Genomic DNA, 265885 nt, shown 5'->3' with positions numbered 1-265885 from the left:
AAAGGGGCCGTTATTGTCCTCAACCCTCCTGGGTTTGAAAAAGTTAATGCAAGCCATGGTTACGCGGGAGTGAATAATGGCCATGCTTTTACTGTAGTAGGTCATACTAGTATGCATATTAAGAAGCTTCTTCGAGCGCTCCAATGCCATTTGTAAAGATCAGCAATGCCTTACCATAAATAAAAGCATTGGGCGCATCCGGAAAATAAACATCGGAAGAACGACAAATGCGTTTTAAGTCAAAGTTGGATCTGGCACCTTGGTGTTTTTAGCCGGTGTGGGGGGGGGGGTACATGTGTAGCTGGCCAGAAAATACATAAATGAGAATAAACTAATGGTGGTCTCCAGGCTGTTGTAAGGTGGAGCATTAAAACGAAGAATGATCTCGGTATCGTACGATTTACGCATGCATTGGAACATCTCTGAATGTGAGCTTTCAGATAAGCTGATCTGTGCTGAAGAACTAATGTACCGATACGCAGGGCCGCCTTCGTTATTTTACAAGCTGGTGAGGGTCAGCGGATGAAGTAGCAGATGTTTATATCATTACTCAGGTTTGATCATCCAGCAGATTTGACACATTTTGTCTGTGTGGACTTGTTCGCTTCTGATCTTTTAAACATAGATGATGCAAGAGGTGACCACCTAATAAAGTAGTCTTTTCCATACATCCCAGTAAAAATTACTCGTCGTTTATTCCATCGGAGGTGCTAGTGACACAATATTCCGCGAGTACTGGTGTGTGTAATTTTACACTGCGGTTATTAATAGCTTGCTATAATGTCACATTACTGGCTTCCAGCCCCGGGCGTCTTGCATTTTATGTGTGGATTGCACAGTTGCAGAATTCTTCAATCTGTTGTGTTCTTGATGAGTTTGAGAGCTAATGGCAAAATGGGTATTGTTACAAATGTTACCGATTTTTAATATGGGAAATTGATTTCCGTGTTTAAATTATTCCCTACGTGTTGCTGCTGCTGTTTTAAACTGGGGCAAAAGCCTATATTAGAGGCAATGAATATCCAATATGAATATTAAGAAATATTTTGAAACATTTCATGTTGTTTTTTTGCTTTAATACTTTAAAAAAAAAAAAAAAACGTACATCTGATTCGCAAGTTTCAATTTGTGTGTTCTAGATAACTTAAGCATATGTTTTAAATTTTATTTTCACTAAAAATCATATATATTTTTATTTAAAAGGACAAACGCTGTTTAGCTTCAGTGATGAGCAATGTTTATTAAAGTAGTGTGTAACTGGAGCGTGAAGCATATGCAGTAATGACGGTGTCGTGTGTTACTCGTGTACAAGTCAGTGGGTAGCGATCTATTTTTGCTGCTTGGATTTATCTGTCTTGCAGTGAATCCAACACAGATCTTTGAATACAGATTCTGGGTATAATTCTCTGCCGTGTTTGATGGGGAAAATGATTTCATTGTGACTCCAAACTCTAGTGTTTTGTAGATCTGATTTTTGCAGTGAGTTGGGGTGAAAGTAGGCAATTAGATGAATGCCGTGTAATTGAAATATCATACTGTACCATCAAAAACAGTTGCTTATTACTAGAAATCTTAATTGCTAGTGGATTCATCTTTGAGACGGCACATTCTTCAGTGATCATACTTTTTTTTTTTTTTTTTTTTTTTTTTTTTTTTTTACCATGAAGTTACAAGCTTCATATGTTTTCTGAAACCGTACTGGAGCAGTTGACACATTTCCTGCTGGAATGGTGTTTTGAGTTACTTTACCAAATTGCTCACTCAAAATATGCTATCATAAATCGCAGTCACTGAAATGATGTGGCCAAAAATCTTTATCTCTCCCTGTCTTTTTTTTCTGTTTTCCATGTTCTTTCCCTTCTTCCTTATTTGCTGTCCCTCCCTTCATCCTACCCTTTCTCTCCCACTTCCTTTTTTTCTTTCTCCCCTTTTTTTTTTTTTTTCCTTCTGCACCCTCTTTTTTCTGTTTCTTTCTCCCCTTCCCCTTCTCAACTCATTTATAATCTCCATATAATTCTTGTAAGGAGTTTTAAAACAATTTCTTGACACAAACCGTTTAAAATATTGTATTGATCAGTCGCCTACTTTTGCCCCATTAATCACCTCTCTGCCATATGTGGTTTATTACGTGGCTGTGCCTTTATATGTTACATGTAAATCCTGATTGTCTCAGCGAGTGGGCTGGTGGATTGTGGTTACATGGGTTCTACTTTTAGGACAGGGTTTTACATTTGTTAGTAGTTTAGGATTAACGGTTATAGCTATTGATGTGTTTTTCCCAGTTAGCACGTCTGTTGTGCCCTGTAAGTGTAAGTTGCTGCTTTCCAACTCAAGGTACAGCCAGCAAGTCCAACTTTTTTCAGACCACCTTAACAAACATGCGAACAGCAGTGTCAGGACATTGAGAAGTCTGTCTGCATCAGGGATACGTGTCGTGACTGCAATGTACTATGTTAGCCAGTTGGTATAATAAGGTACTTTTTCTGATTTAAACCTCTGCTTTATGGACTGTGTTGTGTTACATGCCCAGAGTGCCCTATCCCAATCAACTGGACATGTTGCATTGACAGTACAGTGACATGATTTTATTCTCCATGTAAAATGCACATTGAAATCAACACTCTTTAAATAAAGGGTTTAATGGAATTCCCATGTCTAAGGAGATCCTAAAATCCCAGGGCTGCTGGCTGTACATCAGGACTGGGTTAACAGCACTACTAAAAAGACTTGCAGTCCTGGGGCCATTGCTATAACTGCAAGAACAACATTACTCTGAAATACTTAAATATTAGAATACTTAATCCTATATGTCTGCAACTTCTTGTCCGCCTTCTATAAGCATGTATGTATAGACATACAGAGGTGCCATAAAATATGTACCTTAAAGGTACTTGCCACCCAAAAATATACCTATTCACAAATTGCTTTTGGTAATAAATATATGTAAAACAACCTAAAATGAAGTCATACCCCCGCATCATATGTTAGTATCCCACAACTACAACCAGAAACCTTTGGGATGCAGTTTGACCCACATTGTAAGCGTGTGTGTGTGTGTGTGTGTGTTATACATTTACAATAGACATACACATACAGCTCCCTTCAAATGAATGTATGTAAAAACCTAGTAACGTAGATGCACAGCCAAGGATTAACAGCCAAGGGCCATGACAAAGTTTTCTAAGAAAGTCTTGAATGTTTCTCGTAGTCTTTTGATGCCCATTTAGCTGCTGTCCAGCACCACCTGTGCAGGGAAGTATAACTGCCTACGTGTTTCTATGTACCCAACACTAACGTGTAAACGAAAAATAAATGTGTGTGCAAGTATATATATATAAAAACATATGTAAACATATTTCTATGATGCAAACCTTGGGGTATAATATTTATCCTCGTAATTACCCTGAGCACGTTCACAAATACATTTCCAAAACCTTTGGACACCTTAATAGCACTTTCAACTACACCATTTGGTAAGATTTAATAGTAGAGTGTCTGTTTCGTTATGTAAACTTACATGTTAATAAAATTAACACTGCGTTTTAAGTCTTTTTAGCAAAAGAATTGTTACATGATTATGCCTAATTTAATTTCATCAAGATATGCTAGTGATTGTAAACGATAGCTCCTTATTTATGATTTCTTTTGAAAAGTTGTACTCTTATGTTTGGAATTTTTAGAACATTACCTTTCCTTTTTAAAACTTATTTTTATATGCATTCCAGACATTGGACAGTAATAAAACAATGCAGAACTAATGGAACAAATTAAAGCATAATGTTTCTGGTTATTTTGGTGTACTGTTTTAATAAGAGCTTTAACACTGACTTTTGATATTCAGTGCGTTATCGCTTACTGTTTTCAGGTTAACTTGTAATTTGTGGAAATGTGGACACATGAATCATTGTGCGTTAATAAACCAGGAGAACTTCTACACATATACACATGTAGCAAGTAGATTATATTGGATGTTTATTGTGTCTGGATTTTGAGCTAGATTATCTAGATTCCAAGAGAAAGGTTAAAACCTGGGGTGGGAGGAGGGCGGCCATGGGATGCCATGAGCTAGATTTGGTCTTCAGATGCACAGGTCCTCATGAGTGGCAGAATTGGAAGTAGCTTAATTAGGGGTTTTTTGCCTTCTTTTGGATCAAGAATAGAAAGGATAGGTAGAAGGGTTGAACTTGATGGACTTAGGTCTTTTTTCAACCTTATGAACTATGTAACTATATGTAACTATGAGTGTCCTTACAAATAGACTTAAGGCTAAGAGCTGGGTTGAAGGCCACATTAGCTTGTCAGGCTTTAGTTGCCACAATGTTTAAGATCTGCCCTAGTGGGTTTTATTCCTTCTAATGCAAAACATGTTAACAGAAGAACAATGTTGCACATTTTTTTGTGATCTGATAAAACTTGGAGAACTGTAAATGACCAATTATCAGGACCATATTCTACACGACTGTTTCTGATATAATTAAAGGTGACCTCCAGCCATCTTATGCACATCATTTCATATGATATTTCTGGGTCACCATATATTTTGCCTTTTTTGCCATGCAAATGCATAGAGGGATTTATCAGAATCTATGCATTTATTTACTGTTTCCCTGCCCCCAGCTATTTGCCTTGCCTTGCATTCCATCTTATACCATTAACCAGTGCACATGAGTGGATACTCACTACCAGCCACTTCTAGCTTTGGCTATTGTGACATTTGGGAGGGGAAATAATCATGTGCATGAAGCAATCCCATTAATTTGATTAAGGATTGGTACTTGCTATACATTCATCATTGTTCAGGCTGTTTGCAGAAGACAATCCCTTTAATTCTAAGTTCATTCAGCCTCCCTGTTCCCAGCAGAGTAAAGTGTTTACACTAAACATTCTAAAGAGCTTTTATCGCCTTTTAGTGTTCTGGCACGGGTATAAAAAATAATGAAAACAGCCACTGGGGGAGAATATATTTAGAGTGTGTGTTACGGATTCCTGTGTTGTCATGCTAGGAGATTTAGCATTGCTGAATGACAGATGCAAGCAGGCAGCCACTGATAAGTGAACAAGCAGCATTTACTCACTTTAATGTTGTCCCAGGCGTTGCTGCGATAAACAAAATGTAACTGTGTGTAAACAAATGGTTACAGCATTTGTATTAAATGTATGGCTACAACTGCCTACACTTGTAGATGGAAGTTGTAAATTTGTTTTACAAAACAAAGTAAAATATGCATCTGCCGGGGTCACCTCGGGTAATGTCAGATAAGATGACGTTCAGCTGCACTGTTAAAAGTAGGCCTTAAAACCAGTGACTGGTTATATTCCAAAAGGAGTCACTGCTGACAAATCTCACTCAAGTTAAGAGTGTGTGAACATCCCAACTACTGGTCTCTTGAAGCTGTATAGAGAACCCGTAAAAACCTTGCATCTTTATATGAAAATGGTGAAACTAGGGTTTAAATTGCCATAAAAGGAAACATGTTTAAATGTTTTCATTAAAAAAGTATTCGAAGATGGTAACATGTTGGGTAAACATAAATACTGAAAGTGACTCATTACAGGATCCAAGAAATGGGGTGCTCCAAAGATATGCTAGGAGGCAAGATGTAAATGTGTGTGTTTAGCAGTCAACATTAACAGGAAAAAAATGTATGAAGAAACAAGATATTGTATGTCTCCCTGCTATGTCCAATATACATTAAAGTGTTTCACACTAGAGCTTTATAGTATACTTTAGCTTTATATACTCGCGCCGGTGCCCTGGATCATCACCCCTGGCTGCCTCTCTTCTAGAGATAAGTGAATGTATGAAATAAGTTTTACATCCATGTGATCAGAAGTTTTAATATTGTGAAGTATTTTAAAGATCATCAACACTGAGCTGGAAAAGGGCATCTTCTTGACATTCTGTTAAAGGAAATCGGAGAAAGTTATGAGAGCTATAAAGAGACATCTATTTCAAGTGACATTCAAATAATACAAATTAAGCATAATTATCTTTCTAAATCATGTTTTCCCACCACATTTTTACAGTCCTCTTGCTTCTAGAACACGCACACAGTAGATGACATAGGATATGTCCTATTTTCTAGGATTTCAAGACTCTGGGAACTACATCTAAAATTCTGCGTGGTCATCCCTGTAATACAACCTCTTCCTATTTTGAGCATGTGTAAGCAAATGTCATTCTTGCTTTATTGGGTGCATGTCTCAAGAAACTAAATCAGTGGTGATGGTTTATTCATGATGGTTGCACAAATGTACTTCAATGCCCCCACAACACTGCAGGTCACATATAAAGTCATTAAAGGAACTTCCCATCTTGATGATTGCTACCTATCGTGAAAAGTTACCAACCCTGGGTTTATTCCAGGCTGTATTAATACTTGAAATTTACTTTTTGATCAGTACATTTTGTATTTCCATGTCTCATTGGTGAGTTGACCTTTTTTTGGCACTGTTAAAAGATTTTTTTTTTTTATATAGCTATTCGTCATTTTATTCGTGCTTTGGTGTTGTTTAGTGGTTTTAGGATCTCTTTATAAATTTGTACATATAAGTATAATTGTATACAGGTTTTTGGTGTAATGTTTAAATTTTCTGTGAAATACAAATGGGTCGCAAAGGTATAGATAATCAACGGTCACAGCACAGCCTGAAGAGACTGCAAACAGTAACATCAGGAGTGGGCAGGGTATAGCTGGGAAACTCCTAGCCGCCATAATTTTTTTAGTGCCCCCCCCCCATATTTGTAGCAATTACAATTCTCACATCAACAGATTATACTTTTAGTTTTTTATTTAGTTTGAATCTGTTATGAAATGGTCGGTTATTGTATATTAATGATTAATATATGTCTTATAGCACCTATATAGCACTTTATGTTCCCTTGTGTATTGCATACTTTATCACCAAAAATGATGGAACAGAAGTGTTACAGAACTTGATCTTAGCCATAGTGGGGTTGTATTCCAGACGATTTGGTTTTTGATGGAGGAGGTAGGTTGTCCTTTTCGGCTGCCACCCCTTGAGTACTTCAGCGATTCTCCTCTTTGGAGGGTGATAAAGATGATCTAGCCCTCCCATGTACCTAGACCTAGAGGCTGGACCTTGAAGCTGAAGATTTGAGATCTGGTGATCTACTGTGGCTCCTCCTTGAAACTTTGTTTCATCCCCCACCTCTTCACTCAAAGAGGAAGCACTTGGATCTGGCTTCTATAAATGTTTGTTTTTTAAAGTGTTGTAATGAAAGCATTATCAGGGATGGAGCCTCAACAGCCAGACCTGGAATGGCAATCTGGCACACCAGGTAAATAAGCATAAAAAAAGTAGAGTGCGCCATATCAAGCCATGGACCACACTTATGCCATCTGTCGGCCAGTGGTCTTAAAGTGCCATAGCTGCTTCGTCAGTAGTGGGTTACTGTGAGGAACACTGGGTCACAAGGTTGCTGATGCTAGCAATCTTAACGATGAAGGACCTTGTACCCACTGCTACTTAAACGAAGCACTATTTTCATCTTTCGTTAAAAATGCTCTTCCTGGGAATTACAGGTGTAACAATATTTCTACATATTTGTTACATCAAAGAAAGTTTCATGGTCTACGTTTTCTTACATATTACATAAAGGGTACAATAACACAAGGCGCACATGGATTTTATGAGAAAATGTAAGAACTGGGCAATATTGTTGAGTTATAATTACAGTATATTAAGACTAAAAATGAATTACAATATATTTTACTGCGAAACAAAAAATCTTAATTTGATGTGTGAGATTTATGTTCTTGAAGTCTGTTATTAAATGTTGAATACACAATAAGAATTTAAAATAATTTTAATAAATTAAGAATAAAATCAATGTGGAGAGTTCGGTGTTTCAAATGGTATGCCGATTCGTGGAAGCCCACACTCTTCCGTGACCAGAATTCCGGGTAGTAAAAAGATTCCTCCTTTCTCCTCCTACGTCAGCATGCACGGTGCTTTTCATCTAATACTTCCTATAAATCCAATCTGGGATTATAAACTATTAAAACTAGTCACTAAACAGTCTTGGAACTACTCTGAGTCATGGCCTTGTTGGTAGATGTTCTTTTAATACATTATAGTATCACTGGTGCCATGTGTGGACTGCAAGTGGCATGAGATTCAATAACATGCGCGTCACATTTCTATTTTGTATGTCACTTATATTCTTATGGTTTATTCAACATTTAGTAACGGTAACAAAAATCTCACACAACATAAATTATATTTTTTGTTTCACGGTAAAGTATATTGTAGTACATTTTTAATCTTAATACACTGTAATCATGACTGTAATCATGACGGAACAAAACTGTCCTGTTTTTAAGTTTTCTGTTTGCAGTAAGTGTGCAGTAAGGAATAAACACTATAGTGGCAACATTGTGTTTGTTTCCTCTGACGCTTGTAATTGTGATAAAAATACCTGGGTCTCCATCTAGTGGGCAATAAGTATATTTTGAAATGTATTAAGTATGGAAAAGTATCCCAGTATGCACGAATAGTCATGTACTTTTTTCTTTTTTTTTGCTCGCCTGTATCTGGACTTTGTTATTGGAAATGCTAGGTTCCCACAAACCCTAAAACCCTTCCACCAGAAACCTCACATGAATCATAGTTTTATTCAGTGTAAGTGTTATTATTCTGTGGAAGTTCATGTACCTTCTGGTTTCTGGAGATACAAACTGAGTAAAGCAAGTTATTATGTATGATGTTTATTATCTACATTACATTACATTTATAAAGCGCTGGCAGATTCCGCAGCGCTGTTACAGTCAGTAGAACAATTTCACATACAGAAACACATACAATAACAAACTGGTGCAAAAGGAGAAGAGGGCCCTGCTCTTGCGAGCTTACAATCTAGTCGATGAGTTGATCTGGTTCCGATGATGTGTTGAAGCCGCTTTCTGCAGTGGTACTTGGTGAGTTGTATCCGGGCTGGCCGGGCGGCCGGCAGACGAACATTCATGGCAGCCGCAAAGTTAAAAACTAAGCGGCTGCCGCCGGTAGCGTACCTGCTGGGGGGCGGTCCGCCTGGAGTGCCGCTCACTGAGGGGTGCCGGCATGCCTCCAAAATGATGCGCGCGGCAACTGTGGCTGTGCGTCGGGACTTGATGTCAAATCCCGGCGCACAACACTGAAGCCACGCCCACCGTCTTCCGCGCACCGGAAGGACAGGACACAGAAGAGGAAGAATGAAGAGGAGGAGGAAAAGTGACAGTGCCAGAGGAAAGGTAGGAAAATATTAGTAAGTGTGTGAGAGTGATGGGTGTTATGCTGTAGTTTATGATGAATGTTTGTGAATGAGGGTTTCAGATTGCATGGAAGTGTGGGGGGATAGCATGGCATAGGGAGGCTGTCTCGGCATGATAGGAGTGTGATTGCTGTTATCAATTGTTTATTTCTTTTCGTCCAATAATTCAATAACAGTATTAATAGATATATATGGTTGCAAACAGCAATCACACGTCTATCATGCTAAGTCAGCCAGTACATGCTAGAACCTGGGCATGATAGGATTGTGATTGCTGTTAATTATATGTATATATATATGTATATATATATAATTAATATTGTTGTTTTTTTTTTTGTCTAATTTTGGTGTGTTACTTTTAATAAAGTATTTTAAATGTTTTTTTTTCCGTTTTTTGCCAAATGAATGCTAAATTTTCAGTTTCGGTCCAGAATTTTAATTTCGGTGCATCCCTACTATATACTAAGCCAGTCACTGAAGGGTTAGGCCTATACCACATCAATGTTTGGCTTAGTATATAGTGATAGGGGTTGTAGTGCAGTATTGTCAGTGTCTGGCTCAAAGTATAGGCACACATTGACGGTGGTACAGCGTAATCCTTAAGTATATAATGATAACAGTTATGCTGTACCACCGTCAATGTGTGCCTCGGTATATAATGATGACAATTTTGCTGTACCCCTGTCAATGTTTGCCTAACCATAGAAACTATGCAGTTTTAAAGTGTGCGTGTGTGGGGGGGTGCCACATACAGGATCTGCCACAGGTGCCAAATACTCTAGGTACGCCCCTGCATCATGCAGCAGTCAGACCCAATGGCCATTCCTCAGCTCTTCGTCCCACGTCTTAAAAGGGGTGGGATAAAGAGCTGAGGCACGGCTATTGGGCGGCGCGGTGCGTGCACGCCGGCCACTTTAATTTCATTAGGCGCCTGTGGAGTGACTGCTATCAATGTCGCTCGCAGGCGCTTTGGTGGCGCAATGGGCCACTTGACTAGACTTGCCCCCCAGGCCTTAGGCTGCCAGCCCTCCCCTGGTCGTTTCCCTCCAGTTTAACTCTTAAATAGCCGCTTATGAGGAGGCCATGTGGGAAGAGGCCACAGCAGCTACATTTCCAAGCAAGCTTGTTTCCAAGTGAGGCCTGGGAATTTATAGGGATGCCTCACAAGTGGTCAGATAACGTAATTGCATACAGGAGGCAGATGTTTCACACCCTGGCTTACAAATGCAATTAGGTTAGACTAGAGGGCACCAAGTGTAACCCTTTGATAGCAGCAGGGTGTGGAGACAGGCAGGATACAGACATACCCGGTGAAAAACAGGGGTAACAGCAGGAGATGAGGGGTTCAAATAAAATATGGGATGTTCATACCTGTAAGAGAAGGAGATATGGCAGACATTAGTGATTGCCAGAGGAGTAGTTGGATAAAAGCATGAAGACCAGGTTGGATGGATGTCTGCATAGTCCAGTGTAACTCTTAAATAGACACTTATGATGGGGCCACTTGGGGAGAGGCCACAGCAGCTACATTTCCAAGCACTGCATTTATTGTGACTGGAACATATAATAATTCCATTTATGCTTCATATCTAATTACCCCCCCCACAAAAAAAAAAATAGAAGAAAAACTATATGGTTTGTCCTTAGTTTCTGTTCTTGAGAATAGAAATTGTGGAGATTTTAGCAGGCGAGTGACTGGAAAGTACAGGGTAACACAATGTGCTTTGTGCTATGATTAATATTTATTGCTTTATGTGTGTAAATTGCGTTAAGTTATGGGTCCAACATCTTCTCCTACAAGAAAAACTGAACATTCCTGTGTTATGCATAGCTTTATCTGTGACATTCAAGAAATATCACCTATTATTCAACACAAAGAGCCAGATTGGTGATTCTTGAAGGAGAACACCCCACTGGAGCTGACCCTTCTTAATGCATAAAGCATGAATATTTTGCAGATTACAGACTGATTCTGTTTTCATTAGAAACTTTTTTTCCCAAATTAAACCCTAGTTAATCTCAATGAAGAGGTTAAATGTTTTATATATTCTTCATAGCACATGTGACATTTGAGTTTTGGCTTTGTTTTGTACTTTTTTGTTGACAATGTAAACCCACGTGAACCACCTTGATTAAACAAATGCTTCACAATAACAAAGTATAAGAACGTTCAAGGAGACGGCACGTCTGATGAGCTTAGAAAGCTGCTAATATTTAGAGACGGATATATCACAAGCACTATGTATTTATTCTATTTTATAATAATGGATATGGCCATATAAAAACTGTTTGTGTAACCGCTGGAATACCGATTGGTCAACAGAATACTTAAAACTTGTTTATTTTCAAAAGTTAGGGGTTAGTAGAGCAGAAAAAATAAAATAAATCACAACTTTACTGAATAAAAACACTAAAATACAGGCATACCCCGGTTTAAGGACCTTCACTTTAAGGACACTTGCGAGTAAGGACGCAACCATTCCTCTGTTTATGTACACTCGCTTTGAGAGAACAGACAAATAACAGCATGATATCAGCACATCTGTTTGTCTTTTGAGCTTCTTTTTAGTGTCTTTTGAGCATTTTGCATTCTCGTGGTGGAAATGACCTGACGATTGCAGTGCAGTACTATACCTGCATTGTTAAGTTAATAAAGGTAGTGTTCACTTTAAGCATATTTTCATTTTACATACATGCTCTGGACCCATTGTGTACATTAATGTAAACTATGCTTGTACACCAAACAGATATAGTTTAATATGGAGATCTCTTGGTCCAATCTCTATACCTTTATTTGTGGCCTTTCTTTGTGACCATCTCGGACATTGTAGATATATTCAACACTGTCAACACCTTAGGAATATACAGTGGCAAGAAAAAGTAAGTAAACCCTTTGGAATAACCAGCATTTATGTATAAATTTGTCTTAAAATATATGATCTTCATCTAAGTTACAATAGGGAAAAAATGCAACCAGTGTTAATAACACACAAATTATTGTATAATTCATTGTTCAAACGTTCACAGTTTGGATTGGAAAAGCTATTTGGAGTCAGGAGTTGGCAAACCTGGAATCGAATCGATGAAACCGGATTGGAGATGTGTTTTAGAGCTACTACAAATATTTTGAGTTTGCTTTTCTCAAGAAACATCTGCTGTTGTGAACCTTACAAAAAAAATTCTCAGAATACCTGCACTCAAGAATTGTTGATTTGCATAAAATAAGAAAGAGTTACAAAGTAATCTCAAAGAGTTTACATATTCATCAGTTTAGTACTGTGGCTACTTCTCCTAGAAGTGGGAGTCAGGCCATTATGACACCAAGGGCAAAAAGCAGAATTATTAATGAGGTAAGCTGGAACCCTAGTGCATTGCTGCCTCAGGGTCTAGACAGCTTGCCATCATCAAGGAGACAATGAATTCCCAAGTCTATCAAGGTATCATACAGGATTATGTCAGGGGGGTTGTCCGCCAGCTGAAGCTTAACAATGACCAAATGACCATGAACATCAAAGTAAACCTACTACAGAATGATTTAAAAAAATAAAAAAAAAACACCTTTTGGAGTGGCCCAGACCAGACTGTAACCCATTAGAGATGCCATGGAATGACCTCAAGAGAGTCATTTACACAGACATCCTAGGAATATGGCTGAATGTCGCGCAGATCTGATCCGCAGCTACCGGAAGCGCTTGTTTGAAGTTATCGTTGCTAAAAGAGGTTCAACCAGTTATTAACACCAAGGTTTCATTTATTTTTTACACCAGCACTGTGGATGTTTAACGGGTGTGTTCAATGACATGAAAGATTATCATTATTTGTGTGTCATTAAATTAGCTTAAGTGCATTGTGTTTGTTCATACTTGTGATTTAGATGTAGATCAGGTCACAGTTTATGAACAATTAATATAGAATACCAGATAATTTCTAAGGGTTCACTTCTTCTTGCCACTGTATAAGACACACATCTTGTCACAGGTTGCAGTCTCTGCTCACACCGCAGACAGGAAGTGCACATAGAACAAGCCACTTGAAGGAGGGAGATGGTATGTATGCTTCTTGGTTTTATGTACATCGGCTGCCCCCGCTAGGCACCAGGGAGTCTGGGGGTGCATTGGTAAGTCGGGGGGGTCAGAGTGGCATACCTAGGGGGCATAAAGCATATCAGGAGGCAGAGTGGCATTTCTAGGGGGGAAGAGTGGCATATCTAAGGGAGCATAAAGCATGTCTGGGGGGACATAAAGCATATCTGGGGAGCAGAGTGGCACAATTTTATGTGCATTTTATGGGGAAGAGACGTTGCAAATATATTTCATTATATTTTAAATGTAATAATAATAGAAGTAAAATGCACAATAAATGTAACGCACTTGAATCAAAACAAAAAAGAAGAAAATTGTCTTCCACAAAACCGGTCCCTGGCGCCAAAAAGGTTGAGGACCGCTGCTCCAATACACAGGAGCCAAACAGGTCATTGGCATACTTGGGAACTTCTTCACTCCGGCTACTCGGAGCCTACCCTTGCGGGACGCGGCCAGGACTGCCAGCTGAGGTCTGGCAAATGGGCGGGGAGCGTGGCGTGTCAAGATCCCACGACCCGGAGGATTCGAGTGTTGACCCAGAGAGTTCACAGGTATGGTCGGTGGAAAATCATAGGGGAAAGGGACAGTTGTGAATGGGCCTCTAAATTTGCTTGTTGAACTTAAAGTTCAATACATTTAGAGATATTTGTATTATCTTGGCTATACTCCACTGGACTTTAGATGGTAATCATATCATCTCTTTTTTCAGAGTTTACAAACTTGACTGACTATGCTTGTCTTCATCTGTGCAAGCTTAGCTAATTGAGTTAAAATAATAATAATAATAATTAGTATTCTTTATTACTACCAAAGCTTGTTGTAAGGCAGATGATTGTTATTTTGAATTTATTATACTTTTGTCCTCCAAAATAGCTCAGGAACTAGGTAAAAGAAGCATCTGGGGATTTTCTGAGGGCTTTTAAGTTAATTGGCAGATATATCACCTAGTGTCCCATTAATGCAAATGTCTAAGCTACTTAACATCATGTTGAGTAACTTGAAAGTGACCTGCATATTATCTCATTGAGCTCTGTGGAGATCCTGTTCTTTTTGGAACATGTATTCAACTCTAGAGAATATATCAAAAGGTAAAGGATAATAATTGCCCATGCACTTTGGTTAGCGTTCAAGCGCAAGCTTTCTTAATATTTAACACAAATTATAATTTTGTGATGGGTTGGGACATGTCTTTGGATAAAAAAGGTAGTGGTCTGTGCCTTGATTGCTCTGAAGAGTTTGGTTGACATTTTGTCAGTCAAAACAGTTAAGTGACACATAAGTTGGCCATTAAAAATTGATTAGTTTAATGACAAAATGATACTGGATTCCTAATATGGTAAAGAGCAGCAGGTCATGCCAAGTAATGTAGGCGAGGTGACAAGTCCTTGGCCTCAATCCAAACTCCATCAGGTACAATGCTGATCGTTCGTGACATGACATGAGGTATTTTAGGGTGCAATATGGGTTTAGCTGGAATTAAAAATAATAATACCAAAACATGGGGAATTCTTTGATGTGATTTCTAGGAAGATTACAAATAAAATGTTCCTTTAAATCCAATCTTTTTCCCTGCTTCGTTAAGATACATTTCCTGGCAGCTCAGTGCTATGCATGTGTTTTAGGGTTGATGGTGAAAAGAAAGTGGTGATTTAAGATTAGGAAAAACATGTAGAGCTGACGTAAGCAAATGATGAGGTTAACATATCAGACATTGTCCAGAGAGAGTTGAGGTAATGGAGCAGACCACGTCTGTAAACAAATCAATTGCGTTACCTCTTGAATGGTCGGAACGTGAATGTTGAATTGTGCAAAGCCCTTTCAATGCTTACCTCAAAAGATACTGTATTATAGGCTGTCACCTCTAAACTGAGAAAGCACATGACATTTTACAGTTAGAACTTACATGAGAAATGATCCATTTAAGACCCAAAAGGTGTCACTGGTCACTTTTGCAAGTTCAATTTATACCCCCCCCCAATATTAATGACTTATTAAAATAAACAATGTCTGTATTTCAGTGGCACATGGTGAGTCATTAGTGGAAACACACAGTTAAAATGAAACAGCAAGTGGCAGAATGTATTTTTCTATCAAGAAATGTATTATTAGCTTTTTTTCAAAGCACTTTTCTTTTAGTAGGCAACAATTTAATTGCATAACGCACTTCTTAAATATTTTTTGGGGTCAGCTAAATGTCCTGAAAGGGTCTGCTATATATGTTTTATATGTTTTTTCATGCGAGATAACCTTGCTAATCTTACCATCACTCTTGATCTAAAAGAACAATGGGTGTCTTCTTACATAAAATACCTGTTCAAGATCTTGGGTGTAACAACAGACTATGTGAGGAAAGCCAAGGAAGGTTCAGCCTCTACCGTATAAAAAATCGTACAATAATTCATAAAACGGCAATCGATTTAGTACTCATAGTTTTCTAAAGAAAGTGTTTTTACCTTGTTTTCAATTAACACATTTTAAGAGTTGTAGTCTATTGTACTCATAAAGTGGAATAGTGTTCAGTCTGCTCTAAATCAATGTTTGAGAGGGACAGCATGTAAGAACTGATTTTTGTCACAATGTCTCATTTTCTCATTTTTGGCTACTGGTCTCTGCCGGACAAGTTGCTGCATTAGGATTTTAAAAGTTTGTACGAGCAACTCTATTGGTCGCTCGTACAGACTTTTAACTGTTGCTGCAAGGAGACCAGTGGTCAGGTTGCATCTTAAGGAGTTAAGGGGCAGTGTGAGTGAGCCTACTGGTCACTTGCACGGCCCCTTAATCTACGGATTTCTGCTCCCGTTATCTAACGCAGCATCGCAGGGGTTAACGGGAGCGGAAATCCGTAGGTTCTCTGTCAGGCGTTAAAAAGGCCGTGCGAGTGAGCCTATTGGTCACCTGCAGGGTCTTCCTCTGGCATCAACCAATTGGGCGACCAATACGCTCACTCGCACTGCCCTGTAACCCCTGACGGCAAACCTACGGATTTCTGCTTCCGTCAAGTCCTGTCTTCTCTTCTTTGTGTCTTCGGAACGAACAAGAAAACGCCCTCTTCGTGTTCATTTTGATGTTCGCTGGAAGACGAAAGCACAAGTATATTAAAAACCATATTCAGTATAAAGAAGAACAAGGAGTCCTCATAGTGATGGTATGGTCCTCACAGAGCTGTTATCTCAACTTCATCAAGTCGGTCTGGGATTACATGAAGCGAGAGAAGCAACTGAGGCTTTCTATAACTACAAAAGAACTGTGGTTAGTTTTCAAAGATGTTTGGAACAACCTTCCTGCTGAGTTCCTTAAAAAACTGTGTCCAAGTGTACTTAGAAGTAATTGATTTCACTTAGATTATTCTTCTGTTCACTGACTTTGCATTTTGTTAAATTATTAACATGTCGATTTTGAGAGCATTCTTACTTTACAGCATTTTTCCACACCGGTCTTTGCACAGTTATCTGTTTGCAGTATATTTAAAACAATCCTTATCATCACCGGCATTGCATTTTTATGAGAAGGGATATAAGTGAGGTTGCCACTAGATGGTGCTGTTGCCTTCGTTAAAACAGTTATTTAAGACTTTACATAGGGAAAACCCAGTGAAATGAAAACAATACATACAACAAGTCAGGCATCTGGCTTTATTCCTCCTCACACAGTGCAAATGGCTGCTTTGAATAGTGCATGTAGTGTGACTACACAGAGAACCTGACTGTTGTAGCCTGAATGGCTTCTACTACTACTATGAGGCCAATGTCGGTTCGTGGCTGGATTATGCAGTAAAGAACTGAGGACCCCTAGGGCTTTTTGGGGTCCCTAGGCGCTTGCCTAGTGAGTGTCATAGATACTATAGGTAATGGCACTGTAGATGAGAGAGGTGCTTAGAGCTGGTGCACAGAAAATCATGATTGAAAAATAGTAGCAATAAATAATAACTTAACATGAAACATATTTTTTACAGGGTCACTAGAGATGCCATAATACATTCAGGGTACTCTCTAGTTACACGAGAGAGTAATAGAATCTACAGTTCTAGAGCCCCAAGGGATCTTTAGCTATGCTTCATTGCCCTCCAACAAGGGCAGTGCGATAATACATTGAAAAGGTTAAACAAAATATTACACAAAAAACATGAACAACTAAACAAAACCATAAACAGCTTATGCTCTTAACATTAGATATATAAAATTAAAATATTTTTTTGCTGCCCAAAAACCCAAAAGAATGAAATAAATGAAAATAAGGTGTAGTGCCACAGCCTGCCCCCATGAGACCCATCACTGTTTTCCCCAAGGCAATATGGCCCTCGCTAAATTATCTGCCCTAAATAAATGAAGTATGAAGCATGAATACATCCATTATTTTATTAGCTTGTATCTAAAACGCAACTTGTCCTCAACTAGCCCTTATAACGCGTGGCAACCAAGACCTTCTGGACTACAAGTTCCAGCAACCTCAACCATCGAATTGGAAGTGTCACGAAAGCGGTGGCTCTGTAGGTTGCCTACTGGAAAAATCTGAAATTAATCTTTCCAAATATGACATTCTTCCACAAGCTCTTTTTACACTGAGTCAAAAATCCTATGTGTTTTTGAGACATTTAGCTTTTATTAATGATGTTACATGAGTACTTCACTTTTTCCACATTCAAAGCCTTTTTCTGTAGTTGGACATGAAACAAGCTTCACCTGTCAAGGACCAACATGTGTTCCATGTCAAAATATAGACGTGCGTGAAAAAAACATAAGTTTGTATTATAGTTTGCTGTTTAGAGCACTTGGAAGAGCTCAGGCTCTACGTGGAAAATTAGAATTCTGTTAATTATTCCAGGTGTCAAGGCTCATGCTGAGAGGAAAGGGAGCTCCATTTGGGGCAGCACTCGGTTTTCAAGGGCCAAAAGCAAAAGTATTTTGTTTAGTGTCACTTCTCGCACAAGCAATAACAAGAATTATTCATTATCCAGAAATTAAAGCGTTAGGTATTATTTTAAATAATGATAGAGATTAGACCAATCCAGATTTTATGCAGCCACTAAGTCTTTTTGATAAGGCTGCACTTGTGTGAGTTTTCAGCACTTTCCTGATTTATTCATATACATATGCTATAGAATGATTACAGAATAAAATGGGAAGTTCCCAGGTATGAATATGGTTTCTGATATGAAAATGAAGTAAAATAATATAATACAGGCCACCAGTGAAAGTGGGAATTAAATCCTAACAAAGACTGAATAGAAAGTACCCAGAAGGACGAATTAAATTAAAACTTATCTCAGATCTTTACGTGAGAAAGTTCCGGGCTGCTACATGTTACTTTGTTACAAGGAGTAACAACAGCCAATTTTGTAAACTTTCTACGTAACATAGATCTGTATTTTTTAACCCTCTTGTTGCCGCTGAGATTTCTTTAGCTAGTGGTGCAAGTGACCTTAAAGTCTTCAAATCAAAATGGGACAAAGCATCAGCATTGTAATTCAATCTACCCCTTATGTGCTTAGCTTTAATCCATATCTTATTCACCAAGCACACCAACACCAACCTCAATAAATGAATCACCCGGGATAGTTCTAGCATGAAGAGAATTAATAACCCACACTACCCCTTGTCACAGTGAAACGTGATTCTTTTGTTGGCCAATTCAACCCCCCTAACCTCCAGAGCCGCCACAGTCAGAAGTAACTCTTGAGTTTTTAGCATTTACCTTGACAGGTATCATCTGACAGAAAGTCACATTGCCAAATAGTGGCACCATTGTAGTTGTTTAGGAACATATTCCAAACTGAAGAATCCTCCTTGATTTGCTTGACGTAGGTTTTTCATACCTGCAATAGATCTTGAAATACGTCTGGGGAAAAAACCCTCTCCATTGGCATTACTAGTGCTACAAAGTTCAACAGGCACGACAGACTACAACTTTTTAACATTAGTTTTTTTCCAACCCTCGTTAAGGAGAAAATTCACTTTTCATTCTATTAATCTTGTCCTCGGGAGCCGGAACTCCATCTTGTCAATGGTAATTCCTAATAATTGCAGTTAGTAGGCAAAACAGTTTTTGCATGTGTCAGCGGAATGTCAAATTGTTGAGCCATGAACATGAAACATTGTAATAATTTAAGACAGTGTGAAGAACCTGTCTTACCTCTTAACAAAAAATCATCCAGATAGTGGATGGTCATCTGCATTAAGAACCCATTCTAAAAAAACATGCAAAGCTTTCAAATCAAGACAGAATGCAGAACAACCAACCCATGGACATGTATGGCTTGAAAAAGAGCCTGTAGTTGAATCTAAACATTGCCACAAGGTGTCTGCATTTGGAATGCCTTTCGCATGGTCGGTGCGTGATAGAGAAATTATATCTCTGAGGCCGTAGAATAATTCTTTGTAGCCTTGGTGGACTTTATGCCATTGATTTGCACGTGATGTACTCTAAGGGTTTATGGTCACTTTTCAAGAGGATATGGCAGCCATAGATTATTGATAAAAACGCTTAGAGCCAAACAATATGACAAAAGCTCTTTTTCAATTTGTTTGTAGTCACTTTCTGTGAGTGATTTTGAAGCCTACGTGATAGATATTCCATCTTGTAACAATACCGCTTCATACGTGGAAGCATCAGCCTGTAGTTTTAGTTAATTTTGAGGATATATATATGCTAATACTGGTCCTGACTCACATGTAATCAGCTCTTTTATTTTGTTGAAGGCTTCCTCTTGCTGTGTGTCCCAAACAAATGATTTCTTTAGAAGTTTAGAAGTCGCAAAGGTGACATGACGTCAGAAAGGTTTGGTGCGAATTTTGAGAGGTAGTTGATCATACCTAGTATTGTCTTTAACTTCACCTTTGTCTTACGATGGTTCCCACAGCAGTGATGTAGGTTTATTAAAACAACAAGATATGTAAATAACTATTGCTCACAGAGAGACTTCCAACTGCCTCAACTGAAACTAGATATGGTATATATCATCACACAGTTTGAATACTGCTGTGTGATTGGTTGAAACATTCACATGCAAATATTATGAGCTGCCCCTGCTGGGTAACATAATGGTCACCCAGTAACCCACGTCTTTCATACCACGATAATTTCTGATGGAAAAATGTATTGTAATTATACTAGGCTAATCCTCCCAAATGTCTATATGCCTCCAATATAGATTCAAGGTGTTCACAAAAGGGGTTCATTAAATGCTCAGAAAAAAAAATTACAGAAAGCCTGTAACCCAGTTGTTAAAGGACCTAGGTCACTTTTCGTCATCCTCTTTTTCCTGCTTCAACAAAAAAATCTTTTTAAGTCCATCAAAAGAGATAAAATAGCCACAAACTCGTCATGAAACCCTAGCAGCAAAGATTTGTGCACTTCCTTTAAACATCCCTTATTAACCGGTGCATTATTCTTCAGAGGTAATTTAATTGACCTGGTACAGTGTATGTGGCATGTTGGCATCCCTGATTAACCCCTGCTGTCCCTCAGGGCACGCGTGCACATGGAGAGTGCCTCCGTTTAATGGCTAAGTAAATAATTCGAGCATCTGGCTTAGTATATACTGACATGCATTCCCGTGTTGAAGAGAACTATAGCATTGTGCCAGGGGCGCACTACTCATATGGATCTGGCATTAATTGCATTGCCTGTACTGAATGGAACTTGGCACACTGGAAAAAGACACTCCTTTCCAGGAAAATGCCACTTTTCAGTCTCTAGAAGTAAAATAAAATACAGTAAGATAGTTTCTACTAGAGTTACTGAATTTCCCTGTATATATTATAGTGTAACTAGTAATAAACTGTAATGTACTCAGTTACAGAGGTAGGTAAAACAGAACACTTATACGGCTGCTTAAATATATATTAAAACTTTGCTTTCTACAAATTATTTTTTCTCAGGTGTCATCCCACCGCTCCCGCCGGCAATGTCACAGGAAGGGGTGGAGCTTAGAGGAGGAAGTGTTTTCAGCTGCACTCAGGCAAGTAATGCAGGCCTTGGCTGACAGTGTTTATGAATGAAAATAACGAACTTATGGCAAAGTACCCAGTGTACAGCTAATGAATGAATGGTGTCAGAAGTACAATGCATCCATTTCCTTATCCACGAAGATCTGCAAATTATTATACTTTTCATTACATGATTTAAAGTCTTTTTTCACTATAACTTGTTTACTATATTTTCATTAATAAACGAGACATTTATCTTATTATTTATATTAACTAGTACTTATTTTACTTTAACATTAATTGGCTGTGCAAACCCCTGCCTAATAATATACAAATTGCATACCCATTATAGATGACTTAATTGCTTAAGAGACATTTAAATGTGTTTTTTGGATCAGACAAATCAGCTTGTGATTAAGCACTTAGTGTGAAACCCGTTAAACATGTCTGGCTCAGCGTCCTTTTTAATGTTTGATTAAGAATAAAGATATTTATATCATTACCAAAAGAGCTGACTGATTTCACTTTACAGAACTGGAGTACCGCTTACGTTTGTGGATTGAATAATCATGTAGAAAGTCTGAATCCAATCCCCTGGGCTTGCAGTGAAACCGTGACACTATGTCAGTGTGGTGGCTGGGGATCAGCGCTGATATTGTCGGGAACATATCTGGGTGTGTTTTTTCCAGGGAAACAGGCCATCTCAGAGGATAGAACCTTTGATAATTTTGATAAAGTTTGCCTCACACAAGTTCAAAGTGTTCAGTGAGAGCTATGCGTTCATACTACATCAAGCCCCCATTAATGGGGTCAACCAACAGCCATTTTGGGGACAGTCATAACACAATACAGACCTCAAAAATATACAAAGTGTACCTAGAATCTCCTGATACCTATCAGCGTGATGTCTTGCTTGCATTCTGATGTATTATCTGTATCATAGGGACTTCCCACCAAAATCCTGTGCTGTAGCCATAATACCTCTGTACAATGTGTGTGTTTGCCAATAAAATATCTTTGTAAAAAATGAATAATAATTATCTTGTAACTATTGAAAACATGCTTTTGCAGTATTATTACAAGCAGGGCCGGCCCTACCATGTAGCAGAGTGGGGCAATTGCCCCAGGCGGCACTTTTGGAGAGGCGGCACTTTGCCGCCCCAAGCGTTTTTTCCCATTTTTTTTTAAAGCGGAGGAGAGAGAGGGACGCCGAGTGGTTTTCGCTTACCAAGTTTTCAGTACCCGCTCGGCGCCCCTCTCTCTCCTCTGCGAGCCCTCTAGCTCGGTCTCGGTGCCGGCTTGTAATGCTAATTACAAGTAGGTTCTAGTTCAACCTGTTTTGACATATATACCCAAAAATAGCAATGGCATTTTATTATAATAATTCTACCGTGGGTATGTGTTAGTGGGTGATGGATGGTGGATGGATTGTATATGTAAAAATACCAGTCCTGATTTTCACATAAAACCTGGAAATGTTGGTGACTCAGTTACAGGGCATTATGACCCCATTGAAAAACAGAAACATACAAGAAAGTTTAGTAAATGTTACGAAATCACAAAACCGGACAATGTTTTGACCTTTCTAGAGTTTCAGCATGTCTTAACAAATCCTTTACTTGGTTAAAAAGTTCTCTGTTTTGTGAATTAAGTCCTGCTATACTATATGTTGCTGAATCATTTATAGGTGCTGTTTTAAAGTGGAAGTGGGTGATGGGTGCTGGGTGATTCAGTTTAATGACAGATGTGACCTGGGCAGAACGTCCAGGGCCAGAACGTCCAGGGCTAATGCACCGTATGTACTAAAAATAGTGGTTTCTGACTGCATTTAGGGCCACTGTCTCTTCGAATTTGTATATAATAACCATCGGTCCCTCTTGTTTTCCTTTTCCTGCTGTAAATACCTCAAATCTTATTCAGTCCTTGGTTTTGGCTTATATTCATGATAGCCAAAGGCAAATTAACAAACACACACAATTACCCCAAAATAAGCTTTATTGCAAGAACACTGATGTCAACTAGACAGATATTGCATTGTTATAAAAACCCAAATGTTTTACACATTTAACATTTGTCAGATGTGGACACAGTTATGTTTCCTAAACAAGGGAAACAACAATTTCTGTTTTTAAAAACAGTCTTTGGTGTACACATATGAATTACATAATGTCTCTATGCGTGGCTGAGGTTTTTATGATAGGTTTCTCTTCTTTCATATTACTAGTTATGGCCACCAGTTGTCCAAATAATGTAATACTGATTTACCCTTTCGTAAGGAAAAGGGATAGTATTTAATATAAATGTACTTCCAATATGCTGTGGAAAAACTCAACGATTATTAGCTGATGTATATTGTGTAACTAAGCTAATAGTGACAAATGTCTACACAAAATTCAAATACACACATTTTCTTGAATTAACTAACCAAGCATGGCTGGATTATCCCAGGTTCCCTTAGGTACATAAAATGACTGGTGTCTACTTGTAGGCAGGCCCCAGTGGGTATAGCATGGTCAAAAGAGTTGTGAGACTGGTATGCTGAGTAGCAGGTGGAGACAATGTAAGACTACACCCATTTGCATCCCTTAAAAGTTAGCTCTAATAATGCCTTATGTGCTTTGAGACTATACCTAAACATTATTATGCTATCAATTATTCAAACCATAAGATGAGCCTAACTTGTGTTGTGTAAATGTTGAGTGAGCCATGCTAAGTCTCCATGAATGACAGAGGTCCTCTGCTGGAAGACAGCTGACAGGAGTATCTATTCGAAGGGATGGTCAGACTTAGTGCTAGTATTTGGATCTCAAGCTGCCCAGTCTTATTCTGCACCAGATATCACCTTTCTCATAATGAGCTGCCAACAACAGATGAGTTATATGAAGCACCTTGTTAAATATACTCCTACACACGAGGCAGGAATTACAGTACATCGTTTTGAATTGCAATACTGAGGGTACACCAGGCAGTCGTGGTACTTTGCTACAGCAGGTGAACATAATGTTTCATGTTAAGTGCCTTTCGCCCAAGTTATGTCCAGTGTCTGATATTTATGGACTTCTATATCTGTGCTACTGAAGTTTCCAAAAATATCTGAAATATCTGTAAATGCCATTTATAACAGTGTTTCTTTGTTTTCTTTGTCTAACCAAATACTTCACTTCAAGTTAATGTTGTTTTCACAAAGTACCGCCTTGTTTTATAGGTTTTCTATTAAATAATGTTACCTTTTGATATGAAGAAGGTTTTAAGTCCCTTTGGACCATCAGAAGTTCCCCAAGGTGTGCAGGTATCATATTAAGAAATATGGATATAAAGCACTCAACATTAATGGAACCAGTACATTTGATAATTTTGTTCAAAAATGTGAATGCAATAGGATGGCTCAATTGTAACATCTAAACAGATAAAAATACAAAAAAAAACAAGCCCCCTTGTTATCAAACATGTTTCACTGTGTGTTCCATATATTACTGCAAAAATACATATTTACATTTAGAGGGGACTATCCACAAGAACTGTAGATTGCTAACAAAATATCTCAACATCTGGAAGGTTCTTTTGATTTTGTTATATTCAGTTTTCTTCTTACTACTTAATGAGTGTCAGAACTAATATATCAGAAGGGACTTTCCATGTCCATAAATTTAGAGTTGGCTTTTTTTAAAAGAAATCTTTTGTTTGTTATGAAACAAACACCAAATTGCTAAGTACAAATTTCCACTTCCCTTAGTTGGAGTCTTATGCACCCCTCAGAGTGTCTTAAATAGTTACTGGCAGTGAATTTTCAACTTTGGTATATGCTGGTATGTGGTTTTCAATTATGTTCTTTTACAACTGGAACCAACCAGTTGTGATGTTAGACTAGGTCATAGCATAGTATACATTTTTGTTACCCAAATTATATAATACATACATATTGCCCGCCAATTCGTTTTAGCTCAGCTTGTGTGGTCTCCTTAGCAAAGAACGTTATTTTATCATTGAATGCTTATTTTTGAGAACCATAAGTGGAATTGAATAGGCTGTAACACGTCATGACTGATTCAGCAAATCAGATTAAATTCCCAATTGCTGTATAAATAATAAGGTAGAGTTCCGTGCCTGTTGTTGAGGAGCATGTATCATGTCAATACAGTTTAAATGTCTAACCCTACTTACAAAATTACATGTGTGCAGGTATATTTATTGGAGGCTACAAAGAAAATACAACAACCATTTTCATAAGTACAAACTTTTTCTGGAGCGGTGTCTCCATCTTCCTTGTGGGATGATTGTGGAGGAGACACAAAGGTCCATAACAAATGTTCATTGATTTCATAAAGCTTTCAAAAAGAAGACATGCTCTGGTGGATAAATAAAATGTGTTGTATGTGACTGATGCCCTGGTCTGAGTTTGATTTGCTTTTCTAAGAAAGCTCAATTTGTAACCTCATTTTGAGTGTTTCCCCGAGCTCGCCTAGGAGGTAGTTTTCATCGTTTTTCTCTTCCAATCTCCTCAATTCAGTTGTCTTATAAAGGGGAATGCTGGTGATTTCCAGTGTGTAAGTCCCAGGACTAAGTTTCTTTTGCGCTGCGTGGAGGTAGCTGAGTCCGTCCCTCTGGTTAATGTGGAACATAGTGTCATTGCCTCGTGAGATAATATAACGGATGTGGTTATTAAGTGGTTGAATGGCTGGGATAATTTCCAGTATGTGCTTCTTTATATTGAGTTGAGAAATGTTTAGAACCAGTTTGAGTGGCACATCCATATCAAGGCTCTTTAGACTAATGGGCCCATTCTGTGTAAAAGAGAATGGAACAAGTAAATAGAGGATGAGATAGAATGTTACCTTTACCACTAATAAAAACAATACAAACAAAAAATCTACTAAAGTGATAATATTTCTATCAATTTAAACTGATTGTCTAATAGGTGGAGTATGAGAGCTATACCACATCTCTGATCTCTACCCTTTTGTGGTCTCATTGTCCGCAGTGTTACCGGATATGAAATCATATTCCAACACCACTACTGACAGCAGCCCACTCAGGGGGTTCAGCAAAAAGTCTACAAGGATAGTGAAAGAGAGAAAGTATGGGAATAGGGGTTTCTGTGCTATGAAACATAAGATCATTTTACGTTCTTCTTAACAGAATGACTTACTGGTCTTACCATTATAGGCTGTGTGTCATTGGCATTTCTTTTCCTCCTTCCAGTTTTCTTAGAGTAACCGTTGACCTGGCATTCATAACACGCTTCTGGAGAAAGTGCATTGGCTTCACCTTCCTCTCTGTCCGCAGACAGATACTGGCCTCTGTTAAAACCTATTGCAGACACACAGTGCCTGTAACAAACAGGAATCTTTAATTATAATCACTTATTTGTGTGGGTTTGTTTCCAGTCGTGTTAACATTATGTTTGAAAATGAAATTTGGCTCTAAACATGATTATTTTTTGTATCCGTTTGCTAAATTGGCCCAAATTCAGACTTTTCTGATAATTTACAGATTAAAAAAATGGAGTAGCAACTCTCTTATAGTTGGCAGTTGGCTGTATTGATTTGGCACAAAGTTCAGTCTATGAAGTGATGGAAAACAGCTGTACTCCCTTTTAAATTTCATCAAAGTTTTTTGGTCACCTCCAAACTACATGTTTTCTGGTTGTATTGGTCATACTTTGCCTATGTTTAGCTACATTATTCTTAAAATGTGAGGATTAGTGGATTATTTGGACCATGTGCACTGTTGCATTTATAGCAGAGCCTGATAGAGTCATTGGTTCTACAAGTATTCTCAGTGAATTTTAATTTAAGCTTGCATTTAGCAAGTCCTTAGGAAAATGAACAGGGTTAACCCTAGGCAGGTGCCAGGTGTGTGTTGCTCCTGGCCATGTGAAGGATCCAGACCAGAGCGTAAGCAGCTCATATTGCACATCCTTGAGTGCTGTGTTATTGGCTTCATGCTTACGGACCCAATTTTACAGCACTCAGAAGTCCTAAAATCCTAATGATATGGGGAAAAAATCATATTGTGATGTGTTTTTAAGTTAGATGTTTTGTGAAACCTTAAGTTTAGGAGACATGTACCCAATGCACAAAGTGAGATAAGCTAAATATTAGCCCTACCCACATTCTTGATATTTAAAAAACAAAGCTGGACTGGGGAATAAAATCAGCCCGGCACTTTAAGTTCAGTGGCCAATAAATGTTGCTCTTGCAATGTGTGACTTTGTGTATCCAGCAAGCGATCAGCATCAAGGAACCGGATCTCCTCCACAAGTGGCTGTAAATGAAATTGACCAGCCCACCAGGTTTGCCTGATGTCCACACTTGGCCTTTTTGTGAAGTTGCGGAAGTGATTGGTTTATTTGAGTATTATGTTTGCATATCTTCTGATTGAGGATATATTTCTTTGGATGTATACAGAGCACAACTGATTAAATACATCTTACCAAAAAAATAAATGTAAATTTACTAATTTAACCAGTCATTTCTTACCCCTGTCCGACTCTGTAATATCCTGGGGGACATCCACAAAGATACCCCCCATCTGTATTGGAACAACCATAGTTGCAAGGATTTTTTGAACTTGTGCATTCATTCACATCACGGCAAGAGGCAGAAAACTGTTCGAAGGAGAATCCAGGTGGACAGGCACATTTGTAGCTGCCCAATGTATTGTAACATGAAGCAGAACCACATGTGTTTGCTGTAGTGCATTCATTTTCATCTATGGGAAAAAAGTATAGAATTAACAGGCTTAGGTCATATATCTCATACAACCTAAAGAACACATATGCCATATGCGGTAATTACTTTCCCCAAGTAATGATTGGAGTTGATACATAGTATCAAGTATAACATAATTTACCAAAACCATATATTTCATTTAAGTGTTGGCATTCTCTCCTTCTCAAAGATAACTTGATAAATGCTTAAGTATCATTGATTTGTTTTTCCAATTTGTAGGGCTCCATAGGTCTTTTGTGGTTGGTCATTAATGAACTAAAAGCTGAGTCAAAAATAATAATAATAGAAATAAGAAGGCACAACGAAAAAAGAACCCACAAAAAGCCAGACATATTTTACTCTTTGAAGAAGCTGCCAGCACTAACAGCTTAACTGCTGCTATTAAACAGTAAAAAAATATGCTTAAAGTGACACAGAGTAGGAGGGCATTAAAACCCTGTAAAAACTATTTGAAATAAATCTGTCAGAAAAAAGATTTCAATATCATGGTGGTCTAACACTATGACTAACTGGGATTCCAGAGTAATCCATCGGTTCTGTTATGCCCTGGTGGTCTTCTCAAGGGTGTCCATATTTCTGAACTGGACTTTATTCAGATTTGGAGTTGGATGTGCAGAAGGTCACGTGGGACCACTTAGGTAAACCCAACATTGTTATTAGGACAGTATTCTAGAAAATGTAAGTAGCTGTACAGTATTTTGCCGGTGCCAACAATCCTATGTTAGGGTATAGAACCTCTTTAATTATCACTTTCCTGCTACCGGTGATATTCCTCTTACTCTGTGTTACTATACTCTGATAGCAGAATGGCTGCGGACAAACTGTTTCCTAGAGGGTTATACATTGGCTATATGTATGTGTGTCCAATTCTAATGCCAATCTTTTTTTTTAAATACTGTAATAACAGCTCTAACAAGAGGTTACTTAAGCTAAACTTCAGTCAGTACCTTGGGATCAGGTTGGAAGTTTGGAAAAGTGGATGGTGGGAACCAGCAAATAGAAGCGGGAACCAGGAAAGTGAGATTTCTAGATTTTGCCCACCTCCAAAAACATAAAATCATTACAAAACGGGGTATCGCCATATTGCCAACACATTGTCTTACCAACGCATTGGTTCCACTGGTAGTGCTGTATATATCCCTGTGGACAACTACACCTGTAACCACCAACTACGTTCTGGCAGCCGTGCTGACATCTATGGCTTCCATCACACTCATCAACATCTACAGAAATGGACAAAGTATTAATAAGATATTATAATGTTTCTGTTTGCCGAGGCAGCATTTCTATTTTAATTCACTTGATAGAAGGCATTATGTAAAAATCTACTTGTGTATCTACCAATTTAAGTCAAAATACACATGGCTAAGGCTCAAGTGAAAAAAAAGTAGCGAACAACATTTATGGTTTCCTACTTATTTATCATCTACAAATAAATAATCCAAACTAATGATAAGTGGAGCCAAAGAAAATAATGAGTTAAGTTATGAGTTAAGCCTAAATCAAACAGTGCAAGGATATAAAGCCAGCGCTACAGAATTTGATGGCGCTATATAAAACAATAAATAATAATAAAAAATAATAATAATAAAGACAATAAAATGTATCCAGCATTCTCATAGTTTATAACATTTTCTTTTATCATATTACAGTATGCAGCCAACACATGTATTAAGACTTGCACATCCAAAGTGGACTGGTAGTCAGAGCATCCTCAGAACGCTATTGGTGTGGTGGCTTTTAATTTATTTTGTTTTATCACATTATAGGAAATTATATGAGGTTGTTAATTACTGAATGGGTCCTAAGAATCTTAACAACAGAATTATTTCTGTGATTTCAGAGGAGTGCAAGGGTGCTATTCTTATCCTGTATCAATGTCTTAATGTCTGTATAGTGTCAATTTGCTATTGTTAGCTTTCACTCTATTTTAATAATCCTATGATATCTGCTGGTGTTTTAAAAATGTAATGTAATGTGCTGGATGAATATGCACGACTAGGTGAGAAATGAGTAAAACTCTTCAAATATACGTGGTAGTTACAGATTACATTCAGAACTTACCGTCACAATTTAACCCGGTGGAATCTAATGAAAATCCTCTTTGGCATTCACAAGTAAAGCTTCCAGGTGAATTTTGGCAGGCTCCTCTAGGGCCACATAAATTAGGCTGCGAACCACACTCATTATTATCTAGAAAACATAGTGTGTTATTTTATACAGTGACTTCAGAGGATTTGGATCACTTCAAATACATCAATAAAATCACATGTGCAATGTAAACCATTCATTAAAACAGATTTGGATTTGCCTTAGCTTGCAACATTTTACGTCATTGCTGCCCAGCAAATTGGGATAGAATACAGACATGTTCTGTCCCCATTCATAAAACCTGGTTGGCACGAATGAAAATCCAATTACAATTACTATGGTAATTACTTATGGGTCAAGGACATTAAAACCCATTAACTTGAAAAAATACCTTATTTTAGGGAGTGTCTCATTGTATGAAGGAGCACCATGGGTCTATAAAAACAGGGAGTTTGGTGTCTCTGCTAATACAAAACTCTCTTTTTCTGCTCAAAACAGGTTGCCAGATGCTCTTAGTATCCTAGGCAAATCGCAGGGATCAGAAGATCTCCTTGGCCAGCACTACACCACCATGGACAAGGTGTGACTTAGTCCCTAGGACTGGTGACCTGCTTGAAAAGGCACTCCTTGCAACCCTTACAGTTGGGCCAATACTCAAATCTGTACACACATTGTATACTCAACTTACAGAATCCCATCAAGCGTCTCTCAAATCCTTCCACCACCTGACCTGTTATACTTCCCCGTGACAGAGATATCAAGACAATAAAACATTTTCAAAATGTAATCTCTGCCATAAATATAAACGTACGCCTATTACTATAACTTGAGTTAAAATGTAACTTGCCCAAAATGTTGTGCATTAAAAGTTAATATGGATTGATAGAGTGTAAGGTTTTAGTTTCACATCATATATAAATAATACACCGTCAACTGGGATAAAAGTTGACCTTGTGTTTTATTATCCTCAGGCTTATGAAGCTGTTTTATGCGATTCACAAGAATGAAGGATGCTCAATATGAGCAGCTTGAGCACAAGGTGTCCAGCTCACATTAGTATTATTAGGAAAGGTTATTTCGAAGACCTCAACAGGCGGTACTAATGTCGTATCTCGTACATTATGTATTCTACTTTTGCGGACTGCTAATACACATAATGTTTTCTTACATTACAAAGAATCCCAACCATCAAGTGGAAGAATATAAAATGTTCATGACATTATTATTTCCCAGGAATCCTATTCACTTTTTCACTAAGACACCTGTGGTGAATAACAGAAAATCCTTATCTGAAAACGGAAATTTTGGAAAGAAGACACCAGACACTTTGGAATGACATAGCAATGTAATGCAGAATCAGGAGGCCGAGCCATTCGCCTGCACAGATGTTCACATATACTTGTTCATCCAAGTTTGCTCTCACCAATACAAGCTGTATGATGCTGCGTAAAGCCCGGAGGACATTTACAAGTGAAACCTCCGACGGTGTTGACACAGAGGAACTGGCAGTTGTGCTGTTTGCTTTGACATTCATCAAGATCTAAAATAAACAAGAGACCTCGGTTAAGCAGTTTTTGGCCACATACCCATTATTTCTATTTCAGCCACAAACAGGTGCTTAAGCAGTTGATAGTGTTTTTGTCTAGAATTTTTGCAGACGTTTTACAATTGCCAGTAGACCCAATGCATTTCTGACTTATTTCCTGTATTAGACCACAGGAGTAGAGACATTCAGGCTTGAACATGTTTATGAAATCCAAGTAGTGGGTTTTGACAGCTCCCATTCAGGTAGTTTTCATCAGGCTAAATTCTGTATTTCAAGTATTATTTTCAATGGGGAAACAAGCCAAGATCTATTTATCAAATCTCTAAGCATGTTTCCTCGACGACTACAAGTGCAATCCTACTATTAGTCATTGCTCCAGACTGTGGTCTACCAATCCACCGTAATAATGTGCATACTATCTGCATGATGTATTGCTGTCATTTTAAAGTTGCATTAAAAACTTATATTAACTTGTAATCTTGTATTGGGTCTATTCACTAAACTGTGAGTAATTGTGAATTGGCACAAAATGTGAATTTGTCAAATATGTATAAAAATAATACATTTTTGTTTCATGGCAACAAAAGAGGTGTGTATATATATATATATATATATATATATATATATATATATATACACAGTATAAATATATTGTTGTGCACCAGCGCACCCAGTGTTTGGAAGCTGCATTGCATCCTCCAACAACTTCAATGTTGTTCACACCTGGTCAATCTAATTAACCCTTGAATAACCAACTCAACTTCTTATTGAATAGACCTTTTTATCAATGGCTAAATTAGGGTTTATGACGTGGTCAGAGAGGGTTACATTTTGCTTTATTACAATTAATAATTTGTGAATAATATTGTGCTCAAATGAAAACATGTATAGAGAACATGTTCTGCTGTGCCTACCTTTACAGGTTTTTCCATCTTCTTGTAGGATATAACCCCGAGGACAGGAGCACTGGTAGCTGCCCTCTGTGTTCTTACATATGTAGTTGCATGGTTTGGGGGACTGTGAGCATTCATCAAGATCTAAAAAGCAGTTGAAATTACGTGAAGTTAAATTGAAATTATTACAAATAGCTAAGAGGTCAATAAACTAATAATAAAAGCACATAAATCTGTTCGGACACACAAAAACACTCTGTAAAACAAGTCTTGCGTGGGAAGGTAATCATTTGCAAAAACACATCTGTTTTATTAGCATTGTCATCAATTTAAGTTCCTCGTGCCTGGAAGTTGCAACTAGATTTATAAGAAAACTGTATTTAATTGATATGAAAATACAGCTGAAAAAATATTTACTGGACAGGGCTCCTTCTACCATTGCTTTTTAGCAATCAGCTCTATACCATACTGATTTGATTAGAGCCTGCAAAATTTTATATAAATGGCTCAATGATCCATGATGGCACAGATGCGTTTAATTTCACAAGGATTGGTAAAAGGTGGGTTATAGGGGAGTATAATTGTACAGGGAAAACCTGAACATAACACTACACGTCAATAAAGCATACTTAATATACTAATAGGTATGTCTAATAACTCTGCCTTAGGACAGTTGGGTTTTTAGGCTTACTGATGATGGACATTTCTTACCAACACAAGAAGTTCCCCCAATGTCAGTTGTGTACCCAGGCTTGCAGAAACATCTAAAAGAGCCAATGGTATTGATGCACTGACCATTCTGACACAAATTTGGCATCACGTTACATTCATCTATATCTGTGGATAAATGCGACATTTAGTATCGTGATAATCAAACGTAAAGAAGCTAATTTTATTCTTTAGTTTCATTCTACCCGATGCTGATTTTCTAAAACAAAAAGGAATCATGTCAAGATTTTAGGTACTCTCTCTGCAATGCAAGGATTATGGTTCCCAGTTTGCACATGCTGGGGAGCACACGTGGAAATATAACTGGGCTAATGGGGAAGACAATGATGACAATTAGTAAAGGCTCAGTCAATACCTACAACATTTGTGTATGCGTCATTTAAACAGATTTAAGGTAAGCTGTTGCTTCAGAGGATATGATAACCTTTATGTCATATGACCAAGATACATTGGATGTCGAACACAAGCATGGCTTTATAATGGATAGATAGATTTATGTTTCTTCTTTTAAAACCAATTCTAACTATGTAGCTAAGTATTATACACACAACCACACCTTTTCCATCAGTGGTATATCCAGGGCCATGTGGGCAAAGCTTCTTGTATGGAGTGGTACTGGGAAGTGGGCAAATTTCACACTGGTTTCCCCAGCCTCTTCCACCATTGCAGCAGCACTCAGATTTAGTGACGTGGTTACGACTGCTTGATGACATTTGGCACATTGTCTGTAAGACCTCAGAAAAGCAAAATCCCTGGCGTGTGTCTGGGGAGAGAATGATAGAACAAATAAGGGACGGAAAGATTACCCACCTAGAATATTAATTTTTAAAGCAATATCATAAATGATATTCCTATACATACATATATAAGGATGTAAAATATTTATAGAATGGTCCATACATATTTGCAAATAAAACAGAATTACGATATGTTCCTTATGTTTAATAAAACACTTATTGTCAGCGATAAGGAGGCATTGCAAATATGGATGTTATAGTATGATAATATGAATTATGTCTCCTCGTTGTCAGATTCTTGCCGTTCCCCTTCTCATCCTAGAGCTTCTTACCTTACCAGATCCCTTCGAATTATATTCTGCCGTTTATGTATATGCTCTTATGTCATCATCATCATCATCATTTATTTATTTTATCAACACATATTCTGTCATTCTTTTGTTCCCCAATCTACTTCTCTCAACCACTTATCTCACTTTATCATCATGCCCAACTTGACTTGTCTTTTCTTTCTCTCTCTCTCTGTACTGGCCCCCATCTATGGATTATGCTAGAATACCATAATTTACATCTTTGGAAGAATTGTTGTATAAAAGCTCAGAGTGCTCTCAAACAGATTGCAACCCACTGCTGTCTGATTTATATCTCACAGTGTTTGGGTTTTTATTTTTGGGGGGAACACTTCCTTAATCAAATAGTAACAAGCATCAGTAACTCAATGGTTCTCATATTTTACCTCTGTGCTCATATGCCATTGGCAGATATAGTTTATCGACCTACACATAGCCCTACAGTCTGGGTTTGTGTGAAAACATTTACAATCTTTAGAAGTTGCTGGTTCTACATAAAGGGACCACATATTCATACAAGATGTAAAGTTACCGAAGCCTTCAGCACTCCAGAGCCAATGTTTTCAAAGATGTACACATATTTTTATCTTAAGAGGGCAACACAATGCCCTCCAGTTACCAGGCTTTCACTAGTTGCTATTGTGATAAAATGTCTTTTCAAACTTTGCTTGTTCTCTTGGTTATCACTTTTCAATTCAATGTAGCATTTTGCTTGAATAATACGTCTCAGCTAGGAAATATTTTTCTTTTTCTTACAATCTCCTGTGAAGTATAATTTATCTTAATCCTGGAAAATGTAACCAGCATGTCTTTTGCACAGCTAGAAAAGGAAAACCATGGGATACATGAAGCTGGAGGAATGTACCCCACACTTACTCTTCGGAGCATTTTTGTGGCTTACGTTTCATAGACATGTATGGAAAGAATATATTGAAGGAAATCTTGACTTTAGCGGCATGGAGTACAAAAAAAACCCCTTCATTCAAAAATAATTAAAGTGTGTTACACTGTGACTCTACAAGTCCCACTGTTAACCCTTAAGCAGCATGAAGCAGAACTAATCCATATTTTGAATGGTAGAGGTAATTTGCTTTCTATTTATTTACACATTGTAATATTAATTTACACAGTTGATATTACAAGTCTGCGTGGGAAATCTTCCAAGTACACACCTACTCTGTCCATCATCTCATCTATCTTTGACGTCTTCTGCTCTCTCCCTTTATCTTCTTCAAGGAAGCCTATCCACTGACAGGTTAACTCTTCTAATCAACCGCTGCCTTCCTTACTCCTGCTAACTGGTATCTCCCATCATATGTCTAGTAAGTCTAGTAATATCACTTGTTTAAACGAGAGAGAGAGAGAGAGAGAGAGAGAGAGAGAGAGAGAGAGAGAGAGAGAGAATAGGAGATGAGAGAGAAACTGCCATAGTTAAAGTTCTATATGTGCTCAAATTGTAGACCTTATATATAACTCTAGTGATGTCCCTGTCACCTAGATTGCCTATGCATCAACACTGTAGACTGTAACAATATGAAAAAATGATGATATTATTGAAGGCCTGTGATAAGTAAAGATAACACTACACTAAACCAACATACAACTCAATTACAAGCCTTTCTCATGCTGGTCAGGGCACAAAATGGGTTACTGATTTTAAACTCTGGGGCTCTGGGCATTTTTTCCAGAGGCTCAAATATTAACAGGAATAATTATACATAAACTAAGGAATGCAATATTAATGATCACAATATGTTTTAAACATACCTAATAGTGACATAGGTATGTGATGAATCGGTCCCACATGTATTGGTCTTAATATATCATCCTCTAGGGGGGTCTCCTACACAAATAGGGACTATATGAACCACTGCTTATTCTGTTAATATGGTATTATATCCCTGTCTGGGTACACATAGGGTTATTAATAACATATTCCAAGAGCAAAAACCTGCCCGCACTGCCTATGATCAGGGTTAACTAACACATCTTATGGTTTTACGTCTAGTATTGAAAAATAACATAGTTCCTCCATTTCCAGCCATCATTCATTTCAATTTCACATTAGTGTGTATATTTTTCTTCGTAAAACTGGTTCAAATTAAATTAATTCTTTAACTCACACAGCCAATCCTCAGGCCGTCTTGCCAACATAAGTTAAAACGTTATGTGCAAATTGAAAACTGAACATTAAAACCGTGAAATGCATTTTTATTCTGTAAGCATTATCCTTAAAATGCCTTAAAACCTTGTATTTTGTTAGCAGGAAATACTTTTGGAAGACAATGGGGGAGAGATTCTCTCGAGAAGAAAAGACAAGTAAATTACCTGTGTGGTAATTATAAATAAAAAGTCTGTCGCGTGCCTAGACTACTAGATGATAATGGGAGCCTTATTTACAAATGTAAGATGGAACAGTTACACATATGCACATGTTTATGGTGAACATAGATGAGTTATTTATGTTAATGTGTATTAATATTCAGAATAACAGGACAAACAGAACGCTGTACTAACCGATACATTCAGTCCCTGATGGAGTGGACTGAAACCCTTCATTGCATTCGCACCGATAGCTTCCAACGGTATTGACACAGCGGCTGTTCTCACAGATGCCTGGCTTGGTGCGGCATTCATTCTCATCTTTAAGATAAAAGTTGGACAAACACAATTGATACAAAATATACTTTAATTGAAAGTGAAGATTGTTAGGTGTATTCACTACAAAAGAGAATCTGAGGTATTACATATTCCTGTTGCATTCAGTTCTATCTTAAGCAAATTTCTCATTACGCTGGTTAAGGCCAACCCAAGACCCAGTCAACCATTGATAATTGCATCAGACGCTGTAAAAGGTGTATAAGAATATCTATCTCTCTCTTTATATATATATATATATATATATATATATCATGAGTTATATCATTTGATGTATACATTCATAACAATCTCTAGATTGTAACCTCGTTTGAGCAGGGCCCTCCTGACCTGTTGTCTCTGTAAGTCAATTTGTTATGTTATGTCCTGTCCACCCATTGTACAGCGCTACAGAATTTGATGGTGCTATATCAAACAATAAATAATAATAATAATAATAAACACTTACCCATACATCCTTCTCCATCAGGTCTTCGTGTCATTCCAGGAGGACAAATGCACATAAAAGTCCCAATCAGGTTTTTGCAAAGCATCCCCCGAGATTCACAATCATGAAACCCTTCTAAGCACTCGTCAAGATCTGAGAAAAACAGAATCTGCCGTCAGCATTGTCAGGCTACTACAAAGTTGTATCTTATATATACAGTCATATAACAGTGAAGATAACACCAGAAAACATAAAAAAATACCTTTACACATCTTATGGTCCTCTCTGAGAGTATACCCTGCAGGACACGTGCATTCATAGGATCCATATGTATTTATACAACGGAATGCACACAGAAGTGGGTTTGATGTACATTCATTGATATCTAAAATGGAGAAAATATGGTTTATTTAATTTTATTATATTTCACCTTTACTAACATTTATATTATGTGGAAAGCGAAGGAACATTCCAGTACTTCATTGGTACATAAAGACGTACCGGATGTAAATGGAATAAGAAGCAAGTTTGTAAATTGTTAATTAATTGTTACATTTTACCACAACATACCCTGTAAGAGACAACTCAATCTGTCACTCTCTACTCCCCATTTTTCCAGTAGCTCATAACATTTGCTGGGTATGGGTGTATCACAATACTCTACAGCCCCAAAAGTCACCAAATCATGTACAGGTATAGCAAGCAATGATATAATAAACAGAAGCACGGACTATGACAACAGAAAAGAACCATTTGGCCCATCTGGTCTGCCCATTTTCCACGCTGTGAAAATAATCATATCCAGTCCTTGTCTAATATCCAGGATAGCCTTTTGCTTAATCTGTGTGTGCATGTTTAAATTTTAATTGCTGTATTAACCCAAACCACTTCTGCCGGGAGGCTGTTTCACTTAGCTTACACCCTCTCAGTGACATAAAATGTCCCTACATCACTTTTTTTTTCTTGTCCAGTATCCACATTCTGTAGTAAGCAGACAATACAAAGATTAACTGCACAAAGCTTCCGTGTGTGTCATGTGCCTGACATTTACCTATTCCATATTTTAGGCCTGTAAAAAGTCTTTGATTGTAAGATGATCCCCTTTATGTGGTTCACTGGGATCTGTGTTCGGCAATATAATGTGCCAAGAAGAAAAAGATGTGTGGCTGAGCCCCCACTTAACTCTTTCCGTTATTTACCTTCACAGTTCATCATCGGCCCAGGTTCAAATCCGTCGTCACAGGAACACTCAAAAGTACCAACGACATTTGTGCAAGTGCCGTTACCACATGGATTACCAATGGAACATTCGTCAGTGTCTGGAAGATGCAAAGTTACACTCAAATTCACATATATATTTATACATACTACTCCACTCGCACACACAAGACTCAAAAATGGTTTATGTTTAAGGACAAGGTGATAAAGTTGAAATGTAAAACACTGTACATACCTACACAATTTACTCCAGTATAATCCAAGTTATACCCCATGGGGCACTCGCATCGAAATGATCCATCTGTATTAATGCAGTGGCCATGTGCACAAATTCCTGGGTTTTCAAGGCATTCATTCACATCTAAAAATGATAAATCACAATATTGAAGGCCACACAAAAATGCAAAAATAAAAAAAGAGTTTACAAATGCATCAGTAAAGTTAGTACAACTTAGAGCAACCTCTGTAAACTTTCTTGACACCAGCATTCTCTGAATCATTGACAAAATAAGCTTTTTTTTGCTTTTTAAAGTAACTTTAAATGATTACCTTCTCTTGTATCTCCAATCCCTGGGATAGTCCCATGTCCAAATGGACAAAGATCCTGAAATGCCACTGTCAAAAACAGAATGTTAACATAATGAAATAAAGGCCACAAACATAACTTTCGAATTACATTTATATTTTTTGTGGGGAACAATACAAGGTGAAATATATGCTGGTAAGAGTTAAGCTTTGGCAGAATGTCAAAGAATTCTTAATGTAAAGGCAAATATCACTGACATAATGGTAGGCAAGACAAAGTATTGGAAACACAGCCAAACTACATCAGAGAACAGAGGTTTGGCATGGCCCAAGTTAAGAAGAGCCAGCTGAAAGGGCAGATGGCTGAATTCTATCATCTTGTTTTCCATATTATTCAATGTAAAAAATGTGGCTTGGCCTTTCTTCATCGCCAAGCAGTCTCAACTTTGGCAAGATCGTGCAGGTTCCTTGAGTTGGCATCCTTCATTCAAATCTATCTGAATATCCAACGAAGACCAAATACAAATTGAATATGTGAGCATAATCCATGCACATTTCTCTACCAGTAGTTTTGAATTCTAAATGTAAATAATTATTTGGGTCAACCACAGATCAATATACCTTAAACATTAATCATATTACCGTAATAACATTTTGTGTGACCAAGTTGTACATTAATCAAATCATGTAATCAGATGATTGCTAGTGAGTTTTTTCCTTTGCATGCCAATTAGCATTCACATGTCTAGTACATGTTTCTCTCTGTAACTAATCATTATAAATTTGGGTACAGGGGTTGAGGAATACCATGTTGTTGAATAGAGTGGGGAATATTCTTAGAATGAGTCAACATATGACTTATAGTAGTCAACATACGACTACAATCAAGCAGAAGGCTTTGATATATTATGACCTGAACTGGCTTACTACATACCTTCTCCTTCCTTTGGACACAGCTCACAAGGATCACCCCAGCCTTCTCCTGGCATTTTACTGCAACAACATTTGGCCTTGGTGCTGTTGTATGCTTTGGGTACAGAGCACTTCCCATTTTCAAATTTGGTAAAACAGAAACTTTGTCGAGTGTCTAATGAGAAAATAAAATATTGCTTGCTGGATAAAACATAATAATAATAATAAAAATATATATATATATATATATATATTTATTTTTTTTTTGTTTGTTTAGGTAAAATTATTTAAGGCAGAAAACTAGGTTTTGATTTAATCTCAGAAGCCATGGAACCTTGAGTTACTAAGAAGTTGCCGGAAGGACAGTGCCTTTATCTAAACTTGCTACATTGATAAATGTCTAGGCAAAAAATATTCAAATAGCAGCCAATTGCATGGTTCATCAAGGCAAAGGGAATGCTTTGGGTTATAGTTTTTAATGGCACCGCAATTAATACTGAATGGTGTTTAAGTAACGATATTGGCCAAACCTTTCCAAGATTTCTAAGACAAATCTTGTCACAATCAGGCTTACTTAAAATTTAGTGTCATGATTGGCCTGGCCCTTCCAAGAAGACTCCTACAGAAAGCAGGCTTATTGAAAACATAATGTGAAATGCATTTGCCATTTTATCCTTCTTGAACCTGCTTGATTTCAATTTCTGTGTTCAATGAAGCTTACCGAAGCACCTTCTTCCATTTTCAGACAGCACAAAACCTGGAGGACAGATGCACTGAAAGCTTCCTGGAGTGTTAAAGCAAGTCCCAAAAAGACAGATATTGGGTTCTTCACTGCATTCATCAATATCTACAAAAAAATAATTTTGGCACTTTCTTCAGTATTTTCAACATTTTATTTATATTTATATTTAAAAGGCTGACAGCATAATGGGACAGTAAGAAATTAAAAATAGCCAGGAATAAGGAAATAGGTAAGGGGAAGTAAAACATAAAGATTACCATATGGACCAGTAAGACATCTTTTCTTTACTATGATATCATCTTGCATATGAACATTATATTGCTGATCAAAATTAAGCTTTTGTAATTTACTTTTTGCTATACTTCATGAAAATAAGAAAAGAAGAGCCAATAGCAGAATAAAGGGGAAACAGAAAAGTAGGAAAACCAAGGAACAAATAATAAGTCTCCTTTTTTTGCAATGTGTTCTACTGTGGGAAATACATTTTACATTTTCCTATTTTGATATTAAAGAAAAAGCATAATTTAATCACTCAGTTCCAAACTATATACATTTATGTTCAGAGTACAATCTACTGCCTGGGTTTGGCATGGCTTGGGTTTGTCAGGAATACCAAACCAAGAACACTACGAGAAAAGACTAATTCAAAGAAAAATACGCACTCTATATCAAGTACTTGATACATGATTGATACCTACAAGAAAAATACGTTATACGTATACTTCTTGCAAACGTATACTGCACAAGGCTATGTAATTCTAATATAGACGGAATCTTAACCTACAAATAAAGTAAATATATGATTAAGTATTCTGTATCATCATCTACTTGGAAAGTGAAAGACCTGAACTTCTTCAATTTTATAATATAATAGCCAGTTATTAACCAATACTAGGTATATTTCAGGGAATTGTATTCAAGTCGTCCTATAGTATTCCCCTCACTTCTAAGATGAAAAGCCTTTAAATCCTTAAAAAAAAAATCTTAGCCTTTTACAATTCTCAAAGAGACACCGCTAATAGCTGTTTCATGTGATTCGTGCCAAACATTACAGTTCTGCAGACACTGACAACTAGACCGTCTGCCTTTGACATATGCACAAACGATTAGCTAAAAAAGGACAGAGAAAAAGAAAAAGTGCTCATCCGACCCAAAGGTTCTACTTAAATAACATTTCCGCAACTCCCAAATAAAGGGAAAACCGATAGAGTGTAAGTCTTATGCTATTATTTCACATTTCCTTGTTGACTTTTTGTATCATTCGGCAGCAATATCAATAGAGACATTATTTTGTTTTACAATTAAAAACTATTTATTTTTTTATTGGGTTGGGTGTAGTACAAGACCCACACCATTCTCTTGCGTGGAGAAAGGGGAAATTGACCCAAAAAAGGGAAAATAGGCTTTACCCAGAGTGTTCCGGGATATTCACACCACACACATAAAATAAAAGTAACACTACGTTGTAAATCCAGGGGAAAAAACAATGCAAATCATTTTAAAGGGAATATAGATGAATGTGCTAACATTTAATGAATATGTAACCTTACCTATACAGTTGTCTCCCTCAACCTCGTATCCAGGAGGACATATGCATCTGAATGAGCCTTCTAAATTCTGACATGTACCAGGTGAGCATGAGCCAGGATATGTCACACATTCATTAATATCTGAAATAGAGGTAAACATAAACTATTAGAAACTTCTTTCTCTATATACCGCAACTATAATAATAAATACAATGCTTATAACCCAGTTCTCACCCTTCATATAGGTAATTCTAAGGCAACCAACAAACAGGAATTTCTGTATCCAGAATGGTTGGATGTATGACTCCACCGTGTAGCTGACCGAGCGAGTGGGATATTTGATTCTAATAACAGCTAACTTTCATTTTGAAGTCTTTCCCCGACTGGCTTTTATTGACTGTGTTATCCTCAGTGATCAATTAAGTCTAATTGTTACTGTTACTTAAAAATTAACTACATTTTGTTCTATATTTGGTTTCCATTTCAAGATCACGCACGCTGTAAATCCAGTCCCATTTCAAAAAAAAAATCAGAGGGATACAGGCACTTGTCTTATTTTTACATTGAGATTACTCAAATGTTTCTGTGTTTGAGAAAATGTGAACCATTCCCACTTGACTTTTAAAAAAATCTGCTGTTCCCTACATATGGCATCTGGAACGGCAGAGATTCTGCAAAAAATGGCTAAAAACTGGCCTGGTGACCTTTTTGAGGCAAAGCTGGGATTTGCTTCAGTCTGGGTTTTTGCCTTCTTCTAGATCGACAGCGAGGTTGATCTTGGAGGACTTGTGTATTTTTTTAACCTAAATTACTATGCTACCTATTTTTCTCACTGTTTGCCCTCTTGGTCCTTTGCCATTTTTAACAACCTTTTCAGGGTATACAATGCCAATTTTATTCCCTTTTCCCCTCCTTAAATGAAACACAGTATAATATTGTATACAATCTCCCTCTTTGTATATACAGCACATATATAACTGGAGAGAGGGACAGAAATGATGAGTTCTTAAAAACATTGTGCAGTGTTCTATTTTTAATGTGATTTCATATTTTTGCATTAGTTATCTTAACTCATTCTATTAAATGAACAGACTCCCTATAAGCCTCCTTTGTGGCAAACAAATACAATGACAAAGAGAAATGTTACTTTTTCCATGGGACTGTTCAACTAACGGAGACTTACCTACGCAATTTTTGAAGTCCGCAGTGAGTTCGTATCCTTCGTTACATAAACAAATGAAGGAGCCAATTTGGTTAAAACACTGTCCATTCCTGCATACCTGGCCAAAAAAGGAGCTGCACTCATCAATATCTGAAAACAAAGCAAAAATGTTAAATTAAAAGGTCACAGAGTAATGAACTTGTGACCCACACGAAAGCCTGTTAATACTAATTCATTTTTATAGTTTATATCGATTGAGCCCAAATCAACATACTTACAGTTGTTCTTAAATCCTAGTTATCCTAGTTATCCTTTTAAAGAATACACATAAATGTTCAAATGCTGGAGTAACCCACACATCTGTTGAATATTTTGCGATAAAAAAGAGACGTTTAATACTTATGAAGTTAATCCTTCCATTATTTGGTGTTAGGCAATGTTGTGATCATAAATCACAAGATTACAGGGGGGTCAGTTTTTTTTAAAACATAGAAAGGTTGTATATTAAGAGAATTGCGTGGCCATTGGATTAAGTTTCACTGCAATGGAACAAAGAAACCAGATAATATCCGATTATATATAATGATTTTACAACTATGCAATAAATAATTGCATTGTCAACATGTTATTATAAAATATAATATATATAATATATAATAGCGCGTTGAATAAATATGTTTCACTTAAAAATATGAATTCACTGACATGACAATACTGCAATATGTATATTTTTTATTGAAAAGTTCTAAAGGGCTGAAAACCCAACCCAGAAATCTTTCATGTTATTGCCTTTACACCATTAGCCTTACATAATTATATCTTGATACCTTACACATCATTTCAAGCTGAACTTTTTGGAAACAACTTAAAAGTGATGAATTCTGTGTGCATTCTATTTTTAACTAGTTTGTTATATGAATATAATATTTAGAACATTGGTGAGTGTTATTATATGTTTCTGTTTGGTTATTTAAATACATGCATGATAGCTTCAGCTTTCAGATTCACGCTAACTTTGGAAATGGCAAGTCTTTTTCGGAATTGTTGTGTCATCAGAGCGTTAATTGGAGTGTCTGTGGCAGGAAGAACTTACCCATGCAGTCATTATTGTGTGTCAGCTCAAACCCTGGGTAGCACAGACAGTTATATGATCCCACGGTGTTTTTACAGGTTCCGTTCCCACACGGCTGCCTCTCGCACTCATCGATATCTGCAAGAAACATGGATGTGAACCCAAAGGACGTATTCTTCCAGCTGTCTGTGGTTACATTCAGTTTGATGACACAAATGTTCTTTTCTTTCCTCCTACCATCTGCAACAACTTTACGAGATTCCCATCAAAGCGTGTAACTGCCACAATTTGATGGGTGCTTGAGAAAATCAACACTGCATGCATAACCCTACTGCTTATATGTACGATAGAGTATTATTTTCTTACTGTCTTATTTGTATTTACAATTACCTGCCACAATGTACATTGTACAACCTTAAAGGTAAGTATGGATCCACACTTCATTGTAATAACTAACTTTTATACAATTTAAAGGCATTGCATATCTTGCAGCAGAAGCCTTGAACCTGCTATGCTATATGAGCTGCTGGACAGGTTTACAATGCATGTCAACATATAGCAGTAACACTGGCAGCCTACCATTCATGTCAGAGACAAAGGTTCCAGAAACTTTAGGGAATAACCTCATTTCTAATAACCTATTTCTAGTAACCTATTTCTTTACTGAATTCACTTAACAGGCAAGTAGTGCATTGAAAGTCGTCTATTGGAGAATGTATCTAAATAATGTCATTCGGTGAATACCCATGCACATAGTCTGGTCAGCCGATGCCTTGAATCCATTGTTGCAAATACACCGATAACTCCCTTCAGTGTCCTCGCATGTGCCGTGGCTGCAGACATTCGGGATTTCTAGGCATTCATTACGGTCTGCAAATGAGCAGGAAAAAAATCTGCATGATAAAATCGATCTACTGGTGCCAGCTTTGGCCTTTAGCACAGGTCTCTATGTAGTTTTCCGTACAACATAATATGAACTAGCAACGTAGTTCAGCTTTGGCAAAAACATTCCACTGGAGGGGCCTCTCAATAATCCCTCCAGGACATTCTCATTAAACATCTTTCTCTTCTAAATCTCAACATCATAAAAATTGCGCAGGGTAAACACAGGGACTCCATTTTGGAACAAATGTTGCCCGTATTTTGGAATGTATTTTGGCACAAACTAGGGAAACAAAAATCCTTCTTGACCCCAGAATGGCAGTCAGATCTCTCCTTGGATCAAGAAGCTGTTTCCCCATAATTTAAATATTGTATCCCTGAATATTATGTTTTTGCAAGTATACATCCAATTGTTGTTTAAATGTCTGTACAGACTCTGATAAAACTACCTTAACATAACTAATATTATATATTATTAAATGGCTAAGCCGAGAGCTAACATTTTTCAAATCAGGGCATGACGTATGCAGTTCATCTTATGATATAGAGATTTTTTTTGCTATTGGAAAATATTCAACTATATTAGTAGCAATACAACATTACATGACATTGCCGGCAGATACAACACAATGGCCACTTAAAAAGACTACTCTCATTTTCGTGGAAGAATATACAAATATATTCTGTAATATATTTTTAATGCTCACAATCAGATCGAAATCAGATCATGCCGCAAGATACTTTCTTACCTATACAAGCTCCGTTGGGTAAGAGTTTGAAGCCTGCTGAACATTCGCAGCGGTAGGCACCAGGACTATTTATGCAATCTGCATTTCTCTGGCAAAAATAATCTCCACTGTTGCACTCATCGATGTCTGAAATATGAAACACAAAGGATTAGGTCACAGATGCGACAGAAATGGTTTACCACATAACCCACTATCAAAAGAACTAACACAAACTACTTGTGGGAAGAGTCAGGAAAATGTACTATATTCATTAACTGAGACCATATTTAACATGTGGTTGTATAGTGCTTTATAGGCAGTTGTGCCAAGCAAGACCTTTCCTTTTTCATTATCTTCCAAGATATGTGAATTTCTACGTTCACGATATGCTCAGTTTTTGCACCTTACTTTGCCAATTGGCTTTATAGCGGAGTCACCATATTTGAAGTTCTTGTTAATGTAATCAGGTTTGCAAGCTCGATGGGATCTCAAAATTGGATTCAACCAGGGCCGGCCCTATAATGGGGCAGACTGGGGCAATTGCCCCAGGCGGCACTTTAGAAGCGCTTTTTTTTTTTTTTTTAAGCGGAGGAGAGAGAGAGAGGGGCACCGAGTGGTTTTTGCTTACCCGCTCGGCGCCCCTCTCTCTCTCTCCTCTGCGGCGAGTCTCCCTGTTCGGTCCCGGCTTGTAATGCAGAGCACCGGAAGTGACGTCAATTTCCGGCGCTCAGCATTACAAGCCGGCACCGTGGCAGAGCAGGAGGCTCGCTGCAGGACTGTTTAAAGGTAAGTACCGGGGGGGATCGTAGATTATGGCGTCGGCGAAGTTTAAAATGCCGCCCCCCCCCGGCGTCGACTGGGGGAGGGCGGCGTTTTAAACTTCGCCCCAGGCGGCGTTAAGTCTTCGGCCGGCCCTGGATTCAACTGTACTACTCAAGATGTTCTTATCTGCAGGCATCAAAGTTGTTTAAAAAAGCAGCGCCCTGCATTTGATGTCCCCAGTGCCACTGTTTAATCTTATGATTTTATGAGCCTGCCATGACAACTTTAATCAATAGTTACAACGAAGCTGAATTAAAATGAACAGGACACCAATCTGGTTATACAGTTCATCAGGTTCTAGATCTCTTGTAGCCTTATCAAGGCTTTATTAGCACTTGAGAATTTGCTCTTTTATATCTACTTACAGAGTTATTATACCAACAAGGGTCTTTTAAAAAAGTATTCTGCAGTTATAAAGTATTTACACTTGGACACAAAAATGTAACAATAACAGGAGTGCTGTTTTACACAATTACATATAAGTAGCGTTATAATTCTTCCATGTACTACATTACAGGCACTTAATCTAATTTTCTTTAAGGCAGAGTTCTCTTCACCACATACCTTCACAGATCAAGAGCAAGTCATTGTAACTGAACCCAGTTGGGCATTCACAGCGGAAACTGCCAATCTGATTAATGCAAACACCGTTGGCACAAATACCAGGGATTTCTTTGCATTCGTCAATATCTAAAAATACAAAATAAATATTGTTGAAAAACAAATGCAAGTAAATAAAGTGACCATGAAATTAAATATTTCTACTATTTAAGTGCTTATCATTTCTTAATTATTAGATCTCATGAGGGTACAAAGCCACCCCATTGATCACAGAAGATCAAATTATTGTATTACTTCTTTTACAAGTACATGTACTCAAGTAGTACGTGAGTATCATGGAACTTACCCACAGCCTTGCCAGTGTGTATATCAAAGGTGAAACCGGGTATGGTGCCACAGAGATTTTTGAAATTGGCTTTTGAGAAAAGGATAACAACAACAAAAAGGTAAATAAATTGTTAATATTACTTTAAAACCATGTGACAAAAATGAACGTCTGGTAATTTGTCAATTATTCATGACTACAGTTTTTGTAGGCTTAAACTCAAGGTAGCATTAGTGGCCTTAGAACTGACCAAGTGGATCATTGTATTCTGAAAAGCCTTCAGAGAAAAAAGGTAATGCATTCTATTTCGTTAAAATAATCCCTTATACACATTATTAACTTTGCTCCTCTTACAATGCTGTCATTTTGTTGGTTATTCTTGACCAGGAGAATAGGATTTTATTATGGTTGTCTATTAAGGGTGGTATAGTGAAACTAGAGAAAACAGCCACTTATAAGAGCTATTTTGCTCATCCAGCCTGACATTTTTCTAACCCAGACCTTTTAATACTTAAATATTAAGTGAGCTGCCTAATCATATGCCTGTTTATGGGAAAATAATGCTATAAAATCTGCTGGTGCTATAGTAATAAAATGTAATAATAATATTAATAATAACGAATAACAGGACATGCCAAGTCACATGTATAAACTGAGCTGAAGGATTTGTTCTGTATGTCAAATTACCGCCATTTACAGAATAACAGAATTTGCTTCTTCAATCATGATGATGCATCATTCAATGTGGTGCCCCAGCTACAACTGATGAGAACTTCTAGACCTTTAGCAGCTTTTATTGTTGAAGTAAAATAAGGTTTGTAAAAGTCTAAACATAAACATAAAAATGTCTATATGTAGTTCTTAACTGCAAAGTTCTAATTTTACTTTTAGTTTTAAACAGTAGTTCCTCTGCAGGTTTCCCACTGAACCTAGAATGATCCAGAAAAACCCTGCTGAGGTTGATGGTCAAACACATTTAGCAAATATTTCTCAGTCTGCATTCTAGTGAATAAACCCTGCGGACAAATGCACAAAATGGTGGACATTCCTACAAAAGCATTTTAACTGGTGACCGAGGTGAGGAGAGTGTTATTTCTATGAATAGTGACTATTGTTTCCAAAAGTAATTTTCCTTTGGAAACAAATACGGATTTCTCTCAAAATTTCATAAAGAATGAAGTAGTGTCTAGAATGCTCAACATATAGCACCAGTTTCCCCTTTCCTACACATGTAAAATATTTCCAAGCTCATGTTGGCTTCGTTTTGGAAGGAGCAGAAAAAATTTCCTTCAAAGATTGGCAAGCTTTTTCCACTGAAGAAAATTACTTCCAAAACACTTCTTTACTACCCGCTGACATAGTACAATTAATCACAAAGCCCATTAACATAATTACAGAGCAGTGTTTGAATGTGATTTGCGTGAGGCCTGTTTTGAAAGAATCCAATTCCCATGGAGAGAGATGTTTCAATTTGTACGAATTATTAAAAGAACATCCTGCAGTTTCTGGTCCATTGCCAACTATGCCATCACCGCTATGGGATGTTAATAAATTCAATGTAAGTCTGTGTACATCAAACAAGCAAAAACATTGATAATGCAAAAGCTTGAGTCCATATTAGAATGGTTGAAAAAGTCTACGCTCATATTGGTATTTCTTAAATTTTTAGTTCACAAAACAACAGTCTAGAAGTTGTGAGGCATAGAAAGGTGCGTGGATGGTGAGGACATCTCTTTTCCTGTTCTAGGCATGTCTACCCACGTGAAAACCTTGACTGTAGACCAGCAAAGAAACAGAACAAAAAAATGACATAGTGTACAATACAGTACAGGGTATACAATACAACGTAAACATGTTTGTTGCAAATACCTTCAAATAATAACCAAACTTAGAACAGAAACAGAACTTAAATGTGGCAAGCTCTATACCTGTTCCAGGGACTGGGCAAGGTTCACATGGTTTGCTCCAAGCTTTGCCAATGTTATAAGTACAACAGCACATCTTTTTTGTGACGTTAAAAGGGAGTTCATTGTCACACGAGGTTCCATTGTAGGTTCTGTAGCAGTAACTCTTCCTCATATCTATAATAAATACACATGCTTTAGTTAAAAACAGCGGCTGCAAAGCAGATCTTTTTACTCCAAAACCTGGACTGCATATTTGAAGTCAGATGCTTCAAAGAAACTCCTGACGCATGTAACTATCATAAAAGATTACAGGCTTCATATAAAAAAAGAACACCAAAAAATTGTGTTTAGCAACTTTTCCCTAAAATTCCTAGTATTCCCGAATTGGGCTCACAGTGACTTAACTCTCTAAACTTGGGTAAGCTTTGAATTTGTGAATAATTGTTTCTAAAATATAAATTTAACAAAGGGACCTTAAGTTATTACAACAAAATGCATGCACATGATGTAAGAGTTTCATGCTGCATAAGACTTCCATTGCCTTAATTTGCGAAAGATGGAACTAAACGATGTGGGATGGAACATGTTTATACAAGCCTATAAAAAGTCTACAGCAAACAGATACATAACTAACTAAAGTGAGGTGAAGTAATAAGCCTCTTTTGTGTTTTGGGACACCAGATTTTTCAAGACAAACAATAGTTTGATCCTGGATTTAATATTATTCAACTCACCAAAGAAAACATTTAGTGATAGAGAAACTAGAGCTACCTGTAACCGTATGCAAACAGTTAGACTGATATGTTTGTACTATTCTCTTCTAAACCGCGGTTGCAAAATCTCTTTGTTAGGCGAGCGGGACTCTCCCTCTTTCCATTTTACTCTAACTCTGTCCATTTTCTGTCACTCTCAAATCCCTCCAAGCATGAATGTGAGACAGCACTCCTCAAATACATAAAATGGTTTAATTAGCAAAGATAAGTCAAATGGATACGATTATGAATCACTGGGTCTTGCATGTTTCAAAAATTAATAAAACATGCATTTTTTCAAATTGACGGTCAAATGGATGTAGCCAGCTGGCCTATACAGAGGATCATAGTGAACAAAAAAAACATTTTTTATATATATATTAATGTTCTAAAAATGTCTGTAGTAAATCAGAAATTCAAACAAGAAGACTGCAGTAACTGTTACGGTATTAAATAATGCTAATACCAATGTGCCATGGCTGCTTACCCATGCAGTTGTGACCTCCATTAACCTGCATGTATTCTGGAGGGCATATGCAGGTGTAGTTCCCCAAAGTATTGTAGCAAGTTCCTGGTCCACAGACACCTGGGTGTGTATAGCATTCATCTATATCTAAAACCGAAAGGGAAAAATAAGTTAGTTCCTCTTAAATGTAATAATTTAGAATCCGAGGAAAAACGGTATGTTAAATATTCTTTTCTTGTTCCATTAAGAAGGCGCACTTACCTTCGCAGAGGCGGGTTTCCTCACTAAGGTAGTAGCCTTGTGGACACTCGCATTGGAAGCTTCCAAATGTGTTAATGCAGTTCCCACCTTGGCAGAGACCTGGCAACTCCTGGCACTCATCAATATCTAGATGTATGACACAGGATAAGCAATGCATAATGAAAGAACATTCACAAAATGCAAACTATAACACGCAAATATTCCAAATCTCAAAAAGATGTGTTCACATCTACGTCTAATAAATACTAGTAACTGTCCTGTAAACTCGACCTTTTATCTTTAGTGCATAGAGAATGGCATTTTGGAAAACCTATATGGCAGTGTAAATCCAGCTCAACAGTTACAGAGTAATGTTTTATTTTAGATTCAGTAGATTTGTGACAGGTTTCATAGAATTCACAAATGGTATGGTCCAAATAGTCTAGGTTTGCATATCATTTTCCAAACCACACAGACTCCTGCCACAAAGCCTGATGCAACAGGAAAAGCTCAGTATTGTAGATCGGCCAGGCGTTAGGGCTGGACCCGACACTGGAAGTCACAGCAGGCAGACAATCCAGGCACCGTTTATTCAATTTAAATAAGAAGGTTTAGAGTACGTTCCAACTGGCACACTTTTTGAATCGTTTAAGTAAGCATTAGAAATGAAAGTACCAAATATGATGTTACGTTTACCATGGAAACAAGCAGGCTGGATATTTGAATTATTTAAGATCGTTTTGTGAGCTTCTCCATTTACAGAAATAAGTAACTAATATTCTAATACGGGATTATGAAAGGTCGCAGCTTTACAAAATCAATAAACCGCTTTATAAAACGCTCACCTTCTAAAATAATAGTAATAGGGTTGGGTCTGAATCCTTCTCCTCCTGGACACAATGTGTTATATTCAGCTGAAATCAGAAAGATATTTACATTTACTAGCAGATGACTACATTATGTATATGCTAAGCATGTGGCAGTGCTTCAGAGTTGGAGATATGGGGCTTGGGTTACATATAAACATTTGATTCTGGACTGGCAGCATGTTTTCTATGCATGTTTGTCTTCAAAAGTTCAGTACTGTATTTAAAAGGTAACCTGATCTTATGTTCCTAAAACGGGGATATATAATCAACACTTACAGCTGTTAACAGGGGGGCAAATTTCACATGGGTTGCCCCATGCCTTTCCAAGAGAACAGCAGCATGACGAGCGACTCACACCAACACCAATTTCAGTATTGCAGGATATACTTCCATCCCCACGAGGACCATGGTTTAGATAGCAATTACCAACTCGTGTATCTGTAACAGGGGAATGTAATCTCATATTACATTTCAGACTTGTTATTATATGAAGGATGTTTGAAATAGTCACACAAAATGATACTTTGGAAAAAATTACAATAGTAATAGAAGTCTTAGTGATCTCTTGAGTAATGATGTCCTCTTTTTAGTAGAAAAAGTATGCGTAGATATAAATCCTGGGTTTTCTATGCTGTATAGAAAGTTAATATTTATATACACAGTAGGAAGGACTGGCTTCCAAGTGAACAACTGGTTTCATTCGAGGACATTATATTCCTTCACAATTGGAAGATATTTATTATCATAAACATGTAAGTTCTCTGTGTATTTTTTTCGGCTGGAGACTCAAAATGTAGGAACCTAAAACTTTTCCTCGTAGTTCTGTACCATATTATCATCGTACTTTGATTGCAGTCCAGAGCGGCTTCTGAACATTGTTCCAATTAAACTGTAAGCTTTCATGAAATGCCAAGATCCCGATGTCTGCTTCCTTACACAATGAAAATGGCTTGTACTATTTTTCTTTTAAATTAAATAAAAAAAGAGAAATTTTCCTAGAAAATAGCTCAAGGAAAATTAGCTTTGTTAAATATTACTACACTGTGCACCTGAACGCAATTAAATGAAGTCCTAAAAGTTTTATTGTTGGAAGCTTTTTCTAATGAGTGGTAAGGTAGACGGCTTGGTTATATATGAAGAGGTATGTCTAGTCTTTTAAAATAGCAATTATTCAGTTTCATTGTTCATTTTTAACTAAAACTAAGCTTTAAATATCTCTTACATGTTTCCATATCTAATTGCTAACCTGACGAATCAATCATTAAAGAATATGAAATGAATGAAGTCATAAAGCTTGAATTATGAATATATACAGCTATATATCTGACACACGATGGAAACCTTACCAACGCAGCCCACTCCTGTTGGGTTCAGCTGAAAGTCAGGTGGACAATTACATTCATATCGCCCAGGAGAGTTGACACAAAAGCCATTAACACAATTGATTGGGTCAGCACATTCATCCACATCTGTAAAAAAAAAAAATGGTAGATTTAACAAAAAGCCGCGTTTACTTGGGTATTTATGGGTAATAGTCTGGGACTATAATTATACTTAAAAACGGATTTGGGATAGGCAAGAAATTGTTCGGACTTTTCTAGCATTATATCATAATAATAAAGCACTGGAGACCATACAGCAGACAACATTCTGATTTTATATATAGATATTAGCGTTCCCCCCCCTCTTTTTGGGGGTACTTTTTATTTATTTTATGGTCCTTCTATAAATTCAAAGTTCGTTAAGATTGCCTATTACTATTATATATTACAGCATAGATTTTCTTTGTATTAACGAAATGAATTATGGGAAGAAATGATTCATGGTTGAAAACGGCTGTGTAGAACCAGCGGATAAACCAATATCCAGACCTGTGCAATTCCCTCCAGTTCGGTCCAGTTCATATCCATCATCACAAATGCATCGGAACATTCCGGGGAGGTTACTACATGTTCCAAATACACATATGTTCTGGAAAGAGCACTCATCAATATCTGTTGGGCGAAAGACAATTATGTTTCTTGTTCAATTATCCTATATTAGCGATAAAATACTACTACCACGATCTGATAGGTAATAATAACACAACTTATTTTTGTGTATTCAAGGAAAAAGAGGGCCTAAAACAACATAAGATTAATGGGAAATTAAACACATGCTGACTTACCTTGGCAGGACTTGCTGTCTACCGCTGGAGTGAAGCCCATCTCACATTCACATCGATATGAGCTGGGGATATTGAGGCATTGCCCATTCTCACATAGATTAATATTCTCCGCACACTCATCAACATCTGCGAGTGAAAAGAAAGGGAAGGTGAACTACTGCATTCCATTTTATTATGAAGGCCATTTTTCTTTCTGTTTTCATCACGCAGATTAACTGGGTTGGCAGATTACCAGGACTTCTTGGCTATGGGCATTTGTTTATTTTTATGATGACCCAGGATGTATTTAAAAATGTAAGAACTGTAAAAACTAAAAAATAATAAATTGGATACAACACACATATTTAGAAGTGGGACAAGTATGCACATACTTCATAGCTAGCTTCTGAGGGCCCCTATTCGCTTGAAGGTCTTTAACAGAGAAGAGAGATCAATGCATCTCAATTATAATACGTTTTCCAAAAAGCTATGTAGGGGTGTTCATGTAACAGCAGGTAAGTGGTTTTCATTCATTTACAAGAATAGGTTAAGAAGGTCTTACAGTGTGCAATTTCTTAACTTTAACAACATTTGACATTTCAGTGGTCAACAAAGTTTTTTTTTTATACTTCTTAGGATTTTTTAAGCACGTGGCTTAAAACAATATGTGCAATTACCTATTGCTACCATTTAATAGTTAACCTGGATATGGTTTCATCTTCATGACCAACAATGTTCTGGTTTTGTGGTGGCACGAAACATATACGGCTCATGTATCACCCCATTACACATTGTTATGTTTATTTGTTTATTTTGGGGAAACAGTCAGACATGTCTTCCCCCAGGCCTTCACAAAATAGCGAATTCACGTTTCAGAATATAATGTGAAACTAAAACACGTTTATTCATTACTACAATTGTCCTGTAAGGTTAAAATACATCTGACTCCCTCACACTGGACCATGAGTAGGGGGACTACAGCAATTGGTCCGTTGAACCCATAACCAGGGCCGGCCTTAGGGGTGTGCGACCTGTGCGGCCGCACAGGGCGCCATGGTAGCAGGGGCGCCTGCCCGGAACTTAAATTAAAACATCGTTTTTTTTTTGTTTTTTGTTTTAAAACTTTATTTAACATCATTCATGTTAAATAAAGTTTAAAAAAAAAACAAAAAAAAACCTGATGCTTTAATCTAAGTCCCGGGCAGTCTGAGGGGCAGAGAAGGGGGGTAGTTTGAAGGGGCAGAGAAGGGGGGTAGTTTGAAGGGGCAGAGGGGGGATAGTTTGAAAGGGCAGAGGGGGGGTAGTTTGAAAGGGCAGAGGGGGGTAGTTTGAAAGGGCAGAGGGGGGGTAGTTTGAAAGGGCAGAGGGGGGTAGTTTGAAGGGGCAGAGGGGGGGTAGTTTGAAGGGGCAGAGGGGGGGGAAGTTTGAAGGGGCAGAGGGGGGGTAGTTTGAAGGGGCAGAGGGGGGTAGTTTGAAGGGGCAGAGGGGGGGGTAGTTTGAAGGGGCAGAGGGGGGGCGCCAGAGGAGTAGTCTACACAGGGCGCCACAACGCCTAAGGCCGACTCTGCCCATAACTATATTTTTTTTGCTAAGTAGGTTTACCCAGTAAATAGTAATAAATAGTATTAAATTACAGTACATAACAGAATCATAATATATGTATTTGGTACATATTCCTCATTGTTAAAGCAAAATATTTTAATGAAACATATTAAAAACAAATAAAAAATATTCACATTTGCATAGTTAGTTTTTCATATGTGAAATATTTGACGAAATGTAAATAACCGTATGCCAAAATGTTCAAGTCACTAAACATAAGTAAAAGAGCCTACAAGAGGAGCCATTACACTGAGTTTTCTTACCTGAACAGGTAAAGCCATCTCCTGTGTACCCCTGTATGCAGGTACACCTGTATGATCCAGGGGTATTTAAGCAATGAGCAGATGCACTGCACTGATGGGTTCCGTTTGAACATTCATCAAGATCTACATTGACAGAGAGGGGAAAGCTTAAAAAAAACGGTCCAATCAACAATGAATGTTTATGTGCCAACTCACTTCCCCCTCGTATTCATTTGTTTTGTGTAATTTTATGTTGGTATTAAGTATATGTGGTGTTTGTGACACAGGGCCCCTGAGATAAAAATCTAGCCCTGGACGGCAATGTGAGTTGGCAATCAGGCACCACCAACATTTTACATTAAATAAACACAGTGTTTTTAATGCAAAAGATTTCTGAGGGTCGCCTTTAAAGGAATAATTTCCCCTTGCTAATGCATGGATGGGTTTAGCAGGATCCCTGCTATGCATTTAAAAATATATAATTTGACAGCAAATAAGAACCATTTGGCCCATTTACAATGTCTATTTTTCCTGATGTTAAGACAAAGATCTTAATTGGTCATTGGTCAGGATAGTTTTTTACCTAACCTATGTGTGTTAACTGTATTAGTCTCTACCCCTTCTGCTGGAGCCTCTACCACTCCTGCTATGTCCTCTTTCCCCAGTCCCCAGCTTCTTAGCTTATAACTGCGCATGTGCACTACACTCACCTCCAGCCAGCTGCGGCACTCGCTTGCAAGAGGGTCTAAAGAAACCTCCTGAATACATGAGTTCAGTATGAGGACTTTCCTGCCTGAATTATTACTAAAGTAACTTTCCTGATACAGGCAGCGAGGACTTTAAAGTACTTTATTATACATTCTTTGTGAGTGGGGCTTAATAATTTCACTGGAGTACCCCTATAATAAAATACACAGGAGAATAGCTTCCTTGTACTCACCATGACATGATATACCATTCCCAATCCAGCCTTCCTTACATGTACACTTGAAGCTTCCTGGAACATTAAGACATGTGGCGTGCAGGTCACAGTTGTGGGCACCAATTTCACATTCATCCACATCTAAAAAGAATACATAACTGATAATGAAATAAAGTTAAACATCATCATATTGTCAATCTGTAGGCTAGATGAGCATTTTGATAGAAGAGGTAATGATAGATGACACTAAGGGAGTGTTAGCATTGGAAGGAGGGAAGAGAAAAAGTTCAGTTTTAGAGAGAGATTGAGCTTTTGGAAATGTATAGGAAGATCTGAATGTCATCGGCATACAGGTGGAACTGAAAGCCAAAGGATGAAATTAGTTTGCCCTGGAAAGGGAGATGATGAAGTCAGAAAGGTAGGCAATTAACTAGGAAAGAACAGTGCCAGGTGGATCATGATTTGCAAAGGGTTTATAGAAGAAGAGGGTGGCTGACACTGTCAAAAGAAGTCAAAATGTCCAGAAGGATATCAAAAGAGCAGTGAGTAAATATTTGGTCACTTTAGCAAGAATGGTTTCAGTTGAATGTTGAAAACAGAATCCAGACTGAAGAGAGGTAAAGAATTGGAGTCGAAAAAACTTGGTTAGTTGGGTGTATATTAAGCTATGCAATAAAAGTTTGTTGGCTGGTTTCACACTTCATGCCATCTTTATTTTCTACTGATTAAGTAGCTAAAGTATTTGCACAACTGGGAACATTCCAGGCTTGACCTGTTCTTTAGGTCAGTTTCTTCCTTCTTCAGGCAGAGGAGGAGCATTTGACCATGTCAATACCTTAACCAGTCCCTGCCTTATGTCCACCGACTTCCAACCCACTAAATCTAAAGCTGCTCTAGAGTTAGCCCAGCCCCCATGTATGGTTAGTCTGCCCCTTCAAAAAGCCACTTGCCCAGAAGTGGGGCATCTCTGAGTATCCTACCCCAAGTATGAATATTTGTATGTGTCTGCATACATCAAACATAGAAAACGACAGGACTATCTATATATATGTATAAATTGAATTGGTAAGGGATATAAGATATACCTGTGCATCCTGTTGTTCCCTTTTTCACGGAGTACCCAACCTGACAGTGGCACACAAATGATCCTTTAGTATTCTCGCAATCACCAAACATGCAGACATTGGAATTTATGTCACATTCATTGACATCTGTGGAGCAAGAGATCAGAATTAATATTGTTACATTAGTATGATGTATGAACTATTAAAGATTGTTGTTACATTAAAGTACCAGAAAATCGAATGCACTTCAAATCATGTAAAGCGTTTTAACAAATTCAGCGTTAGATTTAAATTGCATAGCAGATGCCCAATTATGTAATTTTATGGTAGATTGACTTAAAGACTCCGGTTGCAGTGTAACATCTATAGTACACACCACACAGTCTATTTTCCGCATATACTATGTCTCGCAGACACTGCAGGTACATTTCATTTCTGTTTACATCAGAATTCATTCATGATGAGTTAGCACATAGCTTAGGTTTCTTAAAACAAAAACTAAAATAAACCTAGAGTAAAAAAGAACAGTTTTAAGCATTTGTTTGTTGAAGCTGTAATATTTAAAAAAATGGCTTCTGATTGATTTTCACCATGTCACAATGTATTCTCTCCATTAGCATTATGTATTGGGCTCTCCTTAATGAAACCTCCACATTTAAGAAAAAAAAATATTATCCCAGTTGAAACTCTTGTCTAAAAAAGTTTTCATTTAAAAATCCATATCAGCCACGAAAAAAAAAAAAATTATTAGCAACAAAGATTTTAATCAATGAAAGCTCCAAGCTCCAGACTGGGGACTTTGGCTCCAGCCTGCTGCTGTCTGAAAATCCCCAATGGGAATAAGAGTCTACAGAAACAATGGTGCCAAAGGTTGCCCACTCCTGGACTAGGTCCCTTATTCTGAAAGCCAATCTCCGGTGTGGCAAACTTCATTGAATGGATTTCCATGATTTTGGTTCCACAGATCTTCATTTAGCAAAGCTTCAGAAAGCCATGCTGATTCACACGAATAACCGTGTTTTCCACAAGATATTCTAACGTGACATGCCTTTTCACTTGTCCAAATAGTTTCCCCTCAATTGATATCAAACATCCTGGTTTGTGATTCCCAGGCTATGTTCTTGATCCTTTTTAATATAATTGTACCAAACTGGCTTTTCTCCAGACCCGTGGAAATAAGCCAGAGGAAATGGGGCCTCTGAATATTAAAAAAGAGGTCTGGCAATTACTTTAGTAAGCTCTCAAAAAAACTTGTGAGAATGTCACCTGGTCTGGTGCCTTAGTTATCTTGAGTCTGGCTATGGCTTCTGTGTTAGCTACACATTTTCTTAAATATTACCTTGAGTGAGTCTTAAAACCCTTAGGTATATGCAATAATGTTTCATTTTCCATTTGAACTAAATTATTTTGTGCTTTTGTAGCAATTCTTGTACTTATTGAACCCAAATTCTATAGTCTTCTCAGAGGAAGAGGCCATTTTTATATGATCATTTTAAGTAAATTATTACCATTCAAAAGGGATCATGAAAATAAAATATGTGGAATATAGCAATTAAATATTAGACAATATTAGACAAATATGACCTTGCTAAAGACTTTTTCAAACTATATTGTATTATTTATTTAACGTTTGTTAATATTGGCACATTTCTTGCCATTTCATGTTTTTTTAAGGGCGTCTCTATTTTTTCTATAAAATTATAAAATGCAGTGAGCTTATCCATGGACATTGTCAACATATTGGTGTAATTTTATATTACATGGTGGTAATTATGATAAAATAGAAGCACCATGATTAATAAAGCGTCATAAAAAGTCATAATGAACTCTTGGTCATTTAATGTTTCGGGGTTTTTTTTGTCCAGCTCTTGCTTCTGGATTACTGGGAAATAACAGGATGTTATAAACACCGAGCTATGGAAATTACAGGAATTAGATTTCCAGCTAACACAGTTATGCAAAGAAAAACACACTTAAGTCTCTGAGGAAATTCCCTATTCCAGTGAATAAAGTTTTTATATTTCGATGAAAGAGTTATTTAAAGTTTACTTAATATCAACCAATTTTACTGTAATCATTATGCAATCAAAATTGTTAAAACATTTGAGACATTTGTAAATCACGTCAATGACAAAACTGGCAAGAGTGCAAAAGGAACTCATAATTGTTTCAATAGGCTGAATGATTGTAATTAATCCCACAAATATAATGCACATTGTTAGTAAAGAGAAGGTCCATTTTCATTTTTTGACTTAGTTGATTGCAACATAATAAGATGATCTGTAACTCCACTGGGGATCCAGCAGCACTTTTCATTATAGGCATTACCATAAAAGATCACAAGTTGACATCTGATCCGACATGTTTTTCAATTACTGAACTATCATGGTGACAACCAACAATGATAGGAAAGACATCTTGTTTTTCAGAGGTAAAGGACATCTACAATTTTAACGTAGCAGGTTTCCTCCAATTGTTTCTATAATGTTGTATTGAGTTTTTTTTAAAAGGACTGGACGCTCACACACCATGCTGGGATAGTGTGTGTGAGAGGCAGAAATGGTATAGATCTAGAGCTAGCCCTATGGGCTGGAAGCTGTATGCTTGTTTTAAACTCTATATTTTCAATGAACAAACATGACATTCTCTTTCACAGATAATTCAACTTTTTTTGCATTCCTCCCAGCTATGATTTAATGCTTCATACAAGAATATGTGCTCATTTGTGATTAGTAGTGGGAATTTCCAGCCTTCCAGAATCAAACATTTTAACCTCTAGCTACTAAAGTGAAAGAAATTATTTCTCATATTACTACTTAGTACTTACATTTCATAAGATAACATAGGACTTTCAAAGTTCAGTGTTTTCCACAATACTGTGTTTGGCTAGGTGTCCTTGAACTGAACTGTATCCCGAAATAGTATCTTACATTCAAAACAGAAATCTTTGAAAAGTTTTCCTTTTAAATATTTTTGGCTACATTGGATTTTTTGAACATACCTGGAAACTGTTTGAGACTGCACCGGTTTCAGTAATGAAACCATCTGACTTTTTTTGGGGGGGTTAGATTTAATTTATTAGAAATAGTATATTTTTTCCCATTGCAACATTTATTATAAATTCAATAATTTCAACAATAAACAGCATTGATTTCCCATTGTGAGCTCTAAAATTAGCTGTAATAAATAGGAACCAATGGGTTGTATTTAAAAATTAAATATGGCATATTCAGCTGTGTAGTGGCCACCTGATGTCTAGTGCAATGACAGGAATGACTATGATGGAGAAAGTAGTTTGTAGCCATGGAGTGAGAGTGAATGGTTTATACGGATATATCTGCAAAGGGATGTCACTCTTACCAATACATGTCTTCATATCCATGCTAGCCATAAATCCATCAAAGCACAAGCACCGGTATTCTCCAGGTATGTTGGTACACTGTCCTCCATCACAGATTTCTGGGTTGTCTTCACATTCATCAATATCTAGTTGAGTATAACATGAAAATTCCAAATTTACTTGCTGTAATCTTTTAGAACATAGCTGTAGAAATGGCTCAATTCAGACAATAATTTTAGCAAACATTAAGGTGGGAAAGCTTGATAAAATGTTATGCTTTGTTGTCTGATTTAATCTATAATATATAATATCAAAAACAACTTTCACCTACAACCAATCCCTTAGCAGCAAATCTTTTTTAGTCTAATTATTAATAAGTTTTATAAATGGAAACGAATCGCCCTGCACATTCCAATTCATATTCTTATCAAAGGTTCTACATTAAGTAATTGATGACTGTAATTAAGATACAGATGGTAAGAGATAAACTGCTACTGCCTCCTAAAGTCTGGATTTAAGATGCAAAAGACAAAGCCTGTACATTTGTTTCTATTGCTCAGAAGGTAGCATTCCAGCATGATTCCATATGACAATTATTATTGTAGTTAAAGCACCATACAGATTTTCTGGACAGTTTCAATGCTACAGCGTTTTATACTTATTCCAAGGTTTCATGCAATGTCCCAAAGAGTATTACCTCCACAGGTCATCTTATCTGGCATCAGGGAATATCCATCGAGACAACTGCACTCATAACTGCCCTCTGAGTTAGTACAGTAGCTGTCACATCCTCCATTCATTATTGTACATTCATCAATATCTGGGAAATGAGGATTATGAGATTATGGTCAGTACATCTTCACATTCAATTTCATGCATTAACTCAGACCTACATTAAGACAAAATTGCAAGACAGAGAAGCAGGCAAACAATGATATTTGTGAATCCATAACTAAACCATAGCACGAATAATTTTGATATAACAGGTGGACTACTGGATGAAAGCAGAGTCATATGTTCTCTGGTTGCACTGAATGTGTCTTTGCTTCCTTTTACGTCAGCAATAGAAGTGACTGGAGATGCCAGGGACATCATGGCATGGTTATTGCGAAGAGAGTAGAGCAGGGTCTATGGTATGTTTAGAAGCACAGAGTGTATTGCTCATAGTTGCTACCACTAGCCCACCATGGACTGGAGCAACAAACCCCTTGATGTAGGAATATCACGCAATTTTTCATACAAGTTGTGTTATGGACAATTAACCGTTAGTAGTTTGGTTTCATTTCAAATTTCCACAATATGATAATTTTAAATCAAACTGTCAAATAATTAAACACTAGTCACCTAAATGTACTGTTCTAGTTGGCTGAATATCCTATGGTTTAACTCAGACATACCTATACAGCCGAGTCTGTCCAGAGTAGCTTGGTATCCTGGATTGCAGGAACACTGATAGGTACCAATCATGTTCACACACCTCCCATTTCTGCAGAGACTGTCACTCAGAGAGCACTCATTAATATCTGCATGGAAGGCATAGCACATAAGCTTCCAAGAATATATAAACACTACAACATTTCCCCATTTCGTTATTGAAATAACTTGAGATGATATTTGAATAGACATTTAACCTGATTAAAACCATAAACTCATAGAGATTAAGAATTGAGCATCTTGCATGAGTGCAATAGTGTCTTTCTGGAGTGTCAGGGATATCCTATGGCTCCTTATAGTAGGCTTCACAATTTTTTAGCAGGGCTGTTGATCTATAGTTTTACATTGTAGAGCATTTGGTTTTAAATGCCAGAATGTTATCACATGGGCCCTTGTCTTTGTACGGTCATCTTCAAACTGCTCATTGGAATGCAGTGCTGTTTTTATGACCTTTTTGCAGTTCAGAAAAGTCCTTCAGGATTCCAGTAATTTAAGTCATAAAACTTATCCCAAACAATGTCTTTATCTCAGTTTTGCCCAGCTGTGTGCAGCTTCATTACCCTTGTGTCCGAGGCCAAAGACACTCTCAATGTACTATTTATTTAAGGCTGAACATCTCGGTCTCATTTTCCCATTTATGCCAACGATTTTTGCGTAGGATCAGAACCTTAATTTGTGCCTCAAACAAGTAGTTTGACTTTTGGTAACTTACCTACACAGGCATCTCCTGATGGTGTCAGTTCATGCCCACTGGGGCAGTTGCACAAAAAGCTCCCTTCTGTGTTAACACATTCCCCACCTCTGCAAAGTAAAGGGTTTCTCTCACATTCATCAATATCTGAAGCAAAAAGAAAACATGTTGAATGGGCAAGTCATACTAACCACATAGTAAAAAGTCTGAATAACTCTTAAAATTAAACCACCAACTAGTGGTCACAGCCTCTAAAGGACAATTCTTTATCCAGAGCGGCTGATCTGGTGACAAGTTTTAAAACGTTGTACCAGAATAGCACTTTATAAATAACCCCCCAAAAACCCAGTAACAGTAACTGGATTTAAAACACAATTATCAGTACTATATAATAATGGTAATGTTATTTTTTATCAAAAGTATACAAGAGAAATTCTGCAGCTGGTGGAATTATGGCCCTCAAGGAACAGACTTTTTTTATGGTGCGTGATTTCATGTCATTTTCGGATAAAAGTGGTAAATAATTGGAACCAAGAGGGAAACATACTTTTCCTGGAAATAAATATTACACTTAATACATTACTTAAAAAATGCAACTTACCCATGCAGTTCTTCATCATCATGAAGCCACTTTCAAAGCCTTCAAAGCATTCACACTCAAAGCTGCCTGGTGTGTTGACACAAGTACCACTACCGCACAGGTCAGGAGAGATACGGCATTCATCAATATCTAGGTTAAAAAAGATGATATAATGAATATCATGTAAATATTTTTTTTTTAAAATGGTGTAATGCAGTTTAAAAGTCACCTATACCAGACTCTTCAGACTTACTTGGCTATGAATACATTTTTTTAATCGTCCCAATGCATTACGGTCTATCTGATATAAAGTTATAAAAGTTATCTTATCTTCTTAGCAAAGAATGAAACAGCTGTGCTGATTGGATCTTCCCAGTAGTTGCTGTGGTGAAAAGACCACTTTAAGTACTCTGTAGAGAACCATTAGTTGCATCTCCTAATGAGTTAAATATGAAAACTGTATAGCTTAACAATAGTGGACAGTGAATATTTGTACATGCAAAAGAAAGCCTGCCTGGAAAGGGGACTAAACTGGAGTATACGTTTTTACCTGTGCAGTTTCTTTCCTCCATATCCAACGCAAATCCACTGTTGCACTTGCATTTAAAGCTTCCGATTGTGTTTCTGCATTTCCCATTAGTGCATATTCCAGGGAAAGCTTTACACTCATTGACATCTGTAAGAAGAAAAAACCATTTTCATATCTAAATCTAAGAACGGAATTATTAAAAATTCTTCAGTTGAAATCTTCATTTTTCACACATGTATGTGTATTATTTTTTTCCCAAAAAACAAAACAATATACTTTAATAACTTAATAACGCAATTACTCTAACAATATTATTCCATAATTATGTATGGAAATATATAACACAGAATTGTTCACTATTATTTATAAAAAGCATTTATGTTACAAACCTACAAGTACTTAATATATACTGTGATACGCACCTGTGCATAATACACAGGTATAACTTTAAACTCAATTTTGTAGGAAAAAATGAAGTACGCACCCGCCAGATTAGGTCACTGGCTGGTGACTGGTGAGACTAATAAAATTGATTAGGTAATAATGTTAGTTTAAGAGCTATTAAAAATAAAATAAATATTGTAACATGGAAAAAAAACTGTAACCACACTCAGATCACCTGTTAGTTTAGGCCACTGACATTGATCTGTGAATTTGACCTAAAAGGACACTAATCTGTGATCATTATGAATAATGTGTATGTGTATTTTTTACCTGCATGATCTCTCTCTTTCTCTGACTCTCACTGATGAGAGGTGGAGAGATCATCTGCTGCAGAGACCAGGAAGCATATTTGACTCTGCGCCCTACTTTTCAGGACTCTTAAAAATGACTATATATGACTATTAGTCATTAGTCACTATAAATGACTTATAATGACTATTATACCAGAGATTTTACTGTATGTATGTGTGTATTTTTACTTATATAGTGCTCACAAATGGACTTGGTGCCTTACAGTGTGACAAAGGTGTGAGGTGCAACAAACGCAGTACAGTAGTGAGACATTATGATTGGGGTACACTAGGCTACATATTAGGGAAGGAGGTTCCTGTCCCATGGAGCTTAGCTTAGACATTTATTCTGGAGGAGGAAATTAGTTACATTTATAAAATGATGACAATATATTCATCTAGTATTCTTGTCAATAAAACAAAGTAACTTTATAACACAATATTTGTTTTGTTTACCTTTATAAAATGGTCTTCCAGAAAGTACATCTCCTCTGTTAGTAAAGCCAGGACCTCTAGGACATAGCGCCACATATTCATTAGTGCCCGGCTTTGGACAAGCCTCGCATTCTGCACCCCAAGCTGCTCCAACAGCGCAACAACAAGCATCAAGACGAAATCTGCCAGGAACTGGGTGAACACATTCATCCTCATCCCATTTCAGGAAGCACTGCTCCATGCGCAGGTCTGCAAGGAATGTTGAAGAAACAAATTTGAAGAAATACCAATGAGAAGATCCAGATTTTGAACAGAGACATGGTTGAGGTGACATATATGTACCTGGTGTAAAGAAAAGCCAACACTGATGCATATATAAGGGTCTAACTCAGAAACAAAACAAAGAGTTCACAATTTATGTAAGGATACAAAAAAATCAGGGAACATAATAAAAGTCAGTTAGATTGACAATCATGTGAATTAAAACCAACTCATATAAAGAGTAACTTATTTAATTACTTTCTAGTGCAAGAGAGAGGAATTTTGTATTACCTATACAGAGTCGTCCTGTTCCATCCAAGGTCAGCCCATCTGGGCATTCACATATGAAAGATCCTTTGGTGTTAACACAGAGCCCATTGGGACACACACCGGGAAACACTTCACACTCATTGACATCTAAAAACATATTAAAACATATTAAATATTGTTTTTCTTGATGCTTACTTCTGGCATTGAGTTCAGCCAAGTTAGTGCTATAAATAGGGTAGTACGAAGACAATGTACCATCAATGAGGTTATTTAATTTTTCTCCTGGAGTGACCTACATTCTCTTATTTTGCCCAGAAAAATAATAGTATTTTGATACCCCTAGCAATAGTCGTACGTGCCTTAGTCCAAATTTCCTCCCCAGTGAACACACTATACATTGTCTAGGTAATGGGCTGGCCAGTATCAATAATCTACTTGCACTTGCCTCTTAACTTCTGAACTAGCGTATATATATCCTTCAAAATAAGTGCTGGCAGAGTTCGATACTGGGAAGATGAATTCCAGTACTCTTTCTGAGACAGATCTAAAAGTGTATTTCCTAAAATAAACTAGTGAATTCTGGAACTCCTTTTGAGTACTGATGGCAAGAGTGAGAGTTTGCTGAAACATCAAAGATTGTCAGTCCTAACTAGAAGAAATTAGATGACTGCATTCAGCAGAGGAGCTGACATTTTCATGAGCTCACTTTCTGAAGGGCTGAGCTGGTCCTATATAATGTATAGTTAACGTGGCAAGTTTCCTTGAATCACTAGCTGTCACTCCTGCAGGTGAAGGTTTGGGTTACTCTTGTTTATATATAGTGAAGCCAGGTAGATGAATGTTCAACTTTCCTGTATACTCTTGTGTTATTGAATACGGTGTATTTATGTGTGTAATAAGCACATGGATAAATCAGTGGAATGTTACTGTTAAAACACAACATGTCTTGCAGTGGTGTACTAAGGGGTGGTGGTCCACCACAGGTGCCAAACATCAGAGGCGTGCCACACTGCCACACAGAGGTCCCAAGTCTTCTGGAAATCTCCTATCTCTCAATGTCTCCCTACCTTCTCCACCAACCGCTCCCATGGTTCTGTCTCCCACAGCTCTACTTTTTCTCTTGCTTCTTCTTTTCCTATCTTCTTTCTTCATCCACTTCTCCCTAGTATCAGCTCCATTGAGCAGGCCTCCTAGAGTACTTCCGCAAAAGGGAGGAGCCACATATTCAATCACATGGAGAGCCTCTACCCTACCCAGGGGAGAGGGTTTACGTCGCCCCCTTTTGAGGAAGTGATCCGTGAGGCCTGGTCAGTTGAGCTGATACCAGGGATAAGCAGACGATGAAAGAAGACACAAGAAGATGAGGCAAGAACAGGAGCTAAGAAGCGAGAATGAGTGAGTGTGTGAAAGAGTTTGAGTAAGTAATTTGTAAACCACGTCAAGTATTATTCTTTTGTGAAGTCTTCCACATCTGCCATTGTGCATGAACAAATATTGATCACATCAGTATTTAGATGCTAAATGAATCAAAAATATTCACCTTCGCATGAAACACCTTTGACCCGGGCAAATCCTCGTGGGCAGGCAGTATCTAAAATGTTAAGACAAAAATAAAATGAAAATACTAGTATTATATATATATATATAAACCTGCATTTTATAATTCCCTATTTTGAGCCTAACTCCCTTTAATCTTAATAGTATCTTTGTATGAGCAAAGAGGATTTACCTCCAAACATAATTATCAATACATACACTTTTCTCACAAAATATTGTATACTTTGTCTCAAATTGCAAATCAATTTAAATTAGCAGTATATATCTTTGTTATGTTACCTATTTCACATCGTTCACAAGGGCTTCCCCATGCTGCTCCAAGGGTAGCGCAACATTCAGATTTCAGTGTTGCTCCATTAATGTTAACTTCACATCTGCCATCTTGAATATTGAGCCAACATGTTCCCTTAAGGCTATCTGCAGTGATCAAAATAAATGAGAAAATACAAAGTGTATGCTTAAACAAAAAAAAAAAAGATTGTTTCTGTAAGGCTTTTCAACATTTAATACAATTCCAGCCTCCCGGTAAAATGGGATTGTGACAAACCTACAGTTGATAATTTACCTATGCAGATCAGACCAGTAGAATCCAACTTGCTTCCAGGAGAACATTCACAATTGAAAGAACCTAGGATATTTCTGCAAGCCCCATTAACACATGGACTACTTTCACATTCATTTATGTCTGCAAAATACATATACGGAAAAAAAACAACATTATTGTTATAGACGCCTTATGTGGAAAAAGTTGAAATGAATATATTAAAATGCATGCCAAAATGTCTGCCTAATCTTCAGTGTACATTTCTTAAGGGATTTTGTTATGTGTTGTGGTAGGGTTAAGCATAATGATGTGTGTATAACTAAAACCGACATTTTATATTTTGACATATAATAAAATTTTGGCTGAGTAGTCTGAGACAGATTTTTTTTTTTAAATCGGGATTCAAAACTAATTGTCTTTTGAGACATGAAGCTCAGTTTTCATGGAAGGGTTGTTCATTCTGTGTCATATCGTGCTGTGCACAAACAGAAAGACTCTATTGTTTCAATCATTTTCTGCCAGACTCCACCAGCTTTTGGGCACATTATTTAAATCTACAGGCACAAAATTTCATATTGTACTCTGATGATTTTGTCTTTCTGAACAATGATCCAGTTTTCACAAATGTTAATAGAAGTTAGCATTGGGTGACCAGATGTCTCCACTTTCATGGGACAGTCCCCTAATTGAGACCTTTGTCCCTGGGCAGAGGCAGCCTTTACATGAGTCCTGGTGGGTCCATGGGACCCAGGCAGCACTTTGACAGGGGCAACAACTTGCCACCCAAGGCATGTTCATTTTCAGGATAGATTCATTGAGAAGGCGAAGCGTCCGCAAATCTATCTGCATTATACTCTGCCCTTTTTGCGGAAGTGCACCGAGAGGCCAGAATAATCTGGCTAGATTCACGGCTAGGTTCCTGAAGAAGTGGACAAAGAAAGAAGACACAGGGAGAAAAGGACGAAGAATGAAGAAATAAGATAGAGGAACAAGAAGAGACAAGCGAAGAAGCTGAGCTGCGGGGAAGGGGCAGTCGGCAGAGAAGGTAGAAAGACATTGAAAGAGTGAGTGTCAATGAGAGTATGAGAGTGCGTTAGTGAGTGGAAGAGCATGAGAATTTATTAATGATGATATAACATAATGGAAGTGGGTGTGGTTTTGGTGGGCATGGTTTTGGTGGAGGGGCAGCATTTTATCCTTGGACTCAGGCAGCACTATGTCTTGGGCCCGGAATATTCCTGGGTATTATTTTTACCTGAAAATTTCCCCTGAACCCATATTTAGCTTAAAAGTAAATTATCTTTCAAAGGTATACAATTATTTTTCCTTAAATGGCCTGATAAAATCTAAAATATCAATCCATAATCAAACAACCATAACAAATGAAAGCTATAAAAACAAAGCTAGCATTATACAGCTACACTGCGGCAAGTGAAAGAAAGCCCTGCTAGATAATATTCTATTAACTATCATTTAAAAGAAGATCATTTAGGATTTACAATAAAAATTTACAATGTGATATTGTAGGTGGACAGACATTTAAAACCAAACAAATATGACTTCTGAGAAAAATTGATTGTGTCTAGGTTTTGTGTAGGAATCATCTTATAAGCCTTATAAAGTTGTAACAAGTAAGACAATAAGAGTAATAAAAGCAAAAAGAACTAGTCTCTTGGAAAAAGCTGTTACCTTCGCAGGTTTCAGAATCCGTTCTAAACAAGTATCCTTTGGGGCAAACACAATTGTAACTTCCTGGTGTATTCCGGCAGAGTCCATTGTCACAAAGCAGTCTGTTCACTAAGCATTCATCAATGTCTGCAAAAGAAAATGGCATAGTGAGTCTTCTCAAACAAAAAAGTGAATAGTTTAAAACCATCATAACGCATCATCCCCTAAGGCTAGGTTTCCACTTGGGTTTTTGTCCTGCGTTTTTTTCTTGATGAAAAACGCCAAGAAAACTGCCACTGCATTTACCTGCGTTTTGGCGTTTTTTCTGGAGTTTTTTCTGGCGTTTTAGCCTTTCTGTGGAAATTGCTTTTTTTGACCTTAGGCAGTTTTTCCAGCCTTTACAAGTTAGAAGTTTCACCCAGCTAAAAGGGATTAGGATAAATGGCAAGTATCTGCCCTCTCCTGATGTCATTTACTTGGTAGACCCTTTTGTCTCTTTTCTGTGGTTTGTAAGGCATGCTTTATTTCGAATGTCTGCTCCTCTGGGAAGATTGGCCCCAAATGATGGTGCAAATTGTTTGCTGTTGCTTTTGGCACGCAGGATCCAGTTGATGCGTCGGGTATATTTGTTTGTAATGGCATGTTTGTTCCAAATGGTGTAAAATTCAATATGAACCAGTCCAGGACTTTGTTTTGTGTGAAACTGTTTGTTTCCAGCCTATTTCTCGTAGGACACACAGATACTGGGTCCATCCTCTGCATTGTAACTGTGGAAAAAACGCCATAAAAAACGCCAAGGCAATAAACCCACATGGCTTTTTCATGGCGTTTTTTCTCTCCCATAGATTTCTATTGGAGAAAAACGCCAAGATTTCCTTGCAAAAAACGCCAGAGTGTCAACATGCTGCGATTTTGAAAAACTGCCACAGAGCCCAAAAAAGCAGAAAAACGCCAAAGAGGACTGAAAAAACGCCAATCAGAAAAACGCCAAGTGGAAATGGCATTTTGCGATTTCCTATTGAAGAACAGCTAACATCTGGCTGCTGCGTTTTTTCACTAAAAAAACGCCAGGTGGCGCTATTGGCGTTTTTTTGGGCGTTTTTAGCAAAAAAAAACCAAGTGGAAACCTAGCCTAAAGGGGTCATTTTTTTGTCCAAGGCAGCCTCACCAAAGAAGAATGCATTTAAAATTTGTTTAACATGGATTCTTAAGCGGTGGAAAAGCGCTCTCATAGAAATCAGTGGGAACACTGGGATCTCGTTAGATCCCACGGTGTTCGCTGAGCCAGAGCTGCAGCTGACTGATGGTAAGTATATTCCATGGCAAGAGATGTGTTGGCGAAACACATTGCCTGTACAGCAACTAGTAAGGGGAGAGGGAAAAGGTCAAAAACATGGAAGAACTAGTAGGCTGTATTAAGAAAAAAATTACAATGAAACCCTCTCACTGTTTGGGAAAAAAAACAAAGTTTCTTCTACAAATTTTGAACAAAATAAACCTATAAAACTTAAAAAAGATTAAGGGAGCCAGCCGAGGGTGCCATGTTTAGCTGCTGACCTTAGATTCCACTTGGCAACCTTTAAACCTTATATTCTTTAATCTAATTATGAAAAGCACAACAATAGCTTAAGTAAAGGAATTTAGATATGCTAAAAGCTGTGTTTAGAGAGGTGAGCAGTGTAGGATAAAAAAAAAACATTTAAAAATAACTAACATGCATTAGAACATAAAATAAGATTAACACAATTGTAAATTTGCCTTCAGTAAGCAAAAAAAAAACCTTTTAAAAATGCTACAATATTGTCAATCAGCCCTTTGGCCTCATGTGAGTTGATGAAAATGACACGATTAAATATCATCTTTACTGTATATTATGATGAAAATGCTTCATGTGTCAAAAAAGATCACTTGATCTATAATACGCTCAAGTTAACAGCTGCAAAATTCCAAACAGATGCCAAGAAATATCTGTTTGTTTGCATTGCCACAAAATATGCACGGAATTGAAAGAAAACCACATTTAATGCTCTAGCCTTTTTGCTCTTCACCGCAAAAGCACAATATTTTACGACAAAAGATTAAAAAATGATATCCAGCCAAAAAAAACCCAGGTGCCAAAATGCATAGCTCTATATTTTTGAATCTTCAAATGTTAGCTGTAGCATTGGTCTTTTTTAATATTTATTTTGTGGAATTGTATGTTTTTACTGCCACAATTCTGCTAACTGTTCCAAAAAGGCTGTGTAAAACGTAACCTTTTTGACAGTGCGATGTCTAGGTGCACTAGAAGTGTTTTCAAACTAATAGGAAACAAGGGTTGAGTTGACAAAGTGTTTATATATTGCGTTACAACATAATGTAGTGCTGCTTTATTCACTATTCATGAACAAACTGTTATCCATCCAGTAGAGATATCCAGGAAAAATGTGATACCATTGGCCTTCAAGAACTGGATTGAGGACCACTAGCTTTTTGGGTATGCTGTAAAACCAGGTTCCCAAAGATCCCAAAGCATACTAAACAAAGGGTAACTTTTCTAATAAAAAGGTACAGGTCTGCGTGAGCAAATATCTTACTTTTCAGAGCACAGTCCAATGAATCAGACTTAAATTTATCTATGGAATAGTCCCCTGCAAACTACTTGGTAAAGGTCAATTATATTCCCAAAATGCTTCCAAAGCCATAACATGTACTTAGAGTAGTGAGGTTCGCTCATATGAAATCTAGGGGAAAACTGAAAGCATGTTTGCAAACTGTCCCACGTTGGCTACATAAAAACAGTCACCCCCTCTCTTAAATTATGTAAGTTAAGACGCCAAAGTCTGACTAGACATCCAATATATTAAATTTACGCAGTGGCGTCACTAGGGTTGGTGTCACCCGGTGCGATGACACATGGTGTCACTGACATTGGTGGGTGGTCATGCTGACATCGGTGGAAACACCCCCATTTGAAGGAAAAAATGGGCAGGGAGCGGGGCGTGTGAAGACCCCACTCCAGTGACCCGGATGATTTGGGTCTTGACCCGAAGAACCGGAGGAGCATCGCTCACCTGGCAATCTCTAGGTCAAACGCAGAGTTCCCTGCCTGGTGTGGTGTCACTGCATTTATGTAAAGAGCGCCTGAAGATACCATATCTCTATTACAATAGGGAAGAGTGAATTTAACATTAACACACTACAAAACATGCTGTTACATTTTATCCATGTAATAGCATTCTGTCCAGCCATAGCAAGACAATATTGGTTAAAAATATAATTGCATAAAAGATGTCCTGGGAAAAAAAACAAATTCAGGCTTATTTAGTAAAGTGGCATGTGAACTGTCTCCTAGTTGCCGAACGATGTGTGTATATGTGACGTACTGGAAACATGGAAAGAGTGTTGTCCTTCAACAGCTATACCAGCAACCCTATTTCTAAATTGAACAGGGTCATCAACTTGGTGTGATCCTCATGACAATCAGCACAAATACTATTTACTCTACTATTTATCTAGATTATATTACATGCTGATTGTTTATCCCAATAATTTTCAAGGGAGGGGGGAAGAAAATTTAAATATAGCTGTTATATTGTAGTTAGGCAAACAGGAATTGCCTGCTTGTGGCCCTTGACGACTGGAGTTGTGCATTCTTATCTGAGATCAACAATCCAAATCAACAAACTTTTTTTGGACATAAAAAAAATAAAAAAGGATTGACATGTTTAAGTGATATCTATTAACTCACCAATACAAGCTCTTCCAGAAGAATCGGATTCGTAGCCACTATTGCAATTACAGCGGAACCCCCCATGTAGGTTTTCACAAACCCCATTAGAACAGATGTCAGGGTCCAGTGCACATTCATTGATGTCTGTAATAGAACATTCATTTGACGGGTTTCATACAGATTTGAATTTTGACAAGTGCAAATCAGTAATGTAAGCAATTTGACATGAATATGCATTCAACTGAAAACATTTTCCTTATCTAAGAGTACAAGAACTGGTAAACCTTAAATGTTAGATATACCTCAAGAAATGCAAAATGCAATATAATGTAAGAACAAGCATTAGGATAAGAAATGTGATGATGAGGAAGACCAATATTCACTAATACCCATTCAAAGGAAGCAACCAATTAACTAAGTGGGTGATGGTTTGAGTGAATGACTAAGGAATGATATTTGGAATAACTATAAGTAGTAAGATTCTTACCACTTAATAAACCAATTGTGCTAAGTATCTCACCTTAGCAAAATGCCACAGCAAACTGACAGCAGGATACAAATTAGATAACAGAAGCAGAGACACCATCATTGGTGAGAAATATAGGAAAGAGAAGGATGAAAGAAAAAGTAATTAAGAATGACTTGAAAAAAATAATTAAAGGAGCAGAAACATTCATTTTTTATTATGTCTACCATGTTATCGATAATTGCTTACCAGAATTAATTATAAATAAAATATAATTTTTTTGTGTTCCAAAATACTAAGAAAAAACTACCATCTGTGTGGGTCAAAGCATTCCCCAGCATGCACTTTGAATTCCGGTTGTCTCAATTGGGCTATTAGTGTTTATCTTTTAAAATATCTGTTACTTGTGTTAAAGCTGGTGTAAAAAATCAAGACAAAGGATGGGGTAGACATGTGCTCTTCTGTGCCTTATTAAAATAAATTCCAGATTTGTTAAGTAGGTTTTGTAAGTAACTACAGCTTAAAAACTGCTGAACAGTCTTAAAAATGTTAACAAAACTAGCAGGTCTTTTTGATTAAGTTTTCATATCTTACAAACGAAATTAAACTGTGCTTGATCCATGCCTCAAATTCTAAATTGCATGAGAACAAATCGCTAATTATGTAAATGAATTGCATTCTATATCACTTGTGTCATATTTCGACTGCAATAAAACAAAACATTGTAAATTAATATTCAATTTATGTGCACTTAAGTCTCGTAAATTATTTCACATTACCTCGTCCATCGACAGTTAGACCAATGCCGCCACTGCATAGTCCTTGAAATTCATCTGTATTGGAAAATAAAACACGGTTTAGAACATGGGATATGGTACACCTCTTCTCTTTCAGGCTCCCTGTCTTGTATTTCCCCTCTCACCCTTTATTTCTTTTACGTTACTATTCTACCTGTTCCTCTGAATCCATCCTTCATTGTTATTTCCCTTCTTTTCACAATATTCTTCAAGTGCCCATTGCAGTGTGGAAGTGCTCCACAAAGCTGTACCTCCATAACAGTGACCTTGATGAGGCAACTATCTAACAACTGCTTAATAAGAAAAATTTGGATTTTGTCAAATCAGGAACTCACCAGAATTTCTTGGAGGGCATGGATGGCAAGGTTCTCCAAACCCATAATCTGGATTAGCACAGCAACATTCAGATTTGGTCACAGCTCCTGGAAAAGGACGAACACAAAGCCCTTTCTTGATCGCTCCGTAGCAGGTGCTGCGCATATGTGTATCTAAAGGATTAAAAAACAAAACAAAAAGAAAACCATTTTTCAAGTCTGTCAAATTAATGTTAATATAAAACAGATTAATAAAAGGCTACAATAGCAATTAACATCCATTTGGTTACAGATCAAAACAATAGACAAAAATGCCTAATGAATTGGAAATAATAAACATGAATTTAATATTTTAAAAATATGCACTTCCAGCTGTGCTCAAACCATCCTACCTAGAAAACAATGTTATTGAAGTAAAGCTGTTTCTCTGGCTTGTTGAAAAACACTTACATTTTTATATATTTTAATCTATATTTGGGAATCAAGCCTTACTTTTATATTGGAGTCTATGTATCATAGAGTTTTCTGTAAAAACCCCATATGATGTGTCTGTAATAAATGACTTACCCACACAAACACGGCCATCTACTCCAACAACTAGTCCTGGTGGACAATCACACCGGAAAGAGCCTTCAGTGTTGATACAATGTCCATTCATGCAAATGCCTGGTGTCTGACATTCGTCTACGTCTAAAGGAATTGTATATAATAAAATTAGATAAATCTGCAATAGGGATCCACTGTTCCAACTTGGAATCCTACGTCGCCACAAATAAGTACAGAGTGCAGACAGTCCTTGTTACATTGACAATAAACAGCACTTTGGCTGCACCATGGCCTGGTTAGTACTCAAAAAAAGTAATAAACAGAACCACATAATGGTTTGATCTCAACGAAAAAAGATTCAGAAAAAGGGTGCTACAACAATTTAAGGTCAACATACCATATTGCCTCAACTAAGGTATTACTTATTTGTTATACATACCAGTACAATAGCGCCCATTTCCAGCAAGCACAAAGCCAGGTTTACAGATGCATTTGAAGCTGCCATCCTCGTTAATACACATGCCGTTTAAACACATATTTGTTGTGGCACATTCATCATGATCTAGAAACAGTGGAGTATTAAAGTTTAAATGCTAATTAGCCATTAAATTAAGCTTTTTTTTATAAAAAAAAAATAATAATTTAGAATGAGAACTGATAAAAAAATGAATGCTGAATAGGTCTTCATTTTCTGTAAGAGTTTTTGGTTAAAGGGGACATCTGGTACTAGAAGCTCCTGAGCTGCAGCTCACGTTAACTCACATTATAATGAACAGAGTTATAATGAATTCATTGCTGGATTTACATTGCTGTCTCCATAGGGTAGGGGCTGGCATCTTCTGGCCAGGGGAGGCAGGTACAGCTGAGTGGCCCCCCAACCCATTCCCCACCCCCCAGTAACATACAAACTAGCACACACTATAGCAATTGCCCCACCTGTTCCTCGGGCCAGCCTGCCCCTTCTCTCCATAGGCACAAAGGGATTGATTCACTTATGTGGTTTAGTAGAAGTATTATTAAACACTCATCTACAGACACCAGACAAGCCAGAAGGCTTGTTTTTCCCTCAGAAATCTCATGGTGCTTTCACAACCACAAGGGATTCTGGATTCATTGTAAAGAAAGGAAATGATTTACTGACTGACACGCAACTGGTTTTAAGTAATGGATGTCATGAGTCCTGATAAAGAAGGAGAATAACATTATAAATAAAATAATATTTTGAGGAACTTTGCTAGGTCAGTAAACATCCTTAGTTTTTTTTCTTCCAGAAATCAAGAAATATGTAAGCCTTGGAATCTACATTGGGGATTTAATAAATATTAAGAACTGCTCATAATCCGCCATGATGTCTCCAGATAACATCATATAAAACAATGAAAACATTTTATAAAAATAATATGTTTATAGATGTCTCATTTTAATTGCTTCATACATAATCCTTTTATTAAAAGTACTTTGCGTTAATACATTTCAATTACTTCCTTATATTAAAAAAAGTAGAAACCAAATAATCTGTTATTACCGTGAGGTATATGTAAGTATATTCAGTATGTATGTAATAATAAGAAATGTTTACCTGCACAGTTTTTCCCATCGGGCGTAAGTTCAAACCCAGCATTACAAATACACTGGAAACTGCCCTCTGTGTTAACACAACGGCCATGTTTACAAAGAATACCATTCTGAATGCATTCGTCGATATCTATGTTGTGAGAAGAAGTAACAGATCAATTGATGATGTTATTTGTAATAAAGTATAGTTACAAAGTGCAATACAGAAACATCCTTGAATGAGGTGCTAGATTAATATCAGGTTTTTTGGGACATTTGGGGTTTTTACCATTCCCGTGGATTTTTTGAGATGCCACATTAAAGTACTCACAAAAATTTCAACACAACTTTTTTGTGGTAAAGTTGAGCTCTGTTAAAACTTGTGTTGGGTTTTCTAACTTCATGGTGCCCATGTTGAGCCAAAGTGTACTGTCAACTATATTATTTTTCTAAATAAGCGAATGTTTGTGAATGTAATATTTGCATATTTACACACAACCCATTCATCATTCAACTATATTGTCTCTGCAATATTGTTTATCAAGAACTTTACTTTCTCATTTCCTACCACGACTACATCAGAAGAAGTGTTGCCTGGTAGGTTCTGTCTCCTATTGGACAGCCTCACGTTAATGCAACATTAAAATAATTTTACAGACTAGAAGAAATAGAAGATGTGCAGGTTGGAAGGGGCCAGGGGGTCAATTTAAAGATTCCAGGCCACCTTCAGCTTTATTTTATGATTAACATTTAATTCCATATGTAGCCACCAGGATGATGAGATGAAGAAGTGACCAGCCATCCTCTGCTTCTTAAAGGGCCAGAAGAGGCTTTTGTCTTCATTATAGAAACAAATTTATGTAGATATGTTTGTACCCCCAAAAAATATCTCCATATACATTACAAAATACTTATGAATTAAATATTTTACAAATTATATAATGTAAACTACAAAATCTTGCCTACCATTTATTTTATCTTGAGACAAAAAATTGTAAAAATAACATATATGACAAATAATAATGTACGCAATGTTCTCAATGACTTAAAAACATATTAATAAAAGTTATGTTTACAATTGTTACTAGCTTAATCCTTGACATCCATTTCTGAACTTTCTAGCTAATCGTATGAACTCAACATCTGTTAATCTTGGCCTCAAAAGTTCATTAACATGACTTACCAACGCAGGCTTGTTTTGTGGGAGTTCTTTGAAACCCTGAATGGCATTTACAATAATATGATCCAGGTGTGTTAACACAATCACCATTAGTACAAGGGTTTGATGTACACTCATCAACATCTGTTTGAAGTCATAAATAGATAATTAAAATCCAGAATAGTGAATTTGAAAACATGTCCTGGTAAATAGCTAATTGTAAAATTGCAGTGTTCCCTTTCACACAAAAAGGCCAGAGCGCTGAAAGAAACTGCTATTTTTTTTTACCTGGTCTCATTAATGACATGAAATTAGCTATTCTGCTACAACATGCCTGGCGCTGTAAATTAAGCCGTTTTGGATGGTTTCACAAAATGGTAATTTGACAAACAAGTTTGTACAGATTGTAATAACAAATCTAAACAGCTGGCAAAAGGAGAAAGCTGTAATTCCAAAGTGTACTGAAAAACCTCTAAAGAAGCAAGATTTATTTTTAAAGCCTAATAGTTTTTCAGTATAATGAGAAAGTAACAGCTTTGAGTGTTACGCCATAGTGATAAAAACATGTAATTTATTATTATATTTTATTTACGTAATGCCAACAATTTCTTTAAAAAAGTATCATAAAAGCAAATGTGTCTTAGGTGGAGATGAGCTAACAGTGATCGTTTTGAAATTAGTAGCCATTTAGTCAACTATTGCAAAGGTCCCAAAAGTACACAGAAGTGGTAACCAAATTGTTGCTATAGCAATTATCTTGATAATGAAATCATTCTTATACTTAGCCGTTCTCATATTCTCAGGCTCTTAGGAATTCAATCTATCTTTCAGTGAATTATCTTATTTGAAGCAGAATTTTTAATAAAAAAACATAATAGAAATAAAAACACATCGGAGTAAAGAAAAACAGAGAGGACCAGATAGTGTAAAAGTTGTGTTGAACATGAGAGTCAGCTCCAGGCTGTGTGACCCTTAAAATGCGTCCTATTACCCTGAAACACTAAGACAGGAATTAAGAGACTGAAAGCTTTCAGGTACTGTACAGATATATGAATTTTTTTCATATATAGACATACACAATGGAAGAATGGTCCCATGTACATACCATTACATTCAGTCGGGGTATCCTGTTTATAGCCCATATTGCATTCACAACGAAAACTGCCAAGATTGGGGATGCAGCGTCCATTTAAACAAAGATTGGGATATTGTTTGCAAATATCAATAGTTTGATTTAGTGTTGCTGAAAAACACACAAGTAAAGATTACATTTGTTTCAACCAAGAATGTAGAAAAGGGATGACATATTTGCATTCTAATTTTTTTTTAAGAAATCTCCTTAACTTATTTCTTATATGTAAGATTAGGTACACACATCAACAAGTCACATTTTGACATTTATAAATACAGTCATTGATGTACATTATACATATACATATATATATATATATATATATATATATATATATATATATATATATATATATATATAATATAAACATACAACTATACCTATCTAATTCATGTTTAAATTCCCTTACTAGAAATAAATGAAATTATTTGCACATTCATTTTAAGCCAGGATATTTCCTAGTTTGTATGGATGCTAAACAAAGGTTTTAATAATATCAACCCTCAACTCACCCACTCCTCCATCAATAACTGTGCCTTGTCCATCTACTCCAGTTCCAATTACACCAGGGTGAAAGCCATTACCACCTGGTAGAGGTATGTATCCAGTCCCCCCGGGGCCAAATCCCCCCGGAACCCCTGGTCTGGGGCCACCAAATGGAACACCGTCAATGCAAAGCCTACGATATTCATCTATATCAAAACAAAAAAAGGTAAAGGGAGTTAATGAATGATTGCATTTTGAATACTGATTATAAATGTTTTTACTTAAAAAGTTTGTTTCCGCAGTTTCAAACAGTGAGAAATCAGAGAACATTTATAACTTTATGTCTTTTGAGCAGACTCTAAGAAGAACAGAATGAATGCCTTTGCTAGTTGCATTAATGTAAATTAAACATCTAGGCATAACATTGGTAGTTTGAGAAATTCTACCAGGTCACCTGAGGATACTATCCAGACATGCTAAAAATAAGCACCTTTAAATATATAAAATACTTGCGATATACATTAAATATTTATTTTTCTCTGATCCGTCAAAGGATTTGTTTAGCAAATACTCACACTAACAAATTAGAGAATGCACGGGGTTGTCTGGGGACATATTACAGTTTATTTAGTAAACTGTCTGTTATAAGTGAATTGAGGTTAAACATTTAATCTCACTGCTACCACTATGGATTATGAAGGAGGAAAACCAAGGGGATATGTCCTGCAAGAGAAGTTTACCTTGTATAATTCCCAGATGTATAAGTATAAATAATGTAGGGTCAACCCATCACCTCTGCCTCTGTTGGGGTAAATTAATGAGCTGGGTCCTTCGTAGTGCATAATGACGTTAGTGAGGTTGAATGGTTTATTTTGCTTCCGGCCAACAGTTCTGAAATTGCTGGGATAGTCCCTCAGTCGGGCTTAAATTGTCAGCTGTGCCAGATATCATGATGGTTGGCACCTCTGCATACGCAATTTCTGAATTGGACATTATGCGGGTGGGACATCATGATGCAGCCCATACAACGCTGGTGGTGCATGACATCACTGACCCTTCATTTGCTGTTTAATCAATACAATCTATTACCAGCGCACTGGTGCAACTCATTTTACAAGAATTAACCCTCTGTGGCCTTTAATTGACACTGAATTGACACTCACCAGATCCTCTAATGGGACACATTTCAGGTATAGAAGCCAAGGCCCAGCATCGACCTGATTCACAGCAGCACTGCATTTTGGTAAATCTTCCAGCCAGCTCCTGGGCACAATGTCCATTTACGAGGCTAGAGAAACATACACCCGCTCTCTGATCTGCACATACAAAAGCAATTGTCATATAAATTACATGGAGCTGTTATTATATGCATATTATAGCCAACACAGTTAAATAAGCAGATTGTCTCATTCTCTAGGCTTCAAGAGGTGTGTTTGGAATATCATTTTAGACAAGTTAATCCTAAATATGTTTGATTTAAAGTGCATATCCTATTAGGGACAAAATATACTGGAAAAATAGGGGCAATAACAGGATTAAAGCCATTTTCTAAATGTCTATGTACACTAGCCACAAAATTACTCAAATGATCACAATTGCATGGTAGGAGAACCTAAAGCAAACAACATATCAGATGTCTTAAATAAGACATTCTATATATATATTTTTTGAATTAATGTGCAAATCCTAAAACATAAAGAAAATGTTAACAATTCAGAATTCATTTTGACAGATGGCAATCATTCTTTCCCCGTATACACAGGGAAGTATGAGATGTCTTTGGCACGGTCTATTTATCTGACTTATAAAAGGACAAATATATATATACCATTACATAAGTTATGGTGAGTAAAGGTGATGGGGAAACCCTTCCACTTAAAATTAAAGGGGTAGTAGAAGCATTACTCATCTACAGACACCAGACTAGCCAGAAGGTTTGTTTTTTCCTCAGAAATCTCATGGTGCTGCCACAACCACTAGGGATTCTGGGTAGGCACATGCAAATAAGGTCAACAATGCCCACTATGTAGGAGGTGAGAGTAGGTTCTCACCCTATTGAGAGTGTGCCCTGACGTGGCGGGTGAGTCTAATTATGCTTTGGCCAATTCATATAACCAAAAGCTCTCATCCATATTATGTTTATATATTTGTTGCCAACTTTATTAGGGTGAGAAGCGCAGACAGTTTTTGTTTTTTGTAAAGTATTCTCATTTGCCTATCCCATGCATGCATACATTCCTTCGATATATTAACTGCTGCTACTTTTGCTTGAAGGCAGTTCTATGGATCCACCATCCTATCAGTGAAGTTATACATTAAAGTTGTAGCTCTATTTGGCAATGACATCTTGTCCAAGCACTTCTCCGCTCTTTTTGTTGTAACCTATTATTTATTTGACTGTTGTCTTTCCTCCCAAACATATTGGTTGTTTTACCTTATAAAGTGAGCATCGTTTTGGTAGCTCATGTTTGGAATCAATCCAGAATATCTATATCCTTCTACAGATAGAGTCTCCAGTACTGTACATAATATACTAGGTATTGCAAGAGATCTGTTAAATGGCATGACTACATTCTTCTTTCTACTAATGCCTCTGGCTGTACATCCCAAAATCCTGCTTTGTAAGATTGTCCTGCAGCCACTAAGTCGGAAAGAATTACTCCCAAATCCCACTCTTTTGTTATTTTGTTATTGCTGCTGTACCGCACCATTAGTATTATATTCTACCTTGGATTTTATGCTCCCAGGGAAATATTTTGCATTTACCTATATGTAACCATAGTTTCGATACTCTTGTCTATTTCATTTTAACTTCTCATATACTGCTTACTCCCTTTGGAATGTCTATCCTTTTGCATATCTTTTTAGGGTCTTGCAAGTCATATAAACTCATGTATACGGTGGTTACTATATTAACTACTCATGAGACTTACTAGAGCCTTCTCTGTGATTTTTCTTGTGAAGCTTAATTTTGCTAACTTCCAATCATCCGGAACTAATCCTGTCAATAGTGACTAATGAAATTATTCTATGAATATTGTAAATGCAATCTTTAAATGTAGATACCCATATACGCAAATAAATGGCACGTGTTCATACGTACCCAGTACACATACAGTACATTTAAGTGTCTACATTCTAACTTGAATGCGGAACCCATACTGAAAATATTTACTGCAGGGCTACATTCAAAGCATGGCTGCCCTTTTTACCTTTTTATACCTTTTTACCTGGGTATAATAAATCTGGTTTCCAAATACATAGAAAATGACAGGCAGATTACAATAAAATATACTCCGCTACAAAAATATATACTGTGATTTTTTGGCAAACAGAAACGAAGATTTTTAACATTTAGAATTCCCTCAGACTAAAGATTGGATTTCTTCAGGTTGTTTATCGAATACTATTTTGTTCCACTGGAAAGCTGTGAGAACGAGCCTTTGTACCAGCCTTATTTTATTGACCAGTCTGTACGTGTTGATGCGTGTTTTGTATACACCACAGAGGTCAAAACATTTTAAAGTCTGCACATGCGGTCTGCATTTTCCTGTCAGCACACACAATCCTAACTTGGCTCCAGAGATCTCTGTCAGCATAGAAGCACTTGCAACATTACTTGATGTTAATCTTCTGTATTTCAATCACCGCACTTGCAAAATCTTTCTGGTTGTCTTCCAAACCAAATCCTTTGGAGGAGACAGATTTCATCAATTTGCTGCAATACACAAACTACTCAGCAGCTCTGACCAGCCAAACATATACAACCACAGCTGAAACCTACATTTCTCTGTGTTCCACTAGGTCAACAATCAATCTTGTATATAAAACTCAGAATTTATAAGCTCAATATCAGGGGCGTAGGAACGGGGGGGCGGGGGACCCCCCCCTAAATCATGTGGGGCGATAATGAAGAAATCCCCCCCAGGGCCGTAGGAATCCCCCCAAATCTAAAAAACATTGTACGGTACCCAGGCGGAGGAGAGAGAGGGGGGAGCCGAGCGGTCGCTCATGAAAGAGTTTTCAACAACCGCTCGGTGCCCCTCTGTGTCCTCTGCTCCCTGCTGCCACCCGCCTCAGCGCTGCCCTGACTGCAGCGGTGGGAGCGCAAGCCCTCTTTCCTGGTGCCAGCGCTTCACACTGAGCGCCGAAATATGACATCATATGCTGACGCTCAGCAGTGAAGCCACGCGCACTGCGGCAGAGCAGCGAGACAGAGGCCTAGTGCTCCCACCACAGAACTTCAGCACGGTAAGTGAACTACAAAGGGTGGGTGTAGGGAGAGGGTAGATAGTGAGAAGGGGGAGAGGTGGTAGATAGTGAGAAGGAGTGAGAGGGGGTAGATAGTAAGATGGGGTAGATAGTGAGAAGGAGTGAGAGGGGGAAGATAGTAAGAAAGGGGTAATAGAAAGTAAAAAAGAGGGGTATTAAGAATATTGAAATAAAGAGTGAACATTAGAGAGAATGAATTAATTAATATGTGGATGAATTGTTTGAATGAGTAAGAGAATGAATGTGTGGATTAATTGTGTGAATGAGTGAGAGAATGAATGAATGTGCGGATGAATTGTGTGGATGAGTGAGAGAATGAATTAATGTATGGATGGATTGCTTGAATGATTTGTAAGAATGCATTAATGGATATGTGTATCATGGATGTGATTTAAGGAAAGGCAAAGATGGATCAAGCAGGGTGTTTGAGCCTTGGGGACCAAGATGGCAGAAACAGGGTGTTTATGAGACAAAGATGGCGCAGGGCGGGCTGTTTAGGGACAAAGATGACTCACGCTGGGCTGTTTGGGGACAACGTTGGCTCACTCCAGACTGTAATCTGTTTGTGTAATCTGGTTGTGTAATTGTGTACTGGTCAGGTTCTATGTGGGGAATGTGAACGCCAGGGCTGGCCTTTGGGGTGTGAGACCTGTGATCTATGCCTGTAATTTAGGGGTTTTTTATCTATACCTTTAATGAGTTTTTATGTGAATTCCAGTTGATTTATACCCGCAAAGCTGAGTTTATGAGTTATTCTGTTGATCTGTATCTGCTATGCTATGTTTCCATACATTATTTATGTATACCTGCAAAAATAAGGTTTGTATGTCTTATTCAGTTGATCTATACATGCACGTGCTGTTTCATGTGTTGTTTATTTGATCTATACCTTCAGTGCTGAGTTTACATGTGATTTCCAGTTGAGCTATACCTGCAACGCTGGGTTTGTGTGTTCGGTTGATCTATACCTGCTATGCTATGTTTCCATACATTATTATTGTATATATAGTTGATCTATACCTGCAGTGCTGTTTAAATGTGTTTATTTGATCTATACCTGAACTACAGGGAGTAAGTGAAAGAGAGGTATGGCCTAGTGAATGAGGGGATAAAGGGACTCTGGGGATGATTACGGGGGAGAGGACCTCTCAATGTCACGGTAGGGTCAGAAGAAGGACTCTGCACTGACTCTCACAGTCTTCCATTAATCTGCACTCAGTGCGGCAAATATATATTTTTTGATGTGGGAGCGGAGGGAGTGATTGAGTGCTAGGGAACCTGAGTTGGGCCTAAGGAAATGCATAAGGTCCAATATTTCAATATTAAAAAAAAAAATTAGCTGTTTCTTCCTATAGTTAATGTATTAAACATACATTATTTTTACCAGTGTTTCAAGTTATATATTATTGTACGTATATATATATATATATATATATATATATATATATATATATATCCCGTATTATAAAACAAGGTTTAAAGAAAAACATCTGAAAAATGACACACAGCCGGCTAAGCCTAAGGGCTTGTCACTCACCCTCACACACACCTCTCTCACACACTCTCATGCTCTCTCATTCACTTTCTCTCACACTCATTCACTTTTAATTTCTCTACGTGCCTTCCGCACCAAAAGCTTCCATGCCCCTGTCTCCTTTTTTCACAGCTCCACTCCTTCTCTTGCCTCTTCTTGTTATCTTTCTTCGTCCGCTTCCCCCTGATTGGAGGAATGTGGTGGGCGCCATGGCCCCTTTGTCGAAGTACTTCCAGTGGCCAAAATATTGCAGACAGTTTTGTGGAGAAAGAAGCGCATCTGCACCTCTCTTTCTCCATGAATCTGTCAGTAATGTTCTGGACTCTTGTAGTGTTTCCTTTTCGGAGGTACCAAAATAACAGAGCTGATATCAGGGAGCAGCAGACAAAAAGAAGACAGAAGAACAAGAAGAGGCTAGCAGAGCTGTGAAAAGGAGACAGGGACACAGATAAATGCAGAAATGGCATAGATCAATACATTGAAAGAATAAGCATTCATGAAATAGGCATACGACAAGGCTTAAGGACCATATAAGAATTGAGGTTTGCAGAATTTAGAAAAAATGGGCACAGAAGAGGGGCCAAATAGCTTTCATCTTATGTGAAACTATGTGTGATGTAACTTAGGTTTAAAATAACCTTGTCAAGTAACAGCATTAAGTATAAAAAAGATGTCTAACAACATCTTAAAGAAATTGTAACCACGGTATGTAGACTTACATAAGTTATTGGGTAAAATAAAGGTTAAGGGCATCTTCATTCAGTAAACATGACTATAATTTCAATGAAATCCACAACACTGTAATGGAGTTTTGTACGGTAGGTGCTAAATATAGAAGAAAACATTGGCCAAATCTTGTAAGGTGCGCTACTGAATCATCATTAATTCCTTTAATTTCATCCTTAAATCAATGTTTGTAAAAACACAGAGACATGTATGAACCTGATCATAAGCATGTTAAGGTTAAGCATGCCTTGCTAATTCACGTGCACTTCTCTACATCGTCTATATTATACCTTGCCTTCAGGGCCAGGATAAAATGTGATTGAACAAGGTTTATTACCTTTCAGATAAGTGTTTCAGTATTTACCTCTTAATTTATTACATTTGAATCATCCACTGAAACGTATTTTTTTTAGTATATCTTGTTTTTTGCCCGTGGCATGAATGTCTAGATTGTTTGATTTTTACAACATGTTTATGTAGTTCAATTGAAAATACTTTTGTTTTTTAAACCAGGGAATTTGTTCGGTTCACCACTCACCAGATGATTGTTATTTCCCAAATAATCTTTTTCATTTTCAACTTTTCAAGTAATTAACTTTCTCAAAAAATAATGATCATTTTTTTGACTGTGAAATTAGCATAAAGACTAAAGCTTACCCAATAAAGTTTTTCTTTAGCTTCCAGGTTCCTTAGTGGAAGTGACACCTATTATTCTTCTCTGCTTTGGACTTAACTTTCAATTCCTATATGTGAGCACATATAAGGCCCCACTTGCTGCTAAAGGTCCACAACAGATCTTATTAATATCAAAAATACTTTGTGAATCCTTCTACCACACTTCTACCAGCTTGGCATAAGTCTCCATAGTATAACTGGGCTGGTTACAAGGGAGATCTCTCCAACCAGTCTATTGAGCAGCTGTCATCCCTCAGGACCTGCTCCCCTAAAGCAAGTCAGCCTAGGCCCATATATGCTACTACATAACACATAACATTTAGTTGAAGTTCAATATTTCCCAGGTTCCAAATGACTATACATACTATCGTGATACTGGAGGGACTCCTTTCTTTTGATCTTTATATTCATACTTTTCTCAATAAAATTACCAATTAAACATAGTTTTTAGGAGTGTACCCTTTTCTATTTACAGTTGCCATTTTTATCAGAAATGTTATTACTAACGCAATCTGACACTTTGATTCTCATACCCATCAAACATTCTGACTTGTGGAAAAGAGGGACATCAATGGAAGAAAGAGTCACAGAAGCATTTGGCTCCCACATATGACGCAGTGTTTAATGAGGCAATGAACACTAGTAGATTAATGTTCTTACCAATGCAATGTGAGCCATCAACAGATGTAACATATCCGCGAGGACAGATGCAGTAGTAACTGCCGATGGTATTTGAGCACTCTCCTCCATCGCAAATGCCAGGAATGGTGGTGCACTCATCAATATCTGAAAAGAAAATCAAACATACAGAAAAACAACAGATTAAAGGATGTTTTAGGATTAAGGATGATTCCCAAATATGTGCCTACAAAAGAAAATAAGAAAATAAGAAACCATCTTAAAATATCTTAGAAGCCTACATTTAGATACAGCAGAGAACAGCTATTTTAACAACTTAAACCAGGATTTGGATGATAATTTCTCCCCATAAAAGTAAATGTCACCTGTTAAATTTATGCCTCTCTTTAGTGGCAGCTTTTGTAGAAGTGGAAAAGGAGACCATTGTGATGACAGATCCTTACACTGATCGCAATATAAGCATCATTTAGTTTCAGTCAATTTTTTGATTCTCATATACTATATATTTTATATAAAGTATAAAGTAATTGTGATGTTTTAGTCTATATATGAATGTTGACTTTGATTAAAAATAAACCTTCTTGGGAGACACAGGAAACATTCACAAGCAACATGATATGATCTTTGTCACTGAAGTTTTCATAACGATGGACCAGGGCCATATTAGGCAAGATATTATATTCCTAAAGTGATTTAAAGTGATGTCACCACATGTTACTTTTTAATAATCTCACTGTTCCCATTCCCAAAATTAATAAATTAGTCATTAAAAAGTACCAGTATATTAATTTTCTAATTGTTGGAAGCATATACTTTAATGCTGTCAATATATTTATAGAATGCACAATTTAAATCACAAAACTTATTAACTCAACATGGCCATGTTTTGTCTAACTAACTGTATATTACTTGAGCACCAAATATTCACAAAAAGAAAATTCTGGCTAGTGTATTTTAACATATACTTTAACATCTTAAAACAAACTTAAAATTAATCTTAAAAATTACTTTTAAAGATTTAAGTGGATTCTTTTACATTGAGATATATTATCCTGCTTCCCTCACTGGCAGCTTTTAAAATATCATGGAAATTATATCTGCAATTTGGAAAGTTACAGGATATGCATGTTTTTGGAATGGGCTGTTCCATCTTCCAAATAAAAACAGTCTTTGAAATAGAATCTGCATTGTGGGATACAAAGCCAAACACTTGAAATAAAGCTAATAGTTGTAAATTCCAAAACTTTGCAATGTCCAAGAATCCCAGAAACCTTACATGAACTGACCACATTAAGGCCAAAAGCAAAACGTGTTGAAGGAAATGCCTTTTCAGTTAATCTTCTGGAGAGAAAAAAAACTGCCCGGGAACGTAACAAAGTTCAGAATCATGCGCTGTAATATCTTTATTTTAGCAGGTTCTCTTAAAGGGAAATATTGCAATTTTATGAAATTATAGGATTATATGATTATATATACAGATCTGTCTAACTGTTCTCAGTATCTGGACATGCTGATTTTATATATATAGTAATAGACATTGATTTAAAGGAACATAATAATAATAATAATAATAATAATAATAATAATAATAGGACTATGAAATCTGCTGGAGCTCTACAAATAACATCTAATGTAAGAATAGCAATCACAGTAATAGCAATGTTGTCTGATTTTGCTTAGTTGCCAGATCTTATGTGTTCACATTGGTCCTCATTACAGTTTTATTTAAAGCGCATGTATAATGTAACAATACAGGAGACTCTGTTTTTGCATGTCGCCTTGGATATTTGTGATTAATTTGGAATCACTTTGTGTATAGCATCGTCATTTACAAAGCAATCACAGAACTTTCTGGTGACTGAAGTCCTTATTCCAAAAACCAGTATGTACTTTTCATACCACTGGCAGTTGTAGTGTTAATTCCATTTTAAGAAACACACACCTCAGATGGCCTATTTCACCAGTAGACAATACTAGTGATATCATGCATTCCTGGGTACTCTCCAGGTTTGACAAGGAGTCTCCTGGTGAATTTCCTTTTCCTCCAAGCAGGAAAGCATTGTTTGGCCACACCCACTCCCCACCCACTCCCCATCCTTCACAAGGTTGTCTGGGGCTAGCCACACCTCTATGTGTTCCTTGCCCTGCCCAAGCACGGCTAGTCCTGCCTCTGCTCAAAGTCTCTCCAATGTAAACATGACTATTATGCCACTATTTATGGCATAAACAGCCTTCTTGTGACTTACAGTGAAGGAAAAAATTATTTGATCCCCTGCTGATTTTGTACGTTTGCCCACCGACAAAGACATGATAAGTCTATTATTTTAATGGTAGGTTTTTTTGAACAGTGAGAATAACAACATAAAAATCCACAATAACGCACTTCAAATAAGTTATAAATTGATTTGCATTTTACTCAGTGAAATTAGTATTTGATCTCCTATCAATCAGCAAGATGTCTGTCTACCAGGTGTCTTTTATACAGGTAACCAGCTGAGATTAGTAGTGCTCTCTTAAAGGGAGTGCTCCTAATCTCAGCTTGTTACCTGTATAAAAGACACCTGTCCACAGGAGCAATCAATCAGATTCCAAACTCTCCAACATGGCCAAGACCAAAGAGCTGTCCAAGGATGTCAGGGACACGATTGTAGACCTACACAAGGCTGGAATTGGCTGCAAGACCATCTCCAAGCAGCTTGGTGAGAAGGTGACAACAGTTGGTGCGATTATTCGCAAATCGAAGAAACAAAATAACTGTCAATCTCCCTCAGTCCGGGGCTCCATGCAAGGTCTCACCCCGTGGAGTTTCAATGATCATGAGAACGGTGAGGAATTAGCCCAGAACTACACGTAAGAATCTTGTCAATGATCTCAAGGCAGCTGGGACCATAGTCACCAAGAAAACTGGTAACACACTACGCCGTGAAGGACTGAAATCCTGCAGCGCCCGCAAGGTCCCCCTGCTCAAGAAAGCACATGTACAGGCCTGTCTGAAGTTTGCCAATAAACATCTGAATGATTCAGAGGAGAACTGGGTGAAAGTGTTATGGTCAGGTAAGACCAAAATCAAGCTATTTGGCATCAGCTCAACTTGCCGTGTTTGGAGAAGGAGGAATGCTGCCTATGACCCCATGAACACCATCCCCACCATCAAACATGGAGGTGGAAACAATATGCTTTGGGGGTGCTTTTCTGATAAGGGGACAGGATAACTTCGCCGCATCAAAGGGACAATGGATGGGGCCCATGTACCGTCAAATCTTGGGTGAGAACCTCCTTCCCTCAGCAAGGGCATTGAAACTGAGTCGTGGATGGATATTCCAGCATGAAAATGACCCAAAAACACACGGCCAAGGCAACAGAGAAGAAGTGGCTCAAGAAGAAGCACATTAAGGTCCTGGTCCTGGAGTGGCCCAGATCTTAATCCCATAGAAAATCTGTGGTGGGAGCGGAAGGTTCAACTTGCCAAACATCAGCCTCGAAACCTTGGAGGGGATCCGCAAATAGGAGTGGGACAAAATCCCTCCTGAGATGTGTGCAAACCTGGTGGCCAACTACAAGAAACGTCTGACCTCTGTGATTGCCAAAAAGGGTTTTGCTACCAAGAACTAAGTCATGTTTTGCAAAGGAGTCAAATACTTATGTCACCAAGTAAAATGCAAATCAATTTATAACTTATTTGAGATGCATTTTTCTGGATTTTATTCATTGTTTTTCTGCCTCTCACTGTTCAAATAAATCTACCATTAAAATTATAGACTGATCATGTCTTTGTCAGTGGGCAAATGTACAAAATCAGCAGGGGATCAAATCATTTTTTCCTTCACTGTATGTTTTTTCTAAGTTTCATTCTGTTGCTGTGACATAGCCTCATAATTTACATCAGTATGGGGGGGGATCTGTTACTTCAGTTATTATTCTAGAATTCTCAATAGCAAAACAGTAGAGGTTATGTCACAGGCTTTAAGATGCGTCAAAACTCACCCACGCAACAAAACCATGTCATTTCCCAAGGGCCACATTTTGATAGAAAATAAGTACAATGTATCCATTTTCACAAATGTTTAAGTGATTTTGCATCCTTTTTAGGTGTAATTTATATTATTCATTCATGGCCTGCTGCCACTTAGTATCTGGCCAAGCCATTCTCATAAAGTATTATATTTTGTACCCAGGACCAAGTGGCCATTTGCTTACTAATTACTTCCACAGCCCATCATTTCATCTTCTTTATTTTATAAACTAATTTACACCAGCATATGCTTACTGATGAACCTTTTCCTTTCTCCCATGCAACAATTTTGTTGTTTTCACCCATATCATCTCACATATATATATACACATACATGACCCCAGTTGTTTAATTCCCTCTCCTACCTCACCATTTTGCCATTCCTCAGAGTCAGGTCAATCATTTCCCCATATATTATGTCCACCCTTTTTCCTTTTCTCCATATTAGTAATCTCCCATCCATTTCTTCCCAATCATAATAATAATTCCCTTCTTCTCATGCCCAGTTCAAACAATTCCCTACACATCTGCTTATTTGGAGAAAATTTCTGGCACCAAAAGCCAATAGAAGTAAGAACTCATGAAATAATTCTCCCTTAAAGCCACTGAATTCCCAACTACTGTAGCACCGTTGAACTATTCTAAAATATCCTGAGTGCATATGGCACACATCACTTATAATATGATCCATTCGTGCAGGCCCCCCTTTCCATATGTTATGCATTCACTGATCTTGCACCCATTATAAACCACTTATTTTGTTGTTCTGTACTCGGTATCGTCAACTGTGCACAGATCACAGTTACAAAAATGTAAAGTATATGGGAGTTAACAAAACCATTGCTTGGTTCAAAAAAATAATCATTTGGTGTTTTTTTTTTTTTAACTCATATGTTCCCATGTATAATATGAAATGAATACAATTATCAGCTAAAATCATCACACGTTTTTTTAGTTGATTTACTAGAAAGAAATAGGGGCCAACTGAGTATTCTCTATTGCACTGACAAGAGTAATAATTTGATTCCACGAAACTGTGGGTACTGAAACCCCAAATAACTTTTTTGCTATAATATTTTTCATTTACTGTTCAATTGTTATTGAAAAGGGTTTGCAATTTCCCGCCATTCCAGCTCGCTCCCTCAAAGGCCGAAACAGGACAACTCATGCAAACTTTTCCTTAATTTCCCATCAACCTTTAATGAAGATTGCATTGGAATCCCGCTGTCTGCTAAAGTAGGAATTTGTAACAGTTGTTTGGAATTCCCTTGTTAGAGGTTCATGAACAGTCTGCTAAAACAGTTCAGGTAGAGATTAATTACAAACAAATCTATTATAACAAATGTCTAAGAATTAGCCAGCATCATAAAACATGTGATAACGTCCATGCAGCGAGGCAGCCGGAGGTTATGCCATTGGCCATTAACCAAATATTTGCTAGAAAACAAAGTAATTCAATCACATCGACTGGTGCAGTCGATATTCTTCATCAAGTTATTAAGCTAAATGCTCAAATCAACAAGCAGCATCATCCCATATGGTGCTTATTTAAGTGAAAAGGCAGGCAAGTGGCTCATTACACACATAAATTCCACATTGATTCAACATTTAAACATCAAAAGGCTGAAGATATAAAGCTGACATACAATTGGAAGATATTGCACACATGCATGTGTATAAAACAAGTCTAAACAAAAGGATTGATTCGGCATTTGTCCCTTTGGCTGCCCCCAGCTACAGATATTTTCCACGCAGGAGATATGTTTAGCTGACCACAGAGGAGGCAGGTAACTGCAGGTTAAGAGCTGCAACTTCTACTTAAGGTAAGCACTTGTATATTTTAAAGAATGTAAATTAAAAGTAGTTACAAAGTATGTCTTTAGTGCATGGGACAGTAAACTGTCCCTTTAAAAGCCATGACATGGTAAGAAGCTTAAAACCTGGTGACCCTGCAGCGTCTGCAGCTAGGGGTACAAGTCAGGGCAACTTTGGAGTATCTTCTTTAAGCTGGCATCCTGAGTTGAGATCTTTGGTTTTTTAAAAGTTGAACAACATGGGATGCTCCCAGCAAACTACGTCTGATTTATAAATTAGTTAAAATTGGGCAAATGAACAGGCCTCTTGAAATAACCTCTCCGTCATACGTAATAGGTCTTTAACATTCATCCTACAAATTCAATCAAAATGTTATATATCTATTGTCTTTCAACATGTAGGATAATGATGTATTCAAATCTCTAGGGGTATAACTGTGAATACAAACAGTAAACAATGTTGATTACTGAAACAGTTGCTGTGCCTCTTGTGCGAAAACCAAGAGTATAACACTTTTCAGCTGTCCTTGGAATGAAACGTCTGGAAGAACAGTGGTTGTTTACTGTGTACAGCATTTCTGCTTGTGGACTGTTGGCATGCCCTTTGTTATAGTTTGTTTAACACATCAAATTCTGGAGTACAAAGCATTTATAATGTAAATACACCTAAATATGTATCAATTGTAAATACATTGTACGTACAAAACCACATTTTTCAGAAATCTATTTAATATAACTGTTTTTGCAGAGAGAAGGCTGTGTAGCTAGACTATATAGCTAGTTCCTCACTGACAGATACAATGCAACAACTCTCATCGCGCACTCCTCTGTCAGCACACTTTTTAATTGGGGAACGAAATTCATTGCCCGGTGCCCACCTTCACTCATTCACTTACACACTCTCATTCACTTACACGCTGCCCTTTTTGGCCTTAGCGTGCGTCAGATTATGTCCGCGGAAATGTGAACGAAGATAGAAGACAGAAAATAAAAGAGAGAAGATGAAAGAGAGAAGCAGAAGTGGTCGGCAGTAGCAGAAGCATGAGAGTGAGTGTGTGAGTGAAAGGGCCCAAACATTTTGGACAAAAAAATCGGAGCCTTTTGCTTTGTTTTTGTCTGGTTTCCTGGGGGCCTCATTTCCGTGGCTTTGTAAAAATTGACAAATTTGACAAATATAAGGTTAAGTACAGTAGTAAAGCCTTGTGGTTACTTAAAGTATGCATTTATTGGTTTGGATTTGGTATTTTGCTCTTAGTTTTTAAATTTTCTGGCCTGCTGCTGCCCATGAAAGTGAGACATAATGTATCCTTGTTTATAATACAAAGCAAGATTTACTACATTGGGTTATTTCCACAGTCATTGTTTTATTAGCTTCATCGTGGAATACATACCTTCACATTTCTGAGTTGTCTCGCTTTGTTTATGGCCAGCAGGACATCTACACTCATACGATCCATCAGTGTTTATGCAGGTTCCTCCTTGACACAGCCCCGGTATTGCTTGACATTCATCAACGTCTATGAAATTAAAAATAATTTATTAAGTACAAATACAAATAAAAACAAGTAAAATTCTATATTCTGAAATGATACAGCTTAAGATATTCTGTACTGCAGGTGTCTTCATAAATTAATGTTAGGGCAGAAGCTCCCAAATGTAGCACTTCCACAAGGATGAAGCTTTTTCAGATTCCACTATTTTGAATGTGGTCTACTTATAAGGTTATATATATATAGAACACCAGTTGTGGAAAATGTATTTAGACAACTGATAGCTTGTACTGTTTTCTTCTTCAATCAGTTTTCTTTTTTATATATGTCATCTACCTCAGGATTTCTTCCGTGGCAGGACTAACATTATCTAGTCAATACCTTGACCTGAAATTTCCTCACGTCAACTTAGCCACCTTTAAAAAGGCTGCCTGTACCAATCAAATATATTCAACAACTTAACAAAAGGGGAGATTTAACTCAATGGGGAGGAATTATCATATAGATCCTTAAAGCGGTAAGATAAGGTGGCTGTTCCTATGATTTACACATAAGGTAGCTTTGTGACAATAAATAATATATTGCACTACATTTTACCTATAAAGCATTAGCAGACTCCATCATCTGAATATGTATACTAACATTGTAACAATTAACATTGTAAATATCATTACTTATGTTTATTTAATATATAGAAACCGTAGGATTGGAAAAAGTGGGAAAGGTCAACTTTAATTTAGCTATATTTTCTCTTTTGTCTTTATTTTAGTTCTTTATTATTATACGAAAAAGTATTTTCATTACATAACACCACTGGATTTCCCTGATGTATTCATCTTTTTCTCCCACTCTGTCTACTTCCTTTCCTTGTTTACTGATTAACAGCAGATACACAGCAGCAAATGCTGATAAAACGAAGATGTGACGTTATTAAAGATGAAAGAAACTTTTAATATTTCATGTAAGTTCATGCACTTTATCGCAGGGTTTTCAGCTGCTCTGTGCAAAGGCATATGTTAAGCTTTCTTTCATTTTAAAGGAAAACTTCCCCTATTTTTTATTACTGTTCTACTTTTTGTTCTACTTTTTTGTATATTATAATCTTTTCACGCAGCTGCATATTAGTCATTTGTATGTGTTGTAGCTATGTTACTTTAGCCCAATCTACTAGGCAAATACTGTCTGTGGAATGGACTTCATTAGCATTGCCACAAAGGATAATTTCAGTGTGGTTATTGAGCTGGGAAAGTCACCCAAAATATCACATGACCGACAACAATGGCAGCCTCCAGTTATGCAGATAAAGAAAGCTTATTGGAACTGAATGAGATAAAACCAATTTTTTTATACAGTGCTGTATTTTATGCTTAAGAAGAAACATTTTTTTTCATGGGAAAAAAACAGATTTTCTTAAGGTTGTATATGGAATATCTCAGTAATGGAAAAAACTAACTGCTGTACATTACAGTTATTTAATAGAATACACTGGGTTTTTATGTATTACTTATGTGACAGTGATTGACTATAAGTAACTAAGACATCTCAATAATTACTGGAAGACAGAACTGATATTTTATGGACTTGTATGTAAGAAAATACTGTATTTTCTAACCACCTGTTATCAGTGTTATTTCACTAATATACTCATGTACATGTATAATTTCCAACAATTAAAGTAATGAAGACATTTCACATAATACAGTTTTAACTACTTTCCCAAGCATGAATATTCATGAATAACCGTCCACGAATGCCATACACTACCGTCCAAGATAATCTTTACTGCTTCTGGTCAAACTTGTCTATTACAAATATTCTAGACCAACCATCTAAAGGTTCTAATTACAAAGAAGTCTCAGTTGTCTTTCAAGCTTTATTCTAGGCCTTAAATGTAACTTGGTGTTCCAGAAACTTTGCACTCTCTAGAAATTGTCTGTAGGTTAATTTCATAATGTAGATATTGCATTGTTACTTAAAGTATAGTCATAGTAGAACTGTACAGAAAATAACCATTCCAGACAACCCATGGAGCTGCCTGGGACACCATGAACGGGAAGAAGGCTTCGGCTCTCACCCTAGAAAATATCTTCAATGTGTGGTTCTGGCACCTGCCAGAGGCGCAATGGAAATTTCACAAGTGTGTGGGAGACATGCACAATGTATATTGCCATTGGAAATGTTAAAAAAAGGCATGGCGTGTGGGAGGCCACAGAATAGCTTCTCTCCAAGGTTGTTTGGTCAATGACTTGGCCTGTATCTATTACACAACCCTACTGATCTATTGATAAATAATATTCCTCTCTCCATTTAAGAAAATTCCGCAATATTGCAGAAAAGGTTCACTTACACAACAGAACTGTTTTTAATTAAAAAAGATAATTATTTAAAAATCCATGTCATTTTGATGACCTTGTTTTTTCATGTCCATTCAAACCTTTGACAAATCCGCCCCCTGCCTATTACTTTACCACTCAGTTATGTGTTTGATCTCTGTTGAAACATCCAGTCCATTTTCAAAGTAAACATGCATTAAAGAGAAATCTCAGCAGACCATGGCTCATCAAGGAAATACAAATATGTTCCGATCATTACTTAATTTGTATCGTATTACGGTATATAACAGCATTTCAAAGATGTGTGGCACCTCATTTCAAATTCAGGAATAATACTGTTTTAAATCAAGATGTACTAAACATCTAAACTAAAACATTTAGCCAAATAATTAAGCTATTCTGTACTTTCCAGGCCCGACTTTAATTTAATTTCTCTGAAAGTATTTCTGCAGAGCATGACATTTTGGCAATACATTTTTGGGGATCCCTAACCCTCTGACTGATAAAAAGAAGTGGCATTTTACCATGCGCTCATCATAGCTCTGGCAACCAACAGGTTAATCTGTCTTAATGTCAATTTTTTTCAGTATAAATTTACTTCTGGCAAAGCCTTCTTTCCGCGTGTTTGTGTTTATGTCAGATAAGATTATTCAGCCTCGGTTCTGCATTTGTTTAATAAATGACTTTTTAGAAATGTATACATACAATGAATTGCAGAAATGACATCGTTAATATCACACGCAAGTCATAGTCAGATCTTCTGGCAAAACGAATGAACATGTTTTTCAGGATTTATTGGAAATAATGGAGAACATTAATTAAATAACTGTTTAAAATCATTTTTGCTATACACACAAAACTTTAGCCCCTATTAAGTAAACCAAAAACTTGTAGTATTCAAAGCCTTTTGATTCGATAACAACACCGAAATGACATGGATATGAACCAGAGCACTTCTTGACTTACATAAAACTATTGCATTTAATCAAGAGGGTAATTTAGTTCTGATTTTAATTTACATGTTGACGCCTGTAGGGTTTAGGATTGTATTTAGCTCTTGTGGAGCCTGGCTACCCACATATGTATCCTGTCTGCATCTAAATGGCTGTGTCTTCAAACATGGCATTGCATGAAATTGGTGCTCGCTTATGTGTTGCAATATTAATGAACAAATTATTCAAGTTACAAATTCCTAACACATTGTGCATGCTGGATGATAAATAATTGAAGAATCCATAAGTGGCAGATGTCATTAGTGTTGGCTTCAAAGAGTCTTTGTACCCCAAAGCCATCAGGTTCCCTCATACCCAAGACTTGTGTCTGCATTACACGGGCTGCAGAGGCCAATGTTACATCCCTTTAGGCTCTGCTGATATCCTTGGTAATTCATACATTAATAATAATTTCAGTCATCATAGGCTTAACACCTCCTGAGTCACTCTATTGCCTGTAGTGGGGAATGTATGATTTGATTGTCTCTAGGACAGCATATCTTATAATAGTGATTCTGTTATTCTGCAGAAGTGTTTATTCTGAAATGTATACTTTAATATGGAATTACCTTGACATGCTCCACTACGAATGTTGGGAATAAAGCCCCGGCGGCAGGGTTGTGGTTGGGCAGGGCACATTTCACACGGGTGTCCCCAGGCACGTCCAATTGTAGCACAGCAGAGTGTTTTGGTGCAAACAATTCCGGTCACCTGTCCCTGACACATTTGATTGATGACTTGGGTAAAACAAGGTCCTGTCCTGTAATCTGTAAAAACATAATACAGTTTAATGAGCACCACATCATGATTCATATACATTAAGAGTTGGAAAGCTAAATGTTAAGCGGAATGTGAGAACTTTGAGAAAAACTTCCAAGTTCACAAAATATTGTATATTGTGTCTGTATAATATTGGATGTAACACAGCAGACCAACATATATATACTTTAGTGATTAGCCTACATAGTCTATAACACTGCAGCCAACAATGTTCTTCCAACTTATTTCGCCATATTATAGTACATGCCAAAACTATGATCATGTCATCTATGCAAAATACGCTTTCAGAAATATAGTTGTATTGTAGTTGTGACGCTCAATATCTTTTGTGATTTCGTACCTTATATATCGCAGAGCTGACTGTTACAACTTATTATTGCATGCCAACATTATAGGCTGTTTTCTGGTATAGTCGTTTATGTCTTTATGGTTCATTGGAGTGTTTAGTCTTTTACACCAAATAAAAAAATTGCATGCAACAGCTGGGCAAAAGCCCTGTCTCAATTTATTGTACAGAATTGAAGAATATCATGGTGCTATAGAAATACAGAAATAATAATAATATTTCTATGAAATGCTGATCCCGTCCACATATTCTGTTCTAGGTTTTGGCATTCTAAATGTAATGCAATTAACAGTTAAAGCCCTTCAGGTGAAATCAGCAAAACATAGCGGTCTGGTTATCGTGTTGTCATCATCATTGTTACCTTTCTATCAAGCTTGCGGATATGAAAATTTACCACATTAAGAATATAACCACATCTGAACACACTGGACAAGAATCAACCGTAGAATGTGATATGAAAGGGGCACAGCAGAAACTATACGGATATTTAAGGCACCAAATTTAAAAATGCATTTAATCGAAATGATGCATTGTATAGAATTCGAAAAACAAATGTGTTTTAACTTAAATCAAAAAAAGAACTAATTAATTATTCATTCAAGACATAATGAATAAAGGCACCACATACTGTTCTTCTAATTTGTTCATCTATACTCTACAATGACATTATACTTATTAAAAAAAAAATTCCACCAGCTTTGTTTTATACTAATTCATTATGTTTTAATCCAGATATGTATCATATCCAAGCAATTACTCCAGCATTGGATCAACTAGCAATATATAGTAACGGAAACATTTTCTCTATATTTCTCAATAGAAAAAGTTTTGTAAGAGAATTTTCAACTAAAATATGTATACAATGTATAAAAAAATTCTAATGTGCCCTCTTGCTGCTGGAATAAGTCTAAAGCAGAAAATAGCCCTCAACTAGGCAGATATAAAGTATCTGTTATACTTTATATATTTATATAGTATTATATTATGTATCATTTATTCTGGAAGGGGCCCCTTGTAACAGTGTTGACCCAGGGCTTCTCTGACCTTGATCCATCCCTGCTGCCAGGGATAACCATACCACATCTACACATTCATATTTTTACATCACATATAATACAGTTATGTGAAGTATATTCTCTATAACATTTTCGACTTATACTGTTTATAACTTGCTTGACATAATGTTCAAGTTCTGTATTTATCATTAGAAACATTCTCTTTCAGATGTATAACTTTCTCAGAAGTTTATGGTTGAAAGCTATGCATTTCAAGGCAAATGTGCACATTAAGCAAACCAAAATATCCCACGGAATCCTGTTTAAGTTAAGAAAAGTAGAGATTCAAGTATTAACATACGCCCTGTTGTCACCTGAAATCCAAAAGACAGATTAATGATTAGATTTAATCAAATTGTTAACTGGTCAAGTACCGTATTTGCTCGATTATAATCGGGGTCGTCTTCTAATCAGACCTCAAATAGAGGTCTGATTAGGAGACTAAGATCCAGATCCCCCGCACCGCTGCAGGGGACCTGGATCCTCCTGTCTCACCCCCCCACCCCCCCATTTGCAAGCTTTGCAAGTTTCCTATTGGAGGAATCGACTTTGACAAATGCTCTGAAAAATACCCCTCGTCTTATAATCGGGGTCGTCTTATAATCAGACCTCAAATAGGTCTGCTCAAGCGGAAGTTTTCTACGCGAATCGCATAGAGCTCTACACGCTGCCCAGACTAAGCACCGGGTACTCAGAAGCACTGGTAAGTTTGGAGGAGGGAGGGGGAGGAAGTGTTAAATGGGGGGGCATAAGGCATTTCTGGAGGCAGTGTGCTCTGTGAAATGCCTTTTAACCCCTTTAATGCCACTCTGCCTCCAGAAATGCCTTTTAACCCTCTATACGCCACTCTGCCTCCTGAAATGCCTTATACCTCCCTATATGCCACTCTGCCCCATAATATGCCTTTTAACCCCCTAAATGCCAGAGTGGCATATAGTGGTATAAGGCAATTCTGGAGGCAGAGTGGCACATAGGGGGTCAAAAGGCATATCATGGGGCACAGTGGCATATAGCGGGTTAAAAGGCATATCATGGGGCACAGTGGCATTTAGAGGGTATAAGGCACTTCTGGGGCAGAGTGGCAAGCCTGGGGGCAGATGTGCATAACTGGGGGGGCAGGTTGAAAAAAAGGAAATAAAAACAAAATATTTTTCTCAATCATAGCTTTTATTAACAAACAATTGTTCACATAGTTTACATGAATTAACATTTACTGGTAAAACTTTTTTCCTATAGGGTCGTCTGATATTCAGGCTTTTTCTTTTTTTTTCATAAATTAATATTCAGATTTTTGGGGGTTGTCTTATAATCAGGGTCATCTTATAATCGAGCAAATATGGTAGTTACACTGTTCTACTGTTCATGAAGCCAGTCTTTTATTATTTAATCAATAAAATGATTACATTTTGAAACATTATTTAAGCTTTCTAGCATATTAAGCAAACACACTTTGCTGTTTGTCACATCAATACATTGCAAACTTTTAAAGGGACATTCAAGCTATTGTGTACACTTTAAGGCACATGATAATGTAAAAGTTTAAGTTTACTTGGTGACCCCCTTGCAAATGCATGAATCACCCCTCTTCACACTCCCCAGCTGTCTGCCATGCAGGAGATATGTTTATTCAAACACATGGTTTACTAATCATTATTGATCTCCAGTGCTGGAATGAACCCCCTTGTTCACATGTACAGAAAGCTCTCACACTTACCGTATTTGCTCGATTATAAGACGAGGTTTTTTTCAGAGCAAATGCTCTGAAAAATACCCCTCGTCTTCTAATCGGGGTCGTCTTCTAATCAGACCTCAAATAGAGAGAGGGGGGGAGAGAGAGAGAGAGAGAGTGTGTGTGTGTGTGTTAGTTAGTTAAATGGGGGTATAGGGTGTGTGTGTTAAATGGGGGCATAGGGCATTTCTGGAGTGGCGTTAAGGGGGCATTTAATAGAGCACTCTGCCTCCTGAAATGCCTTATACCTCCCTATATGCCACTCTGCCCCATAATATGCCTTTTAACCCCCTAAATGGCAGAGTGGCATATAGGGGTATAAGGCATTTCTGGAGGCAGAGTGCTCTATACAATGCCTTTTAACTCCCTTAATGCCACTCTGCCTCCTGAAATGCCTTATACCTCCCTATATGCCACTCTGCCCCATAATATGCATTTTAACCCCCTAAATGCCAGAATGGGATATAGGGGTATAAGGCATTTCTGGAGGCAGAGTGGCACATAGGGGTTCAAAAGGCATACCATGGGGCACAGTGGCATATAGAGGGTTAAAAGGCATATCATGGGCCACAGTGCCATATTGGAGTGGCAAGCCTGGGGGCAGATGTGCGTAACTGGGGGACAGGTTGGGAAATACAAGAAATAAAAACAAAAAAAATCTTTTTCTCAATCAAAGCTTTTATTAAAAAAAACTAGTTCACATGAATTAACATTTACTGGTAAAACTTTTTTCCTTTGGGGTCGTCTTATATTCAGGCTTTTTCTTTTTTTCCTAAGTTAATATTCAGATTTTGGGGGGTCGTCTTATAATCAGGGTCGTCTTATAATCGAGCAAATACGGTATTTTAGTGGAACAGCTTTCATGAAAATGATTTTGTTGTTTTTAAAATAATGATTGAAGGTTTAAATTTAGTGTTACTTTATTATGCATGTTAGTGTTAATTTTATATGTTGTCACACATAATGTTATTGCTACTTTTGCATTCTTCCTGATTGCAATAGTCCTATGTAATCTGCTGACATTCTATACATGTAAATCAAGTTATATAATAATACATACTCCCATACTATGATTTTTGTGTTTTCCATAATGTATGGCTTCCAAATGGAATAATTTGCACTTGCTCTTGGGCAATTTAAAATCATTTTGTTTTTTTTTTATTCTACTCCATGCAACATTGTTCACCTGTAAGGAGCTCACTATTCTTAAGACCAATATTATTAAGTTGATATTAGATCATGTGGTAGATATATCCTCATATAATATTACAATCTAGTCTTTGGATTACTAGGACAAAGGTAGAACATCACCAGAGCTGTATTTTTTGTTTCTCCAAACGGTCATAGTTGGGGTCAGGATAGTTTTGTATTTATTGGCGGCTATTCTGTCTTCCGTTGTTTTCTTCCTTATGGGTCAACATAAAAATTAAGATAGTGAAGGATTAATTCAACTGGCCCTGTATGGGTTTAAAGCTATTTTTACAAAATAAAGTATGAAGCCTCTTATTGAAATGTTGTAAAGCAATAGTTTTACAACGCTTGGAAAATAAAAAGAATTATATTTTTATGGTTAGTTTTCTTAAGGCACAGTTAACAGATTTGCTTTTTGGCGTGACTGAGGAATACTAGAAAATTGTACCATTTATACATTGCCGTCATCATGCAGTTTTGAGCATTTTTTTTTTTTAATATTATTTTCGTGTGTTTTCTAAAACATGATATCCATATATATATATATATATATATATATATATATATATATATATATATATATATACATACATACACACACACACGTGAGCAAATCAGGCAACTAAAATTTCCACTATGCCCTTTCTAGGCGTCATGTTTATAGCATTTCTTCTATATATCCAAACATACCCATTTACAGAACACTCTTAAAATAGATGGATTACCTAGAAGATCACAAAGCAAATGGCCCTTAATCGCAAGTAAATTGCACTTAATCTGCTACACGCTATAACTAGAGATCCATCCTCATATGCTGCCAAGAAAATGTACTACAGGATTGAATTAAATGGAAAGCTAATACATCTGTTTCATGTGGTAGTCCTTCCATTACGAACACAGTTTAAACTATGATTTCACTCCCTATTATACCAAAAATATGAATTGAACTGTTGCATACCTTCCCATTTCTTTACCTTGGCAACAGGGGCATCACCTAGGGGACTGCTGGGGCTGAAGCCCCGCAACTCTGGGGCTAAAGCCGAGGGCTGGGGCATAATGCCATATCCTGGAGCTCTGCAACAGCCGTTTAAGCCAAGGGGACGGTACACCCCGGGTGCCAATCACACCTTCACTACAATCTGTTCCTGATCATGGGCCAGGAACAGAGTGTGGATGTGTGTGAGCGTGGATGTGTATGTGTGAGTACAGATGTATATATGTATATGTGAGCATGGATGTGTATGTGTAAGTGTGTGTGACCATGGATGTGTTTATATAAGTGAGTTTTAGTGAGCAGGTGTGCATGTGTATTGGCATGATTGTGTAAGTCTGTGCAAATGTGAGAGTGTGTGTAAAAAAATGTATGCCACTACATATGTAAGTTACTGGGGCAGAGGCAAAGAAAAGATATGAGATGCAAATATAATAATGAATAAGAGGAAAGGGAGAAATAAAAGAGATAATGAGATGGAGGAGGAGAAATGGAAGAGAGAATAGGAAGTAGGAAGGGTATTGAGAATGGAAGAGCTAATGAGAAGTGGTGAAAACAGAGAGAAGAGGGAGGTATAAAGTGAAATCAGAGGAGAGATGAAGAGGAATGGAAGAGATTAGATAAGTAGAAATGAGAAAGGAGGTCAAAGGAAAGGGGGGAATTAAAAGAGAAAGGGACGAGAGAAAGAGGAGGGGTGAGAAAAGTATGAAATAGAGAAGAAGAGGAGGGGAGATATACATAAAGGCAAGAGATAGGAAACAAGTGAGGTAAAAAGAGAAAAAGGAAGAATGATAAAGAGAAAGGTGATTTGATAAAAAGAAAGGAAAGAAATAAACAGAAATGGACGAGATAGAAACGAGAGCTAAAGAGACGAAAAAGGGAATCAAAAAGAAGGGAGAGAGGTAAAGAATAGAGGAGAGAGACTCAGATGTCTAAAGCAAATAGACTCTGTAGCATATTTCACAGAGGTTGCTGGAAATGAAGAAATCATAATATTGACCACTCCCAAAGCGGACTCCACTGCTATGCAGTCTGCTGTGGCCTCTAGACCAGGATCTTTTGGCAAAATGCTTGGCAATATGAGCGCTGCAGAATATGATAATTGTATATAAAACAATAAATAATAAAACCCCATACAACAAAGAAAGAAATCACTGGACACCCAGCAAATTAAAAACATCAAAATATCTTCAGCATAAATATTGAGGATTCCATATATTAATTAGCCTGATATATGCACAACATGTACCTCACTGGCTTTAAAATGTATTATGAAGTACCAGCCAAGGCTTGTTACTCTGGCGTGGGGCGCATATTATTTCAGTAAAGTCACTTAATGTATAAGGTCATTCAAACTTAATGGTCAGGTGAAGTATTATTCAAGGTTTTGGTCACAACTCTAGTCCTGAAAGGGTAAATAAGGTAATGGAACCATGTTTATTTTGTGTTCATTGGAGAAACTTAATCATTGTCACAATAGTATTTAATTATACAACTGTAAATTGGAGGCAAGTGTAGTTAGCAGAGCCATTTTAACTTAACTAAAGTGCTTTAAACGAGGCTCCAGAACAGGGCTCAATTCACGTGGGGGGCAAAGGGTGGACCGTGTGGTCAAATGTAACAGACGAAAGGTGTCAGAACACACAGTGCCCATGCTGACCTCTGTCCACTGCCGAACATGCCTACAATGGGCACATGAGCATAAGAACTAGACAACGGAGCAATGGAAGAAAGTGGCCTGGTCTGTTGAATCACATTTTCTTTTACATCATGTGGATAGCCGGGTGTGTGTGCGTCTTAATTTTACGGCTGATCGGTGTATACGTGTGGGCTACGAACAAGTACATTAATTCACTCTAACCACTCATCCTGAAAGTGAAACTATTTCTTTGTAATATTAGTGATGAATGATGAATTCCTCGAAAATAAAATTGTCTTTTCTTTCAGAACATTTATTTCCATCACTTATCCAGGTTTTCAGCCCCACACCCAAAGCTTTTCCTAATACATTTATCCCTAACCACCACACCAGCATTTTTCCACAGATGGTAAGGTCTTCAAATTCATAGGCCGCAAAGCTAAAAGTGACTCACCACATATTAACTGCAAGAAAATCCTGGAAAAGGAGGACATTCCTTCTCACATCACCAGATTGCCAAGCATTATATCGAACCCCTCTTAAAGGGCTTACATATATACCGTGGCACACTTTAAAGGATCAAAATTGCCATTTTATAATCATATTAATACTAAGGTGATCGTGAGTCAGGAGTCACTGAGAATAGGCTCAGGAGTTAATACAATTTTCGACGAATGGAGCAGTATTCATAAGAACCCCTAACCTGTAACATGTCATGAGATACTCTAGAGAAGCTACACTAGCCCAGAGTGTGTGCCTTCCCTGGTGGCCATTTGTGCAATACAAATGCATGTATTTGAAAACACACAAAAATCATATTTTTTTTAAATGCTCAAAACTGCATGATGACGGCAATGTATTAATGGTACAATTTTCTAGTATTCCGCAGCCATGCCAAAAAGTAAATCTGTTAACTGTGCCTTAAGAAAACTAACCATAAAAATGTCATTCTTTATATTTACCAAGCATCATAAAACTATTGCTTTACAACATTTCAACAAACAAGAGGCGTCATACTTTATTTTGTAAAAAAAAAGCTTTAAACCCATATAGGGCCAGTTGAATTAACCCTTCAATATCTTAATTTTTATGAAGTAGCCCATTCCTCACTGGCCATTGTGGGTACTTTCAGCAATTTAAAAAAAATGTCAGTGTGATCACTTGTGGCTAGTTAACAGTTAAATCTAAATAAATATTAAATATTATGAGGATACAAATATTTGTTCCCAAAACCTTTATGGTTCCTGTGAGAACATTTCCAAATGCCCTACCAATATGGTGGCCCAGACATACACTTAATGCACTTAAAGTAGAGCTCATCCATCAATATCTATCTATATCTGTGGTCAATTTTATCACACCTATGCAGCAATAACACTGAACAAAATATTTCGGTTTTGCCTGCAATAGAAGAGCATGGAAATAAATGGAACATAATAATTTGATCTCAAAATTCCATTTTAAAGGAAGTCAAACAGGTATTTGTTTAAAATATATGTTATGGAAAAAGGGTAACAAAATGAGTTTCTTGACTTTCAACTACACAAATGTTTATATATAATTAGTATCACCTGGCATCCTTTTATATAAGCAAGATCCGAATTAAATACATACTTATGCAGGCCAGTGAGATAGAGTCAAAGTTTAAAAAGATATACTGTTTTCATGTACAACAGAAGTAAGACTGCAAGCGCCTGTAATCCCGCCAGTGATTAGTTACTGTTCATTTCTCTGTCTCCAGGCCGGAAATTAGTCTGCGAGACCTTCAGATAGCTGAAGAACTAGTCAGGATTTATCATACAGTTAAAGCACGAGAGGCCAACTAAAGGAAAACTACATGTGTTCAAAATTAAAGAAAATTACTGTGTTTAAGAGGTGCGGATTAGACAATTCAATGTACAAAACTATGCAGGTGATGTCATTTATATAGTACGGCAAATTACAGGAATACAATATTTAAGCATAGGACAGCGACTCATTTTAGTCACCACACTGACATATGTAGTGGAGAATGAATCCATCACTAAATGCCTCTCTGTATTATGATACAGGTAACATTTATGTCATCATGGATTATACTCATAATGGCTTAGAGTGCTGTGTGTTTACCAAAAGTCATTTCTCATTTGCATGTCAGTTGTATGAACATGTCTATGATTTAGAACATAGAGGGCCATATTATAATGCGCAGTTATAAAGAAATATTGGAAGAAATATTATTCATTTATTAAGTGTATGTAATTTTTCTTGGCATTTTGGCAATTGTATATAGCCATAATAGTTTACAAAATAATAATTTAGGGGCAAATGTGTATTTATAATGCAAACACCTTATCTAATACACTACACCTTCTAGTCTTAATGTATTACACTTTAAATGGTAATTAACTTAGATTTTCTCTTATAGAATGCTTGATAGAGTATAACGATAACATGGGCTTCTATTTTTTTCATCGTACCAGCACTGGAAACTGTATTGCATTAAATAAATCTAAAGAAAGCCCAGTGATGATGGTTACTTCAAACCATGGGTGCTCAACATTTAGCCGGATTTCTTCTTGACATGTGTTTCTTATGGGTTTTTAATAGGATAAGCTTCTACTAAACACGAAAAGCTTATTTTCGGACAATGAATTGTATTTCCTGCCCTTTCAGTTCAGATTAAATTCTGATGGCTTTTCCAATTTTGAAATGAAATTTGTTGTCACTCACCCTCATTTACTCTCTCACATTCTCTCTCTCTCTGTCTCTTTGAATCTTTTCCTAACTTCTCTACCAAACGCTTCAGTGTCCCCATCTTGTTTTCCACAGCTGTTTCTTGTCTAGCCTTCTCTTGTTCTTCACATTTTCTGTCTTCTGCCCTCTTCCTTGGTTCACTTTTTGCACTATCCACTGAGTTATCTAGGCCTACGGAGGGCTTCCGCATTTTTTCGGAAGTACTCCAAGAGATCACAATAATGCAGACGGATCAGCGGAGAAAGAGAACGGTAGAAACACATGATCTGGTGTAGTACTTCCTTAACGGGGCCAATCAAAAGTTCTCCAGGAGGCCAGGTAAACCGAACAGATAGCGGGGCAAAGTGGATCAAGAAAGAAGACAAGATACAGAAGAACAAGAAGAAGAAACACAAAAAGCAGAGCTGAGGAAAAGGAGACAGGGACGCTGAAGCATTTGGCAGAGAAGTTAGGGAGACATTGAGAGAGAGTGTAAGAGCGTGAGAATGAAAAAAACATGAAATGCAAATGAAAATAGGATCTCTCTTCTTCATTTCCGTTTTTTCCATTGGGAGCCCTTCTTTTTGGACATTCGCATGAATTAACAAAAATTTTCTAATTTTGTTAAAATTTATACGAGTCCGAATGAATAAGTCTAGTAGACACTGCCAGCATTAGTCCATGCCAAAGGCTACCAACCCAGTAAGCTTATCAACTTTAATATATAAAAAGGAGATCTAACTCTAGACTTAACTGTCAAAGTTCTGCAAAGTTGTCCACTGACTGCTGCCTAGCACAACTTGTCAGATCAGTTCCTGTGAAGTTCAGGGGTAGAGTTTAGTGAATTCTGAATGTATGAGGAACCCATCTTGACCCAATTTCGAACAACCACATGTCTACTTATCAAGCTACAACTTTTGTCTTAGATACTCTCAGCAGATAAATTGTTTCTGCTGTTGTATGGTGATAGTAGCCTCTAATGCAAAATCAGCAGCTGTCAGTTATAAGAATATTTTTATGCTATCAATACAGCACTTCTTCAGCAAATGACCCTTACATTTACAGTTTACTCTAGGTAATTTGTATCCAGAACCATTATGTACATAGTATACTTCTTGTGATGGTTTTATTTTCTTTGTGTGTTGCCCAAATCATTTAGCAGCAATAATGACTGCTATTTGGCATGTGTTTTCACTACTGTTGAACTCATTATCACGTTAAACAAGCTTCATGGCTCGGTTATTGGACCACACACTCTAACCTAATGTTAGTTTTAATAAAAGTTTCCAGTCACTAGTCAATTTATAGCAAGCATAGGGGAGAATGTGGTCCTCTAGTCAACGTTGGACTGCCACTTAATTTACCCTAGCTAGATGTTGGCTGTAATGTGTTTTTGTAAGGTTGACCACAGCTAGATTGTCTGAAGATGCTGAACCCTGCTCTGTACTGCATAGTATCCACTAATGAAATACAATATATTGCACATATGCACATAAACTTCAGATCACATCATTGTTTTGTTCTATACAACCTTCTTGAATGTATCATACGTCGACCAATCATATTTGTTCTAGGAACACATTGCCTTTCACTTGTGCCTTCAGATATATTGCAAAGTAATCTTTCTTAGGTCAAACAGAACCATATCATGTGCTTTTAAAGATCAGATTACAGCCATATAAGGGACAAAGGCTAAATGTCCCCAAGTTTCAAAAAATACATTAAGTAGCCCTTGTTCCAGTTTATTGTATGCTTAGCTTGATGATGCATGTATTCAAAGGATAGTTGAGGCTGGTATAGCAGATTCCAAGTGTGACTCTATAATAAGTTGGGGTTTTTGGGTTTTTTTGGTTTTTTTAACCAAGGCTCTGCTTGCCCTAATATAAATTGGAATTCATGATCTTCAGTGCAAAATCTTTCAGGTTCCTTTGTTACAAGAAGCATAATTTGTATTTATATATAAACCCACTTACCTCTTTCGCACTGCGGGCCGGTAAAGCCGTACACACACATGCATCGATTGGGTCCAATGCAGCGCCCTCCATTCTGGCAGCCATTTTCACACACAGCTGTCAACAAAAAAAAGTTTTTTTTTTTAAAAACATCTTTGGGTTATCAAGTCAAATAAAATCCTATTTTATTATAGACATTCAACTCAAACCCATTCAGCAGAAACAAAAACAATAGGTTTCTTACTAAAAGGACACCCCAGCCACCATCTGCATTTTAATGTGATTAAATGAATGCCACATCTTTGCAAATACATGTAAAATACATGGCAGATTCATCAGAATACCCCTATGCATTTGCCCAACGTAAAAAACTTAACTAAATAGGCTTATTCGGTTTTTTTTTATTGCCTTTTTTATTACTTTGCAACAGAGCATTATTAAAAAAGCAGGAGAATGGGCATGTTTCTATGAGTCAATAATCTTGAGATTTATGTACAAAAGCCCCCCAAAATATTTGGTACTAAAATATCATACAGGAATATATATATATATAATGAATATGACTTTTAACCGTTCCATGAATAAAGCAGTCTGTGGCACTCCTACTGATGTAGGCTACAGTTCCCACAATGTTCATGCGAATTGTAACCAATGGGGACTGAAGTCTCATTCATGGAACGGAAATGGGAGACTTTACTCAATTTGTAGATCAGATTTTCCAAAAAAAAAAGAAAAGATAGAAACAAAAACTCTATTATCCTAAGAATACTCATATTCAAGCTGACAAATAATGTTTTTATCACACCTCTATGACAGTAGAGGAAACATTACCCATCAGTTGGTATTCAGTGGCTAATGTTAATAAGCTAGTGACATATATTGGATTTTTTTCAGAGCATTTAATGTACAGGAGAGATGGAGTTTTTAGGTGATATGCAGTATTCTCTAGCTGGAAACTCTAATAACTGTGTCTCCTTTTAGCTTCTTCTTTGCTGAGCATATATCATTGCGAACAGCAACGTTAAGATCTGTGGCATGGCATCAAATAGCTTTGTTAAACAGCCATGTGGCTACAATTCAGTGAAAAATATGTCTCGTCCTGTACCGTGCTGGAAACAAAAAGCACACACGTTGTTCTGTATGAAAATGTAGTAAATGTATAAATGAACAGATTCCAGCATGCCAAAGGTCCTGTGCCAACTTGTAGCAAACCCAGGAATCCACAAGACTGGCGTGTCTAGCCATTAGTTTCCATGCTGGCACGGACTGCATAGTTAATAGTATAAGCCATACTCATGTGCTTTTATTATATATAGCACACCCTGTTGTCCCTAAAGGGAAACATATCCTAAAACACAGGCTTATCCTCTATGAAAGAGCAGTTTTGTTAAATTGATCGATATCTTTATGTCTCAGACGTGGCAACAATTTCAGATAACTTAAAATTTCTATACGTGCTAGCCATACTTTGCTAAGAGTAGTCTACTAACTGAAGAGTAAACTGATGAATTATACAGCAGGAAGGAAAGGGTGTGAAGGAGAAATGCTTCCCCTGGCTTCATGGGACACAAGAGCCATTTCAAACATTTAGAATTATCCAATGTATAACGTGGAAAACATATACATATGGATGTTGCCAAAAATTATTGTTCATATAGGCAAAACATGGTTCTTCTGTTCTATCTCTGAGAAAAAGTGAGTACAAGAAGGCCCTGTAAACATTTAGTCATCGAATGTATTAAACACAGAGAGAAGGTTACTTGCCAGCTGTATTTAGCATAGGGATGTCTACAAAAGACATGTCTAAACAATGGAAAGTCATCTATATTAGGTGCAGGTTTATTATGACATATGGTGCACTTCAGTCTGAAAGCCATATGTAGGCTATGATGTATTTATAACAGCTATCCTTCGCAAACTGCCTTTTCATCAATATGTTTCTTGATGCAGAGAAACACAGCCCCTTTGAAAGAGCTATACTGTAACTTGTACCTATACCTACTTCTGTTCTTTTTCCCCCCACGTAAACTAGGTGTTAAAAACCACATACATTCTGAAAGCTGAAAAACATACTGGGGAGGCGAAGTTTCTTTAAAATACCATAAAATTATATGAAATATAGTAATTCTGGCCACAAATGGGCAGACAAGATGAGCCAAATGGTTCTTATCTGCAGTCAAATTCTGTTTCTATATATTAAGATACTTTTTCATTTATATTTTAATACTAAGCTACTATGTTACTACCCATTTCCATATTTAATCAAATGATGTGTGTTTATATTAATCATTTCACTTAATAGAGTCTTCGCTTTCATTGAGGCTTCCTTACAGCATCTGATTTCTGAACAGTGAGGTTGATGTGTAGCTCTGCTCACTTTCTGTCATTCTGACCATTGGCATATCTACCCAATATTCAACCAGGGGAGCACAACTAGGAAGTTCTCATGTATGGGTATAGGAACCACGAGATTGAAAGTTGCACTTACTAATGCGTCCATTTTTAGGAAGTGTCAACATCTGTTATCAATGCAGAAATGGTGACGCTTCTGGAAAATTGCTTTATTCTTTGCTTTACTATTTTATAGAATCAGGGGACCTATCTCTAGAGTTAGAGGGAATTGAGTAGATAGCTAATAGTTCTTTTGCTCATGAAAGGGTTCTTTTGCTCATGAAAGACATGAGTCTGTATGTAGTGCTCATCTTATCTTAAGAGTGGCTAGACCATGATTCCCTACCTTGAGCATCTGACTTATAATGGTCATCGGAGAAAGAACTATCAAGGGCTTAACTACTCTGCCCATAGAGCTACTGACAAGAGTGTGGCTATCAAATATTACATGAAATGAAATTAATGTACATTCAATTTCAATACAACAGTTATTTCTTATATATTCCTTTATATATTGGTCAGGTCTTTTTTCTATATGCTCTCAACTTGGAAGAGGGTTTAACCTTCTCCAAGCTACTAGATTGGCAAACACTGTAAACATATGTTTATGTATTATTAGACAGTGAGGTCACCTGCATGATATGTGAATGCAACACATATGTTTATGTCTACAGTTCTGTGTATCTCTTTGCCATGAAACATTTTCATTGAGATTCCATCATTTCAAAGGAAATATCAGCTTACAAGGACCAAGTTCAATGTGTTTTGTTTTAGAGTGTAATTGTGCTGAAAAATAAGTAGTTGAAACATTTGTGCGCGCGCATACATTATAATCTTATACTTAACGAACCTAATCTTGAATGATATTTTTTTTCATATGGCTACAATTCACTCTAAAATATGTCTCATCCTGAACTGGGCAAAAAGCACACACATTGTTTTATATGAAAATGTCGTAAAAGTCCAAATGTATTAATTAATGTTTTTGTCAAAGCATCATTAGCCTTAACCTATGGACCTGCACAGGGCTGTTTTAATAACATTGTAGGCCCTGGGCAAAAAAACATAGAAACATTGAAAGTGACGGCAGATAAGAACCAGTAGGCCCATCCAGTCTGCCCAGCCTCTGAGTATTTTCCTTAGTACCTGGCCTTTTCCTATATCTAGCTTGGCCTTATGCCTATCCCATGCTTGCTTAAATGTCTTTACTGTGTTAACATCTACCACTTCTGTTGGAAGGCTATTCCATGTGTCCACAACCCTTTCTGTAAAGTAATATTTCCTGATGTTACCATTAAACATTTGCTCCTCTAGCTTATGACTATGTCCTCTTGTTGTGGTAGTATTTCTCCTTTTAAATAAACTCTCTTCCTTTATCTTGTTCTTTGATTATTTAAATGTTTCTATTATATCCCCCCCTGTCACATCGTTCTTCCAGACTATATATGTTAAGTTCCTTTTACCTTTCCTGGTAAATTTTATCCTGTAATCCATGAACCATTTTAGTAGCCCTTCTCTGAACTTTCTCCAACATTTCTATATCCTTCTGGAGATACGGTCTCCAGTACTGTACACAATACTCCAAGTGAGGTCTCACCAGTGATCTGTACAGCGGCATGAGCACTTCCCGCTTTCTACTGCTAATACCTCTCGCTATACAACCAAGCATTCTGCTAGCATTTCCTGCTGCTCTACTACATTGCCTGCCTACCTTTAAACCCTCAGAAATAATTACCCCTAAATCCCTTTCCTCGCACGTTGAGGTTAGGACAGTACCAAATATTCTATACTCTGCCCTTGGGTTTTTATGCCCTAAATGCATTACTTTGCATTTATCCACATTAAATGCCAATAACCACAGCTCTGACCATTTTTCCAGTTTACCTAAATCATTTGCCATGTGGCTTCTCCCTCCAGGAACATTTGTTGCAAATTTACATATCGTCAGCAAATAGGCATACCTTTCCATCAAGACGATCTGCAATATCACTAATAAGAATATTAAAGAGATTGGGTCCAAGTACAGTACCCTGAGGTATTCCACTGGTAACAAGACCTTGTTCTGAATATACGCCATTGACTACAACCCTCTGTTGTCTGTCACTCAGCCACTGTCTAATCCATTCAACAACATTAGGATCTAAACTCCGAGATTGCAGTTTATTTCTAAGTCTTCTATGTGGCACAGTGTCAAAGGCCTTACTGAAATCCAGATACACAATGTCTACTGCACCACCTTGATCAATTACTTTAGTCACCCAGTCAAAAAAATCAATAAGATTAGTTTGGCATGATCTTCCTGAGGTAAACCCATGTTGTTTTTGATCTTGAAATCCATGTGACTTCAGATGTTCAACAATCCTGTCATTTAACATTGTTTCCATTAATTTACCCATTACGGATGTAAAACTAACTGGCCTGTAGTTGCCCGACTCCTCCCTACTGCCTTTTTTGTGAATGGGCACAACATTCCCTAATTTCCAATCCCCTTGGACGACTCCCGTTACCAATGATTTGTTAAATAAATCAGTTTTGCTAGTACACCACCAAGCTCTTTTAATAACTTGGGGTGTATCCCATCAGGCCCCATCGACTTATTTGTCTTTACCTTAGATAACTGAAGTAAAACCTCCGCCTCGATAATGCACTCGGACCCCTACCCCAATAAAAAATGCATATATATGTACATGTGAGGGAGAGCAGGGGTGCACTAGCTTCTTTCAGTCTGGCAGGCAAGGATATGATGTCACACAGTGGATGCCCATACACATACATATACACATACACTGCCGTACAAATGCCTGCTTATACACACACATATAAACATACAGTACATTGCCCTTACACACATCTATCCATAAACACACATATACATATACAGTACACTGAATTTACACACACATATAAAATACAGTATACTCCCCTTACACACATCTACCCATACACACATATACAGTACACTGCCCTTACACACACACCTGCCCATACACACACATATACACATACACTGTCCTTACACATGCCTGCCTATACCCACACACATATACATATATATATATATATATACATACACTGCCCTTACAAATGCCTGCCCATACACACACAAATGCACTGCCCATACACACATATATACTTACACTGCCCTTACACACACATATACGCATACACTGCCTTTACAAAGGCCTACCCAGACATGTACACATCCAATGCCCTTACAAATGCCTACCCATACACACACGTATACACATACACTGCCCCTACACACGTCTGCCATATACACCCATATGCACTGCCCATACACACGGATATACACTGCCCTTACACAAACCTGCCTATACACACACATATACACTGCCCTTATAAATGTCTACCCATACAAACATATACACATACGCTGCCCTTACAAACGCCTGCCAATACACACACAAATATGAACGGCCCATACACATGCCTGCCCATACATTCACACATATACACTGCCCTTACACATGCGTGCCCATACACACTCATTTACAGTGCCCTTACACACCCCTGCCCATACACACACACACACATATAAACTGCCCATATACACACACGTTTGCCCCTACACACACATACACTGCCCATATACACAAATACATACACTGCCCATACACACACATACTTACACTGCCCTTACAAATGCCTGCCCATACACACACATATGCACTGCCCATACACACATATACTTACACTGCCCTTACACACACATATACGCATACACTGCCCTTACAAAGGCCTACCCATAGACATGTACACATCCAATGCCCTTACAAATGCGTATACACATACACTGCTCCTACACACATCTGCCAAAAACACCCATATGCACTGCCCATACACACAGATATACACTGCCATTACACACACCTGCCTATACACACACACATATACACTGCCCTTACAAATGCCTACCCATACACACAAATACACATACATTGCCTTACACATGCCTGCCAATACACACACACATATGAATGGCCCCTACACACGCCTGCCCATACATACACACATCTACACTGCCCTTACACATGCCTGCCGATACACACTCATTTACACTGCCCTTACGCACCCCTGCCCATACACACATGTACACACACATTTGCCTCTACACACACATACACTGCCCATATACACAAATATATACACTGCCCATACACACACATACACATACATTGCCCTTACAATTGCCTGCCCATACACACACATATACACATACACTGCCCTTACACATGCCTGCTTACACAGACACATACACTTACACTGCCCTTACACACACATATAGATTACCCATATACAGACAAATAATGCCTGTACTAACTTTACCTGCTACAGGTTAACCTGACTAGGTCATTGTCAAGTTGTTACTGACAAATAGTCAACAATAGATGTTTTCAGTAATTTGAGCAAGATGGGCCAGATGTGATGTAAGACTGAGAGGGTGTTAGATAAATGGAACAGCCTCCCAACAGAAGTGGTAGTGACTAATAAAGCGAGGGAATTTAAAAAGGAATGGTATGTACATACGGCTATTCTGAATCTATTCTGGGACTAAATTGGAAATCATATTTGCAGCAGTGTCTCCTGAATAGTATTGAATAGGTGGCAATGACCATTAGGTTTCTAACTAGGGCAGGTATAGACTAAGGACAGACTACCCTTTCATGAGTGTATCCATGATTGTAACCAGAAGGAATGTCCCCAATACAAGTTTGGGTCTCCAATAGACTGTGATGTGACTTCTCCAAAACAATCTCCAGCCAAGTCTGTGTCTGTACAGACGCCTTGGCTCATAACTACATCAAAAGTAGAAGATAATATGATACACATGCTGTTTCATAAATTGGTTCAAGCTGAAAGACCAAAACCAAGTATAACCAATTAACACTGTGTCCTTTTCTATGTATTAATACTGTAAACTCTAATTGCCATATATATTGTAAACCCTGCAAACGTGTACTAGGGTCTTCTCATAAGTTTTTTTTTATTATTATTTTCCTACTATTAAAGAGATTATGTCCTCTAAACATGCCACATTCCTTTCTTAAACATTGTTCCTTATTAATCTATATATTTGGTAGTAAAAAGTGATAGGTTGTTGATAGCAAATGAAAATGTGTCTTAAAATGTTTATATGTGATTAAATCTTAATAGGAAAGAGTACAATGAAAAATCCACAATGATTTAGTTATGTAACATGCAGAAGAACAAAATTCATATTTTGCTTAATGTGAACACCACCTTCAATGAAAGAAATACCGTATTTGCTCGATTATAAGACGACCCTGATTATAAGACGACCCCCCCCAAATCTGAATATTAATTTATGAAAAAAAGAAAAAGCCTGAATATAAGATGACCCTATAGGAAAAAAGTTTTACCAGTAAATGTTAATTCATGTAAACTATGTGAACAATTGTTTTTTTTAAACCTGCCCCCCCCAGTTATGCACATCTGCCCCCAGGCTTGCCACTCTGCCCCAGAAATGCCTAAGCCCCCTATATGCCACTGTGCCCCATGTTATGCCTTTTAACCCTCTAAATGCCACTATGCCCCATGATATGCCTTTTGACCCCCTATCTGCCACTCTGCCTCCATAATTGCCTTATGCCACTCTGGCATTTAGGGGGTTAAAAGGCATTTCTGGAGGCAGAGTGGCATTAAGGGGGTTAAAAGGCATTTCACAGAGCACTCTGCATCCAGAAATGCCTTATGCCCCCCCCCCCATTTAACACTCCCTCAACCTCCCTCCTCCAAACTTACCGGTGCTTCTGAGTCCCCGGTGCTTAGTCCAGGCAGCGTGTAGAGCTGTTGAGCGGAAGTTGTCTGCGTGAATCGCGTAGAGCTATACACGCTGCCCGGACTAAGCACCGGGGACACAGAAGCACCGGTAAGTTGGGGGGGGGCATAGCACAGGAGGAAGATCCAGGTCCCCTGCATCGCTGCGGGGGATCTGGATCTTAGTCTCATAGCCAGACCTATTTGAGGTCTGATTATAAGACGACCCCGATTATAAGACGAGGGGTATTTTTCAGAGCAACCTAGGGTCTCCCATCAACAATAAAATTGCCTAAGCTAGGGTTTTTAAGTTTTCCTTTTTATTTTTATACATTATTATTCATACTAAATGATGGACTATACCTTTAAAAATGGTATCAAGAAAGCTATTTTTTGAGAAAAAAAAACATTGTGGGGACACTAAACAGAAAAATGAAGATTACAAGGCAGATGATGTTAGCACATTTAGCGAGTTTAATAAGAGAATATGCAAAATTTTATTTAACTTGCATTCCCTCCCCTTAAACTCTCATGTATACACAAACAATTTGCATTGCGATGGCATTTAGCCTCAACAGAGAGTGGTCAGTCAAGTTAACCCCTATCTCGAATGACCACTTAACTTCAAGTGAATGGACCCAATAATCTTCAAATGATTCCTGCACTCTGTTATAGAAGAATGCAAAGATTCCACAGATAATTAGCTCTCTTGGCATAGGTTTCCCTTTATAGTTCTATGCTGACATAGTGTACTTAGAGTAAGGACTTACGTTGTAAGTATAAAGTGAATTTGCATGGAAATAAATAGGCATAGTTGGATGGACCCACATATGCCATACATTATAATTTGCTTTGCATGGTAAAATTATTCTGCCTGACAAAGACATGAACATGAACCCTCATTCTTGGGAAATGTTTCTGGGCTGAATTCCAAACTTGAATTGCCATTGAGGAAACCTACACACTGCCCCATTAGTCAGATATATAATATATTCATAGAAGAATAAATCACATTCCTAAAGTTTGATACAGAATGTAAAGCCATCATGAATGAAAATAATTAAATAATCATATTTTTATATTTTGATTACACTGGTTCCTTTTTTTCTATACAATGGAACTTCAACCTACCTAATAAATATGAGTTATGTCCATGGAAGTTTTATTTATTATAGCAAGTATCCAATATATGCAATTATTTTTAGTACCGATATTTACATTTACCATATTCTGCATGTGCTCCTTATTTTATCAGTATTATTTACTATGTTTCTTATTAGTTAGCATTATTATTTCCGATCACTAAATACAAGAGCTGTTCGAGTCACTAAAAGTGCCTGCAATTTAAGAATCAACCAAATTTATAGCCCATTGTAAATAATATGAAAGTCTATCCAGATGTTTTTAAAAAGTGATGGTGAAATACATAGAGAAGACAGATTAACTGAATTGTAAGAGTGAGCATGTTAAAGGCAGGGGGCCTTTGGTACAGGCCAGTTAAAGTGTCACAGTGCCAAAAAAAGTCTTTCATACTAAGCTAAGCCCTTGTTGAGAAATCTAAGTACTTCACGTGTAGTAAAAAGGTTAGCAAGAGCCCAGTTTCACACATACGTATTACACAGTAATGGAAACATATGTAGATATATGAAGGTTGTGACCCCCCTGCATCTGCTTCTTTTGGAGAAGGCCCCTGTAAAAGGATTTACATTTTACATGCCAGGTTACATTCAGATCAAAAGCTTGGCCAACAGCGAAAGAAAATGACAACATTGCTAACAGAGATAATGAAGAGGATAGAAGTGTTAAAGGCAATAAAAGTTAAAGTCTAATTAACAATGGTGTAGTTACTGTGGTTTTGAGATGATTTATAATAAGTAGTAATAACCGTCACATCAATTTTTTTTTACCTCATTGCAGTTAATTCGGCGATCTATTTGTAAAAGTTATAGCAAATAAAACAAAACATAAAGCGATAGACATGGTGTTTATACTCACGTTGTCCACAGTGTGCTCCGACATAACCTTTTTGGCACTGACAATGTTCCTCAACACATGTTCCTCCATTCATACAACGGATGCTACACTGCTGTCCTGTAAGAAAATGTCAGGATTGAATGTTAAATTGTGTTGGACACTCTCACAACTCCTAAAAAGGAAACGGAAAAGCAGAAACTTACCGCTTTTAGCACCACAGGTTGGGGATATTTGTCCACTGGAACACGTGCACATGTTCGGGCGTGAACAGAATCCTTCGCCACAACTATTTCTACAAATTGCTGAGAAAAAAAAATGAGGAGCATTTACTACAAGACATGCTTTTTGACCAATTCTTTTTGACACAAATATCTAAGGATAGACATTCCTGATCGAAAAAACGTAATGGCTTATTACAGGGGTGTCCAAGTTTTTTCTGCAGTGGGCCACTTAATCAGAATTGTATACGTGCGCGGGCCGCACTCATTTTTCACTGTGACAAAAAATATGGCCTTTAATAAAATATGCAGATTAAAATAAAGTAAAATGACACAAAACCTTTACTTTTCCTCTCACTGATTTCTGGGCCTAGAAAGTTTTGCGACTACAAATTCAGGATTCCCTAGATTTATTCTAGGGATGAACTAAAATGAAAATTCTGGACCAAAACATTCAGGGCTCACTTAGCCAAAACCGAAAATGACCCCCACCTTTAAAAATAATAATAAAAACTCACATTTTTAATAAAAGTAGGTAACACACAATTGGACAAAATTAGCAATATGACTTGGCAACCAGTAAATGCAGGCAACCAGTAAATGCTGGTACCTAGGCATGATGGGACTGTGCTCGCTGTGATTGCTGTTAGCAATCACAGCCCTATCATGCCAAGTCAGCCAATACATGCTGGTACAGGGTGGCTGTAAGTGATGTGCAGACCCCATACTGCTGGCAGCATCACTACACAAGGGGGCAGCTAGCTAGGTTTCAGCATGTACTGGCAGACTTGGCATGATAGGAGTGTGATTGCTAACAGTAGTCACAGTCCCATCATGCCTAGGTTCCAGCGCTTACACATCCATCCAGTAAATACTGGAACCTAGGCATTATGGGACTGTGATTGCTGTTAGCAATCACACTCCTATCATGCCAAGTCAGCCTGTACATGCTGGTACAGGGTGGCTGTAAGTGCAGACCCCATACTGCTGGCAGCATCAATACACAAGGGGGGCAGCTGGCCAGGTTTCAGCATGTACTGGCTGACTTGGCATGATAGGAGTGTGATTGCTAACAGCAATCACAGTCCCATCATGCCTAGGTTCCAGCACTTACACATCCATGCTATCACACACACACACACACACACACACACACTCATTTATTCATATAATCATTCATTCACAGATTCATTCCCTCAATCACACACACTCATTCAAACACCCTCCCCACCTCCTTACCTGCAAGGCAGCTCCTCGATGCCGCTTACAGACTTCAGCAGGGGGCGCGGCCTCCCTCTGCCTTCTCTGCTAAAGCACAGAGGAAGTAGGATGTCACGTGAACTCCGCTTCCTCTGTGTGCAGTCCAGAAGTCCCGCCCACAAGTAAGTAGCAGGGCTTGAGGTGCGGCTCGCGTAAGCTCGGTTGCCCTGGCTGCCGATCTTACGCGGGCCGCACCTCGAGGTCTCGCGGGCCGCATTTGGCCCGCGGGCCGCATGTTGGACGCCCCTGGCTTATTAGAAAAAATGGTCGAAAGAGTGAGGGCTGCAGTGTAATGTTGATAAATTAAATAACACACTTGTGTTAAATCCAAAGGCAAAATATAGCTTTTGGAGTAATAATTTATGAGGACTTAAGGGTAAGCAGGCAATGCCTATACATATTGGCCAAATTGCGCCATCAGGAGTTAAAGGGCTGTGCGAGTGAGTCTGTTGGTCGCCTGCAGGGGCTTCCTCTGGCATCAACCAATTGGTTGATGCCAGAGGAGGCCCCTGCAGGCGACCAATAGAGTAGCTTGCACGGCCCTTTAACTCCTGATGGGGAACTTGGCCTGGGGAGACCATGGTGTCACCACTCCACGAGTTAAAAGTCCGTACAAGCGACTCTATTGGTCGTTAAAAGGCATATAAGTGAGGCTGAGTGGCATATAAGGCTGTAAGGGATATCGGGGGGGGGCAGAGTGGCAAATAAGGGGTTAAAAGGCATGTCAGGGAGGCAGAGTGGCATATAGGGGTGTTTAAGGCATATCAAGGTGGGCAGAGTGGCAAATAGGGGGTTAAAAGGCATATCAAGGAGAGTGGCATATAGGGGGTTATAAGGTATGTCTGGGGGGGGCAGGTGTGCGTAACTGGGGGCAGAGTAGCAAATAAAAGAGAGATTTTTTCTCAATCATAGTTTTTATTTAATATTAAAAAAGCGTTTACTTGTGAATTAATATTTTCTAATATATATATTTTTTGAATTTGTGTGTTTCAATCAGACCTGTGTATAAAATCAAGCACCTAGCCATGCAATCTGCATTTACAAACATTTGTGAGGAAAAAATGGTTAATTCTGAAGAGTTCAATGAATTCAAGTGTGGTACTGTGATAGGATGCCACCTTTGCAAAAAAGGTAGTTCATGAAATTTCATCCTTGACAGATTTTCCAGTCAACTGTAAGTGGTTATTTTAAAGTGGAACTGTTAAGGAAAAGCAGCAACTTAGCAGAAGAACACGCAAAGTCCCAGAGCGGCATAGACAAGTGCATGGTGCGTATAAGTCACCAATGCTCTGATGATTCCACGCTGAAGAGTTCCAAACTTCCACTAGCATTAATATCACCACAAAAACTGTGCTGTGGGAGCTTCATGGGATGGGTTTCCATGGCCAAGCACCTAGCTGCATTCAAGCCGCACATCACCAAGTACAATCCCAAAAACAGTGGTGTAAAGCACGCCGCCACTGAACTCTGAAGCAGTGGAAACGTGTTCCGTGGAGTGACAAATCACAATTCTCTGTTTGGTATCTGTCTGATGGGCGGATGCCAGGAGAACATTACCTGCCTGACTGCATTGTGTAAAGTTTGGTGAAGGCGGGATAATGGTATGGGGCTGTTTTTCAGAGGTTGGGCTCCTTACTTACAGTGAAGGGAAATCTTAATGCCTGAGCATACCAAGTCATTTGAGACAATGCTATGCTTCCAACTTTGCGGGAAAGTGAGCCAGGCCTCGTCCAACATCTGTGCTGACAAATGCTCTACTAGATTAATGCGCAGAAATTCAGAAATATGTATACATACACACATATACATACACAGATGAGCCATAACATTATGACCACCTGCCTAATATTGTGTAGGTCTCCCTTTTGTGCCAAAACAGGACTGACACATTGAGATATGGACTTCACTAGACCTCTGAAGGTGTGCTGTGGTATCTGGAACCAAGACATTAGCAGCAGATCCTTTAAGACTTGTAAGTTGCAAGGCGGGCCTCCATGGAAGCATCTTGTGATATGTGTTCTCCAGGTAAGCACCGCACACGCACCAAACAATCCACGTGATGTAAAAGAAAACGTGATGCATCAGAGCAGGCCACCTTCTTCCATTGCTCCTTGGTCCACTTCTTATGCTCATGTGCCCATTGTAGGTGCTTTTAGGAGTTTTGGAGATGCTCTGACCCAGTCGTCTTGCCATCACAACTTCGCCCTTGTCAAAGTCGCTCAGATCCTTATGCTTGCCCATTTTTCCTACTTTAAACACATCAACTTTGATGACGAAATGTTCGCTTGATGCCTAATTTATCCCACCCACTGACAGGTGCCATGATAACAAGATTATTAGTGTTATTTATTTCACCAGTGGTCCTAATTTTATTTGCTGATCGGTCATAGCTGTGACCCAGGTGCAGTGCATTACTATGTGATTTCCCTGATTAAATGAACACATAGATTTGGGTTACAAAGTGTGCTTCTAGGCATTTGCTCCTAGGTGGAACTGAAATGTTTGTTTTAATAAGCCATAATGAATAAGCTATTCTGCAGTGTAACATTAGCTAACCACACTACACAAGTGCTGTGTGTTCACAACCAGTAGGGGGCTTTCTTCATTCCATCAGAGGATTGTGAAGATACTTATCTATGATTTATGAAAGTTATCTAATTAAAGGATCGTTTGCATAAGCCAAAAAGTAATAACTGCCACTAGTTATGTTAGCAATATATTTTCAGATTGCTCTTTCATGTATATCGCTTCTCCTATAGATTATATAAACAACTCAGGAATAAATACACAATGGTACAAATGGTACAAACCAATTGTTGAGGTTGGGGGCCCCCAGGCAATTTTCACACCAGTGCCCTGTGATTTCTAGTTATGCCCCTGAACTAAGGTCAAGTTCAAGCAGAGGTCTGTGTCATAGTTCAAGATCCAAAGGCAGCAGTACCATAGGATAAGGCAAACTTCTGGTCAAGGCAAGGCAAACTTTAAACTGGTGCAGGACTCAGAACAAGGTAATATCAGAGAGTCACATCCAGGCTCTTGCATGGGAAATGGCTACAAGAACAGTGCGGATATTTAAGGGGAAGGAAGTACACACCCATCAATTAAAACTGGGCATGAGTGCCCATTTAAAATATGAAGCAGGTGGTTTGTTGCTTGTAATGCTAATGAGTAGCACGCGCATGCATGCTTCTCAGAACTACAGGCAATGTCATTCTACTGAAAATCTGCACAGAGGATTCCTGTCGTATGCCGGCAGCATGGCAGACAGGGTAAGAGAAAAGGGGACAGCAAGAACTTCCCCAGGGGATGGTCATAACAGCTAAAACCCATAACAAATCAATATATTTAATATGCCTTTCCTCTCAATACCTGCATAAACTCGATGTCTAGGCTCCTGGCTTATTTAAACCCAACACATATATTTAAATCTTATTGTATATATATATATATATATATATATATATATATATACACACACACACACAAGAGACATGCTAAATCTTCCATGTGGATGGGAATCTGTCCATGAGTTCATGCCCATTCATTTCTAATGTTGCATACCGAAACACTTAAAATAATTATGTCATGCGACTCAAAAGATGGCAGTGATTGATTGTTGCCATAGAAGCCAAAAAGATTTTTGTGATTAAAAATTCAAAGAAGAATAAAATGACAGATCTGCTAAGGTTTATTTGCTTAACATACTAGTGGAACACCACCTTTAAAAATGTTCCTCATTTGATTTGCACAAATAAGTATTAATAGGGAGTTGGATTTCAAGTGTAAAATTTAATTGCTTTAGCAGAGACAGAGAAAGCAAGATGTGGAAGAAAACATTCACTTACGGACAATGCACTGGTTTCCTCCAGGTAGCGTTTTCCATCCAGGGCAACAAAAGGACTGGAATCTCGATCCACATACATTTGGCCTTTTGAAAACAAACACAGCTATGAAATAACATCTATTAATTAAATTCATTAGCAGTGATATCAATTTAAAATGATAAACGATTTGTGGTTTCCAATTTGTACCCAGAGATGGGCAAGAAAAAAGTATTGGGAAATCCATTTGCAATCACTCCTAAACAGTATATGACCAGCTATTAGTATTATTTATCGACTTATAGCACCATTATTATTATGTATTGTTTTATATAGTGGCATCATATTCCGTAGCTCTGTACAATGGGTAAACAAGTAGTATATAACATAACAATTTGACTTACAGAAACAACAGGTATGGAGGGCCCTGCTGAAACATTAGAAGTCAATTAGATTCAAGTCTGATGAAGACATAAGTTACGATCTATAGGAGAATATATTTGAAATGAGATATAGTTTATTTTGCCTCTATAACAATGTCAGCACATTGAACCCCCATCCCCAATGAAATAAAGGAAAACAGAGCCAGGTGCATTTCCAACCCAGAGCTCTTTAAGTCAAAGTCCATATGTTCACTCATGGTTCATAGTGGTAGAACATTAAATGACTCCTGCCCTTTATAACAGATATATGAGCTCATGTATACCCCAAAGGATCAGTACTTAACTAGCACAACAGAACTGCTTTAAGTCTGCTGAAATAATTCTCTACCATGTATAAAATGTACCGTCTAGCCTATGGGGCAGACACATTAGCCTTTATTCTGCTCTATGGTAAACTGTCTCATAAGTGATGTCGTTGGGTGGCAGTCTCTAAGGGAATAAATCTTAGCCCTGGAGGGAGGATTTATTAGTATTTTCTTTTTGTGCCACGTGTCCCCTTGCTTTGATGGCATTCTTTTGTGTTATATGTGTTCTTTTCTTATACTTTACAAAATGTTCCACAACATTTATGCCCTCATTGTATGTAGCATACTTATTTTGTAAGTAGGGTCCCTAGCAATGTGTGCTAAGGAGGTTTTTGTAGCTTGAGGCAACTTACATAATGTTTTGTCTGGGAGTTAATTAGTTATTGTTTTGCCATTGTGATTTAAATGCAGTACAGTCAGTTTTGCTACAGATGTGGCACATTTCCTACTCTGACTTCATACTCCAAGACAGGAGTCTCAAAAGTACAGCCTGTGGGTCACATCCGGCCGGCCACAAGTTTTTATGCGGCCTGCAGCAACTGGGCTACCTCGATAGCCAGTAAGCCATTTCACTTGGGGCCGGTCTTGAGGGTATGACGGGCAAATAAGGCTCAGTATAGAGATGAAGGGGGATGACTTTGGTGAAATAATGATGGTAGGGAGGAATATGATGATGATGATGGTGGGAGGTATGAATATGGTGGTTATATATATATATATATATATATATATATATATATATATATATATATGCACACACACATAAATACATACATATACAATCTAACACCTTACTCATACATACATACATTCACACACAGCCACTCCAACACTATACACTTACACATACATACACATTTTTTTAATTAAAATTGAAAATTGTTAAGATATTTGTTTTTTAAATGTAGGCATTTCTTTTAATCTATGTTTCTAGGTTGATCTAGGTTTGCACATGTTGTTCGGTTGATCTCTATGTTTCCATGTGGTTCTCATTTGATCTATACACACAATGCAGGGTTTGCACATGTTATTTAGTTGATCTCTATGTTTCCATGTGGTTCTCATTTGATCCATACACACAATGCAGAGTTTGCACAAGATACCCAGTTGATCTCTATGTGGTTTTCATTTGATCTATACACACAATGCTGGGTTTGCATGTGATATTCAGCTGAGCTCTGTTTCCAGGTGGTCTTTATTTGATCTACATCCGCAAAGCAGAATTTGCACGTGTTTTTCAGCTGATCCAAATAAAACATATTCATTAATTTAGAAAACTTTTTTCTTTGGCCCACAAAAATGTGTAAAATATACAAGGTGGCCCTTATACTGAAAAGTTTGGAGACCCCTGCTCCAAGAAGCACTGCACATGAAACTTGAGTATTGTTGCAAATACAGTTTTGTTGTGTTTGTGACAACGTGTGGCTTGCATAAAGACGTTTGACGCCATTTGCATCATAAATATTCACATGATTATGTTGTGCCCTACATCACGTGCCATGTTCTGATCTTCAGGAAGGTTTCAAATTGTTAGAATTAGCTTCTCAAAATAGCAGAGGATCATGGGAAAACATGATTAAGTGAAACACAGAAATGACAGGTGTCACATACTAAGATATTTGGTAGGGAAGAGCTTAGAGGTATTTATTTAGACAAACAATTGTACCAAGATTATAAATTTGGACACAAATGTGATTTATGATAATAGCTGTTTTTTTTAAATGGTTGAGAAACAATTTATACTCATCTAACATTCATTTACAAGCAATGCTTGAACTCTACCATGGATGACCCAATAGTTCTTGGTTCCTGCAATTAAACAATTTTATGTAATATGCCGCAACCCGACAGACTCACCTCATAGACAGCCACTAACTAGATCCCTATATTGTATGGGATCATATTGTACATAATTTACGTAAGATAAAAGGAGTTTGCCATTGAACTTAGCCTAGTCTAGTATTTATACCTAGAAACTTTTGGGTTTTACCCAGAGACTACAGAGAATCTCCTTGCTGAAGCGGCATTGTGGCAAGTCCTACTCCTTGCCCACTTTCCCTCCAATCACAGCCAGTTTTCCTCTGACCGCCAACTGACATCAGTGGGACCGCCCACTGTCTTCAGCGGGACTGCCTACCCGCTTCTCGAAAAGGGAGGCCCTGGGTAGCTGGAGCCTGGAGTAAGCTCATATGCATACTGTAGTCTGTTGAGTATGGTGCTGGACCAAAGTGATATCCAATTAAGTACTGGCCATTCCTAGATTTTACCTGGAAATTATTCTATCAAGCATTTAACCCACTTTTCAACACAGCGATTATAGTTTGAGACCTTACGGTAGGTAAAAAAGGCAAATCAGATGGACCAAATGCCTCTTATTTACTGTCAAATTTAATGAACTATTCCTTGATGGAAGATAAGCGTTTACATATATCTGCAAGGGGGACTTACACTTTTTTTAATTCTCGTTTCCTATTACCATCAGACTTCTGAATGAGCTCCAGATGTGCTCTTAGAGAATAAATAAAATATTATTTTCTTTCCCTATCCTGCAGAAAAGGATAAACTAAATTATGGAAACTACCACATTGTTATTGAACATGTTTTCATATAGAAACAATTTGTATCTAATTGTTATGCAGGTAGCGTGTTAAATTGCAATTCCAGCATCGTTACAACATTCTGTGTCAACATGTGTTGACATAAGTTAGATACTTAATTCAGCTGTAGAGGACTTTGCGTCAGAATAATTTGGGGCTCCATAATCTTACCTATATGGAAGGAGGCTGGGAATATACAGAGACTCAGATAACTTTGGCTAGCAGGAAGGAGCAAATTGTTGTGTGCCTCAAACTATCACTTCCCCCACTTTACAAATCAGTGATCATGGTATACAGATATATGAAATACTTCTTAAATCCATGTGCATACCTGGGAACTCTATGAGTTTTACTCACTATTGTTGGATGAAGCAGTGCATCCCCAGGACACTTTCTCATTTCTCCTAGCAGGGGATCGGTGTTTGGCCATGGCCAATTACCCTCATACTCACACGCACACATGCGCACACAAGACATCCTGCATGCAAACCCACTCCCCAGAAAAGGGAGAGCTCTGGGTGGCCCACTCCCCAGAAAAGGGAGAGCTCTGGGTGGCCCACCCTAGGAAGTTACAAGGTATGTTCATACGCTAAATGTACTTTACATATAAATATGACTGATATTTCTGCATTGTGTACACAACCATACATGTCAAGTTTTGTGTAGTACCTTAAAGTCTATATTAACTTATATGTCTAACTGTGTCAACCCCCCCCCCCCTTATGAAACAGGTCCTACAAATGTAAATCCATATCCTGAACCATATATGCATATAACATACAATTCAAGCTGGTAGGTTGCATTGAATACTTCATGGGTTGGTAAAGGATCTGCTCTCACAGATAAAGTAAGAACAAGCCTCCAAGTTTAGTCACCTTCATAATTTAGCATAACTAAATTCATTTAATACATCTATGCAAAGCTTGTGCTTTTTGTTTATTAAGAAGTGTCACTGTTCTGAAGATATTTCGTTTAAAAATAAGGGACTATTTTACCTCTGTAGAACTTTTACATAAATTTCCTTTCCTGATGTTATAAATCCTTCTCCTACGCCATCTTTACAGAGGCAGTCTGAAGCAATAAGCAAAGCTGGGCAGTAAGTTAAAAGGAGAGAAATAAATTAACAGTGGAATAATCATCCATATGTTTTGAACAGAAAGTTAAGATGGCTGGTCCCATGGTATGTATATAAGGTGGATTTCTAATACATATGGAAAGCTTATTTTAAGCTGTAAAAGCCATTATATGCTTTTATTTAGTGTACTGAACGGTAAACTGTAATACTTGGAAAGCACCATAATATAGCAATGGCAGGTTACTGTTATTCTGCCAAATGAACATACACAAGGCTTTTAAAGGAAAACATTCTAGTAAGGCCATTCATGAATAATATACGTTGCAATAAAAGCCAAAAGTGTGAAGGTACCGTTAAAATACGACAATGCATTTGAGCTTACAAAAACTAAACATTAAACCAGAGCACTTGAAAACGTATATGAGCTTTAACTTTCTGAATGCCATGTGGAATGGTATACCTGGTTTACTACACTCACCCCAGAATACTAATATTGCCAGATACCGAGAAAATTGCTCATAATAGATGGTGGTTAAATATGAGCTGGAACAGCAAGATTGCATCTTGCTTCTATTTTTGGGATACTGGAATTAAAAGTGACCACGCACACGCTATCACACGCTATTGTTTTAATATAACATTGAAAATATCTATACAATACGGCTTTCTTATATAGTTAGGGAGACTTTTTCAGCATATTCAGCTGGGAATTGATTCCCTAAGTGTTGCATGGTATCTATAAAAATCCCTCATACTGCATCGGTTAAGCCAATGGAATGACACTGGAATTAATCCCTTTTGGCCAGGCAGATGTCCTTGTTTAACCATTTGGGTGCAAGAATTGTTGCAATGTGTCTAAAAACGGTAAGCATATTTTAAGTTTAATGAAAGTAAATGTGTTAAACTAATATTAACCCTTTGAATGCACAAAAGGTGAAAGTTACATTATTATTCAATTAAATTCACTTCCAAAGCAGCTACTCAATAATTATTAAATGTAAACTACACTGCTAAGTTCTTGGAAAGCTGTATATCACACACAAAAGGCATATATTCAATCATCCTCTATCATTGATGTCTGGTTTGTGAATTGAATTGGTGATCACAACACTTAAGTGAGACTGTAGGAATGTGACACAGTGATCTTATGCACAAAAAAAGCATACTATGAATCCGTGGAGTATATCTCGACATGTGCTAAAATGTCTCCACAACTGAGAAGTGGTGTAGGATTTCACATTGAGGGAGTGCTACAAGGTGTGCAGAATGGATCACTGGATCATTAAGTACCAAGAAGTGTAGCACGGTTCCTCCAAAAAATGTAAAGTTTAAAAAATCTGTTGGAAGGGCCAAGCTTGTTGTTTTTGTACCACAATACACAGGTAAAATGAACAAAACACATTGGGCTTGATTCAGTGCCAGAGATAAATAGATTGAATAGCAATCCTCGCACAGATTGAAATGGAAGAAAACAGTGATACATTTTATCTTGTTAATGAATGTGGGACAATATATCTATTGTGATATTTTTATCTAATATTCATCCATTGCAGTCTGTCAGGATTGCTATTGATTTTCTTGCGATATATTTATCCCTAACATTGAAACCAGACAATTATTTTATATCATTTAACACGGATGGGTCTCTTATATAAAAAACATACTTACCTACTTCTGTACTGTTTTACAAAAAAATCACAATAACAGGACATTGGTATTGTTTTCTAGAGCAACACATGGGAAGGCAATTTGTGAACCAGATCAAGAAGAGAATTTTCAGTAAGTACCTACCCATGAAGGGCATACTGAGAACCCCATCTACGGTTCCTACTGGTAGCAGCAATATTGGCTCCGTCCCTTGGCTCCTGAGCTGCAACTCTGGACTCCGCATTGAAGACCTGTTGACCCTTGGCTCCTGGTACTGTCGTGAATCCCAGTACTATAGCCAAGGAGCCTAACAAAAATACAAGTCGTCTCTTTCCTCCATAAATTGGAGGTGGTTTTGGTATATGGACCATTGGTGGTCAGGAGAGAGGGATCTACTTCCAAAGAAGAATCTAAATATTCTGGGTTCCTTCAATGTGTTAATGTGCAAATCCAGCAGCCCGCCAACCCCTGGGTAAATCAAAAGCAGCACCCAAAGTTCTACTGGAGAAAAACAATTCCTAAGTGTGATGCCCCAGTGTGCATGTGTCCAGCTATTGAAATCAGATGGTGCTGTAGACTCGCAGCCTAAGTTCTTAGATAGACCAGTGCTTCGCAGAATTTTTTTCCTTGAATTGTGGTTACACAGCCAGCATCCAGAAAAAAAAGGATCAAGAATAAAGCGATCTCTGTGTTTCTATATCCAGATCTAGCCCCATACTCAGTCTGTGTAAGGAGAAGGATTAGGATGAGAGTGCTGTGGGCTGGGGGTTTAAGAGGCGGATGCCTGTCAGTGGGGAGCAAACCACAGAACCAGTCACACACGTGAAGGGCTGAAGGAGGAGGGTTAAATGGGATGTGAGAGGAGAAGGAAACAGAGGTGGGGGCCTCTTTCTTTAACTGCTTAGTGGCTTGAAGTCATATTCAGTGCTGGATTTAGTAACTCAGGTATTTAATATTATTCTCCTATGAAGTGCCTTGCACTCTCTTTGTCTCTCACTCTCCCTCCTTGCTGCTGTTTTTCGTTCTCTCTCTCCCTGTTTAATTCTTTCTGTATCTAGTTCATATTCTTGAATGTTTTGTTACCATAACATACATATGTTTCCAAAGTTTAAATTTTAATACAATTATATGAGAAATAAATTAAAGCTCATTGGGAATAAGTATGACAAATTGTATTGTATGTCATATTTTGTGTGATACACAGATTTCAATCATTTCTCAAGCAATTATGTGCAACACCGGCACTCACGTTACAGTTAACTCACTAACTCGGACATGTACTTCACTTGCTTGTAACACATACGCTTCATTTATTCATACACATTTGTTCGCTTCCATGCAGCATATACTCTGCAGTACACTCCTAACATGTCCCTAACAATGTGGTCCATCATAACACTCCAAGGTTGTTATACATCACTATATTCACTTTGCCAACTTTCAAAACTGGCTCGCAAAAAAACCTGCAGTCTTATGTGAAACAGATACATGCTCTTTACCTTTACAATCAAAACAGATTAATAATCACTTAAAGTGTCAACAAACATTATTGGCTTTTTCAAGAGAAACCAAAGGGTTTTTTTTGGTTTTAATGCTCCCTTATAGTATGTATGTGTGTGTGTGTGGTTAACCCTTTTACTTATGCTATAGTTGCCAATTCCTGAACTTGCGTTGTCAAACAACATCAATGTTCTTGGTAGAAGATATTGTTGTGGACACAGAGCCCTGATGTGGTTAAAAGGCTCAAGCATCACTCCCACAAGTCACTGGTCACAGTGGCTAAATGGTATATAATGTTGTTCAGGGAGGTCATAGAGGCTATGTAGTCTCTATACTTTTAGTTCCTTATATCCCATATGGCAGCCTGCATGCAGTGCCAAAAATTGTTCCTGACTCTGATAAAAATACTCCTCTGTTAATGTGGGGGGCCACAGATCTGTCAAAAACCCCTGGCAGAGGTTCATTAGTAGACGATGGTGTGTGGGGTAATAAACTAACTTGTCTAAGAGGCAAAGTGGAAACTTCATGAGAGGGTGGGGAAAGGAAATGTGTCCCAACATCAAGCTCCTCCCCAGATTTACCTACATTTTGCTGGTTATGTTAATCTTATGCTGCTGGAACTGATGGGGTGGAGGTTAGATACCTATTGTGGCTGGAGCGTGATAGAACAATCTAATGCCAGATGAGTGCTGGTGTTGTCAGGCCCCATCTTCACAGGGCCCTGTCCATACATTGAGGGAGGTGCAGATGCAGGTAGGTTGCCAAGGATGTGGCCATTGGTGAGGACTGTGATCCCTCCAGGGGTGATAAAGGTGGTCTCAAGCAGCAGCAGGGGTAGGGTGGTACAGGCCCAGCTAACTCGCTTCCTGTGATAGTGTAGTGGGAATAAACATACCGTATATGGGTATTCCAAACTAGGGTTATTAAATTGATCATTCATACATTTGCAGACATGTATTATTGCCCTAAACACTTAGCTAGACAGACAAGAGAGAGACTCAACAGAAATATTGAAATACCAGATCAGATCAGAGGAGATATGACAGGGAAAGGCATTAGAGGCATAGAAGAATGATTGAGATGTGTGCTACAGCTATTCTTAAGCATTACAACAGAAGCTATTTTCAGGTAACCAGTTGGGCTTATTGGTTATGAACTGACATCCAATTAGTCTTAGTGTGACTGGGTATTAAGCGTATAAACGTATAGTGTAATTAAGTAAAGTGGTATCATGGGTTAGAAAAGGCCCTATATGCTGTAGCTACCATGTGTGGCCCTTCTGCCTCCATCCCATTGCCAGCTCCCCCTTACCTGTAGTATCCCTGTTCCCTTGACATTTTCCCACATGGATCATCTCCGTGGTGTCTCTGTACCATGTTGGCATTTACTTTTTATCTTTAGCTTCTAAAAAACCACTGAGATACATGTACATTCTCTAGTTGTCTGATTGGCATCTGAACAGATCCTGATGTCAGGTCACATTTGAGTCATGTCTCTTTATTGGTCCTGCAACCAGTCTGGGAACAGATTATACTCTTAGAAACCCATTTTTGACCAAGCTGCATATTATTACACTCCCTTGTGGCCAAAGGGGGAATTGCCAGTGGCCCAAGTTCTTTGAATCAGGTCTTACCCCTCCCTTGAATTATTCCAAACTTTCCATGCTGTGAAAAATGAGTAATTAAAATGGTTAAAGCATCTTTTGTTTACTGCCTAATTACTTTTCTTAAATGTAATGACTAATGACGTAATCACATAATGACGTGAGGACTTGAACATTTGTTCTATAAAACCTAAAGAGCCCCAAAAAATTTAAGTAAAAATAAAAAGTAATACATTATAATGACAAAAGTCTGATAAGGTTGAAATGTAGTCTTCTCTGTAATAGTACCAATATTGTTTTACTTTCACAGGTATTACGTGCCAAGTTTATGTTTATGGTGGTATAATGTCCTTGTTTTATGAATTTAGTTTGAGAAGGTTACATGTAAGATGAACACTGAAGTACTGGTAAAAGTTATATTAATAATGTAGATTACTTCTAGGCCAAGGTAATTGCGGCTCTCACTTTCCATAACAGTTGGTTGCGTAGCTGATCCAATGATTTGCATGCTGTAGTAGTGTAAGCAGCTGATGGAAATAGGGCGTGCAGCCATGTGTATCCAGCAGGTGCCCATGCGCATGTGTTTTATGAAAGGGCCAGGGTCGATTATCAACCTCTGTTTTACCAAATTACTGCCACTGGAGGCAGCATAGGAAGCCCCCATAGCTTAATTCCAATAAAGTAAGGAAACAAAATATTATGGCTACAAATAAAGAGAAATATGGTAGGTAACCAGAGATTTGCTTAACCAGGTGTGCAAAGTTATTGGATGGCAATCCGATTTCTGAGAACAAAGGAGGTTTGTTGATTATGCATTCCTGTAAACACAGCTTTGTTCTTCAGGAGACTTGCCACCTAGCAACATCTGGTAGGAAACTAGCTCACACCTGCTGGAGACTCTCCTAAAACAGACCGAGTTGGCCTTGGTTGACCTTGAGAGTAATAGTGAAATGTACTGTATGGACAAAACAAGACTACATGATTCAGGTATGGAAATAGCAGGTTCTCAGACCGATTGTCCTTCAGACATAAATGCCACTATCTGAACTCTAGGTGAAGAGAAACATTTATCGTTCTCATTAAACTATGCATTATGAAAAGCAAACCACAGTGAGTTTCTTCAATCAAAAGAGTTGAGTTGGGCTTGCATATGGAATAGTTTATACATGTTCTACTTTCATCTCATCAATTTAACTGTTTGGTTTGTGCCAAAACATTTCACAATCCATTCATAAATTCAGATCTGCCTGTACTACATTTTTTTTCTATAGGGCTTCTATTTTCCCTGTCACCTTAGGATAATTTGGTGGATTTGCTATCTGTTCTTCAGAATTAATGGATAGTACATTCTAATATACACATTCAAGAGAAAAGTAATAAACCTAAATACAAAGTTTAAAAGGTTCTGCGTGTTCTATCTTATCTATCTATATATAAAAAACTGGAATATGCTTACATATGTTTTTTTTCCAGACTTTTTGAGATTTTCATAGTCATGTTTATGTATAATGATGGGCACAATATCAAAGTGTCTAAACAGTGTGGCTGTGGCTGTTGCAATAGTCACACTGCAGCATTGTCAGCTCTGCCCCATCATCTTGTTTGCTGGTATTTGTTTTAAGGATGTCTGTCCTTCAATTATGTTGCTTACAACTAGTAGTACACTTTTCATTTAATCTCTTTAATTTTAGATTTCCCACTTCGCCATTTGTGTTTCTGTTGATTTGTGAATGTCGATATTGTCCTCAAAAATGTTATGGGGGTGATTCCCAAATTAGCCACAGATTCCTGGATTCCTGACAAAAATGGTTTGTGGGGCATTCTTCAATTGTTAGTTATCATATCATTTGCAAACATTCTTTTACATTTTGTCTTTTAGTTTTACCACTACACTGAGAATACCTCTCACTTAAAATTGCAGAAGTGATTTATTTTGCGGAAAATTTCACATATGCTCTAATTCCACAGTAAAATTTACAGAATATACTTTGTGTAATTAATGTATTGTCCTGCGTTATAGTGCATTAACCCCTGCGATGCTACCTAGATAAGGTAGGCTAGATGGGGAAAGGAACCAGGGAGATTAGTAAACGAAGACAAAGACGAACACGAGGATTCTTCGTGTTGTGTGTCTTCGTATACATTTTGCCGCCGCCATGTTCGTATGTTCGGTATTTGGGCTGAACAACGAAAATGCACCCTTCGTGTTCGTTTTCATGTTTCATGCAGAAGTCTAGTGGCAACCTTGCTTCAACCAGCTTCTGTGTCACAGAGTTACCTTGATCTCAACCCATCTTGTATGCCACTTCCCATCCTCAGGATGTGCATGATTATTTCCCCTCATTGTGTGGTTGCTCCTCTAGTTTCTGATTATTGTTCATTGGTTCATCAAACCTTTTTTTAGGGTAAGGAAGAGGGATATAACTTAAAAAACTACACAAATTACAAAGTACAAGCTGTAGGTATCGTTAATAAATATGCTAAAATATGTCAAGCATTGAGAAACAATATGCCATAACCAAAAAAAAAAAAGAAAAGAAAATGATAATTGCACTCATAATATGCCTTTCATTACTTGTGTTTGTGCATTTTCATTTTCAAATTGGACTACTTAAACTTACTTCAAACTGAAATATGAATCCTGGAAGTGACTGTCACATTTCGGTATATTTGTAGAGCAGAGCATTTACAGTAAACAGTTTGTATTAAGTAACTGGAATAAACGTTTCCATTACATATTTGTTAGTCTGAGTTTATTTTATTTTGGGGTGGGGGTGTTACAAATAATCTCAAAAGATATTCAAAAGTATGCTAACTTTTATCAAGGCAAAGTAAGATATGGTTATTATACAACCCCCTCCCCCCATGCAAGCAGCATCTGAAAAAAATGCCCCTTTGGTCAAAATGTGTGTACATGTGTGTATTATGTTTTGTGTTGTGTTTCATAGTTAGCATTAACATCAAACAACACACACAAGAATTCAGTTCCATTTGCATTTACAGTTCTTGCTGTAAAGAAAACATAGGGAGGCTCCAACAAAAGCTAGAATACATGTGACGTGCATTTGATAATTATAGCATAAAAAATGTAGATAAGGTACTGTTACATGCTTTTTTATCCGTTTGAAATACATACATGGTAAAATATGTGTTAATGGTACATTTATTGTTTCAGATTTATCATAGATTATGGAAAGAATTTTATGTAAAATAAATCTTAGCAACGTGGAGGCAGAACACCAAGACAAGCTTGGAATGAAGCCCACGGGGGCCAGAATGGACTAGAGAGGGCCCTGATAGAGTGCTGAGCAAGGCTAGGCTAAGGCAGGACATGTGGAATTTAGGGGAGGAGTTTTGGTAGGAGGATATTTACATTTGGTCATCACAGAGGTAAGGAGCCAGTTTAACCTTACCTGGTGTTGTTTGTCCCTCCTTCCCTACTCTTATGTGGTTAAGTTTGTGGAGCGGTGTTGCTGCATTAGTCACAGTCATGAGCGGTAGCTTGCCAGGTATCCAATGGGTTAATGTGGTGGTATGATCACTGGTGGTCATAACTGGTGGGAGGTTCCTTGCAGGGAGTGGTGCTTGGAACCTCAAGTCTAGGTTGGGGCATCCGGGTATGTCCCCTCCCAAAAGTGGTGTGTGATATGGTACCTGGATAACTTGGCAAGCTAGGTTGGTTTTGGTGAAATCATAGTCTATATTTATTATTTCAGGTTTTATGGGACAATGACTGTTAATTAAAACGGCTGTGGCCTTTTTCAAGGTGTTTTATGTAATTGAGTAACTGAGCTGAGCCTGGCCCATTAGTCGAAGCTACATCTGTCAAAATATCACATTCTAATTAGGATGCTGTCATGGTACCCATCTATATAACATATTTACTCTAGAAATCTTTCATCTATAAAATAAAAAAATATGAATTTAATTAAATTTTAAGCAGGGGAATGCATTTTGTAATGAAATAGTTTTAGTATTTTGCAGTTCACTCCAGTTCTTAAAATACGTTTTTGTTAGTTTGTTAATGCGTATTAACATCTGTTTAAAAAATGCAAATTACATTTAGGAAAGTAGGGTTTTTTTTTTATAAAACAAAACTAGAACAAGCAGGTGACTTGACTGTTAAATTTTAAATCACATCCAAACAAGTCCGATGCGCATACCTGGGAACTTTTGGCCTCCGGCTACCCAGAGCCTTCTCTTGCGGGACTGCCCACTGACGTCAGGGGCGTTCCCGCTGACATCGTATGGAAACACCCATAAGTCAAGGGGAAACGGTCAGGGAGAGGGGCGTGTCCTGCGACATGGAGGAAGCGGTGCTTCACCCGAGAATCTCCGGGTCAAACCCGGAAAGTTCCCAGGTATGCCGATGCGGTACAAAATTTCAATTTAGTGTCTATGATTAAGTAGCTTAGGCGAATCTTGTAAAAAGCTGGTCTCCTTATGTTTTAACAATATTGTGAAGATTAATAAAGATTGAGATTTTGGTTGGTTTTGTATAAAAAATAAACAAAGCCACTGAAGATGATGTCATGTCTTTTGGAGAAAACAAGGTTAACAATGTTCATTCACATTTTTACAATTTTTTCTTAGATTATTTTTTAACCTAAAATAAAGCTTTATAACCCCCCCCCCAATTAGGGCTAACAAAAGGGCAGCTGTACAAAGAATGTTAATAATTTGAATAGATAGATGATCAAGCAGCTAAAAGATACATTTATTAAAAATTTCTCACTGCAGCTATCTTCTTTGCCTCTCTTATCCTAACGATCATAGAGAGGTAGAGTACATGCCGCCAATTGGAGCTAGAATTAGCCACAATCAGTGACAGTGACGAAGAGCATAGTATTACACCCTCAGCCTTAAGCAACAATTTTGAAGGGAAGTAATATTACGTTCTCTGTCCTTAACGGGCTAAACCCTACTTTATATGTATACTTTGGGGAGAAGTATGTTAGTTTCTTATTCTCAAGATCTGCATTATTATTTCTGAGGTATAGGTTAAATTAATGATTTTTTATATGTTCATGAGGCCATTGTAAAGGTGGGTGAGATAATGGGAAGAACAGGACATTGATTAGATAATCCTGGCTCTGAAATTAGGCTTCTCATACGAAAAGCTATTTTAGGTACTCGATTCTGGAGCCACTAAGTAACTGTATATGGAACATTATTAATGTGTAAAGTTTGTAGACATAAGACTTTACCAGCGCCCATAAGTCCCGTGGATGCAATCTGGGTGCTGGGGCAAGTCCCTTGAATGTAACTTGGCCACTGAGCAGGTCCTGTGGATGTATCTTTTGTGCTGAGCAATTCCCTTGGATGCAATAAGGGGGCTAGGGCTAGTCATATGTGTGCAACCAGGGGTCTGGGGCAAGTCCTATCAGTGTAATCTGAGTGCTGGGCAAGTCCTATTCATGCAATGTGGGTGCCAGGACTGGCCTTTGAGGTGTGTGACCTGTGATTTATGCCTGCTATGTGGGTCAATACAAACTAACGTGAATCTTTCACTTGATAACACTTTGGTAGTTTTCTATTTGTTTTTTATATTAACTTTGATTACACCAATAAAATGTGATGAAACAATGTCCACATTCTTAATTGTGCCTTCTAATGGGCCAACCTTTTATAGTTTTTTCTGCATTCATGGTGTAGCTGGTCATTTTATGTATTTAAATTGGGGCTTCATAATGTACTGGATAATTATTGGACACATGTTTTACCTACAACTGCTTTGTGTACAAATTAGGAAAGCAACAATGGCCCAGCAGCTATTATTCAAAAGTTATATTTTATAAACTGATATCTGATATTGGGAGTTATGCTGTACTATCATCAGCATTTTTTTGTTCTTACTGTTCTAGCTATTCAGTATAATGCTGTTTGGGGGCAAAGATGTCACTGATGACCTGTTTGGGACAAAAAAATTGCACTCGCAAGCTGTTGGGGGCAAAGATTGCACTGATAAACTGTTTGGGCACAAAGATGGCACTGGCAAGCTGGGGGACAAGATGGCACTGGTAAGTTTGGAGGACAAAATTGATACTGGTAAAATTTTTGGGTGCAAAGATGGCACTGGCAAGCTTTTTGGTGGCAAAGCTGGCACTGGGGGAAGTGAGTGACATGTTACATGGTGAAGTTGGGAAGCTCAAAGAGGTGGAGTGGTCGCCATAGAAAATTAGTGTGGTTAGAAAGGTTATGTTTTTAAGGGGAGGGATTACCAATATAGCCACACCCACTTGGGGGCCTAAATATGTTTGCACCCAGGCATCAATAGCCTTAGGCTTGGCCCTGTTCTTCCACTAAGCATGAGTTTAACCATGCTATAGAAAAAAGATTATATAGTAGACTATACCACCGGGAACTACAAGAGAGATAAGCGTTCATAAAATTTAAAAGAACATTTTTATAGGATAACTAAATCTATCACTCTATAGTGAATAACATATTTCCATTTCACTATCAATATATATCAATATACCCTTATGATTTCCGTGTTCTGAGAAGCAGCTGGGATATTTCATGTGTGTTATGAATGCTATTTACAAAACAAATATATTTACACAATGGAATCATTGTATTGAGTCTTGGCATTAAATGTAGTTTTAATTGCATTTAAAGTACACATTTTTCTTGTGAACCTACGCCAATATTATGTAGCGTAAACAACATTTTTATATTAGCAAAATGTGTGATTAGGAACATAGCCAGTATCACAAAATCGTGAAAATGTAATAAGTGTTAATACTGTAAATATGAAGAACCTGGTAAACAAAACATTACAGTGTCACAACAAAAGCAAGAAATCAGCACACACCTGGCAAATACTTATTTAAAAGTACCCACTGGAAGCATACAGTAAATATTGATTAATCATGGTAAGACCAAGCTGAAAATCTGCAACATTGATCAGCTAACAACACTATTTGAAACATTTCAATGTATTCATAGTACTTATGCATGCTGATTCCATGTGAAACGTCAAAGTATTCACTGCTCTTGCCAAGAAGTGTACCTAAAGGGGTTAAGTCTGCCCCGGAGGGTTATGGAGAAATGGTGTGCTGAGGAGCTGAGAATCACCCAGGACCTTCCCTGCATTCCCCCGCACTGATCACGCTGTGTTCACCAAGCAAGTCTCCATAGACGTGAATTGGGGATTGCAATGTACATGATCAGCCAGTAGGGATAGTAGATCGCATATCCTAGACAGGCCCTGCAGGGGATATCCTGTCCTTTGCTGACCTTCCGGTTGATGTCCAGGTAGGGAAAGTAATGGCCTGAATTAAGAATGACAGCAAGGCCAGCATGACAGAGTTGTCAATCACCTACAGCCTTCCATTCAAGGCTCAGCATGGGATGGGGGCTATGTCTATAGAATGGCATGCCCTGGCAGTGCCACTTCCTCTTTCACATTAACTGTTATCATGTCCCCACCCTCCCTCCCTATCAGGTATATCTAATATGTGGCAGGGGTACCTGACGGTCTGACGCTAGAGCTGGGGGTTGGTCGGCATGGGTATGGCCAACCCAGGTAGCAGTAGCTTTGGGAGCTAGCTGCACGGGCTCCCCATGGTTCATCCCTGGGAGAGTGAAGTCAGGCTACTGTGCATTACATTGACGCCAGTAGCTTTTGAGTATGGTTAAGCCTGTGCCAGAGCCTTGGGGCCCTCGATCCTAGATGGGCTAGGATTCGGTTATAGTCATGCTACCACTTTATGTTCTATGTAATGTTTGCATAGTTTATTTTATGATATTTATTCTTGGGCATGCTCAACATGTTTCAGTATTATCTGTCATTGGTTGCAGCATATCTAGCTGCTATGGTTATGTTGCAGTAATTTTCAAATAAAACATGCAACCTTTTCAGCCAATCTTTGGCGTCTGTGTATTTATTGGGATACAGGGGGGATGTATCATTTGTCATACCATTGTCATGCCATAACGCATTCCTTATGTAAAGGCTTACTGGTGCTCGCGATGCTGGTTTCTGCTGACAGAGAGCTGTCCAGGCTATCAAACAGGATGTCCACGTTGCTGCAATAAAGTCAGGACCTATCTGTACGTCCTTAAGGGCTTTATTGAATGTTTTTTTAGGATGTACGTATGGGTACGTCCATAGTAGACTGAAGTTGTTAATGGAGATTGATAATTTAGGTACTGGAGTTGAGATGGAGGAAGGTTTACGATAGATTGAGTTTTAGGTAACATTGTGACATGCAAGTAGAAATACCAGACAAGCAGTTATATAATGGACATGAGAGAAGGAGAGAGGTCTGGGAAAGACAGGTAGATCTGGGTATCATCAGCATACAGGTCATACTGGAACCCAAATTAGTTTACTTTTCCAAAAGATTATGTGAAAAGAAAGAAAAGCAGAGGGCCAAGGGCTGAGCCTTGAAGGATGCCAACAGAAAGTAAAAGAGGTGAATAAGTATTGCCAGAGAAAGTGAAATAGAAAGAATGATTTAAAAGATATAAAGAGAGAGAGTTGTGTCTCTTATACCTATAGAAGAAAGTGAGTCAAGAAAAAAGTGATGATCAACATTAAAACCAGCAGAGAAATCCAGGAGTATCATCAGAGAGCAGTGATCTTTGAGAGAGCAAGTAATTGGATACTTTTTAGGGTTGTTTCAGTAGAGTTAATGGGTCTAAAACCAGACTGAAGTGGTTCAAAGGGGAGTTAAAGGAAATGAAGTTGGTTAAGCAATTGTACACTCTCTAGCAACTTAAATGCCAAATGAAGGATGGGGATAGGGCTGTAGTTAGTAGGTAAAGAGGGATCTAATGAAGGATTTTTGGAATGAATGTGATTAGAGCCTGCTTAAAGGTTGTTGGTGCATTTCCAGAGCATAGGGAAAGGTTGACTAGCTGGGTAAGTGATGGACAAAGGGAGAGACTTAGCAAGGTGTAACAGAATAGGGTCAAGGGGACAGGTTGTTGCGTGCGAGGAAGAAAGAAGAGTATTGTAGTTCATGTAGCCATAACTATGAACATGATAAGGTGAAAACTTACATTTTATTAGGCATATTTTATTACGTTCCAAAAATCGTGTGCTACAAAACACATACATAAGTCTTTGCACTGCCAGGGGAATGTCATAACACAGGCTCAAGTCTCTCCTGTCAGCATGAGCCAGAATAATTGGCTCCATGTTAATGGATTAAGTCTAAAAACTTTCACTTATGGTTATAATCAAATGAGGATGAACCTCTGTTCGGGCATTCACTGTTGGCGGTGTCAGTGGTGACACCACTAGAAACAATGTTCAGAACCTCTGATGATCCCAAGTCTGATCACCGTTACCACAAGGCTGTAGGACCAAGGTATTACTACTGTCTACATTATGTTTCAAGTACTTTTTTACATGATGCACATTGTCCAACCTTCATGACAATCAAGCTGAGGTTCGGATAATGAGGATGAAAATGTGTCACTAGTTAATCTGGCACATGTTCTTATATTTAGCAATGCCATCTGGCCTGTAGTAGGGCATGAACCTGACATGCTTTCTACTACAGCTAGATATGTAATGTTGTTTACTTTTTATCCTGACAGGTCCCACCAACACGTGACCTCCATGTGATTGCCATGTGGTTCCAGGTGATCATGATGTGTAGCCTTTCCAGTGTACAGGGTACTCCAACTGAAATCTGACGTATACGGGAGTCAAGATTGTCCTGTACGTCAAATTCCTCTGTGTCATTAACTATAATGTGAAAGGGGCGTGTAGGAGGTCTTCATTGAGTATTATCCAGTACACATCGTTTGAGGAGCAAGACATGAAAAGTGGGATGGACACACCATGATGTAGGCAACTGAAGAGAAACTAACACAGGATTGACGGAGCTATGCAGCAGGGAGCTGATGAAGGCGACCCCTGACTTTGCCGAGTAAGGGCCAGTGGGGGGTGACCGATTTTATATTTCAGTACAAGTATGTCTACATTACTAAGAGATTCAAACTACTTTTTTCCTGTTGACCCCAAGAAGCTTCAAAGTTTAGCTGCTACACTCAAGTTGTTCCTGATATTGCCTCTTGTTTCAAGTGCACTGAGCTTTCAGATTATTCAGTTCTATAGGACCAGAAGATGCTTTGTTTGACTTCCTTCTTGATTTGTTATTACACCAAAAAATTTAAAATAGACTTCCTCAAGAAAAAATGTCTTCCACAAGAAAAGAAAATGGATATTTGCAGCAGCACAGAAAAGGTTATTTCACTAACACACAAGGGAAAGCTGTATTCCCAACCTAGCACTTCCAAGTAATTACAGTAGGAGGAAGATTACAGCTATTTCCCAAACCATTGATCATTATCTGGACAGAAAACAACCTTCTAAGATTAACAATAAAAAGGCAAATGCCCAGAGTGAGCAAAAGTTTAGCCTGGAGCAGTGTCCTCTCTACCAAGATGATGTGAACCAAATATCTGCTCTTTGGGTAAAATAGATCTAACAGGATGTCCTTAATGCCATATTTGGACTTATTTTGTCACTATTTGGGAGAGATATTTGGAAGATTAGAACCAACAAAGAAGCCTCGCTTCTTTTCTTTCATAGCTTCAAAGGGGTTATGCCTACCATGACAGTGGGTGAAATGCAAGTTTTCACACCGATAGTGTTGTCTTGGGAACTCCTTCCATTTTCTTCAGGATGATTTTCCAACCCCTACTGAACCAGCTGTCTAGCTGCATATGCGATTTAGCTCGTCTATTAGGTGATGCTACATTTATATATTTTTGCTAGGAGGGACAAAGGCGAGAAATCTTCTAAATTCACTTTAGTCCAATAGACTATTGCTTTTGCTTATAAGACTGTCAAGAAGACACCACCTGTTTAATCAAAGTGCATTCCATGAGAGCTACAGCAGCAACGTGGAGTTCAAGTAATGGATTTGTCTGTAATTACAGGTTTGACATCCATGCCAATTCCAAAGCAGCCTTTGGGAGATTCCTCAAGTCATATGTTGATCCTGCTGCTCGCATTCTTTTAGTGAGTGGATGCACAGTGCAGTGTAAATGTGACCCAACAGCTAGATTTTCCCCACTATTAATAAATATCTGTATCATTAAATTACCTTTTTTCTGATTTTACACACTGGAGAGTTTGGGGGAATGGTGTTTTCAACGGCTGTCCAATTAATCTGCAGGCACCTGTTCTTCCTGAGGGGAATAAGAATTTAACCATTTGAGTGATGGCGGTTGGACTAAAGAAAATGCATTTACAGTAGATAAAATTCATTCATTTAGGCTTTACGGAAACCTAGCACTTCCAACTTTTGTCTCATTGCTTTGGCTTTGAAAATCTACAGTAAATTTACATCTCTGTTATACTTAAAATCTTCACTTTGCAGACTTACTAGGGCCAACATCTATAAACCACTACTGCTCTTTTCTGCTAGAAAAAGACTTAAGCTACTTGGTATTTTTAAAGGCAGCTAGGGACAGGCTTAATCATTTCAATTCCAGTAGGTTCTGCAAATGGTAAAGTCCCTACAGACATAGCCCCATGAAAGAAATTGTATTTCTGTACCTCTCAGATTAGTCTATTTCAACAAAAATAGAATTTAACGGCGTGTTTCTAATTATCTTGTGGAAAACACATGGCTGTACAATGTGTTTTGGTATTGCATGCCCATATATCACAAGATAAACATATTGCAGCAAATCATTTTTGATTTTCCATTGAATGGAAGAATTATAACAATAACACATCACACTATATTAATATATCCAGTATGGATCGTCTAATATAAACACTGTAGAGGAAATAGCATATTTGAGAACAAAATAATCAGATATGTACGGTACTTTTTGTACTATGCATCTTGTAAAATGCGGCATTATAATTATTTAATTTGTAAATGAACATTTAAAAAGTAGTTATATTTTTTCTAGAGTTCCAAGGAATGGAATCCTTGTTGACTCAAAAGGGTATTCAACTCAAGAGGGAAACATTATCATTATTAGGTTAACATGGTGCGCTGGTTACCATTTTTGCATTGATCTTCACTCTATACCTGTATTTAGCATGGGTATGGAACCTAACCCTTTCTTATCCATTGTATTGCGTATTGTCACCTATATGGCTGCATCTACAGGCTACATTTATGTACAACCAGACAAGTTTTACTTTTACTATTGCTATGACCATACCTGGTAACTTTCTAAATAAGCTCACCCTGCGACTCTTGAAATATTAAACTTTAAAAGCTCATTATGAAGACTCTACACTGGATGGACAAATGTATTGGCACACCTGACCATTACACCAACGGGGACTTTTATGACATGACACTCTAAATACATAGACATTAATATGTAGTTAGCCCCCAAGTTGCAGCTTTTCACAAAATGTGAGTGTTTCTGTGGGAGTTTTTGCCCATTCATCAGTAGTGCATTTGTGAGGTTGGGCACTAATGTTGGATGAGGAGGCTTGGCTCGCAATCCCTGTTCCAGTTCATCCCAAAGGTGTTCAGTAGGGTTGAGGTCAGGGCTCTGTGCAGTCAGTCAAGTTCTTCCACACCAAACTCATCTAACCATCTTTATGGACCTTGTTTTGTGCACTGGACACAGTTATGCAGGAATTGAAAAGGGCCTTCCACGAGCTTTCCCACAAAGTTGGAAGCATAGAATTGTCCAAAATCTCTTGGTATTCTGAAGCATTAAGATTTCCCTACACAGGAAGTCAGGGGCCAAACTACTGAAAAACAGACCCATACCATTATCCCTCCTCCACCAAACTTTACAGTTGGCGCAACGCAGTCAGGCAGGTAGCATTCTCCTGGCATCTGCCAGACACAGACTTGCCCATTAGACTGTCAAAAGGAGAAGCGAGATTCGTCACTCTACAGAACATGTTTCCACTGCTCCGGAGTCCAGTGGTGGTTTGCTTTACATCAGTGCTCCTGAACCCTCTCCTCAAGGGACACCTACCAGGTCAGGATTTAGGTATTACTCAGATATGTCTAAGGTGTTTAATTAAAAAATCATTACAAATAATAAAAACAGCAAAAACACCTGAACCACCTTAGACCCACCTGAGTAATATCTGGACTGTTAGGGGTGCCTTGAGGAGAGGGTTGAGGAGCACTGCTTTACACCACTCGATCAGACGCCTGGCAATGAACTTGGTGATGTGAGGCTTGCATGCAGCTGCTCTGCCACGGAAACCCATTTAATGAAGCTGCTGCTGCACAGTTTTTATGATGATATTAACTCCAGTGGAAGTTTGGAACTCTTCCGCTATGGAATCAGCAGAGCATTGGCAACTTTTACGCACCATGCGGTCTGTGACTTTACATGATCTTCCACTTTGCGGCTGAATTGCTGCTGTTTCTAAACACTTCCACTTTCCAATAATACCACTTACAGCTGGCCGTGCAATACGTAGCAGGGATGAAATGTCATGAACTGACTTATTGCAAGGATGGCATCCTATCACAGTATCACGCTTCAACTCCCTCAGCTCTCCGGAATGACCCATTTTATTTCACAAATGTCTGTAAATGGACTGCATGGCTAGGTGCTTGATTTTACACACTTGTGGCGATGGGTCTGACTAAAACATTCACCAAATGGCTCTACTACTAGTCCTCATAGAAACCTTAAATTGATCTGCATTGAAGCTGGGAAATGAAACCATAACATACTGGGAGCAAAAGGAGTCTTTTAAATGACAAAAGTGTAGAATAGGAAGGAGTCAGCTCCAGACTGTGTGTCCCTAAAAAGTATAGGTTTTCCTAGGAAAAGTATAATCTGTATTCTGGCAAGAAAAATGTGCCCAAACCCACAGCACTCATAGCATTAAATCCTACCATGCGGGAGCAGCACAGCACAGTAACGAAGCAGAATGTCTATCTTTTCACTCTTGTTTCAAAAGATGAAGTCCAGTCCCAGGGGATGCTCTACCTCTCCTTGAATAAATTAAATGACAGTCAAATAACACTGTCTACAGGTGTTAGAAACAACACTTGGCATAGATATGAAAAAGATATGTTTTATACATTTTACATTAACATGGATTGAAAGGAAAGTCATGATCAAACATTTGGACTTTTTCAGGGATCAATGAGGCAAACTGTATCTGGATCCTTTCTGGACTCCGTTTCTGGGCATTCCATGCTGTTTGGTTTAAATGAATGTGTGTTAACTGCAGCATGATTGTGGGATCAGCGATACTATTAGTCCATTAGCCAGCATTTTCCCCTGGTTTGATCAAAGTGGAGGAAGACAATCCTTATGTTGATTTTAATAAAACAGGAAAAGAAGTTGCTTAACACTGGAAGGTCCTGTAAAAGCCTCCATTACAGGTGAGTGAGCTATAATCCTTCCTAGATTTCTCAGGGATGCAGATTCTGCCCACATAGCCTCTTGTATATTAGTCGCATATTATTCACAACATATGAAACAAATGTAGATCTAATATTTTGGCTGTTTAGCCATCTGAATCTGCACATAACAGGAAGAAATACCATGCTAATTCTATACAGATGTGCTATTGCATTCCTGTAAGTCTTGCAGCTAAAGAGGAAATGCTAATAATACCCCCTTAGAGTCTAGGGTAAAAAATATATTGTTTATGGTGCATGGGAACGTCAGAACATACAAAATGTGTTTTATTTCATGCAGCGAGATATGGCATGTTAGTGGAGACCTTACAAACTAATAATAATGACAGAAGAACAAGTCTCATTGTGAATTACAGTCATGTACAGTCCTCTCACTGAAACCCTATTAATTCTAAAGGTAACCTACATTTAAGTCAATTAGAAGAATGGTCGAGAATGTGACAGCTGCAGTTTAATGTAAAATAAGACGCTCAGGACGTAAAAGTACCAAACCAGAATATAGCCTTGGGGCACCGTTCTGTCAGTGACAACAGCAGAGAGCGAATAGGAATAATTAACACTTTCACTCCCCTATGGATGTACAGGTACATACGGTCCTGCCTTTTTTGCAGCAGCAGGGACATCTCTCTGCCACTTCACAGGAGATCAGGCTGTCTCAGCCTGGACTCGCCCCTGCTGGCAGAAGCCAACATTGCCACCTTCTTGCTTACTGATCGTGTATAAGAGCACTCGGCACGAGTGCCGGTACACCACTACGATATGCCCATTTTTTCATGCGATTGGGAATTCCAATCCGGAAGGTGTCAGTCTAGGGGATCTGTGGGATCTCTTATAGCTCCCCAGGCTGGCTCATTGCAAGCATTATGATCAGCAATGAAGGGATATGCAGAGTTAGCAAGAGATGTCTTACCTTTACTAATCTGGCGTATTCGTCAGCCTTTTATATCTTTTGTTAGTGTGTAGATTGGCAAATATAGACACTAGTGAATCACGTGATGAATACAACCTAATAGAAACAAAATGTGAGAAGCAAAGTGCACAAATAAACAAAAGCATGTATAATCATTGGCTTCTTTGTGTAGTCTCTGTTTTGTCTCTATCAGCTGGAACCAAGCAGCTCTCAACACTCTATGCATAAGAGCGGGAATTTAACACAATATATTATTTATCTGTTCTGGCTGATTTCCTCCTTGTTAAAGGACTATATCTGAGGACTAAGCTCTCTTGTCTGCCTGCTGCTGGGAATCAAAATGCTAAAGAAACTCCAAATAAGAGTATATATATATATATATATATATATATATATATATATATATATATATATCCTATGTTTAGGGAATGTGTCTGATAACATGAAGTTAACAATTTTCCAAAACTATTTATTCCCGGAGACCCAAAATGCTCGTTATTGTTATTCATGTAATATTTAAAAAGTCTATTTTTTTTACATTCACAATGCGTTTTAATACATGTATTACATGTGGAAGAACATTCTTGATTGACGTTGTTGCTTGCACATTATTATGAAGAAAAAGTAAAAGAGACATTTTGTACTGTGTGTTAGTTAACTTATCAATTGGCACCCAGTGTTCTAGAGAAAGAACAGACGACTGTGTCTTAACAGTAAAAGGATTCTGTGGCTGTTGAAAGGTAGGATATTTCTGCAGTAGTACTATTAGTCATAAGGTGATAAACTGTTTTAACAAATGGACAGACTGTCCGTCTGCCTGGGATGGACCAATGTAAACCCTCTGGAACTGACAACATCCTAAGATTCTTAAATGCTCTGACTCCTTATTGATTCCCATTTTTAGATTTAATTGCTAGAGTGAAGGAAATAACTGGACTCTAGCGCTCTGAACAGTAATAAATTAGAGGACTACATTTTATGTTTTCACTCCTTTTATGTACAGAAAAGTATGCAGAAATAAGGTTCCTTACAGAAACGTATGCTTATCATGCTAGAGCAAAAGAGTTCCAGCTCATCACATACACATCACATAATTTAGATTATGACATTGGTTGTATCTCACTAGTATTCATGGGCAACCAAGGACACAGTTATAATAATAATTAACAAAAACACTTATGGATAATGATATTTTTGCGAGTTTTGTTTTATAATTATTTAAAAAGCTTTCTATTCTTGGTTAAACTAGTCTTACTTCTTTATATATTAGAAAAATGTATATAGTATCAGTATAAGCCCAAGAGAAATACAGTCTTTTTATCAAAGTTGATAACTTTTTTTATTGGACCAACACATTCCACCAGAAGAAGGGACTTCTAAGGTCCTGAAAGCTTAGATAACTGAACTGCAGACTCTTTTTTCCCTTTGGATTTCTTCACGGGAGGAAATGTCAGTCCAGGCATGGACCTCCTGGCCCATGAAGTCCAACACACAAATGGAGTTTTTGGAAATGTGCCTCGATATTTGGTTGTACAGTATACTACCCTTGTGTAAGGGAAATTTACTGAAGGCAATGTAAGCACTATCCATACTTGGCTGAGTTAGTCCCTTTAGCTTGATATTCTATTCAGATGTAGGATAAATGTGTCCTCAAAAACCTTTTGCTATTGTTTAAATTAAGACTGTTGTCTGGTAAACAGATCCACTTGTCTGGTGGTCTCATGCATAAAATATTTGCCATCATATTATTGACGAGGCACAAACGCAGTACAACTTGTCATTTTGTGAATAAACATACTTATTTTTACATCATTAATATTGTTATCACCACTAACTCAGTGAGCACAATGAAACACAACACCAAGAAATCTGATGTTTCCATAACGTCTCATCTTTCCTATGTCTGTAGCACTTTAAAAATGAGCCACTAAATCTGTTTGATCAAGTAATGGAAATACATTTGTTAAAGGGCAAACAGTTACATAAAAGTGTCTCTATTATTTTCTCCATTATGTGATGATTTTTGCAAATGTTTAGTAGCAGTTTATTAAACATCACTCCAAATAACTCTCTAGCATGGAACAGGCTATCACAAGAAGTAATCTAAATTTAATGGAAATTAATTGCTTATAGAATAACCAGAACATGATTATTGTTTGACAAAAACACAATAACAATTTTATGAAAGCAAAAATCACACCCTGAGTTTTAAAGAAGAGTTGTACAGCTGAATACTTTGCACACCCACACGAAAGCCTTCGGAAACAAAGATTGCATTGTGTACTATTTATGATGTATGCAAATTTTAATTAACGCAACATTCCAAACATTGAATGCTTCCAGCACATCAAAGGAAAAACTGTTCTTCTATTCTATTTCATGATGTGCAACGATCAAGTACGCCATAAACACTTTTGAAGTGTTCAGATGCAGGAAACAGTGCCTTGATTTAAACATTTTACACAACAATATGCAATAATCGTTAACAAATTAATGCACGCTGTGGTTGAAATATTGTTCTTCTTCAAAAAGAATGATCGATTATTAACATGTAAAGAGTTTATTATATTGATGATGTTTTTTTGTGTTGGTTGTGGAGAACAGAAAAAGCACATATGGCCTTACAGCAGGAAAGAGATCCCAGAAAGCCTGCTACATACTTGAAAAGTGGAAATCACCTGCAAGTCATTAAGAAATTATAGAGGGATGTGAAGACCAAGAGCAACATGTGAATTTGCTCAAGGAAAATGTAAATGCAGATCCAAGTCAAAGCAGAGAAGGTTCTCTGCACAATAATGCCCATGGCTAGTTGTAGCGTTGACTTGGCAAGAGGTGAACTTTTTAGAATGTACATAACTACCAGCATAAAATAATACAAAGGTGCTATATGGCAACAAAAGGACAAATGAGAGTTGTTCAAACTGCATTAACTGCTGGCACATGGTTGGGCACTCCTTTAATACATACCTTGTGCACAGTGCAATGTGTGCATGGAAGGCAAAAGAGTCCCAATATATCTTGATTCATATGTGGTGGGCTGGCATCAGAAACAGACAGGGTCAGATACATGACCACCTTCCCATCTTACAAGAAGAGACATCTTGCAGTGCTCAACTCTATAGTTCCACAAAGTGGCCATGAGCTGATTTCACAGCTCCCTGGGCTAGTCAAGACTCAAGAGAGATCGGAGCATCTCCCTAACTCACCCATGATCCCCTGCCTGTAAAATTGGGACAGTAAAGCAGCTCCCTAGGACATTGGGACAGAAACTGGGACAGTTGGGAGGTGTTTCACACTAGGCTTAATGTATGTCAGAGTCCACTGAGAGAACAATTTATAAATCTTGCTAAACAGTGGTTTGATGCTCTGAAACATATGAGGGCATGTTCACTTCCTCCTTGTGCATGTACACCCTACTATAGCATTTACTTCAATACACATATACACATTATAAGTGCTCCCGAACAGGGACACATCATAGGGCAGACTATTAAGCAGTTGTCTGTTCTCAAACATTTCTGTATGTAAATGTGTACGCTTAACAAACAAAATCTAATAATGTAGCGTAGTGTGTTTAAAAAGATCAAAGCAGTTGATTTGTCCATACCAAACTTCTACACCTGAGGACTGTTATGAAAATTACCGTTTTAATAATCCTCATTACCACCAAGTGCTCTGGCATTTTTGGATCTCTTTTCATAGATAATGGGCAGCTTATGGGGCTACTCCAGTGCCAATTATTAATTTCCTTTGGTGGCATATATAATTATTTATAACAAGTACTACTTTTTTCATTTTTATGGTTCATGGTATCCATTTGCATAATAATTAAGATACTCTGAGTAGTCACTATATCCAAAAGCAGTGTATTAATGTGACATTGATAAAAATTGACAAAAAGTATCTATTAAACACAATAGGCACATGACTCTTGAACTCTGGGGGACTCTTAGTGCACCAATGACAAGTTCAGATGATGCACCTCCATTAGATAAATAACAGTAGACACACCATAGATGGGTGACAGGCCTTTATGACTTGTATCCATGTGTGTATGTAAATGTGCATGACTGCCAAGGGGCCCTGGAGTGTTTTAATCCAGCAATGAAGCCGCTCATGAAATAGTTAAGCATATAATGTATATGTTTCCATTGCTCCTTGGAATTAATTATGAGTGCGACATTAAAAATTTCCCCTCTACAGCAGTATAACTGCTGTTACTATAATTACTATAATTTTCCTGTGTTGTAAAATGTAACATGTCCTATCCAGGTGCACAATGTAATTAGAAACATTCTGTATTAATTTGTGAATTCCAGAAATTGACAACATTTTTCTTCATAGCGTTGGCACGTTTCATTGTCTGACAGTTCCGCTTAAGAATTTGAAATAAAGAGAAGCAAAGTTGGTTAAAATGGTCTCCAATGCTTGGACAAATCTCATAGTAAAGTCAAGAAAGTATAATTGATTGTAATGCAGTGATCTATGCATTGTGCTTAGGGCTTTGTAACAGTAGTAAGAGGCTCTGTTAACTGGACGGAGCTATACTGTCTACTGATCTACTGAGAAACAAAAACTGTCTGCGCTTCTTACCCTAATAAAGTTGGCAACGAATATATAAACATAATATAAATGAGAGGTTTTGGTTATATGAATTGGCCAAAGCATAATTAAGCTCACCCGCCACGTCAAGGCACACTCTCAATAGGGTGAGAACCTAATCTCACCTCCTACATAGTGGGCACACAAAGCAGTTTATACTGCTACCAAAACCTAATTAATAAGGTTTTGGTAGCAGTATAAACTGCTTTGTGTGCCCACTATGTAGGAGGTGACAGTAGGTTCTCACCCTATTGAGAGTGTGCCTTGACGTGGCGGGTGAGCTTAATTATGCTTTGGCCAATTCATATAACCAAAACCTCTCATTTATATTATGTTTATATATTCGTTGCCAACTTTATTAGGGTGAGAAGCGCAGACAGTTTTTGTTTCTTGTATACATCGTACAGCCAATACACTGTTTCTTGCAGCATGCTTACACCTGTTTGGTAGGCCTCGTATTACACATTTGTATTATTTGAGCCTGTGACTAGCTTAGCGCACCAACATTTTTTCTTTTTACTGATCTACTGATACAGGTACATGTGAGTTACACAGAATTGCTTTTTATTGTAGATCATTTCCCCTTCTGCCCTCCACCTCAATTGAAAAGGCACCAGTCTACCAGGTAGATGTTCTACCACAAGGTACCTCTGTAGGGGGCCTAATAAAACAACACAAGTAATCAGTATTTCAGGTTCCCATGTGTGATTGAGCAACAACATTTTTTCTTAACTTTTCTGTGATCAATTTACGTTATCTAAATTTAATTTAGTAACACAATCGACAATACCAATGACCCTGGATTAATCTATGCATGGGAAGGACATTTGGACAATCCCAATTCCCACACATACTTCTCACTTATGTCTTTGTGGGATAGCACTGCTTCTATGTACACTAAGCCCACCCCAATGCCCCCTCTATGCCTTCTATAAGAAGCCAGAGAGAGAGAAAGATCTGAGGCACCAGCTACTGGAAGCTCCCATCTATGGCTATAAGGTCATATACATGCAAATATTAAACACAATTACATACACTCTGTAACACTGCTACACAAGCTCTGTAGCATATTAGCCAGTACATTGACTTGTTGTGTAATAGTAAAATTAAACCATTCTCCATCAATAAGACATGAAATGAACTTACCGTAATAAAAATATACACTTACTCACGAGACACCAAACTAAGAAAACGCTATGGAATCCTACTGCTAGTATTTTTTTTTTTACTAAAGTTGATTTGACCAAAATACTAATTGAAACGTGTTATAAACAGTATGTAGATATAAGCAGATTGTTTTAGTGCTAATCAGATCAAGTCAGTGAAGTAAAATATATACCCAAATGTCCTTCTTTTTGAGGGACAATCCCTAGACATTAATCCAGACATGATCCAAAAATGTAGGATGATGTGAAAATACTATATCTGTCTTTCATTTCTAATAGTAATTTTAAAGGTTTTATAGTCTGAGAATATTATAGTCTGGGAATATTTTTAGGTTATAAAAACCTTATTATAAGCATGCTATTGATTCCTCTACTGTTTAACACAAAAATCACAAAACAAAATAGGCTACATTTGATTATATGTTTTTGCATTTTGTCCCGATCACTTAGAAACAATTTTGCAATTTGAATTCAAATCAAGTTTGATCTTCTGTAGAAAAAGTGTAGTGTTGGCGTATGCTGTAAAATTAGATGGAGCACATTCATGCAATATTCTGCCAAAAATAACGGAAATTTTGATATAATGGAATAGTAGAAAATAGTACCTTAAATAATATAAAGTTTAATGATTTCAATGTTTGAAACATATGCTAGTTAGTAGTTACCTTAGTTGTTGTGTGACACATTCAATAATCTGTTCCTGTGACAATGAGATTAAAACTGAAATGACATTGCTATAATTCTCACTATTTTATGTGCCAAGAAATGTTTATTTTTACATAAATATTATCTTGCATTATTAACAGTGCATGGGGCGATTTGAAGATCCCCATCCTGTAAACATATAGACTCTAGGTGATAGAAATGGTCTAGTATTAGCATGCCTCCCTACCCCAAAAACATATTATTGTCCAAGAGAGGTAGAGGAGTCTGCAAAAGTCTTTAAAGGTGAGGAAGAAGTTTACAGTGCGGCTTATAGAGCAAGAGGCCAATCTGAACACATATCAGGGTTATCAAGGTAAAAGATCCACTGTTGGGGATAGACCAGCCACGTTAGTAAAAGTATTGCAGGGGAGGGAGTAGAAAGGGTAAGCTAAAGGAATATGGGAGGAAAGGGGTTAATGTGTGTATATATATTTCTGTATTGTGTTGAAGTGTGTGTTAGTAACTAAGGTAATCAATCTGTAGAGGATTATCTATTAAACACAATAGGCACATGACTCTTGGAACCATTTTTGTGTTGATCTTGATGTATGTTTTGGGTCATTGTCCTGCTGGAAGATCCAACCACAGCCCATCTTAAGCTGTCTGGCAGAGGCAGTCAGGTGTTCATTTAATATTCGTTGATATTTGATGCCATGCACCTTTACAAAATTTCCAGCTCCTCTGGCAGAAAAACAGCCCCACGTCATTAAAGAGCTCTGTTTTGGTTTCATCTGATCATAGAACCTGATTGCTTTTAAAGTTCCTGTTATGTCAGGCAAACTGAAGACGGTTGAGTTTGTTTTCAGATGAGAGTAGAGGCTTCTTTTAAACAACTTGTGATGTAGGTGACGTCGGATTGTAGTTTTGGAAACTTTCTGACCCCAAGATGCAACTAACTTTTGCAATTTTCCAGCTGTTATCCTTGGAGATTTTTTGGCCACTCGAACCATCCACAGTTAAGGCATACAAGACAGTATTGACACACATCATCTTCCAGGTTGCTTCATAACATATCCAGTTGATTGGAACTTCCTAATTACTGCCCTGATTATGGAAAAATGGCATTTTCAATGCTTTTTCTTTTTTCTTATAGCCACTTCCCATTTTGTGAAGCTCAACAACCTTTTGTCCCATGGTCTCATCCATTGTGATAAATGGCTAAGGGGATTTGGCCTATGTGTTACCTAACATTTATCCTGTGAAACAGGAAGTCACGGTTGAACAATTTTTCTGTTCCGAGTTACCCAGGTGTACTAAAAATGTAAAATATCAATGGGAATATACTTCAAATGTATTTTCTCATATATATGTGCCAACAATTGTGCCCCTGCACACAATGTTCCCTGAAGTCCTGCTTTCTATTAAACATACAGTCTTTAACTCAGAAATATTGTACGTTTCCCATTTCTTAGCAGGTGGTATTGAGGGGAATGCCCCACATGTGTGTACCAATATTACCAAAGCTTAGTCCCTTACTTGCAAGATTCAAGATTGCCAAGTAGCAATCAGAAGAAAACAAAGCCAAATGTTCTGCAGAGTGTTTCTCATGGAAAATATTTGGCATTCATTGGCATTTAATACTGTGTAGATCAGTATAACAACCATCCATGAAGTGTTTAGCAAACTGGCTTGAAGATACATCTTTTAATAATTACTCTCTGAGTTCATTCATAGGGGGAAAAGTACATATGAAATGGGTGTTCACTTGTTTGACAAACTGGCCACAGGAATGGAAAACCACGGTCAAACCGGATTATAAATCCTTGTACTTGTTCACATATCTCAACATATCTAGGAAATACAGTGTGATGGGAAATTTTGGCTGGGATTGGCTGTATATCTACATTTATATTTCAACAGTCTAAAATAAATGCAGACTAGACAAGTCAAAGGTAAACTTAGCAAAACTAAATTCCACAGAAAGGTCACAGCGAATAAATATATACTTTTACCATAAGAGTTTGTTATGAAATACCTCATTTATGCTCTCTGCAGGATATTCCAGGATCCACTCATTTTGGCATCACAGAAACAAAGCCGTTTGAAAATATCTTTTTCTACAGTCTTACAAGTTTAGTGTCCTCTAAACTGCAATGGTTTCCTTGAATATGAACTCTGACGAGTGCCAAGGAATTCGGACAGGGGTCGATAAAATTGGTTTGGATCTACAAGCCAGCTTTTTTTTTCTTTCCCAATCATGTTTTTATTTTCATACAGTATATAATGCCCCCTGGCCTGCAGTTAAAGGTTGTTTATTGGAGCAATACAACATAAAACACACCCTTCTTCAGTACTGCACCACTTTGTAGAGTACTTCAATTAACCTCTTCATGACAAGGGTGATTTTACACCATAAAGAATCAATCTTTTATGTTTAATTATTCTTAGGCACTCTAACACCATATAGTAAAAGACACACACTAACATCTTATACTCACAAACGCCTTGTAGTAACATACACGTTAACATTCTACACTCATTTACACACATGCTAACACCACACACTAATACACACACACCATACTGTATGTCGACATATACACTCATACGAATGCTATACTGTAACATGCACAACACCACATTCTTATGCACACACTATCCGACAATATACAATCACACACGTCTTGTATTATACATGCACACCCACACTAACTCTAGCACTATACATACACACACTGACTCTGACACTACACACTCACAGACTGATCCAACACTATACATACATATACAACAAACATAATGACTGATACTACAGTATACATACACTGACTCTAGCACTATACGTATACACACACATACACGCTGACACTGCAGTTAACGCACCCACACTCATCTACACTACTCCCCTCTCATCTTGTGGAGAACCTGCAGCACAGCTGCCTATCTTCTGCCATCTTGAATCAAGCACTCTATGCTTTCCTGCGAGGGCGAGGTGAAGCGGGTGCCATGAGGCACCCAGGGAGGTCATGTAACGTGCAATCCATTACCACAGGCATCCGCTTCTCCACGCCCGTGTAGGAAAGCATAGGGTGCTCGATTCACGATGGTTATGATTATTATTATGATGATTTTTCTTTAACACCTCCACTCCCCTTACTAAATATATCCTGCCCACTACATAAATGCAGAGTGCACATGCACAGCATAAAGGTGAGGATATACAACTTAGAGGAGGCTAGGCATACATAGGAAAAGATTAAATTCCAGAAACAAATCCTGATGGGCAATACGCATGTCCACAAATATGGCAACGGTTTTACATTTCTATTGTGCCTGCTTTTCAGGACTACAACTCATTCTCAACATCAGTCTCATTATAATTGTGGCTGAGGATGATGGTCAGAGTATTCCACAAGTATTCCATTAGTCCTTTTTTCTGTATTTTAATAAATTATTGTATTTTTGTGTTTGATTTGAAAGGCTTTTCATGGAATGGAGGGAGCACCAGTCACATAACAGTCACTGATCCTTGCATGTCAGCTCTTTTTCCAGTAGTCATCTGATACCACCAACACAACTAATGTTGAAGGATATCTGTTTTTGGTTGGTACAAAAGGGGAACTGGCACAGATTTTTCTATTAAAAGCACAGGAGATATATTTTCATACTTTTCCATTAATTCTAGGATACCCATAAATTACAAATAGATGGTGACTGCTTTCTGGCTATAGACACCAATCTGTAACAGATTCTTCCATGACAATCTTTGATTTCAGTGGCTACTAAAATTGTAGGATTATGGTAAAAGAAGTAATGAAGCGGTTAATTATATGAAGCACTGACATTAGAACGATGTTAAGAGGACCAGACAAAGTGGCATTTCTCATAGAGACACTAGTTAGAAAGGAAAAGAACTAGACCAGTGATAAATATCATAATTTGCTTCAGCGTTACTTAAAAAAATTAGGTTGTATCTCTTTTAGTTCTGTGCTTGTTAACATTGAAGTTCGGAAACCAGGACCAAAGCTATTAGGTCTTACTCAGAGAATTAATCTAAGATAATCATTGATAAGGTATGAGCTTTTCTCCTTTTTCAGAAATGATGGCCTTAGTTCTGGACTCATAAAATCTTTGGGAGGTAATTGTGAAATAGAGTTTTGGTGTAACATGTCACTTCTGTTGCTGCTTGCATTTAGTGTACAGTATACTGCGTGTTAAGCCCCTAATTAGAATTTCAAACACACCATCTGTTTTGCAAGAAATTCTGAAATCAGGTTTCTTTTATGTTCTATAAATAATTTCAGTATGTTCCATAACATGGTATAATGAATGTAAAATGTTTGAAGGTTACATTAATACATGCAATAGATTTATCTCCATCTTATAAACATTTTATGAGATAAAGTATTCTATTAAACTATGTGGCATGCACATAAGTGTAGACATAAATGCAGTGGTTTCATTTAATTTTGCTCCGATAAATTTCCTTTATCTCCAGACCTGGAGGCTGCCTTTGTTGTCATGCGATATTTTGGATGACTCTCTCTGCTCAAACACCACACTAAACTGGTTCTTTATGAGAATGCTAATGAAGTCCTGCTTCTACAATGAAATTCATACCTTTATAGACTTTCATGAGTAAGAGGATCAATCTAATAATCATAAGACAGAGCCATTCAATTATTTACCACAGGCAGTATGATAGTGTTTGTCTAATGGATTAAGCCAATGCAACACAGCAAGAACACATTAACACGATTAATATGAATGTTTTTAGAATACTAAGTAAATGCAGGGCATTGTGGTAATACAGTTGCATGGAACCGTAATAATCCAAAGGGTCTATTATGTCATTGATTATGGCGTTGCATATCTCATATGCATGACATGACTTGAGATATTATTCAATTTCCCTATTAGAACTCTTACAGATTAGTAAAAGGTTTCTTTATAAATTTCCCTTTTATGCATTTATGAAATCTCATCTGATTTTGTGCAGTATAGTCATTGATTTAGATCAATCTAATCACCTAGCCTTCATTCTAATGGGGGTTAGTTTTGCCTTTGTTTAATGGAAGTTATATTAAGGATATGATTCAATGTTGTACTTTCTATCCCAGGTACTATATTTCTGCATGCTGAGAAAGAGGGGCAGGTTGTAAAAAGGAGAGATTGGGCAGCAGCATCATAGAGAGGAGCTGGTAGACATTGTATCCATGCAATGAAAAAATAATGGAGGTAATGAAGAGAAATGAAGAAAATACATGAAAGCAATGTGGAAAAGGCAGAAACACAAATTGTAATGAAAATCAGAACTTTTGCTAGTTTTTAAAATAGTTATTGGAAAAGTGGCACAATTTGGCCGTTCCTGCCACATTGAATTCACATAAAATAGAAAAGCCCAAAATCCACAAAATTCATCTTTGTAAATTAAACTGAAATGTGAAGTAAATATATATCGTCCATTCATTTTAATTTATATTTAAACATACAGATTAAAAATGAAAACTTAATTTTAATGGGATTATTCTTCATTTTATTTTCAATTTCTAAAAACCTACCGGGTTTCCATTTCTGAATGTTGCAAGACAATCCACCAGGTACCCCTTTAGCACTAAAATTGTTAATGTTTATTGGGGACCAGAGAAGGATATACATTTCACATTATTTTGACTATTTTATTCTGAACAAGGTGTTCTTCTCACTAAGACGTTACTTATTTTTTTCTGCCATTTCATAAGTAGTCTTGTAAATGACAGATCTTGATTGTAACTGTACCCATTGTCTAAACAAGATGTTCTCGGTATAAACTTCTATGGCTAAAAAAAAAATCAGGACTTTACAATTCTTTAGTGAAATGCAGTTTCCCATAAACTAACATAAGTGACAGGTGAGGCTAATAATCTACAAAAATGTTAATGGTATTATATCCTTTACCAGATGCTAAAGCACTAAATAACCATGGTAGTGTGATGAGCCAGATGTGTTTTTGGTCTACCTCTGAAGCCCACATCTCCTGCTATAACCCCTTGTCTTTCACCTGGTATATTATCATTGCAACGGGTCTATCTCTGAACCCCTGAAATTGTTAAAACAAGGTGTGAAACATCTGCATCATATGCAGTCACCTTATCTGACCACTTGCGAGGTAGCCCTATAAATGCCTAGGCCTCACTTGGAAACAAGCTTCCTCAGAAATGTAGCTACAGTGCCCTAATCATAAGTAGACAGATAAAGAATTAAACTGGAGAAAAACCAGCAGGGAACTGCAACACCATCTCCCTGTGCAATCAGATGGTTAGCCACCTAATGGTTTGCACTATTCACCCTAGTACTTAATATGAACCCCTACATGTTTTTCTTTTCCCTACTCCTTAAACAGATGCTATCTCCCTTTCCCCTTACCATCCTCTCTACAGTCCACATCTCTCCCTCTCTTCTACTATCACCCTACCTTATGTGACATGACCTTCTCTACTTTCGTCAAACCCTCCACTACTAACCACTCTCAGGTGAAGGCAGCCCATCCCCACAAATTACAATCCGTATATATATCTGTCCATATCCTTCTCCTCCTGTGCTCAGGTGACATTGAATCTAACCCTGAATACACCATCTCACACTTTTTCAAGAAGCGTACAACTCAGCAAGTCTAACACACAGCCAGCATCCTAATCAAGCCTGAGCCTACTTACTACCATCTCTTCCAAGCTCTTGCAAGATAGAAAAGTATTCAAACTCATTTGGACTACCATGCCAGATCAGCAAGGAAGTTTCTTAATTCATGTTCTGTATAAGTATGCATGCTTTCCTGTACATGTACTAAATATGTATTTTAGGGATATTGATTTTTTTGTGGCCAAATGTCGGTATTTACCTTTTTGCACATTCCTTTGTCCTTATCCCCTCCCCCTCTGGTCTCCTACAGCCATAACCCCTCCCCTTTTTAACTTTAAACTTTCTCTCTCTCAATTATCTCTACATGCTGAAACCACTTAATCCTAATTACTGCTACCACAGAGATACTTTTTGCTTTTTTCACCCCTCCTTTTGTTTCAATTACCCATACTATTCCTTTAGATGATAAGCTCTCGAACAGAGACCTCAAAAGCCCATTCTGGAAAAGTACCATAAGACTAGATGGTAAGATCCTGATGTGTCCCCATGTATTAACATATATTTGTTATGTGTGTTAACTTCCACATTTATATTGTATACCACTCTGTAGTTTATTGCCGCATATTAAATAAAAGGTAATAATATTAAAGTATTTCCCTGGCTCTTATTGTAACAGTACTACAGAATCTGATGGCGCTATATAAATAAATGTAATGTAATGGTAACCTAACCTGCGTGGGATGGTTAAAATGCGTTTTAACCAATGCATACTTCTGAAGTCCTTTTGTGTTGGTGGCACATAATAATTTCTATTTTGCACACAAACTCATCAAATATGTGTATATGGTAGGTTGTGGTACTGTCCAGAGTTCACCAGGAGGCTCCAGAATTAACAGTTGTTTACTGAATCCATAAACTATTTTAATTGGGATGTAATTCCTTCATATGCATTATAAACCTAAAACATATATGTATATCGTATAATAGTAATTTCCAAAACCAACAAACTTACCCTCCAGATCATTGGAAAAAGTCCACAGTACATAATTTCTACTTAGGAGACCCGTAATACAAACCGCAAGGATCCAAGCAATCTGTAATGAATCTGCAAATTTACTGATTTGTTTTTAAACTCGCATAATACAAGGGAGAATGGGGTCAACAAAAGTCTTACGGGTTTCACACTAGAAGTATTAGAATGTCATCTGTGTTTTGGTTTGAAGACAGGAATCACGTGGGTATGTGTGTATTTATGAATGTGTGAGGAACTCTTGATAAAAGCCTCAGGTGGGACTGAAATGTTGATGTTATATGTGTAAATCTCCAATAAATATTTAGCTTTTCTAATTATGATTTTTGGCTGACGGTAGCACCCAGGATTAGACTGTATAATATACATATACATATACACCGATCAGCCATAATATTATAAACACCTCACAGTCCTGTAAGTTGCGAGGTGGTGCCTCCATGAATGCATCCTGGTATTATGTTTTCTCCAGGTAAGCAATGCACACGCATCCGCCCATCGACGTGATGTAAATGAAAACGTGATTTATCAGACCAAGCCACCTTCTTCCATTGTCCCATGGTCCAGTTCTTATGCCCATGTGTTGGCGCTTTCTGCAGTAGACAGGAGTCAGCATGGGCAGTCCGACTGGTATGTGGCTATGCAGCTCCATATGCAACAAACTGCTATGCACTGTGTGTTCTAATACCTTTCTATCAGAACCAGCATTAACTTTTCCAGCAATTTCAGCTACAGTAGCTCATCTGTTGGATGAGACCAGATGGGCCAGCCTTCGCTCCCCCACGTGCATCAATGAGCCTTGGCTGCCCATGAGCCTGTCAACGGTTCACCGCTTTTCCTTCCTTGGACCACTTTTGATATTACAAGAGCTGCAGTTTTGGAGATGCTCCGACCCAGTCTTCTAGCCTTCACAATTTGGCTCTTGTCAAACTCGCTCAGATCCTTACACTTGCCTGCTTCTTACACATCCCACCCACTGACAGGTGCCATGATAACAAGATTATCAGTGTTATCAGTGATATATATATATATATATATGCATACGCACACATTTATACAGTCAATTAAGGTTCACATTGCAGATATATTACATATGTTTGAAACCATGTAGAAAAATATTTTGTATAGAAAAAATGGAAAATACTGTGTATTCACAGAAGTATGAATGATCATGATTATGTAGGGAAATGAAAGTCAGACAAATCATATTTTTATAGGTGTTCCTGTAGGCTCCCTTTTTTACCTTAAAACCTCAAAGCACATGAAAGCTAGAAGTATTCTTAATTGACTTCCCAGAATGGAGTAGCACCATGACAAAATTTTCAATCAGACTCCATTTTTATTGTATTAAAATCAACATGCAATTTACTAGAATGAAATTAATGATTCAAATTGTTGCTAAATTACCATTTTTATTTGCGGGTGGGTGAAGGAGATGTGTTTAATAGAATATTGCATCCAACAAAATTATTTTGTAATAATTAAAATTTACAAGTTCTCTGTGTGGTCCTGTTCGGATTCTGCTTAAAAATATTTTTGTTAAATATATTTATTATAGTTATAAAATGTGCGATTCCCCAATGGATTCATGAATATGATCTAGCCTGTCTGTGGAAAAGTTTAATTCCCGTTCCAGTGCTGTTACCCATTTTTTTTTTCTTACATGCAGAGAATTTTTCTTAGCTTGAGGAAAAACAAAGAGCTCTTTTTATGCAAATATTATATGGGGTGATTTAAAAACATATATTAAAAGCCAGTGTTTTGCCCATGTCTAGAAGGAATGCCTATACCTCCTACCATGAAACTAAAACGATGCCAAAATTAATTCAGGATATGAATGTCTTTTAAAGTAATTGTGAATTGGGCCATTTAATAGCATATAAACTATTATAACCTATAAAAATTATAATATGCATAATAGGCATAGACATTTTACTTGGTGTGGGTATTTGTGAATATAAATCAAAATATACCATTCTCTTCAGAGCAAGAACATTACCCCGTAGCCATTATATCTCACAGCTAGCATGGGAACTACCTTTTACTACAACTTATAGTTCTTATAATCTAGAAGTAAAACGTGTTCTGGAGTTACCAAGTATTTATCATACGCATTAACCATTACATATACACTATGCATGTATCCTCTAGATTGTAAACACGTTTGAGCAGGGCCCTCCTCACCTGTTGTCTCTGTAAGTCAATTTGTTATGATACATACTACTTGTCCTGTCTACCCATTGTACGGCTCTATGGAATTTAATGGCGCTATATAAAATAAATATTAATTTTATTATTATTAATATACAAAATACCTTTTGGATCTAGAAATATGGCTAATTTTGACATAATTGAGGTGCTTTTATAGCTTTCCCTTTTAAAATGGATCAAAATGACTTATGGGGTTTAAATATCGAATTGCTTTAGGTGAGAATGACATAAAAGCATTTTCCTCAGACATTTGGGAAAAAGGTAAAATGTAGATTTGAAATGTGCACACATGATTAAGTTGAAATGCTTTAGTACGAAAATATTTTACTTCGCAATCTAGAAAGAGAAACAATTTTATCTTGACTAATTGTATAAACTTAATCTATGAAGACATTATTAAGAGGTTAAACTTGCCTGGACCATCTCCACTTTGGATTCTGGTTAACAAAATACAGATTAACTTCCCTTTTCTCTGCTTATGCTTTTGCTATGAGATGGGCCTCATAAGCACTGTTTGCAAAGATGCAAAAAATCTATAACTAACCTTGCTAAATGGCTCACATATTATTACTCAGTAAGGTGCAGTGAATACAAGTCTTTCCTAGAATAATTAGAACCAAAATACTAATCCACTCCCTTGTGATATCCCTTCTGGACTATTGCAACTCCCTACTAACTGGTCTACCTCTCCCCTGCCTTTTACCAGCTCAATCCATCATGAGCACTGCTGCCAGACTAATCTTCCTCTCCCAGAGTTCCTCATCTGCTTCCCTTCTGTGCCAGTCATTGCATTGGAACCCAATACCCTAAAGATTCAAATATAACCTCATGGCCTATAGAGCCCTTAACAACGTTGCAACCTCTATATCGCTACTCTCATTTCCAAACTCCTCCCCCCTTTTTGCTCCAACCATGCCTTGCCTTTCTTTTATACCATTATTACCTTTTTCACCATTTGTATATTCAGGATTTCAGTGCCGTGCCACTTCTGTGAAAGTCCCTTACCCACCTATTCCGAGAAGCCTACAACCTTTTCTCCCAACACTCTCAACTGGCAACCTACTGTCTCACATTCCCCCTCAACCACCAAATAGATCATAAGATAGCAAGAACAGGTCCTTCCTCTCCCTTTACACTTTTATTTATTTTCACTACCCTTATTGTAACAACGCTATGGAATCTGCTGGCACTATATATAAATAAATGTAAAATAAAATGTAATGTAATAATTGAAGAGAATGTTTTAAAAAAATCTGTATAACAGATTATATATATATATATATTACAGATAATTATCATTATCAGTGTTTATTCAGTGCTTTTTGCATAAATAAACCACAAATACATGTGACAATAGCACTTAAGTGATCTCTGTATAAACAAAATCCCTATTTGTAATGGAGATATATTGCATTTTATTAAATTTAAGCTTCAAATGGTATATAAGCAATTGTGCTCGTTTAGGCTTTTTAATGTTTCTTTTTACATCATCTAAATAGCAAAACATAATTTTCTAGTTTTGATCTTAAAGGGGATTATATACTCAATATGTTTATCACTTAGAAATAAATCCATTTACTGGATTTATTTCAAACAGAATATTTATTTCATCAATACTTTGAAGTTAAACCAAAATACAATCTGTCATCCGACAATTCTATATAGTTCATTCTTAAACAAAAGAATAAAAGCTAAATCTCTATAGTAGCTTGGTGGATCAAATTCCAGGTAGCACAATGTCATTGATGTGTTATTACCGGTACTTATATAAAGCAAGCATATCGAGTTCATGACTAAACAAAATTAGTATTTTACTTCCGATTTATAAAAGCATAGAAAAAAAGATTACATTAGGCACCATTTCCTATAGCTATAAAAAAAATGGAATTTAGGGGTTTCTTTTATCTATAAAAATCAACGCTCAATTGTTAATCTGACCATAGAAATCCTTTTGGGTCGTTGCTTCAATGAAGTTTTATTAATTTTAGCAACACTAAAATGATATATTATTGGATGTACTTTTCAGACCAATATAACCTTGGTCAATACATTTCGCATTTTATATATGTATGCATTTTCTTTCTTTTTTTAAGAAACTTGAATAAAATATCTTAAAACAAAAACCAACAATAAAATTTGTGTAGAGTAAGCTTTAAAAGACTTTCAGTCCATTTGAATGGGTGGTATGTACAACAAAACTTATAATTGCACATTTCCAAATTGGATAGCAATTTAAAAGCATGCCCAAAGGACATTTTGTAGCCACTAAGTCTAGCCCGGGGATGCTAACGTTGATCCCCCACAATAATGCAATGAATTTTTATTAATTTTAGCAACTCTAAAATGATACATTATTGGATGTACTTTTCAGACCAATATAACCTTGGTCTACAAATACTAAAAGAGCTAAAAACTGAACGTTCTGAAAAACAGAAACATAGAAAAGATGGCAGTTCTGAACAATTCAGGCCTCTAATCTGCCATTTTTTTTCCATCTGTAAAATCCCCAACCTTTTTTGGTCCCTGTACTTGCCAAGAGGCATGATAGAAATGTTCAAATTGATAAAGGGATGAAAGAAAGTATTATAGGTCAAGAAAGTAGAACAACAGAGGACAGAGAACAGAGAACTAAAATCAAGAGCAATAAATGACATGCGTGGGGACATCAGCTGAATTCTCAGGGCCACACACTTTTGCAGCATAATAGTGGCAGTAAAAAGTAACTTGGAGCCAATGCTGTATTAATTGTGTGTGCTTAGGCCTCCATAGTGTAAATGGGCTGGCTGGAGATATCAGATATCTCTTTTAACTGGCCCACAAAGCAAGAGGGGACCCCAGTTTTTCAGCAGAGATGTTGCCACCGCCATAGGACTGATCTGCCTAGGCCAGAATAGACTCCTGGACAGTGCAATGAAAGGGTCTAATTTTGTAGTACTGGGTGCTAGTTAGGTGCGTTTATGACTAAAGCTAAACTTATACCACAATCCCCATGCCCATTGCTAAGTTTAATGGGTATCTTGGCAACAGCTAAGAGCTACACACCATCTACTATTAGCTACATGGACCACTAAAATGCCGTCTTAAATACTGCATTTAATTGAATCACTTTAATTGATTCCAAGCATAAAGATATTCATAATATAAAAATCATCATCTAGTGTTCTGATTTCAATCAAAATGAAATTGGGAGTTAGAAGAACAGAAGCAGTCTAATTAACTTCAATAAATTGTTTTTTGCTTTTACTTTTACAATAAACACAGTTGGGTTAGGGTTTACACTTTTCATATGTCCATGTGTATCTGTTGAATATTTTCTCAGTACTTACATGCAGGAGGGACCCAGGAAACATCAGCCAGTCCGTAAAAACGGTTTTAATTAAATAATCTGAACGCCAAAGCGTTCCTTTGGACACACATGTAACACTTGGTAAGTGGAGCGCACAAAAGGCACTGGTCTATTGGTTATTTGCCCAGAGTGCTCAGTGGCCATTCTGCCCCTGTTTGTTTGTACTTCACACATATACAACACATATTGGAATAGTACAACAGCTTAATGCTCCTTGGAGTTCTGTCATATTTCTCGGTTTACCAATATTTGACATCCAATAAATGGAGAAACAATAAAATAATTAAATAAATATTTTAGGCACTACATAAAGGCATGCTTGTTTGGCACCATAACCTTCACATATGCTAATTTCTCACTTTTTCCCCTCTGCAGTCACATTGCATATAACAACGTGCTGTGGATTCTGACTGCCCCGACATACGATAATCACTAATAAGCATAAGAAACAGGTCAAGATAATAAGGCCAACACAAACATTCCTAAGTATAATTTTTTTCTTACTCTATTGGCATAGAGAATATTCTACTTTAACACATGTTTCATACTGGAATAAAAAAAAAAAATATGTTCCATTGATTACTTTTTTTCATTACTGTAATTTCTTATTATTTCTCCATCAGTAATTTAGTTCTAATACTTATGTGATGTGTTAAAACAGAATAATAATATCTATCTTAGTATTACCAGAAACTGATTAAAATATTAAGTTCTTAAACACTTTTTTTTGTCCTACATACATACTCCAAACACTACAAAGCTTAATTGACGCACATCCAGGGGCTGTGTCTGGCTCCGACGGTTGGCATCCTCCAACACATAGGATTTTGGCCCAAAGCTATGTTAAGCTATTCTAGGTCTGCTCTGCACAATACGTCTGACTAAGTTGTGGCTATATATACTGGCAGCTTTGAATTCTACTCCCAGTGATTCAACTGGCAGCCAGGCGTTTTAAAAGCAAAGAAAACGTGTTATTCCAGATTATCACTGAAATGTCACTCTATAGATGTTTTGTCAAGAAGTCATTACTAGTGTTACCATCTGCTAACATACATCAATTATTCCTATGTCATTTACATACTCCTTTAAGAAAATATAAGAAAGAAAATCATCATAAAAATTTTTAATTGCAATATTCTACAGGTTCATAAAGAATCTCAAAGCAGTGACCCACAATATTAACCATTTTGTAAGAAAGAAAAAATGAAATGATGATTGATTTCAAAGTAATGGTACAAAACAGTTTGAATTTGGATTTTGAAGTACAGCACTGTTTAGAGGAGTGATAATGAGTATTTTTTAAAAAAAAACAATTTTAATTTTAACATTTTAGAAGTTTCTGGTTTGTCCATCTTACCTGTTAAAGAGTGGAGAGAAAGACAGATGCTGGCAGTACTGCAGGAGGTAAGACCATAAACGATCCATGGGGAGCTAGTGGAATTGTTGGCAATAGAGCTATGCAAAATAAATAGATCAATCAACCAAAAATAGGCATAAAATAGCACTTTCTGCCAGGTGGGAACTCCAGTCGAATAAAACTTATCAATGATTTTACAACAGAAGCAGATAAAAACACCAGCATTTCATAGTAACTCCTGCAAAAGTATTTTTTGCTGGCCAACCAAATGTATTTGATAACATTTTCCAGATATGAAACAGCAAATACTAAGTGATCTTGCTGCCGAGGCAAAATTGGACTAAATAGAGTGAAAGCTATATTGAATTAATATCCTTTATTGTGGTGTTAACATATTACACAGCGTTGTACAATATAAAGATGAAGTGGTTACCGTGTATATAACAAATATACCGGCATATAAGACGACTTTTTAATCCATGAAAATCTTCTCAAAAGTCGGGGGTCGTCTTATACGCCGGGTACTGAAACTTACAGAGCCGGAGAATCACGATTCCCCACGAAGCCACGTATCTCTAGGGGAGGGACGAGCGGAGAAGCCGCCTCCCCTGGGCCGGTCTTCAGGGCCGCGCCGAGGTAGGTGCAAGATCGACCTACCTCTATCTAGCCCAACATTAGGGAGCTTGAGGTCTGGCACTTCAGACCTCGGCTTCCGTGCTCCCTAATTATTACGCCCCGGCTATTGATGGCGAGCGCGGGGATGACATCATATCCCGGTGCTCGGCATCTATTGCCGGCGCGTAGTGATGAGGGAGCAGTAAAGCAGAGGTCTGAAATGACAGATCTCACGATCCCACAACTGGATGGAAGATAGAAGAAGAGAAAGGTAAGAGATGGAGAGAAAGGGGTGTAAGTGCAGTGTATGTATATATGTGGGTGTGTAAGGTCAGTGTATGTGTATGGTCAGGTGTGTGTAAGAGCAGTGTAGGTATTTGTGTGTATGTATATATATATATATATATATATATATATATATATATACACACGTGTGTGTGTGTGTAAAGGCAGGGGTGTGTGGTGAGGGCAGTGTATAAATGTGTATGTATGGACAGGCGTATGTTAGTATGTGTAGATATATATATATATATGTGTGTGTGTAAGGGCAGTGTATGTATGTATATGTCTGTGTATGGGCAGTGTATGTGTATGGAGAGGTGTGTGTAAGGGCAGTGTATGTGTATATGTGTGTTTGCATGCTGGTGTGTACGTGTATATGTGTGTAAAGGAAGGGTTGTGTGAGGGCAGTGTATGTCTATACATGTGTGTGTGGACAGGTTTATGTTAGGGAGAGCTGACCCACCCAATCCAAGCAGGCTTTGGATACAACAACCAGCCAATCACCGGTAAGGTACATCGCTTGCCGTGATTGGCTGGTTGTTGTATACTGGGTAGAGGGGTAGTCTTATACGGCAAGTATAGCCCAAACTCTATATTTTACCTGGAAAAGTTGGGGGTCGAATTATACGCCCAGTCGTCTTATACGCCGGAAAATATGGTACATTCACACAGAGACAACAGGATTTGAGGAACCTGCCTGTGTGCTTGACATCGAGTGATACACAAGACTTTCATACAAGGTTCCTGGCAAGAATAGTGGGCTTGTGAGAGCCTCACTCATTAGTTTACAATCTAAAAGGAATTATATGGGTAATTGAGACAAAAGCAGAGGTAAAAGGAGGAGGCTTTCTTGTAGCAGTAATAAGGGGTAAATGGTTGCAGGATGCAGAAGATAATGAATAAATAAAATGAACAGGAAGATGGTTTAGAGCCTGAGGTAAGATGGTGTTGGAAGCTAGAAGGGAGAGATAATTTAGACTAGGCAAATTAAAGGCAAAGTAAAAAAGGTAAAGAGTTACGGTTCTAGGGACCCAGAGAGGGTCAAGAAGTAAGACACGTATGAAAAGGTAAACAACAACATTTGACCAAAAAGAAACAATGTCTCCAAAATACATATTTGGTAGATATACCAAATACAGGGAGTCTGAAGCACGTGGGACAAGTCTGGGGATGCATTGGTAAGTCGGGGGGCAGAGTGACATATAGGGGGTATAAGGCATATCTGGGGGGCAAAGAGGCAAGCCGGGAGGCAGATGTGCATAACTGAGGGGCAGGTTTATTAAATATGAAAAAATAGTTTACATGTGAATTAATATTTACTAGTAACACTCTTTTGCTACAGGGTAGTCTTATATTCAGGCTTTTTCTTCTAAATTAATATTAAAATTTTGGGGGGTCATATTATAATCAGGGTCCTCTGCATGCATTGAGATCTTAATATTTTACTAAGATAATTTTAACAGTATATCCATACTTTTGCTGGCGGTGGCTCATATATTTTCCAAGTGGTTTAATTATAACTCACTGCTATATTATATAAATAGACATTTGTTAGAAATGGCCTTAGTAATGTTCCTGTCAGTACTCCACATCAAGTATTAATGTTACACTATATGGCCAAATGTATGTGGATAGTGCATACCCCTCCTAATTATTGAGTTTAGGCATTTAATGTATATGTATATAAAATAAAAAACGTAGGCATGCCATCTCAACAGACACAAATTGGCAGGAGAATGGGTCTTAATTAAGTGCTCAATGACTTTAAATGAGGCACTGTCATTGGATGGCACCTTTACCACAAGTCAGTTTGTGAAATTTCTGCCCTGCTAGGTCTTCCCGGTCGACTGTAAGTATTATTGTAAAGAGGAAGTGCTAGGAGTAACCGTAAAGCATGCATAAAAAGCTTCTCCTCTATAACATTACTCAATTCAGAGCAACATAACCATATGAACTGTGTGTTGGAAGCTTCATGAAATGGGTTTCCATGGCCGAGGACCTGCACATAAGCTGAAGCAATGACACGTTTCGCTGGAGTAAAGCCCACCGCCACTGGACTCTGGAGCAGTGGAAACATGTTCTCTGTCACGCTCCACTATCTGGATGATGGATGAATCTGGCATTGGTGGATTTTTGCAGAAGACTACCTACCAGGTTGCCTAGGTCTGAGGCTGTTTTTCCAGAGTTTGGTTATGTGAAAGATAATGTGAGCCAGGCCTTTTTGTCCAACATCAGTGCATGACCTTCAAAATGCTCTGTTTGCTGAATGGGCAAAAATTTCCAGACACTCTCCAAAATGTTGTGGAAAGCCTTCCAAGAAGTGGAGAAGTGGAAGGGGGTAACTCCATAATAATGTCCATTATTTTGGAAGGGGTGGTCAACGTACTCAAGTTATTGTCAGGAGTCCATTTACTTTTGGTCATATAGTGTATGACAAAATTCCGCAGTTTCAAATAACCCCCCCACCATATTTAAAGTGGCCAAAACAAGCAGAGGAGTGCAGGAGAGGGCTAGCCCCCCAAGGGGGCTGGTAGAGCCAAGTGGTCCTATCAGCTCCTTCTCCCACCCCATTAACTTAGATGCACACTGGCACACATAATAACACACACTCTTACACAATCCCTCAAACACACACGCTTATACATGCAAAGTTCTGAAAACACACACAATTGTACATGAACAGTCATGCTAACACAGACAGACTCATACCAATACACATGCCCTCTAACACACACATACACAGCCACGCTAACACATATACACACATGCTAACATTCATATATACTACCTTAATTAATTCCCTTATCCTCTCACTCTTACACTCTCCTTTTCCCCTTAAGAATTTTGGACTGACCAGTGGGCCAATTACCTGAGACAGCCCATCCCTAGAGATGTGGTTAGAGGAATCAAGAAGGACTTCCATTATCATCTTGTGATGCATTACAGCAGAATTCCTGAATAAGCTGTCACTGCTACACTGCGACGTGAGAAGGTCTTGAGGCAGCTGTTATTGAGATCTATGTTTTAAAAGCACATCCTCTGATCTCCCTAACCAGCCCATGATCTCCACAGCCCATATAAAATGTGACAAGCTTAGTGGTGCAATGCCTGATGTACTCCAAGAAGCCAGAATAATACAGACAGATCCACAAATCCTTCTACGTTAGTACTTGTGCAAAAGGGTTGAGCCATGGCGCGCCCCATGGGAAAAGCTTTTCCCTCATTCCTCCATCTTGGGAGGCACTCTGGGAGGCCTGGGCAACGCAGTGGATAGCAGTGGAACAAAAAAGAAGAGACTACAGAAGAAGTAAAGAACAAGAAGAGACAAGACAAGAGGAGCACCTGCAGAAAAGGAAACAGGTAAGTGGTTGAGGGAAAAGGTAGGTAGGAGGACATTCACAGAGAGATTGAGAGAGGGTGAAAACAAAGTTTGTTGCTGAATTGATAAAGCCTTCCAAATTTTATATGAACAAAAAGGACAAGAAACAAAATTAATTGTCCGAAAACAAATGGACCAAAAATGAATAAAAAATGTGTCCTAATCAATTCTGGTCCATGAGCGGGTAGAAAAAAGGTTCTAGGCAAGCTGGGGGGTGTAAGAGTGAGAGGGGAGGGGAGTTAGGGAGTATGTATGTATGTATGCATGTATGTTAGAGTGTTTGTATATTAGGGGAAATGTGTGTTAGTATAAGTGTGTGTTAGCGTGTATAAGCGCAAGTTTGTTTTAGTATATGTATGTTAGCATGAGTGTGTAATTGTGTGTATAACCAGTGCTACATGATATGTTGGCACTATGTAAAACAATAAATAATAATGTGTGTCATTGCTCATGTTCATTATTGGGGGCACAGGACCAATGTGGCCACTAGGCTTTACCTGCCCCCTAGACCAGAAATCACCAGCCCTCCCCTGTTTATAGTTACACCAAGATCAAAAATTGAAACCCTTGCTTCCCTGATCCCTAAATACAATGAAAAACACTGATTTCTATAATGTTATTGAAAGCAGCTACTTTCAATTATTTGTCTTCATCATTGCTTTTCAACATCAACATCATTTTATGTGGTTTACAGCTGCAGGCTTCTAAAGACAAATGAAGGATTTTTTTACCAAATCTCTCTTCTCCAAACTATTAATCTGGATCCTATCTGTAGGTATAAGCCAGACACTTTTATGGATTTACTAAACCGAAAATTGAACAGGCGCTTTGGCACACCTTGAGATTTGGAACTTAATGACATGTGCTAAGTATTTTTTTCTAAATATGTTAGGTTTCTGAAAGTTTATAATTTTTATTTTGATTTTAATAATCCAATGTTTATTTTAGAATAGCTGCAATTGATTTAAATGTTTTCTATAAAAATATTTAAAAATACCAGCAATAATATATCAGTACTATCGGTAATATTTTTTCAGAATTTCCATCACATTTGTATCCCCACTTTTAAATACAAATAAAGTCTTACAGTACTATAAAGAACATGCAAGAGTAAGATTGTTCCAGCTATGTAGATCCAAGATAAGGTGTGGTAGTAGTAGTTATTCCAAGACCAAGTTCTCTGTCTTTTCTTGGTCATGAGTTTGTTTAGATAATTTTACAACTGTTCTGCTGTAAAAAAAATATTTGCCAGGAATCCACCTTGTGCTGCTGATTTTATCTCCCTGGGTCAACTTCATATGCCCTGACACATTTTCAGCATCTTCCAGGTAGCTCAATTGTGATGGGTTGGCGTTCCAGACCACTTTGCACCGCACACCTGACTCATGTAATGAGCCTTCTAGGTGATCATTTGGGTGCTCTCCATAAATAGACCTTGACTAAGTTCTCAGAATTTGCATGCACTCTGCCTGTCCTTACTCTTTATTTTGGAAAGGTAGATGGTTAGATTTAAAGTATGAAGCAGAGCTTCTTCCTGATTGCTAGAGTTGGGAAAGAAGTTAGGAAGCGTGTCTTCATTCCTGTGAAATTCGGAATTCAAGTACAGGTCCCGTGTGGTAAGAGCCTGCAATTCACCTATCCTTCTGGCTGACATAACGGCCACTAGAAAAGCTTTCTTTTGAATAGAAAAGGAAAAAAATTGTGCCTTTACAGAAACTCAAATTAATTGCTGATTTTTGGACCTTGACAGGGGCTGGGGAGAGGCCTTTATCGAATCCATGTAGAAAAGCTATCATAGATGTGCGAGGACAGAACATTGAGCAATAGCTTCTTGCTGCACACCAAATTTTCAAATGGCAATGAGGTGACTGCTATTTAGTAATGTTTACATGAAAGGACCAGAAAACCCTTTCTCTCTCAGGATCAACCTCTCGATCTCCAAACTGTGAGGTTTTGCATGTTCTGATTTGGATGGCATACTGGTCCTTGTTACCGGAGACCTCTGCTAGGAGAAGAAAGAAGGAGGGGGTTCAATACAAAGTTGGATCAGTACCAAACCTGCAGAGGCCAGGCTGGGGAAATGAGGATAATCCAGGCTATTTAATCTAGCTCTGAAATGTTCTCTGGGGTAGATTTTGGTTTCAATACAAAAATGGGATTGATGTAGATGACTTCTTAAATTGTTGGGATCTTGAAACTGAAAAACAACAAACTCAGGGACTGAGTCCTCCTACCTGAGGTAGGCAAAAAAAGAAAACAAAAACCTGATGAGCCATTGAGGGGATGGGGGTTATTTGTACCTTTTCTACCTTTCCTGCCTACATAGGAGAGAGGAGTCTGTCTCTCACGTTATGTGCCACCAAGGATGGAAAGGCCAAAGGACCAAAGGCATACACATCGCTAGGACTGCAGAGGCTGGAAAGGTGGCATCCCCTGTCCTACTTGACCAAGGGTCAGCTCCAGGACAGAGTCTCTATTAAATATATTGGTCGGCATGCACTCCATAAATTTATTTTTTCGATGCATCTGGATTTAATGAAATGGAGATGGCAGTCTGTGTGACTTTGCAGAGTGCTATTATATGACATCAGAAACTAGAGCCAAGTATAAAGCAGCACACGGATCACGAAATACGAATTGCTCCTGGAAAGATTTGTAATTGATGGTCCTACAGACACTCGAACACATTAAGGCAAGAACGAGTGGGTTGAGGCAGGGGAATTGGGAGTGGTTTGCCAAAGGCCCCAGCATTAAGACAGTACGGACTATCCCTCCTATGCACTTTGAGCTCAGGCCTATAGAACATTAAGCAATGTGTAATTCCAGTTTTTTATATATTCATGTTACAATCACATTTTGTTCACAATTACTAAATTGAGATTTCTTTTATATCTGGAAAAAGACCTTAACTTATATGGAACATACGGTTATTGTTGCTCCGTATAAAGGATTGGGGTATGAATTTCCTTTGAGGGGTTGAGAACAGTTAATCAATACCATAAAGAAATGATATACATCAATGTGTGTATGCATTATTTACAACATCCCAGTAAAAAGGGAATAAAACGCTGATGTTTCAAAGTGAAACATTGAAAGAGAAATTAAGTGTGGGGCCATATAAAGGAATTACAAGGATGGGCCGAGGGAAATGGGTTATATAAAACATAGAGAGAAAAAAACTAGTTGATGGTGAAGTTAAGGAAAGGGCTGAATTGGAGGACAATGAGGCAAAAGAGGTTAGATGCAGCATACTTGGGAGGGTGGTCTGGCTGATGGAGAATGAATAACCAGCTCAGGAATGAGAGGGAAAGTATGAATTAGCACAGTCATGTGTGAGATGCATAAGGTCATTTGTATTTTCTTCTTTTACCCCTGCTGATACAAACGTTTTGTACTTTATTATGAAGACCACATTGAGTACATGATCTTTTACGGTATTGTAATATAATATACTGTAATGAAAACCAGAATTAATTATATTGAATTCACTCTTGAAAGCATGCCAATCAACTAAAGGTTGAATTGAAAGTAGCAAGCTTAATACCGGAAACAAACTTTGTGCACAACTGTGTTATTCCTTCTATATATAATGTTACTTTTTTATATTGGATTTGTATTCTCATTTTGTGTACATTATTAACTTATTGTTGATATGGAAGATTATTTTCAGTAATCTGGAGAACTAATGCAGTTGAATATACCAGGCCTGGGGTGTGACTGCTCAGCCAGCTGTATCCTGTCAGGAGTTAGGAAAGTATGTCAAAAAGAACAGTTAAATAGTGAGGGAATCCAAATGCCATCCATTCGGTCAGATTCCCGCATGTTCAAAAAGAGCATTATGGTTTCTCAAATGTGTATTCTCTATTCCTCCTGAACATGTAGAGAAAATGTGTGGAAAGGACACATCTGTAAACTTTCTGTCCGTGTCATCTCCAGATGATAAATCATGAGAAGAGGAAGTTTCCAATACTCCATAAAAGCCAGTCATGCACATAAGACAACTGGGCTCAGGATTACTGAATCCACAGTCTGGCTATGGCACTAGTTATGATCTTGTACCCCTGATATATACATATAATGCAGTCAGATAACATTTTAATCTGTTGAAAGAAGGACCTATGAAAGAGCAAAACATGTAATATTCAAGGACATGTCATACCTCCTGCAAAATACACTCTGAAATACCTGTAAAATAACTGTTATATCTATTGTGTGACACAATGGCAATACTAAACAAATGGATAGGTTACAATATAATTATCACCTATATAATTATAGCCTACATTATAATTGCCCATGTAGAGTCCATCATGGGCAAACATAGTGAGATTTGAAGAAGACTTTTCTTTGTGAAGCACAGCAGACAAGCCTCAGATGGCAAGGGAAAGACCATGTAAGCAATTTTAGGAACATTCACACCGAAAACATCATTCTCAAGATGCTGTGATAGAATGTAAGCTATCAGATGTGTATACGGTAACAGAGAGGAGCTTCCCTGATTATTATATATGATCATATTAATGTTAGTTTGTTGCTCAAGATGGTACAATTAGTCAGTTGCAATTAGGGCTGAGAAAGGAAACCATTCCTACCAAGGGGATATCAAGGAAATGTTCTCCAAACATAGAAACTTGCTATGCTAAGTGACACAATTGCAGTCAATGAGGATGCAAGATAAATCAGCTCAGACTTTGAAATATTGCATAAGGCTTGAACAAAGAAAAAGCCTCAATATTTATATTCTTATTACAGACTTTAACCTTGCTAAACCATTCATACTGTTCTATGTATAACAGTTTATTAAAATATATTAATTATTTATTAAAATTACTTGTTTGCTTGGTTAATGACATAAATTCTTGTGCTATTACTCAGCTAAATCAAAGAAAAACCACAATGAAATAGCAGTGGAACCAAGAAAATACAATAATTGTTGCTTTTTTTGAGGTTTACAATTAAATTGCAAGTCATAATAAAGAATGAGAAAACGCGCTTTAGGGTACCATTAGGATAAATACAGCTTGACATTGAAAAATACAAATTTCGGTATACGTAATTTTTTTTTTCCATTTTAGTTTAAATATTCCCACACAGACCCAATGCAGCTTAATCTGTGTATAAAAGACAGATGCTACATGTGAGGTGATATAGTGAGCAAGACGCGTGAAACTATCTTAGCTCCAGTGTTTATTGTTGTAAGCATGAGAACAGCATATATTTATCAGCAGAGCACAGATGTCTATAAATATTGCAATGCATACTTCCCAAGAACTAATGCCCATCTGGATCTAAGCAGGAGTGAAGCTATGTATAATCTACAGCTTTATAATGTAAATTTTAATAAAAAAATAACAAAAAAAAAAGAATTTAGCCTCTCCAAAACAGCTGCAGTTGTGGTCACTTCCATTTGTAAATTTTTACCATTTGTTTAGATAAAAGAGTAAAGCAAGTTCATAGAGTAGCCAAGGGGTATTTAACATTTTAATTTTGTTCACATACTATGTCAATGAATATGCCAATGAACTGAACTGAGACAAACGTCCTTAAAGAGCATTAAAAAACAAAATAAACTTTACAGATCTGGATAAACTACAGCTATAATCACCTGTAAAGTTACTACTTACATTTAAAAATCATATTTGTCTGATTTAGCATTTAATGGTTTCATTTGCTATAAACATGTTTTACGAGAATCATTAAATCCAGAAATATGTTTATTATAGCAGAAATAACAATACAATAGGACACAAAAATATTTTTACTAAAACATATTTTAAGCTATTTCCTTTTATCTTAGATACTCTCCTAAAATGCCTCCCTTAAATCCATTGCCCCTGAGTAATTTGGAGAGAGGATGGGAAAGGAGCAGGAATCTATTAATTAAAAAAAACAGGAGCCTTAAATAGGAAGATGAACAGTTCATGGTACAGTGGCCCTAGACCTTTAAGACAAGACAGACCAACTAACATTCTTGTCCATCCTTTGCCAGGCTGACCTTAAAAAGAACTGGTTTATCAATTTAGCACTCAATCCATAAACAGGGTGGCCCCCAGAAAACCATTGAATACGCATCAAAAGAGAGGGTTTTAATGCTAAAATAGTCACATTTTAATACTTTTCTGGTTTTATTTGATAACTAAACTCAATATTTTAATATCATTACCATTGTGCTTTTTATTTTCTGTTATACAAGTCATTACACCCACCAACCCCATTGAAACATTCGGAACAGAAGCATTTGCCATAGTCTGCTTTGGTATAATTGCAGTTGTGTTATAGAAAATGCAGACGACAGATTGCTAGTTCTTAGATGCTCCACTCAGAATAGGATAAAAAAAAAACATTTTATAACATATAAAATGTAATAATATACAAAACTACACATATTCATGTGTGGACAGAATAGCACATAGTGTGCAAGGCTAAAAAACTAACTAAGTGATAGCCTTGACAATGGTGCGATGGCACTGAAACTGGTTGGTGGTGATTTTTTTGTCTAAGGCTATGACTTATCACACATCGCACAGACGTCCACTGGCTGCCCCCACTTGACACCAGTGAGTCTGGAGCATGGGGGACAAGTCTAGGGATGCATCGGTAAGTTGGGGGGATAAAAGGCATATCAGGGGGGGCAGAGTAGCATATCAGGGAGGCAGAGTGGCATATAGGGGGTATAAGGCATATCAAGGGCCCGGAGTGGCATATTAGGGAGGCAGAGTGGCATAACTGGTTGGCAAATAAAAGGAAATAAAAACAAAAAAAATGAATTTTTCTCAATAGTTTACATGTGAATTAATATTTACCAGTAAAACTTTTTTCTTATAGGGTAGTCTTATATTCAGGCTCTTTTTTTCTAAATTAATATTCAAATTTTGTGGGGTCATCTTATAATCTGGGTTGTCTTATAATCAAGCAAATACAGTAAGTGTTAAGTTTATACATGTATGTGCCCCACGTTGGGCGCCAACTGTTTTGGATGCTTTCCAATAAAGCCTTTCTTCAATTGTTGAACTGCTCCAAATTATGTGAATATAAATGTACGTGCACGGAGAGAAAAATAAGACACACGACACACTCTGGGTCAGGTCCAAAATCACTCTGCTTTATTTTGTTTATATTATAGATTATATAGGGACGTCAAAAAGGGACGTCAGGTTACGTAAAGCTTATTAATTGGTTAATCCTGAAACTATGCGGAAATAGGCAGAAAGGCAGAAAACCGTTAGAAACAAATATTAGATACTTTCCTGCAACAAGATATAGCCAGAATGGCGCTTACGGTTAGTAAAATATAGATAACTGAATACACTGCTACTTACGTCTCTCACGTATCTGCGTGAGGTGTAACCCTTTATTGGTCGAGGCCAGCTTATATTCATTAAAGCAATAAGCGTTTCTTGCTGATATATATAATGGTTCCATAACAGTCCCCCCTTGAATATACGATGGCCGACTGTCCCTAATCCTGACAGATCCTACCGGACATGATCCCGCATCCTCTTCACCTGCAGTGGCGACAAATTATCCCTATTGGATAAAATCCCGGTTTCAGGTCTTGGACATGTCCCTCGGATCTATATGTCCCTACACGGGGCGGGGATTACTGTCAGGGGGAACTATCGAACTAGATGGTGTTTCATAAAAAAATACAAAGCTTGGCATCGTGTCATCGTACATAAACATTAACGGGATAGTCTCGCCTACTGCAAACATTTTATCGCATAGACGTTGAAGACAAGGGACTACACAGAATAGCATAAAAACAACAATAATCACAATAATCAGTAAAATTATTCCCAGCTGGACCAGAGCTTGTTTCCATCCTTTGAGCCAGCCAAACCATTCGGCCCATGGATGATCGATTCCGGAGTTGCGCTTTAATTCGTCTCCTAGAGAATTTAACTTTTTAATAGCCATGGTCACTTTTCCGTCGGGGCCTGTATTATCTGGGATGAAAATACAACAAGTTTCTCTAATTATTCGACAGACCCCGCCTCTTTCTGCCAGAATCATATCTAATGCCATACGATTCTGAAAAGTCATCTGGGTTGCAGCCTCCAATTGATCCGAAAGTCCTTGGAGTGCATCTCGGGTATAGTTGACAAATCTCTGCTGATTATAATAGATATAGTTAATCCAGTCAACATTTTTATTTATTGTAACAATGGGAAAAATGGATTCGAAACCAGCGGCTACTTGATCTCGGGCTTTATACTCATCTGGGACCCCCCTAGGAACTCCTATTGCATCTATATACACATGGGGGTCGAAACTTCCTTCGGGGGCTTTTGAGACACTGCGTTTTTTACGGAACAGGGTAGACTGGGCCTCAACAGCTTCTGGCTCTTCCGACATTATAAATAACGGCATTATAACTTTGGCCAGTGCGCATTCACCAGTCCAACTACCTTCTAATCTGGTGCGCAATTTCATATCTCCACATAGCCAATAGATGTCTCCCAGAGAATATACTTGATTCTGTGTGGGGGGACCGGTCAAATTGCTGTATTCAGCACAATTACCATTAGAGAATTTACCAAGAAATTTGCCTGTTCCTTTGGTGTTTGAAATACAAATATAAGTGCCAGAATATATAATAATTCCTCCGTTGAGCTTGGGAGCCTCGATTAGTAAAAGATATTCTCTTTTCCATTTCTCACATTCGGTGAATTTGTTACTGGTATTGGTATAAAAACTCAACAGACATAGTAGTGACTGATAGGGCAACTGTAGGGGTACTGTACCCAGATATGGACGGGCTTTACCACACACATAGCAATTGGACTTATTGTGCTTAATAGCAGAATATTGCATCCACTCGAGCCATAGATTAATATCATTATATCCAGTTTCTATGGCTAAAGTATCATCATAAGTGGGATTCGCTATAGCTATCATACTTTGAATGGCGCGCAGAACAGCATATGGAATTTCCGGTGGTTTCGAAACTGGTTGGTTTGATGGTTTACCTTGTGGCTCTTCCCATTCTAAACTATTGTACATATCTTTAAGATAGAAGGGGGCCTTGCCGCTCATGAAACCATATTTGTAAATCCCGAAAATATATTTTCGAGCATCAGTTGGCCGGGGATTCTCTATAGTAAGGGTGTATCGTTGGTTATCACCAGTTCCGGTGGATATGAGAGTCATTCGTGAGAGCAATGATTTACCATATTGATCTTTGAGGGCTAGGGCTTCAGGGGGCTTATATCCCCATTTGGTTCCTGAATTAGTTATAACAGAGCCCCAATACCTGCAGTCGTCCCCCCATTGCCCTCCAACATAGCATATGTACCCAACACATTCTCCTATTTGAACATCACAATACCCGGGGTCAAAATTGTCGGTGGTATCCCCTTCTTGTGTCATCACCCCGGTATATACATTGGTGTAGCGTTTAGAAACACAATCTATAATGTGACAAAATTGGAATGAGTATGTGGCTACTGTTGTGCTACTGGAGTTGTACCAAAAATAAGCCAGGCTGCCATCAGAGCCTTTTATCCTGTGTACTGATGGAGAGATCATTTACAGATCAACCCCCCCCCCCCAAATATATACCATTATGCCCAAAGGGTCATTTTTTACATAGGTACTAGTGCACTGTACTCCAATGGCCTCTACAGTCACCAGATCTCAATCCAACAGAGCACCTTTGGGTTGTGGTGGAACGGGATATTCGCATCATGGATGTGTAGCCAATAAATCTGTATCAACAGCGTGATGCCATCATGTCCATATGGAAAAAAATCTCTGAGGAATGTTTCCAGCACCTTGTAGAAAGTATGCCACAAAAAATGAAGGCAGTTCTGAAGGCAAAAGGGGTCCAACCTGGTACTAGCAAGGTGTACCTAATAAAGTGGCCAGTGAGTATATATACGTTTTAAACAGGGCCATGTGAGCTAACGCCCTTTAATGAATAAACTCCATCGTCTGTGAAAAGGGCTGTTTGCAAAGCCGATGTTGGTTCCAATTGTTTTATCTGATAAGACAAATGTATGAATGTATTTATAGTGCACTGCATGAGACACAGGGCATAATGAAAGCTCTGCTCACGCTTGTTAACATTCGACATACTGCTTGTGTTCTGGATCTTTGTGGCCACACTCCTCCCGTTTCCACCATAAGCTTATGTTATTAGATGTCTGATGTTTCAAAGCTCTGCCTCTTTGTTTCTCTACACTTTCCTCAAGTGTCGGTGTCCACGATTAGAACTGTTTTCTCTTTCATCTGGATTCCATTGCAGTCTTGATTTTTATATGATATTAGATAGCCCTTGTTTTAGAGGTTATGTTTTAAAACAGTTATGGCTTTTAAAGTTCTGCTGTGTCTAATTAAATTTCAAATGCATCTTTATCTATAAAATCCAAAATGCTTCCTGACCTGGTTTATTGGAATGCTAGTTCAAAGAACCAACTAATTTTAGTACTTCATATTAAAAGTGACCCAACACCTATAATTGAAATTAATTTATATCTATTTAGCAGTTCACTCTAGAAGCATACATTAAAGTTTATCAAGAAGTTTTGTGCATTGATCTATTGTAGTACCATCATCTAGTTTTATTATGGTGATTACTTTCATACACGTATGTTTCCCATACCTTTTCTTTAGGACACATACCTGCATTACTTCATTTACTGGCTCTGCTACTTTAGCAAATAGGCTGATCCATAATTTTGCACTTGATACTAGACCTAAGAATTTTTGTTATTGCAATTTATACGTGCAACAATTTATTGCACGTATGTGAGCCATGTTTTATCATGTATCTCAGTGAGGCTCTCTCTTTTTGTATTTCTTTGTTTTATGTATAAATAATTGCATGCCACTTTTGAATAGCTATAGGCTTTATTTATTTATTAAATGTATTTATAAATAGAAAAATTATTTTATTATATATTAATTTATTTACTGTATTTGATCTTATTTGTTTACATTTTATAACGCTTACATAAAATCTGAAGTTTATCAACTTACTCCCTACAAAAAGAGTAACAGTGGGCATCCAGCACCACTAGGAGAGATGTTTCAGTTGCCGAATTTAAATACAAGATTATGAGAAGCAACACCTTTAATATCTTTGGTGCAAATGTATGATAAGTGTATTGCAATAAATTGTAATGCACTGCTACAGCTTGAAATAAAACCAGAACCATTAACAGAAACATAGAATTTGACGGCAGATAAGAAGCATTTGGCCCATCTAGTCTACCTATTTTTCCTGATGTAAAGACTCAAACCTTAATCAGTCGTTGGCTTAACTTCATGATAGCCGTCTGCCTATCCCATTCATGTTTAACTTCATGATAGCCTCTACCACTTCTGTTGAGAGTCTGTTCCACTTACATACCACCCTGTCGGTAAAGTAAACCAGTAACAATATATGAGAAGTATAAATACAACCACAGGGTCTCATTACATGTGGAATGGGGTTAATTTTACTCACAATCTGTGCAAAACGCTACCTCTTATTACATATTTAAACATCTGTAGCCGTCCAGACCCATAACCTCTGTTTCTCCTTTAAGTACAATCAGCATTTTTGTTTTCAATAGTCTTAGTGATGTCAGTTTTACTCTGAAAAAAAAAATGACAGAAGTTCTAAAAGTGGAAATATTTGTATTAACATGTATCAATGTTTGCACATCATACATCTACCAGCATGGGCGTAGGATGCACTTATCTTTCTGTTTAGTCTAGCTATGGAAAGTTGTACTTCTTCAAGCATACCTCTCAGATGAGCAATGAGCTTTGGACATATTCTTGACAGCTGCGATGTATGGTTTATTTTAACTATAGATTGATGTTACCTTAAACACTTTTGGAACTATTGTGGCAGGAAAGGTTTTATAAACAGATTATATTATTTTGTACACCTGTATAAAATGTACTCTAAAATTAGGAACACTTGTGAGTGTTATAAGGGAATTTCTATAGCATTTTCAGTGGTAGGCACACAAAATGATGGATTTACATTTACTTAGATTGTAAGCTCTACAGGGCAGGGACCTCCTTAACTAAAGTATTCTTACCTACTGTGCAACAATCAAGTCTGCAGATTAACAAGCATATTATATGACTGCACTTATTGCACCCCCCTTTTATTATACTGTAAACTGCTAGTGTTTAATAAATGAAAACATATACATTATTATTTATTGTTTATTGTTTTATATAGCACCTAGAGTATTTGGCACCCGGGGTGGATCCTGTATGTGCCCCCCCCCAAAAAAAAAATGTTGGCATGAGTATTTATTTCACAAAAACAAACTGGGTGTCAACTGGAAAAAACTAGATATCTAGTTAACTTCAAAAAAAAAAAAAATACATTGCCGGTAGTGTAGCATAACCTCCATCACTATATACTAAGCCAGGCATTGACGTAGTAGGCCTCTGCCCCTGAAACAACCTGCCTATGCCACCCCTGCCCCTGAAATAGCCTGCCTGTGACAACCTGCCCCTGAAACAGCCTGCCTGTGCCCCCTGTATGAGGAAACTCTTTCCCATTCAGGGGAAGCAGGAACCTGGGTGGGGAAAGCGTTTTCTAACACAATGTACGAGCTCCACAGTGGTAAGCCCTAGGCTGCTGTTCGGTTTCCTGGTAGGTGGGACCCCCCTGATGAGTGGCACCCGGGGTGGACCGCACCCTCGCCAACCCCCTTAGGTACGCTACCAGGAGCGCCATCATATTCCGCAGTGCTGTACATGATCAAAGCAGCTTAGCCACCAAACAGGAACTACATACTTATTTGAAAACTTCCCTAGGGTTGGCCATACTATATATAAAATGGAATATGACTATGAAGAAATGATACTAACCTTTGATTTATGAAGCTTCAACAAATGATGCAGTGCTGTAAAACTTAAGCATAACACAATTTCACAGAATGTGTGCGGAACAAACTGTAGATTTTGCTAGTATGATTTGAAAGCATTAATTAAAACATCTAAAAAGACCCAAAATATTTGCTTTTACCACTACACATAACACATCTCTACGTGAACATCTGCATAACAGCACAACATGTCCAGTAAATTCTCAAGATTACCCACTTTAAAACCATTACCTAGAATCCAAACTGTGACCATAATGTTTTATTGGACTCACTTTATTTTTATTGCTCTTCTTGGAAAGTTGTACTCACCTCACTACCTCTAATCAAAGACATATTTTTAAATATGTTGTATGTAAGGCTCAGTATGTTCTGTTCAACTTAAATGTACATCCAAAAGTATTTTGCAATATAGCCTAAAGACACTAAAAAATGTATTGTGAAGTCATCCAAACAATCTTTGTGTTTGAGTTGAAATGGGGTAATCTTGGATGTGGTGTGACATTCAGTACAGTAGAGTATTTATTAAGACACTCATTAATTTGTTTACCAAATTGATCTATGTATTTGGAGTAGTTTTACTTAGTTTACTTTAGTTTCTTTAAAAAGGATACAAAAAAAATGCAGACTGACTTGTTGTAACCTTAAAAGACCTGGGGACATTTGGTATGCGTACAGTCTTTGTGAAACTGTTGGAACCTTTGCCGTAACACATTTGGCAATCCCATAGAACATTTGTAATGTCTTGAAATAAAGCAGTTGAGCTTCAAATTCTTATATGGCTCAGCAATAGAAAAAAAATGTTAACAGATTCTAAGAAAAAGATTTGTAGCGATGAGACTCTTAAAAAATATTTTTGCTACTGATGGAAGGGTTCCCTGAAATTACGTGATCATGTGATCCCTAAAATAACGAGGGTCCTTCAGGTGCCGCGTATAACAAATTTCCTCCCCAAATTTACCAGAAAAAGCTGGCAGCTGACAATGTGTAATCACAAGACAAGACATAGAATGATTGAAGCACGTTTTTTAATACCAAAAAAATAAACTAAAAAGGTAGTAAATGAAAACAATTTAGAATAACCTATGAATTCATTATACCATGCTATTTATTTTCCTTGCACTAATAAAAAAAAAAAGTGTGTCTAATCTTTATTTTTAGTAAAACAAAAGCTTGTTAACACACTGACCTCTTGAAAAAAATGTCATGTTTTTCCATAAATGCTTTTCTAATCTTGTTTTCCGGTTCGAACACAGATAATGCCATATTTGGGGGTGGATGATTCGATAAGAAGTTAAGGACACATGACATGTAAACAAAAGGCTGATGATACAGATGGAGCTATAAATTTGATTTGGGAAAACAGTAGTAGGCAAAGTTAGATTTAAAGCCTGTCAGTCCAAGTTAGAGCTCCTCTCTAAAAGCTGTGATAACCTTTTTTATGATACATTTATATATTTTTATATTTTATACTTATTACTAAAATAAACATACATTATTTTAATGGCGATTCTAAAAAAAGTATTTTTCTTTGTTCGCCCAGGTACAGTTGACTTTTTTCATGTTCTACATACCTGATGTAAAAGAAATGTTTTCATTTAATTTTAGAAAGCTACCGCCACATTTTATTGTGCTATTGTTAATGATATGCTGCCATCTGGTGGAAATGTATTATACTGTAACTATGTTATGATGCATCATCACAAACTAATTTAATTTTAAATATGTTTGTCTTGATCCTATTATCCTAAATGATGGGAATTTTTTTGAACAGTGTGTTAATAAGTATATAAGACTGATGATTCACGTAGACCTATCCCATGCGCTGATTAACCTACTGCCTGGTGGTGCTGCCAGTGACTTAAAAGAGAAAGACTGCTTTCTTGATTTTTTTAATTTCTGTGCCTACACATCCTACTCTACAATAAAGACCTCAATATAACTCCTAACTCCTTGTCTAACTCTGTAACAGCTGCAGCTAGACATCAGCATATTTGTGTGTGAGGTATATTATATATATATATATATATATATATATATATATATATATATATATATATATACACACACACACACATACATACACACGCACATACATATATATATACACACACACTACTTAGAAATGTCCCCTTTTTTGAAAGAAAGACAACGTATATCCGTTAAAAAAAACACATGGATGGCTGTGCAGGGGGACACTAACAGATGATGTCACAGGGAGAAGGATAAAAGAAAAATGTTAAAAAAAACACCCCCTAGAACTGTTCCCATCAATACTTAAAAAAAATTGTGGTTTTCAGTACAATAGGTAAAATATGAGGTAATTGGGGTGCAGCTACCTATCTTAGGGGATATAAAAACAAGGGTTTTGATGCAGTTGCAACAAATAAAAACAGAATCATGAAGAATGAGCAAAAAAAAACAAAACGAAAAAAAAACAAAAAAAGGTATCACTAACTTTGAAAGAGGTAGTAATAATAATATATAATAACTTAAGTGTCAAAATGGTCCTAGTAGGTCCTGCTGGGTGTTTTGTTTTTATTAACATATGGTTTGTGGGATGGTTTTTGAGTTTGAATAAATAAAACAGGAGCTTTAAAAAGTTATGCTCAACTAGAATACTATCTGAATGCTATAGTTTTACATATCAGGACATAAAACAATCATCTGTTCCCAAGCAGGTCTAAAAATTAGGTAACTACAACCTCAGATGAACAACACCATATGACATATTACACCGTGTCATGATTTATTCAACAAAAATAAATCCAAAATGGAGAAGCCATGTATGAAAAATTAAATACACCTTATGATTCGATAATTTGTAAAAGTACCTTTAGCAGCAATAATCAGTCGTTGACATCATTATGGAGGAAGTTTGGCCCACTCTTCTTTACAACTTTGCTTCAGTTCATTGAGGTTTCTGGGCATCTGTTTATGCACAGCCCTCTTAAGGTCCCGCCACAGCATTTTAATTGGGTTAAGGTCTGGACTTTGACTGGGCCATTGCAACACCTCATTCTTTTCCTTTTCAGCCATTATGTTGTAGATTTGCTGGTGTGCTTGAGATCATTATCTTATTGCATGACCCAATTTCGACCAAACTTTAGCTGTCGGACAGATGGCCTCACATTTGACTCCACTACCTACAGTTGGTAGGTGTGAGGATATGCTGTGTTTGGTTTTTCATCCAAACATGGCGCTGTGCATTATGGCCAAACATCTCCGCTTTGGTCTCGTCTGTCCTGGGGAACCTTGTTCCAGAAGTCTTGTGGTTTGTTCTGATGCAACTTTGCAAACCTAAGCCATGCTGCCATGTTGTTTTTAGAGAGAAAAGGCTTTCTCCTGGCAACCCTTCCAAACAAACCATACTTGTTTAGTCTTTTTCTAACTGTACTGTCATGAACATTTAACATGCTTACTGAGGCCTGTAGAGTCCGAGATGTAACTCTTGGGTTTTCTTGCAATTTATCTGAGCATTGCACGGTCTGACCTTGGGGTGAATTTGCTAGGACGTCCACTACTGGGAAGTTTGGCAACTGTCCTGAACGTTTACCACTTTTAAATAATCTTTCTCCCTTTAGAATGATGGACTTTAAAAATAATTCTCAGATTGATGGGCAGTAATAATTGAGGTGGTCACACTTTATTATTGTTTTTTTTCCCATATAGCGCAATCAAATTCCGTAGCGCTGTACAATGGGTAGACAGGACATAAGTAATATATAACACAACAATTTGACTTACAGAAACAACAGTTGAGAAGACCCCTGGTCAAACGAGCTTACAACACACTTGCTGATGATCAATTAATCAGGGGCATTTAATTAGCAGCACCTATCTGCTACTTAGCAGTAAGGGTGTACTTAGTTTTTTTTTTGTTTTTTTTTTTTTACACATAGCTTCTCCATTTTGGCTTTATTTTGTTGAATAAATCATGATACAGTGTAAAATTCCAAAGAAAAAAAAAAAAGGGAAAAATTAAATGTAAATCATTTTTTTTAAAAAAATTGGGAGCCCAGTGATGTCCCCATGACATCAGAAATGTATGAGAGCTCTCGAGCCATAATGCACTGGGAACATTGCAAAAAGGAAAAAATAAAATATATTTAATAAATGTGTCCCCAAACCACTTAAGACAATTAGTATTAGTTTTTTTTAATCTATTATTACTAATAATCTTTATGTTTATGTATTTCTAATATTTTAAAAGCAGGTCCTACTTTTCCAGAACAAAATGGTGTATAATTTGTGCAGGTTCATCAAAGATGAAAAAGGGGAATCATGGTTTAACAAACATATGGTAAAACTGACATAATAAATCTGGTTCTTAGGTAATGGGCAGGGGCGGGCTGGGCCGGGTGGCAGGGGGGCAATTGCCCCCAGGCCGCCCTAAATCCGGGCCGGACGGACGACCGGCAGACTAGCATTCAATTCCCTCCGCAAAGTTAGAAACTAAGCGGCCGCGAGCAGAATTGAATGCGGCCGTCATGCGTACCTGGCGGGGGGGGGGGTGCGCTCATCTGAAGAGTACCACCATGCTGGCACGCCTTCAGAAACAATGTGCGCAGCAACTGTGGCTGTGCGCCGGGACTTGATGTCGAATCCCGGCGCACATGGAGGAGGAGGAGGAGGAGGAGGAGGAGGAGGAGAAAAGGTAGGACAAGATTCAGGGAGAGTGGATTAGTAAGTGTGTGAGAGTGATGGGTGTTATGCTGAATGTAAGTGTGTGAGAGTGATGGGTGTTATGCTGAATGTTTGTGAATGAGGGTTTCAGATAGCATGGATGTGTAAGTGTTGGGGGATAGCTTGGCATAGGGAAGCCGTAATCACATTCCTTTCATGCCCAGATTCCAGCATGTAGTGGCTGCCTAGGCATGATAGGAGTGTGATTGCTGTTATAAATTATTTTTTGGTCCAACTTCGGTGTGTTAACACTTTTATTGGACAGAATAATTCAATGACAGTATTAATTAATAAAAATATATATCTATAATTGCAAACAGCAATCACACTCCTATCATGCTAAGTCAGCCAGCACATGCTAGAACCTGGGCATGATAGGATCGTGATTGTTGTTATATATATATATATATATATTTATGTGTGTGTATGTATGTATGTATGTATGTATATATATATATGTTAATATTGTTATTGATTTTTTGGTCTAATTTTGCTGTTACTTTTAATAAAGTATTTTAAAGGTTTTTTGTTTTCAGTTTTGGCCAAGTGAATACTGAATTTTCAGTTTCAGTCCAGAATTTTCATTTCGGTGCATCCCTACTATATACTATGCCAGTCACTAAAGTGGTAAGCCTACACCACATCAATGTTTGGCTTAGTATATAGTGATAGGGGTTGTCAGTGTCTGGCTCAATGTATAGGCACACATTGACGGTGGTACAGCATAATCCCTAAGTATATAATGATAAAAATTTTGCTGTACCCCTGTCAATGTTTGCCTAACCATAGAAACTATGCAGTTTTAAAGTGTGTGTGCGTGTGTGTGGGGGGGGTGCCACATACAGGATCTGCCACAGGTGCCAAATACTCTAGGTATGCCCCTGCATCATGCTGCTGTCAGACCCAATGGCCATGCCTCAGCTCCTCTTCCCACGTCTTAAAAGGGGTGTGACGAAGAGCTGAGGCATGCGGTGTGTGCACACCGGCCACTTTAATTTCATTAGGCGCTGGTGGAGTGACTGCCGCACGACGGCCGTTTTCAAGGTCGCTCGCAGCCGCTTTGATGGTGCAATGGGCCAGTTGACTAGACTTGCCCCCCAGGCCTTAGGCTGCCAGCCCTCCCCTGGTAATGGGAACCCCTGGGCCTGAAGGGGTTAATTATAAATCTGGCACTCTTACCAACTCTGCTCCTTCCACTTGCACCTAGGATAATGGTTGTTCAAAAAAAAAAAAAAAAAGACAGCCTGTTTCCTTTAGCTCTGGATATAACACTCTGGGATTTAGGATACCTGGGATAAATGGACTTTTCACAACACTGGCCTTTCCACTGCTCCTAGTTATGCAACTGCTTCCATCTATGAGACTATCATAGAGCTCCACACTGCTCGGAAACTAAACTCACAGTAATGTGCAGCGTGGATACGTTTATCATCTTATCTATAAGATTAATATTTGGGGTGCTGAAAGCTTGGGGTTAATTTAGGGGCAGTAACCGTTAAAGAAGTCTTTAGGGTTAATTTAACGGTGAGGACTGAGGAGAATTAAATTAATTTAATACAATGAATTTACGGTGCAGTTAGGGGTAAATGGGTGCAAACTAAAGGGAATCCAAGTCCTGGGGGCAGTGAAGAATAATCCTGCATTTGGTTATAAAAGAAAAGTTGTGTTAGTGTACTGTTCTTATACTTATCTGATCAGATGGTCTGAATCAGTGAACCGCTAACTCAGAACTGCTCTAAACAGTACTTTGAATCAGTAAACTGGTAGGTTGGACCCAATCTGCAAAACAAACCAAACCAAACCAAACAAAAAAAACACGACAGACAATGAGCACATGCTAAGATTTAGTTACTGTGAAAGGTAACAGTTTCCCTTTAAGTAAGGGCCAGACTGCTGCTACCTTGAGCCTTCAATGATGTTCCTAGTCGTGCTTCTAAATCAAGAATGAAAAGCCTGTCGTTGTGGGATATCTGTGAGGTAAGTGCAAGCATGAGGTTTTGTTTTTTTTGTTTTAGGTATTTGGTCAGATCAAAAGACCTAGCTTAGGAAAACACAGAATAGTTATTTATAGCAAGAGATTGTTGGACGAGCTCCAAAATGTCAGTTGCAAAATACTCTAACAAAATGTACTAGTTCCACATGTTAAACCATTTCGATGATCAAAGTTACAAACTGGACTTCTCAAAAATAGCCTTCTATTCAGAATATTGTTGAAAGTTTTTCTTATTTGGGATAATATTCCTTCCCAAAGAACAAAATTTGGCTAAATTTAGTGTGTATTCAATTATAAGCTTGTTTGTGCAGGGCCTTCCTCATTGTTATGTTAGATACATGTCCTGTTTACCCATTGTACAGCCCTGTGGAATATGATGGTGCTACATAAAACAATAAATAATATTAGAAATCTGCATAGTTTGCAAAGTAGGGAGTGTGGAGGGTTGTCCTCTGCAAGTTTCCCAAAAAATATTAATACATTAAATATTTGGCAGATATAAATTAAGGCTAAAGCATTGCTAAATAAATTGTCACTAGCATACACTAACACACTCCAACACAATAAGGGAGTAGGAACCAGACAGACACAGAAAAAGTAAAATACAGAGACCCATTTATTAAGGCAAAAATCTAAAAAACAAGCCGGAGTGAGTAACCAAAGTGGGTAATCAGACAAACCATTGTCAGGAGCACGGAGATCAGCAAAGTCAGGGTACTGGAGCCAGGAACGAAGTCAGACAAAGCCAGGTGATAGGATACTAAGGTAAACACATGAACAAGGAAGAAATGAGCCTTAGCTATTAAATAGCCTGAAAGGGTCTGGCTGATACAAGACAGGTGGGTAACCATGGTAACCGAGATGGAAAGGCAGTTAAACATCAGCAGAGTAAGTCTGACACAGTGAAGAAAAAGGCTATAAAGGCTGGTATTCCCAGGCAGTCTCCCATCCAAGTACTAACCAGACCCAACCCTGCTTAGCTCCTCAGCTCAGACAAGATTGGGCATATTCAGGGCGGCATGGCTGTAGACATACTCTACCCTGACAAATAACATACATACACATGTTAACATCATGTGCTCACAAGCATTAACACCTTACAGTCACCCAAGCTCACACCACACATACTCATGCACACACATGCAAACACTATGCACTAACACACACACTTGATTAACCCTATACATTCACACACATTGACTCTGGCACAATACATACCCATAGACTGTAACACTACAGTATACACACTGACTCAAGCACTATACATACACACACACACACACACACACACTGATTCTAATACTACAACACACACTACTCTCCCTCCCCCTTACCCCATCATACATGTCTGCTGTGCATGCATAATTAAAAACTCTTTTATAAAGCACTTTGGAGAATGTATAACACACAATATGCACAGTATGTTGGTTTGTATTAAGTTACATGTGGTGTACATATGTTTGGACAGCATGAACTGAAAGGAAATTATATATATAAAAAAAACCGGAATCAGCGCTGAAGACTTTGCTTAAAATGAATACCACTGATTGTAGAAAATATTAGTAGATTCACACTTATACTGTAAGCCAGGGCTGGATAGGGGATCACAAGGTGGCCCTTGCACTTTAAGGCCTGTGGCTGCCTGAGGATGTAGGTGCAGCTTAAATTTAATCTGGAGTAGCAGATAGGTGGGTACGTGGCGTTGTTTGCCAGAGGCCCACCAGGCATGTGCCAGATGGCCAGTCCGGGCCTGCTATAAGCATTCTGAAGCAAGGACCTCCTTTTGTAATGCATGCATGTACCTCCTCTTCATATTGTAAAGAGCTAAGTATGTTTTATTGTTTATTGTTGTATTTAGGGGTTGTTTTAAAACATGGGAATTATTTTGGTAACAATGAAAGGGTTTGGAAATACTTCTATTTGTAAAATTAACTTGATATGTATGATAACTGCCAACCATTTGGTGCTTTTTAGAAGCTATTATGTTATTGAGATGCATATAAATACAGAAATCCAACAATCTAACAGGCTTTTGCCTTCATTCAATGCTATTAGTTAGCTGATCTTAGAGAGCTTTCAGTGGTTAGATTCACTTCATTAGTCCTTAAAATAGAATTCAGGCAAAATCAAGTAGTCAAAGCACACACACACACACACACACACACACACACACACACACACACACACACACACACACACACACACACACACACACACACTTCATATATTCAAACAATGATAAACTCAATTCGATCTGGAGTCAAAGGTACTCTTTATGTAAATATACACACATGCCAAGCAAATGTAAAAAATCAGAGAGTAAATAGTTAAGTTAGGTTCCAGTGAACTCTGCCCTTGTTAGTAGACATTCATGAAATTTAACTCTTTCTAGACAGATTATATCACCTTGTAATAATGATCATTACTTCTACAGTAACAAGTGATATTTTAATTTATTCATATGTGCAGTACAGAAACAAGACCACTGTGCTCCCAAGTAGTAAAACCAGTAAATAATCAGAGGTGTCAAGAACACTTATACAAGCCAAGATAAGTATCAAAAGATTATTAAGGGGTCCTGCTCAATCCATGGTTACACCCCCTGACAAAATTGCTCAAATGTTTGTAGATTTTTTTTAAAAAATTCTATACTGCAGAACCTATTGACGTAGATGCTATGCTTCGGACTTTCCAGCATGCCCATCTGTCCACTCATCTGTCTGAGCTGTACAATCGATTGTTAGCTGGGGGGAGCCTCCGAAGGATTTTAACCTTTCTAGGATCATGCTCATTGCTAAACCTAATTCTGACCCCGAACTAATGTCCTCTTATCGCCTGATTTCCCTTTGAATCAAGATTTTAAAATTCTGACTGTGGTGATGGCGTCACGGCTTCAATCTATTTTGACAAGGTTGATTGCTCCCTCTCAAACGGGTTTCCTCAATGATAGACATTCCACTCAGAATGTTAGGAGTTTGATTTTGGCCATTTTTGCCACTAAGTTGGCTAACAATAAATCTGCTATAATTATCAGTTGTGATGTTGACAAGGCCTTCGATCGTATTTTGTGGCAATATCTCATGTCCTTTTTTAAATTCCATCATTTTGGTCTTCGTTTTATGCATTTGTTTCAGGCCTTATACAAATCTCCTTTGGCCCAGCTCTTGGTGAATGGATGGAATTTGCCGGGATTTTGGTTGGGGAGGGGTACTCGTCAGGGTTGCCCTTTATCTCCACTGCTATTCAGTTTGGCCGTTGAACCTCTGATCCGCCTGATTAGCCGCTTGGAGCAGTTGGAGGGCATTCCTGTAGGTGGTCGCTTTTGCTGATGACCTCCTCTTGTTTCTCTCCAATCCTAAACACTCCATTCCTCCTCTTCTTGACATTTTCACTCTGTTTCGTCGAGCCACAGGATTTTCAATAAACTCTGCTAAGACAGAGGCACTCCCAATTTTCCTTCAGACCAGGGGCAGCTGGGGTGATCAGTTCCCTTTTCGGTGGGCCTCCTACCCTGCCCTTAAGTATTTGGGCCTTTGGATTCCTTCTAACGTTTCCCACCTTTACAAATTGAATATCCCGCCGCTATTTCAACAAGTCGATTGTTTGTTTAACACCTGGGTTAAATGCCCCCTCTCCTTTACGTGTGGATGCCATTTATATACATTTTTACCTAAATTATTTATCCCATTCATATGCTTCCACTTACTGTAAAGAAGCCCCTTCAGCAGTTTTTGTGGGGGGACAAGCGGTCTAGAATTGCACTTGTGAAATTGCAGCAGCCTGTCTCTAATGGGGAACTGAATGTCCCAATTTTGTTTGACTATAACTTGGCTGCTAATTATAGATATGCAGTAAATTGGATCCTTGATAAACATATCTTTGCTGTCACGGGGCATGAACAGCGGCTCTCTCCGGATGTTAACTTGGCCTCCTTCCTGCATCTGCCTAAACGGTTATGGCTGGAGGATTTATGCTCTAATCCACTGCTGTACCATACTCACAGGGCTTGGCTGCAGGTGTGCAAGCACCTTGGCTTGGGTTTTCTTCTTTCTAGATTCATGACGCTAGTTCATAACCCTAGGTTTCAACATGGGAGAGATGATCCTGTTTTAAGGAGGTTGGAAGTGGTAAGGGGTAAACTTGTTGGCAGCATTTTCGAGGAAAATTTCCTTCCATCTCAATCCACCCACTACATTATTTACAACTTCATAGTTTTCTTACTGCCCTCCTGGCTGAGTTAACGCCCAAGGATCAGGCCAACCCTATTGATCATTTAACGCTCCATAACCTTACCAGCTCCCTCACCATGTCCTTTCTTTATGGGCATATTAGACATGTGCTGAAGTGGAGCTCCCTTAGGGCTTGCCCACGTGGAGAAAGGAGTTCCTTGATATTGACCTTGACACGTTGGTCGAGGCTATAGTTTTGAATTCTAAAGTTTTAGTGTCCCATTCGTACAGTGAGATGTTTTTGAAAATATTGCATCGTGCTTACATGGCCCCGACGATTTATGCGGCTGTGGGATTGGGGACTAGTTCTCCGTGTTTTAAGTGTGGGGTTTCGGAGGCAGATTTTTTTCATGGCCTCTGGGCGTGTCCAGGTGTTGGGAGGTTTTGGAGAGATGTTCATCATTTTGTTGTGCGGGTGTTGGGCATTCCGTTTGATTTAATGGCGGAGTGGGCCATGTTCGGCATTCTGCTGCTGCCAGGTGGTAGGCCCTTCTCCGCTATGGAGAGGGCACTTTTGCTAACTGTATCGGCAGGTCTAGGTCTAGATATGATACCACAAGGCTTCCCTGGGAAGGGTATGGCCCCACCTTCATCACCCCAGCAACGGGGGAGTGTCCAAGTAGATGGGGGTATAAAGCACCAACACCCCTGTAATTAATTGCCAGGTTATTCTGTTGCCTCAGAAGCCCAGCGGTTTCTCTTGTTTGCCCGCTACTTGTTCCTGCTCCCCTTTTTGTTCTTGAATTTTGACGCTTACCGACTTTGTTGCCTTCTGCCATAGATCAATCCCAAATCAGAGATTGGGTAGAGACATGCAGTCTTAACAGAGTTAGGATGAGGATCTATTACGCCAAAAACAATGTGTATTTAGGGCAACAACTTATAGTTTACCATTACGTGTGATTAATCATCACACTGTGTGTTTATTTAAACATAGTGTAACAAGGTGCAGGGTATTGTTGTAAATGGGGTATACATTCCCCCTCGATTTTGCAGGGTTTTGTATGATATATAGGGCAGGCTGGTGCTCCACCCCGCAGTTTACATATACCTGGACTGACACAGGATCCAGGCCAGGAGTTTAAGCTGACTCCAATGCACTGGTCAGCTGCAAGTAATTAGCTGCACTGACTGCAATAAAGCCTTACCTGTTGGACAGAGGGAAAAAAGAGAGAGTTTTGTTTGGAAGCAGCAGGGTTTGCTATATGCAAAAGAGACCATCAAAAAGGTTGGTGAGCTTACGTTCTGCTTAGTTTGGACCCTGAGTAGTGAGGGATTTCTATGTTAGTAAGTGCTCAGACGAGGCAGGCTTTTGTTTATAGGGAATTTGTGTTCTATGTAATTCTGTAAATATTTGCATACGTGGACTACAAATAAATCGTGGTTGATTACCTCACCGTGATGTGGCTTTAATACCCTAGAGGACTGTGCTGTTTGGTACCCTGTGTTGGTGCAGGATCACAAAAGAAATATAGAAATTTGATGTAAGCTAAGAACCATTTGGCCCATCTAGACTGCATGTTTTTCCTGCCTAGAGGAAGCTTAGGAAAACAAAATGTCATGACATCCCTACCAAATGGTTAGTGTTTTTGTAGTTAATCTTTAGATATTGGCATCTATGTAGATGCTGGTGAAACAACACGTATGAAGAGTTACTACACAGAGAAGAATACTTTTTTAAACCAAATTACACATCATAACCAAAATGAACTTGCAGCAACTAGGCTGCCCATCAACTCCCATAGCCCTGAGATTACAAAAACAAGCCCTTCTAGCCTGAGTACTCTTCAAGCAACAGAAACAGCATATAAATGTTAGTTACATACAGTCATATGACCGATTTATCAGACTAACTGAATTGGTAGCAGTGGATGAAAAATATTATATCATTTATATTATAAGCACGTAGCTGAATGATAGGCTGTCATGTGTTTATTATAACCTTTTACTCATTGTCATGTGCTGATTACAAAAATCATGTCTCATACCATAAGATCCATTTTGATAACGGTTTCCCATTGGTTAGGACTGATGTACCCCTAGGGAAACCAAGCTGTTGTGTTGATGGGTTAGTGGTGTTAGAAAGGACATCAACAAGAGGTCCCCCCAGCCAGTGGGGCTACTTCTTTTTTATAGACAGTCTCTTTTAAACAAGAAACAACTGAAATAAGATATGCACTTTAACGGAGAAGCCCTGGAAAAGGTGAACTCCCAAGAAGGGCGACACTACATTAAATGGCTGTAAGCTAAAAAAAAAAACACCTCATAAGTCTCACATATTTGTCCTGACTCATCCAGGTTAAAGATGATGTTATGGATTTTTGGTGAGGGGTTGTGGCCAGTTCTTAATGGCTTCTACTTTTGTTGTATGTGGTTTGACAAACCCTCTTCTAATAGAGTAGCTTAGGTACTTTGTTTCCTCCAAACCTATGGTACATTTAGATGGATTGACAGACCAGCAGAGCAGATAGAATCAAGAACAGCCTGTACTTTTGGAAGATAGGATTCCCAGGCGACGCTATGTATGTATGGCCACTATCATTTTAATAAGCTCTGACATAGTGATTAGATTTTTAACCATCATTTTGTGAAATGTGCCCGGGCCCAATGTAGCCCAAATGGCAAGACCTTATATTGTTAACCATCAGGTTTAGGTACTAATACAGTGAGACTGTTCCACTCTGAGATTCCTCAATGACATCATATTCTAGCATTTTTTTAAATCGTTGCTCTAGTAGCCACTCTGAGCTTTTGGGGGTAATATACTGTGGTTTTAAGGTGTTTAATCTGAAGCAATTTACATAACGCTTTAGTAATTTTAAGCATAAATGGGGTACCCTGATCTGTCAATATGTCTTTTGGTATCCCCGCTCTGCTAAACGTAAGCATTAGTTCCTTTGCTATGGGTTTTAGCAGAGGTGTTACATAAGGGCAATACCTCTGGATATCTAGTGACATATTCCAGGACCACTAAAATATACTGTTGACCCCTAGATGACTTTATCAGAGGACTCACGAATTCCATAGCAATCCTCTCAATAGGTAGTGGTACAAGCGGACTCTGATATGCTTTAAAAGGGGGCTGTATGCTGGTACTCACAGCAAGATTAAAATTTGTTACTGACGCATGTACTCCTGACCATTAAAACCTTTGAAGGACTCTATCCTCTGCTTTTTCCCGCGGAAGCAGGATCTTGACAGGACCCCCCCCTGCCCATTTCCCCATAAATGATGTTGGCAGGAACACCCAGTCAGTGGGCAGTCCGTGGCGTGTCCCGCAAGGGAAGGAGCTAAGAAGTTTCCAGGTATGCTAATATAAATTCATGGGCTAACATAGGCACAAGACCTACTCTATAATGGATAGTACCACATTGACTTTCAATTTCAACCGTAGTTGTAGGATATTCATGATGGTCACCATGAACACATATAGCCCACTTTCCGAAATCCATCTACTGCCACACCTGTTAAAAGAGAGCTGTCCACAAGAGTAACCATACTCCCCGAGTCTAGTAGTGGCTGAGCTCTCTTCCCAGTCACATACGCATTGCATGTTTGAAGGTTATTACAAGAATCACAAGACATAGTTGAATCAACTCTTTTTGACAAAGTTACATTTTGTCCAACACTTTGCCCACATTGCACTGCATTTGCTCACCTCTTTGTGGGCAGTCCATCACATCTGAAACATTTTACAACATACTCCTTTCCCCGTTTTAGTCACACTTTCAGGCTTTCCTCTTCACGGGGATCCTCCTCAGGAACCTTCTGCGTACCTCCTCTGTTTATGTGGCCCTGCCAACCCAGAACAGTCTTACCCGTCTCTCAGCACCCTGGAGTTCCTCTGTAGCAACGTATCTGGGATTTTGATGTAACCGAACAGTCTTCTAGGATAGAGCCATATCAGGGTTAATAAACGGGGGCCTGTTTTACTTGCACGCTTCTTGGCAGGGTTACATTAACCAAATAAATGTATTAAAAAACAAATTGCTGTGAGCAATTACTAAACACTGTAGTTTTGCTTACTACCCATGGGCAACTTGTCTGCTTACCAACTTAAATGAATAAAGGTCATCTTCTCCCTGCTCTGCTCATAAATCAATCTCTCAGGCTCTAGGCGCAGCCTGCATTTTATAGCCCTTAATGGGTCACAGGTGGCCCCAATCAATTATCAGATACCTGAGTCCCAGACCTTGGAAAATATGGACTGGAATCTTCAGTACACAGACACCCTGTTAGGGGACGGAGAACCAGCTCACCCTGCTCTTTGGGATTCTCTACCCCAGGGACCCAAAATACACTGAATAAAGCATAGCAAATACTATACTCTCACTGGGCTGTACTTTCCTATTATTCAGGAACTGTAATAATCTGGGTCCTAAATACACACCATTTAAAACTACGCCTTTCACTCAATGTCCCAATATGCACACATAGACATCCACAATAGGACAATCATGTGATTTCACATAGCGATATCCTTACATAAATAGATATACATACACACACACACACACTGTCATAAACACATATCGCAGCTCCTACCTACAAAGTATCTTCCGGTAGCTGTAGGTTCAAGGCTGAGGGATGCCCTGATACAGCTTTAATCAACTGCAACATATGACAACAAAAGGAGATTCTTACCCGGTGATCCTGTCACATGACAGGAAGTAGGAAGTCGATGCCCATAATGGAAAACCCTTTCTGCAGGTGAGGGCCCCATACACCAAGTGTACTGTATTCTTGCTGTGCAGTGCAGACACATTCATAAATTGCACTGCAGCAAGTGGGGCACCCTTTCCATCAGGGGCCCTGGGGCAACTGCCTCATTTGCCCCGTTGTTAATCTGCCCCTGCATTAACCTTTGCAACAGATTGATTAAGCAATACATATTCAGTATGTTAGAAACCCACTTTGTGGTGATTTCGTGAGTACCCCAATGATTTCTATAAGCCTTGACATGAATGCTGAGGTCCTTGTATGGGCAGTTTATGTAGATCTGCTTTTACGTATATAATTGGAGAAACCACTGGTTTTCTTTCCCCTAATATTAATATTTACTTAGGTTGAAAGCTGGCAGACTTTGTAAGGGTGGGATAAGAGTAAGGAGAGGACTTCAGGGTAGGGAGCTAATTGATATGCTACATTTGACACATTTTGTTACAGATATTAGCCCCCATGATGTCAAACAATCATGCGTAAATTGAACTGATTGCAAAACAAAATGCTCATATGGGCACTTGTGCTAAAACATGTGAAGGTGAAAGTTCCCCTTACTAATTGGCATTTCTCTATCGTCAGTACAGCCTCACTTTTCTGAAAAAAATATTTTTACTAATATTGCGCAAAACAAACAGACAATGAGGAAATGGGCAATGAGCAAAAATACATAATAACAAACATTTAGAAACATGCATGTGAACTGTGTTCTAATGTAAGCTTTACAAAAGTCCCAAGCAGTTTTACTTCCTGCAGGACTCATTCCTATTGACAAAAGCGGCTAATTAAAATGCAAAGCTCCAGATAGAATGCCTTCAAAAGATTCAAACAAACATGCACAGACAGAGAGTCTTTGTCAATTGCTGGCAAAAAATGTGGTATATTTGTATAAGAAGTGGTCGTCTGCCAGTGAGCCCTAATAGAACGTAGTTACTCAGATTGTACAGAAACTAAAGGATATTATACTCAAAAACAATATTGCTTGGGGCATAAAATTCTAGTTTCCGCGAAATGCTGTGTTTTAAGATATAGATTGTTGTAAATCTTATAAATATTTTCTTGCAAAGTGTTCATAAAATGGCAAAGCTGGGTTATATTTAGTATTTTATTACAGTCAAGGGGAACTGTTGTCATTACAGCTTATATTATAACAGAAACAAAATAAATTTTATGAAACCATTAATATTGTAATATTTTATACCAAAAGAGGACCCTTAATAGAAAATGACCCTCTTCTTTGCCTAAGATTCAATCTTCAGGTGCCACTACAGTATACGGTGGTTCTATCCATCTATTTTGTATTGAGGTCCATTAGTATAAAATATTTTAATATTATTTTTCCACTTTTGGTAACCCCAATTTTAATGGTTTAAAAAAGCTATGTTTTATCTGTTATAATTATATTTTTGTGGATTTAATTCCAACTCATAGATACAGTGAGGATTTTTTTGTTTTTCTTTAAGTTCATCAAAATATAACTGAATTTATTACTATTTATAATTTGATAACCAATGAGCGTTATTGTTATTGAAATATTTAGCTTACTCCTCTGAGCGCCATCGGTTACGCCAATTGCATTACCAGTAACTGAAGATACTGGATCATGAGGCCTGTGAATATGAAATAACTATTAAATAGAGATGATCATCATCTGGCCAGCTTTAAAGGAATTGAGTGACCACACTGACATTCCCAATAAAAAATTACCTGGGTTTTGAAAGCTGTATTTAAGACCGTCTGGTCTAGTTTTCAAAATGCTATTTTTGGCTTTTAAATCACTACACATAAAAAGAATATGAAAAATTCCAGCTTTTGGGGACTGCACTGTGTCTGTAATATTAAAAGGACAACCTCCACAATAACAGCCAGGTATATCGACACATATGTCTCCATGCGCACTATTTATGCATAGTTTATAAAAACAACACTGGCATTCCATTTTCCCTTTTTATATTACATCTGTCTTGAGCATAATACTTTTACTAATACTGGGATTTTTATACCCATCTTAGAGCACATTAAAAATGGCTATTATGCACGTACAGAACAAAACATGTTGTATATGTAATATATATATATATATATATATATATATTATACCTTGTATCTAAATTACACTAGTATAGTGGTCCTCTGGGGCTACAAATGTATCTAATATGTGGTGACACTTTGACACCCCCCAAAAAAATTTACTCATATTACCAAGAGTATTTTGTTTCAGAATACTGGGAGCTTATTTTGCATTCTTACAATTTGTTTGTGTATATACAGTATATATACAATCCACATATCTTAGTATGTTGGTTTGTAACTGCGGATTTCGCACCCCATCAGCTCAAAATACCCCACAAAAGTATATATTTCGAGAAAGCAGATGACGCTAGGAGCATATGGGCACTTTCAATGCAGCTATGTGTCCACCTATATCATCTACATTATACCATGATGTTCATTTTCTCTGTTTTGTTTACATTTGCAGATGCACATGAGTATGATCCCTTGATGTTGTATGATTTGTTGTTGTGATGGGCAGTGTTGTTACAAACGTATTGCATGGTTTGGTGCCACTTTGAATATTGCCGTGTTCATTTAGCAAATTATTCTGAGGTTGGGTCTGAAAGCCCGAACAGGGGGTTAGAGGGTTATTTCTTTTAACACCGCATCCTCAGTTAATGGTGGTTGTAAGTCCCCTATATTATTATTATTATTATTATTATCTTTTTATATATATATATATATATATATATAGCGCCAACAATTTACTGTATATATAATATTATGTGATTTTGCTTCTCTAGGTGAAATGTGAGCTGTTTCAAAAATGGCTTAGCCTCCAAGGAGAAAAATGCGTCTGATCCGAAGCCCTGAAACGGGTAATTCAGGTACACAGAGTGAGTGATTGACACACAAAGCTAATCCTCTGTGCTCTTATCCACAACTGACGCTCGAAGCCATGGTCGGAGAAAGCACGTTTCTGTTCTGTTGTATAACATTCAGCACTTCCTCCTTTGTAATCGCCTCCCCTTTTCTTTTTTTATCAGCCACAGCAGGAGAGAGGCTTATCTAGGGTGTTATCTGAAGGAGAGCTAGTAAACAAGGAGGCAGGGGCTTCCTCGGATCAGGGAGGGAACAGATTCCTTTGCTCATCAGTTAGTTGTTCCTACCCACTTTATTTTTCAAAGAACTACATCAGTGGTGCTTTCATTTGAGGCCGAGTGAGAGAATTTAGCACACAGGCGGGACAGGCTTGCTAGAAAAAACATGGATTTCACTGCTTTCTCTCACTGAAAAGCAGGAGGAGGGAGAAGATTCACACAGAAGAATTTCCACTGCTGGTAACATATTCTTCGCTATTTACGATTACAAGTAGAATTCAGGATTATTTCCAGCTCTTTTCAATCAATTCTTTCTTTTGTTTCAAGAGCAGTGAACTTTGTAATTCTTTGTTATTGACTCCGAACTTTCCTTTTTTTTTTTTTGGATTCCCATTAAATAAGTGAAGCATTTTTACAGCATTCAACCCATGGCAGCTCAGGTAGACATTTGTTTTTCGCTAGTTCCATTTAACAAACAAATAGCCTGACTTAAAAATCTTCTTTCAACTTTTTTTTACGCTTTTTCTTCCTTTTCACAATGTTTCTCTCTTGGATAACGGGTACTGTAGCAGGCTTGGCAGCCCTTCATTTTCTCCAGAAGAGTCTGTTTCCATACTTCTGGGTTGACCTGAAGTTTTTGCTGAAAGTCATACGATATGGCTTTCTAATTGAAATGTACAAGAGGACAGGCAACGTGGTGACTGTTGTGGATCGATTTATACAACAAGCCCAGCGAATACCTAATAAAGTTTTCTTAATATTCCACGGAGAGACGTACACTTACCGTGATGTGGACAAAAGGAGCAATCGGGTGGCCCAGGTTTTCCTGAAACATTCTACGTTGAAAAAGGGTGACACCGTAGCCGTGCTGATGAGCAACGAGCCAGACTTTTTGAATGTATGGTTTGGTTTAGTGAAAATTGGATGCCTGGTTGCATTTCTTAACTACAACCTGCGATCAAGATCCCTGCTACATTGTTTTCACAGCTGTGGAGCAAAAATCCTTATTGTAGGAGCAGGTAAAATATCACTATTGTTGCTCTGTCGTGAATTACTTTCCAGGAATGACACTTCAGACCGGTATCTGCTGAACAAAGCCAGGCAACACGTGTCTGCTAACATGCAGTGATTCAATGGGCCTGTCATTCAAAAGCATGCGGGTGACAAGGTCCTTCACAGGTAAGTATACAGGTAAGAAGTTAAATAAACATTTGTCATAGTTACCTATACTTTGTAGCTGCCACTCCCAAGTTTGCAAATATGGATAGACTGTGCATGTGCAAGCAGCTATAATCCTCTTTGTGTTTTTGCTGAGATGACACTTCATTTCACCTATACCTTAACCAGCAATGGGGATAGCACTAACCTGACCAGGCCTTTGGATTGCCATACAGTGATGTATTTACTTTTGGGGTCTTGTCGGCCTAGGATGGGATGCTGTGCCCAGCAGCGTGTTTATGTGCGGAGCTGTCCTGCCCTAGCCTTTCTCAGTTTTTGGCCTCGGAGGTTATTGTGCCTTATGGGGCATTTAGTCAAATGTCTTTCACAAAGAATGTTGTTTGCTTACCCCTGGACCAACCCACAGGATGGTCTCCCATACTTGGTGTAGGCTCATGTTTTCCATTTTAAGTGCCTAGATATGACATCATAAACCAGTTCTCCACTTAGAGGCACATGTGTTAAATATTTATGGCTGAATATATGGATTGGAAGATATCTGGTTATACTTGATGACTTGTGTATGTACTTTCAACATTTCACATACCCACAATAACATGTTGAAATTACAGAGTAAGGTCTTCAAGTTCAAACAACAATAAATAGAACATTGTGATCTAACAAGTGACTTAATATATTTATAAATGCAATTCAGAAAGTTCACCATGTTAAAGGGTTATAGAAGAATCATAATAAAGCACTCTGTGAGTGCTTTAACATGTGTTCTTCCGAAATAACAACAAAATAAAAATAAAGAGCTTACCTGACAGAAGAGATAGTCTTAAGAAGTCTCAGTGTTTGCTATTATATAGAACATGCGAGGGTGTGCACAATAATCTTATCTCTTTTAAAGAAAAAAAACAGGATCTGAAATTAATTATCTTCATTATTTGTTTATAATGCCCACACTAATTCACCCATTTTTGTTCACGAGTCTCATGGTTTGCATCAAATTCTCATAGATTTTATCAATCACAAAAAGAATGTTTAGGTACTTGTGGGTCGCACAAATTGGAGCTGCACTCCAATGTAATGAGACTGAACTATCCAAGTTAGTGATTTTGTTACTGATATAAGTTCAAATGACTGCTTGAATACAGGCGGAAAAAATCTGATATTTTATATCATGGCAAGTAATCACATGGTTGCCAAAAATAGTGAGCCATTAATATATATATATATATATATATATATATATATATATATATCGAGAGATAGCTCATGTGAGTGTAGCTATGGCTTTCTACCAGCTTTTCTAACAGCTTTTCTAACATTTACTTGGTTGTAGGCATGTTTGAACTGCGCCCTCAACATTTTATGTCCTGAAACATCCTAATTTGGATTGCATAATCTTTATGTGCACATTGTTTACCCATTGCCAAGGGCTGTAGAAAATGCTGGTGGTTTGTACATAAACTAAATTGATATCCCTACAAAAGTAAAGGAGTCAATTTTTAATTGGACACCGGGACGTGTTAAATACACAGAAATAAATGTATGTGTACAAATAAGAGTGTTACTTGGCACTTAATAATAGGCTGTGTTTGCTTTAAACTGATTTGATTCCACAATTAGAAGATTTTCAGTAAAATAACTATCCAGCAATACAAAACAGTAGCTTTGATATTTTTTGTTTATATGTTCAAGAAAAAAAATGAGTGCATGAATCCAGTGTTCTGAAAGCAGATACAGCATGTTTAATAATTCAACAATGTACTCAGTGTTACGAGAAATAGAAATATGAGAGATAGTCCTTTGAAAAGGGTAATTATCGTAATGTTTCCTCTTCTGACACGCAATTGACAAGCTTGCATAAGCAAAGCTTTACAGCCCTTTACATGCCGAACTAAAACAATCAGAGGATGTATGGATTAGATAATTCTTGCAGCAAGGACTTTATATTCACTGGAACTTTAAATAAATGTATCTTGATATACCCAAATTATTTTAATAAAATTTCTGTGTTTATGGGGACGTAAGATCATTATTACATGTGTGACTATATATATATATATATATATATATATATATATATATATATATATATATATATATATATATATATATATATATACCCCAAAACAGGAAGTGTTTGCTTGGGCCAGGCCTTCTCGCCCAATATCAGTGCCTCACCTCACAAATGCTCTACTGGATGAATGGGTGAATATTCCCGTAGAAACACTTCAAAATCTTGTGGAAAGCTTCCCCAGAAGAGTAGAATCTGTTATAGCTGCAAATGTCAGACCAACTACATGCTGATGTCTATGTATATATACTAAAGTAACAACAATAATGTACAAAATAATATCATGAACAAAAGATAGGAAATGAGGGGCCGGTTCCTGTCAAATAACACTTGCTTCAGGCAAGCATTTAAAATTCTGTGAAAGCAGCTTGTTCGTGTTAAGAGCCTCTTTCTATGAGTGACCACTACTGTTTGCTTACACTGATGTTCGCAGACAGTCAACTTTCTGCCCTTACAGTAGGCAGCGTAATTTTCACCAGGTAAAGAGGATCTTAACTCGCAGGTACAGAGCGGATGTGTCAGATGAGACACTGCAGGTAGATAAAATAGCTCAATGCCATGTATTTAGAAAACTTACCAACATTTTTTTTTTCTTCAGAGAAGACTCTGTAGGTTATTTTTTATGAATGGGTACATGGCTCACCTCCAATTGTTGTACATTCAAAAAGAAAACTAATGTATTTGATGAAGATGGATTAGTTTAAGGCTAGCTTTCTGATTTGCTTTTTACTTATTTTTACTTTTTACTTATGCGTATAACATCCCTTGAAGAAGTTGGTGCCTAACAAAGAGGCTGAAAGTAAATTACATCTGGTTAGGTAAGCAGGCTGTAAGCTCTATGAGCAGGGACTTCCTATCCTAAAGTATTTATACCTATTGTACCCCAATCAAAATGTTTAAATGGGTACTGGACTTGCACAGCTGCATGTATTGCACCCCTCCTTAATCATTTATATATACTGCAAGATGCTAAGAACATAAATAACAATGCATGCATACAAACTCGCCTCATGCAGAGGTGCTGTACAGTTGTCTGATTCCTTTCCTACTTTACACATGGAGTAAGCTACTAGTCTGCTACCCACTGGCAAACAAAAACTATCTTTTTGGTAAGACATGGGGTAAATATAAAAAAACTAAGATGATGATTTTTCCAGATTTATTGGAGGATTTTGTTAAATTAATACTTTATAATGTGTTGTTTACTAGGTACCAAAGTATACTCTATTACAACCTCCTGATACAGCTTAGAATTCAATCCAAATCTGAACAAATCACTTAATGATACTGTACTATATTATTGCTTACAAATCAGGATTTTGGAACTGTTACTTTCACAATGAGAAGGTAAAGCTTCTTGCCTCTTGGTGATCTCTTGTTTCATTTAGCACAAATATCTAAATGTTTTCTCTGTAGTGTTTATAATTTTAATCTAATCGTCAAACCCTACTAGTGAAACAGTATTTGGTATTTTAGTGTTTATAGCAATGTTTTTCCAATACTGCTAATGTAAATACCTTTTTTTTAAAAATGTGTTGCTAGATTTGCTTGACACGTTGGAGGAGATCCTGCCTAGTCTTCAAGATGACAAGATCGCTGTTTGGGTAATGGCAAAGGAGACCTCTCTGCAAGGTGTAAACACAATTGTAGACAAACTGGAATGTGTAAGCGATGAGCCTGTACCACGTCACCTGCGCATAGTCAAGAGCATTAGAGCACCAACTCTTTACATTTTCACATCTGGTACAACAGGTATGATTGTTTTGGATACCACTTTTATATGTATAGTCTACCTTTCAGAATGAGTAATATATTTAAAATTAGGAAAGGTTAGGTGCCAAAAAAAACATATATGCTCAGTAGTAGGTGAGTACACTCTAGATAGGTATGTTTTCTATGTTTTGGTGTGCCAAAATGCTCTCATTATCAGCTAGATTTTGTTATTTTTAAAACGTTTGGGTTGGCTGACAGTGAGGCTAGGTTTCCACTTGGGTTTTTGTCCTGCGTTTTTTTCTTGATGAAAAACGCCAGGAAAAACGCCAAGAAAACTGCCACTGCATTTACCTGCGTTTTGGCGTTTTTTCTGGAGTTTTTTCTGGCGTTTTAGCCTTTCTGTGGAAATTGCTTTTTTTGACCTTAGGCAGTTTTTCCAGCCTTTACACGTTAGAAGTTTCACCCAGCTAAAAGGGATTAGGATAAATGGCAAGTATCTGCCCTCTCCTGATGTCATTTACTTGGTAGACCCTTTTGTCTCTTTTCTGTGGTTTGTAAGGCATGCTTTATTCCGAATGTCTGCTCCTCTGGGAAGATTGACCCCAAATGATGGTGCAAATTGTTTGCTGTTGCTTTTGGCACGCAGGATCCAGTTGATGCGTTGGGTATGTTTGTTTGTAATGGCATGTTTGTTCCAAATGGTGTAAAATTCAATATGAACCAGTCCAGGACTTTGTTTTGTGTGAAACTGTTTGTTTTCAGCCTATTTCTCGTAGGACACACAGATACTGGGTCCATCCTCTGCATTGTAACTGTGGAAAAAACGCCATAAAAAACGCCAAGGCAATAAACCCACATGGCTTTTTCATGGCGTTTTTTCTCTCCCATAGACTTCTATTGGAGGAAAAACGCCAAGATTTCTTGCAAAAAACGCCAGAGTGTCAACATGCTGCGATTTTGAAAAACTGCCACAGAGCCCAAAAAAGCAGAAAAACGCCAAAGAGGACTGAAAAAACGCCAAACAGAAAAACGCCACGTGGAAATGGCATTTTGCGATTTCCTATTGAATTACAGCTAACATCTGGCTGCATGCGTTTTTCACTAAAAAAACGCCAGGTGGTGCTATTGGCGTTTTTATAGGCGTTTTTAGCAAAAAAAAACAAGTGGAAACCTAGCTTAAAAGTAGTTTTTTAGGGCGTCTTCCCTTATGACATAAAAGTATGTAGTTAAAAAAATGTTTCAGGTTACAACTAGATTTTCTACGAATTACATTGATTGTAGTGTCATTGTAATTATAAATCATTTTTACCATTTTATTTTTTATTAAATGTTACTCCCTGGTATGGGAAATCTTTTCTTTTCATTTCAGGTCTTCCAAAAGCAGCAGTGATAGGCCAGCTCCAGTCACTGAAAGGTGCTGCTGGAATATGGGCATTTGGAGGTACTCCAGAAGACATTGTGTATGTCACTCTCCCTCTCTACCATAGTGCTGCCTCCCTTATTGGAATAGGTGGATGTATATATCTAGGTATTGTATGCCTTACATTTCTCACTAACCAATTAGATCATTCCTTATAATTCCTACTATGAACTGTGTCCAGTGTCCCTGGGCTGGCTTCCAGCAGCACTGCTTGCTTGAATGGTTCTTTAGGAGATGAAAACAATTACAAATTGTGAGGTCACTGAGACTATCGAAAAAAATGGCTGGAAATCATAAAATCTCTCCAAACCATCCCACAATGTGCACACATTATAGAATGTGATGCCTCACATAAAGAGGGCTCTCTCGTGTATGACAACGCGTATTCTTGGGATGTGATTGACCTTTAGGGTGTACTTACTAACCCAAGTGTTTGCCGGTGAGTTGCACATTTCAGCTCTCTGACTTCAAAAAGCATAGTCATAAGCATTATTTGGCTGAGCTTACCCTGCCTTAGGCATAATTGGTATAAGAAGATTTCTCACCACTCATTTCACAGATTTAACTGTAAATCTTGCAGGACAAACCCAGCATTACATGCAGTTGATGCTTACTGGTGTAATGCATATTTAACTCAGGGAGTTGAAATGTACAGCTCTCCTATCACGGACCACTGGCTTAATGAATACATTCCTCTATGTGAAGCCTGCCAGGAGCTATGTAAAAGGTCCATTGAGGCCCATATCTGCAAAAACACTGGTGCTTCATTGCCACACAAGTAGAAGAAGGCATAAAACATACCGGTAATTTTGGGTTATAGCTCAATAATAGTGAAACTATATAATGAAGCTATTTTTTAATAGGTGCAACTTGTGTTTTGCGTAAGAAATTTTCAGCAAGTCAGTTTTGGGTCGACTGCAAAAAGTATGATGTCACAGTCATTCAATACATTGGAGAATTGTGTCGTTACCTATGTAAGCAACCAAAGGTGAGTGTGGAAATCTAATAGCAAACATACTACATTATATTTTTTGTTTGAAATATATACATATGGCATACATGTTATACGTTAAAATGTGTTAAGACAAAATCATTTTTCTGCTTAAAAGATACATTTTTAGAAATAAAATTATATACCGGTAATTAAAACTTTGGTATCCTAAAATTAAAAAATCAGCCTTGCTGCTATGACACTAGAATGCTTTTTATACATATCATGTGTGTTAGAGGAGCAATGAAAGTGTAGCTTCATCCTCTCCATCTAATGTGGTGTGATAATTTCCACTATAATTAACTTACTTTCCATTGCAGTCTATGAGAGAACTGATATCCAGTTAGTAGGGATACATGTAGTTCCAGACTGTGGTGCTTTCATATATAAGAAAACTTTTGGATACATTTTTATATGAGGAATGTTTTTTTTAATAAATTGGACTGATTATTCCCCCCTTAAAAATATATAACATGGTGCAAATGTTAGTTGCTAAATGTAGACCATAGGGTAAAAAGGTTTACACTTATAGGAATGTTTGTATTAAGTGTAATGAAAGGGAAGGGCATGCTTGGGGTGGGAGTGCGTGTGCTCAGTTTGGGAAGGGGTTTCCCATGTATTGGCATGAGGCAACCACATACAACAATGGCTAAACCGGGCTACCTGTGAGGATCCCGTAGCAGGAGCAGGCACTCATCCCATTGGCCGTGATTCCTCATAGAGTAACATGGATAGAGTAGGTGCTTCTCCCATTGGTCGCATTCTCTTCAGCCTGGGGTGTATAGACTACCCTCTGTTTATTGGTTGTTTTGCCTAGCCTCCACTGTTCATTGGTTGTTTTGTCTGGATGTGTAATATTAATCCTTATCTGATTTTTGAGTACATATGAAGGATATTAGTGTCGCTGGCCAGGGATCTCCACTAAGACTTTTAATTCTTGTTAAGAGAAGTTTCAGTTCCAATAATCTGATTCAGTTACAGCTATAACATGTAGGCGTTTGTGTTGCTAGTGCCAATGTTACGGACTGAAAGACTCATTGTTTTCTAGAGAAGTAATATAAAAGCCTTAACAATCTAGCAGTCAGAGGAATTTAGCTAAATTTACTCCCACTAAGCAGGCCGTGTTTATTGTAGTATCACTGTGATTCTTTCTGGACAGTCAGGCATAGGCAATTGATTAAAGGAAAATATATATACTGATATGATTGTTGATTCTTTATACTTTAAAATATAATATTAATTAGTAATACCTCTTCATACAGATGCACAAATTCCCATAAACCAGTATTTAATTGGATATACATTTCCTCAGACATTTGGAAATTCTATCAACTCTATGAAGGAAAAACCAATGAAGGAAAGTAAAAGCAAAATACTGCACAAGAAAAGGGATTTGTGGGCACCATAAAGAGGAAGTTTATAGGGCGCAGGTTAATATGGAGTCAATTTCTATTAATAACAAATATTAATTACTATTAATTGTCATTGTTTTCATTGTCTAAATGAAGCCTTCCTTTAGAAATCTAAATTACAGCATCACAGAGAACTAAAGTGATGCATTCTATGTTTATGCAACAGCGAGAAGGGGAAAAGGCCCATAAGGTCCGTATGGCAGTGGGAAATGGCGTCCGCAGTGATGTGTGGAGGGAATTCCTTGAAAGATTTGGGGACATCAAGATGTGTGAATTGTACGGTGCTACAGAAGGCAATATTTGTTTCATGAACCACACTGGGAAGATTGGATCTGTGGGACGAACCAATTTTTTTTACAAGGTAAAATCAGATAATAACACAGTATATGCTGGAACATTTTAGAGAACAAATCTTTTAAGCAACTTTTTGTCTGTATTGGCTAGCATAATGCATAGTTACGCCCTACATGCTGAACCCAGCCAAAAAGTTTTTTGGGGTCAACTAGTTGTACCAGAGATGAAGCAAAAATGTGTGCATTTTTATATTATTATTCTATACTATAGGTTTGTTACAAATTAGCAAAGCTGTGCATTTACACTACTTATTACACTTTTTGTATAGGATTTAAAAAAAATAATTCTTACATTTTTTGGGTTATAATTTAATAAAATTCCAATATGAATAAATTAATACATTTGTAATCATACTTTACTTTAAAATGTTATCTTAATTATTATATGTTTACGTTTTAAATTATCTTTTTTTTTTTTTTTTTTTTTGCTCCAAGCTTGTGTTCCCCTTTGAACTCATAAAATATGACATTCAAAAAGATGAACCAATAAAAAACCAACATGGCTGGTGTGAAAAAGTTCAGAAAGGTAAACATTTTTTGTCATTTTTAAGACTTGCGCTTAAGACTTTAAGACTTGCGCTTCCTGCTTTTAGATTTATGTCCTATATATGTGAACCTTTTTTATTGTATGTACCTTTACGCTAACTGGCAGTTGTTGTGTCTGTTGTTTATCTGATAAACCTGCTACTGCCTGATTCATTAAGAGCTGGAGGCCTTGCAGCCCTTGGTGGGCAGGATTCTTTTGGGATAAAATCGACCACAGAGAGTATTCACTCAAGGCAAAGGAGAGTTTGCAGGGGAGCTGTGTTTCAGGTTCTTTACTATACATTATCTATAGCCAACCCCAGGGAGCTCCTGCAGCAAGAAGCGCTTGGCTGGCCCTGTATAATGTACAATTCAATCAGTGAGTTTTCCTTAAAGCCTTTTCATCCATTGAATTATACATTATACAGGACCAACTCAACCCTTCTTGTTGGAGAAACTTAGTGAATAGTGAAGTAAGGGAGTTAAAAACTACAACTCTCCTGCAAATTATCCCTTTAGTGAATAAAACCCGCATCATATGTCTTCTTAGGTTCATAGTAGATTGCATACGTTTTATGTACAAATATATGACAGCAAGAAAATGTCACTGTGCATAAGATTTTGGAGACAGTTATCTAAGAAGACAAAGAAAAAGACACCTGTCACTCTTACCTTCTCGACTGGACTGATCACTGTATTATCTTTTCTATACCCTAGGTGAAACTGGACTCCTAATATCAAAAGTTAACTCTAATAATCCTTTCTTCGGCTACACTGGCAATAAAAAACACACCGAAAAGAAGTTACTGCATGATGTGTTTAAAAAAGGAGACGTTTATTTCAATACCGGGGATTTGATGGTCCAAGACAGCAATAATTTCCTTTACTTTCGCGACAGAATTGGAGATACTTTCAGGTACAGTCATGAATCTATAAGATTTAATGCGAATATTTTTAGAGTTTAGATACAAAACAGTGAAAAAGAAGTAGTACTGGAAAAGAATGCCAATTATATACTGCATACATGTGTTTTGTAATAAAGATCAGAATTTACATTTTATAGCTACATCATGTATAGGAAACCAACAGTTTAATAGTCTTAAGAAAATACTTTTTTTGACAGAATAATTCTAGTTTGCTGTCAGAAGAGGACATGCTGATGCATAGATGAGATCTTTTGTTGTCATAGCTCCGGGAAAAGGTTTCTAAATATATCAGGTGTTTTAAACAAAATCTGGGGACTTTTCTTTAAGGAGATACATATGTAATATTTAGCTTTTTTTTACTTTAAGTATCAATAATATATTATTATAGGGTGATATTTTATGACAAGAAAAGGCTAGCGCTAAACGTTAACCTTGACCATAAACACTGGCCTTGCTAAATATGCCTTGTGGCGTGTAAATTTTACTGTAGGCTCATTATGTTTCAGATCCGGCAGACAAATATTTTGCAGGAACATCTGGTCAAACTAATCTGTTGCCTTCTATACCCTTATTCATACTACCAAAGCGAAATATTTACAAATTAATTATATAAAAATAGCACCTTATTAGAGGTGGTATTTTATCTTCCCCGAAAAAGAAAAAATGAATAATATACTGTCTTAAAAAAATCCAAGTTAATCAGATGGTGTAAACATATTGACTGAATCATCTATGGCTTGGGATAAAATGAATTTAAATAGCTAAATGCCAATGTTTCTCTATAAAATGTGTACATAGATGGAAAGGAGAGAATGTAGCTACGACAGAAGTTTCGGACATCATTGGAATGCTGGACTTTATACAAGAAGCAAATGTGTATGGGGTGACACTCCCAGGTAAGCATTTGCTTCTCAGGTTTGATAGAGGGGTATCTAAAGGGAATGATGCTGAGATATTTGGCTAAACTGATAATATTAATGATACTACTAATCTAAATATTTAGCCGATGTACTTAGTGGGTCTCATTTCTATTACAAAATGCGCGTTGTTAATCGAGAGATCCACTCAGGTATATGAATTTGTTCCAAGGCAAATACTGGGGGAGGTAGAACAAATGCATATACAGAATTCTGATGTATCCATCTATGCATTTACATAAGAAAAAAAATTAAAGGGTAACCCTCAGCCATGATGTGGATTAGAGTCATATTTACCAGCAGTCCTGGTTTGTTTATGAAATACTTTATATATAATATGGTCAATTTTATTTTTAGAGCATGAAGGAAAAGCAGGAATGGTCTCTATTATTTTGAAACCCAAGCAAACTTTGGATCTTATGAGCACCTACAAGCAGGTCACCACTTACCTACCAGGCTATGCTTGTCCTCGATTTTTAAGGCTACAGGTACTGAATCTTTAAATACACACAAATTGTTTTTAGGCATTGTATAAAACTATATAATTTGTTTATATAATCTATGACGGGACGCCCTGTACCCCAACTGGGTACTTCCACACAAGCTGCTCTTCCTTCTGCCGATACACCAGTGATTAACCCCTCCAGCTCCAGACAGAACCAGCATTGTAGAGAGAAGGGGGATGCCGCTGCACCGGAGCTGCATTGGTGCTGTAGTTGTCTTCTAATCAGACCTCAAAAGATCCTCCTCTCCGGCAGCCGATGGAGGTCTGTGTGAATCGCGCAGACAACCTCCGCTGCTAATGGCACTTCCTCTGGGGCTTCTATGACGAAGCACCAGCATCACATGACCTCCAAGTGCTTATTCATAGAAGCCCCAGCAGAAGTGCCGGCAGCAGCAGCTAGACACCAAAGAATCTGAAGCACGGGGAACAAGTCTAGGGAAGCACTGGTAAGTCGGGGGGGGGGGGTAAGAGTGGCATATAGGGGGGTATAAGGGCTTTCCAGAGGCATATAGGGGGTTAAAAGCAATATCAGGGAGGCAGAGTGGCATATAGGGGCTTAAAAGGCATATCTGGGAGTTAGATCTGCTTAATAATTGGCCTCACTTTTATATAAACTAACAACGTGGATCCAATCAACCATATGATATCTGCAATATTTATAAAGCCACTGCTAATTAATCATACTTAAATACATATTTAATTTTTTCTAGGAGAATATGGAGATGACTGGGACATTCAAACAACAGAAATTCCGTCTTGTGGAGGAAGGCTTCAACCCGACCACTATAAAAGATCCACTGTTTTTCTTAGATGACTCAAAGCAATCATATGTTCCTTTAACCAAAGACATTTATGATAAAATCATTTCTGGCCTTATAAAACTCTAAGAAATGTCTGTACAAAGTGCAACAACAGGGAACTTGCAGTATTTCATTTGCTGCTAAGGCTATGTGCTGATGTTCCGTAAACTACCACACATACAGGAAACTCTGTAGCCAGGTATAGTTTAATGACTGTAGCTGATGTTAGGGAACCGTCCTAATCACAATTCCACTCCATGGAACACATGGAGTGGAAGACAAGCTTTCCTTCTGAGCCCATGACGTTATGAATAATCCACCATATGTGATGTCCTAGTGACTCCGATGCCTTCTAACTCTACAATTTCACTTGAATTGCTGCCTGAATTACATTCTCTGTCTTTAAGAAGTGTGGGTAAGGCTAAAATGTCCAGCAAATTGCACTACTGGATTACGTGAAAAAGCAGTAGCCACTGATTTCTGTACAGTATTATACTGTAGGGGCTAAAATGTGTGTGGGTATAATACAATGGTTTTCTTTTATATATTTTTTAGAGTGCTAATTTTTTTGCAAAATTTTCTAAGCTAATGTTTAATCTAACTTAACTGTTTTGAGGCAGCGGGTTAATATAATACGTTTACTGTTTACAATACGTTTTTTTTGGATTTGGGTGGCAAGCTTGGTTAAATAGCACTTAGTTATTTCCAGCACTTGGAACATGAGAGATACAAAGACTGACATATTCAATTACTTTTTTTTTATTACATAATACATGGCTTAAAACAATTGCTTCAATAAAAATATTAGCTGCTAAAATATGAATATTGTTTTTTTATGCTACTTACAAACTTACAAAAATAAATTGTGATAGACTCAGTCATTGAAACTGCTTAATAATAACAATGTATTGTGCATTAAACACAGTTTATTTCTTAGAGAAGTAGATACAGTTATATTGAGTTATTACAATGTATATAAAACCCTAAATTGCTGCATAACAAATGGCTGGGAAGTTTCAGCATTTTATATGAAGAGATTAGTAATAAAACTTGAAGTTTCTTGTGGATCATCTCAAGTGTAATTATTGTGTTTATGAAATCATGTTCTAATCATATGATTTGCAGCTGGTGTCATGTCGTGTTAAATGCTAGCCCTGTGATCCTTGGTCGCGTTTAAGAATAACACTTTGATTACTGCATTTTCATCACACTCCACACAAAGAAACATATGGTTATTAGTAAGTCTTTCTCATCCCGTACTTAATATTGAACGATAATTCTAAAAAGCTTCTCTACAGTGCCATCTGGGGTAGGTTTGGCTAGTGAAACTACTAGTAAAATATTTCTTCCAATACTTCAGAACATTTCATAACGAGGGACAAAGAATCACCAGTGGTTTGTTGCTTTAGGGCTATTACCATCGCACACGTCATTTTTGTAAAGGGGACATTATTATTCAGCAACGTCACTATTTCTTAATGGGGAGAAGATTAGATATTGGTTCATTTCTGGTGGAGCAAAGCTTCATGAGTAGCTTTTAGGAGTTGCACTTTATTTGCATGCTGTATGTTGGGAGGAAATAAAGTTGCATATTTTTCGGTTACCACTAAGGTCAATCTTTTATTTAATATATTGGGCATCCTGATGTCGTTGCCTTAATTGTGATGGTAAATAAACAGTTAAATGTTATATACCCGTTTGTATGAGCTCCAGGGAACACTGGAGGCCTGAAGGATCTTGACAAATCAGTTACCATTTTGTAGCTAGCAGTAGGCTATAGACTTTAGTGTGTATTTTAAAATGCTGTCCAAATACTTCTGGAGGCAGCTAATGTGCAGCTCAAGTTTTTAGGACCTATTTGTGCCCAGATGAAAAGTTATCTATACTAAGAACTAATGTCCCATACAGCCCCACCAATATATTAAAGTACTTTGCAAGAAAAAGACCTTGTTAAATTTTAAAAAAAAAACTAGTAACTCCCTCCGGTTGTGTCCCAATTTTAGATTCTTGAAGCTGGCAAGAAGAGATTCTGAAGAATTCCTCTATGAATTTACATGTAACCCCCACACCCACAAAAATCATATGTATTTAAGTTAATATGGAGTGTTATGCATAAATGCATGAAGGTTTGAAAAGCATTCTTCTCATCATAGCAACCGATGGAAAGGTCCTGCTTGTTGGACGATTACTTGGTCCCTATGGTGAGAAGGCAAAAATCAGTTTATACCAGTATATAATGCAAACAAGCAATTATATGTTGTCATACTGGTCATCCATAATAAGAAGCAATGTATATAATGTCCTTCATTGATGGCGAAACATAACACAGGTTTAGTGTTGTTTACTTATTTGATGTTGGAAAAACTAGGCACAGTTATTTCTCAGTTGGTAATTTTAGAATAACTGAATTGCTACATGAACGTTAGAAAGTATAGTCCTGTTTCTTTACTTGTCAAAATGTAAAATAGATAATCCGCATAACATTTCAATTTGAACACTTAAAATCTCTTAAAATATGTTTAACCATTTTATTCTCATATCACTATGGAACATATTGCCTGGCAGAGTTAAGAACTTCATGTTATTCTGGAATAGAGCTTGAAAAGCATTCTCCTCATCATAGCAATTACGGTAATCGAAAAACCATGCTGATTGGAACACTCAATTGGTTTCTACAGTGACAACATGTTTTGAAGACCACTTTGCCTTCTCATTCAACTCCAATCTCCTAACAGATTGCAAGTCTGCAAGAGCAAGGCCTTCTACTTCTATAGTGTAGTGATTTTATTTCAATGACACATTGTATGTATTTTGTTGTTCTTATTTACAGGTTGTGACAAGGATGTTTCCTTTCAGGGTGCAGGTTGAGGATATTAGGATAGATTGTATGCATATCTGAATAGGTGATGTCCTTTTGTGAGCGTGAAATCATGACACAAGTGGGAAGGTGAATTGAGATCCATGTTGTGGGCAGAGCAAAGAGTGGTTGGGATAATATTTGAAGATAACAGAGGAGATAAAAGGGTACAGTTTTATTAAGGGCTTTGTTGGTTTAAATTTAATTCTGAGGGGTATCAGGAGCCCGTAGCGGGACAAAGTGCTACACAGTGAGGCATCATATCAAGGGTAATGGGATAATAAAAGTAGTTTGGCAGAGGTGTTCAGAATGGTTTGGAGTAGTGAAAGGTTGGAGGGGGAAGCCAGTAAGTAGGAAACTGCAATAGTCCAGACAGGATATCATAAGGGGATTGATTATTATTTTAGTCATCTTGAAAGGTGTGTGAAAAGCAGAAATTGGAGAGATATTTTGCCTTAGTACCTCTAAGCATGTGAATTTGGGCTGTAGTGTTGATTGCGGAATTCTCAGCAGTAATGGAGATAATATCAAAAACTGAGGATAGAGGAGTTGGCGGAGTAACTAGAAGCCCGGTTTTGGAGATATTGATCGTCAGGTAGTGGGATGCCTCATGATCAGGTTTGCTATGCATAGACAACCACTAGGTCCAGATAATCAAACAAAGGCTGGTGCTGTACACTTTATACTCAGTAGTTTCATAAAGCAAATATTCCACTTATACTCCTGGATGCCAGCACTGTCCACTAGAGGGTAGCTTTACTCTTTTTGTGATATAACATACATCCTGAGGTTAAATTATCTTTTAGATGGGTAAGTGATCTATGTTCAATGGCCGTGTTAATTACCTAAACAATTCTTTGCAAAATTATTAATTTTTTATGCGTTCTAGGTGCTGAGTATTAGGAGTAAGCTGCAGTTCCTCACTAACACAGTGGGTTCCTGTCCTTCTTATTGGTAACCTAGCCTGGTAGACAGATGGTTATACATTTGGTATTAGAAAAGCAGGGAAATCAATATGAAATATATATGAGCATGACTATTAAAATGTTTCATATTAATGACAATGATAGGCTGTAGAGGGGGCCATTATAAAATGCTACATATATTTGTGTGTATATATATATATATATATATATATATATATATGCGTTAGTCAGTAGCGTACCTAGCGGGGGGGGGTCCGGCACCCCTACAGAGGAGGACAGTAATCAAGGATCTCATCTCCCTCTAACCGGCTTAAAGTCAATCAAGGGAGCGGGAGGTCTGTTAATGCAGACCTCCGATCCTGCTCTCTTGCGATGCGGTCCGCAACTGATGCTGTGCGTTGGGATTTTATGTCATATCCCGGCGCACAACACTGAAGCCACGCCCCACCGCCTTCTCCGCTCACTGCGCCGGAAGGACACAGATGAAGAAGAGCCAAGAGGAAGAACGAAGAGGAGAAGGAAAAGGAGCTGTAGTGGGAAAAGTGACAGTGACAGAAGAAAGGTAGGAAAACATTCAGTGAGAGTGAGAGTGATGTATGTTATGCTGTTTATGCTGAATGTTTGTGAATGAGTGTGTGTGTGATAGCCATACCTGGGAACTTCTTGGCTCCGGCTACCCGAAGCCTTCCCTTGCAGGACGCGCCCAGGACTGTCCACTGATGGCAGCGGGCGGTCCCTTGACGTCAGTGGGAGTTCCCCCTGACATCGGTGTGCATTTCCGCTGATGTCAGGGGCGTTCCCGCTGATGTCAGCGGCGAAACACCCCCATTTAAAAGGAAAATTTCATTAATTCTCTCACTCATTCACACAATCCATCCACACATTAATTCATACTCTCACACCTTCACACAATTCATCCACACATTATTTCATACTCTCACTCATAGCTACCTCTCCTTTTTCTCACTATCTACTCCTCACCCTGGTGAAGGCCAGGGTTATGTTAACCACTTCTGCTTAAGGGACTCCAGGTGTTTTTTTTCTAGAGGAGGAATAGGATGAAGAAATTCTTCTATGACAGGAGATATGCCCCAGCGCTTTAATGGGTCTTGAGGAGGATGAGATATGAGGATGGCGATCTCTTCAGAAATTCTATTGCATATCTCCAAAGGATAATATTTAATATCCATGAATCTGGAATTCTGAACACGAGGTTCAGGAATAAAAAATAAACGAGCAAAGGAATATTGAGAAAGAAAGGGACTCCCAGCTACTGCAAACCAGTGGCCCAGCTACAAACCTGGAGTGCGTCAGAAATCCAGTTGCAGTCTCCTGAGCATCACTGGAAGTGCCCCTGTACCTTAATAATTTCCAAACAGTAGGAGAAACTGAAAAGCGAAAAACCTAAAGTAATGCGTCTGCATCCTGGAAGTATGTTCGTTGCAAGAAAAAAGTCTGGCATATGGCCGTTTAAAGCTTCGTTATGAGGTCTGGAGGGAACTTTCATCAACACAGAAGACCAGGGATGACATCTGGGAGTGTCTGTACCGAGTGAGCCTCCCAAAGGGCTATGGGATCACAGGTAAGTGGGGAGACAGGGAGATCTGCCCAAGGACCTTTGAAAATCCCCTGCAGAGGTAGCAGAATGGTCCCCCGAGGACCCAAACCATCTTTTTCTTGAAGCACCTCAGTTTAAAGGAACAGATAATGGGTGTAGAGATAAGAGAACCCCCAAGGTCAAAATATATAATTGAGTAAAATTAATAAATAAGTTGTCAGAGTCATAATTGATAGACAGAGCAATGTCTCTCCTAGAGTCACCACGGGAATGGCAAGGAAAATATATGTTGTACAGAATTTTGTCCTTAAGGACACTAATTCACCTCCTTCAAAAGGTGGCAGAAGTAGTATTTCAATGTATTCCTTCCCAGTATTGATATTGTGACAGAGACCCGTACTCCGTCACTGAGTAGCTGCAACAATCAAAATTATACACAATATATAAGCCCCATATATTCATACATCTGACACTTTTTTTCTCGTATATATATATATATATATAATCAATTTATTTCCAAACAATAAACGCCAGCACGTAATGTAATGTTGTGTGTAGGGAGTATAAGGTTGGGAAGGGTGTGTATCGTGTAAAGGAACGTGAGACTGACAGCTTGACAGCTGGATGGTGAGAGCTGGTCCATCGTCTCAGGTGCTGGCCGTCATGACACTAAACGACTGGAGGATATGCCATAAGGTACTGCGACAACTCCGCCAACAGCTTATCATTCTCCGCTTCCAGTGTGGCCATGCGATGCTCCAGGCCTCTCACATAATCCTTCTTGCGGCGTCGATACTCTCTGGCGGCTTTCCTACAGGAATTTAAAGGCAAATGGCAATAAGTGCGTTTACATCATTGCTGTTCATTCTATCATTTGTAGGATTTGGACATATGAATCGCTTTAAAATAAAGAGTCACAAAATGAAAATAGAAAAAAAATGAGATTTTTTACTGTCCCTTCAGCATTTATATTTCTTACTGGTTTTTCATCAGCCGCAGCTCTTTCTTTTTTCTGGATTCCTGGAAGCCGCGCATGTTGGCAAAAGATGCAGTCACTAGAAGCCCCGGAGACAACTTAGAAGATGGGGTCCAGATCTCAAATGCTGGAATGTCTGCAATGTTAGAATGTGTATTACTACACTGAGTACTTGTAAAAGGTACTTCTAGGGTAACAGGACAGGGAACGGGAAACTTGGGAGTCTTCAGTAATGGGATCCTTAATGGAAATCCCACCAGGGAAAAATACCCAGACTAAGAGATCAGCCCTTTAGCTTTAAAAGAGGTTCCAAGGGAAAGCAAGGAAGGGTTGATGATGAAACACAGTGCCATGAATGCGGTCTCTTTAATTTTGTCAACAACATAACACATCTCAAACAAGTGCAGGAGTAACAATTCAGGAGCAAAATAACTGGCATGTGAAAGACCAGTAACCATGGAAATAACACCCCCAGAAAAACAGTTAAGCATTAAAAGAAGAAGGGAAACCGCAGTATGGAAAGGCAGTGACCGCAGGAAAGGGGCTACTGAAAGTCTCACGGCCCGGGGCAATGACTCTGCACCTACCGTTACTCAGCTCCCGTTAGACGAGTAGGTCCTGAGGCAAAATCCTCGGGCAGAAGACTCATAAAACAAAGTGAAACCTCTCTGTGCTCCTCTCTCTCCAAACACAGTATAAAGAGTTGATGTCCCTTTCAAGATCATGAAGAACTGCTGCTATGATCCTCTATGACATCATAGACAGCAAGACAGGCTGCAATACTCTGCTGTGCCCTATTAGAAAGAAGTGATGCAATAGTCTGCTGATACTGCATAATACCCAGTAAAAATAATTTCAATGCTCAATTCGCTGTGTCCTAATACTAAATGCAGCTGCTTTTGTGGGCAGTGCTGTCTCCAGCTTTCATAGTTAGGGGGGCACATTGGGGGACAGGGACCAAAGTAGAGGGGGCAATTCTAAAACGCTAGATATACACTATATATGTGTGTGTGTGTGTGTGTGTGTATATATATATATATATATATATATATATATGCGTTAGACATTTTATGTACTTATCTCTTTAAAGTAAAGACCGTAATTGAAATATGATTTCAAAATAACAGCTGAACTGGCAGTTACTTTTCATTCTTTAATATTAGACCATGCTTGCTGCCAATTTATATTAATATTAGCCCCTGCTGAAAATATATATTAATATTAGCCCCTGTTGACAATATATATAAATATTACCAAATAGTTATGCGCAGTCCAAAGGGATCAGTACAATCACATTATTTTTTCAATAATTTTTATTGAAGATTTTATTTCATAGACAATAGTAAGTTACAATAAACTTTTGAGTTGAAGAAAATACATTAGAAATGTGTTACAACTGATATTAAATTCCGAATTGGTCTCCAATTATTGAATTGGCTCCAGTACATGAAAATAATACATTAATGAATATTAAAATAAGAATATATTAGCTGGATACAATATGAAGAGAAAACACTCCTGACTTAGAAAACAAAAACAAAAACAACTGGCCTTGTTTCTACCTTATTGTGAACCAACTATTAATATTACTTGTTAAGTACATGAAAATGAAAGGAAAAAACAAACTAAAATACATAGCATTGTTACAGTAGCAAAGACATACATTTATAATTGGATATGCAACCATAACTACACAAAGCATATGATATATGCAGAAAATTCATTACTATTAAGTCGAGAAGAAAAAAATAATACATGTTTCTCCATGGGCCCATTTACACAAATCCATATACAAACATGTATATCCCTACATACACATGCATAATATACATACACATATACCTACACATGCATATACATCCCTGTTTCATTTCTGTTCCCCTCCTTTTTACTTACTACTCTACAAAAAGAAAGAATAACCTGTTAAAAAGTACCATATTAAGTAAGAGTTTTTTCGAGGGCTATATTGGATATAGGAGCCCAGACCAGTACAATCAGATTATAACATATAACCCACTGCAGTGATTCTATCACAGACACTGAACTTTTCGCACACAATACAGTCACTGGACTTCTGGGAGTCAATCATGAGTTGTTTCCAGCTGCTGTCAGTCTCCTGTTTGATTGCTATAATGCTGTTCCTGTGAGAAGAGAGGATCCCCCCTAGAGGCTTCTGGAGCAAGAAAGGCAACGTGAGGTTTATGTTTGGGGAATGAACAGTGGGTAGACTCCGCTCTTCCAGCTCGAAAAATCAAGTGGTGCCAAAAAGGGGTTACATATACTTATATATACACACACTATATGACCAAAAGTATGTGGACATCTGACCATCTTACCTATATGAGCTTGTTGGACATCCCAATCCAAAACCATTAACATTAATATGGAGTTGCCCCCCTTTGCAGTTAAAACAGGCTCTGAAATCGGCATGGTGAATCAAGGTTTTACTGTGTATGCCATTAAACAAGCTGTTGCGCTACACACCGTATTTCCTCGATTATAAGATGACCCCCCCCCAAATTGTGAATATTAATTTAGGAAAAAAGAAAAAGCCTGAATATAAGACCACCCTATAGGAAAAAAGTAATTATTAATTCACATGTAAACTTTTTTCCATTTTTAATAGACTATGATTGAGAAAAATGAAATTTCCTTTTATTTGCCAACCTGCGCCCCAGTTGCATCCCCAGACTTGTCCCCCGTGCTCCAGACTACCTGGTGTCTAGTGGGGGGAGGTGGTGGACGTCTGCGCAAGACGCATAGACAACCTCCGCTTCTGCCCGGCGCTTCTGCGGGATCTTCTATGGCGGAGCACTGGAAGGTTATGTCACGCTGGCGCTCCATCATAGAAGCCCCAGCAGAAGTGCCAGGCAGAAGCAGAGGTTGTCTGCGCGCATCAGGCAGGCGTTCACCAGCTGCCAGAAAGGAGTATCCAAGTCCCCTGCAGAGCTGCAGGGAATTCTCCCCTCTGGCAGTTGGTAAGCATCTGTGCGATGCATGCAGACAACCTCCAGAGGAAGTGCCGTCACAAACACTAATGCACCCTAACACGTTAACATACACTTACCCGCATTCTAACATACCCATGCATGTTCACATACTAACGTACCCAGACACGCAGCCTGTGCTTGATGCAGCTCGTAAACCCCCCTCCCCTAGAAATTTAGGTGTGCCAGGAGTGACCTCTTTAACCCTACTGACCTGGGATGAGGTCAGTTCCTGCACTTGGGAGAGAGAGAGCTGGGTGTTACTAGTCCGTTACTTCTTATATAGTCTTATTTATATATGTTAGCACTCTGTGCCCGCTTCTAAAACTGAACTGCACAGTTGCAGCAACTCCTGAGTCCCTGTGTTGTAATATCAATAAGTGTGTTATACATTTATTGATACACTACACACCCAGTTTACAATTTATTGTGTATGTATTATTTCATCATTGTTAAATGGACCATTTCTCAGTGGGTAGACTCCGCTCGTCCAGCTCGAAAAATCAAGTGGTGCCAAAAAGGGGTTACATATACTTATATATACACACACTATATGACCAAAAGTATGTGGACATCTGACCATCTTACCTATATGAGCTTGTTGGACATCCCAATCCAAAACCATGAGCATTACTATGGAGTTGCCCCCCTTTGCAGTTAACACGGCATCCACTTTGGGAAGATTTTCCACAAGATTTTGGAGTGTGACTTGTGAGTGGGAATTGTGAGGCCACATACTTAGATATGACATACTGGTCATGTATATGGATAGACTGATGAAGAATTTTAACAGGTACAGAGCTTGTCCATTTGAAAACAACGTGCTGACTGTGTTACTCAGTTAGTTACCCAAGTCTGTCTTATTATAGAGATATACTGTCAACAATTTCCTAAGCAGTGAATAGTGGATATCCGGTACTTCAACCCTCTGGGTTTTATTTACTAGCTTCTAATGTAAATCACTACTTTGGTCTGTAACAAAGTGATACGGGAGAGCATTCGAGTCATTTGGCATATGGTAAGATTACAAATTTGATGTTGAAAGCAGCTTAAGGGATTTTGAAGGGATAGTTGCTCCGCGCTGCAATGTAATTTACAAGAGGAAGTTTCTATGTTTACGTGGATTAATCATCCCATGATGCACTTTCCATTTTTTGAAAGGGAGAATAAAAAAAGGCCTGAAATCCACATCAAAAATATTGAGTGGTAATATAACTAGAACTCTGTGTTTCTGGAAAGTCAGTGTTGTTGATTTTCAATATGTCATGGTTACCAGGGGTGTTATTCACTAAAGGGAAAGTTGACAGGAGAGTTGTGGCTTCAGCTCCCTGACTTTACTATTCATTGTGAAGAGCCAAAACGGAGTTGACTCTGTATAATGCATAATTCAATGAGTTAGGAGAGCGTTGAATCAGAACTTCTCTTGACAACTCTAACGTTTAGGCAGTATGCATCATACCACCAAAGTAACCAAGAAGTATTTCAAACAGGCTATTACATACGGTAAATAAATAGGAAGTTGTAAACTTTTATCTGTTTATAACACAAAAAATCTAACAAAATTTAGTGTAGCCTGCAATGTACAAATATTAGTGTTTTAACATACTCTGGGCAACATCAGAGCGCAGGTTTTGGAGCCCGCTGGACTTTTAAACCCTAAATATCTTGGATGCCCCTGGCCCCACCAGAGTGCTCTTTTGCACAAATATACCACCTGTGGCTGGGCTCAGACGAGCAGTGGTTGGGAGAGGGAGCACCTTGGCATCACCCCTGAAGTTTCGGAAAGGAAGCAACGTTTGGCGGGTGTACCCAGTCGGGGTACAGGACCTCCTGTGAAACCCCATGCACAGAATACACCATTTTTGGATATAAGTATTGGGACAACTGACCAATACATCAGCAGGGACTTTGATGATATCACATTCTAAATACATAGACATTATGTAGCTGGATCCCCCTCTTTGCAGCTATAACAGCTTCCACTCTTCTGGGAAGGCTTTCCACTAGATTTTGGAGTGTTTCTGCAGGACAGTCTAGATCTTCCTCACCAAACTCATCCAACCATGTCTTGGGGCGCATTCATGCTGGAATAGAAAAGGGCCTTCCCCAAACTGCGTCCACGAAGTTGGGAGCATATAATTGTCCAAAATGTCTGGTTTTGTCCCCTGCGGCATACCAAGACATTTTGGACGATGGTACGTGTTGCAGACAGAGGTTTGTTTAGAAAGCTGAGCGCGGGTGATTTTAATGCTAGTTCTTTCCTGATACCGATTAGCTGCTTCGAGAATCGTCAGGAAGAGCATGGCAGCTGCAGCGCTGCAGTTTCTGCACCGGCTAAGTGTGTTTCTAGGCTTTTTTCTTTTCTAATGAACGTATATTAAAGTGCTTACGGATTACTTTAATGCGGGGCTGCCTGGGGCTTTAAACCGTCCCTTTAATGTACATTGTGCATCCATAAAGCCATTGGGACTTTAATTCCAGTGAAAGGAAGGAGGGGGTGGGCATGCTGACAGGTAATGCTGGAGACAAATGGCTCACACTGTACATCTCATCTATATTTACTGAAATGCATTCATCTTCCCAAAGCCAAGCAGAGAGCTAGCACAGCAAACCTCTTCCAATGAGAGAGGGCTTCTCAGTTACTAATCTCAGACAAGCCTCCTTATCCAATCTGCTGCTGGCAGGAGGAGGGGAAGGGGAGGGAGAAAGGGAGGCGGGAGGAAGGTGGCTAGTCAAAGGGATAGGGCTGTCACCTAGCCGGCCCCCCATCGACGTTTTTCCCCTGTCTCGCCTCCGCCTCTCGGTGTGGTGACAGGAGGAAGGGAGGCAAACACAATATAAAGCAGCGTTTTGCCAGAGAGGGGGGGCTGAAAGACACACCCATTTTTGTTCTTGTCTCCAGCTGTTGGTGAGCATGGCAGAGCAGTCAGTGTGCGCGGCTCAGGTGAACAGCTGCCCTGCCAGTCAGAGCGGCAGCAGCAGTGGTGGTGCCCTGGGTGCCATAGGCTCTGCCGGCGGCAACAGCAGCGTCCCGGTGCTCTTCTGCTTCTCGGTGTTCGCCCGGCCCTCCTCGGTGCCCCACGGCTCAGGGTATGAGGTCCTGATCCAGAAGTTCCTGAGCCTGTACGGGGATCAGATAGACATGCACCGCAAGTTCGTCGTCCAGCTCTTCGCGGAGGAATGGGGTCAGTACATTGATCTGCCCAAAGGCTTCGTGGTCGGCGACAGGTGCAAAGTGAGGCTGGTGCCCTTGCAAATCCAGGTCAGTAACCCCCCTTCGTTGGTAATAGGTATGCCCTACACCGTGAGGGCGTGGACGATGCATCACGTGCTTTTTAGTATACCTTAGACTGGGCAGCGCAGGCGACCTGTTGCGTCGGGCTTGTCGCACCCGTTACTTGGTTTGGGGATGGCGAGGTTCGCACGAAGGCTGCGATAACTATTGCTACATCGGGCTGTCGTGCCCGCGCACGCTGCTCGGCTGATGCACAGCCGCGAACCGGGCTCTTGTAGGGGCGGAGGGAGCAGGGTGGCGGGAAGCGCGCGAGCTGCACAAGCGTCAGTTCTAAGTCTTAACCCATTCTGTGCCACAGACTATGGTCTGTATGACTGTATAGAGAAACATTGTCCTTAAAAATGACTCACTACATCTATATATCAATCATTTTAGACCCCCCCCCATTCGCCAACTTTGCTTCTCAAGATAAGAGATGTGCAAAATGTAAGGGGATTTGTAGTTTTGTTTCCATGGTGACTGCTCCATATTTAGAATTTGGACCTATAGATAAATCGTTAATTATAGTCCCAATAAACTTTAAACTGAACTGTTAGGAAAACTGATGGATGTAGGCAGGGCATAACTAGTTTATTTGCCCCCCCCCCATAACTCACAAATGCACTGGTACACATTTTTACACATGCCCACAGATTTGCACTCATGCCAACACGTGCACACGCACTTACACATACACGTTCATGCTCACACACCCACGCTCACACACAAACATTTATACACATGCTCACACCCACATTCACACTCACACACGTATGTGCTCATACACACACAAATACACACCCACGATGACACACTTACATATACAAATCCATTCTCGTGCATGCACATTCGTGGTCGCACACAAATACTTACAAATAAACATCCATGCTCATACACACTTACACCTACGCACATCCAAGCTCTCGCACATACGCATTCATGGTCACGCACTTGAACATACACATCCATGCTCATGTATACACATCGTCTGTATCTGTTCTGCCACCCGGGACCATTCCTTTCTGAATAAGTAAGGTTTGCTTAATCATTTTCATTAGGTTTGAAAAAACAAACTTTACTGCTACTAGTTTGCTGGTTCGCTATACACTACCATTCAGCCTTAAAACAGATACATCACATTTCTGAGTCCTACATATTACACTAAACACTGTACACCATTTTCACTATACGCGTGTGATTTACATAAACAATAGATGTATTAAAAGGACTCTTGTCCCAATCCATTACCTTCCAGTGTTTATTTGCATGCAAATAAAGCCACATAGTAACATATTAATTTAAGTTAAAAAAAAAAAAAAGCCTAAGACTAAGTCCATCGATGTTCAACCCTTCTACCCACCCTTACTGCTTTGATCCAAAAAAACTGCTTTGAATTTTATATACGGACCCTTTTTGAAGGCATCTGTTGTATTTGATATTCCCATAGACCTAAAATACAATGTAAATTCTATAACGAAAACTAGTGATTTTAGTTTATTTTTCGTTCAGTAAGTAATGTGCTCTTCAAATTATCTGAATTGTATAAATAATTGATAACCAGTTAAACCTACCGTTTATTATTATTTCTGCTATTAACGAAACACGTTAACAAAACATTCTCAATCCTGTTTAGTTCCATTGACATCAAAGAGCTCCGCTGTACTTTTCGTTTCCGTTCTATTGTTTTTTTATGGTTGTTAATAGTAGGGAAAAATGTCCAAAAGAGTGACTCCTGTAACTGCATTCCCTTATAGCCTATCCAATGTAAATCTGTACCTGTCTTTATTCGTTGGTTATTCATCAATTTAAGATTTCCCATAGTGTTTGGAAATGTTTTGACCATACCTGTTGGCTATGTAATAATTTTGGATATTTATAAAGTAACAGTATGTTGAATATTAAACACGTTAATATTTTCTACAGGTGAAATTAACCATGTAAGCTGTTAGAAGTATGTTTAATGTCTACTTTACTGAGAGGGTGCTAGATAAATGGAACAGCATCAAAGCAAGAGCGGTAGAGGCTAATGCATCGAGAGAATTTAAATTGCATGGGATTGAGTCGAAAATAAGACCGAGGTTTGATTAAGGTTTGGGTCTCTACATCAGGAGAAATGGGTAGACTAGATGGACCGGGTGGCTCTCATCTGCTGTCAAATTACACAAATAGACGTCAAATATTTCTGTATATTTGGTAAAATATTTTTCCTGCAGCGCTTACACCTTACATGACCATTGAATCATGCTTATTTGCTAATTATCTTCCAATTATCAACTACAGGGCCTGAAAGTAAGAGAGATTGCCAGCTAGATGTTGGGGAATGCTGCATGGGCAAAAAAGATTTCCTATTAAAAGCGACCCAAGCGCAGACCCTGTATAATGAACACTATCGGATTCCGTTTATAATAAGACCAGCTGGTAATAATACCATAGCTATGCAGTTAGTAGAAGTAGGGTACGAACATGTAAGCCTGCTCGTCATAGAAAACAAAATATTTTTATAAAATTGTTACACAAGCTGCATTATAAATTTGTTTCTTTTAACCCCTTAATGACAATTGCCGGTTCTGGCACGGCACGAAAAAAAAGTCGATTTTGACAAATGACGTGCCAGAACCGGCACGTCTTTAAACGGGTGCAGAAAGCGATCTACGTTCGCTTTCTGCACCCAAACGGCGTTGCTGTAATGCCTCGACCTCGAGGCATTCAGCAACGCCACGATCGGCACCAGGGGCCATGTCTGGCCCCTCCCCGGAGCGTCAACAACCGCCATACATTGTATGGCGGCGGACGCCCGTTTTAAAAGCGTTTAGGAGGCGATCAACGATCACCTCCTAAACTTAAATGGTGTCGCTGGAATGCCTCGATCAGGAGGCATCCAGCGACACCAAACACTAACCTTCAAGTTGAAAAAAAAAATAATTTTTTTTTTTAAAAAAGGCAAAAAAAATAAAATATATATATAAAAAATATATTTTTGTGAGCAAGTCCTAAAATTAGCACATTAGCTTAAAACAATTCTCGCATGGAGAGAGTTAAAATACTGGCATATTAAATGCCCATGGGGTGTCTACTTTTAAAAAAGGTATGATTTGATGGGGTAAATTGAATTGGCCGGGTTCAACAAGGTCCCAATTAACACGGGGGGAAGGATGGCCACACATCTAATTTCCAATTAGAAAAATGCACACATACCAAATGTGGCCTTTTAGTTCCCCCCAAAAATGACAAACCCATGCATATGGGGTATCACTGTACTCAGGAGATGTTGCTGAACACCTTTTGGGGTGTTGTGTGACAGCGGCACATACCAGGAGCTGTAAATTCATACATAACATAGGTGTGTGGGGGAAAATACACACAAAAGAATACTACTGCAAACTTTGAAAAAATTCTGGTGGTAAAATGTGTGCATGCAAAGAGTTAAAATACCAGCATTTAAAATACCCTGGTGTGTCTAGTTTTCAAAAATATATGGTTTTGTTGGGCACACTGAAATGGCCCGGCTCAAAGATGTACCAAATAGGGCATGGGCAGTGGATCCCCAAATGCCAAAGTTCAACATTGAAAAATGCGCATGTCCCAAATGTGAGGTATCGCTGTACTCAGGAGATGTTGCTGAACACATATTGGGGTGTTTTGTGATAGTGACATATACGAGAACCTTTTAATTCATACCTGAAGTAAAATGTGTGTGACAAAACTAATGCAAAAAAATGACTACCACAAAGTTTGACAAATACTGGTGGTAGATATGGTGCATGGAAAGAGTTAAAATACTAGCATTTGAAATACCCTGGGGTGTCTAGTTTTCAAAAATATATGGCTTTATTGGGCATACTGAAATGGCCCGGCTCAAAGATGTACCAAATAGGGCATGGGCAGTGGATCGCCAAACGCCAAAGTTAAACATTGAAAATGCGCATGCCCCAAATGTGGCCCTTTTGCCCCCAAACAGCCAGGCAAAATCATTCATGTGAGGTATCGCTGTACTCAGGAGATGTTGCTGAACACATATTGGGGTGTTTTATGATAGTGACATATACCAGAACCTGTTTATTCATACCTGAAGTAAAATGTGTGTGACAAAACAAATGCAAACAAATTACTACCATAAAGTTTGACAAAGGCTGATGGTAGAAATAGTGCTTGAAAAAGGTTAAAATACTAGCATTTGGACTGGGCTGTCTAGTTTTCAAAAATATATGACTTGATGGGGTAAATTGCATTGGCCGGCTTCAAATATACCCGAAATGGCACATGGGGGGAAGAATTACCAGATTTGGAAAAAATGGCTTTGAAATAGCAAAACGCTACCTGTACTTATTGCCCCATAATGTGTAGAAAAAAGCAAAAAAACATAAAAACATTGGGTATTTCTAAACTCAGGACAAATAGTAGAATATATTTAGCAGTTTTTTTCATTACCTTTTATAGATGAGTAAAAGATTTTTCAACTAAAAGTTAGAAACAGTAATTTTTTTCCAAATGTTTCACCATATTTTATAGTTTTTTAATAGTAAATAATATGATACAATCAAAACAATGTCATCTAAAGAAAGCCCTTCTTGTCCTGAAAAAAACAATATATAACTTGTGTGGGTTCAGTAAACGGGAAAGAAGAAAATCACAGCTAAACACGAGCAGCGCAGAAATGTTAAAACGGCCATTGTCACGAAGGGTACAAAAAGTAAAATCAGCCTTTGTCACGAAGGGGTTAATAAGCTTCCCTAGCACGGCTATGTTTGTTTTAGTGTAAATATAAAATGTGTAGCTTGATAAATTATGCATGTTTTAAAAAAAATATGTTTTCTTAGAATTTCTGCACTAATGATAAAGATACCATAGAATGTAAATCAGTGTATCTTTGAATAGTCGGCAAGATAGGCAGCATCTGATTTCTGTGAACCATCCCTATCAAAACTCTGGCAGAACCGGCATTCATTCTTTACTCTTGCTATATGAGACAATACAAATCAGCCCCTTGCTTATGTAGTGCGGTCCCCAATGTGGAACTTGCACTCATGAATACAAAGCCAGCTTGATTTGTGCTGTTATGCGGTAAAATACAGGGCTTAGTCATCATGTTCATCAACATTCATGGGATTAGTGTGTGTGTATAATGTGTTTATATATGTATGTATATAATCATATATAAAATTCTAGATTGCAAGATTTGTTTCTTCAAAGTCCAAATTGTTACATTATACAGTACTTACGCCCTGTTTAGTCACTGTATAGTGCTGTAGAATGTAGCACTATATAAATCAATAATAATACCGTATTGGCTTGAATATAGGCCACATCCTAAAAGTTTGGTGCTATTTGAAAGAAAAATGTATTTTTAAAGAAAAAATACACATTAGTGGAATGGTAAAACAGTACGTTATCTAATGAACAGGAATGCATGTATTTTAACATTTTTGGGATCTATTATGCAGTTAGTCAGCATAGGTTATATACAAACAGAAATTTAGAAAACCAATAGCCATTGTAAGCCCTCCCTTAATTCATAATGCACCTAATTTAGAGATATTCCCCTCTGCCCCCCCAGATATGCCAATCTGCCCCCCAGAAATGTTAATCTTCTCCCTAGATATGCCACCCCCCGACTTACCAATACACCCCCAGACTCCCTGGTGTCTAGCGGAGCCGGCCGGTGGACGTCTGCTTGATGCGCTTGGACAACCTCTGCTGTCGGCACTTCCTCTGGGGCTTCTATGGTGGAGCGCCGGAAGGTTATGTCACGCCAGTGCTCCACCGTGGAAGTGCCGGCAGCGGAGGTTGTCTACAGTCATCACGCAGACGTCCACCGGCCGCCCGAAACTGCATGTCCCGGGTGTCGAGCAATACAAACTGTGCATCCCTGCGCTAAACCCCGAATATAAGCAGCACCCCCACTTTAAAGACTTCAAGTGTGTGTGTGTGTGGGGGGGGGGTGCGGCCTATATCTGGGCAAATACGGTATTAAATGTATAAATACATACACTCCAGCCTGTTTCCTCATAGTGCCAAAGCACAAGAGATTATCATTGATTCATCTGCTACCTGATGAAAAAGAACAGTCTGCATCTCCTGGCCTTAATAACTCTCAGTGGGTCTCCAGCAGGATGATAAAGAACACAACGCTGTTCCATGTTGGACAGATAGAAAAATGATTCTCAGTGGAATTACTCTTTTTGTTTTGTTCTGCTATTAATGGCTATGCTAGAGATAATACAGTGCCCTAGTCCTATACTGTTATTTAAAAGTGCTGTTCTACTTAGACAAAACATTAATTTCACTCTGTAGTAAGCATCCAACACACCAGGGTAAAGCCGACAATGTAGTCACCCAATCTACCTCTCAGATCAGGTGCTGCATTGTTTTGCTGATGGCTATATGCCATGACCATAAAAATGCAACATGCTGCCATCATTAGGAAGCCCCTGACCTTAAAGTGCCAGGGCCACTTCCCCAGCCCGGCCCCTCTTTCTAGTATGTTAAGCAAATAAACCTTTTGAGCTTTGTAATTTCATTCTGTCCTCAGGATGAGATTCGCATCTGGCTATTGAACATGCTTGAAAACATTACATTGAAGGGATACATTTTTTTATAGAGTCAAAAAGTTGCCACCCGGTAAAATTTTAACAGAAATTCCTACAGGAGATGGAAAGGGCCATTTTTACAAATTTCTATTCTTTTATTTTTTTCTTTTTTTTTTGTATTTGCCCTGTTAGCATGCAGTATAAATTGATGCATCCATGGAAACCTTACACAATTTTCTGCTTTTTGATCTTTTTTAAGGGTGTCAACCAAGTGTCTGTGTTCTTGGGCTTACTCCGAGAAACAGCCCAGAAGTGAACAGAAACATAAATTATGCTTCATCTTTGCTAGCAGCAGTATTGTCTGGTGGTATGCTATGTGTTTATGGTAGTTTAAGTCGCTGTGAAGAGTCAAAGAATGATAACTCCAGCGGAAACTTCCTTTTGTTATTCTGAGGCTCTACTTTGTCACGTTGACAAAATATATAAAACAAACTCATCCTCATGTGGTGGAATGATTTTGGAGAGGAGCAAAAGATAGCCACCATCTGCTAGCCCATACAAATGTGACACATGGTACATAAAATCTGTAGGGCTGCAACTAACGATTATTTTAATAATCGATTAATCGGCCGATTATTTTTTCGATTAATCGATTAATCGGATAAAAAAAACAATATGCAAATTTTTCGTTTATTTAAAAGAATTTAATGAACTGGATGTTAAAAAACAACTTAAAATTTACATTAACATTCTTATTTTGTTATGATGTAATAAAAAACAATATTTTCAAAGTACAAGAACCCAAACACAATATTTATGAAACAAAATAACCCCAAACATTCTGAAAAGAGGTGGACTATTACTGTTCAAGAAACTTTGCCCCAGCACTTTGCACCCAGCACTTTGCACCCAGCACTTTGCACCCAGCACTTTGCACCCAGCCCTGGCACTTTGCACCCAGCACTTTGCCCCAGCCCTGGCACTTTGCATCCAGCACTTTGCACCCAGCATTCAGCACTTTGCACCAGCACTTTGCACTTTGCACCCAGCCCTGGCACTTTGCACCCAGCACTTTGCACCCAGCCCTGGCACTTTGCACCCAGCACTGGCACTTTGCACCCAGCACTTTGCACTGTGCCCCTGCACCCAGTCTCTAACTCTGCCCTGCACCCAGCCCTGCCCCCACATTCTGCCCTGCCCCCACACTCACACTCTGCCCTGCACCCACTCTGCCCTGCACCCACACTCACACCCTGCCCTGCATCCCCACCCCCACTCTGCTCTGCACCCACACTCACACCCTGCATCCCCACCCCCACTCTGCCCTGCACCCAGTCTCCTGCCCTGCACCCCCCACCCCCACTCTGCCCTGCACCCCCACCCCCACTCTGCCCTGCACCCCCACCCCCACTCTGCCCTGCACCCACACTCACGAACCGCTCTGTGCGAATGGAGCCACTCGCACAGAGCGAACCGCTCTGTGCGAATGGAGCCACTCGCACAGAGCGAACCGCTCTGTGCGAATGGAGCCACTCGCACAGAGCGAACCGCTCTGTGCGAATGGAGCCACTCGCACAGAGCGAACCGCTCTGTGCGAATGGAGCCACTCGCACAGAGCGAACCGCTCTGTGCGAGTGGAGCCACTCGCACAGAGCGAACCGCTCTGTGCGAGTGGAGCCACTCGCACAGAGCGAACCGCTCTGTGCGAGTGGCTCCATTCGCACAGAGCGATTCGCTCTGTGCGAGTGGCTCTGTGCGATCCGTGCACATAGACATGAAGAATACTTACCTCCGGAACGCGTCACATCCGTCACGTAGCTAGAAGGCGGAGACTGCAGAGCGTGTAGCAGAAGCGGGGAACGCTCGCGGAGGTAAGTAAAAGGAGCCGAGTGCTCCAACAACGAATTGATCACTCGATTAATCGATAACGGAAATCGTTATCGATGATTTCCGTTATCGATTATTATCGATTTTATCGATTCGTTGTTTCAGCTCTAAAAATCTGTTTAATATAAAAGATATTTTCTTTGTTTCTCAAGGCATACAATAAAACCTACTGAGATTTCTTCATAAAAACACCCCAAAAACCAAAGTGGGTAAATTCTAAAACAATGTGTTAACTTAGTAGGTGTAGTCCCTTTTGAATGAGATTTTTATAAACGTAATTGCTACTTATCCAAATACCGTATTTGCTCGATTATAAGACAAGGTTTTTTTCCAGAGCAAATGCTCTGAAAAATACCCCTCGTCTTATAATCAGGGTTGTCTTATAATCAGACCTCAAATAGGTCTGATTATGAGACTAAGATCCAGATCCCCCGCAGCGATGCAGGGGACCTGGATCCTCCTGTGTTATGCCCTCCCAACTTACCGGTGCTTCTGAGAGTGGCATATAGGGGTATAAGGCATTTCTGGAGGCAGAGTGGCACATAGGGGGTCAAAAGGCATATCATGGGGCACAGTGGCATATAGAGGGTTAAAAGTTAATATTCAGATTTTGGGGGGTCGTCTTATAATCGAGCAAATACGGTAATATGGTTATTAAGTACCAGTCAAATTAACTTTCTATAGTAGTTTGTATGTTCCATTATACTGTTGAAAGCATGATCAGGCTGTGTTCACACAAGCCTTTTTTGGTTATGCTTTAGATTTTTGGTTTGAAAAAGACAAAGGAAACGGGTACAAATATTGAGCAAAAGTTTAGTTCTTGTGTAAACATAGCCAAAGCAAAAGATCAGTTTAAAAGAGCATTATTAGATTCCTGCAGTTTTCTCATCCCCACTGCATGTCTAGGTGACTGCATCCCCAATATTTAAACTTGAGAAAAATGTTTTTAAATATTGTTTGGTGGGCCTGTGTTTATTTTATTTTTGCTTTGTTGCATCTATAATATTTTCATGTAAACATGGTGAAAATGCTGTTAATTAAATCATAAATTACATCATTTTGACAAGAAAAATGTATTTACAATTGAAATGTATTTGCACCCCTAATGAGTTCTTCTATTTTTATTTATTTTTGAAACTAATTTTAACCACCTCAGACCTGGGGATTTTTTTTGCCATTTTTTCCAAATGTTGGTTAACCCAGGGCTTGACAAATTTGTTGTGAATCTAGGCGCCAGCTAAAAAAGTTAGGAGCCAGGATTTTTTTTAAACTAACAGTTGGTTAGGAGTAATCTGATCATCATCAGCCCGCTTACTAAACTCACAGCATTTGACCTGGTTTTGACCTGGTTTTTGTTGTTGTTGTTGTTGTTGTTTTTTAATCTTTTTTTTAACGCTTTCAATGCTGATGATCAATTGGAGCACAGCATTGACTAATATTTAGTCCCCACAAGCTTGTGTTAACAAATGTTAACCTCTGCAATGCCACGAATGTGTTATACACAGTTGTGGAATTGAAGGGGTTAACGCTGCACTGTCGCTCTCATGGGGCGATCAGGCAGCAGGGGGGAGTTGGGGCTGGCCTCCACACTCATGTGGAGACCAAAGAACCCTCTCCCCCTGTCCCTGAAGCTGCCTCTGGCAGCTGGGAAGCAATTGCTGGTCTATAGACCAGCCATTGCAGGGGGAGTCTCTGATGACTGCTGTAGGCTTCCGTGCCTACAGGAATCGTCAAAGGGCTTGTGGGGGCTCGTTTTTGCTGTTGCTGGTCTGCCTGGGCTTCCAGACAGACCACCAGCAGCAGAGCCCCTTACAAAACGGGAATTAACCCCTAAATGCCGCAATTGCGGCATTGAAGGGGTTAAGGCTGCACTGTCGCTCTCAGGGAGCGATCAGGCAGCAGGGGAGGGTTGGGGCTGGTCTCTACACTCATGTGGAGACCGAAGAACCCTCTCCCCCTGTCCCTGAAGCTTCCTCTGGCAGTTGGGACGCAATTGCTGGTCTATAGACCAGCCATTGCAGGGGGCGTCTCTTTGATGACTGCTGTAGGCTTCCATGCCTACAGGAGTCATCACAGGGCTTGTGGGGGCTCGTTTTTTGTGTGGGGACCCAATCAACACTCAACCCCCTTTTCTGAAGCTGCCTGTGGCAGCTGAAAACGCGATTGCAGGTTTTCATGCAATCACGGTTTCAGCCCACAGAATCACTCCGTGGGAGTGATCTCTGGCTCGGGGGCGGGCTCTGAGTGGCTGTGCTGTCTGCCCAGACTCCTGGGCAGACAGCAGCAGCAGCGCCCCCCGCGATCACAGGCTGACAAACACCTAGGAGCCAGGAAAAAATTCTGAGTCGCCATGGCGACCTGGGATTTGTCGAGCCCTGAGTTAACCCCTTCATGACCGGGGTTGTTTTGTTTTGTGGGTTTTTTTTTACCATGTTTGCACTAAATGACCAAAGCAATTTTTGTGTCATTTAAGGCACCCACACACAGTATATATTATTTTTTTAAGCGCAGGTAGGGCTTTCTCTTGAAATAATATATATATATATATATATATACCATCACTTAGTATGAAAAATATCTAAAAATATGGGGGAAACTAGGAAAAAAAGAAAACCTTCTCAGTTTCACAGTTAAAACAAATATATCTATACTATACTATACTATGATCTACTTTACGAGTAATAGCTAGCTCCTAGATGCTTCTCACTGTCTCCCATGTATGACTGCCTGTTGGATGAATGCTATGTGTGGTGTTGTGATTGGCAACTAGTTGCCACATTTACAGCTTATATTAGATAATACGCTGTAATTCATTCTCTGCTTTTTTTTTTCTTCTCTTATTCGGTTCGGGTAGCAGTCTACTGTTTTCTGTTTATAAAATTCTTAATTATATATCTTACGGTAGAACGGAACATAATAATGAATGGACGCGTTGTTCGTTTTGAATAAGCGTTTAATTGCTTATAATTTCATTCAAGAATTTATTTTCTTCCTTTTTTTTTGACATTGTAATACCCTACCGATGTATTCTAAATCTGAGAACATAAAGTATAAAATATTTAAATAAAAAAAAAAAAAGAAGGCGTGGGTCCTGCGTTAAGCTAAAACCGCATTCCACAATAAGAACATCATACCAACAGTCCATGTTGGTGGTAGTGTTATGGTTTGTGGTTGCTTTGGGTCAAGGGCCACTAAAGCTTTCATGATCTCTTCTTCTTTTCTTATCCCCCCCCCCAAAAAAAATAATATTTTGTAATATTTGGAACGCTAAAATTACAACTTGTTTGAAATCTTATATCAAATTTGGTTTGGATCTAGGAGCCTGCCAAAAGATTTAGGAGCCAACTCCCCCCCCCCAATCATGTTTTTGATTTCATACATCACCCCCTAGTCTTTACTTAAATGATGTTTATTGGGGCAATACAACATCAAACACACCTTTCTTAAGTGCTGAACCACTTTGTATGGGACTGCAGTTAACCCCTTTATGATAAGGGTTATTTTACACCCTAACGGCTCAAGCTTGTATGTCTAACCATTATTCTTACACTAACACCTTACAGTAACACACACACTAACATTATACACTCATACACACACATGCTGACATATACATTCATGCCAATGCCATGCTGTAACATACAGAACACCATACATACTAACACTATACACATACACACACTGGCTAACACGTATTCCTATAAACACTCACTCTAACACTATGCACACATACACACTAAAGCTGGCACTACAATACAGTAAACATACTGGCTCTGGCGCTACATTTAAACACACTGACTAGCACTAGACATATACACTACAGTACACACACTCATAAACTGACTCAATCACTATACATATACACACTGACTCTGACATAACCATATAAACACACACACATACTGACTCCAGCCCTATACATATGCACACTGACTGACACTACAGTATACACTTCTATGCACATACATGCAATACTACCCACCCTCACCTCGTAGATACCCGCCACACTGCTGCCTATCCTCTGCCATTGTGAATCCGGCACCCCATGCTTTCCTGTGGTGAAGCGGGCGCTGTGAGACCCTGCTGGGCACCTCATGGCACCTTCTTCACTTTGCCTCTGCATCAATGAGTAGGGTGCTGGATTCACAATGGTACCCCTGACCAGTTTTTAGCCCCTTGTCCTGCAAAACCCTGGCACCAGGAAGTGGTTTCTATTTTCCATGGCTTGTGGTTTGTCAAGCCCTGCTATACATGTCCATCTATACTCTTAATTAAAGATGAGCACTTCTATAGGAATGCAGACCTAAGGAGGTTATTGTCCTGTTTCATACATGTCTCAGGCCAGTTGTTCAAGTGATTGATTTTTTGGCTCTTTACTTTGAACCTTAAGCTTTGTTTTCTAGATATCTAAACTATACTCATGTATAATTAGAAAGACTTGAAACTGAGGCATTAATAAATGTCAACATATGTCGGTTTAAAACTAATTAATAAATCCCTTCCGCGACTTCTCTATTGTTAAATACACGCTCACGGAGTACAGAATAGAAAAATTGTCTGTGGTTGCTATTTTTATTCTAGACAAGTTAATGTACAGGTTGACTGAACACATTTTTCATCATTTTGTAATCTAAAAGTGCTACATTAAATTTGAGTGTTTTTATATATTAATGGGACACTGTAGTCCAACTTTTTTGTTTAATTGTGTATTAAACAAAAAAGTTGGACTACAGTGTCCCATTAATATATAAAAACACTCAAATTTAATGACTACAGTGTATTTTATAGCATAATTACCCATACCCACATAACAATCTGGCAGTATCGCTTTAAAGCCACGTGTCATTACAGACTTCTTCGATTCTTCATACTGCTTGATCTCCCATGCACCAGTGCAAAAACCGCTGGCCATACTATTGTGTCTTCGAGACCCCTTTTTTTCTTGTTGGCATATATGTAAGTATATAGGGTCCCGATAGGGTAATAACTCAAGGACTTGCCCATGTCTAAGCATTTTAGGTTACTTATATTCGTAAAACATACATAGAGCAAAAATGTAATTGTTTAATGTATGTCCTAGGGTAAATTTGCGTAACATGGAGATTTCTTACCTACCAGTTCCCAAATAAAGTTTGGAAACTATATTATTATAGCATATGTTACCCCCTTGCTCTGCTTTCTTCATTTAATATGCAGGAGTTGTAAAGCATGTGGCCAACCATAGTTACAATGGGCAGTTATATTTACTGTGTTCTTCATTCAGTTTCATTTCTTTCGGCGATGGTGTTGCAGAGATTACTTTTTAGGGTAAGCAGACTTGATGGCGGCTCAAATACAATCAAACTAATACCGCAACATAACAAGAAAGCTCTGTATAACACCAAGGATTGCAGTGCATCTGGCCATTTAAAACGGCAGGCTTTTCAGCCTTCTACACAAACTTAGTGTCTCAACTACATTAGAATAAAGAGCACATGTTGATGAACAGATGAACATTTTGTATGTGCTTCTTCCTATCCCTAATGTGTTTTTTAATTAGCAGATACCCATATATTGTGTTTATGCTGCCTAATCTTTACAGATGCATTCACTGACTTGGGGTTTTAGCAAGATCCACCTGGGTGTGCTTTTATGAATATATATATATCATACTGTATTTGTTCCTTATTTAAAAACAAAAACTGTTTTAGTTTCCGTGTAGCGCTTTCAGTGACCCAAATGTATGTGTTCTGCGTTATGTTAGCCCAATCTACTAGATAAACACCCTGACTCCTTTTCATACTGCCTGTGGTAAGCAATAGAGTGACTCATTCTTAATCACCCAGCTGGACACTGACTAGTTGAATGCCTTTGGTTGAACAGACTTCATTATAACTGCCATGAAGCAGCGGCTTGATGAGGTGTTTGAGCAGGAAAGAGAGAGCAGAGGAGGAAAAAGAGGCAAATTTGTCAAATCAGAGTAGCGCAGGAAAAAACAAGATTCATGACTGCTTACAAAGTCGACCTACAAATCTGCAGAGAAAAGAACAAAATCATAGCCCACATTTCTTTAAAAGTATGCTCCATTAATCTACTATATATAGCACTGTTCTTAAGGCTCAATGAGAAATAGTCATATTTGCCTGATTATAAGACAACCCTGCTAAGTTTGGATCTTATGAATCCACTGCTTTCAAAGAGGGACATTAACGTAACACAAGATGAAAAATAATTTGAAGGGGAGAAATCAGCCGTATTCTGAGAACAGGAAATTAAGATGGCTGTGCCCATGGTGTATGCAATGTGGGTACTAATATGTATATATTGGGGTTGTATGCAATGTTCCATCTAATTTTTCTTAGTTGGTGGGCGCAGAAAATTTCTCTTGTGCAAAAAGTTTCACAGAGCAAAAATTTTGTGCGCACAATATCCGCGCCGCATAAAGTTTCAAAAAAATATTTGGACATGTGCGCTCTCTAAAAAAGCTATGTGCGCGCGCACAAGCGCACAAGCGCACAGCTTAGAGGGAACACTGGTGGTATGTGCTTTTTTATTATTTTGTAATGCCCTTGCAAAAGTTTGTAACTGAATTGCAAAACATGACACCTAGAACAAAATGCACAAATTAATCCATTAGGATCCATAATTACCGTATTTGCTCGATTATAAGACGAGGTTTTTTTTCAGAGCAAAAGCTCTGAAAAATACCCCTCGTCTTCTAATCAGACCTCAAATAGAGGTCTGATTATGAGACTAAGATCCAGATCCCCCGCACCGCTGCAGGGGACCTGGATCCTCCTGTCCCCTCCCCCCCATTTAACACCCTCACACACACACACACACACCAGTGCTTCCTGCTGTATTGCCAGGGCAGCAGGTTGACGTCTACGCGATCCGCGTAGACAACGTCCGCTGCAGCCGGAAGGAGGTGTGGCTAGCAGCGGGGGTTGTCTGCGTCCGTCGTGCATACCTTCCCCGACTGTCAGAGATCAGAGTTCCCCGCACCGGTGCGGGGAACTCTGATCTCTGACAGCCGGGGAAGGTATACGCGACGGACGCAAACAAACCCCCGCTGCCAACTCCACCTCCTTCCGGCTGCAGCGGAATGAGACGTCAACCCGCTGCCCCGGCAATACAGCAGGAAATTGGAAGTACCGGTAAGTAACTGTGTGTGTGTGTGTGTGTGTGTTAAATGGGGGCATAGGGCATTTCTGGAATGCCTTATACCCCTATATGCCACTCTGGCACTTAGGGGGGTTAAAAGGCATATTATGGGGCAGAGTGGCATATAGGGAGGTATAAGGCATTTCAGGAGGCAGAGTGGTGTTAAGGGGGCATTTAATAGAGCACTCTGCCTCCTGAAATGCCTTATACCTCCCTATATGCCACTCTGCCCCATAATATGCCTTTTAACCCCCTAAATGCCAGTGGCATATAGGGGTATAAGGCATTTCTGGAGGCAGAGTGCTCTATACAATGCCCTTTAACTCCCTTAATGCCACTCTGCCTCCTGGAATGCCTTATACCTCCCTATATGCCACTCTGCCCCATAATATGCATTTTAACCCCCTAAATGCCAGAATGGGATATAGGGGTATAAGGCATTTCTGGAGGCAGAGTGGCACATAGGGGGTCAAAAGGCATACCATGGGGCTCAGTGGCATATAGAGGGTTAAAAGGCATATCATGGGCCACAGTGCCATATTGGTGTGGCAAGCCTGGGGGCAGATGTGCGTAACTGGGGGACAGGTTGGAAAATACAAGGAAATAAAAACAAAAAAAATATTTTTCTCAATCATAGCTTTTATTTAAAAAAAATAGTTTACATGAATTAACATTTACTGGTAAAACTTTTTTCCTTTAGGGTCGTCTTATATTCAGGCTTTTTCTTTTTTTCCTAAGTTAATATTCAGATTTTAGGGGGTCGTCTTATAATCAGGGTCGTCTTATAATCGAGCAAATACGGTATATATTTCCAGCTCCACCTTCAATAACATGAATGTCGTTTTACTTTATATTTCAAAGCATTAAAGATTGGGTATAACTGTATAAAGTATTTTAATGAAAATCTCCCACTAAGGAATTTCGCATTGTATTATGCATGTGTGAAGTGTTCTTTTTTTTTTTTCTTTTTTTTTTTCTTTTTTTTTAAACAGTTTCTAAATTATTTAATGAAATTTTAATTTTCAGTTATCAACTCTTGGAAACCTTACACCTGCAAGCACTGTATTTTTCTGCTGTGACATGCAAGAGAGATTCCGACCAGCAATCAAATATTTTGGAGATATAATCAGTGTTGGACAAAGACTGGTGAGTATTTTCATTTTGACATATATGTATTAGGAAGATCATATTGTGTTGTCCTGATTATATACCGAACCCCCCTTATTTAAATCTTTAACTTATTAAAATCTTTATAGTCTGCACCTCTAATTTATTCAGGCTTTAGGTATTCTCAAAGTCTCCCTACCTTGTCCACCGACCGCTTCTGTGCTCCTATCTTCTTTCCTACAGCTCCGCTTCTTCTCTTGCATCTTTTTGTTCCTTTGTCTTTGTTGCTTGTCCTGCTGCCTTCTGTCAGGCCACTCGCCGATGTCCCAGTGACTCCACTCTTTTGCGTAAGAAGATAGAATACTGCATGGATTGGCAGAGAAAGAGATGCAGAAATTCTTCTCTTTCTCTTAAACAAACGAGGGAGAGGGTGTAGCTCAAAGCTAGAAGTCTGCCAGGAGGCCTGACTGAAGTCATGGGGACAAGCGGAAAAAGACAGAAGAACAAGGAGTAGTGAAGCTGCGGGAAAGGTGACGAGGTTACAGAAGCGCTCAGCAGAGAAGGTAGGGAGACGTTGAGAGAGTATGAGTAAGACTGAATAATATAGCCTTCTAGTAATGTGTTTGTTTGTTTTTTGTTTTTGTTTTTTACATTTCCTTTAAATTGGCACTAATCTATATGGGTGCAACCTATAATCAGACAATACGGTTATCAAATTTGAAAAAAAAAATTCAATTTAAAGTAGACTATTCGTTTTTCTTGCCATTTTAGCTCCAAGGTGCACGCATTTTAGGAATTCCAGTCATTGTTACTGAACAATATCCTAAGGGACTTGGAGGCACTGTGCAAGAACTTGATCTCACAGGAGTGAAACTTGTACTTCCTAAAACAAAATTCTCCATGGTCTTGCCAGAAGTGGAAGCAGCATTAGCAGAAATTCCAGGAGTCCGCAGCGTTGTATTGTTTGGAGTGGAGGTACTCATGTGTCCTTATTGCTTTTGTTTTGTTTTTTTTATTTTTGGAAAACGGTTTATTTGATAGTGTTGACTTTCTCAAACAATAAAAAGTTGTAAAAAAAAAAAAATGCAAAACATCAAAATTATTGTGTACACCTTGCAGTACTTTAGTATATTTTTCAGTGTTTGATTTTGTTGTACTGCTGACCCACTTTTTGTTTCACTGCAGTACCATTTTTTTTCTTTTTTTTTATTACTTTTGTTCATGTATTTTAAATATTCATGTATGGTAATCAACTAATGTATCCTTTACCCATTAGACTCATGTATGTATTCAGCAAACAGCACTGGATTTGATTGGCAGAGGTATGGAAGTTCACATTGTGGCAGATGCATCTTCTTCAAGAAGCATGATGGACAGAATGTTTGCTTTGGAGGTAACTACAGTTTACAATATTATAATAGTCTTTACATTTTCATTACATCTTCTCTTGTACATTACTTTTTCAGACTTTCACAGGTCCAAAAAATACAAACGTACAATGTTGTAAGAACTTTGGGGTTAATACTTAGCCTTATCGTCTGTGGAGAAGCTACACATTATTCACAAAGCATACTAGAAAAATGATTTTAGGATTTAGATTGAATTTATTAAGTGTTATTACTGATCAGCATATACAATAGGATTGAAGTCTTAATGGATTTGTTCTAATATCAGAATGGCTTTTATTATTAGCTTAGGTACAGTGCAATGTTTTTATGCGCTGTAATGTTCCCTTTAGAAGACAGAGATGCAGTAAGCAAAAGGGTATGAGTATGAAAACTCTTTGTAATATAACAGTTATGGCTGTCTTTGATGCACGTCTAAAGGGGCAAGCTACCCTAGGCCCATAGCAGTTACCTCTTGAGGCTGTAACAACCACAGTCACTTCTGCACATGCCTGCAGCTTACCTTTACGTTGCTTGCACAGTGTCCATATATACTCCAGACATGTGCACATAGGCCAAAAACTTAATTTTACCTCAATTATTTTTTTTCCATTTTCGGGCAATGAATTCTGTTTCTTGCCCATTCAGTTTAGCCTAATTTTCGAGGGATTTCTTTATTTGGGGACAAAATTTACTTCTGCTATTGCCAACGGCTTCGGCGTCTTCTTTTTCGTCATCGTCTTCTATCGTCTCCCTTCTCTCTATCTTCTGTCTTTTTAATCTGCTATCTTTGTCCGCATCTCCGTGAACACAACCCCGATGTCATCTAAACTGTCATTTTGCCCTCACTGAATATGGCGGCTTGCAGAGATGTCCTCTCTCCTCGGATTGGAATATGGAGGGAAGGATGTCACTGCAAGGGCCACCATTTTGATGGAAGTTCCTGCCGGGTTATGTCCGCAGAGATGCAAGGCGAAGATGGTAGATTGAAGATAGAGATGATGGTGATGAAGATGATGGGGAAGTATTAAGCAGAGAATGTAGTGGAAAACATTTAGAGAGTGTGAGAGAGAGATTGAATGAGTGTGAGTGAATGTGGGCCCACAAATTTCGGACACAAATTTTGGCTTTTTGTTTTCGTCCGATTCGTGGGGGATCTGGCCTCTTTTTAGGAGCTTTGTACGAATTGCCGAATTTTTACCAAAATTCTGTAAATTTGCAAATTGTACGACTCCAAAGGTCTAATGTACAGTAGGGTCCAAAAGCCTCACTATCATGACCTGCTGGTATGTCAGTATTTCTGAAAAAACTAAAATATGCTATACTTAATAATAGAATTGTCCCTAATAAAAGAAAAAAAAAGGTTGCTCTTCCTTGTACTTCAGATACATTTGACGTGACTTCAATGTGGTTTTAGGATTGTTATCCTGCTGGAAATGTAGTCTTCTTCCATACATTCCAACATTAAGCTAGAAGTGATTGTATGCCCCTATAGAGTGATACTCTGGTCAAAGTGTAGTTGAAATACAGAATGCTTCAGACAGGGCCAAAATACACAGCAAAGTACTATAAAAGGAGCAAACACAGATGTAGTCAAGTTACATTCCTAAGGTCTGTATTGGCAGCTGAGGTTCATAGACGATAGACGTAGCACAGGACAGGAGACTATCAACAATACCAGAAGATGAGCCAGAGATGTAGAACTTATAGTAACTCGGCAATGTTCTAAGAAACGAGAACTTTAGCGGCAGCAGAGCTGAATATTTCCTGTACCCTGTTTACATAATGTGGTGTCTTGTCACGTGAACTCTGTAATTGCAACCAAAAATTTAAGAACTTCCTTTCCCCAGTTTTTCCACTATTCTGTATTTTTTAGCCGTTCCTAAAAATTTAGACTTTTTGTAGTGGTTTACAGACCACTACTCTCCTATGAAGGTCACGCTTTGCCCATCATCTTTTATCTGTGCCTTTGCTTACTGGGGTAGGAATTTCCTGGTTCAGTTGGGCTTGAATTGTGGATGTTGCGTTAGCGTTGATCGCCTTCTAATTTCATTTAACGCCATGATGTGACAGGCATGTCAATTGTCACAAAGGGGTTAATATCCAGTCTTTACTGGATTTACTGGTGAAGTGTGTTATTGTTTCTATTCCTTACTCAGGAGTGGTTTTGTTAAAATGGCAAAGATAAATGGGAATTTAAGTGGAGGTACTTTATTGGAATGACTTTAGGATATTTCACACAGCCACAGATAACTGCCTGACATTGATTGCTTGCTAATGTGTGGCAACATAGAACACAGAAAGGTCAAATGTGGGCAGACGTATTTGAACATTGAACAACTCTGCTAAATTGCAATCATTTCTTCTGTTCCGTGCCCCCGGCTCATATGTTTCATAAGCCATTAAATAATTGTGACACAGGAAACTTACAAATCTGTTCTGTTTGCATTGCTTTTAAAAATGAGTGGATGTTCATTACAGAACAGTGTATTTGTTTAATACATATGTGACAAAAAGCACAAAACATTATATAGAAACAATGGAGATATTGAACAAAAGTTGATCTCAAGACAAATGTATCAGAAAACAATACAGATGTTAGAGAGGCAGAATTTAATGTTTGCTGGGATATAGTTATGTACCCTACTGTCTACAGTAAGAGACTTTTTACATTTCTTCCGTGCATTCCAAAAAGCTGATTATCAGTTGTGTTGTATGATGAAATAGAACACTTTTAGTGGAATCTCCTGCCAAGTGGTATCTGTGAAATGGAGTGTGACGCGCAGTGGAATAGGGCTGCAACCAACGATTATTTTCATAATCTATTTTATCGATAGTTGTTTCAGCCCTACAATGGACTAAAGTGAGCAGATCTAAAATATAAGTGTTATATAGGGGTGTCTATTCACCGTGGCACCCATCATACTGCCAATCTTTTCACAAGACACAGAATCGTTGGCTTATGATACATGTCTGTAGCAGTGGGAATTTGCTGGCTTTTAAATCTAATAGTAACATGTAGAGGCTTTTGGTGTTTTCAGCTTAAAACACAAGCACCTGGATCATAAGCTTATGGAACATAACTTTTATTACTATTACAGCAGGCTTTTATGATCATGGGGAACTGTTGACAGTGTTTTCAAAAAGATGGTGTTTCCTTCTAGTTCTTGCATAATTTAATGTTTTCAGGCCACTACGTATTAGCCATTTGTATGTATTTTAGCTATGTTATCTTAGCGCACTCTACTTGACACTCTCTGGCTCCTTATCGTAATGACCGCAATAAACAAGCAGGGTTGCTTAGACTTTATCACCGCGCCGGACCCTCTGACCAATGAAAGTCTAAGTACTAACTTCATTAGCATTACCATAAAGAATTAGGTCAGTGTGGTGTTTGAGAAGGGAAAGTTAACCAACATGTCATGTGACTGACAAGAATGGCAGCTTCAGGTCTGCAGATAAAGGAACAGAAAGAGATTAAACTGGGCTTTTGTCAATGCGAACCTACATTACTGTATACAGCACTGTACGCTTATGTTTTTCCATTGTTACCATTTAAGGACCAGGCCTGTTGTACACCTATAGAACCAGATCCTTTTGTTTTGTTTTGTTTTTGCTTATTTTTATTTAACCTTTTCTACACTTATGATATGTTTTGATTTATTTCAGGACACGTAGGGCCTTCCTTTGAAAACCTATTTTTACATTTAACAAAATATTTATTAGGCTTAGTTTCGCGTAGTTTTTTTTTGCATGGTATAGGTGCCACTGCTAAATACAGTTTTCACTCTGATCAACCTCCCTAAAGATCACACAGTGAAGTAAGACGCTGCAGTCCTGCTTTTCTGATGACAGAACATATAAGATGGACTAAGGCTCATATAGACCACCATTGCACTGACTGTCATTAGACAGCCATGTCCCTGCAATCCTATTGGTGCTGCAGTACCAATTTTCACCTATGATGTTCCAACTATGTCATTGGTCATGCAGGACCAGCATTTTGTGACATGGTATGCCACCAATTGCAACATGTTTAAAGTGATATTATACCCAGAAATCTAGGCATCATTTATTTTCATTTATTGCTAAAAGGAGATGGTTGTCTACTTTATTCATAAAATGTATATTGCTGAATTGTGTGAAACTGTGTTCCTGTTTGTTGCAACTATTCTAATTCTGTCTTCTTTTTAGCGCCTGGCACGGAATGGAATTATAATTACCACAAGTGAAGCTGTGCTCCTTCAGTTAGTAGCTGACAAAGACCATCCAAAGTTTAAGGAAATTCAGAACCTCATAAAAGCAAGTGCTCCAGAATCAGGACTCCTTTCTAAAGTATAAAAACAAAACTTCATTTTAAATAACTGCAAATTTACTCCAGTTTCTCTCCAGTGTAAAGTAATACCAGTTTTCCAAGAGTACTGTTTTCGTTGGTGAGCCTTCTACATTATTGATAAACTGCAATCATAAAAGAGATTCTTAAAATCTGGCCTCCGGGTTGGACTTTTCGAGAAGGCTAGAAACCAGTAAAATAGCAATAAAACAAAAACATTGACGTTAGTTTAGTTTTACATAAATGTTTTAAACATTTGGAGCTCTTCAATGAAACTGGACTATTTTTGAAGTGAAAACATTTTACTTTAAAAAAACAAAAAAACCCAACGAACATGTAAGCTTTCCAAAGCTTCTGATCATAAACATTTATTAAATGGTTTAAAGTTGGAAAGATTTACTTTGGCTCTGTGGGCCCTTACTTTAAGCTCAATTCCTTTTTCACCAAGGAGGATTGTAGAAATATAAATTTAAATCTTTCATTATTCTGAATCATTAATACCAACTATGTTATTGATTTCTTAGGGTTATCGGATGACCATTTTTTTTACTGGCCTGCCACTAATACACCACATAATCCTTATTAAAGCTTGCATTTTAAAGTGTGCGCTACAGAATTCTGTGTCAATGGAGTAATGTACTATGAACAGAAATTCTATTTGTCAAACAAAAGTATCTTTTATAATGTGAGCTTCCTTCTTCAATCTTAAATCCGTATTGTTCTTAGTCATAACCGTGTATAGTCTGAGCTCCCAAGTTTCAAAGCACTATTGTTCAATCCTCACCCTAGGAAAAACAGAATTTAAAGAATGGTCTATTTGACATGTTGTAAAATTAGTTACTATTCTGCAGTACTGAGAATACCATTGTCTTTGAGAAATTTTGGTGCCAGTGTCATTATTCTTATACTATTGGAACTTCAAAACGGTCTGTGTCCTTTTTATGGCATTGTAGAAAATTAGTAATGTGAGATAAATACTTAAATTCAGTGATTTATGATAAGCTGTGTGTGTATGTCAGTGAAAATGTTGAGTAATTGTTTTCTGCTTAAAATTGTTATATTTTGTATATGTATATGTTTCCATTTTTTGGTCAATCCCTACTGAATAAAACACGTGAATTTTCTCCACTTCTCTTTATATGCTTCCACTTTTTAAATGGTAAATGTAAAATCGTTTTTACTGTATTTTGCTCTATTATAAGACAAGGTTTTTTCATAAAAAATCATCTGAAACAACAGTGTCTTATAATCGAAGTTGTCTTTTATTCAGACCTCAGGTGGCCTAGAGGCTTGTCACTCACACTCTCATTCACTCTCTCACACTTTCTTTCAATGTCTCCCTGATTTTCTTTCTCTCTGAATCTGTCTGCAATATTCTGGCCTCTTGGAGTACTTCTACAAAAGAGGGGAGGCACGGAGCACACCACGAGGACAGCCCCCCCCCCCAGTTCCTCCATTCTGGGGAGATGGTGTGCACCGAGGCTCTGCCCTTTTGTGGAAGTACATGAATAACGGAGCTGATACCAAGGAAAAGTGGACAAAGAAAGGAGACGAACGAGAAAAGGCAAGTGAAGCTGCGGAAAAGAAGACCGAGACATCAAAGCAGTCTGTGGATAAGGTAGGGAGACAGAGTGTTAGAGAGAGTGAGTGAGTGAGAGTAACAAAAGCAAAAACGGTGGCTTTTATTTTTTATAACAGGGTCATCTTATATTGAGCTCTTTTCATTGGGATCAAAAGTTTGGGGGTGTCATTATAATCAGGGTCCTCGTATAACGAAGCAAATACGGTATTTCAACTATAGTTCATTTAACATTGGTTGTACATGATTTTTAATTTAACCTAATTTGGATTTTTTGTTTTCAGATATTTATATTTTAGTTTAAATTAGGGCTGCAACAACTAATCGATAAAATCGATAATAATCGATAATGAAATTCGTTGGCAACGAATTTCATTATCGATTAGTTGAATCGATTATTATCGATTATAAAATGAGGTTTTTTTCAGAGCAAACGCTCTGAAAAATCCCCCTCATTATATAATCCGTTTAGTCTGACTCACCGTCTCACAGCAGCAGCTCCTACTTACTCCCCCTCCCTGTAATCACTGTGACAACTGGCCCCGCCCCTTCCTTCTCCAGGCCAGAACCACATGGCTGTGACACTCATCTAACTGTAAGTATATGTATAACTGCCCCTAAATTAACCCTAAACACCCCACTAACCATAACTGCCCCTAAATTAACCCCCACCTCCCCTAACTTTCAGTAGCCCAAATATATATATATATATATTACATACATATATACACATATATATATATATATATATATATATATACACACACACATACACATTATATATATATATATATATATATGTGTATATATGTATGTAATATATATATATATACATACACATTATATATATATATATATATAATGTGTATGTGTGTGTATATATATATATATATATATATATATATATATATATATATATATATATATATATATATATATATGTGTGTGTGTATATATGTATGTAATATATATATATATTTGGGCTACTGAAAGTTAGGGGAGGTGGGGGTTAATTTAGGGGCAGTTATGGTTAGTGGGTGTTTAGGGTTAATTTAGGGGCAGTTATGGTTAATTGGGTGTTTGGGGTTAATTTAGGGGCAGTTATGTTAATAGGGTGTTTAGGGTTAATTTAGGAGCAGTTGTGGTTAATGGTGTGTTTAGGGTTAATTTAGGGGATGCTGTGGTTGATGGGGTCTTTAGGGTTAATTTAGGGGATGCTGTGGTTAAGGGGGTGTTAAGGGTTAATTTAGGGGCAGTTATGGTTAATGGGGAGTTTAGGGTTAATTTAGGGGAATCTAAATCCTGGGGGCAGTGAAGTGACATATCTGGGGGTATAAGGCATATACAGTATATAAGGCATATGTGGGGAGGGCAGTGTGGCATGTCTGGGGAGGACGGAGTGGTGTATCAGGGTGAATAAGGCATATCTGGGGGTAGAGTGGCATATCTGGGGGTAGAGAAGTGGCATGTCTGGGAGGCAGGGTGGCATGTCTGGGGAGGATGGAGTGGGGTATCAGGGGATATAAGGCGTATCAGGCACAGTGGCAGATGTGGGAGGCAGCGTGGAGTGGCAGATGTGGGAGGCAGCGTGGCATATGTGGGAGGCAGCGTGGCATATGTGGGAGGCATTGTGGAGTGGCAGATGTGGGAGGCAGCATGGCGTGGCATATGTGGGGAGGGCAGGGTGGCATGTCTGGGGAGGATGGAGTGGTGTTTCAGGGGGTATAAGGCGTATCAGGCACAGTGGCATGTGGGGGGTAGAGTGGAGTGGCAGATGTGGGAGGCAGCGTGGCGTGGCAGATGTGGGAGGCAGCGTGGAGTGGCATATGTGGGAGGCAGCGTGGAGTGGCAGATGTGGGAGGCAGCGTGGTGTGGTATATGTGGGAGGCAGCGTGGAGTGCTGTGGTAGGCAGCGTGGCATATGTGGGGGGGCAGCATGGCATGTCTGGGAGGCAGCGTAGCAAGCCTGGGCTCAAATGTGCATATATTGGGGGGCTGGTTGGGAAATAAAGACAAGAAATGTATTATCAAAGTTTTTTTATTCTGCTGTTTGTATTTAACATCATTTGTTTAGTAAATTATTTTAATTAAATGAAAAATTTACATTCATTTTTTTTATCCGATTAATCGATTAATCGAAAAAATAATCGGCCAACTAATCGATTATTAAAATAATCGTTAGTTGCAGCCCTAGTTTAAATAAGTATATAACAAAATGTAATCTAAAATTTTTGTAGCAGGTCAAACATGTCTTTGATAATAAAATTCCGACCAGTTACACACAATTTAAAAACAAAAAAGTGGTTAAAGAGCTACTACCATGCTTCCAAAATGTTATTTACAATTATATGGGCTAAACATGTATAGTGTATTTTTTAAAAAAGGGGTTATGTGTAAGTGAGGAATATGTCAACAATACCCCTTTTGCATTGGATGGCTGATGAGAAAATTCACTGAGTATACAGACCTCCTTGTGGTCTGGGTTGTCTAACTTATAACCAGGTAGAGCACCGTAAGATGGCATCGAGATCAAGTATTGGGACACCTGACCATTACACCAACAGGGACTTTCATGACATCACATTCTATATACATAGACATTAATATGGTGTTAATCCCCCTTTGTAGCTATTACCGCTTCCACTCTTCTGGGAAGATTTTGGAGTGTTTCTGTGGGAATTTCTGCTCATTCATCCAGTAGACAAATTGTGTGGTCAGTTACTGATGCTGGGCGTGAAGACCTGGCTCGCAGTCTCCGCTCCAGTTCATCCAAAAGGTGTTCGATGTGTTTGTGCAGGCCAGTCATGTTCTTCCACACCAAGCGCAATCAACCATGTTTTTGCACTGGGGCACAATCATGCTGGAATAGAAAAGGACCTTCTCGAAACTGTTCCCACAAAGTTGAGAGCATAGCATTGTGCAAATTGCTGAAGCATTAATATTTCCCTTCACTGGGAGTAAGGGACCAACCCCTGAAAAATGGCCCCGTACCATTATCCCTCCTCCACCAAATTATACAGTTGGCTCAATGCAGTCAGGCAGGTAATGTTCCTTGGGCATCCGTCAAACCCAGACTTGCCCATCAGACTGCCAAACAGAGAAGCGTGACTCCACAGAACACAGTTCCACTGCCCCACAGAGTCCAGTGGCTGCGTGCTCCCTCCGCACAGCTTTTGTGCTGATTATTAATGCCAGTGGAAGTTTGGAACTCTTCAGCTATGGAATCAGCAACACTCGGTGACCCTGCTCTCTCACTTTACGTGGTCTTCCACTTTGGGACTGAGTTGATACTGTTCCGAAACGCTTCCACATTCCAGTTATACCTCCTACAGTTAACTGTGGAATATCGTGAAATATGGGACTAATTGAAAATACCAGAATTCAGTAATTAAGAGGTTTGTGGCAATACTTTGGTCCATATAGTATGTATGTGCCTGCCTATTGTCTGTTTCATACATATTGTCACGCCTACCTACAACCACTACTGGCCTCCCTTCCCTCTCAGGTGCACCCATTGCTGATTATTCTGGACAGCTAACAGTGGGTGTTAGCCCTGCATTTAAATACCTACTTTGCCCTCCAGCCTAGGCCTTTGCATTGTGGTGTATACAGCTCTGCTGTTTCTCTGTGCCCTGTTCTTTTTTCCAGTAGCATTCTGTTGGATCCTACCCGTTTTGACCCAGCTTGTCCTGACCTTGCTTTCGGCTTCTGACTTGGCCGTTGTTCTTGATCTCCTGGTATTGACCCGGATTGCTCTGACTCAGTTCCTAGTCTCCTGATTCTTCTTGTTCCTGTGATCTTTTGGTTCTAACCCGGTTTGCCTGCTCAGGTGTGCCCTACCTGAGGCCTCCAAGCCGTGAGTCTAGTGCCCCGTCTTGGGGCTTCCAGCAGTGTTCCTGTTGTGTGCCGTGTCCGAGGAGCTCCAGCCCCATACCCTGCCAGAGGGCTTCAGCTGAGTTCCAGTCCGTGTGGGATATTTAGCCGCAGCACCCTGTCCGTGGACTTTCCTAGCTCTGTGCACCTTGCCTGTGCCAAGTTCCCCATCCACTCCGAAATCTGTAACCTCTCCTGAGATCCTTGTTTAAAGTCTGTATCCTGCTGTGCCGGGCCATTGTCTGTGCATTATGCCCTCTGTGTAAACCAGTTCTGTTTGCATTTACCTAATCTGCCAGCACACTGCAACATAGACTGTTATCTATATAAATCCAGCTGTGTGTGTCTTTACCAGTCATTATGTATCGTGGGGTACAGACAGAGCCCTTGGTACCCCCTGCAACTGGGCTCCTACCCAACCTGCTTACCCGAGTCCTGGCCACAAAATAGAAGCTTCCACTTTTTGATTGTTCACCCCAAAAAGCATGTGGAGTCCAAGAATAAAAACAAACGTGAGTGTGAACAAAACTTTTTAGAAAGATAACAAGGTTTTTGAACCAACAGAACAAAATCCCATTCTAATCTCTGCTTTACAAACCTTAACATCACACACACACGATGATCTGAGTAGAATATTCACAGCATTATTAATTTCGAACCCTGTGACTGTTGTCTTATTTATCAACAAATAAATCTTGATACTTTGATTTTTTTTTTCTATTAATCCTTTGGATAGTAATATACATGATAAATAGCTCTAGTAACTCCAGTAACTCCAGCTCTACATTACTGTAACGGGCCTTTTTTTTTTTCTTCAAACAGACAGACGTTTTGTTTACTTTTTTTGCATTTAGGGCTATCCGCAAATTTAAGTTGTGTTAACTAATTATAAATAGAGACTCATAATGCTTTGATCGTATTATTTGGGATTTTATGTTAATACCCCATTTAATCCATTGATAGGGTGAAAAGTTGCCAGCAATCAAACAAATGAAAACCTGGAAAAAAGCATAATCTGCCCCGGTCAAATTATCGTTATTTCATATTTACTCATGCCATGTGATTATATACAAAACTGTTCTGTGTGTATTGGAATGTTGTTTATATGCTTTGGATTTATGCTGGCAACATCACATCATTCCATTTTATAAATAGGGCACTGAATAATATTAATAAGCACATCACTTATAATATTTTGCTGCGATTCCATGCATGTTACATCTTTTTTGCAAATTTAACCCATTTTTAGAATTGTATGCAATAGTGCAGATCAGATACATTATAGTTATATAACGCCAACAGACGCCGTAGTACTTTACAATCAGAGTCCGTAAGATACATTTAAAATCACAAACTAGTGTAAAAAGGAGAAGAGGGTTCTGCTCTTGGGTTCTTACAATCTGGTCAATATAGAATGCACACATTACATAATCGAATTATACAAAAACCTATCGATGATCCTGATCATGATCTTAATGGCAAGTACGTGAATCCAGGGTCCTGAATAGTCCTAAAGACCACTTACCATTGTAAAATAATAGCAGTCCTCACATCATTTCAAATGGCCAAAGAGGAATACTTTTCATTGGGTTTAAAAGTGTGGCTAGGGGTACGGCATGACTCCTTGAGAAGCAAATCCACACACTTCCCCCAATAAATAACTTAGACAACTTAAATGAAGAGTTGTGAAGAGGCCATAGCTTTAATAAAGGTAACAACTTGCCTAATATAACCACAACATAAAGTTAACGACATGAAAACTAGAGGCTTGTGCCATGGGCATGTATCCCCACTTCACCAGAGCCTCAGCTTTAGGACTATCTGGACTCCCAAGCAGTTCAGTAAAAGGTTGGGATTAGGTTGGTAAGGAAAACATTCGCGGCTGTGACAATACTAGAACGGGAAGAAAATAACGAACAAAGGCAAATCTCCTACAGAAAGAAACCTACTTTACAATTTTACACAACCAATAATTAAAACAGTTGAGTCAGGAGGGACTGACGTTTGCTGAAGCTCACTTGCTTAGACTAGGCTCTGCAGGCAAAACCATCAATCCTCTACCGCTATCGAAGTCTGGTACACAGCAAAACCGAATGAAACATTTGAACTGCTCCAGTGTTGCCTAGAAATCAACTCTTGACTAGGTAACTCCCTTACGTGAAAGGTACCTTTAAAAAGGCTAGCACAAACAACAAAACAACCAAAGAGCAAAGTCACTTTGAACTCCCTGAACATACTGCTCCAGCGAAACTAGCCTCCTCATATCCCCAGACAAAATGGACCCGTGCCAACCTTTCAGAATCTGAGGAATATTGAAATAAATCCTTGCGTCCTGCCAACCCATTAATCTGCACAGAAACGAAAAAGCTGATTTTATAAAACTCACTGCAGAGCCCTTAACACCACTATCCCTGCACTGAACAACAACACAAAGGTTGTTAGTAAACAATCCTGATGACTCTAAAAACCTGATTCCTGCTGAGACAAAAAAAAACATTCCCAACACATACAAAGGTATTTTATCCACATCCCAGCCACCAAAGATGACCCAAGCAGCTTCCTCAAGCCTGTGAAACGATCTCCCAGAAGGATGAGCAAAAAGGTTCTTAGACCCAGGAAGATTCTGGACCATCACCAACACCTTACACTTAAGCTCACCCGCCACGTCGGTTTAATTATGCTTTGGCCAATTCATATAACCAAAACCTCTCATTTATATTATGTTTATGTATTTGTTGCCAACTTTATTAGGGTAAGAAGCGCAGACAGTTTTTGTTTCTTGTAAACATTGTACAGCCAATTCACTGTTTTTGCAGCATGCTTACACCTGTTTGGTAGGCCTCGTATTATACATTTGTATTTGAGCCTGTGACTAGCTTAGCACACCGACTTTTTTTTTCTTTTCCCTGTTTGCACATATTTGAGGTTGTTGGCTCCTCATCAGTCTGGTTGCAGCTTGCTGTCCAGGGGTTAATTGGGGGGGGGTTAAATTGCACCTCCCCCAACACATTAATAAGGTTTTGGTAGCAGTATAAACTGCTTTGTGTGTCCACTATGTAGGAGGTGAGAGTAGGTTCTCACCCTATTGAGAGTGTGCCTTGACGTTGCGGGTGAGCTTAATTATGCTTTGGCCAATTCATATAACCAAAACCTCTCATTTATATTATGTTTATATATTTGTTGCCAACTTTATTAGGGTAAAAAGCGCAGACAGTTTTTGTTTTTTGTATAAGTGAGTTCTCCCTAACAGACCAGAAATTATCCACTGTTATAAGAAGTCCCCCCAGAATAATTTTAAATTATTGTTTATAAAATATGATCTGATCTACATCTAAGTCACAAGTATAGACAAACACAATGTTCTGAAACTGATAACACACAAACAGTGATAATCTTTCATGAATTTATTGAACACATTCATTAAACATTCCCAGTGCTAGTGCTTCTGCTAGCTGCAGCTGTTCAGGAGAAATTTTAGACTATTCTTCCTTCCAGAACTGCTTAAACTCAGCCATATTCCTATGATGAACGTGAACAGCAATCTTGAGGTAATTTCAAGCATCTCTAGTGGTTGTAAAACCATTCAGTAGTAGATATACTTTGATGTTCATGGCCATTGTCCTTCTGCATTACACAACTTCTACTGAGCTTCAGCTGGTGGACAGCCACCCTGACATTATCCTGTAGAAAACCTGAACAATCTTGGAAATTCATTGTCCCCTTGATGATGGCAAGCTGTCTTGGCCCTGAGGCAGCAAAGTACTCCTAAATCATTATGCTCCCTCATTATCCACCATACTTCACCATCGGGATGATGTTTTCATGTGGGTATGTGGTACCCTTTGTACACCATATGTAGTGCTGCATGTTCTACCGAACAATTCAATCTTAGTTTCATCAGTCTACGAAACATTATTTTTTTCTAGGCGCTACAAGTAAGAGCTGGCTTTATAACACAATTTACAGTCCAAGACACACACACAATCTATTTCTATAGCCACATTTGGTTTATTTCTACAGCTGCAACAGCCTAGTGGGAGTTAGCGGATGAGTTTGAGCACTGGCTTCTTTTTTTTTTTTGATTGTTCACTAACTCATATATAAAAATACATACATAGAGTCTTGATAAACGTCCAGACAGAATACAAGGATCAGGTATCAGCCACACAATATCATATAAAATCTTTATAGAATTTATAGTATCTACTGGACTTCTATTAGAGAAACATTTATACATCCATACAACCAAGACGTAGACAATCAGCAGCAGCGTTAAGAGGGCATCCAAAGGTAATGCCTAATGTAGTCCTAAGAATTGATAAAAGGACCATCTATAAATATCAGTAGATTTGGTATATTCAAACCAGGGAGACCATATATCGTTATATTTGTGAAGAGTATGGTTCAAAGAGTAAAAATAATGTTCCATATTTGATTGGAATGAGATTTGGTTCATAATCTCAGTCCAAGTGGGGCCCTCCTCTTTGCGCCAACATCTAGCAACATAACATTTTCACAGTAGTGTTATGGAGTGTCACAGTGATGGGAAATTTTATGCGAACAACAATGTTAAATTGGAGAGCATGGACTCTATGCCTGTTTGTTGTTCATGGTAGCACTCATGAACAGAGATGTTAACCAGTTCCAATGATTTCTTCAAGCCTCTAACTGTTAAACTAGGCTTCTTTTTTACCTCACGGAGCATTCTTCCCTTCAATTCATTTTGGCTGGGCGCCCACTTCTAG

General features: G+C 38.2%; 3 protein-coding genes and 1 long non-coding RNA gene across 5 annotated transcripts; 2 read left to right on the top strand and 2 right to left on the bottom strand.

Annotated features, from left to right (window-relative positions):
* Positions 1 to 25446: 25446 nt before the first annotated feature.
* Positions 25447 to 133536, bottom strand: FBN2 (fibrillin 2). Its single transcript, XM_053473678.1, has 65 exons — positions 132900 to 133536; positions 126713 to 126795; positions 121593 to 121691; positions 121411 to 121506; positions 111247 to 111342; positions 99397 to 99594; positions 95404 to 95529; positions 88208 to 88333; positions 81504 to 81656; positions 80367 to 80546; positions 79828 to 79965; positions 78747 to 78866; positions 77589 to 77714; positions 76449 to 76571; positions 76031 to 76153; positions 75485 to 75637; positions 75132 to 75185; positions 73905 to 74030; positions 70196 to 70321; positions 68528 to 68647; positions 68242 to 68379; positions 67946 to 67996; positions 66427 to 66552; positions 65896 to 66123; positions 64727 to 64852; positions 64198 to 64326; positions 63618 to 63743; positions 62869 to 62994; positions 62169 to 62291; positions 61492 to 61617; positions 58153 to 58278; positions 57086 to 57208; positions 56167 to 56289; positions 54323 to 54448; positions 54027 to 54149; positions 53502 to 53624; positions 52432 to 52593; positions 52132 to 52200; positions 51308 to 51433; positions 51068 to 51193; positions 49850 to 50002; positions 47943 to 48011; positions 47600 to 47725; positions 46235 to 46360; positions 45348 to 45473; positions 44625 to 44741; positions 43553 to 43681; positions 42391 to 42510; positions 40820 to 40945; positions 40121 to 40273; positions 39211 to 39276; positions 38897 to 39022; positions 38643 to 38762; positions 37706 to 37828; positions 37465 to 37596; positions 36876 to 37001; positions 33828 to 34034; positions 33254 to 33379; positions 32564 to 32686; positions 31527 to 31643; positions 30077 to 30205; positions 29116 to 29235; positions 27761 to 27992; positions 26437 to 26608; positions 25447 to 26062 (listed from the first exon to the last, which is right to left on the bottom strand). The coding sequence occupies exons 1-65, from the start codon at positions 133124 to 133126 to the stop codon at positions 25691 to 25693; spliced, it is 8655 nt and encodes a 2884-aa protein (XP_053329653.1). The 5' UTR covers positions 133127 to 133536; the 3' UTR covers positions 25447 to 25690.
* A 74347-nt stretch (positions 133537 to 207883) lies between these two features.
* On the top strand, positions 207884 to 220871 carry SLC27A6 (solute carrier family 27 member 6). Its single transcript, XM_053473667.1, has 10 exons — positions 207884 to 208941; positions 212709 to 212918; positions 214249 to 214407; positions 215163 to 215287; positions 216869 to 217063; positions 217491 to 217581; positions 218298 to 218496; positions 219305 to 219402; positions 219781 to 219911; positions 220639 to 220871. Exons 1-10 carry the CDS (start codon positions 208461 to 208463, stop codon positions 220813 to 220815), a joined length of 1866 nt encoding a protein of 621 aa, XP_053329642.1. The 5' UTR covers positions 207884 to 208460; the 3' UTR covers positions 220816 to 220871.
* Positions 220872 to 226569: 5698 nt separating this feature from the next.
* Positions 226570 to 230243, bottom strand: LOC128503562 (uncharacterized). Of its 2 annotated transcripts, none has more exons than XR_008355259.1 (3): positions 230163 to 230243; positions 227049 to 227181; positions 226570 to 226880 (listed from the first exon to the last, which is right to left on the bottom strand). It is a non-coding gene; the product is annotated as an uncharacterized LOC128503562 (long non-coding RNA). The 2 variants fall into 2 exon arrangements; XR_008355258.1 differs by lacking the exon at positions 230163 to 230243 and adding an exon at positions 227633 to 227975.
* Positions 230244 to 232946: 2703 nt separating this feature from the next.
* On the top strand, positions 232947 to 256816 carry ISOC1 (isochorismatase domain containing 1). The gene is made up of 5 exons (XM_053454233.1): positions 232947 to 233294; positions 249890 to 250009; positions 250742 to 250945; positions 251247 to 251363; positions 255550 to 256816. Exons 1-5 carry the CDS (start codon positions 232947 to 232949, stop codon positions 255694 to 255696), a joined length of 936 nt encoding a protein of 311 aa, XP_053310208.1. The 3' UTR covers positions 255697 to 256816.
* Positions 256817 to 265885: the final 9069 nt, after the last annotated feature.

The sequence above is a fragment of the Spea bombifrons genome, chromosome 1 (assembly GCF_027358695.1).
Source record: "Spea bombifrons isolate aSpeBom1 chromosome 1, aSpeBom1.2.pri, whole genome shotgun sequence".
Taxonomy (NCBI): domain Eukaryota; kingdom Metazoa; phylum Chordata; class Amphibia; order Anura; family Pelobatidae; genus Spea; species Spea bombifrons.
This window is presented reverse-complemented; position numbering and strand designations above follow the sequence as displayed.

Coding starts and splice junctions, on each gene's coding strand:
- FBN2 (XM_053473678.1), bottom strand. CDS start 133,126: ATGGTCCATATACCAAAACCACCTCCAATTTATGGAGGAAAGAGACGA. Junction 48,012..49,849: donor TTGCCCAGTCCCTGGAACAG/GTATAGAGCTTG, acceptor TTTTCTCAAAAG/CCAATTTCAAAAATCTCTGT. Junction 34,035..36,875: donor ATCAGGGACTGAATGTATCG/GTTAGTACAGCG, acceptor TTCTCTCCCCAG/ACACACGCCAGGGATTTTGC.
- SLC27A6 (XM_053473667.1), top strand. CDS start 208,461: ATGTTTCTCTCTTGGATAACGGGTACTGTAGCAGGCTTGGCAGCCCTT. Junction 212,919..214,248: donor TTTCACATCTGGTACAACAG/GTATGATTGTTT, acceptor TTTTCATTTCAG/GTCTTCCAAAAGCAGCAGTG. Junction 214,408..215,162: donor AGGTGGATGTATATATCTAG/GTATTGTATGCC, acceptor ATTTTTTAATAG/GTGCAACTTGTGTTTTGCGT.
- ISOC1 (XM_053454233.1), top strand. CDS start 232,947: ATGGCAGAGCAGTCAGTGTGCGCGGCTCAGGTGAACAGCTGCCCTGCC. Junction 250,946..251,246: donor TTGTATTGTTTGGAGTGGAG/GTACTCATGTGT, acceptor TTTACCCATTAG/ACTCATGTATGTATTCAGCA. Junction 251,364..255,549: donor ACAGAATGTTTGCTTTGGAG/GTAACTACAGTT, acceptor TCTTCTTTTTAG/CGCCTGGCACGGAATGGAAT.